Genomic DNA, 288,358 nt, shown 5'->3' with positions numbered 1-288,358 from the left:
GTTCTGAAAATATATTTTCCCACTTAGAGATATATTACTTTTCTTTTTGTTTTTTTTTAAGATTTTATCTATTTATTTGACAGAGAGAGATCACAAGTAGATGGAGAGGCAGGCAGAGAGAGAGAGAGAGAGAGAGAGAGAGAGAAGCAGGCTCCCTGCTGAGCAGAGAGCCCGATGCAGGACTCGATCCCAGGACCCTGAGATCATGACCTGAGCCGAAGGCAGCAGCTCAACCCACTGAGCCACCCAGGCGCCCCGAGATATATTACTTTTCTTTTGAGGAGATTTTGGATATTAATTTCTTGTTAAGGGCCCTGAAATTATACTTGGATACTTCCTGGAAGCAAGAGCAGAATGGCCAAAATGAAGAAAACAGACTGGTTTTCCTAAATTCCATCTTGAAATTTCCAGTAGGTGGACACAGCACAGTGACAACAATGTGAGGAAGAGATACTAGGAAATCAAGGCAGGGATATATGTTTCAAGAGTCTCTCCATAAATGGCATGAAGGAAAATGAAGGACTCAATATGTATTGAACACATACTGTGTACCAGGTGTTATGCCATGGTTCTTTAAAAATATAACAACGTGCAGTAGATGTTATTGTCAATTTTTAGATAAAGGAAGCAATCCCAGAAAGGGTGAGTAACTAACTCAACATCCCACCAGTGGTAAGTGGTAGATGAAATTTTTTAAGAAGTTGATGTGGCTTCAAAGCACTGGCCATTCCATCCCACCACACCACCTACATGCCCATTATGTTGGTGTTCAAGGATAGGCTTTCCATGTGATATGGGCAAGGGGCACAGAAGAGATTTGGTGACTAATGATGTTATTGGAGCTATAATTCTTTACTGAAATACAAGCCCAGAGAAATCCAATTAAATGAATTTTTGCCTGATTTTTCTTTTATTCATTTATGAACTTTTGTCTGTTTTGCCTAATAGCATATACTATATGTGTACCTGTTGATACATACATGCACATATATACACACATATGTATATATATTCCTGTTAATCTTGAAATATAGAGCAGTAGGAAATGTTTGCTGGGTTGATACAAATTTTCTTCTGGTTGCCTTAATGATCCCTACTTTAGCAACTCAGGAAGCATCTTGATATTAAACGAAAAACTGAACTAAGGGAGGCATTTAAAAATTTTAAGCAGAAATATGTGATTATATTACAGAAATACTAGTACTGTACTTAATTAAATGAGAAAACTCTGCATGTACCAAAAAATGTGAATAATTTATTTGAAAAATTTTAAATGAACAAATGTAATTGAGGCTCAAATGAAACACAAAGAACATAATCTCCTGCATTGTTTAAGTATTTCATCTTCATTATAGCTAGATTATCTATAAGGAAGGAACAACGGTTCATCTTAATTATAGGCTGACTATCTATAAGAAAGGAACAAATTTTACCTGATTAAAAAAGCCTAAAGAGACTCCAAGATATGTTTATGTTTTTAGGAGAATAAAAATCATGTAATGACTAACTAATTCCATGATTTTGTTCATTAGGCATATAGTGAGAGAACTTCCTAGGGCAGGGCTGAAATTTTGGGATATTCACTGCTCTTTTTCCTTTTAATAGAGAATCTGAAGTATAGGGATATGAGATATAAGAAAATGAATTAAAATAAACATTCTCTGTAATGAAAAAAGAACCTGAGGAAGAATAATAAATCTGGAGTTGCTCTGGGTTACAAGCTCACCCTTTGTCCACAACAATATGTTTTATATACCAAATCACAAATAACTCCCCTCCACAGATCAGTCTCTGAGATGGGAATAAACCAGCGAGAATTAAGGACTTTTCAGAAGCTATAGGGAGGACTGAGCAACATCTCTATGGCTTCAGAAATCACTGGGAAAGATATCAAGAGGACATGACTGCCAGGTGACACAGAGCTGAACTCGGGCAATCAGAGGCTCCTCACCCCTTTCCCTGTATTTGGAATGTGGGTTCCACTTCCTTTCCTACTCTCAGAAGCCGCCCAAAGACACAGCCTTGAGATAGCAATCATTTCATTGAGACCCATCTAGAAGGTGTATGTGATAAACACATATAAGGCCTCTATATAAACTTTTAAGATTTGGCAGGCACATGCAGAGATCTCCTCACCTTGTGGTCACCCACAACAAACCTTATAAGTAATTTCCCTTGCTTATTAAAATTGTTCACTAACATTCTGGAGTGGTTTTCCTCATTCTTTTGTCTCTCCTGACTTCCACATAGGGGAGAGAGTTTCAGATTATACCTGGGAAGCTCCCAAGGAGGTTGCAAACCAATGGAAATAAACAATTAATAGCAAAAAAAAAAAAAAAAGAGCCCATGATACCCCTTATCTACAATAAACAATCAGACAAAATTTTTGAGGAATAAAAACTATATTGACCATAGTTTCCCCCAAATAAAATAGATAGCACACTAGCTATCAGAGATCTAATATGCACAGGAAAATAAAAATTATTTAAGTAGTGTTTGTCTTATAATTTCTAAGGGTAATAAAAACAATGAAGATAGAGGGGAGGAGTCAAGATGGCGGAGAAGTAGCAGGCTGAGACTACTTCAGGTAGCAGGAGATCAGCTAGATAGCTTATCTAAAGATTGCAAACACCTACAAATCCAACGGGAGATGGAAGAGAAGAAGAACAGCAATTCTAGAAACAGAAAATCAACCACTTTCTGAAAGGTAGGACTGGCGGAGAAGTGAATCCAAAGTGACGGGAAGATAGACCGCGGGGGGAGGGGCCGGCTCCCGGCAAGCGGCGGAGCAACGGAGCACAAAATCAGGACTTTTGAAAGTCTGTTCCGCTGAGGGACATCGCTCCAGAGGCTTAACCGGGGTGAAGCCCACGCGGGGTCACAGAAGGATCGGGGATGTCTGAGTGTTGCAGAGCTTATAGGTATTAGAACGGGGAAGCCGGGGGCGCCTGGGTGGCTCAGTGGGTTAAACCGCTGCCTTCGGCTCGGGTCATGATCTCGGAGTCCTGGGATGGAGCCCCGCATCGGGCTCTCTGCTCTCTAGGGGAGCCTGCTTCCTCCTCTCTCTCTGCCTGCCTCTCTGCCTGCTTGTGATCTCTCTGTCAAATAAATAAATAAAATCTTTAAAAAAAAAAAAAAAAAAGAATGGGGAAGCCGGCTACAGAGACAGAGCTGAGGAGTGAGCTCACAGCTCGGGGTTACCTTGAACCGGTCGCAGGCTCAGTGAGCTCGGAGCATGGCCGGAGGCCAGGCAGACGGGAGTAATTGGGCGCTGTTCTCTGAGGGCGCACTGAGGAGTGGGGCCCCGGGCTCTCGGCTCCTCCGGGCCGGAGACCGGGAGGCCGCCATCTTCATTCCCGCCCTCTGGAACTCTACGGAAAGCGCTCAGGGAACAAAAGCTCTGGAAAGCAAACCCGATCTGATTACTCAGCCCGGCCCTAGGTAAGGGCGGTGCAACTCCGCCTGGGGCAAAGACACTTGAGAATCACTACAACAGGCCCCTCCCCCAGAAGATCAACAAGAAACCCAGCCAGGACCAAGTTCACCTACCAAGGAGTGCAGTTTCAATACCAAGGAGAGTGGCGGAATTCCAGAGGAGGAGAAAGCAAAGCACGGAACTCATGGCTTTCTCCCCATGATTCTTTAGCCTTGCAGTTAACTTAATTTTTTTTTCAATTTTTTTCTCTTCTTCTGCTAAATTTTTTTAACTTTTATCCTTTTCTTTTTTAACGCTTTTTAACTAGTTTGTCTAATATATATATATATATTTCCTTTTTATATTTTTCTTTATTGGTTTTCTTTTTTTAATTGTTTCTTTCTTTCTTTTTTTTTTTTTTTTTTCTTTCTGAACCTCTTTTTATACCCTTTCTCCCCCTTCACGATTTGGGATCTCTTCTGATTTGGCTAAAGCATATTTTCCTGGGGTTGTTGCCACACTTTTAGTATTTTACTTGCTCCTTCATATACTTTTATCTGGACAAAATGACAAGGCAGAAAAATTCACCACAAAAAAAAGAACAAGAGGCAGTACCAAAAGCGAGGGACCTAATCAATACAGACATTGGTAATATGTCAGATCTAGAGTTCAGAATGAAAATTCTCAATGTTCTAGCCGCGCTCGAAAAAGGCATGGAAGATATTAGAGAAACCCTCTCTGGAGAGATAAAAGCCCTTTCTGGAGAAATAAAAGACCTAAAATCTAACCAAGTTGAAATCAAAAAAGCTATTAATGAGGTGTAATCAAAAATGGAGGCTCTCACTGCTAGGATAAATGAGGCAGAAGAAAGAATTAGCGATATAGAAGACCAAATGACAGAGAATAAAGAAGCTGAGCAAAAGAGGGACAAACAGCTACTGGACCACGAGGGGAGAATTCGAGAGATAAGTGACACCATAAGACGAAACAACATTAGAATAATTGGGATTCCAGAAGAAGAGGAAAGAGAGAGGGGAGAAGAAGGTATATTGGAGAGAATTATTGGAGAGAATTTCCCCAATATGGCAAAGGGAACAAGCATTAAAATGCAGGAGGTTCAGAGAACCCGCCTCTAAATCAATAAGAACAGGCCCACACCCCGTCACCTAATAGTAAAATTTACAAGTCTTAGTGACAAAGAGAAGATCCTGAAAGCAGCCCGGGAAAAGAAGTCTGTAACATACAATGGTAAAAATATTAGATTGGCAGCAGACTTCTCCACAGAGACCTGGCAGGCCAGAAAGAGCTGGCATGATATATTCAGAGCACTAAATGAGAAAAACATGCAGCCAAGAATACTATATCCAGCTAGGCTATCATTGAAAATAGAAGGAAAGATTAAAAGCTTCCAGGACAAACAAAAACTAAAAGAATTTGCAAACACGAAACCAGCTCTACAGGAAATATTGAAAGGGGTCCTCTAAGCAAAGAGAGACCCTAAAAGTAGTAGATCAGAAAGGAACAGAAACAATATACAATAACAGTCACCTTACAGGCAATACAATGGCACTAAATTCATATCTCTCAATACTTACCCTGAATGGTAATGGGCTAAATGCCCCAATCAAAAGACACAGGGTATCAGAATGGATAAAAAAACAAAACCCATCTATATGTTGCCTACAAGAAACTCATTTTAAACCCGAAGACACCTCCAGATTTAAAGTGAGGGGGTGGAAAAGAATTTACCATGCTAATGGACATCAGAAGAAAGCAGGAGTGGCAATCCTTATATCAGATCAATTATATTTCAAGCCAAAGACTATCATAAGAGATGAGGAAGGACACTATATCATACTCAAAGGATCTGTCCAACAAGAAGATCTAACAATTTTAAATATCAATGCCCCTAACGTGGGAGCAGCCAACTATATAAACCAATTAATAACAAAATCAAAGAAACACATCAACAATAATACAATAATAGTAGGGGACTTTAACACTCCCCTCACTGAAATTGACAGATCAAGCAAAAGATCAACAAAGAAATCAAGGCCTTAAATGACACACTGGACCAGATGGACATCACAGATCTATTCGGAACATTTCATCCCAAAGCAACAGAATACACATTCTTCTCTAGTGCACATGGAACATTCTCCAGAATAGATCACATCCTCGGTCCTAAATCAGGTCTCAACCGGTATCAAAAGATTGGGATCATTCCCTGCATATTTTCAGACCACAATGCTCTGAAGCTAGAACTCAATCACAAGAGGAAATTTGGAAAGAACCCAAATACATGGAGACTAAACAGCATCCTTCTAAAGAATGAATGGGTCAACCAGGAAATTACAGAAGAATTGAAAAAATTCATGGAAACAAATGATAATGAAAACACAACAGTTCAAAATCTGTGGGACACAGCAAAGGCAGTCCTGAGAGGAAAATATATAGCAGTACAAGCCTTTCTCAAGAAACAAGAAAGGTCTCAGGTACACAACCTGACCCTACACCTAAAGGAGCTGGAGAAAGAACAAGAAAGAAACCCTAAACCCAGCAGGAGAAGAGAAATCATAAAGATCAGAGCAGAAATCAATGAAATAGAAACCAAAAAACAATAGAACAAATCAACGAAACTAGGAGCTGGTTCTTTGAAAGAATTAATAAGATTGATAAACCCCTGGCCAGACTTACCAAAAAGAAAAGAGAAAAGACCCAAATAAATAAAATCATGAATGAAAGAGGAGAGATCACAACTAACACCAAAGAAATACAATTATAAGAACATACTATGAGCAACTCTACGCCAACAAATTTGACAATCTGGAAGAAATGGATGCATTCCTAGAGACATATAAACTACCACAACTGAACAAGGAAGAAATAGAAAGCCTGAACGGACCCATAACCAGTGAGGAGATTGAAACAGTCATCAAAAATCTCCAAACAAACAAAAGCCCAGGGCCAGATGGCTTCCCGGGGGAATTCTACCAAACATTTAAAGAAGAACTAATTCCTATTCTCCTGAAACTGTTCCAAAAAAATAGAAATGGAAGGAAAACTTCCAAACTCATTTGATGAGGCCAGCATCACCTTGATCCCAAAACCAGACAAGGATCCCATCAAAAAAGAGAACTACAGACCAACATCCTTGATGAACACAGATGCAAAAATTCTGACCAAAATACTAGCCGATAGTATTCAACAGTACATTAAAAGGATTATTCACCATGACCAAGTGGGATTTATTCCAGGGCTGCAGGGTTGGTTCAACATCCGCAAATCAATCAATGTGATACAACACATTAATAAAAGAAAGAACAAGAACCATATGATACTCTCCATAGATGCTGAAAAAGCATTTGACAGAGTATAGCATCCCTTCCTAATCAAAACTCTTCAAAGTGTAGGGATAGAGGGCACATACCTCAATATTATCAAAGCCATCTATGAAAAACCCACAGCAAATATCATTCTCAATGGAGAAAAACTGAGAGCTTTTCCGCTAAGGTCAGGAACACGGCAGGGATGTCCGTTATCACCACTGCTATTCAACATAGTACTAGAAGTCCTAGCCTCAGCAATCAGACAACAAAAAGAAATTAAAGGCATCCAAATCGGCAAAGAAGAAGTCAAACTATCACTCTTCACAGATGATATGATACTATATGTGGAAAACCCAAAAGACTCCACTCCAAAACTGCTAGAACTTATACAAGAATTCAGTAAAGTGTCAGGATATAAAATCAATGCACAGAAATCAGTTGCATTTCTCTACACCAACAACAAGACAGAAGAAAGAGACATTAAGGAGTCAATCCCATTTACAATTGCACCCAAAACTACAAGATACCTAAGAATAAACCTAACTAAAGAGGCTAAGAATCTATACACAGAAAACTATAAAGTACTCATGAAAGAAATTGAGGAAGACACAAAGAAATGGAAAAATGTTCCATGCTCCTGGATTGGAAGAATAAATATTGTGAAAATGTCTATGCTACCTAAAGCAATCTACACATTTAATGCAATTCCTATCAAAGTACCATCCATTTTTTTCAAAGAAATGGAACAAATAATCCTAAAATTTATATGGAACCAGAAAAGACCTCAAATAGCCAAAGCAATATTGAAAAAGAAAGCCAAAGTTGGTGGTATCACAATTCCGGACTTCAAGCTCTATTACAAAGCTGTCATCATCAAGACAGCATGGGACTGGCACAAAAACAGACACATAGATCAATGGAACAGAATAGAGAGCCCAGAAATAGACCCTCAACTCTATGGTCAACTAATCTTCAACAAAGCAGGAAAGAATGTCCAATGGAAAAAAGACAGCCTCTCCAATAAATGGTGTTGGGAAAATTGGACAGCCACATGCAGAAAAATGAAATTGGATCATTTCCTTATACCACACATGAAAATAGACTCAAAATGGATGAAGGACCTCAATGTTAGAAAGGAATCCATCAAAATCCTTGAGGAGAACACAGGCAGCAACCTCTTCGACCTCAGCCGCAGCAACATCTTCCTAGGAACATTGCCAAAGGCAAGGAAAGCAAGGGCAAAAATGAAATATTGGGATTTTATCAAGATCAAAAGCTTTTGCACAGCAAAGGAAACAGTTAACAAAACCAAAAGAAAACTGACAGAATGGGAGAAGATATTTGCAAATGACATATCAGATAAAGGGCTAGTGTCCAAAATCTATAAAGAACTTAGCAAACTCAACACCCAAAGAACAAATAATCCAATCAAGAAATGGGCAGAAGACATGAACAGACATTTCTGCAAAGAAGACATCCAGATGGCCACCAGACACATGAAAAAGTGCTCCATATCACTCGGCATCAGGGAAATACAAATCAAAACCACAATGAGATATCACCTCACACCAGTCAGAATGGCTAAAATGACTTTAACAAGTCAGGAAATGACAGATGATGGCGAGGATGTGGAGAAAGGGGAACCCTCCTACACTGTTGGTGGGAATGCAAGCTGGTGCAACCACTCTGGAAAACGGCATGAAGGTTCCTCAAAATGTTGAAAATAGAACTACCCTATGACCCAGCAATTGCACTGCTGGGTATTTACCCTAAAGATACAAACGTAGCGATCCGAAGGGGCACGTGCACCCAAATGTTTATAGCAGCAATGTCTACAATAGCCAAACTATGGAAAGAACCTAGATGTCCATCAACAGACGAATGGATAAAGAAGATGTGGTATATATACACAATGGAATAATACTATGCAGCCATCAAAAGAAATGAAATCTTGCCATTTGCAACGATGTGGATGGAACTAGAGGGTATCATGCTTAGTGAAATAAGTCAATCGGAGAAAGACAACTATCATATGATCTCCCTGATATGAGGGAGAGGAGATGCAACATGGGGGGTTAAGGGGGTAGGAGAAGAGTAAATGAAACAAGATGGGATTGGGAGGGAGACAAACCATAAGTGACTCTTAATCTCACAAAACAAACTGAGGGTTGATGGGGGGAGGGGGGTTGGGGGGGTGGGGTTATGGACATTGGGGAGGGTATGTGTTATGGTGAGTGCTGTGAAGTGTGTAAAGCTGGTGATTCACAGACCTGTACCCCTGGGGATAAAAATATATTATATGTTTATAAAAAATAAAATATTGGGACGCCTGGGTGGCTCAGTTGGTTAAGCAGTTGCCTTCGGCTCAGGTCATGATCCCAGTGTCCTGGGATCGAGTCCCACATTGGGCTCCTTGCTCATCAGGGAGCCTGCTTCTCCCTCTGCCTCTGCCTGCCATTCTGTCTGCCTGTGCTTGCTCTCTCTCCCTCTCTCTCTCTCTGATATATAAATAAATAAAATCTTTAAAAAAATATTAAAAAAAACAATGAAGATAGTAGTTATAATTCATTATATGCCTATTATATGTTGGTAAATGTGAAATATTTTAAAAAAATATTTTCTTTAGCAAAGGTAAATATTTTATTACCATTTTAAAGATGAGGAAAATTGTGCTCAAAGAAATTGTGACTTGCTCAAAGTCACATGCCACATAAAAGACATAATCGGAACTATAATCCTGATCTCACTTCAAATATATGCTCAAAAAGCATTTTGTGGCAGTAGTCAATACAATTATGAGAAAATTTGAAGTTTTTTAACACCTCCAGTCTTTTCTATTTGTGTATATATTTTCCAAAGTAGTAACAGGAAACACATCTATTGTAGTTTTCAATTGCTGCTGTAATAAATTACTTCAAATTCCCATAAATTTATTATCTTCTAATTACATAGGTCAGAAATTTGACATAGGTTTCATTTGACATGGGTTTCACTGGGCTAAATAAAATCAAGGTGTCAGCCAGGCTCCACACACTGTTTCAAGCAGTTGGCATGAATCAGCTTATTTTGTCTATGCCATAAAAATAAGAGGTTAATATTTTCCCAATGCCTAGTTCAGAGAAAAGGAAATCAAAACAAAATGTATTTAAGTAACTTGTGTAAGGTCATCAGTATGTTAGAGCCAGGATAATAATAATTAGCAATAAAATATTTGAAAGGAGAACCACCTTCTCATCTAATTTCCTGGGATTAAAAAAAAAAAGTTACTAAGAGAACATATTTGACTTCATATTTGAGAAGAAAGAAACCCAGGAAGGAACAAAAATGAGTTTCTACTCTAGAAAAAAGAAAACAGTAAGCTGAATCTCTATGGCCAGTGCTACTTACATCGAAACTGTCCTAGGTGTAAGCAATTGATCCAGGAGATAAGATGTCACGATCCGCTGACAGATTTTTTGGATAAAGACTACCAGGCATCTTTATTTTCACTCTATCACTCACTCCAAATTTTCCACTATTGAAATGAGATTTCTACCTGGCTTTCAGAAAACTACCACTTTCGGTCTTTCGGACATGTCCCTTATATCTGGACTCTATTATCAGTGGTCACCTGATTCCCTAGATGATAAACTTTGTCTACCTACATTTCTTCACATTATATACAGCAGGTTCTCCCAACAGTATTGACCCTTAAGCAGGATTGTTCATTTCTCTACCCCAAACCACTGAGAACAGACATGCATCATGAATAGGGTTGAATTTGGACTCCTCTTCCCACCCCTTTTTTTTTTTTTCTTAAAATTATTTATTTGACAGAGACAGTGAGAGGGAACAGAAGCAGGGGCAGTGGGAGAAGCAGGCTTCCTGCTGAGCAGAGAGCCAGATGTGGGGCTCAAACCCAGACCCTGGGATCACGACCTGAGCCGAAGGCTGATGCTTAACGATTAAGCCACCCAGGTGCCCCGCCCAACCCCCTTCCCTACTTGATTTTTTTTTCAGGGCTAACTGCAAATTAAGCAAACATGGGAATCTTTTTCCTCAAAGATATATATAAAAATGTTGAAAATGAAAGCTCACCACAAACTTCCCTTATTCACCCATTATATATTTTGGTTATGTTTGAAAAAATGCAAACATATTGAATAATTTTCAAGTAAGTCATAAATATTTACCATGACCAGAAAAATAACAGTACCTTCTTCAGTTAAATAATTTATAAAATTCAACATATATAACTGATGTCCTGGCATGTCTCTCCAGTCCATCTTTCAATAGTATTAAGTGCAAAATAAATTAATTTTTTTCTTTGATGGGCATAATTTTTTCTTAGAATTTATAGTGATGCCTCATGTATGCAGTGTTCATTCCTATGCTGAATGTTTCTATAACAAGACTAGATTTTGATCAAATATTTATTCATGCTTTTAGTCTACAGATTTTGATTTTGCAGTTTCTTCTTTAAAAGACAAAGGACATTGACTTACTTCCATTTTCACAACAACTGTCTAATTTTTTATAGTTTCTCAAAGATAAACAATGGAAGTTCCATAATAGCAATGAAAAACTCCCAGTACTCAGGCATGTGATTCATCTGTATTTCAATGCATAAACAAATGATTAAAAAACTATATTGTCTCCTACATTTATCACTTAATTAAGCGTGTAGTACTCTATTTTTTCCATCCTGAAAATACTTTCTGTTGCTTAGAAATATAAAAGAAAAAAATATATAAAGAATCTTCCTACATTCTCTGAAAGAAGAAGGTGGACTCTGGACCAGACTTCCATGCTTCAAATTTTATTTCTGGCACCAACCAGCTGTAACTTTGGATTAGTTATTTAAATGTTCTATGCTTTTAGTACTTTTTTCCATAAAAATGAGAATAATAATATGACATATCTCAAAGGGTTGTTGAGAATTGAGGAATGTAACATAATGCTTCATATGAAAAGCAATTATATACTCTATCCCAAGCCATTTTTCTATTTCATTTTTATTCAAAGCACAGTTTTAAACCTCTTTTTACATACTTAGTATATCTATATAGTAAGCTTGTCTTTATGTTGTGTGTTGACTTCCCACACAAATAATAGATACAATTATAAAAGAGTTTAGAACAATTCTACACTATCAGATGTCTTTCTAATACTTTAAGGTGTATCTTTTGTTCTTAACATTAACTTGATTAGAGAGCTAACAAAAAATCCTTTTTATTTGTCATCAACATTAATTATAATTTTTATAATCAGAACTGCATCTTATAATATTGTTTCTCATGTTCGATGCAATAATTCTATTCAGAGCTCTTTGACTTCTCAGTAACAATCTAAACAAAATCTATGGTTTGGCATCAGTAAGCATATTTTTTCAGCCTAAGTGAATTCATCTATTTCTCCTATTTTGCCTTTGATTAGGATTAAAGCTTCAGATAAAATCTACCACTTAAAATAATTGGTTGTATAGATTTTTATAAGTCAAAATTTTCTAAAGATGATGCTTACTTTAAAAACTATTTTTAAAGGAAAATTTTGGTATTTTCACCTCTCTAGTCAAATTCCTCAAAATGTCAGAAAGTAGAGTATAAATAGAAATAAATTAGTAACAATACAAAAATCAAGAAAGGATGGCTTCATGAGTTCCATTTTAATAAGTTCCATAAATATAGAAAGCAGAATGGATGAAATTGATGGAGGAATAAATATACAGAAATGTAGAGCCTAAAATACACATAAAAGACAATTACTATAAAGGTAAGAGCACTTTCGGAAATAGTCCAAACTCAGGTTCATCCTAACGTAATGCCAAATATCTGCTGAGAGGAACATTTTTCCAAGTAAACAATGCCACAAATAATATCTTTAAAAAGTGAAAGATCCACTGAGAAGGAAACCACATAAAATGCTAGGGTTGGAGAGAACAGCAGAACATTTCTCATGAGAGTCCACAAAGTCATCTCTGAAGGAAAAATCCAAGGGGACCAACTGACTCTTTCCAGTCTAGCAGTAAGGTTGTTCTTTCTAGTTATGAAAGTTTCCCAGAGGCACTTTCCACTTTCAATCAAGACTTTATCTGTACCATTTTGCTGCATTCAATGTCACCTATAACCTTCTCATTATCAAATCTAATATTCAATTATTCATCTTCTCAGCATCATTTGAATAAATAAATCATAATAACTGCCTCCTGTTGGAAATATTTCCTTCACTTGACTTCCGAGATATTAAACTTTACTGCTTTTCTTACTTTCATAGTGCTCCTTTCTTGAACCTTTTCCTTTCTACAACTACTGTCATTTGCTAGGTAAGTTCATCTCACAGCTTTAAATACTAGCTAATGATAAGGATAATGAATTTCAGATCTCTATCTTCAAGAGGCCACTATTTTAAATTCCAGACTTACATACCTGACAGTCTATAGGACAACTCAACTGGGATGTCGAGTAGACATCACACTTGTGACATGCAAAAACAAAATATTGTCCCTCAGAAAGCTGTTCCTAATTGTGTGTTTCTAATTGTAGTAAATAATCCCAATTTGTACATTAATTACTGAAGCAGGCAACATGGAATCATCATTAACACTTTTTTCTCTTTCATACTCCCATCCAATCTATTACAGAGTCCTGTTATATCTACCCAAATTTGATTACTCAAAGTTGACAATTTCAAACAATTCTGCTACCACTATTTCACTTTATCAATAGATGCAAATAACTCACAAATATCAAAGTATGTTAAGAGGCAGATGACATTCAAAAATGTAAGATGAATACAACAAAGATTAGCACAATAAAAAAGAATATGAAAATCAGAAATGAGTATTCTTCAAGAGGATCATTAGAAAAAAATTGAAAAATAGTTTTTTTCATTACCAATATTTAACTCTGTGGTCAAAGTTTTGTTTGATCAATGCAATTTTTTGAACTTTAAAATAAATTTTACAGTAATATGTGCAAATGAATTTTGTTTAAATTCTGCATTCAGGTTTTTAATTATGCAATTGAATAACTAGTTAAATTGAATTATCAAATCGTGGGTAACTTATCTATTTTCCATGCAGGGACACATTTACTTGTCTCAATTTTTTCTACCCTGGGACAAAGACTATTAGAAGTTACCTGATTTTACTCATCATCTTGGCTATACGTGCAAGAATTTCTCTCCCATAAATAACCAGAATTTCTGTGTCATAGAGTAGAAAAGCTTCAATTTAACTAGATGTGATCCAATTAATTTCTAAACTTGTTGTGCCAGCTGATTCTTACTCTAGCACTGCTTTTGAGCTCCTGTTCCCACTTGTAAGCCAACATTAGATATTATCAGCCTCAAGAATTTCACCCAGATGCCTGGGTGGCTCAGTTGGTTAAGCCTCTGCTTTCAGCTCAGGTCATGATCTCGGGGTCCTGGGATCAAGCCCCACATCCGGCTCTCTGCTTGGCAGGGAGCCTACTTCCCCCTCTCTGCCTACTTGTGATCTCTCTTGCTCTGTCAAATAAATAAATAAAATCTTTGCAAAAGAAAAAAAAGAATTTCTGCAAATCTAATGACAGATAAGAAGTGTCTCACTACCTCGATATGTATCTCATTGTTTGTTAGGAAGATTGAATAGCTCATCAATTTTTGTTTTTCTTTCATTTCTCCTGTTGTGTATTTATATTTTTAAAGAAATTATTCTCTAACTCCAATATAATAAGCATATTTTCAAAAGATCATAAAGATATGTTCCTGTATTTTTGCTTGTGTTTTAATATTCCATCACTTTAAAACTGGCATGACCTTGGAAAAAATCACTTATTCTAAGCCTCAGTGGTCTCATCTGTAAAATGGGGATAATAAGTGTTGTTGTGAGGATTAGTGCACCTTGCCTTATTTAATTCCCTTGATGATTCTACAATTTACTCCTATCATTCATGTGGTCCTAGCATGCTAATTCTTAACTGCTGAAAAGCATTTCATTATAGAATGGTATTTTGGGGGCACCTGGGTGGCTCAGTGGGTTAAGCCTCTGCCTTTGGCTCAGGTCATGATCTCAGGGTTCTGGGATCGAGCCCCGCATTGGGCTCTTTGCTCCGCGGGGAGCCTGCTTTCCCTCCACCTCCCACCCCCGCACCCTCTGCCTGCCTCTCTGCCTACTTGTGATCTCTGTCTAATAAATAAATGAAATCTTTTAAAAATGGTATTTTTTATTGTTTTTATTTTTATTTATTTCCTTCTGCTCTTAAGGGGAAAAAAATAAGAGAACTCTTATAACTATAAGGTCAAAAAATAAATTTGACCTGAACTTGAAGAATAGATAGACTTTTGTCACAGAGACACTAGACAAAAAATAACTGCTCTTGAAAGGGGTTTTCTTGGGGTGCCTGGGTGGTTCAGTGGGTTAAGCCTCTGCCTTCAGCTCAGGTCATGATCTCAGGGTCCTGGGATGGAGTCCCCATTGGGCTCTCTGCTCAGCAGGGAGACTGCTTCCCCCTCTCTCTCTGCCCACCTGCCTGCCTATTTGTGATCTCTGTCTGTCAAATAAATACATAAAATCTTAAAAAAAAAGAAAGAAAGAAAGAAAAAGAAATGGGTTTTCTTTCATCTAGGGAACTTCGATTCAATAATTTTTACTCTTAACAAAAATAATTTATCTTTTAATCATTTTGACTAAAAACATTAAGGTTATTTTCAAAATCCTGGTCCATTCAATGTTAAAAACGGTTAGAACCATTATAGTGGCCATATTTCTTTCCAGATACACCCTTAATTGAACTCAAAAAATAAAGCCTCTGCATTTTAATCGCTTTGCTTTGTGGAAAATGAATTTTAATGAAACAGTCAAGTGAGGCTCCAGTAATTAAGACTTCTGTCAGTTTTAGTTTAGTTGAAAGCAGTTTTAGGTAGGTTGTTAAAGAACCTCCTCTTTGGAATAATAGAGCATTCTTTAAAAAAAAAAAAGTTTCTTTTTATAACCATTTGTAAAGTAACTAATTTCCAAGTATAATAAAATGTATTTCTAAAGTTCTTGCTATTAAATTATTAATGTGTATCATCTTCATTCTACAGACCGAAAAGATAATGAGGTTTAGCTCATGTTCAAATGCTTTACGTATAATGAATTACTTCCTTATATTGTTTTGAATTCTAATCCTTCTTTTCCTGAAGATACGTCCTTGTATAAACATACGAAGGCTTATTGAAAGAATTCTTAGAACATTAACAACTCTTTCATGGAAACCGATGAGAAATATAAAAAACCTATAGCATTTTTAGTTGAAAGCTCTTGAATTAAATGCTTAATTTTTTGTTTCTTTTCTTTTCTTTTTTTCCAAATGAGCCATATGAAATGAATCTGGGTTTGGAGGATGATGTTTCATGAGATTATACTGAATACATCAATATTCTTACTTAGGATATTCTCTATTTGATAAGAAAAATACATATACTTTCTGCTTTGCTCTTAGTCTCTTAGATTTAACTTCACTAATGAGGAAACCAAGAAGATGTTGTGATGGAGTCAAAGTATTAAAAAGGTAGAATATTCTCAGGCAATATACAAAGAAAATGTTAGGATAAGATCGCTGAGTTAAATACTTAAAACTGCTTAAAGCACAATAGGCCATAAATATTTGAAGTTATCTATGACACTGGGCAGAAATTATTTGCATCTCTACTGGACAAAAATCTACATGTTAACAAGTAACTCCACTACATATGGGATTTATGATCAATAATAAGGAAGAAATTAACTTAGTAATTTCTCCAGGCTATCCCTGTATAGCTTTTGCCCACATATGATATTAAAGGTAAGCTGCCCACCTTGTTGTGTCTTATTTCCAAATTGTGGATAATTTCTTTTTATACTCATAAGTCTTCTGGTACCTGAAACAGTTGCAAAACTTAGTTTTGTTGACAAATTGTTAGTGTTTTCATTCTATTTCTCTTCCATACTGTTACTATGACTCTCTCATTTCCTCAAAGAACAGGGATTGCTCCAAACAACGAACAAAGTACAACTGCCATTTTTTCTTTTATTTTTTCTGAATTTCAGAACTTTGAACATTTTTCTCTTAGGGAACTCCAATACTTTATTTTACTTTCTCAATCTAAAATTTTTCTGTGGTAAATTCATAGTAGCAAGAGTTGTCTTATGAATCACAAGTCATCAAGAGTTTTGTGTTTGTTTGTGTTGGTTTGCCTTACTTTTAATTTTTTTTTAAAGATTTTATTTATTTATTTGACAGACAGATCACAAGTAGGCAGAGAGGCAAGCAGAGAGGCAGGCAGAGAGAGAGGAGGGAACAGGCTCCCCACTGAGCAGAGAGCCCGATGCAGGGCTCGATCCCAGGACCCTGAGATCATGACCTGAGCTGAGGCAGAGGCTTAACCCACTGAGCCACCCAGGCACCCCTTGCTTTGCTTTTTAAACAGGGAGTAATAACATACCAACTAAAATTAGAAACTATATCTTATTCCTTTTCTCTGAAGTTGAACTTCCAACAGAATTCTTACAGAATATTTTACTTAGGTTGAGCCCAGCGAAATTACATTTGCAGTCATTAGTAAAGGACCATCAGGTGGAACCTCTAGACATCGGAGGCTGGGCTTCTAAAATAAGAAAATAGCCCATTCTTCCTTTCTAATTTTTTTGTTTCTGTTCTAAACTGATAGCAATTTCTGCATTATATCCTACCTAAATACATTCTCATGTCTGTCCATTTAGAAGATATTACAAAATTTTCTTCATTTCATAAAAAAGAGAGATTCATGGTAAGATGATTACTTAATTAAAAATAATTTAATGTGCTAGATTAACGGGGTGTTGAAAGGAGACTGGAGGAGTTACCTGGCAATTGATCAAAGTGCTTTATCTTTTAAGACAATACTCATATAAAAATATCTCATAAATCTGAAAGGCCAATTACTCTAGCAGTAGTGGGAACATTTTTACAAAAGAAAATTGAATTAATGAAAAAGAGATTTTTAATGATATGAAATGTGGTTTTCCTGAGCTTTTTCCTCTTAAGTATCATTATGTGGGTCATATGCGTATTTTGTTGAATGTATTTAAAGAGAGCAAGAGGAACTCTCCTCAGGTAGTCTCCATAGTATTTTAAAACTCAAGAACTTCAGTAGAGAGACAAGCAATAAATACCAGAATGGCTGTACACATTTTGTGATGACATGCCTTTAATATAAATAACACTGTTGTGTGTTGACTTTTATTTATCATATAAATATAAATTAAGTTTTTTATAGCCATTACAAATGATTTCACTCTAAGAATCTTTGTTAGTCTTTGGTGGACATATTTAATAATGAGAATCATGCTATTATCCTATAATAAATGAACTGGCCTAATCTAAAAGCATACATTCAATATTTATCCAAAATTTGACATATTGTAGTTTGACAGCATGATCATATAACTCTGGTATATACTGCACTCCTTGGGAGATAGAGATATACTTTTCCTTTAAACTAAAACTTACAAAATTTTATACAACAAGAAATATTTTGCATGGGGATAGATAAAACCATCCTGTGATATCAGGTGCTCAGAATCAACAACTTTAAAAGGATATTTTAAGGGCTTATCAGTGCTTTTGATCAATGCAATTAGGTTTTTTGTGACACTGGCTGATTAGTAAGAAATAAGAGTCATGTAATGATGTATATAAATACGTGTTCTCTGACAAATACAGTTAACAGAATTGATGCTATGAAATTATTTATAAATTTATGATATAGAAAGGAAAGGATAACATGGGTTTATAGATCAATCCCAAAATTCAATAACCCAGAAATATCTCTTTATTATGATGTAAGAAAGTGAGATTTAAGTCCTTTACCAATTGTGTTAGAAGAGAAACGTCATATGATTATATATTTTAATAAAATAACTTCCTAAAATATTTAATAAAATTAGTACTATGGATAGACTATTAATCTAAAACAAAATGTTTGTAAATACAAAACAAAGTCCTTCATTGAAGTTGAAAAAGTATGCTGGTGTAGAAATGTCTTTAAGACATTGTTTTCTGTTCCTATTTCCATCCTTAGAGTAGTTTGGCATTCAGGTATGAAGCTTGCCACAACAAAGATAAACCAATATCCACTCTAAAGGAAATATTCACAATAACCCAGAGTTCCTATAGCCATTGTACAATGAATTCTACAATTCTACAATATAGTCATCCTATAGCAATTCTACAAAAACTGGCTTAGGTTGCTCCTTAAAAACTTATTCTTCTTCAATCTCCTTCTATATAAAATGACTAAAATAGCTCCTCTTCATGTTGAAATGGTCCAAGGGCAAATCATTGAGAAAAATATATATTTATCGATATAACAAAAGGGTTAAGTGTATTTATCTTTTGGATTGCATAGTTTGCATTCTGTTGTGTCTCCTCTATACTATACTGATTTTCATTTTTACTCTTAATTTATTCTTCACAGCCAATCTATTTAATTACAGTCTGAAAGATGCTTCCTTTTAATGATTTTCTTTGCATATTTCACCTCTTTCAATTACAGTTACCTAAGGAATTATTCTGGAATGTAAGAGATTATAGCCCTAAGTTGAGATCATGTCTAATTTTAACAGTGGCAGAAATGTGAAGAGAGTTCTTTTCTTGTTTTTAAGCTGATAGTGTTTTGAGAGCAAAAGAAATATTAGCCAAGACAGGCAATGAAAATTTTATATGATTTAAAAGCACAACGCCTTCTCTACAGAATTACTATGGTTTGCAGCAAATTCCACATCAACTATGAAATATAAAAGTAGAGAGGTCTATTATTATTTACTGTTATACTCACATTGTTTTGAAATAGAATATATATTAATTCAGACATCTGACATTGCTTGACATCAACACAGCATGACCTAGCTTCTGAGTTCTCTGCCTTGATTTCTTTTAACCAAAACAGAAATGCATTTTAGAAATACAGAAGTGCATCTGTATTTCCTCAGATGTTAATAACAAGGAATTTGAGAGGAAAAGATGAAACCACTTTCAAGTAGTTAACTAGCTTATCCAAGAAATGAATGATGGACCAACATACTATTTTGTAACACTCTAGTCACAATGTTTATCATATAGTCAGTGTTGTTTCTATTTTTACCAGCAAGGTTTCTATATAATCAAGGAGTGTATTTTTAGATTTTAAACAATTTAACAAAATACACAAGAAGTTTGTGTTTGATATAAAGATCAGCATCTTTCAAAGTTGTTCTTTGATTTGTTTTATCCAGAAATTCACTCAATGCAGGTAAAAATATCTATTCATGCCTATGTAAATTTTAAGTGTCCCAAATTAATTGTTTGAATATGTCTTCCATAAATGTTTGAAAAAAATACACATATATATCTTATTGCATCTAGTAAGATGGGTGAGTTTTAATAAAACTGAGCCCAAAATCAATGTAAATATTGAAAAGAGTTGTCATTAATACACAAAACCTTACTTCTTGTCATAGTATCCTTCTGGGCAAAGCATAAACTAAGCTGAAAGTTACCTACTTCTATTTCCAAGGTCAGAGAACAAACCATATTTTAAAGGAAAGGAACCTTGGTACATAATTTCCATTTTTTTCCAAAAGATAATATGGCCACATGTGGCAACATTCAAAAGTAGCATGAGAACTGAAAAGCAAACTACAAGCACTGTTTTCATTAAAATGTGGATATGCAAATCATCATCCCAAATAGGTCATCTTATGCAATTTTTTTTTTTTTTTTTTTTTTTTTCAGAAACTTCATGTCACTTGGATTTTTAGCAGAAGTGACATGCTTTGCTCCAAGCTAACCATTCTTTGGACTGAGACAAGCAGATGCTCACTCTGATGGGCATTTGCAACTGTAATTTGTTTGAAGAAGGAACTGACATTTATTAGTGAAGTGGTGACAGGACAAAAATTGTTTTGTGCAGTATAGCTGTGCCATTTGGAATATGCTGAAATAAATCTGTGCCCAAGATTCATAATCATTGGAAAATATGTCTGTGAACTAGTTTTTAAATAGCCATCAGGGCACATTTCTGAAGTGCTCTACTGCAAAGCTTATTTCTGTTCACAAAATCTCTACAAATGCTGTCACATGATGTGCCAGCACAGACCTTTTTCATTGTTTTATAATTACTAAAATATTTTATGTTAAAATATTGTACTTCTGTTATGTAAATAAAGTACTGTGAAAGACAATAAATAAGCACATATTGAAATGATTAAAATACATTCTGTCTGTGTGATTTAGTAAGTTGCTTAACTTTAGAGAAAAATGTCAAAGTAACTTTATTATTCTGCCTGGAAGGTATTAGCATAAAGGATATTGAATAGAAACAGTCTAACCAATCACTCCTATTGTCCTACAGCTTAGTTGTGTTTTGAATGTGGGAAAGAAGGCAATAACCAAAATAAGAACCACAGTATCAATGGGTTCCATGGCAAGGAGAGAGGTTATCTGAATGTCAACAGATCAATAAAAGACCTCTTTGACCTAATTGACTATAATGTTTTAAATGACCATCCTGTTTAAAGATTTCATGACTGCTGAAAAGCTAATGTCATTTGTTCCATCTAGAAACAGTATGGCACAGGCAAAAGTCACTTGGTTAGTTAACAGGTCAAGAATCCTGTTTTTCAGGGTGGCTCAGTGGGTTAAGCCTCTGCCTTCAGCTCAGGTCATGATCTCAGGGTCCTGGGATCGAAGCCCACATCGGGCTCTCTGCTCAGTGGGGAGACTGCTTCCCCCTCTCTCTCTGCCTCTCTGCCTACCTGTGACCTCTCTCTCTCTCTCAAATAAATAAATAAAATCTTAAAAAATAAATTAAAAAAAAATAAAGGAATCCTGTTTTTCAGTATCACTCCAGCCACCCAATGAATGATCTTCCTTAAATTCTCAAACATTCAGTTCAATTGTATGATGTTTCCTCCAGCTAGAGGACATGTAACAGTCATTTCTCACTGACTGCAGATACAAGAACAGCTCTTCATTGTACCTTTGGGTTATCATAAATTTGGGCCAAATTTCTTTAATTAAATAGGGCCACCCTGGGACCTTGGGTAGCTCAGTTGGTTAAGACTCACCCTTTGGCTCAGGTCATAATCCAAGGGTCCTGGGATTCAGCCCTTGCTGGGCTCCTTGCTTCTCCCTCTGTCTGCCATGCCCCTTGCTTGTGCTCTCTCTCTTTCTGACAAATAAATAAAATCTTAAAAGAACAAAAAGGTTCACCTGTGTGTGTGTGTGTGTGTGTGTGCGTGTGTGTGTATCACATTTTTGTTCATTTATCGGCCAGCAAATATTGGGGCTTTTCTATAATTTGGTTATTGCTGATAATACAGCTGTAAACATCGGGGTGCATGTTTCCCTTCAAATCAGTATGTTCGAATCCTTTGGGTAAATACCTGGTAGTGCAATTGCTGGGCCATAGGGAAGTTCTATTTTTAACTTTTTGAGGAGCCTCCATACTATTTTCCAGAGTGACTGTAACAATTTGCATTCCTACCAACAGTGTAAGAGGATTCCCCTTTCTGTAATTTAAGAAATAAAAGAGAAGAACATAGGTGATGGAAAAAATCCTCCTGAAGTAGGAATATGAAAGGTAAAATTGTTATGTTTAAATAAGCTACATGACTTAAACAGATCATTCATACTTATAAGAAATCCTATAAAAACAAAAAGGGCTTTGATCATAGAAATGTTTAAGTTAAAGGTGGCCATGTGAGTTCTGCTCCTAGTATGGCTGATTAACTCCTAAAAAAACAACCATGAAACAAATAATAACTATAAAGTCTGGGAAGAATATTTAGAAATCAAAACAAAACAAATCACATGACAGCTACCTGAATGCACTAGAGGGTGAATAAACAAAAGCATACTGGAGAGAATTTGAGACTTGGATGAAGAGAACAGAGCTTGAGAACTTTTATTTTTATCACATTTGGCCAAATGGTAGGCTCTCCAGTCTACACCAGGTGAGTTAGCTAAAACTTTGATGGAAAACACAAGGTCATACTGGCTAGCAGAATTAGAGGACAGTGTTCAAAGCAACACAGCCACTAAAAAGTGAAGATGCAATTCTTGAAAAAAGGATGCCAGAAAACAGAAGCTCAAATTAGGCTAATAGCCAAATACCTGATTGACATTTGAACTGCACATGCACAGAGCAGACTCAAATCAGATGATTAAATCGGAGACTGTGGTTTGGTCCACCAGAGTTAAATGCTGCTTAGAAAATTACTCTTTGGCAGAACTTAACAATCGAAATTTTCTACAACATAGAATTTACAATGTCCAAGACAAAATCCAGAATTACATATCACAGAAACTGTAAGGTTTTACAGGCGAGGTAAACACAACACCAGGTGAGACAGGCGCAAGGCAAGATTTATTAAAGGCATTCTCCTGCGAAGTTTCGGGGCTCAGGATAAGGGGAACCAGGAAAGTGGCACCAGAAGGAGGTCGGCACTCTCAGGCAAGGTTCCGAGACTCGGGAAGGGGGAGCCGGGGAAGTTGGAGCTGGGAGGGAGTCAGCGGGGTCTTTTATCAGGCCAAAGCAGGGCATGGGTTCACATCCATATATGGTAAGGTATTTGGTGATCAGAGAGTTGGGGGAGTCCTTGAAGCTCCTGTTTTCTGCATAGGTATCGGGTTTCTTGTGGAGCCGTGATCTGGGCCGGCATCCTTATGGCGGGAGAGTTAAGGGTTAAAAAAAAAGAAAAGGGAGGGTGCTGGAAGATGGCGGCCAGGCAGTCATTTCTACTGTTCCTCCTGCATTCCCGGAGCCGGGGACCCAACAGAAACAAGAAATTATGACCCATTCTTTCTTTATTTATTTTTTAAGATTTTATTTATTTATTTGACAGAGAGAGCGAGAGCAGGAACACAAGCAGGGGGAGTGGGAGAGGGAGAAGCAGCCTTCCTGCCAAGAAGGAAGCCCGATGTAGGGCTCAATCCCAGGACCCTGGGATCATGACCTGAGTCAAAGGAAGACACGTAATGACTGAGCCACCTAGGCACCCCAATATACCCATTCTTAAGAGAAAAAAATAATAATGCAAAAGAGACCAATACCAGATGAAACAAATATTAGAATTACAGAGAAAAACTTTTAAGACACAATTATAACTGCTCGAGGAAGATGGAGTAATAGAAGAATGGAGAGAGGGATAGATATGCAATAAACAAGTGCGGTAAAATGTTAACTGTAGAACGAAGATTATGTTCACTTTAAATTCCTTTCAACTTTTATGTGCATTTGAATTTTTTTATAATAAAAATATGAGAAATAAATGCTTTTTTTTTTAAAGATTTTATTTATATACTTGACAGAGAGAGATCACAAGTAGACAGAGAGGCAGGCAGAGAGAGAGGGAAGCAGGCTCCCTGCTGAGCAGAGAGCCCGATGCGGGACTCGATCCCCGGACCCTGAGATCATGACCTGAGTCGAAGGCAGCTGCTTAACCCACTGAGCCACCCAGGCCCCCGAGAAATAAATGTTTTAAAGGAATGAAAATTACGATAACCCTGAAGAAAAGCATTTGTCTATGTTACTGAAATAAAGTTTAATTTGTTAAATTTTCCATATGCATATAAATGTCTCTGCTTAATTGGTCTAATCAATTCTATCTGCCAGATAATGTTGAGAAGGATATATAAAGATAACCAAATGTATATTTATATGTGAGCAACTGACTATTATCAGGAAAAAGAAGAGCTGGGTCATAGAGTGAATATGTTCAAGCTTTGAAAGTTAAAAATAAAATGTTTTACACAACTGTTATCCCCTTCCCAACTGACATTGTTCAAGTCAATTTTCCGTGAGTTTATATTTCTTAAATTTATAAAATATAGTTCATTTTATAGATCCTTTAGGACTACTGCAAAACCAAATGAGAGAATGTATTTTGAAAGCATTATGTCAACTTAGAAAACTGTTTGAAAAATGATCATGGTGTAAGAAGTAAAAACTGTCCATCTGGCCTATTATCAAGGGGTCTCTAAGTTAGTAATCTATTGGTATTGTGATGACAGTAAAGGGCAGGAAGCTAATAATTATATACAGAAAAGGACTGATATGAGATACTCTCAGAACACATGCAGAAATGATTCACAACACCCATAACTGGAGTAAGGAACAAATGAAGACAACCAAATATGAAGTTGTGCACAAGAGGTATCTGGTACAAATCACCCCTTGCACCATACTTTTCCACTTGTTCCTTACTTAAATCCAATCCAATACAGAGTTACTATCAAGAGGATGGTCCATTGAAATCTCTGCAAAGTACTGAGGAAGGAAGGTTATGAAAATGAGCCACAATGAACAATCTAGCCACTAATTCTTACATCGTATTTAATACTTATTAGATATATCTAATCCTTTTAGATTTTTCTTACCTCAGCCATCAGCTTGGCTACTCCAAGTTGTGAGACCCAAATTCCCAAAAGATATGAGCTCTTCATTGCTTTGCCCTTGTCAGCCTGTGGTTGCTGTAATGTATATATTCAAACCTATCACTAGTCTCAAAAGGCTCCAGAAACTTAAAAAGAATATTTTGCCTTTCTGCCTATTTCTCTTCCATTGTTTAACAGCAATCTTGGTTCTTTATTTTATTTATTTTTTAAAAGATTTTTATTTATTTATTTATTTGACAGACAGAGATCACAAGTAGGCAGAGAGGCAGGCAGAGAGAGAGATTGGAGGAAGCAGGCTCCCCACTAAGCAGAGAGCCCAATTCGGGGCTCGATCCCAGGACTCTGGGATCATGACCTAACCGAAGGCAGAGGCTTTAAACCACTGAGCCACCTAGGTGCCCCTTTATTTTATTTTTTAAGATTTTATTTATTTATTTGACAGACAGAAATCACAAGTAGGCAGAGAGGCAGGCAGAGAGGCGGGTGGCGGGGGAGGCAGGCTCCCTGCTGAGCAGAGAGCCTGATGCGGGGCTCAATCCCAGGACTCTGAGATCATGACCTGAGCCGAAGGCAGAGGCTTTAACCCACTGAGCCACTCAGGTGCCCCTTGGTTCCTCATTTTAATCGGAGTCAATTACTCCTGACAGTATAGTTATTCCTTCCATTGCTTGGTGTTCTGCTGGAATGAAAAGGCCAATATGAACAAGTAATATTATCAATGTTCTCTGGAACAAACAGTGTCCCCCTAGATACAAGCATCCTCTCCATCAAAAAGAATCAGGAGTTTGACTACTGGAACCTAAAGTGGTGGAGTATTTCCATCTTTTGGTTCTTTGACCCGCATATTCTAGCACTTGGAAATGGAATACCACATATCAGTGGTTGTTTCAGCATATATACCACATTCTGAGTATCATCCCTCAACTTCATAGGATTGAATCACTTTCAGTATTTAGCAGGATGTTCCATGTTATATTAAACCAGCTACTTGCAACTGATGAAATACCTGCTCACATCTGCAAATCCCATGGCTATAAATCTACTCTTAGACATCCTTTGCTGTAAAGTAGGGATCTTATTGCAAGGAAATGTTGTATGGGATACCTTAATAAGACTTTAGGCCTTCTATAAGCCCTCAGTTGGTCACAGTGGACGAGGCATTGTGGGTATACCTACTCCAAATATTTGTACTCAAATTGTGCTCAAAATTTATACTCATATTTGTAACTGTTGTTCCTCCTAGGGTAAATAAAAGGTATCTGATGCAACAAACTGCCATTGAATGGCAGGCTGGTCTTCTCGAAGACTGATGCCACAAGGGCTCAAAATTAACCTCTTAAAATCAAGCGTGGGCATTTATCATGACAGTTATTAGCTTAGCTTTGGAGAGAGGGTGGTATAGCCTTGTGAGTATGGCCCTTTATACCAACACTGTCTTAACTGAGGAGACAGGCTGAATGCCATCCTTAGGATAATTCTTCCTCTCCATCTGGTCATTAAGAGGCTTCACAGTAGTAGATGATTGTCATTTGTGGTCACTAACTTGAGACACAAAGATATGAGCATTTTGTGCCAAGCCCCAGAGGTCTGCCCATGTATTTCTTCCCAGAATTTTTCTCCCTGATCTTCTAATTCTTTCCAGACCTCTGACTAATCTGCTAAGCCAATTACTTCTGTCTAGAAGTCTGTGCATATCCATGTATAATTTAGAACATTTTTCCACCTAAAGCTCTACCCTCTAGGCCACCCAAGAGAGGGGCTGTGATGTAGCATCTATATATCATGCTTTCTCATCTAGAAACTAGACTGAGCTCTCCATCAGCTGGTTACAGAAAATACCTCATGAGGCTTTAAATATAATCTGGAAATGGTATTTGGCCAGGAATCTAGCCTACCTGCACCTCATATACTTGTTGTTTCTGGACCTTTTGGGACTCAATCTCAAATGCATCATTTCTATTGCAAAATGGATTATTGTTAAACTTGCCTGATCTTATGAAATAGTGGGCCTAAAAATATCAACTCTATTCAAACAGTGATTTTGCATCGTGTGGTTTGGTACTTAGTCTTCACAGTACCCAAAACATGACAGGAGATAGTTTTTCACATGATACTGGTACAGAAGTTAAAACTTTCCTATAGAATCAATCCACAAGATCTGTTGGTCTGTCCTATTTTTTATGCACTAAGAATTTTATTCACTAAGAATATTTCTAGCAATTCCAGATTACCTGCGACTACAATTCAGATCTCCTACAGTGCTCTCTATTTCTCTTGGCCCCACTTAAAACCGGGAGCCTTCAGAGTCACCAATAACAGGTTGAACAGTAATAATATATATTACCCCCCAAATCCCAAGAAACACACCAAGTACTATAACTTTTTTATAGGTGCCACAATTTTCAATTTACTCTACAGGAGATGTTCCATGTCATGGGATTTGAACAAATATAATGACCAAATATAATGAACAAGAGAGTCCATGCTCTTGTACACATGCCTTCCTAAGGTTTCTAGACTACGTGTCTTTTTTTTTTTTTTTAATAGGTCCAGTTAACATGATGTTGAACCAGCATTAAGATCTCTGAACTATCAGGGTGATCAAGGTCTCTATAGACACTATTGTGCAGAAACTCCTAGTCAAGAGAATGAATGGGCACTGCTATTCTTTTCCATGTAAATGCAAACAGTTTTAACTTCTCTTTCATAATAGATATTAGTAAAAATGCACTGATAAAATAATACCTGCAAAACAAGTGCCAGAAACTGTGTTAATCTAATATAGTATAAGTACTAATATGAACATAGGAGCTACGATCTAATTAAATTTCCAGTAGTTCAACACAATCCATCCATTTTTACAGGGACCAAACAAGTAGGAATGGAAATATGATGGCCACCTTCCACAATTACTTTAAGTCCCTAATAGTGTGAAGATGTAGTATGGCTTCTGATTTATAATCCTGGCTGACTGAAAAGCAATGACTTCCATGATCTTTCCTAGTTAGTTGCTCTTATTAGAGAAAGTCAAGACCTATGTGAGAATTCTGCCAACTGCTAAGTGTATTTATCCCAATCATATATTTGGAAACTGTGGAAGTCACCACACAGTTTTCCAGTTTCCTAGTATATGCTGTGAAATGGATTTAGGCCAGAAATACATGTATCACCTGCCTTCCATTAACCCCCCTCCTGCTAGAAGACCTTTATTACATCTTTGTGTTCCCTGGTATTGGGCTGAATTAAGATCCATACTCAACAGTTCTCATAAAGTTTCAGAATTTCCTTTTGCCCAGTGTGCAAGGTTAGGATTGAGGAAACGCTTACCACAAATGCTTACAATGTTATTATTGAGTCTTCCTTCTCTTTCAATCATTAAGTTCTAGGCTTTGAAATTAATCATGTCTCAAAAACAGGAAAACAACTTTGATTTCCCATTTCAATGGCAGATATCATACCTCTGCTAACCAGCTCTTAACATTTCTCGTAATATAAATTGAGCATATCCTATCTTGCCACTAAGAATACTATGATTTTTCCATCTCTTCAGATTTTTGTGGGACAAATTAGCCTGATTGTCAAATCTACATTGCTACTTATTACAGTAATCAGATCATGTTACCTCTGAAATTAAATGCTGCCATTTAGTCTCTGCTTTTCAAAAATTGCATCATTTGCATTTATATTAGAAAGCTCAGTAGCTTGGGGCGCCTGGGTGGCTCAGTCATTAAGCATCTGCCTTCGGCTCAGGTCATGACCCCAGGGTCCTCAAATTGAGGACCTCGCATCAGGCTCCCCACTCAGGAGGAAGGCTGCTTCTCCCACTCCCCTTGCTTGTGTTCCCTCTCTCACTCTGTCTCTCTCTCTCTGTCAAATAAATAAATAAAATCTTAAAAAAATAAAAGATACCTACATATTAAAAAAAAAAAAGAAAGAAAGAAAAGAAAGCTCAGTAGCTTGATAGCATCTCCCATAGTCAATCCCAGCTTACAGATGACAGCCACTACTGAGCTAAACATGTTATGATATTTCTCATCAATTCATTATATTCTGTCATAGAGATAGTGTTATCAGTGCCCTCCAAAAGAATATGGTCTGGTGATGGTTCTCTAGTCCTCTATAATTAATCTAATCTAAATGTTTGACTTTTTAAGTTTTCTACTCCTACTTAATGACACAAAATCCTAGCATCATTACTTTGTTGGCTCAAAGCCATACTCAAGCTTGAAAGAGACATCCTACTGCTGTGAAGACCTGGTCTAGATATCATCACCAGCTGAGACATGGGTGAGTGCCACCAGCTCAAAATTATCATGAAAAGAGGCTGATATTCTGCCCTACTTTGTTGGTCTAACTGCTTAAGAATCACTTCCATACATTTCACCCTCTCCTGCTGATACATAAATAGCCAAGTCCTATAATTCATTTGATGTGTAATCATTTTAATCCTGGAATAAAACTGCATTTCCCATCACTGTGCTAAAATATAATTTGGGTGACTGGCTTAGACCAATGAGGGATGGCAGGGGTGAAGGTTGAGAAGTTCGAGTACTTCCTTTGTAAGGCACAACTTCAGTTGAGGTACTTAAGAGGTGTCCAGAAAAGGGAATATTTCTCTCTTCTGTGAGGGAATGGGGGACTTTTTTCAACACATATAAAGTTGAGGAAAATTTAATGGTTTAAGTTTTATAGAATTATCCACCAAAATGTCCCCACCCTTGTTCTCAGAATCTTAGTCTTCCTATCAAGGTCTTTTTGTTTTTTTTTTAATTTTTTTTAAATTTTATTTTTTTTAAAGATTTTATTTATTTATTTAACAGAGAGAGAGAGAAAGAATGGGAGAGACAGGGAGAGAGGGAACACAAGCAGAGTGAGTGTGAGAGGGAGAAGCAAGCTTCTCGCTGATCAGGGAGCCTGAAGCAGGGCTGGATCCCAGGACCTGACCTGAGCCAAAGGCAGATGCTTAACCACTGAGCCACCCAGGCGCCCCCTATCAAGGTCTTAAACAAGAAGCAGCAGCAGGAGTAAAAAATAGACTTGTCTATGTCTTTTGCCCATTTTTTGACATGATTATCTGTTTTGTGTGTGTTGAGTTTGAGGCGTTCTTTATAGATCTTGGATTTCAGCCTTTTGTCTGTGGTGTCATTTGTGAATATCTTCTGCATTCAACGGACGAATGGATAAAGAAGATACGGTCCATATATACAGTGGAGTATTATGCCTCCATCAGAAAGGATGACTACTCAACTTTTGTATCAATATGGACAGGACTGGAGGAGATTATGCTGAATGAAATAAGTCAAGCAGAGAGAGTCGATTATCATATGGTTTCACTTACTTGTGGAGCATAAGGAATAACATGGAGGACATTGGGAGATGGAGAAGAGAAGTGAGTTGGGGGAAATCAGAGGGGGAGACAAACCATGAGAGACTGTGGATTCTGAGAAACAAACTGAGGGTTTTGGAGGGGAGGGGTTTGGGTGATTGGGTGAGCGTGGTGGTGGGTATTAAGGAGGGCACATAAACATGGAGCACTGGGTGTAGTGCATGCATAAACAATGAATTTTGGAACACACAAAAAATAATTAAATTAAACTTCTTTTAAAAAGTACACTTGTCGGGGCGCCTGGGTGGCTCAGTGGGTTAAGCCGCTGCCTTCGGCTCAGGTCATGATCTCGGAGTCCTGGGATCGAGCCCCGCATCGGGCTCTCTGCTCTCTCGGGGAGCCTGCTTCCTCCTCTCTCTCTGCCTGCCTCTCTGCCTGCTTGTGATCTCTCTGTCAAATAAATAAATAAAATCTTTAAAAAAAAAAAAAAAGTACACTTGTCAAGAATATGGATTCATCTTCTCTGCAATTCTGCTCCCTTTATACATAGATGCTGGCCTGATTTTCAGCACTGTCTTGAAAACTATAAGATAAAAAGCTCTCCTTAAACTGCCATAGAGACAGGCTAGTCTTCAGTTGGTGGTTACCTGAATCTATGATCTGTTTTTTAAAGATCCCAATGCCCCTCTCCATTATCTTTATAGAATTTATTGTCTCTATATTCCCAAATATCACAGTCAAAATGTAATATAATGACCTACGTTTTCTCTTTCCTTCATCTGAATCCATTAAAGTTAGGAGTTAAAAGAATTGTGAAGCTGGTGTGCATCCCAGGATTTTTCAGCACTCGCTTCACACCTGCAAGTTTCTTTCTGCCGTATGATAGATTAGTTAGTGATCAACCTCGAAAACTTCAGTTGTGGAGACAACTCTGGGTGTAACTGTTTTAGCCTGGGTTTCCCAACAAAACAAAACCTAAAATGGAAATTTACATATAAATAATTTAGTGGGAAGTATAATCTAAGCAGCTGAAGTGAGAAGCAGGAGGAAAAAAAAAACATTTGAGCAAATCGGAAGTGGTTCACAACAGTGACTGACACATGGCAAAAGACAACAATGAACAAAATAAAATGTACAGTTTCCTAGATTGTGATAAATGCTATGGAACAAAAAAATAAATAAATAAAGCAAGAAAAGGGGATAAATATATCAATGAAAGGGGACACATTATATCACTGAGTCAATTTTACATAGAATGATCAGGAAGGGTTAGAGAAGTAAAATGTGGCCAAATGTAGGCCTCCATGGGACATTTAAGGAATTCGGCTCTAAGTAATACAGGAAGCTTCAGGTGATTTTGAGAAGAGAAGTAACTTGTCCTGACTTAAGTTTTACAAAATAGCTTTGTCTGCGGTCTAGAGGTCAGACTACATGTGGGGAAAGAACTGAAGCAGGAAAATATATTGAGGCTATCACGGTAATCTAGTGAGATAAAGATAAAGTTTTGGACTGAGATGTTAGTGATGCAGATAGTAAGAATTTATCTAATAATGGATGTATTTGGAGGGCAGACGCATCCCAATTTGCTGACAGATTTTATGTGGGGTCTATGATTACAGAACTGAATATTTCAAAGAATTAAGATGAGAAAGAAAGTATTATATTTATTAATTTTTAATTTTCTCACACACAACATGGTGATATTACCACAATCTTCTTGATTAGAAAAGGACTGAAGAGAAGTTATATGGGATATTTAAGGTTAATTAATGAGGGGAAGAGCTGGCACTTGAAAAATACATCTACTTGTCTTCAAGTCAGATGGTTTTCCCCTTTAGATTTCCTTTAAAAAGATCATTTCTGGAAATAGGACAGAATGATTATTCTGAGTCTTATAGCATTGAATTAGAGCCCCTTACATCCATCTTGCTTAATCACAGAATTTGGGAAACTATGGTATTGCAAAATTAGGATTAAGTGACCTCAACTGTGGTGGGAGATAAGCGTCTTTACAATTATTTTAAAGTTTTAAAAATTGAGGGCACCTGAGTTGGCTCAGTCATTAAACGTCTGCCTTTGGCTCAGGTCATGATCTCAGGGTCATGGGATTGAATCCCTCATCAGGCTCCCGGCTCAGCGGGAAGCCTATTTATCCTTCTCCCACTCGCCCTGCTTACGTTCTCTCTCTCACTGTGTCTCTTTCTGTCAAATAAATAAATAAAATCTTTTTAAAAATAAATAAATAAATAAATAAAAGTAAAAAATTGAAGCATGAAATTCTAAGAATCGTGAATTAAATCACCAGCTTCACAATCCAAACTGTCCAAACCAATGAGCAACTCCATAGCTACTAGTGCTCTGGAGAAGCTCTGTAATTGTTAAGACCTTTAGGCTGGTAATCCTATTGATCCACCAACAGAAGAAGAGAATGTCTCGTGATTCATATTTTAACCTAAAGCATGATCCTTTAGTGAAGGATGATACCTTAATGAGCAATCATCTTGAAGGAAAAGAGAACTGCTCTGGGAGTACCAACACTTAACTTACTGGATTGGCAGGAAGGTAAGAAAAAAGCAGTCTTGCTGTCTGAAAAATAGATCTCTGAAGGTTGTACAGTCTGCCTTTTCACATGAAACTCATGTAGACCCAGTAGTGCCTCTACCTTCCAAAATAATTCTAACCTTAGATAGACATCCCCAAGGATGAAGAAGTACAGGAAAAACTGTAGCTACACAATACGGAGAATCTGTACAGATGAAAATGGTAAATGACTTTATTTGGGGTTTGTAATTCTTAGTTATCTTAAGAATCCACAGGTAGAATGGGTAGTAAGATAAGAGTGTAAATATGAAAATGAAATAATGATGGATATTAAATTTGGTGAAATAATCTCACCTTAAATTGAACTCTTTTGGGAGTTGAAAGGGTGCTTTGATTAGGGCATTTTAAATAGAAAATTTGTATCTCAGTCATTAGTGACTGATATGCAGATTTAATTCCACCGAGTCATTAAGACAAGAGAGAATGCCTTAGTCTATTAAAATAAAACCTATGGTGTTAGATATTAGTTAAGGTAAAAACTTAATCCTAATACATATTGAAAGTTACAAGCTTTGATAGAATTTTGAGTCCAAATATACAATATCACTTAGCATCATTTATACTTATAAAAAAGGAAATTATCAGTTATATTAAAATAGGACTAAATATAGACTATTGTGATTGGGTAGAATTTGAAAATTTTCAAGTCTGAATTTAACACACACTTGTTATAGATGCACATAAACATTTTTATAAGACTCAAAACAAAGCTATGAAATAATCTACAATAATAATTTAAGAGCTGTACAGTAAAAACTAACAGATTTTTTTCTTTAACATAATATACATAATATATTAACAAATATTATTTAAATATACATTTGAAAAATAAAAGGATCTTTTCCTTAAGTATCTGATAGTCTAAAATGAAGACATGTACAAAAATAATTAAAATTCTAGGATTAAGTTGACATGTGCCATTGAAGAGATGTACATAAAATGCTAAAGGTTTTCAGAGAAGATTCTACCTCCAGCTATAAAAAGGACAGGCACCAATCTAAAGTTAATGACTTGGTATCCGGTGACTAGAAGTGAATTAAGTAATTAAGTAAAATATAAAGTAAAATATTGGCAACGCAAAAACCTTCCTTAATGTCTCACTTGAGATGCTGAGGAGAAATCATGGTAAAATCCACTCTATATTTCCTTTCCTTCCTAAAAGGGATCCAAATAACATAATATAGCTTTTACTTCATGATTCAGTGTCTTCATTATAGTTGTTAGTTATTCTTGGGCACTCGAGTGGAACATACTATAATGGTTCAGCTAAAAATGGTATTGTACATTAGGTAAAAAGTACAGCAACTACAATGGAAACTAGAACTTGATTTCTTAAAAGCATATCAACCATTTTCTTAAATGGTGATTTTGGTCTTCAAAGTGTTGATGGAAGGATGTACAGTTAAAGAAATTTCTATGGTTTTTTTTGCATAGGTATGTGTGCAACTCTGTTTGTGTGTGTATGCAAGTATGTATTTATAGGTTTAAGTAAAGAATAAAAGGCCAAAGCTGTTATTTTCCAAATGGCTTTCTTCAGCATTCTTTAGATCTGAATTACCATTCAAAATAGCATCTAATTTACATACCACAAAAACAAGCTCCTCATTGAGAACCATGCTCCTTCATATGAATCTGCACCCATCATTCTAGGTCACTTAAAGTGCATCTGATCATGGGTTATAAGTAGTAATTAACCATCTCAAGAATCTGTGGTAAATTTTCTTTTTTTTAAGATTTATTTATTTATTTATTTATTTATTTAAGAGAGAGCTAGACAGACAAAGAGAGAACATGAGAAGTTGGGGAGGGACAAAGGGAGAGGGAGAGGCTGATTCCCTGCTGAGCAGGGAGCCTGCTGCAGGGCTTAATCCCAGGACCCTGGGATCATGACCTGAGCTGAAGGCAGTTGCTTAACCTATTGAGCCACCCAGGTGCCCTATGTGTTAAATTTTCTTAAAGAAAACATAATCCAATGTCTAAATATTTTTTATCATCATAGGAAGATATTTCTGTATACCTGATTCTAGGCAATATATATTCCTTAGCTTTATAGTATATATACTAGTACTACATAGTATATAATGTGTGTGTGTGTGTGTGTGTGTGTGTGTGTATAAAATATATAGTAGTATACAAGTTTATATTATATCCTACATCAGGGGCTCATGAGCTTTTCTTATAAATATTAAGTAATAAAAATTCTAGGCTTTGTGGGTCATATATGGCCTGTCTGAACTATTTATTTATTTATATGTTTTTTTCACTCATTTTTTTATTCATTCATTCAACAACCTTAAACCATTTTTAGGGCCCTATTAAAAAACAATCACAGGCTAGATTTGGTTTGTGGGCTGTAGTCTACAATCCTATGTTAGTTACTTCATTTTGCAAGATAGAAACTTAAAATTAAATGCACTGTCCTCAAATGATCACACATTTTCAATAAATAAATTTACTTCTCTTTATATGTCTTTCTGTCAGAAATACCTTTCCCAACTTTCTGTGCCTATAAAACTCCTACTCATCCTATATTAATCAGATAAAATGTCTTTACTCCTAGGAAAACTTTCCTAATTTTCCTAAGCAATGTTACTTTTGTTTTCCTCTCTAGTGCTTTGTACGTAACTCTCTGCTAATGCCTTATAATTATTAATTTCCCATTCCTAGCTTCTTAATTGAATCATGAATTCTGCAAAATCAGCAACATTTTTTGTTATCACATTTATATCTACCCTACCTCTTCCCACAAAAAATCCGAGATGGCTTATAGCAAAAGTATAAATAAGGTAATGAAAAAATAAAAATATAAAAACAAAACCATGGAAAAGGAGGCTATTGCATTACCAAACCAAACATCAACATAGTTGATCAGATGAGTTTCAAAACTGGACACTGGACCTATGATTTTTAAGGAAGCAATAAGAGAAACACAATTTCGTATATTGTTTTGCTTTTTATAAAACAGAATGAAGCAGCAGACCATTTGCTTGTGAGAAAGACTCAATTTCTCACTACAAAATTCTAAAGGAATCTTAAGAAGAGCTTTCCATAGGAGATTTTAGTTCAATGATATGACAGTGCCCTCCACATTTTTTTAGCAAATGCAACAATAAATTATACATAGCTATATTGGAAGTTTAAGGAGAATAATAACCTTCAGATGGAATCAGGTGCCTTGGATAATCTTCCTCTACTGTTTAGGAGTGATTCTCTTACCCAACACAGACCCTGCAAGGCCAAGACAACTGTAGACATTTCCTGCAAAAGCAGAGCTTGGCCCACTGAATTTGACAAGCTAAGGAAAGAAAACCTACAGGCTGCTTTGAAGAAGAAAAGAATGGAAGACTACACGAAAGGACTCGTCTCTTACACTACCCAAAAGAAAAATTTGTATCTAAAAATGGCAAAACTTCCTCAACTTATTAATCTGATAATCACTCCTATACAGAAGAGTGAGTAAGGAAGAAATGTAAAGAAAACGGACTAATATTATTACTTCAATACTGAGTGGTAGTGGAAGTTTTCTTGAAGAAATCATGACAGCCAGACAGTAGCAGCTTACCTAACAGGAAATAAGACCCCAAAACATAAAATTACAGTATAAGTTATAATGAAAGGAATCACACTGGGAGTCAAGTTAACATCATTGCCACATGTAGCCCCCTGGTAGTCCTAATGATGCAAGAATAATTCAGAATATTGAATTCCATGTGCCTAAAGGAATCTTGCCTAAATATGACCCTTCTCAGTGGAGTTTGGGTAGAAACAAGGGAAAGGACAATTTTCTAGCATTTTATGAGACCAAAAAAGCTGATATTCAATGGCACTTCTGTATTTCTGATTCAATAGTTCCACAAAGAATTAAAAAAAGTGGATGAAATGTAGGTCACTCCATATCTACCATGCCTCTTCTATCATCTGTCTCTTTGCAACATTTTCTCTGTTCTGCTGCCAGCACCACCCTTGTATGCAGCCTCCATCAGTTTTTAATGAATCCTGATGCTAATGCAGCTTCTACTGATGCCATGATGGTCCCACACCTCTTCAGCTCTTTAACTCTTCATGCTTGTCTCTTCTGCCAGTGACACTTTTCCCATTCTTTCCAGTTTATAGATTAAAAAAAAAAATTGGGTTCCTTTTATAGAATCATTAGAGCTATTAGATGTAAATAAAATCGTCCTGCCTAAGTTCAGTTACCTCTGGGTGTTCAGGGTGATTGTTGGGATAACTGCTAAGACTACAGGTTTTCCTGTGGCCTAACTCTCCTAGAAGATTTCAAACAGTTGAGATTTAAATGTCCCTGCCCCTATTTGAAATTTTGTGGCATTCAAAGTTTTCAGTAATTTGGATTCAAGCTATTTTTCTGGCTTTCTTCTAACATGTCCCATAAAATCTCTACATCCGCTAATGTTTATTATAGTTATGTCTTAAATGGATTTGAAAAGCATTCTTCCTGGTGCCTTTCCTTGAGTATTCTCTCTGCCTCTAGTGCCTTATAGACCCTCTTCTGCTGTGAAATTCTGATTGGTACTTTTAAACCTGGTCATTTTCTAACTTGATCTGTGAGGGTTTCCTGACTTTACGCAAAATTTCTTTTGTTCCTTTTTGACCTGCTCTAACAGTAGCAGGATTCACAGAAATGGAACAGCAAATAAGAAAGGGTTAGGAAATTTAATTTCTCTTTTTGGTTCTGCTAATTATGTTACCTTAAATAAAACACTTAACATCTTGCAGTTAATAATAATTACTCACTGAATGTCTAGTTCTACTGTGAGCTTCAAAGAAAATAAAAGCTTTGAAAAATTTTAAAGGCTTATACAAATAACAGGTTTTATTTTATAATTAAGCATTTGCTTGATGTCATTGTTTGCTGTGATTTTATACTTTTCTCACATAAAATTGGGACAAATGGGCAAATGCAGTACCCACCTCCTAGTGACAAATGAGATAATACATGTGCAGGATTTTGCACAGAATCTGGCATTTAGGAAGACCCCAAAACCTGTTGCAATGCATTTCTCTACTTTTGATTCACATTTTCACAATTCACTGATGTTCATTTTATCAATCTTTTTCATCACTACTTTTGATTTTCAATACTTTCTATTCCTATACCTTAAAATTTACTGATCTTTTTCTGCCATATCTAATCTGCTTTAATTTTATCTAGCAGTTTTTTACTTTATGCATTTTTAAATTCCAATATAATTAACATACCATGTTATATTAGTTTCAGGTATTCAGTATAGTGATTCTATATATTGCTCAGTGTTTATCTCGGTAAGTGTACTCTTCCACTCCTTCGCCTATGTCACCCATTCTCCCTCTCACCTCCCCTCTGGTTTCTTCTGTATAAGAGTCTGTTTATTTGTTCCTCTCTTTTATTTCTCTGTTCATTTATTTAGTTTCTTAAATTCCACATATGAGTGAGATCACAAGGTATTTGTCTTTCTCTGGATGACATACTTAGCATTATACCCTCTAGATTCCTCCATGTTGTTGCAAATGGCAAGATTTTCCTTCTTTTTCAGAACTGAGAAATATTACATTCAGGGTGTGTGCGTGCGTGTGTGTGTGTGTGTGTGTGTGTGACCTCTTCTTTACCAATTCACGTATCAGTGGACAGTTGGGTTGCTTCTGTTACTTGACTATTGTAACTGATGTTGCAATGAACAAAGGTGCATATATATCTTTTTGAACTGGTGGTGTTTTTGTATTCTTTGGGTAGATACCATTAGTAGAAATGATGCATCACATGGTGATTGTATTTTTAATTTTTTTGAGGAACCTCCATATTCTTTAGTGCAGTGGCTGCACCAGTTTGCATTCCCACCACTGTTGCATGAGGGATCCTTTTTCTTCACACCCTTGAAAATACTTGGGTTTCTTGTGTTTTGCTTTTAGCCATTCTGACAGGTGTGAGGTGATATTTCATTGTGGTATTGGTCTGCATTTCCCTAATGATGAGTGATGTTGAACATCTTTTCATATGTTTGTTGGTTATCGGTATGTCTTCTTTAGAGAAATGTTTGTTGTAGTCTCCTGCCAATTTTTAGAGACATTATTTATCCTACACAAAGAGAGAGTATGCCTGAGTTGGGGGGAGGGGTGGAAGGAGAGGGAGAAGCAGACTCTCCACTGAGCAGGGAGCTGGATGTGGGGTTCCATCCCAAGACCCTGGGATCATGACCTGAGCCGAAGGTAGACACCTCACCAACTGAGCCACCCAGGGACCTGCCCCTCTTTTGCCCATTTTTTAATTGGATTGTTTTTTGGGGTGTTGAATTATATAAATTCTTTATATATTTTGGATCCTAACACCTTACTGAATATGTCATTTGGAAATATCTTCTCCCATTGAGTAGGTTGTCTTCTTGTTTTAACGATTATTTCCTTTGCTGTGCAAAAGTTCCTTATTTTGATACTTCTGCTTTTATTTCCCTTCCTATAGGAGACATATCTAAAAAAATGTTGCTAAGGCTGACATAAGAGAAATTACTACCTATGCTCTCTTTTAGGATTCTAATGGTTTCAGGTCTCACATTTGTTTTGATTCCATTTGAGTTCATTTTTCTGAATGGTGAAAGAAAATTGGTCTAATTACATTCTTTTGAATGTAGCTGTCCAGTTCTCCCATCACCATTTGTTGAAAAGACTGCTTTTTCCCATTGCATATTCTTGCCTCCTTTGTCAAAGATGACTTGACTATATAGTCCGTTGGTTAACTTCTGGGCTTTCTATTCTGTTCTATTAATCTATGTGCATATTTTTGTGTCACTCTGATACTGTTTTGATTACTACACCTTTGTAGTGTACCTTCAAATCTGGGACTGTGATATGGTCAGTTTTGTTCTTCTTTCTCAAGATTCCTTTGGCTATTTAATGTCTTTTGCAGTTCCATAAAAATTTTAGGATTGTTTGTTCTTGTTTTGTGAAAAATGCTTTTGGTATTTTGAAAGGGATTACACTAATCTGCAGATTGACTTGGTAGTATGGACATTTTAACAATATTTCTTCTTCTAATCCATGAGCATTGACTATCTTTCCATTTGTTTGTGTCATCTCCAATTTCTTTCATTAATATTTTATATTTTCTGGAGTGCAAGGTTTTCACCTTTTTTCTTTTCCAAGTTTTTATTTAAATTCTAGTTATTTAATATATAAGGTAATAATATGCTCAGCTGTAGAATTTAGGGATTCATCACTTATATACAACACCCAGTGCTCATCACAAGTGTCTTCCTTAAAACCCATCACCCATTTAGCCAATTTCCTGCCTGCCTCCTTCCATCAACCCTCAGTTTGTTCTCTATAGTTAAGTCTCTTACGGTTTGCTCTCCTCTCTTTTTTCCCCCTTCTCCTATATTCATCTGTTTTGTTTCTTAAATTCCACATATGAGTGAAATCATATGATATTTGTCTTTCTCTGACTGACTTATTCTGCTTAGCATAATATATTCTAGCTCTATCCGGTCATTGCAAATGGCAAGATTTTATTCCTTTTTATGGCTGAGTAATATTCTGATATATATATATGAATATATATATATATGAAAGAAGATATATCAGAATATATCAGATATATCAGAATATATATATATATATATATATATATATATATATATATATATGAAAGAAGGGAAAAAAGAAAAGATCAAAAAGGAGAAGCTTGATCTACTGGAGGTAAGAAAGAATACTCAGACTGTTTCATTTCTCCACTGAGTGTCATAAGGAATTACAAGTTTGGATATATGGTTTTGAGGTTTTAAAATCCTATAGATACAACACTTATGAATCTGCCAAAATGAACAGTGAACAAAGCAAATCCAAAGAAGGTGCTGACCATGGTCTTTCTATTCTTGTTTATAATTTATGAGTATATTTCTTTCTGGTTAAAGCTCTAGATTACAGTCTTATAACCTGTCAGTTCTATTTCTCTCTCAAAACCTCAAACATCACAACACAGAAATAAAGCCCAGTGAATAAAGAACATTTTAGAAATGGCACCCTGATACCACAAACTGCTACACTGACTATACATGATGAGATATGTCACCATATTTAAACATGGTTCAATCTCAAACTAGATTAGAGCAATAAAGATGGATGACCACATGTTCATAGGGGTGGCTATAAAATAAAAAAAAAGATTTATGCCTAATAATTTTGATATAATATAAATACAAATATAATATTGCATACTATAAATATATATTTCAATGTGTGTATAATTTATAAATGTATAAAAACAGATACTAATGAAAAGTCAGTTTACAATTATTCTCCTAGGAATATTGAACTCATAAATTTCAAATAATTTCAAACAATTCTAAGCAGCCTGCATTTTTTTCTAGATATGACAGTGTACTGACTTGTACTGCTTATTCAAAATATCTCATTAATAAAAGGACCCTGCATGGGCAGATACAGAGTAAAATCAACAGCTGCACAAAGATTCAAGATCAGGACTTTTGCCAACAGCTCTATGTTCTGATGACCAGTTAAGTTAATCAGGCAGAAAATGGAATTCCAAAAGACTCTCCTTTACATGTTCCCATAGTACTTTTTACTTGATTTTCAGACAAATGTATAAACTAGCAGCTATTCCCTTAAACACACCCATGAGATACCCCTTTAAGTCAATGCAAGAAATGGAGAGTTACTAATGCTATTTTGCCTGATTACATTCATTTCATAAACTTCAGTTAAATATATACTAGTTCACTTAATGATATCACTCTAAACAAATGACATCTTTAAATACAATGACTCTATTTTAAAAAATAAGAATAAAAGACAACTCCAGGATAGGAAATTTCTGTATAGTTTATGACACTATGAATGTAATTAAACATACCTTTTAAATATATTACTTTCCAAGAAGAGAGAGGTAATTTTATTGAGTATTAACACAAATTAATATCTGTGACTGTTGGTATGTTACAAAAAATAATCACATTTGACATTTCTTGAATTATCTAGCTGGACTCAATAAATAGACCAATGTTCTATCCATTGTAGCTACTACTTACAACTAACCTATGTAGGGAATTAAAACCTTTATTTCTATCATTGTTTGGTGTATAGTCATAGTTATATTTAAATAAAATTTTAAATAATTTATATAAAAATATAAAAGGTGGATATTACCTGTTTGATCAAGTGAACACAAGGATGGCCTGACATACTACAAAAGGGACAACCAAGAAGATCAACAGAAAATTAAAAAATATACAGTATCCAACTTCATATTCTGCTATTTTCAGTAAAAAAATGGCAACTTCAGTAGCAGTCATTTTGAAGAACAATACTGAAATAAGTATTACTAAGTCTGTTGTCCTACGGCCCCCCTATGGCTCCCTGACTTCAAAGAAACTTACTCTGCTGGCTTCAGTTGTAAATAAACCACACAAAGATAAAGAAGAGATAAACAGAGAACAAGGTGCAGCTGAATCAGCCTGTAATACCCTGTCCAAACTAACCTTCAGTAAACTTTATTATACCCTAATTAACACACTAAATTCTCCACCCTGCCACGCGATGGGGCTTTGACCCACTTCTGACCCAGAACAAAAGGTGGAGCTCAGATTGTGAAAAGGAGCCTGACCCTTTCTGGGAAAGCTTATGCATAATCTTCCCCTATTATCCAGACAGCATAAAACTACCCCAGACACACCCAAATAAGAAGTTGATTCATGAACTTGGTTCTCGCTTCTCTATTCTTTGACCATTCAATAAAGCTTGCACTGTCAAACACTCAGTTTGGGTTTTGTTATTTGGCTTCGTGACACCAAAGGGAGAAAGGACTCTCAAAGAGAAACAAGGAATCTTTCCAGAGCTCCCAACCCCTTTTGTGAAAGGGCAAATAATCAGTAACAGAAGCATGCATAACCTTTGATTATTGATTTAGGGATATGTAAATAAACAAGACTGTTAGTACAACCACAAGGCTTCTATGCATAGCATGGATGTTGAGCAAAACAAGGTTTGCTTTGGTTTGAAAATTATTTTTTTAAAAACAATAAAAATGAAATCTGCTTGAAATCAGATGCTTAATCTGATTAAGTTAATAAAAATGTTCCTCATAAAGAGGACATATAAATTATTTAAACAAAGGAAAATATACTGAAAAAGATAATGGATTTTTCTTTTTCTTTAAAGTTTTGGGAATTTATCTATTGGAAATGTGTATCAGCTCATGGCATTATCCAAGCTCTTTCTCTCAAAACGTTTATATAACAAATACAATTATTCCATATCCAAGGCAGTTTCAAAATATTTGAGCTCTTAAGAATCCATTGTAGATTGTAATTTTATAAATGATACTTCTCTCATGAAAGTCTGAATGTCAAGATACTTGAAATTTTAAAAAATTTGGTTTGAATACCCACTTGCCACTGGGTACTCTCATATGACCTGACTGCCACTTGGTATCCATATGACTTGGTATCAGTCATGCACTATTCTGAATCTGTTTCTAGGTATGTAATATATGTAATTTCTTCCAGCTTCTTCCAGTGATTACATGAGATGAGATCCATAAGGCACTTGGTGTGGTGATTGGTACTAAGCAGTCCTCAATACAAAGTTTTTGCTGGTTACCACCTGTGGCAATCATTTCTCACAAATACTACTGCATGAGATATTTCATAATTTATTTACATTATCTTGTCCTCTTTTTTGATCTCTATGTTTAGTCCAACTTTACTTCAAAATAAATGCTAGTTGTAAGGGTTTTAAAATGAAAAGACTGTTCAAGAGAAAACAGCATAGCGATTTGTAACATTCTCAGAGATGTACTGAATCTTTATGAGTTCATAGCTACCAGTACAAGAGCAAGAGTCAGTAATTTCCAATCCATTCTCTAAAATTCCTGAGTAATCCTTTGTGGGGGTGGCAGAGGGATCAAAATCAATCCATTTTCTGAATTTAATAGTCTGAGAGCCACAGAAAAATCAAACCTGGCTTATTACAGACCAACAAATCTTAACCTCTGAAGAAACACAAAAGTTACACATTGTGATTGTCTTGTTAACATCTTTCTGTTACTACTTTCTGCATAATTCAGTCACCGTTTCCCCAGGGATGAGTTGTGTCACAAACACAGTCACTTTCATAAAGCAACATGTCTCTTCCTCACTAATTACTGATTTTCCTTGCTAGTTTCACACTATATATCAAAGTGTAATGAGTGTTATGGGATCATTTCCAATTAACATGAACCTCTATCCTCTGAAAATCAGAGTTTATTTTTTTTTATCTAGTTGGCATTCCCCTAAATAGAAAGTACTCTCAATTGAGTCCCTTACTCGTCTTTTCTTTTCAAAGTTTATCTGAGGCAATTGAAGATTTATGAAACAGCAAAGAAACCCATTCTTCTCACTGCAAAACAGAAAACAAAAAGGTCTCTAGCTTTCTTCAAATTGCACTGTGGTCCTGGTAAAATTGCTGAAATGGGCAATCACATACTTGGCTGCTGGGACCCTAAACATCTTTATACCATTTCACATGTTAAATCTACCTTTAATAATTTATTCTAAAATATAACATAAAATTCTAACAAAACTTTTGCCTAATATTTTCTGTTGAAATATATTTGTAACAATGACAAATTGAAAATGGCCTAAATACTCAATAATAAAATTATGGTTAAGTTACATTGTGTATACATGCAGTAATATATGATAATATACCAAATATTTAGAAATATATCTTTAAAAAAGTTATTTATGTGGAAGGTAATATAATGCAATTTAAATGTCAGCTCCACATTTAGGTTCTGGAGTGGGGTCTTGATCCCAGTTAACCACTGGTTAGCTCAGTGATGTTGGGTAGGTAGGTAGGTTACTTCTCTGTACCTCCTATTCTTTTTTTGTTAAATGAGGACAAAAATATGACCCACTTTTCCTGGTGTTGTGAGTAATGAATACAATATTGAATATAAAGTGATTACAGCATTCTTGACATAGATATCACTCAATAATATTAGCGGTTATTGCTATTTGCATAAAATTAAGATATCTAAACTTATATGTGAAACGAAAAATACTTTGAAACTGGACTTTTATGAATTGTACTAATATTTTAAAATTAGTAAGGTTTTTGTTCTGATTGAATATGACTTTTGCTAGATTTTCAGTGTTTTTCTAAATTCACTGTTTTTTTTAACTGAGAAAAATACATTAATTTTTAATTATCATTTAAGACTGAATAAAAAATAAATGTCTGAGAATTTTCTGTGGACAACATTTACTTTTAAATTAACAACTCTGTCTCATCAGGAAAATAATCAACTATATTGTACAGTCACAAACTAGAGCTATAGGTCATATCAATCATAATTTGTTAGATGCCAGAAAACTTCCAAGAGAAATGATAGAGCTGCAATTTAATATTCTCAGATCTTCTCTATTAATTCGATTGATCTCTCTCTCCTCTCTTTTGCTCTCTCGACTAAAAATGTATAATGTCTATATGCTAGTCATATAATATTCTACTTGCTATTATTCAGAGACTACATTTCAAAACTAATCAGCATAAATGGAAGAGGAATTCAAGTATAAAATGACTTGTTACATTGAATACATCTATATTATAACATGCCCTTTGCTGTTCCATTTTTCAGTGAATTTCTTCTTTCTTGGTCATTTTATGTCTATTTCTAGTGTCATTTTCAAGAGTCTTAATCTTAGCAGTATCTAGGGTTTCCAGCTTAATTGGACCACAGCAAGACTGTTCACTACAATTACCAGAGCCAATGTCAATAAGTAATCATTATAATTTCAGCATCAGTGGCAACTTTAATAGGCTTGAGCAAAAAAAGTTTATAATAGTACTTAATTTTAAGAATGCTGAGTTGTAAAAAAGTAGTTTCACAAAGAGAAACAATATTACGTTATATGTAGTAGGTTATTTTCTTTTTATTTTAATCCTTGCTCATTTTATGTGATATTAAGAGGGTTCAACTGATGTAATGATTTTTAATTGTACCCTGAAACACATACACACACATACCAAAGAATAATGCCACTAAGAATTCAAATTAGTGTTAAGTCCTAAAATCCTAGAAATGATACTGATGTTGGTAAAAAACTTGCCCAGTAATCATGAGACACATTCATTTTCATAGGCCTAACAGTCTCTTAAAGTAAATTATAACTCCTAATACACTAAATAGCATTCTACTCACCTGATAGAACATCTTTCAAGATTACAGATCATCTCCTTTGATAAATAAGAAAAAAGAGCTCACTCTTTTATATACCTATTTTCCAATGTGGACCTGTTTTGACATAAATTTAGTCAACTTGATTTCTATTTCAAAAGATTCTATTTTCTCTCTCTCTCTCTCTCTCTCGCTCTCTCCTCTCTTTCTCTTTTCAGAGGGGGGGGGGGCAGAGGGAAAGGAAGAGAGAATCTTAAGCTTGAGAGACTCAACCAAGGCACAACTCAATCTCATTACCTTAATCAAGATCATGACCTGAGCCGAAATCAAGAGTCGATGTTTAAGCAACTGAGCCACCTGGTGCCTCTATTTCTCTTTGCGTGTGATTTACCATCATTGTTGAAGTAAATTCTTGGCATACTCTGGGATAGAAAAGGGGAATAATTTCTAAGAAATCAATCATAGTGACATTGACAGAAGACAACTACAGAACAAAACCACGCAAAAAGTCAAGGCAGATCTGGGGTAATAGATTAGATTTTAGGGGGTATATGGAAGTCCAAGTCTACAGAGAGCATGGACCAAACCTCATGAATTCAAAAGAGGAGCACTGTGTATAGAAGTTGTACATTGTTAAAGCAGCTTCCCAGAAGTCAGGAGATGCCAGGCTGGGTGGCAAGCGGAATACAGTAGACTATGGGAACATTCAGAAAATAAAAATTTTCAAGTTTAAATACTAACAAAGTCAAAAAATAGTATTGGTACTCTACACAGCAGCAGGACTGAGAAGATAGGGTAATAATGTCGGAAACTAACACTGGAAATCTTATTACTCAGGAAAGTAATCCATAATGTGCACTAGCAGGCAAGAATAACTTGCTTCTTAGGAAACTTTTAACTTCACCAATGATTTTTTAAAATAATATCTTCTAAGGATTAATCCCTGTTTAGACAATTGAATAGTCTAAAAGAAAAAGTAAAAATTAAAACAAATAATACAAAAATAAAGATAAAAGTAAAGATTAAACACTAAATGTAATGCTAAAAAATGAAATGTTAAAAAAGAATTACACTAAGTCCAATGAGATTGTGGTCCACCTGTGTGTTATCAAAAAATATGATCTCCCCCAAGGCAAACATTCATGAAATTGAATCATTGTTAGACCACTGGCTATCAGGGTGACCATGGGAATATCATTTCACTGGAACTCAGTTTTCTGATCTCCAAATGAGGATAAGAGTTCTTACCTTAAAAACAAGATGGGATCAAGAGAGAGACAAACCATAAGAGACTCTTAGAATCTCACGAATTAAATTGACGGTTGCTGGGGGTTTGGGGGGATAGGGATAGGGTGGCTGGGTTATGGACATTGGGGAGGGTATGTGCTATGGTGAGTGCTGTAAATTGTGTAAGACTGACAATTCACAGGCCTGTACCCCTGGGGCAAATAATACATTATATGTTAGTAAAAAAAAAAAAAATTCTTACCTTATATATTTTTGGATGACTAGAGATAATAAGTACAGTACTTGGTACATGAAAGATGTTTCTTAAATGATACTTGTTTTATTAATATTAAAATCAAAATAAACCTAAATAAGTTATAACATATTTTCTAAAAATTATTAAACTTTGCTTTTTTTTTTAGCCTTCTTATGGTGATACATCATAGGAGTTTGATTCCTTTTTTGTTCTATATATGAATTACCAATTGTTTTTATATTTCTCAAAAAGCTAGGGATGCCTGGGTGATTCAGTTGCTTAAGCATTTGCCCTCAGCTCAGGTCATGATCCCAGGGTCCTGGGATTGAGGCCTGCATCGGGCTCCCTTCTCAACAGGGAGCCTGCTTTTCCCTCTGCCTGCTGCTCCCCCTACTTATGTTCTCTCTCTAACAAATAAATAAATAAAAAATCTGAAAAAAAAAAAAGGCTCATATTTCTCTACTGACCCTTAAATCCACTTCTGCCCAAATGAACTTTCTCTGTACAGGTTTGTTTCTTAGTAACACATTTTATTCCACTGATCAATTTGTTTAGTCTTGTGTTAATACAACAGTATCTTAATTTCTTCCACTTTAATAAATCTTAAAATATAACAGAAGAGGATGCCTGACTGGCTCAGTTGGTAGATCATGGGACTCTTGATCTTGGGGTTGTGAGTTTGAGCCCCATGCTGAATGTAGAGATCACTTAAAAATTAAAGAAAAAAAATGAAAAAACTGAATAATTCTTACCCTTGGTACTTTTATTTTTTTCTAAGATAAATTTGGCTATTTTGTTTTATTTTGTGCTCATCTTTTAATTAGTTTGTTTTGCATGTTTAATAAACCATGGTTTTCAACCAAGCATTATTTTATACTCCAAGGGGCATTTGGCAAAATCTGAAGCTATTCTTGGTTGATACTGGCACCTAGAGGGTAAAGTCCAGAGATGCTGTTAAACATCCTGCAAAGCGCTGGACAGCTCCAGATGACAAAGAGCTATCTGGCCTCAACATCAAACAGCGCTGAGTTTGAGAAACCCTGTATAATGGAATTGGTGACCCCTAGTTTGTGCTCACTTAGCACCTAGTATTTCTTTCTTTAAAAAAAAAAAAAAAATTAGGGACGCCTGGGTGGCTCAGTTGGTTGGACGACTGCCTTCGGCTCAGGTCCCCGGATCGAGTTCCGTATCGGGCTCCCAGCTCCATGAGGAGTCTGCTTCTCCCTCTAACCTTCTCCTCGCTCATGATCTCTCTCACTGTCTCTCTCTCAAATAAATAAATAAAATCTTTAAAAAAATTATTTATTTGAGGGAGAGAAAGAGAGAGAGAGTGCGAGCCTGCACAAGTAGAGAGGAGGGGCAGAGGAGGAGGGAGAAGCAGACTCCCCACTGAGCAGGAAGCCTGACTTGGGGAGCTAGATCCCAGGACTCTGAGATCATGGCCTAAACTGAAGGCAGATGCTTAACATACTGAGTCACCCAGGTGCCCCAGCCCCTAGTATTTCTGAATTATATTTACCGGACTTGTTTTTTTCTCTCATCAAGGGCTTAGAGAGAGAGCATGAGAGCAACAGAACAAGATGGAAGCCAGAATATTTTTGGGTCTCTAAAGTAACACCCCATCACTTATACCATTTTTTCTTTGTTACAATCAAGTTACTAGGCTCACGTCATACATTTGAAAAGGGGATTGCATAACCTGTGAATACCAGCAAGTTAAGCTCACTGGGAACAGTCTTCTCTCTATTCTTAAATGATTCAATCCCTCCATACAAAATATACTCATACAAAATATATTCACTCTCCTTAAATGCCCTAAACCTCATCCTATTACATATAGCATCAGCTGAAAGTCCAGAATCTCATCATCTAAATCATATTCAGGTGTAGATAAGGTTCCTTAGTTGGCATTCTTTAGCTCTCAGGTGTAACCAAGCATGTCCGTACCACACCACTGGGAGAAGACACATGGACATTTCTACATGGTTTCTCCTGGGTCCTGCCATTTCTTTGTTCCTATGCTTTTTCCGTGTGCTGATTTTCACCTGTCTCCTTTCACTGATATAAACTGTAACTATGTTTTCCTGAGTCCTGCGAATCCTTTTAGTAAATCATGAAACCTGAGGGTTAGTGTTCAGAACTCTCAACACACACCCTCAACCCTTTGCTTGCCAGCCTCCTTAGCTTATCACCCAATTTATTAGGCACATTCTACTTTCCATTTTTTTGAAGCAGATACTGTTGCTAAGCTTCTGCTACTCCATAAAAAGTATGTCCCTTCCTCCATTTTTAAATAAGATTTCCCTCATTTGAGTCCTCCCTGCAAAGTTTCTCAATGTCCAGATTTTTACTAAGAGTCTTTCAGTAAGACATTTTTTAAATTATATTCAGTTAGCCACCATTTAGTACATCATTAGTTTTTGATGTCATGTTCAATGATTCATTAGTTATGTATAACACCCAGTGCTCATCATCACTCCTGCCCTCCTTAATACCCATCACCCCATTATGTCATCCCCCCACCCCTCTCCCTTCTCTAACCCTGTTTGATTCCCAGAGTCCAGAGTCTCTCATGGTTTGTTTCTCTCTCTGATTTCCTCCCATGCAGTTTCCTCTCCCTTCACCTGTGATCCTACACACTATTCCTTATGTCCCACATCTGAGTGAAACCATATGATAATTGTCTTTTTTTGCTTGACTTATTTCACTTAGCATAATCCCCTCCAGTTCTAACCACATCGATGTAAATGGTAGGTATTCATTCTTTCTGATGGCTGAGTAATATTCCATTGTATATATGAACCACATTTTCTTTATCCATTCATCTGCTGAAGGACATCTTGGTTCCTTCCACAGTTTGGCTATTTCAGACATTGCTGCTATGAACATTGTGGTACATGCGTCCCTTCTTTTCACTATGTCTGTACCATAAGGGTAAATACCTAGTAGTGAAATTGCTGAATCATAGGTAAGACAATAGAGTATTTCTCTAACACTACCCTGAAACTCTTTCCAGCCTTTACTCACTACCACCTTCCTAAGTCACCCCACCTCTTTACATATAGAGTATCAGTGTACTCATAGTACCAGAAGACTATATTACTTATCTATGCAAATTTCTCCAAGACTTAATGGTTTAAAAAAACTTTTTTCTTTCTACATGACATAGTTTCTGTAGGTCAGAATCCAGGCATAGCTTAACAAAGGTATCTGGCTCAAGGTTACTTACGTTTATAATCTAGGTGTTGGCTGGAGGTTTAGGCTCGACTTGTGTGCAGAACGTGCACCTAAGGTCCCCTACATGGGTACTGGCAAGCTCCTCAGATCCTCACTGGCTATTGGCCGGAGACCTCAGTTCCTTGCTATGCAGGACTCCCCAGAAGACTGTTCAGATATGGTACCTGACATCTCCCAGAATGAAGCCTGATAGAACAAGGAAAAGGGAGAAAGGAAAAGGGAGAGAAGAAAGAGAGAGGAAGTGAGAGAAATGGGAAGATAAAAACTAGTGTCATTTTGTAACCTAATCTAGAAGTGACATCTCATCACATTTGGTGTATTTTGTTCATTAGAAAGAAGTCATTAGGCTCAACCCGCGCTCACTGAGTGCAATTATATGAAGGTGTGTATATCAGGAGGTGTAGATCAATTGGGCCATCTACCATGTCTAACTAGACCAGGAAAAATGAGAAGAGACATAATCATCAATACCAGGAATGAGAAACTACCACGTCTATAGATATAAAATATTAAGATAGTATTAAGAAAAAATATATGCCAATACATTTAACAACGAATTCCTTGAAAGACACAAACTACCAAAGTTCTCTGTACTGGCTTTCTATTATTGAATAACAAATTACCACAAATTTATTTACTTATCATTTATTAGTTCATAGTTCCGTAGGTCAGAAATCTAGGCAGGCTTAGCGAGGTTCTCACAAAGCCAAAATCAAGGTATTGACCTGGCTGAGCTCTTAAATGGAGATCTGGGGAAAGAATCTACTTTTTCTAGTTTGCTGTTGGCACAATAATAGTTTCTTATAGTTGTAAGACTGAGGCTACCATATTCTTTCTGGCTTTCAGCTGGGGACAGCTCTCAGCCTCTCTAGACTGCTGTCTGGTCCTTGTAGATGGTCCCCTGCATCTTTGACTAAGCAGTGACACTTTAAATACTATTCATGTTTTATTTAATCTCTCTGGTTGTTTTCCCTTCTACTGCCATATGGAGAAACTGTCTGCCTTTAAAGGGATTATGTGGTTAGTGTAGGTCTGCACCCTCTTTTAATTGACTCGAAGTCTTAAGTAACCTTAATTAAGTAACCTTAATTACATCTGCAAACTGTTTCGCCACATAACATAATCACAGGCATGATATCTCACCATATTCGTAGTCCCAGGTATTTGTACAGGATGGGGTGGGCATTTTAAAATTCTGTCTATCATACAAATTCAAGATGAAACCATTATCATGGATAATTCTGTATCTATTAAATAATTTGAACTTAGAGTCAAAAACGTTCCCACAAAGAAAACACAAGGCTCAGATGGTTCTACTGATGAATTCTGCCAAACTTTTAAGAAACTATCAAATCTAATTCAATAGGAAGGAATAGTTCCAATTTCATTCCTGGAGCCCATATATCAAAATCAAAGACATTAAAAGGAAAAATAGAGAAAAATATCTGTCATGGACACTAATGCAAAAAAACCTATAAATTTTAACATATGGAATCAAGCAATAAATAAAAAGGGATAATATATCTTGACTAAATAAGTTTTATCCTAGAAATATAGATTGATTTAACATTTGAAAATTAATCAATGTAATTCTATTTACTCCATTAACAAACTAAAAAAAAACTTATCATCATCTCAATAAATATAGAAAAAGTGTGCAACAAAATTCAAATCCATCCCTAACTTAAAATGAAAACAAACAAACAAACAAAAAAAACCAAAGTGGGGATAGAAGAAAACTTCCTCCATCTATAAAGGGCATGTAGGAAAATCCTAGTGCTGACATCATATTTGATGCTGAAAGACAGAATCCTGTCCTACTGAGATCAAGAATAAATCAGCAATGCCTATTCTCTTTCCTTCTATGCAACACTGAACTGAAGGTTGTAGCCAGTGCTAGTTCTTTACTGGTAAATAAATAAAATCTGGTTACAATTCAAACGTCCATCAAGTGAATGGGTAAACAAAGTATTATATCTATACAACAGAATACTATTCAGCAATAAAAGTAATGAACTATTGAAACATGCTACAGAATATAGAAATTTCAAAATAATTATTCCAAGTGGGAAAAAAAAAAACAGACAGAAAAGACTACAAATTCTATGATTCCATTTGTATAACTTTACCAGGATATTCATATGCATTGAAGCTTACCAACAGTTGCAAGTGAAATTATGGGAAATTCCTGGAGGGTCCACAAAGGCATATAATAAAAATAGGTGGAGTGATGGATATTCTTCTGGGGTGATGGTTTCATGGGTGTGTATTTATGTAAAAACTTACCAAATTGCACACTTTAAATATTTGCAGTTTTAATGCATGTTACTTATTTCTGAACAATGTTATTTTTAAAATTTTAAAACATACAACTTAATACTATTTTATACCAACCAGATTGGCAAAACATAAGACATAGACAATCCCATAATAACAGAAACTTTTTCTAAAAGAGTTTATTTACTTGAGAGTACATGCAAGAGAGTGTGAGTGGTGGGGGGCAGAGGGAGAGGGACAAGCAGATTCTCCACTGAGCATGGGGACTGACAGGGTACTGGATTCTCATGACCCTGAAATCATGACCTGAGCCAAAACCAAGAGCTGGACACGTAACTGACTGAGCCACCCAGGTGCCCCCACTACTAACAGAAAGTTTTATGTACGTCTGTTGGGCAATACAATACAAGCTCCAATGAGGCCACTGATTGTTTTGTTTGTTCTGTGCAGATTTTATTCATAGGTCCTAGAATAGTGGCTGACGCATAATTTATGCTTGGAAATATTAACACTTGAATACAAATGAATGAAGCATACATCAGTACATCTTGACATTATATAGCATGGTTGACAGTGCTCATTCCACATGAGCCAATAATTTCATGTATCTTGTACTTGTACAAATACACCAAGAGACACATATAAAACTATCCATTCGCAGTTTTGTAATAAGGAAGACTTCAAATTATACCAATGTCTATCATAGGTAAATGACAACTTGACAACATATTCCTGTGATGGAATATTATAACTCAAATGAAAGGAATTATTACAGAACCATGCAGCAGTATGGCTAAGTCTCAAAAATATACTATTGAAGAGTGAAGGAGGCAGTAACAATAGAATAAGTGCAGCCAGTTACATAAAATTAGGAAAAAATTCCTATATATGTTTGTTTTCCTATTAAAGTAGCAAAAATAATTGTGAACCTATGTAAAACCTCTGAACATGACAGACTCATTTTGATACTCACACTTCATCTTGTTTTTGAAACAGAAACTATACTGAACTACTGATCTGGGCAAAAACATGACTGAAAAAAGGACAGCTGCAACCACATTTTTTTTTCCTTTTCCAAAGATTTATTTATATATTTATTTTAGAGAGAGAGAGCAGGAGCCCAAGTGTGGGGAGGGGCAGAAGGAGAGAATCTTCATGCAGACTCCCCACTGAGTGCGGAGCTGTACCTTGGGAGCTTGATCCCAGGACCCTAAATCACGAGCTGAGCAGAAATCAAGAGTCAGATGCTTAACTGACAGAGCCACCCAGGGGCCCCTGCATCTACATTCTTAATAAAAACTGGACACTCTGTAAAAGAGGTTTTTTTTAGTAACTGACATAATGTACATAGAAAACAAATAGATGATGATGAAAATGTAATTACATCTTCTGATCATAACTTTTGGAAAACAAATTGTGTAACTTTCCTAATATTTCCACAATTTGCTAATAAAGACCTCCAAGCTATTACTCCTTGGTGGGACACAATTTGGGTTGCTCCCCAAATCTGTGCTCCCTGAGTTGAAATTGCAAAGACCTCAAATAAACAAATAAAGGTTTTGCTTTATTTCAGTTCTTCCTCTTTTCTTGGCCAACACAACTGTAAAAAACAGAAATATAATAGACCAAGATTTGAAATTGTGATTGCCCTCAGGGTAAAGGGGGTAGGAGGTCAGTGAGAAAAAGCACAGACCATGATATTCTATGTAACTATATATATTTACCTTCTGTTATTATGTGTTGTCCCTTATTTATCTGTATTGTATTTATTACTTTGTACATAGAAAATATCCCATTAAAATAAAATCATTTAAAAACATAATAAATAGGAAAACTGGGAGCTCCATGTGTGAGTGAGAATGTGAACAGCTGTATTCTGGGGTGTGGGGTAAGGTGTGGGAGTATGAAGGGCTAAACTGTGGAGGCTTTAATTGCTCTGCCAACACTCATGCTAACTTCCCTCCTACTCCCAAGATGCTTCTTGGATGTTTAAGAGAACAATCTTGTTTATTTTTGTCCTGAGGGTAATCTCTGGGCTCCTTTGCTCTGTGGGCCAGGGATATGTGAGAGGAGTAGAAAGCAGGCTATCCTCTACACAGATCGTTAATTAATTCCCTTGTATTAACCCACTACTGGAGTTCTAACAGGCAGAACTCCATCAGTCAAAATGAGAATCTCTCTGGTTTCCACTCTTGAAGTTGAAGGGTTTTTCCTCTTTTTGTTTTCTACCATTAATACTCATTTATCTTGCACATTTTTATTGAAACCTCATTTCCTTTGATGTATCTTCTCTTCTTACCTTATATAACATCTTTAAAAATTCACATCCTATATATTTAAGACAATCACTGGAGGGAGAAGCAATAAACACACATGTTCGGTTTGTCACCTTGAACCGGATGTCTATATTTATTTTCCAATGTAAACACATACAGAAGAAAAAATACCAAATCCAAAGAGACAAGAAGTTTGGAATAGATACTGTTTTGAATCATTTTATTTTTCTCTTTCAAAGAATAGTGGGAAATGGATCATTTATACAGCAGCCATGTTTTCATTATTGCTTTATGATATAGCTTAGCCTAAAATAAGAGAACTAAGAATGGTTTGTTCTAGTTTCTTAAATCAATGATTCAGATAATTTATTTTTTGCTTTTGCATGAAGAGTATCCAAGGACAGCATGTGATCTTTACCAACTGAGGGAGAATGAGGAAATAGGTAGACGAAGTTTACACAAAAACCTAGCAGCTTAAGATTTCCAAATGACCAGAACAATTCCCAGATGACAAAGATAGTATATTCTATAGTCATTTTCAGTGAAGTAGCTACATTTTGGCTAAGTTGCTTTGGATCTGAGCACTCACCAAATCTCACGACTACATAAGCTATACCAGAGGGAGATTGGGAGGGCACCATGCCCTAAGGAAAGTATAAACATGTTGTGGTGGGGTTGATGTTGAATTACAACTAATAAGGGGTTAATATCCAAACTAAATAAAGTATGTGTATAACTCAACACCTCACAAACAATCAAATTTAAAAATGGTCAGAGGACCTGAATAGACATTTTTCCAAAGACATACAGATGGCCAACAGACACAAAAAGATGCTCCACATCACTTGGCATCAGAGTAATACAAATCAACACCACAATGAGTTATCCCCTTACATCTGTCAGAATGACTAAAAATCAAAAAGACAAGAATATGGAGAAAAAGAGACTCTTGTGTACTATTGACAGGAATGTAAATTGGTACAGCTTATGGAAAACAGTGTAGAGGTTCCTCAAAAAATTAAAAATAAAAATACCATACGATCCAAAAATTCCACTACTGGAAGTTAACCCAAAGAATATGAAAATACTAATTGGAAAACATATACACCTCTATGTTTACTGCAACATTATTTGCAATAGCTAAGATATGGAAGCAACCCAAGTGTCCACTGACAGATGAATAGATAAGGAAAACACACACACATACACACACACAGGAAAGTTACACAGCCATAAAAAGGATGAGATCATGCTATTTGCAACAACGTGGAAGGATCTAAAAGGAATTATGTTAAGTTAAATAAAACCGAGAAAGAAAAATACCATATGGTTTATTCATATGTGGAATCCAAAAGCACAATAAACAAAGAAAAAGCAGAATTAGACTATAAATACAGAGAACAAACTGATGGTTGCCAGAGGAGGGGATGAACAAAATGAGTGAAGGGGAATGGGAGATACAGGCTACTCGCTAAGTCCAGGGAATAAAAGGCACAGCATAAAGAATGCAGTCAATGCTATTGTAATAGTGCTATATGGTAACAGATAGTAACTACACTTGGGAGCATAACATATCAGAGAGAAGGTGAACTACTATATTGTATACCTGAAACTAATGTAGCACTGTGTGTCAAATGTACTCAGATACAAAAACTTTAAAAATCAAAAAAAATCAAACTCTGTAGAGATCAGAAGCTAATAAAATTTTATTTAATCTCAGCTTCTAATTAATATTCATAAATCTACTGTTATATTTGGTTATAGAGTCTATTAAATTGTACTAATTGTAATAAAGTTTTATGATCAGTAACAATGACTGACTAAATATCAATTAGGGTTATTAAATAATACAAATTCTGAGAAAATTGACTGCATACCTATAGGACAAGTAATGAGGAACTAAAAGTAAAGTTTCCAAGTTAATTTTCTCAAACAAAATTGTCCACATTTTCCAAACACCATTTTTCTTTGATAGATTTGCTGCCCATGATGATAGAAGCTACATGCAAGAGACTAAAATAAAAACTTAAAACTGGAAAGTTAAAAATAAACATGTAATTCTCTCTATTTTCTAAATTAATTTTAAACATTTCATTAAGACACCTTCCTGCATGAAATTGAGACCTTTGATACCCAGGTTATTCATGTACAGGTCTAATCAAATGATTTATTTCCCTGGCAACTGCATGTCCAATAATAAAAGTATCTTCCTTTTTAATTTTTAATTTCAAATTAAAATAATAACCTTGAAGAAAATTCAAATTTAAGTTCTCAACTCGGGTTGAGTTACAGGTTTTTTTTTATAATTGTATCACAATGAGAAGTCATTTGTACTCTCTGTCTTAATTTCATCATCAATACAATAGGTCCATAAAGAGAATACCTACTTGGATTGTTTTGAGGACCCATATCATACATCATCTCTTTTCCACGCCTTTCCTAGTACACATACTTTATGATGTACTGCTTGATAAATGAACATTCTAATGAAAAACCTGGTAGTAGTAAGTAACCATAGTAAGATGGTTGCATAATTATACAGTATCTAATATAATTGTGATGTACTCTAGTATTTCTTGGGAATTCTCTAACACTTTAAAGTATACACAGCACTGCCACATTCATTTGATCTCCCTGTTTTTTTTTGCAATTTTTCTGCATCTACCAGTTGTCCTCAATATTTCTTCCTTTCTCTCATCACAACCAAATAACGACAACTATGTAAATTATCCCTAAAGCCTCTTTATACTCACTACAATCTCTACATCTTATAAAATAGTTTCAGAAAATGTAAGCTTATTTCCATCTAAACTCTCCTAGACACAACTTTAGAAGTCCAAAAAAAAAAAAAGATGCTTACAATGAAGTGGACAATTGCATTAATTTTCTATTGATTTAACAACTTACTACAAGTTTAATCATTATAAACAACATGAATTTATTATTGCATAGTTCTTTAGGCCAAAAAATTCAAAAGGAGCCCACTGGACTAAAATCAAAGTACAGACAGGGTTGCATTCCTTACTGAAAGCTCTGAGGGATAATTCACCTCTAAATTCATGAACGTTGACAAGAGAATTTAGTTCCATGGAACTATAGGACTGAGGTCCCTGTTTTGTTGTTGGCTGTGGACTAGGGTCATTCTCAGTTTCAAGAGACTGTCTTCATTTCTTTTATTTGCTAAAGATTTTATTTATTTATTTGACCCCCACACACACACAGAACACAAGCGGGGGGAGCAGTAGGCAGAGGGAGAGGGAGAGGGAGAAGCAGGCTCCCCATTGAGCAAGTCGCCCAATATGGGGCTCCATCTCATGACCGGAGCCAAAGCAGATCTTAACTGATTTTATTTCTTTATAAATACAATGCATAAAATTATAGGAAATTAACATCCAATTTCACAGGATGAGGTCTCAGATTAAATGGCTACTATATGTAGTAGCATATATTATATATATTCAAACTTAAATTTGAATTCAGGTTTTAGATGTCAAAGTTGAATTTGGAAATTTAATTTAGGTGTTATGTCTCAAAACATGCATTTTTAATAAATAGCATGCTATTATATTGTCACTACTCTTATGGAGTCTCTTGGGGTTGGGGTTGTCAGAAGGGACAATATACAAGATTATGATTTTATTTTCTTCAAGGTTATTATTTTAATTTGAAACTAAAAATTAAAAAGGAAGATAGATATATATATATATATATGTAAAGTATTTAGAAAAGAATTTGGTACATAGGAAGTATTAAAATATTAAAAAATTTATACTTTTAAAGTTTTAATTTTGTGACCAATAATGTACTGAATAACTGGAAAGTTGCTTTCAATTTGGATATTAAATGAAGTTAATCGTATAATTTAATAATCTGGTTTGTAGAAATATCTTAGATTTTCTAAGTGTCAAAGAATTAGAATGCTAATATAGGAAATAACCTCTACAACTATGTAAACATGGTTAATAAATTTCAGCTTATTTTTAAATAACAAGATAAAGGCTTTAGAAGTGGTCACTTCAAGCAGGTAATTTTTACAAATGTTACAAATATAAATGGTCTGCCATATTCAAGGAACTGCTAAAATTTTTAGTTATACATAACATAAATCCAAGTAATTATTTTAAAATATCAGGTAATATCATTGAACCCAAATTTGATAACTAAATAATGACAATCTAGAGTCTAGCATCTAAAACATATCAGACTCTCACTTCATCTGGATCTCTGATTCTATTTCAGCCTTCATTCTTCTCCCTTATGTGGTCCAGCTTTCGCCACAAAACAAGGAAATAAGGTCAATAAGAATATACAAAATTTAATTTCTTACTGCTGTATTCAACTGGACAGAGCACAACTAACTTCTGTAGGTTCTAAAACAAAAATATTAGAAAATTATTTGGAGTCTCAAAACTTGGGTCAGATGCTCAAACATGGGCCAGACAACTATGACAGGGGAACCAGACCTCAGAGTATATACTCATTGATCATCCAGAACCATGTGTGTGAGTGTCCCCGTATTTAGGGGTGGAATAGATTGCAGAGGAAAGGAGAATGAATAAATGAGTAGAGAGACATCCATATCTGTCCAATGCAATTTGAATATTTCTCCAAAATACTAGCAGGTACATTGTCACCCATTTCCACAGACAAACTATGATACTTGATTTTTTCACTTTATAAATTTTAAGAGTAGGCTTCCAGAGATGTGAAGCAAGTTAGGTGAATGTTCTTTGAAAGTGGTAAAGGGAGGAGAAGGAGAAGGAGCAGCATGATGTGGCAGAGAGAATCAAAGAGAATAATGAGAGAAAGAAAAAGTGTAAAGCAAAGGAAAGAAGGAAAAAGTCCAAAGTATAAAGGTAAAAAGTACAAAGAAGTAGAGAGGCCAGGAATTGTTCAATAAGACTTTAACTGTTTTAAGAAATTTATGACTTTGGCCTCAGTGTAACTAGGAGAGGGCACACACCCATGGTTATCATGATAGACATTTCCTGGACAGAAGAGTGATTTCTTTGGAGGCATATTTATAGTAACCCATACCCCTCTCTTTTACTTAACTACTAATAGGAATGTGATGATCCTATTTAATTGTGGAGGGGTAAATTTAAAAAAATATATATATTATCCTTTTTTTTCCTTGAGTGAAAAAAATGGCTAATTACAACTGATCATTTTCAGAGGTAACAAAGAAAAAGAAAAACTTACTATCTATCTATTAACTATCTATTTATCTATCTATCCATCTATAGTATTGCCAATGGTATTAGAGATAGAGATAATTTCTTTACAGAAGTTTTATGACTATATTTTGTACAGAGAGAACAATTATATTCACATGAGGCATTTGGGGCTTTGCATGATTTCAGGTACCTAGGACATGCACATATTTTTTTATAGTCTCTTCAATTTCCTAGTTACTTCCGAGAATATAGAAAGCCATTTCAGTGTCTCTTTTCCTCATTCATTCCTCCCCAAGTCCACCCCTCCCTATTCAACCACATGATTTCTTCTGCCTGTCTCTTCTGTTCATTTTTTGGTGTCTCTACCCTAGGTGAGAACTTCCATTTCATACCTCAACTATTTCTGCATTCACGCTTCCTCTCCAACTATTCCATTCTGTCAGATATAGCTTTTATACTATTCAAAAATGCTAAATGGCTTCCTATTACCTACAAAATGAGTTCCAAATCTCTTAGTGCACTACCATTCATGAGCTTCCATACTTTTATTGTATTCTGTTCTTCAGATCTAATATTCTTTTTGCATACTTTTCCCCTCACATCTCTCTCTCTCTCTCTCTCTGGGCATAACTGCTTGTGACAAACAAGTTTATCTTTCACCTCAAAACACCCTTAAAAATAACTGGTTTCTTTTTCCATTATCTACACTACCATCATAGATTGTCTTCCTCAATCTTCCTACCTACTCAGTCGTTCACAACATCAAGGTTTTATTCATATCAATAACATACATTGTATTATCTCTGTAGGACTAAAATACTTAGATCTATCATTCACATTACAAATGTATGTTGCATTATTAATCCTAGTATAGATGTTGTTTCTCGAAAACAATGTTTTCAGTTTCTGCATGTTTTACCACTATACCATTATTATAGTAAAATTGTGTATTTATTGAACAGACATTATAATTTATTTAAAATTTGAAATTAAAATACTTTTGAATTTGATCATATGCTACAGATTACATAAAATTATAATATAAATTGGTAGTTCTCTGTTGTTTCTTTGTAATTCTAGAACAAAAGCTCCAATTTTCAATATAATTATGGAAAAGACACTTCAGGGTAATGATAATACATCATTTGTTTACCTTGGGAAATAACATATAATGCATCATGGAATTTGTTAACATAACAAAAATATAAGGAAAAATTCAAAATAGTCTTCTAGGGAATAAAAGAGGTATTTTGTAACAGGTTTTTAGTTTATAACTCTACTAAATAGCTTAAGAATTAAAGAATTGCAATATCTTTCTCTTCTTTGTAGCAAAGCCTTTTAATATAACTACCAGGTTCCATACTAGCCATTTTTTCTGTGAGTTATTTCATAGTGTGAAAGATTAATTGAACAAATGAAAGAGTAAATCTATAATTTCCTTAAAGATTAGCAAGTATAACAAAATAAAAAATAAGAGGCGTGTGACTTTTTTATTGGTAGAGAACTTTGTTCACACATAGATATACCTGTTTTCCTTCAAGAATTTACTTCTTGAAATTAAACTTATACAGTCATTAAATAGTTCATTAATTTGGGAGTCCATCTTTAGAATTGGTAGCTACAAAGATGAGAAGGCAATCATAGTGTTTAACAGTGAAAATTAAATGAAACAACTGAATTTTTAAAAGATTTGTCTTTGATATTCATAATATCAGTTGAAAACTCCTATAAATATTGCTGGCCACTATGGATTGCCAGTTATAAAAAAACAAATGCCAATTTTAAAAGAAAAGCAAAAAATAAACGATCTATTGGATTAAAATTCTTTCTGAGGCAATATCAGCACACATTTACTACCACCTATCTCTGATAACCCTATTAAAATGTTCACATTTCAAACATCACAGTAAGTATTATAATGGTTTTATATACAGATTTATTATCTATTAGTAATAGGCTACATTCATAATTTGTCAGTAGATGCAAGTTTACCCCAATGAACTAATTGGCTAATTTTTTTAACTGTTAGTTTTTTGTTGTTGAAACATAAAAATTAATTAAAAGAAACTACAGATAGTGATTAAGAGTCTCACTTTAAGTCCCTAAAGATACTAGAAAAAAACTAATTCAAAAAGTATGCAATTTTGTTCAGCAAACAATAAGAACTTATTTACAAAATAAAAGCATCAGTAACATCTCAATTTCTTAGGATATTTTAATAGCTTCAACTGGTATTATATCTTATTTTGCTTTTTTTCTTTGCTTTTTCTGGCTTTTTCTTCTTTAAGAAGTCTTATGGACAAATTACTTTTTATTTATTCAACACATTTCATTCAGTTACAGTCATTATTATTTAAATTTCTCTGCTCTAAATTTGGCCAATGAGAGCCTATTTATATAGGCGTCTATGTTCTGTGACATGACTCTATCAGTTCCTATTAGTCATATACATCTATACTTTCACATGTATACTTATTTTTGATTTTCCAAATATTAATGTCATTTGGGAAAAAAAAAGGAGAATAGATTGTTTTTCTCATTGCTCTGCCTGGATTTCAGGAGGATAATGGGAAGATATACTTCTAATCACTCATTAGCTCCTGATAGAACCCTGAAATTTATAGTAAAAAGAGATGTCAGACCAGGAAACCATTAAGAAACAAAAAGCCTTGAATGTATAGGGACCATATAGGTCAAAATAATATAATATTTTGAAGTCTACTGAAAGCCTGAAGTACTCACCTATCAAAGAGAAAAGCAAGACAGATAGCTAAGGATAGTGTAGAGAGTAGTAAGAAGGAACTAGGGAGGACCCAAACAAATCAGATACGCAGCCGTGAGGCACCAGTACGAAGATCTGGAATCTGAAGTTACTGAATATAATTAATCTTGGTAAAAATTACACATGAACTTGAGAGTAATGTGGCTTTTGTCATTATTGGATTCAGTTTCTAAATATGTCAATTAGGTCAATTTATAAGTTGTGTTGTTTAGATTTTGCCATTTTGTTCTATTCCCTACTGATAAAGACATGAAATTCTCCCAGTCTGATGTTGGTTTTGTCTATTCCTGGTTTTAATTCTGTCCATTTTTGCTTTATATATCTAGAACTGTGTTACTAGGTAATATAGATTTAGAATCATTTTATCTACCTGATGGATTGACTGTTGAATAAAAAAAGAACTCCTTGAATTCATAGTGATGCATAATTCACTTTGTCTGTCTGACAGCAATATATCTACATGAGTCTACATGAGCCTTCCTGTGGTTAAGGTTTGAACAGCATTTATCCTTTTACTTTCAGCTTTTCTGAATCTTTTTTTCTGGGTATGGGTTTGGTCTGAATTATCTTTTAACATTTTACAAGTGTCCTTTCACTATCATATGGCTTCTACCTTTAGTGTTGAGAAATACTGTTGTTCCTTTGAAAGTAGTTTCCCCCTTTGGCTAATTTTAAAATTCTTTTCTTTGTCTTTAGTTTCCAGCAGGATTATTATGTTGTGCTTTAGCCTCACTGAGCTTCTGGAAACTGTTGGTTATCTTCCTTAAGTTTTATGTAAGTTATTGTTTTCTTTCCTACCCTCTGGGACTCCAGTAATATATACATTAGGGATTCCGAAACACATATAGTTGACTCTGACCCACATCTGTCTTATGATCTCTTTTCTTCCACTCCTTTTATTTTTGCATTTCTACACCAACCAAGTATATTTTCTATGGACTTCCCTTGAATTTGCTGATGTATTTTCTGCTGTTTCTAGGCTGCTGTTAATCCCATTTCATGAAATCATAATTTTAGACATTATAATTTTCAAGTTTAAGAATGTCTGTTTAGTTTTTTTACAGGTTCCATTTTATTGATGAAATTCTGTGATCTTTTAATTCATTTTGTCCACCTTCCCTTTTCTCTATTGTAACATAGTTGTAAAAAATATTTTAAAGTTCCTGTTCTTTCTACCATCTTAGTCATATGCATCTGTTTGTATTATCTATTTTTTTTTCTATTGGCATGCCTAGTAATTTTGATTGAACGCTAGGAACAGTAATACAAACATTAGTAATTCCATACGATGTTATCTTTGATCGGAATGGGTTCACATTTACTTCTACTTGGCAAATAAATGATGGGTTGTTTGCATTTTAATCTAGAAACAGTTGAGTTTAGGCTACGACTTTGCTAAAACTAGGAGTATTCCAAATTTCCCCTGATCTTAGATGATGTCCTTCATGCTTTCAACTAGTGTTTTCAATAGGTTTCTGGATCCTAGTACATCTTTGTCTCTTGAGCACCATTAGAGTGTAAGTAATGCCACTCTGCTTTTCAGAAGTCTTCAGTTTATCTGATTACCCTACCACCTTGCTGAGCTTCAGAATTAGGCAAATGTCTGCCAAGGGAAACCAGCTATTCATTGATTCTACTTAAAACTCCCTATTTTGTCACTCCAATTCCTTAGAAATGCCAAAAGCTCTGCTGGTTTCTCTGTTCCAGCAGCGTATCTGCCCAAGCCCCGATTCTAATTCTCAGAATTGGCAAATATCCCCAAGGAAAAAGAGTTGCAAGTTACAAACTAGTCTTTAAATACAACTCTCAGATATATTTAATCAGATGGGGTTTTTGTGTATTATTAAGCCTTAGTTTCCTCAGTGGAAACTACAAACAGCCTCAACCTACCCAAAAACTACTTATTGATATCAAAAAAGTCACTGAAACTTCACTTCAACAAACATTTTTCAATGGGATGAGATGTAAGGTGAAGTTGAGAGGTGTTGTTTTCATTATCATATGCCTACCAATTATCTCCCAAATTCCTACTGTCTTGGCTCAATTTGTATCTTCTGTTGTTTAGCTGTCGATGATCCTGCATGCTGTTTTCTCTGATTGACTTTTGCCCCAAAATATTAAGAAAATTACAAACACAAAAAATAATTTTTTACTACCAAATTTCACCAACAAATGCTATGTAGTGTAGCAGATAATTTACTGATGTTTGGGGTGTAACAAAGTGAAATTATAGCACTTAATTTCTTCCTCATATATATATATAATATATACATATAACATGAATATATAATCATTGTATTATATATATGTATATTTAATATTATATCCCATGCTTACTTCAGCTTATTCACCTTCTTTCCATATAATCCTCTTCTATGTTGTCTTTATGACATATTGCTAGGATACTGTTCACTCTCTAAAGAAAATCATTTTTTTTCTTTTTTATCTCTAAATTCATCTCTCTGATCCAATCCCCAAACCCAACTAATAAAATCCTTCTAAACCATTAGGAAAAAACAAGAATTCCTGTTACTTTTTTATTTAAAATAATACATCAGTATAATCTGGACCCTATCTTACTTAGTCAAAAAGCTCAACAATATCCTAAAGAAAAGAACAGGCTTTTCTTCTGTTGTTTACATTGAAAAACTGGTTCATTGGAAGCCAATATTTAAAATAGCATTTCTTGCAATCCATATATTAGTGCAGAGAGGAGTAATTAATATATAATTGTGAAGCCTCTGCCTGAGATATGGTCAATGTTTGGTGATATTTATAAGGCACAAATCTTTTTTTTTTTTTAAATAATAGTTTTTACTCACCAAATGCAAACAATGGTATTGCTTTCCTTTCAATAGTCAATGTTCTTTGCTTTTGTTTTGTTTTGTTTTTTGTTTTTTGGTTTTTTTTTTAGATTTTATTTATTTATTTGACAGACAGAGATCCCAGGTAGGCAGAGAGGCAGGCAGAGAGAGAGGAAGGGAAGCAGGGCTGGATCCCAGGACCCTGGGATCATGACCGGAGCTGAAGGCAGGGGCTTTAACCCACTGAGCCACCCAGGTGCCCCAATAGTCAATGTTCTTTGAATGGCAAAATCTGAGTAATGAGAAATTTATACATATCTATTTTTCTTGGATGCATGTTTGAAGGAATTATTTGGGTGGTAGCATTACATAGAATCAGAAAGTTTGTGTTGAATTCTGATTCTACCACTCATTGGCTATATCCCCTTAGGTAACAAAAAGAGAGTTTTCACTAGTGCTTTTTGAATCTGTTTCCTTAAATTTAAAATAAGAACGAAACTACCTACCCTACAGGGTTGTTATGGGGTAGAAATGCAAAACCATTAAATCATTAGTCTTTCATTATTGCCTACTGTGAGCACTATGTTAAATGTTGTGCAAAAAGATGTAAAAGATACATTTTCAAGTCGGAAAGTGTTCATTGTCTAGTAAAGAAAAGAGATGCAGACACATGATTATAATTCAATGTGATAAATGCCATGGCAGACTCAAGCTTAGCACATCAGAGAAATCTAGAAAAGGGCTAGATTCATTCTGAAGGAAATAGGAAAGAAGCAAGTTGAGATGTAAAACTAAAAACAAAAGTTGGGAAAAGATATTCAAGGCGGAGGGAGCTATCTGTGTAAGGGACCACTGTGAGGGAGTGTGTGGTATTCTGGAAGTTAGTAGCAAATCAATTAACTAGACTATTTGTACCTAACAACTAGGAAATTTGTTTCTGGAGAAGACGGTTGGGTCCAAACGCTAAAACTTTTGTCTGCCATGCTGAAGAATTTATACTTTTGTCATGGAGTTAATGGGGAGCCATTAAAGAATTTTCAGAAGGATCGGACTTACACTTTGGAAAGGCTGCATTCTTATCAAATGCTCAGTCATGATTATATAAATAATAGTCTCTTTGCTGAACCTGAATTCAAGGAGTTGCAGAAGATTAAGGCTAATCAGAGAATGGACCCATGGCAGAGCTGCATAAGCCTAAAAATTTACCACATTTCTGTCATGTCTGACTAACTAATAAGGGCCTGGATATTAAGGTCTATGAACCATAAGAAAAAAAATTAAAAATTTTTCATGCCATCCTTCTGGCAAGCTTCAGGATCTACACCAAATTTCAGCAAATTTTATCTTCTTTAAACACTTCCAAAATATCAAGCCGTGAGTTTCCCCACAAAAATCTTTATCAAGACACTACCATGGGTTGGAGAAAGACATAGATGTTGAATGGAACAAAGTGTAGAGATAAAAAGTAAGTCATGTGGTGAATCCACGAATTTATTTTTATGCAGTGAGCCTAAACTAGACTGTTTCTAAATTGATCATTTTGTCATCCAAGACCAAATCAAAATCTCTGCTAACTCAAAGTTTTGGTTTTTGTTTTTTAACTTCCTTTACCAGGTCCACTATCTTAAGATTTTATTAGTTTTATAAGGTTTGTGCTTCACACAATGATGTTGATTATTATTTAATAACTGGGATCATCAAGGTCTTATGGAAGTTGATTAATGGTCTGTTCAAGTATTCTTTCAGATGTCAAATTAAAAATGACAGTTCTGTAACTTCAAAAAATTTTTCAAAAAAGTTTTTAAAGTTTTTTTGGCAAAAAGAAAAAGAAAGTCATACATCACTGATTTCCTTGTTTGAGGGTGGGACTCTATTGTAGTAATATTCAACTAATACTCAAAGTTAATACCTACAGATTTTAAGGATCTTAAAATGCATGAAATTAAGGTTTCTATAAATGAGAAGATTCAAATTATGTTATTAGACAATTATTTTTCTGTGATTAGACACATCTAATCAAAGACTGGCTCAGACCTGGTTCTCTGATTTCAGCTGAACTTTATTTTCTAAAATTACCATTTGTATTAATAGCCCTAGTTTCTGAGTACCTTCTGACATCAACAACCACCGTCCCACACCTCAAATTATCTTATTCTTGACTTATTAAAGGACATATTTTTAAAATTTTCACAAAATTATTATTTGCTCTTCTTGTTTCTTTGTGCATTTTTTTCTGGTTAAAAATCTTGGTTGCAAAAAGTTCCTTATTTAAAAAAAAAACAAATGTCCAGGTATAATAAAATGATATAAGCCTTGGGTTATACTGTATAAAACCCAACATAGAAAATAATTTCAAACCAAATGTCAAGGTTATTAGAAAGTGCTTTAATAATGCTAGATAACGTTTTTTAAATGCATTTTACTACAAAGCAGAATTTGACTAAAGTACAAAAACTGCCTTTTTTTCCTTCCACTGTATTTATTTGTCGTGAAACTAATGCATTAAGTATTGTTCATAGTGACCAAACTTATATTCCCCTTTCCAAGCTCAAACTCATTTAAAAGATCATAAACGCTAAGCACTGAACACAATTTCCAAGTATCACCAAGGTGCCAAGTAGAGTCCATAAAAGGAAAAAGATTCTTTTAACTTCTCTACAGAAATATTTGTCTAACTATTAACAGAATGTATGTTTGCCTTTGTCTGGGGGCCCCAAATATAAATTTGCAGTACTGAATATGAAAGTCTGTTTAACTTAACTTCAAAAGCTGAGGGCAGCACTTTTTACAAAAAGTAATAAGTAGAAAAAACTACAAATAAAAACTGCAAAATTTCTATAACACTGTCTAACTAACTGATAGGGAAAGAAATGACCCTTTTTTTTTTTTTTTTGGTATGTTAGAATGGTCAATATACTCCCTTGAGAAAACATTTTTAGATGCTAGTATATACTGGTATATAAGTAAGCATGTACTAACTGATGAGCACTCTTTCATTTGAACATAGCAGTCCTGTATATTGACACACCATCATCTAGAAATATATACATACATACATATATATATATGTGTATATATATATATCTCCATATGCAACAAAAAGATGTACTATTTTATCCATTTTTTAAGTGTAAAATTCTGTGGCATTAGTACATTCACAATACTATTCAACCATCAGCTTGATCCTTTTCTAGAACTTTTTCATCATGCCAAGCACCAACTCTGTACCCATGACACAATCACCCCCACTCCTCTTTCCCCCAGCCTCAGTAACCTCTATTATTATTTCTGTCTCTTGCCTATCTTACGGACTTCATATATGATATTTGTCCTTTTGTGTCTGGCTTATTTCACTTTAGTATAATGTCTTCAAGTTTCATAGATGTTGTAGCATTTATTAAAATTTCCTTCTTTTTGGGGCGCCTGGGTGGCTCAGTGTGTTAAGCCTCTGCCTTCAGCTCAGGTCATGATCTCAGGGTCCTGGGATCCAGCCCCGCATCAGGCTCTCTGCTCAGCAAGGAGCCTGCTTCCTCTCTGCCTGCTGCTCTGCCTACTTGTGATCTCTGTCAAATAAATAAACAAAATCTTAAAAAAAAAAAATCCTTCTTTCTGAAGACTGAATAATATTTGATTATATGTATGTACCACATTAGATTTATCCATTCATCTGTTGATAGACTTTTGGGTTGTTTTCATCTTTTGACTATCATAAATAATGCTCCTATGAACATTTGTGGATAAGTGTCTGTTTAAGCCCTTGATTTCAATTCTTTGGGGTACATAGCTAGAAGTGGAATTGCTGGGTCACTATGGTAATTCTATGTTTAATTTTCTGAGGAACTGTCCTAGTGTTTTCCACCGTGGAAGCATCGTTTCATATTCCTGCCAGTAATGTACCGGGCTTCCAAATTCTCCACATCCTCACAACATTTGTAATGTTCTTTTTTTCCCCCTTTCTTTATAAGAGCCATCCTAATGTGTGGGAAGTGGTATTCCATACTGGTTGATTTTCATGTCCCTAGTGATTAGTGATGTTGAGCATCTTTTCATGTGTTTATTGACCATTTGGAACCAATCTTTTTAGAGAAACATCTAGATTTCAGGCAGTTTGCCCATTTTTAAATTGGGTTGGTTTTTGTTATTCTTGTTCTTAAGTTATAGAAGTTCTTTATATATTCTGGATATTAATCTCTTACCAGACATAGGATTTGCCAATATTTTCTCCCATTCTGTGGTTCGAATTTTCACTCTCTTGATTACTGTACTTTGAAGGAATTTTAAATCTTGATGAAGTCCAGTTTATCTATATTTTGATGTTGTTCCCTGTGCTTCTAGTGTCATTCCCTGAATAGTTTTCTTGAAGAAAAGCACATAGTAGCCTTGTAAAACCACATACTGTCAGAGGAACAGAGTAAGTTTAGCTTATTGGAATTCCTGTACACTTTAATAAGCCTCCTGAAGTTATTGATTGTTCAATCACTCCTGGGTCCTGGTGTCTTGAGATTCCATGTCCAGTTCATACAGTAAATAGCTAGAAGTACCCTCTAGGAGTTTTTAGGCCCTGCCTCTCACAGGGCATATCTGGGAGTATTTCAGGATCTAATTTTAAAAGTTTAAAAAGTCATTTGTAAATGACAAATTCATTAGTGTTTAGATTAAGCTTAATAAAGCTGAAAAGCAAATTTCCAATTATCTTGTAAAAGAATCATAGGAAAGATTTCTAGTCAACTTTCCAGGTTATCTTTGCTTTTCATTGTTTTGACTACACTACTGTACAACCCTGGAGAGATAGAAATTAATTTGTAGAAAAATTGATAGCTATGCAAATCATTTTTGTCTACAGAAATGCAAAAGTCTCTCTGGGGGGAAGTCCAATTGATTACCTTTCCCCACTATAGAAAAAGTCAGTTTGCACCTGTTAAGCAAATTCATGTCAGGATTTCTAATGGCCTGTACATTTGTTTTAATCTGTGGATTCTCCTTCAAACCATTTTTCTGGTGCCCTTATTAATTAATAAGTTAAATAAAATTTTTGACATATTTTTATTTTACATTTCTATGTAAATGAGGCATGAATTTTTGCACACTTACAAAAATATCATTTTATAGCCTGCACCCCACTAAAAGTTATTTTGTCATTTAGGATTGCACTTTGGAGGGCCACGATACATTTTAATATGTAATTTTTTTCTTGCTCCCAAAGCCAACTTTTACCTCTTTGGGACAGTATCACCTCCATTATGAATACACACTATATATGTTTTTCAGGGTTGCTGTAAGTTCCCATTTCAGAAAAAGGCTTTAACTTTTTTAAAAAGTGGGGTTATATGTGGACAATAAACCTTTATTATATGGTTTAATGACACATAATGTTAACAAAGCTCTTTCTTCTTTATCTTATCAAGATCCTCACTCTAACCTGAGTTGAAAGTGGTAGAGAAAAAGATAAAAAGGGAAAAACATGTTCTTTAACATTATTATTTTTATTTTCTCAGTATATGTTTTAAACATATATTTAAACATTTCTAAATTATTTATGACTTTTCATTATTAAGGAATATATACAGTCCAAACAAGCCCTGTCTTTGCATAGCTCTATGTGCACAGATTTCAATTACCACAGGTTCCTTAAATAACACCAGTCCAACAACATGGTTAAAATTTCATTTACCATGTTGTAATACCTCTAAGTAATTATATAAAATTGATTCGATCCTACTCTTTAGTCCACAAATCACCATGTTCATAGGAGATGAACATCATGATTAGTGATCAATCACATCCCTTTTTTCAAAGTCTATCAATGGCTGATCACCATTCATCTACAATTCCCTTCTCAGCAAAAAGTATAGTTGTGTTGCTTCCTTTTTTCCAAGTGATAAACTTATATTTTATAAAATGAATAATCAAAAAAGGGAATTGGCCAGGAAAGATGAAAGTACAGCAAATAAATGAAAAGTGGTGATGGTAGAAATAATATTCAAATCCCAAGTAAATGAAGGGACATATGAAACATCTGACTGTGGCAATGTTGACACCATCATGGCTCAAAAGCAACCAAGGGAATTAGTAAAAGCGAACCCAGGGACATTAAGGAAGAAAAGTATTCAGTGCCCTTTGGTGGCTCAGTGGTTAAATGACTAACACTTGATTTTGGCTCTGGTATTGATCTCAGGGTTGTGGGATCAAGCCCCGCGTTGGGCTTCATGCTGGGCACAGAGCCTCCTTAAGATTTTCTCTCCATCTCCCTCTTCCCCTCCCTCTCTCCCTCCTTCTCTGATTTTTTTTTTAAAGGAAGAAAGTGATTGTGATGAAGAGGGGGAGACTTTCAGATGAAGAGACAATATCAGAAAACTTCACATTAAAGCAACTCTGAGGGATATTTTAGGACATTGAATTTGCAAATAGCCACAGAAATTTTGGAAGCCTTTTCAAACTTAGAGTAAGACAATCCTCCAAAGTGTCAAAAGATCCCCACTCTGTACTGTGTTATACCAGGGGAAAAAGCAGTACTCTCAATAATATTTTTATACCACAAAACAAACTGAGGGGGGTGGGGGGGTAGGGGGGGAGGGAGAGGGTGGTGGGGTTATGGACATTGGGGAGGATAAGTGCTATGGTGAGTGCTGTGAAGTGTGTAAACCTAGCAATTCACAGACCTGCTGTACCCCTGGGGCTAATAATACATTATACATTTATAAAAAAATTTTAAAAGGAAAAAAATATTTTTATGGACACGAGACCCTTTAATTACCATTTGTTTTAAATTACAGTATACTAAGTATATATTAGTTTTACTATATTTTTATTTCCCTATACATTTACAGTCAATAGGAAGAAAGTTTTACTGTTTGGCAAAAAAAAAAAAAAACTTAGAAGCCACGGGAAATTAGTATATTTCCCCATTGATTATGGGGATTTTTTTTTTTTTTTGCACAGATCTAGTCTGTGTGTCATTTTTACTCTTATACACTACCCAGCAAAGAAAGAACTGCCTGTTCTCTAACTCTGCACCATTCATCCCTCAAGCTCCAATTTCTGGTCCCATATACTTATTTATAGGATTTAATTTAAATAAGTTCCATTGATTGAAAATGTTAGTGGACTCCAGATGTTCTTTAAACCGTGGGTTAGGTACCACTATGCTGATGCCTGAAAGACCTGGGGCAGTAACTAGAGGTGTTTCCTAAATTTTTGATCCCATTGCTTCCTTGTTTATGAGTGGACACTAAAATGCACACATAGCCACCTATCGCAGTGGAGAAATTTTTCTCCTTCGCTCGACTTTCTACTGATTGATGCTTGTTATGACTTCCCCTCTCAAGACATTTCAGTCCTCTTCTTGTACTAAGGCTAATCTGGGGGACAGAATTTTTGAAAAGAAAAAAATAGCTGCAAGAAAAAAGAGAGTCAAGTACTAGAAATATGTAACAAGAATTGAATTTCAAAGTATCTCCTCTTCCATTAGCTCTTTTCTAAGTAGAGCTTCCAAACTCTTCCTCTTCCCAGCACTTGTGATAAAATATTTGACATAATCTGTGATTTTGTTTCTAAAATATAAATGAAGGGGACTTTCATATAAGAACTGTAATATAAATGTAAAATGTAAAAAGACAACAGGTTAAAATGTATGTTTAATTTTTTCTTTCCCTGTAGGATCAAAGAGAAAAAAAATCTACTAGTAGGAGTAGGGTGTATTTTTACTCTCAGTCTATGTATCCCCATGGGTAATTTATAGTAATGTGATTTAAAAGATTTCAAAAGAACTCTATGTGTATGTACATGTACACATATGGTTGTAAAAACAAACTAGAATTGGAGCACCTGGGTGGTTCAGTCAGTTAAGCATCCAACTCTTGGTTTTACCTCAGGGTTGTGGGATCAAGCACTGTGCTGGGCTTCATGCTAGGCAGGAAGCTTGCTTAAGATTCTCTCTCTCCATCTCTCCTGCCCCCCCCCCAAAAAAAAAAAAAAAACCTAAAAAAAAAAAAAAAAATTTAAGATTACCTAAAATTGCCAGAACTCAATTTCATGATTGCACCACACTATTTGGTATACTTAATAATAATTATTTCCCCAGGGCACCCAGGGCGGCATAGTTGGTTAAGCGACAGCCTTCGGCTCAGGTCATGATCCTGGAGTCCCGGAATCAAGTCCTGTATAGGGCTCCCTACTCAGCAGGGAGTCTACTTCTCCCTCTGACCCTCCCCATTCTCATTCTCACTCTCTCTCAAATAAAAAAATAATAATAATTATCTCCCAAATATTAATAATGTGAATCTGAATTATAACAGGACCTTCATTAAATATATCAGAATCTTTAGTCAGAATTCACTTAAATGTTTCTCAGTTACTAGTATATACCTTCAACGTGTGGAAAGTTTGTTAAAAACTACAGATTCCAAGTTGGAAGGACTTGGGTGAAACTGGAAAACCTGTTCTTTTAAAAAATGTCTTAGATAATTGTGATGTTGATTCATTAAGGACTAAACTTTAAGGAATATTGAAAAAAGAGACGTGTCACGGTTCTAGTGCAATGTGAATAGTATAAGGCACTCTAATGAAGATAGAAACATAGTTTATGGAATTAGATTGCTTGACTTCAACATTGACTCCTTCGCTTACTAAATGTGTGATCATGGTTAAGGCAAAAATTTTCTCTGTGCCTCAGATCCCTCATATGTAAAATGGAAACTAAAACAGAGCCTCTTTCAATGCGTTTTATGAAGATGATGTAAAATAATCCTTGTAAAGGTTTAGCACAACGCCTGGCATGTAGGAAATGCTTAAAAGCCATTGATTCATAATGTTTCTTTTTTCTTTCTTTCTTTTCTCCACAGGTTCTACAGATCACTTTCATCGTGTTCTCTGAAGTTCTAATTGCATGTGAGAATGCATGTTAGATGTCCCTGTGTCATGATCATTGAGTTAATTTCAAATAATTTTTTATCTCTTCTATATTTATTCTCTTTGATATTTTAAGAGGCAGAGATCTTCAGTACTACTAACAACCCCTTCGAAATAGACATCCCTGGTTAACTATTCAACAGGAAAGTTGCCTTTATCTAATTGCCTATCTGTGCATCTCCCTATGGCTCTCACTGTTCCCTCTGTTCTGCCAAAGGTATGGCTTTGGGGTGGGAAGATTACCTTCTCAGTGGAGTCAGGGCTAAAAGTGTTTTCTTCATTAAGCTAAGTCACGTAACACTATTAAACTGTTTGGTTACTGCAAAACCCTATAATTCTATTGGCACACAGTATAGGTAAATGCACAGACTCTGTATTGCATCTCAGCTGATCTTTTTGGTGCATAAGTCTTTAAAGCCTCTGAATTTTTAACCAAATAAATAAATAAAAATACAATTTATAATGTGTATATATATAATGTGTATATATATGAGACATATGTATAATACAAATAATATATATATGATATATATCAGATATCAAAGACAGATATCAAAAACAAAAAGACAAAGACAGAAAAGGGTTTAAATAATTATGACCACTGGCATCTCCCAAATTCAGTTATCAGGTATTTCCTTCTTCCTTCCATAATGGTAAGTGAATAAGGGGAGGCAGAAAGGACAGAAATGTTTCTCTAGTAAAGTCTATCTTCATGGAAATGCAAGGAGATGGGAACGAGCAGGACTAATCAATATTCATCTAAGTAATGTGCCACAAGTACACTGGTAAGGTCCATCAGTTGTTGAAATATTGACATAAAATGCAAATGTGCATATAGTCAGACTGGCTCTTTGCACATGCTCCCTGCAGTAGGTTTCTATCTGCTATTTTCTAAACTCCAAAATGATGCAAACTTGCATCTTTGCAACTCAAATTTTAGAGTCCTGCTTGTTACAATGTGGCTGGGTTTTACTACACTTCCTTGCCAATTAATCAATAGCTGCCCCACTAGGAATATATAGTGTATAAAGACATTAATAATGGTGTATATAAAGCAATTCGTATTTAATCATATAAATATTACATACACAAAACCATAAGTAATAGCTCAACATTATGACAAAAATACCTGGATTTCCCTACAGGCCACTCCACAGATGTGTACTGTCACCTGGACCTCTGCCTTTCTGACCAATCCCTAGGATATCTGCAGACATCAGTAACTAAAGGTTCCACCGGTCTGCACTATACCTTTGCTACATATTTTGAATATTCCTTCTGGAAATCAGTTTTTTCCCCCTAATTAATGCCATTGAAAGGAAACACGTAACTAAGATGCAATAACACATTATAATGCCACATGCCAAATTCCAGAAGCTCAAAAAAAAAAAAAAAAGAAAGAAAGAAAGTAATGCTGAACAAAATAATTAATTAAAAATTCATATCAACAGAAGGTATTGCTGTCATACTTTCTGGCCCCTTGGCCTACTAGACCTTTTCCTCCTTCTTACCTTTCTAACTAGTTTTTTGCCTGAAGGAATTATTGGTCCTGGACAAAAAAGCCACTTCCTGATACTTAAAACTCAGGGCTGAGATGAAAAAAGAAAGCACCTTCCCTCACACAGCAGCCTGAAAATAGGTCTTTAGAGTACCAAAAAGAATTTAGAATGCACTTTCCCTAAGGTATTTATTTATTTGCATATGGTGGTTTATAATGTTATTAACATAGTACTGCCCTTCAGCAACCTTGGATGACCTGAGATTCTAACACATAAAAAATTAGTTCTAAATGGAAAAATGGTATGTGTGATGTTTGGAAATTCTAATTACCTGAAAGTTATATGATTGCTATATAGTCCTCCCAGTGGTACTTACAAGATTTCATAAGATTATTGTTTAAGAAGATCATACCCTACGGCTCTTGACACTCGCCCTTATTTAGTGCATGCAAATTTAATTCTGCTTTCTCCAAACATTTATTTTGAAAATGTTAAAAAATATACAGAGAAGTTCACACCCAATATTAATATGTTGATGGATTTTAGTTGTTTATGGTTTGTAAATACATGTAATATGCATAAAAGAAATCAAACATTACTAATCATGTTGAAACCATTATTTCCCTCTATTTCCAGGGGCCCCTGCAATCAAGACTACAGTTTGTTACTTTCCAAACCACCTTATTAAATCTTTCTTATTTATTAGTGTCTACAGATGATAGTAACATTTTTGCATGTTTGATTTATATAAATTGCATCATCTTGACATATATTTTCAACTTTATTTTTATTCTCTTATTATTTTGATGTATTTAAACCAAGTTAATTTGTTTTAGAAATGGATTTACAATATTTTATTTTTTCTTTTACTACTGAGAAATATTTAGGCAGTTTCTCTAATTTCCCTATTACTATCAATTATGCAAAAGGCATCTAAATGGTCCTTATGCCCATGTGTGATACATTCTCTAAAGTATATACAGAGTATTACAAGTGCTATTTCACAGGCTATGCACATTTTTAACTTTATATTACCTAATTATTTTCCCAATAATTCTCTAGATTGCATTCCACTAGCAGTATATGAGCACTACATTTTCCCCCCATCCCAGCTAACACTTAAAATTTTCAGATTATTACTTTTTTTCTAAATTTAGGAATGTGAAATTTTATCTCATTTTTTAATTTCATTTTGGTTACTAGTGAAGTTGAACTTCTTTTCATCTATTTTTATTTTTTAATTACAGAGTATATAATCAAATGAAATGTTTCTGCTGCTCTAGTTAATTTTTAAAAAGAATTCTAACCGGTATTAAGTACTGCAGGAAGAGATTTTATTTTAAATAATGTAAACAAAATTATAATAAGGTGAGATATTTTTGACTGTATAATTTGACTGTTATAAGTGATGGACTACAGAATTTCTCTCTACATATATGCAACCCATATGTTGTTTATTTCCCATACTGAAAGATTACATTTTGAATTAATTGTAATGTAGGTTTTTCTGATCCTATGTTCCTTCATTAACTCAAAGACAACCTGATTAACAAGCCAACAAATATTTTCCCCACTTTTCCCAAAATTAATATAACAGATATCCTTTATGATTTTTTAAAAATTACTGATAAATCACTTTATACACAACATTGAGATTTCAATTAACTTACAATTATCCACTTATCAATTAGGCACACAATTCTTTCAGATAATCCTTAAAGTAAGTATTGAAGAAATAGATACTTAAATTCAGAATGAGAACCAAAAAGACCTTTGTCAGGGTTCTATGGTTACTAGTAATCCCAAGCCATCTTAATACACTTGTTAGGGATGGAGATGATTAGAAGACTGTTCTATTTTTGGTTTCACCCTTGCTTGGCGGGGTGGGGGTGGTGTTGAGTACTTCAGTATCTCACTCAAGCTAAGGACAAAAGCTGGGATGGGGGTTTAGGAAGGCATTAGAGGGTACTACCTTAAAGGTAGAATCTGGAATTTCAATTTGTGTTCCCCTAGCCCTGTGAGGGTGGTCACCAGAGCTCTGCTAATTTTCTTAGTCTCAAGGCAGCCTCTTCTGAAGGTGGCAGGTGCTCTTAATGGAAAATTAGCCATAAATGCCAGGTTTGTTTTCTGTTTTTTACTCTCCCAGTTCTTGGTCTCATACTTCATGATTGCCATTTTAGTGTTTCAAGGCCCTCAAATTGTTGCATTAGTATTTTCCTGGCTCTTCTAGTCATTCTCAGTGGTGAGAGCTGGTCATAATTACCTAGACTCCCATCACTAGAAGTCGAAGTCCTTTGTAATACTGGTGTTTATTGATAAGTAGGAGGATCTTCCTTACTTTCTTATCTTCCTTACAAAATCCCTTACAGGATTTTTTTTCTTTATCCCTGTTAAATTGTATCAAAATCAAAATTCATCTTCAAAATCCTAGCTCAAACTTATTAGTGATTAACAAGGACACAATGGAGTTCGTTTTTTTTTTTTTTTTTAAAGATGTTATTTATTTATTTGACAGAGAGGGAGAGATGGCAAGTAGGCAGAGAGGCAGATGGGGGTGGGGGGTGGAGCAGGCTCTCTGCTGAGCAGAGAGCCCAACGTGGGGCTCGATCCCAGGACCCTGAGATCTGGGTCAAAGGCAGAGCCTCGATCCCAGGACCCACGACCTGGGCCAAAGGCAGAGGCCGAAGGAAGAGCCACCCAAGCGCCCCATGGACACAATGGAGATTTTAAATTAAGTGTATAGAATAATTCTTTTTGTTATATATTTTCAAATACGGATACCATCAACTTCTTCCCTCCCTGTTAGCACGTACTACGTCTTACACTGAGAGATGGGGCCTAATTATCTTCCCTTTAAATCTAGGCTGGCTTTAGTTACTTGCTCAAACAAACAAAAATGCAGCAAATATGACTCCTGGGACTTTTAAGTCTATGTCATAAGAATCCTTGAAGTTTCTGTCTAGGTCTTTTAAAATACTAGTTCTTGAAAAGGTCTTTATAATCAAGTGTTTAGAAAAACCTTGAGAAAGAGTACTCGGGGCCCAAGAAATAATTTCTAGATGAGATGACATTTAGAATGAAACTTAAAAGCAGCAAAAAAAATCATTCAAGGGAAAGAAAAGCTATTAATGGCAGAGGAGAACACTATTAAGGGAACTACAAGCATCACAATTTTACTGAATTCAAATTATTGGGAGACAATGGTTAGAATAGAGACTGAAGAGAAAAACAAATGGCCATATCATGCAGGGTCATGAATAAACCATTTTAAAGAGTCTGCACTTGGTCATGTAAAAGACAGAGAGACATTTAAGGCCCTTAATCTGAGAAGTAACTTGGCCAAATTAGTCTTTAAATCAACCATCTCAGGTCCTGTGTGGACAATAAATTGCAGGTTGAAATACTGGTGATAAGGCAGGGGAAAGAAACCATTGGAATAATTCACATGATAGAAAATGAGGTCCTGACCTAGGTATGCATGGAGAAGTGGGAAGGATGTAGAGATAATATGGAGAAAAAAAATGGAGAAAAAATTAACAGAATTTTGATGGATTGAATGCAAATGAGGGAGTAATCAAGTGTGATTTCCATGCTTATTGCTTTGCAATATAGAGAAAATTGTTTTACAAACTAATATGATTGAGGAAAAATATTGATTTGAAATATTGAGTTTGAGGTGCCTGCAAAAATTAAGTTAGTGACATTTAGCAAACCTTGAGTATATAAATATCATGCATGATGGAATTAGGGTCAGAAAATCACTCATTCATTCATTCATTAAATCATTATTGATTAAGTGACTACCAGGTGCCAAGCACTACTCTAGGTGATTGGATTGGAGCAGAATATCAAACAAAGACACTTTATTAAATATATCGTAATAAAAGAGACAGTAAATAATCTACCTAAAAACAAAAATAACATAAATAGAGAATGATTGTGGTGTTATTTTAGATTGGGTAGTTAGGGGAGGTAGGGGTTCTAGATGGAAATGGCTTGAAAGCAAGCAAGGTAGAAAAGTCACCTCAAGAGGGAATAGAAGAGAACAAGGCAAAAAATTGAAGTGTGGCATAGATGTACTTTCATAGACCAAGTATATTAGAAAGTGAATCAGAGATTATTTCATTTATCTAATAAAAGGTGAGAATTTTCTCAAGGGTTTATATAATCTGTTGGATAATTCTTTTTATTATTCTTTGATAACTAAGTCCATCAATGTTAAATGATAGGTGAAATTCAATATAGGTAAGAAAATTTTTTAACACAATGTAGCATCTCTGTAACGCTGAAGCAATATAACACATTCAGAAGTAATATATCTTACAAAAGAAGACTAATATAAAAAAAGTCATCTAATAATCTATTATATAACTAAGAATCTACTTTTGTAATATTGGGTATAGATATTTAAAAAGTTACACTTTTGGGGTGCCTGGGTGGCTCAGTTGATTAAGCCTGGGAATTCATGGTTTCAGGTCAGGACGTGATCTCAGGATCTTGAGATGGAGCCCTGCGTTAGGCTTCACACTCATCAGGAAGTCTGCTGGAGATTTTCTCCTTCTTCCTCCCCCTCCCCGTTTATTAACCCCCCAACTCTCTCTCTAAAATAAATGAATAAATAAATAAATTAATTAATTAAATAATTTTTTAAAAGTTACATTTTTGCCCTAGATATTACATATGCACACAATTTCATTTAAGCTTATTTTCATGCATGCCTCTGTAGATAGTATTGGTTAAAATGTGTGTAGTGGGGGCACCTGGGTGGCTCAGTGGGTTAAGCCTCTGCCTTCCGCTCAGGTCATGATCTCAGGGTCCTGGGATCGAGCCCCGCATCAGGCTCTCTGCTCAGCAGGGAGCCTGCTTCCTCCTCTCTCTCTCTCTCTCTCTCTCTGCCTGCCTCTCTGCCTACTTGTGATATCTCTCTGTCAAATAAATAAAATAAAAATCTTAAAAAAAACGTGTGTAGTGCTTTATAAATCTCAGAAAAATTTTATACCTATTATTGACACGAGGGCTAACTTTAATTAGATACATAAATATCAAATATTTTCTCATTCATGTATTGAAAATGTAAAATTTCTAAATCTATGCTATGCATCATATTATATCATTTTGTTCTAAATTTCAGTTACCAATTTAAGTTACAGTAAGCAATATGAAGTGATTATGAAGACAAAAGTAGATACACCATTTCCTTTCCATCACAGAACTCTTTTGGATAGCTAATGGAAGAGCTTCTTGGACTTTCTTGCAAGGAGAAATGATGTATAAATTGCTATGCACAGATAAGATACGATATGGCCTATAAGTCATCAAATTAAATTGATATTTTTCATAAAAATGATTTTATGAAAATGTACTATAAGGGAGCTTGATTATAAAACCAATGACTAAAAACATTATTCAGAATTCCTTTTAGAATAACTAATTTCAGTTTGTTCTGTTTTATTTTAAAGAGAGAGTGAAGTAGTAGGGTATTGGTACATTTTGCTGCTTAGATACAGCTTTCTTTTTCACTGGTATGTTTAATAAAGTTTTTGGTTACTAAACTTGGTTGTTCTCTACAAAAGACAAGCTTTTCTTATGGCAATGTGTTCAAAGTATACTAAGGTCATCTGTTTTCATTTGTAACATAATTACCATACAGTGCATTCTTTAAGTGTTACCATCTTCCATCACATATTTTCTCTCAAAGTGCCACAGATTTTGTATTCTTATTAACTCCTTGTTACAAATGATGATACAGTGCCACAAAATATAGGGAAATAGAGAATTTTTTCAAAAGATTTTATTTATTTATTAGAGAAAGAGTTGGGCACATGAGATAGAGAGACACAGAGAGAGAGAGAGAGAGAGGGCAGAAGCAGGGGAAGAGGGAGAAGCAGACTCTCCACTAAGAAGGGGGTCCAACTCCCAGGACCCTGGGATCATGGCCTGAGCCAAAGACAGACACTTAACTGACCCACTCAGGCAGCCCGGGAAATGGATATTTAAAGGGAAAAAAATGTGCCCATATAGGAGTTTTGGTCCAATAGTTATTAATATTGTGAACTATGTATGAGATCAGAATATTTTTTAATCCCTAGGAAAAAACAGTATCATTAAAAGAACAGCTATTGATCTTATATTTATGATGATTATGATCTCATATTACTTTCTTGTATGTCTGTTAAGCACAGTTCCTCATATTCAAATAAGCATGCTGCACTGTGTGATGAGAGGTGGAGGTGGAACAAGATGGTAGAAGATATTCTGAGAAGAGAAAAGAGCATGCATAAAAATAAACAATTATTTTATATTTAGTATAGATAATACAAATGCACTATTATAACCACCCAGCTACTGCACCTTGTAATTCATTTCCCAATTGTGCAATGATTTGAAATGTTTAGAAATTCCATTTAGAAATGAAATACAATTTTCAACAATTTTTATGTATGAATCATCAAAAAACATAATCTATGCTGATTTATCCTAGATGGATGGATAAAAATAGAGATTAGGTTAAGAAACAAATGTAAAAAGGGGGGGACACCCCATATATGCTCTAGAAAGCTATTCCAAAGGGTGTCAGACATAACTCTGTAATTTTATCCATTACCTCAAAAGAAAATTTCTCTTACCTCTTTCTGCATGGAAATAATGGGAATTTCCAACTGTTGTTATGATTGCTAGAGTTATCATTAAACTAACAGACTTCAGATAATTCTACTTTCTTTCTCTTATTCTTTAATCTCTTTTCTATGCATGATCTATTTATTTCTTCAAAAGGAATTTTCATATTTACTTTTCTCCTTGTTATTTATGTTTCATAAGGAAAAAAGAACTCAGGTAATGACATACACATGTATACATATTCATAATATCAGGATTAAAAATAGATGCAACATGATGCAAATCCTTGGGGATTATAACTTCTAAGACATTTGATTCCTAATTGAGATATATTGAAAAATATGAAGACTTTTCCATAAAAGATTGGTGAGATTTTGTACACGGTGTGTGTCTAATATCTCAAACAATTTATCTTCTCTTTTACAGTGGAAGCAATGGCCATATCATCAGTTCATACATTTTAATCCTTGGGAAATAACATTTCTAGAAACCTCAACAGAAGACATAACTCAAGGAGCATTAAAGGTATAATCATATGAGAAGGAGGTTTCAAGGTGGTTGCAAACTCCTCTCCGTGTTTTTATCTTATGGCAAACACTTACTTTTTCCCAGCTTCAAAGAAAAGAAGTCGCTTGAGTATAATTAAACAACGTAAGGTGTATGAGAGTGTTAGTTTTTTATTTACCCTTTCTTGCTCCTGTAAAGCAGCTGTTCTTCCTCTTCTCTTGAGTTTGGGAAAACAGAAATATTTGGAAGCTTAGAAATATTCATTTTTCCCATCCCACTTTCCATCCATCACTGAATTCTTCCTCAGGCATAAACATAAGTCAGATAGAAAAAGAAATTATATTTCTGGCTATGGCTGTGGCTGTGTGTGAGGAAGAAGGATTTCAGCTGCGTGTGGGGTGGGGGAGGTCACTAATAGAATATCCCATTTATGATAAAAAAGAAAGCTACTCATTTATTTATGCATAGTAAAGTCCTAGACAGAAAAATATACATTAATACATAACCAAACAAATTATTTCAATACTATTTATAAATGACAGTGCATATATGCATATATAATAGCTACAAATTGGGTGCCTTGAACGGAAAACTCATATTGATAGTCTGCACTGCAAACTTTGTTTAAAGCACTAAATACGATATCAAGTCCTCTGTCAATGACAGCAGAAGGTTCCAGGCACTATTTGTTTCATAATACTGGATAGAGCTGACTCTTTACTTCTCCTTTGCAGATCAAGTTGCCACCAAATGCTAAACTGGAGCGTGAGAGTCAATCCTTGTTTGGTTAACAAATTCCCAGCAACATATACCCCCAAGCCCCCAGGAGTTGTAGTGATGTCATATCCGTTGCCCAGGTCTCCACACCTCTCTCGGCAGTTACTCCCTGTATCTTTTGCTTGGGTCAAAACTTTTGAGGTGGGCTGGCTAGATAGCAGCGGGAGAGAGGGTAAACTAGGGCTCGGGTTGGAGGAGCTTCAGCACCTCGGTCAGCGCCCACTGCAGCCTAACCCACCCCCTTGAGCTCACGCGGACTCCCTGCTCTGAGTGAGAATGCCTGCGGAATGATCGCCCCCCAGGGCGGCTGCCGCTGCTGCCGCTACTGCTACCGCCGCTACTGCTCCCGCCGCTGCTGCTCTTGCTCCTGCTCCAGCCACCGCCTCTGTCTCTACTCTGTTCTGACTGGCAGGCAGAGAGTGCAACTGACGAGGGAAAGGTCTCTGCAGTGAGAGTGGAGTGGCTACAGAAAAGAGAGTAAAGAGAGGGCAAAAACCCAGATCAGAATGCAGGCGACGTCCAACCTACTCAATCTCCTGCTGCTGTCTTTGCTTGCTGGATTAGACCCTTCCAAGGTATGGGAAATATTTAACTCTTGTTTGAAATAAATGTGCAATATGTAACAAACCGACCAAAAATGCAAATAAATATGGGGGGGGGGAGGCACGAAAGACAGCTCTCCCAGCTATCTTGAGGTGCCTGGCTTATCCCTACTGCTAAGATAACAAGGTGAACTACCGAAGGAATAGCTCCTCAAGGTAGAGTCCAGGCGAGGAGGGGTTGGGGGAGGGACCAAGAGCGAATATAATGTGTATGGGCAGAGGACTATGCGGCTCTTGGGGGGAATTTAGCTTATTCCGTATCCAAGTGCTTAATGCTCTCTTTTGAAGTCGGACGGGTAATGCAAAGGAGTTAGCAGTTGAAACAATGCAGTTTGTAAACATGTATTAGGAGATGGTGCACTGTTTCTTTGTTGAAAGCAGAGAAGCGTTTTCCAGCTGCTCCTGGTCAATAATACTCCCATCGCAGACATGCTGCGGTTTGTGTCCAAAACATTTAGGATGCTGCTGGTAACACACACGGCCGAGCAGCAGAGCTATACTCTGCCATGGCTGAGAGGCGTTCGTGAAAGGAGCTTGTGTTTATTTGCTTCTTTCTTTTTAAGAAAATTAGGAAGCACTGGGGAAGTTCTGATTAACAGTGTTAAGAAACAGGAAGTGAGAACCCTGTCAAACTAGGGAGGGAAAGAGGAAGGATGAGTTGTCTCATAGCTGTTGAACTCCGAAAATTATCCAGTACTGGTAATTAAAGTGAACGCTAAGCTCTTTTGATAAAAAGGTAGAAAAATATGGAGAAATATTTTCAGTTGTGTGCGAGAAACGTCTTTACAATAAAGTGAGATAATATGAGAGCTTCAGCATTCTAAGAAAATCACAATGACCTGGAAAATAAGAGATAAAGGCATCTGGTAAAAAGAATAAGAGATACAATTTTTGAAATAATTTTACTTATTTAGCTTGTCAAGAGCACTTGGACAAAACAAAAAAAATGATACCATGTTACAAAACCATATAAAGCTGCATTTGAAAATATTGTAAAGTTATTTTTAAAGCTTAACATTATCTGTGTAGTGTAGAGAAATGAAGTTTCTTTTCCTAATTGTATAGAACTAATATGTAACCAAGAATAATCTAGTATTATGGTTGACTGAATATAGTATAGGCCGAATATAGTATACATTAAAAACTTAGAGTCATATCATATATATTTGTAGTTATTTCTTTGCAGTTTTCATATTTAGAGAGACCTGATGAGAATAATTTTATTTTAAAGGTACGGTTATGCTGATATTGTCACTGTGAAATCTCCACACAGTGTGTGAATTCCACCTTAATGATCTTAGTAGAGCATTTTATACACTAAGGGGTAGCTTTACATCCAGGTAAAAAGTGTTGACTTTGTTTTTATATTTTTAAATTTTTTTTCTTTTTGTCTCTGGATTTATAGTGACACATCCTACTGCCACTCTCATTATACTCTATTGGTTACCACTTTTGAACATATTCAATTATATATCTTTTTTGTGATATTCTTGATAAAATAGTTTTTTAAAGCAAAGCCAATTACTGAGTTACTGTAGGAAAAAAAATCACTTAAAGTGAGATTCATTCTTTAAAATGAATTCAGAAATGTAGAGCTTTACCAGGAACTGCATGTGTGATGTGATTTGTCTGGTATGTTTAGTGTCTGAACACTTTTTTGAATTCTTGAACCCCACTCCTTGCCAAATTAGATACATATAAACAAAAAAGAGCTATTAAATAAAAGAGCTGTTAAATTCTCCAATGACCCATTTTAGTTAATATGATCTTTTCTAGTATTAAGAAGTTTATGTCTGTGTATTCAACTATATATAACTTTTCTTTTGACGTAGTGGGGCTGTTTAGTACAAGTAAGCTGAGAAATCCAGGGAAGGAAAACACATACATGAACTTTTCAAATTGTCCTTTTCAGATTCTAGATACTGCAATACAGTGTGTAAACAAGAGATGATATTTTGTTCTACACCATATATGACATTATAGAAAATATCAAAAGGTTCAGAGCAAATGATTTTAATGTCTAAAAACTTTTGGGGCTAGTAGACAAAATATTGCTCTAAAAAAGTTAATAAAAGCTACTGTTTTAGCAAGCTGTTATTGATCACCAATCTATAAGTATCCCTCCTAACCAAATCATAAATGGTACCAATGAATTCTCAAAATAATTGTCAATTAGGTTATGAACTAGAAATTTTCACAAATTTTATTTGTTCTTGCTTGAACTACTTAAGGATTTAGGTAATAAAATTAGCATTCATAATGCAAATTATGTGTGATGAAATTGAAATAAAAATCCAATGATACAGAAATGTTTAAGACCACAGTTCTTGGACAATAAGTAATAATTAACTGATGACAGTTAAATATACAGAAATTCTAAACAGTTGATTTTTTTTTAATATACTAATATGCTAGAACTGATATATTTCATAATCACATGTTTAAATAAATGCATTCAAATATTCTTCTATATTGTTACACTTTCTTTATAATAAATATATGTATAATCACACATGGAGACCCACAAATTGGCAAAATAGGAGAGCTCTTAAGAATAGGTTTTCTTGGGGCACCTGGGTGGCTCAGTGGGTTAAAGCCTCTGCCTTCGGCTCAGGTCATGATCCCAGGGTCCTGGGATTGAGCCCCGCATCCGCATCCGGCTCTCTGCTCAGCGGGGAGCCTGCTTCCTCCTCTCTCTCTGCCTCTCTGCCTACTTGTGATCTCTGTCTGTCAAGTGGATGAATAAAATCTTTAAAAAAAAAAAAAAAAGAATAGGTTTTTTGTTTTTTTTTTTTCAGGTATAGGATTTGCCACATGGATCAAATATTGGAAATCTAAACCCTAGTGATCATTGCATATTAATTGATCTAAAAACATTAAGTGCCAATTCCATTTCATGAAAGACTAGATAATGTTTATGTTCATGATCATTTTTCCTAAGATTGAAACTTCCAGATCTTATAGGACAATTTATAAAGTACTTAAGTATCGCCATCTTATGGTAAGATAAGTTACTTGAAAGAGAATTTTATTTTTAAATTAAAAAAAAATCCCAAACTTTTATATTTATAGAATGGACTTACTTTCAGCATGTACTCACTTTCTTTTCTCTCATTTGATGTATCAGAAAATTGGCAAAATTAGTATTTTCTTTCAGCAAAGAAAGGCAATTCACCATTAATTAATTATTTGTAATTTTTTATAGACAGGTTATCAATTTTCCTCCCAGAAAATTATGAGAACTATGTTTTGTTAATTAAAATCTTATTAACAAGTTTCTAGTTTCATTTAGAAAAACTTATAGGTATATTACTTTACCTATTTTAAGAGAAATTAATTTTATTTGTAATGGAGTGCCTGAATTACAGGCAATGTGTCAAACCATCAATCATTTAATAAGTAAATTTTTAAAAACCTGAAAGCTTGTAGGAATTCAATTATTGCTTACTTTTATGGAGAAAGGAATATTCCAGTGCTAGAAATTCCTGAGAATGGCTGCTAGATGGCATCTCTGTGCTTTTAAACTAAACACACTGAGTTCAGTAATGACCTTGATATTAGGAGAGTGAACCTCTTTTTCTTTTACAAGAAGATTTTTAGCAGACCATTATTCGAACATTATAACAAAATAGTAATTCCTGTGAATCAGAACCATGAATTTCTTTGCTCTGCAGTGCTGAAACAGGAAGAAAGGAAGAAATAAATGCGGCTGTGCAGGTTTTAAACAGAACATTTATACCAGAGTCTGATACTTGGGGAATAGTTAAAAAGCGGTGACATAGGCATAGACACACATTGGGGTGACTGTTGAACTTTAAGGTAGTTGTACCTCTGGGATAAATAGATTGAAAAATGCCCTAGCACACTTAGATGAAGAAAACATTCACTATCTCCTTACCTAGAAATATATTAAAGAACTTATCACCATGCTACTTGCTCACACCACAAACATAATAAAACATAACAGTGATTCAGCAATTATGTCCAACACCAAACTGTTCTTTCTGTCCAAAACAGCCCAGCTAATTAGAATTCTTGCATTAAATAAGACAGTTGCTTTAAAGCCACATAAAGATGATGGAAAACAAGAGAATTTCAATCATTATATTTTTAATGCTTCATAATGTAATTCACCAGGTATACATGCCTTTGCATTTTGGTATTGCTAAAGAAAATTATCAAGGACCTAAATTGGCTATGGTGGCTTTTGTACATAAACCTGAAGTTCTTGTTCTTTCAACTTTTAAATGAAATTAATAAAAAGCAAAAGCAGCAAGGGAAAAAAGCTGAGATAAATTTGTTGTAAAATTCACTTTAAAAATCTATCTTCTCCTGTATCTCCTATATGCCAGACACACCGTCTATACAACAGGACCAACTCAAATTAGCACAGAAAATATGGATCGATGGCATTTGACAAAACCTGTAATCACATACCCATAAACCCTGATATGATAAAAAGTGAAAAGTTCAACCCAACCCATCCATGTTTTGAAGGAACAAATTACTTTCTTACTCTGATTTTATCCCATTCTCCTTAAACCAATTGAATTCTTATTTTAGAGAAAGTAAATATTCCTTCTCACTCTCTTGGCAATTTGAAAAGGTTAAGTTTGTACTATTTTCATTTATTTTTCTTTTAAAATTCTATCCCATGTAATTTTGCAATTACTCTCTTTAAAAATGACTATTGGGATGATTGATAGGTTCCCTGTTGGGACGGCAAGTGGCACAAAAGTGAGAAGCACAGTAGGATGCAGGGTCCTTTATTCTCCACCCCCTTTTGCCACTATACATATGTGTGTGTGTATGTGTGTATATATATATATGTATATGTATATATATATGTATATATGCATTGTGTATGTATGTATAGATGTATGTGTGTGTGTATGTATGTGTGTATGTGTGTATGAGGACGACACTGAGGAAGCTGTGATCTTACCTATAAAATATGAAGCCTACATGTTCTTAAAAGTTCTTTGTTAAACTCTAGGAGACCCCAAGCTATGCTTTGCATGTTTGTGGGTCCCCAGCCCTCCCAACCCCATTCATATATTGAAACCTAATGCCCAAAGTGAGGGTACTAAGCCCTGAGGCTTTGGGGAGGTAATTAGGTCCTGAAGATGGAGACTTCACAAATGAGATTTGTACCCTGATATGAGGCCACAGAGAAAAAAGCTCATTCTTTCCATCACGTGAGGATACAAACAGAAGTCTACAACCTGGAAGAGGATCCCTGCCTGAACATGCTGGCACCCAGAGCTTAAACTTCCAGCCTCCAGAATTGTGAGAAATAAATATCTGTTTATAAGCCACTCAGTGGAGAACTTCGTTACAGCAGCCCACAGACTATGATACTTTATTTAATCATATTTGATCATTCATGAAAAATTAGCAAATCGTTTTGTAGGGTATAGCTTCTAAGATCATGAGATCATGTGATCTAAGATCATGAGATCTAAGATCTAAGATCATGTGACATCAGGGGATCAGCCTACCTAGATAATATCATGAAGTCTTCCTCTTCTGTGTTTGGCATTCAATAAAGCCTTAGGTTTTCTACTTCCTCACGAACCATCCTCTCCTTCCCTCTTATCTCCCCATACATGATTCATGTACCCGGGTTTATTCATTTACCCATCAAACGTTACTCACCCAACAAAGTGTGGAGTGGATCTGAAAACCAACATGTTTCTTGCTTCATCTCTAAGTCTTTTATTAAATGAAAAATTCTCTAGTGAAAAGCAAGAACTTATTTCTCACATGAAGGGAATTGCTAGTGTGATGAGATGTCGGAGGTATTTGGGAGGGCTAATTATAAAAGGTCCTGCTTATCTTTGCTGACTCTTCCCAAGCAGGAACATCCTTAAGGATTTTGGACTTGCAATCATTACAAAACTTCAATTTTTGTACTAACAAAATATATAAAGAAAAAAATGAGACTGGATAAAGCTAAGACTTGGCGTTTGATTTACTGAAGTGTTAAGCAGTCACATTTTACTTTAAATAAATTGGCATCAGTGAAATTAATAGAGGAGATACAAAACCAGACAGCTGTCTTTGTAGGTTGGATGAGATGACCGTGGGTCTTTGGATCATCTGAGCATTTAGGTGAATATGTATATGTGTATGTATATGAACAGATGATTTCATAGTGGCATTAATATATTAAAGTAACATCAAAAATTATCTAAACATTTACTACCTAGATCCCAGGTTTAAATCTAAAAGATGATCTTGAAATTAGTCATCCATTTACTCAGTCTATGCCACCTACCAATTAAAAACCTTGAAGGAGATTTTCTATGAAACTAGTATTATCATGGTAATTCTCTGATATAATTTTCCAATTGTATACCAAATTAATTCAACATAAAAAGGCAAACTGGACATGAAATCATGGCTTTAAGGCCTAACATGATTTTAAGGCCTAACTGTGCAACATTTCCGTAAGACAGTTATCTCTCTAAAGCTCACTTTTCTTAGCTATGGACTAGATGGAATAGCAATAGTTCATACCATTATTAATTATATATATAATTGTATATATGTCACTTATACCTATAAATCATTTATATATAAATCCATAAGTTTTTATATAAATATTTCATAACATCAATCTATAACCAGATCTAAAGTCTGTTTTGTACCATATGCTAAGATCGTAGTAGAAAAGAGCCTTTCATTACCTTTTTTTTCTTTGCTATTCCTTCTTCTCAGCTTTCAGAAAAGTGAATGTCATATTTCTATGTGATCAGCAGAATTTCTCAGAACCAGCCCATAGTTTTGGTCAAAGCTCCAATTTCAAAATATCACCTTGAAAATTTACATCATACTTATAGCCCAAAAGGCCCCACTTACAAATTTGTTAGAAAAGAAAAATACAAGACATGCAGAGTGTTTCCATAATATCAAAGCCAAACTACAACCAGAAAAGAGCTTTTAAACTAATCATGGAGAGTGTATCACAGAGAGGATGGATATATTTAAACAAAGATCTATCAACAGATAAAATTGCTTTTTTGACCAGATGAAAAGTGTAGGCTTCTTGTGTCTTTGCAAAGTATACCAATGATAAAGCAGTTTATTTTTTCTTAAGATTTTATTTATTTATTTATTTATTTATTTATTGGACAGAAAGAGAAAGCACAAGCAGGCAGAGCCGCAGGCAGAGGGAGAGGGAGAAGCCGATTCCTTACTGAGTAAGGAGCCCAATGAGGGGCTCAATCCCAGGACCCTGGGATCATGACCTGAGCCAAAGGCAGATGCTTAACCACTTGAGCCACACAGTCACCCCTATTAAGTAGTTAAATCCTCTCTATGATTTTAAAATATTAAAGAAAGAAGATTTAGAAAGGGATTTTCTCAAGTTACTCCGTCTAAATATGTTCAGGGCAGAAGGTCATTGTCTTGGTCCATTCAGGCTGCAATAACAAAATACCACAGACTGGGTTAACAACAGAAATTTATTGCTCACAATTCTGAAGTTTGGGAAGTCCAGGATCAAGGCACCAGCATGATCAAGTTTTGGAAATGGTCCTTTTCCTGGTTCATAGCTGGTTCCCTCTCATTGTGCTCTCACATGTAATAGGGGCTACGGAGCTCTGAGGAGTCTTTCTAGAAGGGCACTAATCTCATTCAGTGAGGGCTCCCCTTGATGACCTAATCACTTCCCAAAGCCCCCACCTCCTAAAACCATCACATTGGGTATTGGGATATCAACAATTTAGGCAGGTAGGAAGGACATAAATGTCAAGAACATAGCAGTCATGAAGAACTGACAACTTTATGAACATAATTTCTCTGCTCTTATCTCCTGGATTGCTTTCCTAGTCCCTTTGTTAATACTGGGTTTCTTGCTCTTTTTAACAGAGACTTTTACAAAGTGCTTAAAAAGACCTAACCCTTAATTAGCCACTTAATAATACTTCTTCTAATGTTATTCATCCAAAAGCAAGTCCACCTGAGTAACTCATGAATTCATTCTTTCCTTTCTCAGTTCAACTGATGTAAATAATATAAAGGGTAAAAATAGATAACTATATAATTTTTAGGATAGACTCTAATCAAGAAAAATTAATATTTAAGAAATGTATTATTTCAGAAATATTTGCACACCATCATTTAGTGAGATTTAACTTATTTCTGTTACTTGCTATAAGAGGTGGCAAAGCCTTTTGGGAAGGGGGGTCCAAAAATATAGGAACAGTATAAGAACATCTCTATCAAGAGTGCCATTAATTTGAATGTTACTAATAAAAATATTCAAAAATATTCTTGGAATTAAAAAGTAGAGTTTTCTAAAAACATTTATTTTTTTATGTTTTAAAAAACAAGTGTTCTAAAGTATATATCATAAGGCTATACCTTCCGTCATTCTTATAACAAGCCTTCAGGAGAATAAAAATAAGTTCAGAAAGAGGATCACAGATGCTGTTGTGTTCCTCCTTTCGCCTCTCTTTGGAAAGCTCTTTCCCTCCTCTCCATATGTCAAAATTTTACCTATATTTTAAGATGCAACTCAAATGTCACTTCTTCCATACATCCTGCCCTAACACTCCTCATACCCCAGAAGAAGAGGTAATCCTGAAAAACTAAGAACTCCTAAAAGAAAAGAATCATGTTTTATTCATCTTTGCATTTATAGCCACTACACTGTCTCTGAAATAGAATAGGTGTGCAGTGAACATAGACTGAGTTGGATTTTTCCCCCCCAAATTTGCTTTCCTCTATTGCACTCTATTTCTAATCACTTTTAGTACACTTTCCACTTTTTTTTTCCCCCAGTTGGTTATTTATTGTATTATGTCTCCCTGAATAAATTGTAAGGTAACTGAGGTCAGACCCTGTCTTAGTCATTATCTTATCTTTTCCCATCTAGCGACTAGTATAGTATCTATTCAGGTAAAATACTTAACAAGTATTTGTTGAATGAACAAATATATAGACGAAGGAAAAAATAAGTCAAGGAACACTTAAAAAACTCAAAATCCTGGGTTAAATATAATATGTGTTTAGAGTCCACGCTCCCAATAGAAAAGATATTAGGGGCAGGAAAGTAAATTTTAAGAATCTTTTCAGGGGCTTAGACCACTTATATCTGGTTATTTATCTTAAAGGATGCAGCAAGATTATGTCTTTTTAAATTTTTGATTAATTTCCTGTCCTACCTTAGCATCTTTAGTGCTATTTTTGACTTTTCATAGCTCTCTGGGATACAACAACCTTAATACTCTTAAGAATTACCTACTGTGCTTCCTGATACTTGGTAGTAATGTTAGCACGTCCTCTTATTTCTTGGTGTGTGTATAAGCATCCATTTTATTTGCATAGGTTTATAAGTCTGAAGAGTTTATCAATGTGTACCCATGTCTTGACTACTTTATTTTATGTAGTGTCTTAGCCTTACGTGATAAATATTTCTCCATCTCTTTGTAGGGACTCCATTATTTTTTTAAGAATATAAAATATTCTCTTAAAATTATTCTCTTACTACACGTTCTTATAATAGTACCATATAAAGAAAAGTAATATTGCCTCTATATTTGTACTACTTATTAAATGAGCACAACGCCATGATACAGAACAATATTAAATGATTAGGAGCAAATATAGGTAGAGTGGAGTTAAAAAAATCATCTGAGGGGCGCCTGGGTGTCTTAGTTGTTAAGTGTCTGTCTTCAGCTCAGGTCATGGTCCCAGGGTCCTGGGATTGAGCCCCATGTTAGGCTCCCAGATCAGAGGGGAGCCTGCTTCTCCCCCTCCCCGCTGCTTGTATGCTCTCTCTCTTGCTATCTCTCTCTCTCTCAAGTAAATAAAATCTTTAAAAATAGAAAAAAAATCATCTGAATTTTAACTTCTAAATATCATCAGAAAATTCAATATTTTCATGATTAACTTCGTAGGCTCAAATGCTCTGGAAAGAAATGTCAGTAATAAATTGTCCTAACAGCACAAACAAACAGCTACCTAGATAACCCCAAAGGGAGTGCATAAATTGAATAGATGATCTTTTTTATTTTTCCAACTAAGTTGAAGGTGATTAAGAAGCATTATCCCATGACGATTTAAATAGCATTACTAGAGGGACCAATTCCAGATGGCAGGATTTCTTCAAATAGAGAATCAGTATTGGAAATGTTGATTCACTGCACCAAAATGTCATGGGTGAAATATTAACTTAAAAAAGACAATAACACTTCTGGGAATGATCTATGTCTATGGATGCTTAGGGAATTGTTTATCTGGAATTAGTACCAATGGTAAGTATTTTTACACCTACATACGTTTTGTGGCATGATAACTATATCTTAGTGCGTATCACTGTAGTACTAAATAAACAGAAATATTATCTGGCTCAAGACCCACTGAATACTTTTGATTATACTTACCATTTATTATTTATATTGTGCTACAGATATATTCTACTCTTTACAGAAAGCTGAATACTAGACAAAGTCAGAGAATAAAATAATTCTAGTTTGATTACATATACCTTAAAGCCCTCTAGGGATAAGCAGGAGGAAATGTATAGAGACTTATGAAGCTCATGCCAAAAAAGTAGCTATTGTAATATAACTCAAAACTGGGCATAAGATATGTGAGAGTAAGGAATCAAGTGGACGGGATCAATCAATAATTTACACATGGTGCCCTTATTTGTTCCAAAGCACCATGACTTTCCTGTCAGTTAAAGCAATTAAAAACTCCAACTCTAAATATTTGTAATGGAGTAAGACTGTAAGAAGTGATAAAATTATAAATGAGCTTATATGTGACAAAGAGGTGGATACACTCGTATAGCTGAAAGAAAAGAAGGGTTGAGGGGGGATGAGTATTTGTTTACACACTAGCATAGACTGAGGCTTTTACAGATGGTGTGTTCATCTGCCAACATGCATTCGAGTTATTTCAGGTGGTTTACTGCACCCCCGCACAGAATGATTGCATTCATTAATATGAGAACTGGTTACCATTTTCTTACTGTTGGCATTCACTTTTAGAACAAAGTCTCTAATTGAGTTCAATTTATCTTTAATATCTCTTAGTAAAAAAAAAAATGGGAGGAAAAGGCAATGAAAACATCCTTATTTCCTTTTTCTTTCTTGCAGCTTACCTTTGCAAAGAGAGAGGCAATAGAAAGGTGATCGTATTTTGTCCATTTGTAATCATTTCTTTTGGAAAAGATATCCCTCAAGGGACTCAACCTAATTAATATTAATTTAACATATAAAATGAAAATAAAGGAAGAGAAGAACCATACCAAATCAAAGCAAGTTACATAATAATTAGGAAATTGGAAATTTCACAGTGTTATAGACAGTGTACCAAATTAGGAATTTAAAAAGCTGGGGCCTAATACCAGTTTTGCAACTGTCTAGTTGTATAGCTTTGGACAACTCATTAAATTTTTTTGGTTTCCATTTCCTCATGTACAAAATGAAGATGCTGAGCAAAATGCTCTTTTTTTATGGGTGGGTCCTCCTAAAATGGGACACAGTCATATCTTATAAATGTAGCTCATCATTCTTTCATCCTTCCTTCTGCTCATAGACTCTCAAATTTTTAAAATTAAGGGTAAAACCTAGGTCTCTTTTACTTTACTTCTGAAAATCAAAGTTAATATCATCTGTCATCAAGAAAATCATGGTAAGGGACGCCTGGGTGGCTCAGTTGGTTAAGCAGCTGCCTTCGGCTCAGGTCATGATCCCAGCATCCTGGGATGGAGTCCCACATCGGGCTCCTTGCTCATCAGGGAGCCTGCTTCTCCCTCTGCCTCTGCCTGCCATTCTGTCTGCCTGTGCTTGCTCTCTCTCCCTCTCTCTCTCTCTGACAAATAAATAAATAAAATCTTTAAAAAAAAAAAAAAAGAAAATCATGGTAATTTAGTCATATACACAGTGACACCAAAATAAATGTAACATATATAAGCTCATTTCTCAAGCATTACAGAATATTTAATCTTTATTTTGTATCCTTCCTTGTTATTAGCTTTTGAAGATTCAGTGAAAAACAAATGAGTGAAGGACATTGTGTTTCTTTATCTGACAGTAGTTAAAAGAGACTCTAAGGGTTACAAGAAATAGAGAGACCACCTATTTTATTTTTGCATAAAGGAATAACCTCCATGACATAACTGAAGAATGGTTAGCAAGCTTCTATCCATATGTTTTTATTATTGGGGAGTGGGACAGTATTCAGGGACAATAGTCAAGGGACTGGATTATTTTTAATCAAAAAATAATTACAAAGTTTCTTTTTAAATTATGACTTCAGTGATATTTTCTGCTACTGAATTATGATTCATTATTTGGCTAAAAACAGTACAAAAAATGCATATGGACAGTGATAGACAGAATAATGTCCTCCCCAATGATGTTCACATCCAAATCCCCAGAAACTGTGAATATGTTTGTTACCTTACTCGGCCAAATGTGACTAAATTAAAAATTCTGAGATGGGAACATTGTCCTAGGTTTTCTGATGGACCCAATGTAATAAAAAGGACCTTATAAGAGGATGGCTGGATGCTTAGAATCAGAAAAAGGAGAGAAGATGACAGAACAGAGACTGGAGGGAATCACTTTAAAGATGGAAGAAGGGGCCAAAAGCCAAGGAATGTGGGCTGCCTCTAGAAGCTGGACAGCCAAGAAAATGGATGCCTCTCTACAGACTCCAGCAAGGAATACAGCCTTGTTAACACTTCAGTTTTAACCTCAGAGAACTTCATATCTCTGCCCTCTAGAACTGTAGGACACCAAATTTGTGTTGTTTTAAACCACTAAGTTTAGGGTAATGCCTTATAGCAGCGATAGGAAACTAATACATGATTCTAGATGACATTAATTACTATGTAAGCATGAAACGTAAGTCAGCCAAATAATGCTACAGTCTGTGCTTGTGAATATTAACATTAGAGAAACAATAGATGTAAAATTACAGGGAGTTCTAAAAAGTAAAGTTAGATAATATAGAAATGAAAAATTGTTTAAAAAGAAGACTAATTAGATTATACATAACCTTAATTTAATTACATGATAGATAACCATTTTCCCTAGCTTGACATTTATAAGATACAAGTGAGTCTTTCAGTTGTTGTTAGGTAAAATCTGCCTATAGAATCTCACTCTCAATCTAAGAATTAAGTGGTTGTCATTTCATTTCTTTGCCAACCCAGGACCTTAAAAGCATTTGATGCCACATTCTTTATACTGGATTTGTCATCTACAGTGAAAATGCAAATAAATTGTCTACAAATGATTTACTAAAATGATGAAGACAACTCCTTCTTTTCATCAGTCAAATTTGATCTAACAAAGGCACTTGTATGTCTTCAGATGAAAGCAATTTTGTTTAGAGAACCAATGCATGTTACACAATAAAGGCATGGTCAAACATGATGATTGTTTAATGATATTCCACAATGTATAAGCAAGTGTGCAGTTGAAGAAGAAAATTGTGTTGTTGAATTTGCTTATTTAATTTTAAATAATTGGGATTTGGGTTTAGCTTTAGGAAAATATACAAAGTGAAGAAAACAGTTAGTCCAGAAATTAATTACGCTCAATGATCTTAATTAATACATGTTATATTTATATTACATTCATATTAGGATAAATTTTTCAACAAATACTCATGCCTGGCAATATTGTAGGAATTGGAGATAAAATACTTTTTAAAAGGTATATAGTTACTACTCTCAAAAAGCCCTTAATGTTTTCTACCAGAGAACTCAATCAGATATATTAATAATTACAGTACTACCTATGTCCTATAACAGATACTTGCATCTGACACAAGTCAAGGATAGAGAATGAACATCTACAGCAGGCTAGGCATAAGAAAAAATTTCCTGGGGGGAGTGATGCTTAAAGGAAGATCAGCAAGACAATAAAGGAAGAAAGGGGCTTCCATTAAAAGGCAACTCATATGAAGTCACAGAGATATAAAAAAGCATGTGAAACACTTTAGAGCTTTCAACATGACTTGAGTTCTTTTACTACTAATTTTATGAGAAGTAGGTGAAGTTGATGAAAAAGAGAGCTATTGGTAGCATTAAAATGGTAGAAAAATGATTACCTAAAGTGTCCAAGATTTGACCTATACCAGATTTAAACATATTTCTAGCCTTTAATTACCTTAACCCAAAACAAAGAAATAAAACACAATGTATATGTATTATTGTAGTTAGAGTTATACAGAGAAACAAAATCAACAGGATGTGTAGGGGTGTGTGTATGTCTGTGTGTGCACTCATGTGTGTGTGTGTGTGTGTGTGTGTGTGTGTGTGTGTATATATACATATGAATATATATCATACATAATATATAAAAATATTGATGATGAAGAATTGGCTCATGCAATGGATATTTCCCCAGACCTGCAGTCAGCCAGCTGAAGGCCCAGAAAAGCCCATGGTGTCAATCCAATCCAAAAGCCTATAAGCTCAAGACCTAGAAAGAGCAAGTGTTTCCGTTGGAGTTCAAAGATAGGGGGAAAAAAATCAATGTCCCAACTCAAAGGCAGTTAGGCAGAAATTTTCTTTTACTAAGTCCTTTATTTCTATTCAGGATGCCAACTGTTTGGGTGAGGCCCACCTACATTAAGGAGAGGAATCTGCTTTACTTAGTATACCGATTTTCAACTGTCATCCAGAAACACTGTCACAGAGATATTCAAGGTAATGCTTGACCAAATATCTGGGCATACCATGGTTTAGTCAACTTGACACATAAAATTACCTAACATAATCACATTAAAAATGTATATATATATATATGGTTATATGTCTAGGTGTCTCTATTTTATCTCTTTCTATCCAATCTCATCTCTATCTACCTTTTTTAATTCTCAAAATGTTAAGTTACTGAGAAGAACCCCAACACATCTTACCCCAAGATCTCTATGACTTCATGGTGATTGTCTGTCCCTGCCTCATCCATATCATGCTGATTAAGCTCCCCTATGAACTGTGAATGGAGATTCCTTGCACATTGTGGACTACATCACCACCATCATACATGAAAATTATTATTACAAAATAATTAAAACTATTATAAATCTTCTTAGAACAAGTCTGTTGTCAAGATAGTTCCACACACAAATGATCTTCTACTATATTCTGATCTAGTTATAAGAGGATTCTGGCTTGGTCAAATTGGTTTGCAATTTGACATCGCCTAAAACTGTCAGGTTGCATACTGAATTCAAATTCTATTGACCAGGTTTTTTCACCATGCAAAGGTTTTTCATCTTGGAATTTCTTTTATCTTTATTTTTCATTTTCCTTCCTTCCTTCTTATTTTATTCCTTTCCTTTTTTTTTTTTTTTGTATTCATTCAAAAAACACAATAAAACCCCATCATAATGTTAAAAGTCGGAGAAGAAAAGTTCAAAAAATGTAAAACTGGTTGCCACGTTGCAACAAAATACCAAATGGCTAGGGTAAGCCTGCTCTTGAAGTTTGGAGCCAGACACCAATAACATGACATTTGCATCATGTTGGAGGCCACGATAAGGCTTGAAACGAAGACCAAACCAGGCCCTGACTTGTGTCTCCCTTTAAGTCCAAATGCCTTAATAAAGGGTTACGGACAGGAAAGGTTGAGTAGCACTGAGAAAGGGTCTGTGCTATGTGTTGTGCCTACGTGACTTCCCACATGTACTCCCTACAGAAGGGAACAATGTGGTCAGGGTCATAAATTCTTAGTTGGTCCTTGCTGTTCCTGTACTTCCCATAATCCATTCCCTGGTTGATTGTAACTTCTTGTATCAATAGTAGCTAATGGCATTAGCCGTGACTACCTGGCATCACGAGATTTGTTTGTAGTTAATGTAAAACTTGTTATAGGAACTTGTGGTTACTCCTTCTCTTGTGGTCTGCCTTATAAATGCTTGTAAGATGTGGAATAAAATCGGCACTGTTGGACGTCCTCCTCAGTGCTCCTCCTGCCCCCATCTCTTTGTCTCTTAATTTCTTTTGACCATCCTCTTACCCTCACATTCCTGGTCGATTTGTCACGCCGGCCGCGATAGCATCACCAGGGACTTATGGTGCAAGATTTTCAATGCATTTTTAGAATGTCTGCCACAAACCTAGCATTAATTGGAATCTAAGGATATAGGAGTGACCAATGAAATAAAAGTCTCTGCCCTCATAATGCTTAAAATCTAACTAAAATAACAAACAAATAAGCAAATTGTATGTCACGTGATAATACACTATGTGGAAGGAAAATAAAACAAAGAAGAGTAAGTAAGAGGCAGTGACATGTTGTAAGGTCCCACAATAGTGGGACAAAATAGGTCCCACAATAAACCTGATACTTGAGCTGAGACATGAAGGTGAAGGAGTAAGCCATGTAGATATCTGGCAGAAAAGAGTTCCAAGAACAAAAAAAATTAAGTACAAATTCAGAAAAGCAAAAGCACACAAGTGGCAGGTTTGAGAAAAGGCAAGGAGGCTAGTGAACAAGGGAAATGAACAAAAAGGAAACTAACAGGAAATGAGATCAGCAGTTTAGCAGGGAAAAGATCATGTGGATTCCTCTAAGTGGTTTGAAGGAGTCTGTGGGAAGGGAAGATACTTGTGTGTTTTGAGCACAGATGTGACATATTATTTTACTTCTGGTGATAAGGGAAGAAGAGAGACCAGGTGGTATAAAAAATTAAATTAGTGGTGGTAGCTAACAGAATTTATTCAATGAGTTGAAAATTGGCAATGGAAGTTTTTTGGCTTGAGCACTTGGAAAGAAATAAGTCTCTCAAGATAAAAAACCCACTGGGAGAAGAGATCAGAAGTTATATTTTAGAGTTGCTAAGTTTGAAATGCATATTAGATTCTCAGAGTCTATAAACTGAGGGCTTTGGAGGGGAGGGAGGTACGGGGTTGGGTAAGCCTGATGGTGGGTATTATGGAGGGCATGTATTGCATGGAGCACTGGGAGTGGTGCATAAACAATGAATTTGGAACACTGAAAAAAATAAAATAAAATGAAAAAAATGTCAATTAGACATCCAAGTGTTGTTTTTGAGTAGGCAGTTGGTGTTTAGAGCTCAGTGGAGAGGTCTGAACTACATATATCATTTTGAGAATCATTAATACATAGATAGTACTCAAGCCTGTAAAACTGGAGGGGATCGGTGAGAGAAGTGGCCTGAACACTAATGCCTCAAATATTGAAAGGCAAAAAGCTGAGGGAAAACTAATAATAGAGACTGAGAATTTATGAAACAGGAGGAAAAGTTGGAGAAGATACTGTCCTGAAAACAATGTGAATGAAATGTCTCAAGGAGAAAAAATGATTAAATTAAATTTTCATATGCTCCAACTGGACCAAGTAATATGAAATTCAAAAATGAATCGTCTTTAGAAATGGAATCACTGGTGAGATTGATAAATGGATTCAGTACACTGATGGTGACAAGTCCTCATCTTAATGGGTTCAATAAAGCATAAAGGAAGAATTATAGATAACAAACAGATATAATTCTGAGGAGTTCTGCCATGAAGAGAAGAGAAATGGGGTAAACCTAGAGGAGGATATGGTATCAGACATGCTTGGTTTTGTTGAGTCTAAAATGGAAGAAATAACACCACGTTGTAATGCTGATAATAATCACAAATAATCATGAATGGTTTTAAATAGGATCACAGAGAATTCTTCTATGGGAACAGGTGGGAAGACAAAGTATGTGTACTAATGCTCTTTGTGGTTTAGATAGGGGAGTGCAGACACATGGAAGCTCTCTTGTAATTGCTTTCATCTTCTCAGTGAAATAGAAAGCATGGTCATCAGCTGAAAGTGATGATGGGTTATTGGTAGAAAGAAGAAAAGAATAATGCCCTGAAAACTGCAATTAGGAGCAAAAAGGACAGCTTTTCCACTGTCAGGCTGTGATAGAGGAGTGTGGCAAAGGGCTTGGGAGTGCCTTAGAGGCAGCTGTCTACTCAGGGGAGAACGAGATTTCAATAAAAGTAAAAAGGTGAAGAAATTTTCAGAGAAGAGAGTAGACATGAGGGAATGTCACTAATGATTGATTGTGAGTTTCTCACATGTTGCTGTCTGCATTAAATCGATAATGAATCTTTCATGTACATTGAAAGACAAGTCTGAGTTTTCCCCAGGAACTAGTTATTTTTTCACTGAGTCTATGAAGAAGTTTAGCTAGCTCAGATCTCTCTTGATGTGGAAAACGTACAAAGCCATAAACTAGTTGAAGGGCATTCAACACAGAGTATTATAGAAAGTGAAAAGATGTATCACTTCTTTTCCCCACACTTTGGGCCAGATTTATCTTAGATGTCATAGCATACCCAAGGGAAGACTCAACCACTGAGTCTTCCAAGTTGATATGGTATAACCAGGAAAGACAGGCACAGCTGACAGCCAGGGGGATTGTATATTTTAACCCTATTGGGCCAAACCTCTGCCCTGAAAATTTCCTTGGAACATTTTTAAAGCAACACAAGAAAGTTGTGTTGCTGACTGATATGGAGGCTGTCATCCAATTAGCAATTTTCCCACATCCATGAGAACATATTGTAATAGTCCCACCAAACACATACAAGAAAACTGGGTTCACTTTTGTTTCTTCCACAAATCCTGAAACCAAAATAAAATCTTATTTCAATGTACTACATTAATGCAAAGAAATTTGTAGTTTGTTATATTTAGCAATTTATTTCTGCTCTACCATATGTCTAAAGGAGACATGGCTCACATATGTCTTTTAATCTATTTTACAATGTCTTTCTAATTATCCAACAAACATAACAGAAGAAAAATGTTAAGTTTAATTTTATGTGACTAAAGCAAGCAAAAGAAAAAAAAAGATCCATGTGACATTCTTCTCGTTTTCTTGCTATGAGGTAACATTGTAATAGAATAAAAGGAATTGTAAGGTAATATAATGATGTTGAAAAAAAAATCGGGAAATAGAAAAATTAAAACGTGCTGATGTATTTGTGCATATGTGTACTTGTGTGTAAAGAAGGGGAAGTTTCATCTGCCAACTACTAAAGTAGAACTTCAACCATCAGAACTTATTACATAAATTATATAAATCAACAGCATGAATTATAAAATATTTTTAAATGCAGCTTGATTATTTCCAATTCACATAATAATCTAAGTTAGTCCCACAAATTTTACTTGAACTGTTGCCTAATAGAAAGCTTTAGAACTCATTGAAAAAATAGATGAGATCACTTTCAAATTATCCTGTCAATTAAATGAGCATGGGTGATTTAAATTCCCCATCAAAATTCTGTTTATAATAAAAAAGCTTATTTCCTTCCTTCCTTGCTTTTCTGCCTTTTTTTTCTTTTATGCAAAGAAAACACTATTTTTAACCTCTATCATAGTTACTATATGATCCGAATGATGGGAAATTGCAGTAAATAACATTTCTTGATTGAAATTATAAGAAATTATGTGCCTTCCTTGAAGCATGTTACTTCTGTGTAAATCATGTATTTCTTGGTATTATAATGGGAAAATAATACCTCCCTCATGGGACTACATGAAGGTTAAATAGTATTTTGAAGCACCAAGTCCACTGCTTAGGATTTAGTAAGTGCTAAATGAATGGCAGCTTATTTTTTCAGTAATTAGTGTTCAAAAACATTGTTTGTGCTATATGTCCTACTTCTTAACTAATGTAATAATCTGTAACCTGACATTATTCATTCAGTTCACCTTATCCAATTTTACATGATTTCCAATATATCTTATGAAAAAATAAAAGATATCTATTCTTTTCAGAAACTCTACCTACTTCTGGCACCATTCTCATAAAGTTTTTTTTTTTTTGTTTGTTTGTTTTTTTAGATTATCTTTTGGAAGAGTGGTGTGAACATGTTAATATTTAGAACAAAAGAAAAAAAAAGAAAGTATTTTACAAAGACCCTTCACAATAGAAAAGGCTATGTCTGTGGGAATAAATCGACTGTAATTATTTTTTTAAAAAGGTAATAACCAATGATTTCCCATAGTATTAACAAACGAGGATTGGAAGGAGGCAATTTTATAGGTTCTACCCTTACTCGTTTACAGATCATCTCTCATCTCTTGAACAAAGCTTGTTGTATTGAAATGCTTTTGCAGAAAGTAAGACAGAATTGAACAAATGCCTCCTAAGGCCTCTTCCAGGGCTGGGATATATGGTGTCTCATTTCAACAAATCTTTGAGAAGCACATGTTCATTCAGGCCCCCCACATGCTGTAATTTTAGCTTGTTCCAATTTTCTATGCTCTTTTTTGTAAGCATGTCCATTTGGTGTTTGTCTAGAATCATAGTCCGTGTTCATGAAAAAGAGAAATACACACAGATCTAAATTTCAGTTAACCGTGGCCCAGCTCTTTAGCAAAATAAAATATCTCAACTCAGAGATTCATTGAAGATGTGAGAATAGAATAAAATCAGTCATTGGATCATCTGAGAACTTTTCCCAACTGTTAAAGTGAGAATGTTGAGAATGAGGAAAAGGTTGATTAAAACTCCCAAATGAATATTATTTAGTCACCAATCATTTTGGACTCTTCCATTTTAATAAAGGACGTTAATTCTACCACTAACACAGTTGTTAAAACATAGTTTGTATACCTACCATTGAAATTTTTAGAGAGTAAAATTTCTTGTTTACTATTACCCAAATTTTATTGAAAGCATTGTTAAGAGCAAATAATTCAGGGAAGGTTGTTTTAATATACCAATATGTAAGGCCAGACTGTCCATGAAATAGAGATATATACTGCAATAGCTCCCTCTTCTTCATTATATAGTTCTTATCAAAGTGTATTTTACATTAGGCAAAGTAGTATATTTATAAATGTATAAAAGATTTTAAGATCCTCAATAAATAGGGGAAGGATGGAAAAGTTATCCTTCTTGGAGTCCAACATATAATAAAACCTTCAATTTTTTTTTTTTTTTTTAGTTTAAGGAATATAGAATGGTAGCTAAAAATTCATGAGATAGAATTGAATTTGATCAAGAGTTTCTCCTTATTAGCTATGGAACCTTGAGAAATTAATCTCTACAAACTTCATTTTACTGATATATAAATCCAGGGTAAAGTGAAACATATCTCATAAGATTGTTGTGGGGGACGTACATGAGATATTTCCTGGAAGTATCTGAAACACAGTAAGATAAGGACAATAAAGATGTTATTACCAATTATAGCCTGATGGCTAATTATATTATTAATATTAGTACTTTTATGTGTGTAACTCATAAAATATAAAATACACACATATATGTGTAACCTCTTTTTAGGTTACCCATTATGTAAGCCCTCTCCATCTGAGCATTTCACAGAGTAGAAAAGGAGTGGGTGCAGCTAACAATCAGCAGTAGTCTGTCCACTCCTGGGCATCCATCCAATGACCAGATGGTCACTACAATCCACCTGGACACATTTAATTCTCCTGCACATAATACCAGGTCAGAGTTCCATAAGTGGGATTTAACCATAAAACAGAGTAATTGGAAATTACCTAATTACATATTAGGTAAATTTATTTTAAAAGACTCATGAAAAATCTAAACAAACACATATCACTAATTACAAATCACATTGTGTCCTAGTGTCTGGGGAAGTTCTATCTCTTAATCATATGTCCTTTCCTGTCTGTCTTATTACTTTTTCAAAGAGTTTAAAATGCCCCATTGAAATAATGTTCACTAAAGTGCAGTTATTCTTTTGTTAACTTATAGCAAATTCTTAAATCTTGCTCCTCATTCCTCCTGTACTTTCCTTCCTACATGGCTTTCTTTTATGCTCTTTCTGTCATTGTTATATATAGTGTTCCCCTCCTTTGACAACTCTCTGTATATGCATATTCCATTGTTTCTTATGTTCTCCTAAATATTTTTTTCCTTAAGAGTGTATCTTCTATGCAATGAGTCACAGTCTGCTGCCTTTCTCTTACTTTTATTATCTCTTTTTGATAATTTCCATTTGTCTGAAAACAGCAATCTATAATGAAATCATTGTGTTATTTGTGTTAGCAATCTATAATGAAATCATTATGTTATTTGTGTTATAAGCATTAATAATAAGTGGTTTCCATTTTTCTGTGACAATGGGACAATGGTCACTTACAGTTCCAAATGGCATTTTGTTGACTGAAATGGGGCTATTTTTATCCTCAAGAAACACTGATAGTTTTTTGGGGGGGGAAAAAAGATTGGCTATATATAAATCAGAAAGCCACCCCCTAAAAAATGGTTCTTTTAGGGGGCATCTGGGTGGCTCAGTGGGTTAAGCCTTGCCTTCGGCTCAGGTCATGATCTCAGGGTCCTGGGATCGAGCCCCGCATCAGGCTCTCTGCTCAGCTGGGAGCCTGCTTCCCCCTCTCTCTCTGCCTGCCTCTCTGCCTACTTGTGATCTGTCAAATAAATAAAATCTTTTTTTAAAAAGTTTCCTTTAGGAAACAAAGCAAATTATTTCAGTTATTTTGTGAACTTCTCTACCTATAGGAAAATGACATAATTCAAAAACAAAACAAAATAAAACTTTTAAAAAAGTGTTTCCTTTTAGACATTCTTTAATGTCCAAAGACTGTTTCTTATGGTTCCATACAGAAAAAAACCTCAGTGCACAAATAATAAGCTAAAATTCATTTTAAAAATTTAAAGCATACATGTGATTTAGCCTAACAACTACTTTCTGGCCATGGAACTATGTAACTACGTTGCAGTGCCAATTTAAATGTTAATCCAAATACTATGGGACAATATCTACATTTGCACCCATAATTGTCTCCAAATAGTAACTGCCTGGAAGAAACACGGATATGGAGTTAATTTAGATCACTGAAATAATCTGCTTCTGTGAAACAGGGAGAATCACATGCTTTTGTCTGTAAAGTACTTTAATCTGTAAAGTACATCCCGATGTGGAACATCTATTGATAACTTCATACTGGCTCCCCATTAGTTAGAGTCGATTCATAATCAACTCAGTAGACAAGTTCCACGGTAGTGGTGACAGAGCAAGAGCTTTTCTGACATCAACAGGGGTATCAGCCACATGAACAACAACAAAGACATGAAGTTCTTTTACTGAATTTCCTCTTCTTGAAAGGACAAATGAGGGACCATGTAGAAAAAATAGAGTTGTTTCTCATTTCTTATTCACCCTCCATCTTGTTTCAGAGAACATGCTTCAAGAGGATGTTAAGAGAGTCCCTGATTCATGGGGCTTACAGTCTAGTTGTGGAACAGACTGAATTAAGAATAGATAACTAAAGAGCAAAATGACATATATTTGCAAATTGTCCGTCAGAAGACTGAGTCAAAGTACAGGCATAAGGAAGCGTTAGAGTTATGTAGCATGAGTTGACCCTGTCAGGGTTAGCTTAAAGCAGGACCTCTGCATCAAAAAATGCACCAGAAGCACAATAATAAAGTCACAGGACATTATAGGTCCTTACCACGTGGGTAAGAGGAAGTTTATAACTTCTCCACAGTGGCATAAAGATAAAATTATGGAGGGAGCAACATTGATGCAATGTCCAAAACTAAAGAAAATAAGGGTACCACTGGGGCAACTGAGGTGTCAGAATCTTTAAGTCATTATCTCTATAACTCCAAAATCATGAGATCTGGGGGATGACACCAAAATATTTCCAGTATCATTACAGCTCCTAAAATTAGTTAACTATGAATAGACTGATTTTAAGCAGTATATTTCATACAGAAATACCCAAAACCCTAGAAGACATTAAATCATGCATTCGTGCACTAATTTATTTCACAACCATGAGTAAAATACTAGTCATTGACAAGGAAGCATAAAACCTAGACACAGCAAGTGAAAATATCTAAGCAATAATTGCTAATTTTGTCAAATAGTTTTTGAGCACCTGTCATGTTTCAGGCACTAAATCCTTTACTAGTGGTATAGAATCTGTGTGAGCTAACAGAAATGAAAAGCACTATCAGAGAGTCAAGAAAATACTGTATACTGTGACATGAACTGGGTCTTGAGGCTGAGCAGAAAGGAATTTGGCAAGTGAACAAAAAACCTTAGAATGAAGGGGCGCCTGGGTGGCTCAGTGGGTTAAAGCCTCTGCCTTCGGCTCAGGTCATGATCCCAGGGTTCTGGGATCGAGTCCTGCATTGGGCTTTCTGCTCAGCGGAGAGCCTGCTTCTCTCTCTCTCTCTCTCTCTCTCTCTCTCTCTCTCTGCCTGCTTGTGATCTCTGTCAAATAAATAAGTAAAATCTTTAAAAAAAAAAACAAAAAACAAACAAACAAACAAAAAACCTTAGAATGTAGTGATCTTTTGTAAGAGTAGAAAGTTTAGGCTGTGTGATTTCAAAAGCCTTGGGAAAACATAAAGTCAGAGCAAGTTTATTTTCCATCTGTTCCTCTTACCAAAACCTTCAAGAATCCTAAAGTTTCTTCAGAAAGAAATGTGGCATTCCACGTAAAATCCTCCACACTGTCCCCTCATCTCTCTTTCTAGTCCCTTGACACTTTCTGCCATAGCTCTACCAAAAATTGTACTATTCGAAACTATCTATGCTTTTAGAGTCTCCATTTCTTTGCTCTGTTTTATATATATATATATATATATATATATATATATATATATTTATCTTCAGAAAGAAATGTGGCATTTTTTTGCTTTGAAGATGAATTATTTCTACTCTTTAACTTTTAAAACCTATTGACCCTTCAGTTTCACTTTGCCTGGAAAGAATTTGCTTTTTCTTCCATGGAACCACAGAACTTAGTTTTTATTTTTGCTGTAACATTTAAAGGGCCTAATTTTTCAAGTCACTTGTGTATGTGTGAGATTCCCTCATGAACATCATGAGATGAAATCTGACCGTCTTAATTTTTGCAGTCACCCCAGAGGAGGAACAAAGTAGCTTCTCAGTAAGTGGTTGTTGCATGAACTAAGACTGATACATCTAGAAACTCACTTTTTGTGATACAAACAGTCCAAATTCAGAAAAGCAATGCTTGTTCTCTCCAAGTGAGAGGGATCTCAACTTTTCAGCATAGAGATGATTTTAGAAAATAATTAATCTTATAAAACAAAATGTAGATCTTCTGCTTTCTAAGAGTTGCAGATCCTTCATATCAAGGACCAACACAGCAAAAAGTACTGGACAGCAGCCGAGAGCACTGAAGTTCTAGTCCTGGGTCACCAGTGTTGACTCAACAATATACCCTCAATGAGCTCTCTGGAATTCAACGACTTCATAAGAAAGTAAAGAGGTTGGATTCAGTCATGTCTAAAATGTTCCCCAGAATAACATCCAGACCAACATCAGGCTTTAGTCTATCTCAAGAATTACCCAATGAAAGATAATAAACATTTCAACTGGATAAGATAATCCACTGGAAAAAATATTCATTAAATGGAAAAAGAAATACATTTTGTATATCAAGATCATTGCACTAGTTTTCTCTTTCTGCCACTGAAATGCATGAAGAATAGCGAACTTACAACATTATCATAAAGATGTCTGATATTTAAAAAGGCACAATTTCCAATATAAACAAAGGTTTTAAATATCCTCCTGGAAATATCACAGGATGGTCCTCTGTGGGACAGTTAACATCCAGCCTTCCCAAGGAACAATAGGTGTCATATCACCATTACTTTTTCAAAGGACTATGAAAGCAGTAAAATTAAATGTCAGGGACTTGAAACAAACTGAACAATAAACTTAAAAAATATCAGTTATGCCACATTGTTATAGATCTGCAGAGATAAAAATACAATTTAAAAAATATTTCCTGAGGGGTAACTTGGGTGACTGTCAGTTAAGCGACTGGCTCTTGGTTTTGGCTCAGATCATGATCTCAGGGTCGTGGGATCTAGTCCTGCATCAGGCTCTGTGCTCAACCTAATACGGAGTCTGCTTGGGGCGTTTTTCCCTCTTTCTCTCCACTCCTCTGCCCACCCCCTCACTTACATGCACCTGTGCATGAGTTTTCTCATGCTCTCTCTCAAATAAAATATTTTAATAATACTTACTGAACTATGAACTCAACAGTTGACTTTTTAAGATTTATCTTAAAGTCAAGTTTAGAAACACACACACATCCACAGTGTATGCACACAAAAACACACACCTAAAATACTTAAAGCAAAACTAAATTAGATTTCATCCTACTGGCATATAAATTACATAAAAGAAAGCTATTACTCTATTTCCATTTGGAATATTTCTCATTCTCCTAACAACTTACCTTAGAATAAATAAATAAAAAAAAATGATCTGACCAAATTAAGATGTTTCTGTTAGCTCTATTCTTTTTTTTTTTAAAGGAAACACAATGGCCTTTTTTTTTTTTTAATTTATTTATTTGAGAGACAGAGAGAGAGCATGAGAGGGGAGGTCAGAGGGAGAAGCAGACTCCCCATGGAGCTGGGAGCCCGATGTGGGACTCGATCCCAGGACTCCAGGATCATGACCTGAGCTGAAGGCAGTTGCTTAACCAACTGAGCCACCCAGGCGCCCCTGTTAGCTCTATTCTTGAACTATAGCATCATCCTGGACATCTCTTGCTCATGCTAAATAAAATGTTGAAAATAATACTGTATACTTCAATTAAATCATTTATTCAACAAACATCTAAAATGAATATAGAAGTTGTTTTGCTTTACTTCAAGTTTTCAGAACTTTGAAATTTTTTCTTTTTGTAAATTATTAAGAGTGCAGTCTGGAGGGGCACCTGGGTAGCTCAGTTAGTTAAGCAACTGCCTTCAGCTCAGGTCATGATACCCTGGTCCTGGGATTGAGCCCAGATCAGGCTTCCCGCTCAGTGGGAAGCCTACTTCTCCCTCTCCCTCTCCCCTTGTATTCTCTCTCTTGCTGTCTCTCTCTCTCTCTGTGTCAAGATTCAAATAAAATCTTAAAAAAAAAAAATGCAGTCTGGTCGTCAGAGGTGTGTCAATGAGTGGCTATTTTCTAATTAGTAACAAGGAAATGATTTTACCAAAACAGAGTGGGGGGGTGCTGACTTGAAAATGAGGTTCTGGCATTCTGAAGTCTTCACAACTATTTCAGGATAAATTGCCATTCCACATTTCACATTTGGCTGAATACAGTTGAAAAGAAAAGCCTAGGGCCCTCCTAAATCCTAATGCATGAATTATCTCAAATCCCCTTCTCCCTAATCTCACATTCAAGTGATCACCAATCCCTTTCATATCTGCACTATTAATCTGACTTAAATCTGCCCTTCCACTCCAATTCTTCTGTGGCTGCCCTAGCTCAGGACCTCATTTCCTCTCACCTGGACCAGAACAATTGATGCCTACTTGTCTCCAACACTATTTTCTCAGTACATCCTCAACACTGCTCTCAGCATAATCTTTCTGACAATGGCTGAAAATGTTAATTATTTCAGAATCTTAATCAAAAGCCTTGAAAACATTTTCATTATCTCAGAACAAAATCTAAACTCCTTCTCTTGCATGCAACTTTTATCATCTGGTTATACATTGTTCATCTCCCATCACTCAGCTACCCCACATATTATGCCTAACAGTAATGTACTTAAAAATTCAAAACAAGATTTTATGCAATGCCACCTTCTACTTAAACGCATAAGTAATTCCTTCTTATGGGAATATCCTCCTCCCCAAGTTATTCTACCTTGCAAATTCCTATCTGTGCTTCAATTTAAACTATTCCTCTGTGTGAATTACTCTAGCAGAAAATTTGGGGAATTCCTTTTCTTCCTTTGTATTTTGGAAAATCATTACAAAAGCTATTTTTATTATAATCTTCCTATGTTTGTGCTTGCTTCCCCATTACAAAGTAAGAATCTTAAAGATGTGAATCAGTGTCCTGTGCTCATTATTTACATCCCCAGAGCCTGGCAAAATGCCTGACAGGAAGCAGGTACACCAGTAAATGTTTGTTAAGAAAGGAAAGAAGAGAGAGAGGAGAGAGGAAAGCAGGAGCGACAGATGGAAGAGAGAAAGGAAAGAAGTAATTCTTTAGTAGGGAATAGTGTTTAGATAAAACATTATCTTCTCCCCCTTCTCCCCATCTCCTACCCCAAATATTTGGTATAGTAATACCATAAGAAAATAAATACCAAGAAAAATGTTAAAATGAAAGAAAATATGAAGAGTCTGTTGTGACAAAACAGCAACCTCTACCCTGAAAGGTACATGAGGGGACCCTGAGAGAACTCAGGTGTCCACGAAAACCCCAGACCTCCCTTGCTCATTTAGGAAGAGGGATAAGAAACTCCCATTTTTAAAAAGATTTATTTATTTAAGAGAGAGTATGTGTGTGGATGGAGGAGAGGGGAGAGGCAGAGGAAAGTATCCCAAGCAGACTTCCCAAGGAGTGCAGAGCCTGAGATGGGGCTCAATCTCAGGACCCTGAGATCATGACCTGAGCTAAAACCAAGACTCTGAAGTTTAATAGACTGAGCCACCCAGGCGTCCCAAGAAGCTCCCATTTTTATTTAATTCTCCATCTAGAAATACCACTTCCTTTATTCTACTCCCAGTATTTTTTCATGGCTCTGACTCACTTATTTTCACCATGATTCTGAAACTGACACCCTCCTCCCAGACTTTCATGCAGCATATTCTATGTAGAAGGGAAAAAAAAAAAAAAAACAGCCCAAAGGGGAATAAAATCAATAAGAAGGCAAATCCAAAAAAGATTTATGCTCATGGATGACATTACTGATTGCTGGACCTAGAAATAGAAAATCCCATCTAAGACGTTAGAATTGGCTGCGTATTATTGAAGTCTGAATAAGTCAGAAAGGAAATGGATCCTTTAAATGAAGAAAAAAATCTTAAGTACTTTGACTAAACTATTCCATAACCTTTAATTGGGTACCTCTTTGAATAGGTCAAGGTGCTTGGCCCTTTATGAGAATAATGAGAAATGTAAGACATGGCTTCTCTAGTTGACAAGACAGATAGATGAAAGAATAAAAATAGTCCTACCACAAGAAGGCTGCTCACTTTTGTTCACTAATGCCATTGCCAAAAGAGCAACTGAAAAACTCAGAGAACTGGTAAACCTTGAAGGAGAGACAGGAGAAGCAATAAAAATGCAGGGAAAGTCCCAGTGGAGCTGCCCCAGGCAGGAGTGTTGCCAGTTTAAATTTCTAGTATCTCTGCTTCCTGATTTCACTTGACTTCCATGTTATCCTTACTATAATCCTACTAATCAAGAAATTCATGATGAAGTCATCATCCTTTGAAAACTATAATTATCTCCAAGAATGCTACAAAGCTAGCTATTGCTTTCTGTTAACACATAAGTGGAGTTTATTCAATCATATAGCATTGTCCCTTTCAGACTGAAGTTATTCAGAGATTGGACCAATTTGAATAGGAGGAATGGCTAACGTGAAGGCAATGGGAGGACCCAGTAGCGCAGGAGGAATTAGTTTTATTTCTGTCTTTTCCAAAGAGTAGCCTTATGACAGCAGGGATACACATGCCAATGGGGAAGGAGTTCTAAAGCCATTTTCTTTCCTTAACAGTCAGAAAGAAAGTCTTCTTCCCTCTCATTAAGCTCTTTTTACTCAATGGCCCCCGACCCAGAACTGAAATTAGTGCTATATATTAGCTATGTTGTGGATTTAATAGGATACTGTGTGTTAATCAGAAAACCTAAGCTTCTTTCAGATTATCGTTTCTGTGAAAGCTATGTTCTCTGCATTCCAATTAAATGACTTGGAAATCTCTTGAAACATAATTATTTATGATGTGCTATTTTCCTATCTATGAGTAAGGTAACTGTGAATAAAAATCATAAGATCACTGAAGCTGGTGCCAAACATATTGTGTAGACAGAGAAGGTATAAACTCATAGAATTAAGACACTCTTAAAATATGAGGAATCACATAAAGTTATATGTCATCCTTTCTGGTGTGTAAGCTCGTAACACCTGGACAGGATGACAACCTCTGGTTTTGTTGCCTTTTCCCACCTTGTTTCAATCAGGGCATCATGAAACTACTATTAAATGAACAAAATAAACCAGCTGGCTAGCTGACTTCCTGAAACTTGAAACACACAAGTTAGGGGCCTCCAAACATGCTTCATCTAAGAGCAACAGGCAACTAACTTTAATGAAAAGGTGAAAAGAATAAAAGAAGATCCTGGGAGCTGAAGGAAGGGGACTGTGAACAATGACTGACACACGGCAACCACCCAAACACCTGTAAAGGAAAAAGAGTTAGGCTTACTTAGATCAGCACTATTATTCAGAAGTATTGGGATGGAAAAATATAGTCTAGCATGGGAATGGAATCTGAACTCCCATTAGTGTAACTTTTATAACAGGGTTCCCAAGGAACCTTCTTTTTCTGCTAATAAGTTATGTCACTCCCAGGCCATGTCCTTAAAATGGATGGTATGTACTTCTCTAGTCCTCTTGTCATTTTCCCTTTCCTACTGACTACAGTATAAATGATAAGGCAGGACCTTTAGCAACTACCTCGGATCCAAAGAGGAAAGCTGTGTGTAAGTGATTAGCAGAAACTTCTACCACTACAGCCCCGGACAACTAACATTTGACTGCTGCATAAGGGAGAAGTAAACTTCTACCTTGCTTAAGCTATTTCTTGTCTTTTTGATATACCAGCTTAACCTGCACTCTATCAAAGGAAAGTAGAAGGCAAACCAAATACAACCAGAGAGGTCATGGTATTTGGGTGTTAGTTAAAATTAAATGAGAAACTGTACAGACTTTAAAGAATAAGGAAGACATTAAAATAAAAAACAAAAACAAAAACGGGGCACCTGGATGGCTCAATTTGTTAAGTGTCTGTCTTCGGCTCAGGTCATGATCCCAGAGTCCTGGAATGAAGCCCTGCACCAGGCTCTTTGCTCAGTGGGGAGCCTACTTCTCCCTCTCCTTCTGCCCCTCCCCCACCACTCATGCTTTCTCTCTTGCTTGCTCTCACTCTTAAATAAATGAATAAATAAATAAATTACATATATATACATGGAAGACATTTATAAATAGGTATCAGTAGACAGTTGGATTAGAGCTCAGAGATATAAGCAAATGCAAATTAGTGAGTAGTCTGAATATAGGTAGTTACTGAAATCCTGAATGTGTATTAGATCCCAAAAGAATTAGTATAGCAGATAAAAAAGGGACAGGTCAATGTAAGCTAGAGGAACTCCAATATGAATAGAAACTGGTGGAAGTTAATTAACAAACAGGACAGAGAAGTAATAGCCAGAGAGGTAGAGAAATAAAACATTAATGAAATAACAGTATTTGCCTTAATCTCCACAGCAAACATTCAGAACATTTTTCTTTGGGAACTTATATTCATTTTTATATGTGAATTTCATCTAATTGCCATATATAAGAAACATATTCAACTAAAATGAGACTAACAATAAAAAAAAGGAACAGTAGGGACGCCTGGGTGGCTCAGTTGGTTAAGCAGCTGCCTTCGGCTCAGGTCATGATCCCAGCGTCCTGGGATCGAGTCCCACATCGGGCTCCTTGCTCGTCAGGGAGCCTGCTTCTCCCTCTGCCTCTGCCTGCCATTCTGTCTGCCTGTGCTCGCTCTCTCTCCCTCTCTCTCTCTGACAAATAAATAAATAAAAAAATCTTTAAAAAAAAAAAAAAAAAAGGAACAGTATTTGAAATATACATATATCCCTCAAATTTCAGAAGCTCATATATAATTAAGCCCTCATATGAGTATGTTAAAATGAGTGTATGAAAATAAGAAAATGCCAAGCCAAAATATCATTATTATTATTATTATTTTTTAAAGATTTTATTTATTTATTTGGCAGACAGAGATCACAAGTAGACAGAGAGGCAAACAAAGAGAGAGAGGAGGAAGCAGGCTCCCCACTGAGCAGAGAGAGCCTGATGTGGGGCTCGATCCCAGGACCCTGGGATCATGACCTGAGCCAAAGGCAGAGGCCTCAACCCACTGAGCCACCCAGGCGCCCCACCAAGCCAAAATATCCGTAAAGAACTCCAAACACTTTGTTAAGTATAAAACAGAGTGCCAAAACTTAACTCTCTGTTCTCTTGCTTGGACTAATTGGTCTCTCATCTTTTATGTTTTCCCCACACAGATCAGTGTACCACATGAAAATATTTCCACAGAAACTAAGCCTTTTATCTTTTAGTAAATGGAAACCTATCAATCAGAATCCTGGAAAGAAACAGGTGGCAGATTCAAATGAGGAAATTTAATTAAAGATTCATATACCAAAGGATTTGAAAGTTAAGGGAACCAACAAGAGATGGTTTAGTGCCTTGGGGCTAACAGCAAAAGTGAGCAAGGACTATTCCAAGCCTAAGAGGGACAGGGAATTAGCAGTTACCTTAACTGGAGAGAAACACACCCATGAGAAAGGTTCACCCAAAATAAACTAGGACTTAGGGAAAAGGCAGAAAGGAATGAATATATCAGCTTCACTTTCCTTCTGCCTTCTGATGTCCTACCAGTATCTCCCATTGGCCAAATCCATCCAGGAGTGAATTATCAGCAGCCTTGCTCCAAAACATGCTGCAGGAGAAGGTTAGAGAGTGGATCTGGAGGTGCAAATTGAAAATAGGTACCTCTCGGGCACCTGGGTGGCTCAGTTGGTTGAGCGACTGCCTTCGGCTCAGGTCATGATCCCGGACTTCTAGGATCGAGTCCCGCATCGGGCTCCCAGCTCCTTGGGGAGTCTGCTTCTCCCACTGCCCTTCTCCTCTCTCATGCTCTCTCTCACTCATTCTCTCTCAAATAAATAAATAAAATCTTTAAAAAAAAAATTCTTAAAGAAAATAGGTACCTCTCCAGTATATGAAGATTTTGGTTATAGTACAGTGGTTACTATAAATAAACATGCCATATTATTCGAACTAATGATAGAATAAATTGAAGCAGTGAAAAAAAAAAATCTTAGCTTTTCCCCAGAATGAGCTATCTGTGAGTTTTGGTATGATACCTAGTGACTCTAAACTCTGCATAAAGACTTAGGACATCTGGGCTTGTACGTGCCTGCCAGATGGTGTGGGATGCTCCAAGATCTGGGTAGCTAATTTTACACAATAACCGCTTTTAATAGGAATTTTATATTGAAACCTCTGACATGCTTTTACCAGCAATTGTACTGCCAAGTCTGGCTATAATAAACGTGCACGATTTAATAGCTAATTCCCCAGAAATATCACTTTTTTTTTGTTTTTTTGCCTTCCCTCAACATCTTTGCCCTGTTTAGCAGCTCACACTTTAATTCTATAACCTTCATCCTTCTTTTGATCCTTTTCTGTCCCAGAGTGGCAGTTCTTATTAGCCTGGGCATATACACACACTATAGTGCACTCACTCAGGAGATTTGGAGAACTTTTGCTACAAATAACAAAGTTCTGATTCCTGAGCACTAAGGAAATTCCAGTTACTACTTCTGTATTTTTTTAACAGCCTTTAATGGCCTTAAGTGTTGCTCTCCCCCTAAAAGAGTTGCTATCTGTGTAATTTTTTTGGCTTTTAAATGGCATCACAATTTAAACAAGTTTTGAATGATCTTTCTTTTTTGAGCCAGACACAGATTTGAGTTGCTTGTACTGTTTCATTTGCTGTTTCAGAAATGACCCTTTATACTTTACTATACTTATACTTTACAGGATACATCCCTCGTATACATGACAGAGGGATATGGATAAACACCAGTCTCCTTGTAGGCTTGCCTTTCATCTTATCTAGTTTTTATTTTCCTCCCTTGGCTTCTACCAACTTGTTTAAAATAAAGATGCATTTCTCCTGAATACTGGCATGTTGATTTCCCTGTATTGAATTTTATTTTCTTTTACTCAGAATTATATCAGTTCTTACAGAAATGATCAGCTTTCAAGGAATGAAGAGCAAAATCCCCAAAGTCCTTCCCTTCATGATTAAGGGGTGAAAATAGCCAATATATTTTTTTCTAAAACTGGAGGTCAAAAAGTTACAATAGCTTGATAATAGAGGAAGTCCATTCAAAGTTTTACATATTTTGCCAACAAAAACACAAGGCTTTAATGATGAATGTTTCAAGACATACTGTACTTTCAATTAATAAATTCTCTACATTGTCTTTCACTTCCAAATTGATGAAAACATATTCTACTCTTAATTAACATGTTTTCCACTTCCAATTCTTCAAAAGCTCCTCATTATCCTAAAGATAAAAATTCAAAGCTCAATGTCGCATAGAAAACCCCCATACTGTTGCCTGATCTCACCCCTTGCCTTTCTTATCCTGCCACCCACTCCATCAATATCCAAGGGTCCCAACATGCTCCTCCTCACACCTCCATGTTTTGGCACTTGCTGTTCGGTTGGCCTGAAATATACACCATGCTCCTCCCAAACCTGCTTTCACACATATTTACCACCACCGCCACCATCTACAATCTGCTACAAGACCAATTTAGGAATCCCTCCATGAATTAGCTCAATATAGCTAGCTCAATACTAGCTGAACTGAAGGAACAATCAATGATCAAGTTTATGTCATTGAAAGTGAAAGCCATGCAACATGGCCATTAATTTTGTTTTTACGATTGTTTTTGAGTATCTATCCATCGCAGGCACTGTACTAGTTCCTGGAAATAGAAACATGAGTAAGAAGAGCCCATAGTTACCCTTTGTGGAATAAGCTCACCTCTAAATCAATATTTATAACACATTTGATAACTGCTGTGGTGACAGTATAAAATGATACTAGGAAAAAAATCTCTTCTTTTCCACAGTGTCCACTGAGAAACCATTCAGATGAGTGATAGACCTCCAACCCCATATGAGGAATTTACAGAAGAAATTAATTAAAATCTCTTCCCATCTCTTAGACCCCTCCCTAAGCTCAAGGACATAGAGTTTCTGAGAGGGAAAATTAAAAAACAACAACAAAACTCCAAACTGGTGGAGAGATTTCTTCTGTGAGTGAAAATGGAATGTGCCTGCATTCCTAAACATTCCCACACACTGAGTGGCAATGGGGAGACATGCATTAGGAAGCTTTTGAATACTGGCCCAGAAGCCTGAGGAGATTTCAATATAAGGGGTCTGCAGTTACACTACTAGCTGTCTAGGACAGAGAAAAGAACTACACATGGTCTACACATGGCACATCTACTAATTTAGTTGAATTATGAGAACCCACCAAGTCACACAATGAGACAGTCAGCTTTCACCAACTGTATCCCCACACAGGGATTTCAAATTTAGCTGGCAGCCCAAGGAGCACCAAAACGCTAGCTAAGAAAGAATGGGTTTATCCCCTACTGCTGCTCCCTCTCTATGCACTACCCCCAAACTTCAATTTTGGCAGGGAATAAACTATCCCAGAAGGATGGAAACAAACAGGTTGAAAGGATGAAGAACTACTAACCATGCTATAGGCTTTCAGTTTAAAACTAGGTAAAGATGGGCAAGAGAACATTTAACACAGAGAAGCTTCCATTCTTCAGTCATTGCAGAGAACACGCTAATTTCTGAATTAGGACTGTTACTTGAAGTAATGTTAGAGTTCTCTGTTACTTTGTCAAAATGTAAAGACCCTGGAACCTGCTAGAACATATATTCTGGAACAGAGAAGTTCACCCCATTGAACAAAGTATTGAGGACCAGTTAAAATCAGAAAAAAGTTACATTTTGATCATAATTCACATATCCTTTACGTTCAGCAAACTAGTTACAGAACAAAGCAAAATTCATTCTACAAAAGTCATTATCAGGGATCAATTTTTTTTTTAATTTGGTGTTTCTATATTTGAAAAAAAGGGAAACAAACCCAACATAACTGACTTTACTAATCATGACTCACATTAACTAATCATTTGTCAAAGTCTCCATTAGAAGGAAGTGCTTTGCTAGGTAGTGCAGATCAAAAATAGAGGTGGGGGAGGGGAAGTTGTATATCTAGTCAAAATTCCATACGTTTTATGGGACTGAATTGTGAATCTCTACAAACATTGCATTTCCTGTATTTCTAACCACCACCCCTTCCTCTTCTAATACCAATTCTTAAAAAAAAAAAAAAAAGCATATGCTCATGACTAATAAGAAGTGACTGAAATAGTAAACTTTTCAACTTCGGAAAAACCTTCTACACCTATTACTTAGAAGGCAGAAATGGTGCTAAAAAATAAAAAAAAAAGGTGGGTAATTCGAGGATCTTAGAGAATAAATGAAAAAACCTGAGAGGAGTGTGAATAGATGAAATTGATGCTATTAGGAGTGTTAGAAAAGAAGCCAAGAAGATGTGAAAGGAAGCTAAATAGTTCAACCCTGAAGTCATCACAGAACTTCCACTCTTCTGAACATATACATTGTTATGTGGTTGCTTACTTTCTAGTTTGTTTTTTTAAAAATACTAGCTCTAAAGCTGAACTCTTCTGTGATGTTTCACGTACAGCTTCCTGGATCATTTTATAAATTATATCTTTCAGTCATGAAAATATATTGGTTATTGACCTTCTGTTACTGGTGGAAGAGTGCATTGTGGGAATGGAGGTCTGAGTTCTTGGATTCCCCACAAAAGATTTATGTGAGGATCTGTGCTAGAATAAAGACAGCCAGAAGGAAAGTAGCAAGCACAAAACAGTTTATTAAGGACAGTATACTCACAAGAAGGGAGAGTGGGAGGGCCCAGAGGTGCCAACTGCCCCAAGGGGTTATAAGGGTCTTTTCCTTTTATATGAGTGGTGTTCTGGGTCATGGACAATGTGGTCTCTAGTGCAGGCTGCTCCCAATCATTTGGGAAACTCCTCTCACAGGTTGGGAAGAGGAGGTTTTAACCCTAAAAGGTTTGTACCAGCACTGTCAATGCACCCTTCCCCAAAAAGCACAAGCTAAAACTGCAATACAAATTCATCATAATGAGTCTAAGTATTACCCTGAGTCAGAGGTGGGAAGGGAGAGCGTATGTTCTACACCATGGTCCATTAGCCCCGGCATCTTGGAAGCCACAAAGTCAGGATGTTGTGACCTCAGGCTTCTAATGTGTAACCTATTTCTAACTGTTCTTGCCTCCAGCTCCTGTCTAACTAACTGCTTACTCTATCACTTCCAGTCTATTATGGGAATTTGCTTTTTACTAATGCATGGTCTCCCCTTACTATCTGCAGTAAATCTTTATCTTCTATTTTGTGAAACACTGCAAGATTACAAATTATAACAGTATTAATGACTTCCTTTTATATAGTCCTTTAGTCTTTCAGTTACCAATGTCATTAGGGAAAGTATTTCTATACTTGTTTTCTTCTATCTCTAACTTCATTGTATTTACTACAATCAAATATTTTTAAAGGATTTCTTTTTCAGCAAAGACATCTAATGTTAAAAATGATTACTTACAGTTCTGTTCTTTTTGTCTAACTAGGCTTGACACACGGTATATAAGAGGTTTAAGAATCAAGTACTGAAGGCAAAATTTAATAGATTAGTGAATACAGTATCATCTTAAATATGTTATAGTAATTTACAAAAGACTTGGGTCATTTGGTTTAGCCAACTAAAATTTCTTCTATTTACAAATTAGATGTAAAACTACATCTAATAAAATTAGCTTCTCTTTTAGATTCTTCATTTTAAAATACCATTAACTGCTTGGGGATTTTACAAGTCATTAATCTTATAAAATACACTTCAGGGACATTTTCGTTATCCTCGTCATCCTCTTTTGCCAGTTCTCTAGATGAGCCTTCCTGTGACAAACTGTCATATCCAGAAAGATGTCTCCTGAAGTCCCTGAGCATTTTATATATATTACCTACATAAATCTCATCAGGGGATCTGAATTATTAGAATCAGATTTTCTTTCTATTCAATTTGTTCTTAAACCAAAGACCCCTTTGAAACATATTACGTCTTCTCCAAACACTCAAAAGTTTAAAAATATCATGAACATATGTGTTTTTTATGAGTAGATAAAAAACTAGAGCTCAGAGTTTGTGAACTCCCCATTTCTGTAAGAGTTCAAGCAAAGACTGGTTAACATGGGCTATGGAAGCTGTGATAGGATTTCCTCAGTTGAAATGGCAGAGGTCTATGGTTCTAGGTAACTCTAATCTTCTTTCATCTGTAGAGGGTGACAATGACATGCTCTGACAGAGCTTAAGAATGTGTCAATCAATATGGAGAACTGACCAATCATAAATATGAAAAAAGAATCACTGAGGCAATTTGACAATGCATCCCCCCACTCCGAGAACTATCAAGGGGGACGGGTTCAAACACAAGCAGACCATTCTGTTACAACACATTTTCTTTAAGACCAAGTAGCTTTTATATGACTGGCAAATATAGGAGTAATGTTAATATAACACAAAGCTGTTGCTTTATAAATGATTTTTTTTTTTCTAGGCATGTAGAACTGTAATCATGAGAGTGGAATGATAATAAGCCCCTGTATACAGGTCACCTTCCCAGTAAGGTGTACTCCCAGCCTTGTTCTGGGTCGTGGAAAGTTGCATTTACCACGATGCCCAGGTAAAAAGCAGCGACAATGACCCTGAGTTATGATTCCACATGCATTGCTCCAGGCTCACAAGTCAGCATTTACCCTGAGTGTCTTTGGGCATTTATAGTGTCATGGTACAAGTTCCAACTATTTTAAGCTCTTACCCCTAGTTATCCAAGCAAATTCTCAAGGTACCAATTATTATTTTTTGTTAGTATTCTGGATATACAGTTACACAGGTTTTGGGTGGTTTGTCCCAACTGCATTTTCTCCATAAGCCCTGTGATTTTTGGTACACAGTTTTACAGAATACGGAGTCTTTCAAGAATCCAAGTATCATATTACAACAGAAACACCTGTCAATGATACCATCTGCAGAGAAACTAAAGTTTATCAGACGTTGGTGTTATTTGGATTATATAACTAAGCCTTTTTACCTTGATTTCCTTCGCTTGAAACAACTTCTGATAATTACAGGTCAGTCCAATGCCTACATCCAATCCACCTGTCATATTTCTCATGGGAAATTACAAGTGTACATTTTTATCACATATGTCAATCTTTTGTGAATTTGGTTAACATATATCAACAAACAACAATTTAGTCAACTTTTACACACAAATGAGATTAAGGTTCTAAAGACTGGATTCTGAACTCAGAAAAACTAAAGAGAGATTAATACCATCCTGTTATATCTTGACCTAACACTCATCTATTCTCATTCAAGATTGATCCACCTTTCTAACTTGCTGTGCAACCTTTTTAAATGTCTAATTTCTGTACTGAAACACAAGAGAGACTAATCTTGATTCAAATTCCCAATTTGAGATAAATCACTTAACCTACCTAAGCCTAATATTCTGAATTAGATGATATTTACATACCCATTACATAGAGTTACTGTGAATGTTTCATAAGTCTAGCATGGTGCTTGGAATATAGAAGTGCTTGATAAAGTATATGCATTATTATTATAACTCATGGTAAGCAATACATCCCATTTGGGCCAGTCCTTTCCCATTATTATGCCTCTAAATTCAACTTCACTTTAAAAAATAAAGGGGAAAAGTGGGGGGAGAAGGAAGCAAGAATGCACTGGGATTCAGAAGTATATGGTGAGGTCTGGGACGTATTTAGTTCAGATTTATGTTTCCAATTCCTAGCATATTTAACACCAAAAAAAATTATTTCTATAGTATTGCTTAATAGGAAAGCAGTATACATGTCTACATATACAGTAGCTTCATACAGATGCAGTTCTTAGGGGTTCCAAATCACCTCTTGGGGCCATCCTTTTTGGTAGAAAGCTTTACAACTACCTCACCAAAAATTGCATTTTTCAAGTCAGTTAGAGGTCATACATGCTCTATTTTGGGGGGGGGGAATCCCTTTTCCTCAAGAATCTACTCTCATGCTCATACATTTTAGCTAGGAAATTCTTCCTATGTCTTCTCCATATCTAATCTTCATTGTCTACTCAAAGAGAACAAATATGACCACATTCTAAAATTATGATAAAAAGCTTACTCATGTTCTGAAGAAAACTTAAGATGCATCTTAAACTTTATGCTCTTCTGACCCACAAATCTACAATGTAGTATTTCAAAAGGACTCTGAATTAGTGGAATAATCTTGACTTTAATGCTAATAAAAAGTCTGAGTTGGAAAAACCATTAGACCTCTCTGAGCCTATTTTTTCTGAGTGAAATGGAACCAGTAATATCAGTCATGCCTACTACTTTATGGTGTAGAAAAGAATCACTAAGAATAATTTAATCAATTATGACAGGTTACATAAATGAAAGAGTGTATCACTTACGAAAATTGCAATGATTTTTAAATGTGAAATTCAATAAAAAATATTCCAAGCTGATAAAAACAGTAGATACAATTAACATGTAATTCAAATTGTCAGTATTAAATGAAGCATAAAGTCTGTTTTCCCATCATACTTCTAAAAGTTTCAATGTCTCGGGAAAATTGGGTTGTCTACTGTGGGCTCAAAATTAGAGGCAGAACAGGTCATCTAAACCATTTACTCACCAATGGCACTTCCTGAATGCAACTGCACCCCTAAAGTTCATTCATTTAGCCATATCAATCATTGCTTAATCCATAGTTGCTGTATCCCTTTTTGCTGTGCACTCATATTTTACTCTGGTTGTCAGCTAAATGCAAGCACTGTATTACCATCTTTCTCTCTACTGGGATATTTCCTCAGTTGAACACACTTAAGGAGTAAGTATTGTCTAAAATTTCTCTAATTTTCATTCTCACTTCCTTATTATTCCTGATACATGATGCTCGGAAGTGGTGATTTGTCAGTGTTAATACTTTGCGGCCTTTGAAGAACCTACAGCTTTAGGAATTACCCTTTCACTTCCTACTTTTTCAGTTTCTTCACAGAAAGGCTTCATTTCCATAACATCTACTCTTTATACATATTTTTTGAATCTTGAAAGAGGAAAGAGAAAGTAAATGCAAATTAAATACTATTATTTAATTTCTGTAGCTATTCTTTGGTGTACTAGCTAGTCATACATATTATTTCAGTCCTATTTGGTGACAAAATAGTAACAATTAGATTGTTAAACTATGCTTTAACAGAAAATTAGATTGGATTTTAAAATTTTTTATTTATTTTATTTTTTTAAAGACTTATTTATTTATTTGACAGACAGATCACAAGTAGGCAGAGGAGGCAGGCAGAGAGAGAGAGGAGGAAGCAGGCTCCCTGCTGAGCAGAGAGCCTGATGTGGGCTTGATCCCAGGACCCTGGGATCATATCCTGAGCCAAAGGCAGAGGCTTAACCCACTGAGCCACCCAGGTGCCCGGATTTTTAAATTTAGTCTATGAATTCCTCTATGTGGTTTAGTGTGAAGGTAAAGATAATTTTCATTTGTATTCAGAGTTTGCTGCTATGTAGCTTTCATACTGTCCCTTTGGTGCTTCCTAACCTATTTACCTTCTGATCTTCATTCTCTCTGGTACTGTGATGGAGTACATTATATGAGCATTCAGTCTAAGTGTTCTTCAAGCATCTTTCACTGCAGCAATCAAAACATCAACTGAAAGGCTTTACTTAACTACACTTGGAGTAGAAACTCCATCTGTAAAATTATCTTGTACTTATCAGACAGTAATTAGTTCTGGAATTGTCTTATGAATGCATACCTATATGTTTTATATTATCAGGCATACATGGATTCCCTACTGGAAATCATGCACTATGATAATAAGCCTTTCAAAGCACTACATGGGCATTTTGTACCAGACACAATCGGAATGCCTAAAACCACAGAATATTTACAAAGACATAAGTGCATGTACGAAAGGAGATAATTGAGTCCAGAAGTTTATCAACCTAATTTTGTTATGATAAGAAAATTGGTTGAATTGCAAAATGTAAGCTTATCGGAAAGAGAAAAATTGATGAGTGGTGCTTTCAAGGGTTCCTCTTCCCAGCAATTAGAGATGCAGGAAAAGCATCCCTCACCTGACTATATCCTTCCCAAAAGGAACATTTGCTGGTCCTCAAGTATATCATGAGTTTAATGCTTCTGAGAGTGTATTTAATCTGTTCACTCAGTTAAGAATGACAGTGCTCAGTATTCTATCAAGATCCAGTTAAATTTACCTAATTTCTGTTACATTTTCTCATCCTTATACCACAGACTCATCCACTTAACAGAATTATTTGCTTCCATAGGGCCTCATGACACTTGGTTTATTTTACACATGATATGGCCAAATAACTACTTATATATTTTGTATATATATGCCTGTCTTTCTGGATAGAGTATCAACCCTTAGAAAGATGAAATTAGGGATTCCTGGGTGGCTCAGTCGGTTAAGCAGCTGCCCTCGGTTATAGGTCATGATCCCAGCATTCTGGGATCGACTCCCATATGGGGCTCCTTTCTCAGCAGGGAGGTTGCTTCTCCCTCTGCCTCTGCCTGCCACTCTGCCTGCCTGTGCACTCTCTCTCTTTCTGATAAATAAATAAATAAAATCTTTAAAAAAAAAAAAGAAAGATAAAATTATTTCAACCATTATGGAATCCCCAATACTGGTAGGGTCTCATAAATTATCAGTTTCATCCATTTATCAATAAGTAACTTGTAAACTATCAGTAGTAACTAGTAAGCTAGTTAATTTAGTTAGCTAGCTAGCTAGCTAGCTAGTTAATTAGTTATGTTTACTGACCCTACTCTGAGGTCTAAGCCAACATTTACAACAGCTTCTTGGCATCTCCTTGCAGATGTCTCAGAAGTACCTCAAATTTAATATGTACAAAAACAAATTAATTGACTTCCAGAACCTAACATGGACTCATATTTTCTGCCCCAGTGAATGCTACCGTCCACCCACTTGTGCAAGCCAGAAACACAAAAGTCACCCCTGACACCTCCTCCTTTACTCTCTTTCTCCATTCCATTTTCATTCGTCTTGATTTTGCCTGCTACATCCGCTTTTTGCCATTTTAACCATTCCACTCTAACTCAAAACACCAGCACCAAAAGTGGGCTGAAGAGAGGCAAGCTAGCTAAAGGCAATAATTCAAAAGTAAAATATGACAAGGTTTGTAGGGTATGAGTTTGATGGTTTGATGAAAAACGTTAAAAATTAAAAAGATAAAATGTCAATCACAAGAGTCTCCGCCTATTAGAATTAATCTATAAAGATGAGAGACCTGCTTCCAAAAGTGTATCCCTTATGATAGCCCCTCCCAAAGAATGTCTTTAGAAGGACATCCGTGCAATTGAGTTTATTTGACCTATCAATGAATACTGAACACTAACCATGTACTAGACTGTTGTTTAGAGGGAAAGAGGGATTCTTCCAAGTATCATGACAAAAGAGATTTTGTGGAATCAAAAAAAAACAAAAAACAAAAAACAAAAAACTGAGCCCAGCGTTCCTGAGTTTTTCCTCTAAGTTTTCTTTGATATTATTAGGATGGGTAATCTCTGTCTTGTAGGAGCTCAGTATCCTATAGGGAAGAGAGAGATACAAAGCATTTGCTAAAACACAGTATGATAGTCTTATGTATGGACAATCGCCTAAAATAGATTAAAACAAAAAGATGAAAAAAAATCTTCCCTCTTTCCTCCATTTCCTATAAAGTATATGCAAAACAGACATTTGAAGAATTACAAAGGTCCATTCAAAATATCAGGGCTTTCCGTTGATATTAGCTAGGCTAGGTAAAATAAATAAGCTATCATCTGCACACTCAAAATTTCCAAAGCCAGATTTTTATTTAATATTGAATGTGTTCACTGGCCCAAAGAAGGTAGAGCTCTGGCAGGAGTTCCATGGAAAAAAAACAGAATGTTTGACTATTAGAAGGCAAACAGATAATTCCTAAGGAAAGAAGGCAAGGGTAGAGTATTAACAGCAAGAGAACAATATGGAAAAAGGAATGGGGTTTTAAAACAATTCATGTTTGAGGACCCAGTGGAAGGTGTGGTGTAGCTGGAGCTAAAAGCAAATGGTTTTATGGATTGAAGTGAGTGATGAGAGATGAGATTGGACTAGCTCAGTAGGCCGGGAACAGATTGTAAAGCTTTACACAGTGTATAAGAGAATCTTAATTTCATCTTGTAATCAAAGCACTAAAGGAAGACTTTAAGAAGATTTTGTTTTAGTAAGATTACCATGGTAGCACTGCAGAATTCAAACTGGAAGGAAAAGGACTAGTAACAGAAAATTCCAAGAAAATTCCTGAAAAGGTGTTTTATAAAACTGAATGCTGTTGGACTGGGTGATGGTAGATGTAAGAAAGAACTGTGAAGTGAAACTGACAGAAGTTGGTGACTAATATGAGAAATAGAAAACCTTAGTAACTCTGTGATTTGTAGCTTAATGGTGGATGGTGATGTCCTTAGCTGGGATAGAGAATACAAGAACAGGAAATGACTTCAGAGGTGGCGGTAATGGAAAATCATGATGCTTCAACTTGGTACCTGTAGTATTTGAAGAAACTGAAGTATATTCAAGAAGCAATTAGATGGAAAGCATATAAAGAGCTCAAGACTGAAAACACAAATTTGAGAGGCATCAACACATTGAAGGTAGTTGAAAGCACTCAATAAATGAGATGAACTTAACATATATTCATAGTCAGAAATGAAACATAAAAGATCAAAAGCTATAGCACTCCAACAGGTAAGGAGCAGGCTCCCCTGGGGGAACACAGCAAAAATGGTTAGAGGTCTAAGGACAAAGTTCTAAAGGAGAATTGTCTTAGAAACCAAGAGTGGAAAAAAAAAAATAGAGGATGGGCAAGTAAAAACTGTACATACAAGTCGAATAGTGCTGAAGTCAAGTTTTCCCAGTTGGTGATCATGAGTTTGTTAGAAACCTTAGTGTTTCCATAAAGCAGCAGAGGCAGGTTAAACAAAAAATGAACGTCAAGTTGGTTTGACAAAGAATGAGATATAGAGTGTCCTAACTTGAATAAGGAATATCCCAAGACAATAGTGTTTTAGATCAGAGAATTTTTTTAATAAACTGGGTTCATCTCTATTTCTCAATTCCAAAATAGCTGAAGTAGCATCATGATGATGTTCAACAAATCCAGAAATACGTGAATCCTGCCTTGATACAATCACTTATTTTTCCCTTTGAATCCCCAAAGGAGATTTAGGTACCACAGCAGCAAAACAACTTAACATTTTTCTTATAAGCTAAGATTTCAATCTTAAAATTTTAGAATTTTAGCATACCAAAGGAACCCTATAGTGAACTTACTCTGTATAATATCTGGTCTGCAGAAACAGCCTCATAATGAAGCAAGCCATATGGTCAGCTCAGTCTTCCATTCCTCTCCTCTACTTCCAGCATTCAAACTGAGATTGATACACTGAATAATCACACATCACCACAACACAGTGTATTCTGATTCAAAACATGATGGGAAAGAACAACATCCATTAAAGGAACAACCTAGAAATAGTCATACTTAGCTATAGAGATCATATGAAAATGTGACTTATTAGCAAAGTTATCCAATAAGGTAGTTTAAATTTCGACTGAACCAGATCACCACTCCTCTCCTTTAAGATGGAATTAAAAAAAAAAAAAAAAAAGTGGGCTTGCTCCCTGAGAAGGAGTCAATTATGACCTATTGACTAAACTTCAGAAACACTGTTTTTTACTTTTCACTTAGTTTATCTCCATGTTAGGTGATCACATCTAGTTTGAAATGTTTAGAATTGCTGCTTCAAAGCAAAAGTCATTACTGGCCCTGCAGAACTCAACTTAGGAAAGCTATAAAATTATTCAGGGATGTTTTAAACTTAAATTAAAACATTTTCTGGTACGTGTTCTTTACAAGCAAGAAAAAGTATTTCATGCCTCTAGAAATTGAATGAAATTCACTTTGATTTCACGATAGTAATATATACCCATCTATATTAATCAAATTTTGCACATTTACTCATGTTATCTCTAAAATAAAAATTATAAGTAGAAGTTACACATTCCTACATCTAAATTTGAAATAAACCTTTTTACAGTGAAAGTGGACAAGTTTATTTAATTTTGTAACAAGAGATAGAACAGTAATTTGCATTTGGCTACAACTCTATTCAAATGGGCAGGCACTTTGGTCAGTCCTTAATTATAAAAGAAATGGTGGTAGCATTAAAATAATTTTTAAATGTGTAATCTAGAGGTCATTTTAAATTTATGTTAGAATAAATATTTATACTCAAATATGAATGTATCTTAGGAATAAACCCCATTTTAAATATAATATTAACATTATAATTCATAAACATCAAAGTAGAAGCCAGAAAGCTGAACAATTTCCCCTACTTTCTTATTGTTCAACAATCCTTTTTCTCTTCTCAGAGCCTCCACTTAAAGACTCTCTCCAGGACTAGAATATGAGCTGGTTTTTTCCGACCATATGGATCTATATATGTCACTCTCTTACGTTTATGATCCACAAGTCAGTAGTTTGTCAGTTCCTGTTCTAGTGTACTGCTGTCCAGAACAAAGGTGATGTAAGCCACACATGCAATGTGACATTTTCTAATAGCCACATTAAAAAGTTAAAATGAAGAAGTGAAATTAGATTTATTAACCTATTTTGTTTAACTTAATATGTCCAAAATGCTAGCATCTCAATGTCATTACTAAAAAAATTTTGAAAAATTTTACATTCTTTTTCAATACTATATCTTAGAAACCCAGTATGCATATTACACTTAAAGGATCTCCCAGTTTAGACTTTTCAACTAGGATGAGAGAAACTTTCAATTTAGACTAGATAGGTTTCAAGGGCTTAAATAGCCACCACTGACTAGTGGCCATCACACTGAGCTATGTGGATCTAGACCATGAAAGAGATTGTGAGAATCTCCAGTCTCCTGTGATGCCCAGAGTCCTTATGATTTTCAATTGCAGCATTTTTCTAAGGACAGCCTGAGAATATCTTCTTATTGGCAACCTAAAGAGCCCAACCTAAAGTGTGAATAAATATATGAATGAATGAACAATGGAACAAACGCTAACTTGCTAAGTGCCTAAATCATCCCCTCCTATAAATTTTATTCACGTTGGTATTCTTATTACTAGATTGCAAATTTTTTGAAAAAGGGGATTTACCCTGAATATGTTTGTGATTCAGTAGCTCTCCTACATGCTTTTTCTTCTTTCATTCCACAGGTTATGTTTTATAACTTTTTTTGAGTAAACATTAAATGTGATTGTAATTATATTTAACATTTCCTCACAAAAATGTGTTGCTTTAATATAAATTATGGAGGCTTCTTAGTGGTTCAGTGGGTTAAGCATCTGCACTTGGCTCAGGTCATGATTCCAGGTCCTGGGCTGAACCATAAGGTAGGCTCCCTGCTCAACAGAGAGTCTATTTCTCCCTCTCACTCTGCCCTTCCCTTCTGCTCCTCCTCTCTCTCTCTCTTTCTCTCTTTCTCAATAAACAAAATCTTTAAAAATAAATTAAATTAAAAATAATTAATTAATTAATTAAAATTTTAAAAATAAATAAAATAAAATATCTAGCCCTAACACAGAACTGTATTAAGTACTAGTAACTAAACAATAGAGGTGAAGTAAATCAGGGATTCTGTAAATTAGCCAAAAAGTACTGATATGTAAAGAAGTTATTCCAGTAAAGGAGGATGGAAAGAATCAGAAAGACAGTTTTCTTGAGCTAAGTCCTGAAAGCTGGAGCATGTGATTCCTAAGCAGCTCAGCTGCAAATAGTATGGCCAACTTACTATTTAAACGATAATTTATATAGTCAAGATGACCAGTAAGAAAGTTGTTTTTGTTTTTTTTTTTTAAGATAGCTATATGTTGGTGCCTGGGTGGCTCAGTCAGTTAAGTGCCTGCCTTTGGCTGAGGTCAGGATCTGGAGTCCTAAGATCGTGTCCCCCGTTGGGCTCCCTGCTCAGCAGGGAACCTGCTTTTCCCTCTTCCACTCCCCCTGTCTATGCACTCTCTCTCACTCTCTCTCTCAAATAAATAAATAAAGTGTTTAAAAAAATTAAAACTAAAATTTAAAAAATAAAATACTTTAAAAAAAAAGATAGCCATATATTGAATATTTAAAATCTTTTTAGGTCATTTAAAGAAATTTAAGCATCTGTATATTTTAGTTTTATTTCAAAAAACAATTATCCCAATTAAAACCTTTCAATTTACAATATGACTTTACCATAGGGATAGAAAAATAGAAAATCATTGTCCCTATAAAACTTGGGAATCTATTGCAGCAAAGACAATCCTTTTACTACTAGACAAAGAAAGCTGAGTTTGAATGGTTTTGCTGACTCAAGCTCAAAACATGATCTAAGTTTAAAGATTGGAAGATCTTATAATTTATAATTCTGAATGAACCCTTTATAAATGCAGAATATTTCAATATCTATCAAGAACAGAGAATGTTTGTTAAAGAAATGGCACCTTTGAAGTCTTGAATCTGGCTGACCTTTCCTTCTTTTGGCTTGTTCAAGATAAATGGCTACAGAGAATGACTAGTGTTGGGGGAAAAAAGAAGCGAAGAACCTTCAGAATGCTGGAGCACTCACAATAGTAGATCATTTCCTTTCATTCCAAGAACCCCTGCCAACGTGTGATCATTCTGATGATTAGTTCAAACTAATCATGAATGATTCATTAACTCAGTCTCTAGTTTATTATAAGGTCTAAGCTGCATACACCTGGAATATTAATATAGGAAAGAAACCATTGTGCTTCATTTAAAATAATTATTTTGCCAAAAAAAGAAATGAATACCTCTGTCTTTGTGTATTCTTACCATATAAACTGGGTATTATGGAGGGCATGTATTGCATGGAGCACTAGGTGTGGTGCATAAACAATGAATTTTGGATCACTGAAAAAAATAAAATTAAATTAAAAAAATAAAAAAATAATAATTCAACAAGAAAAAAATGTTATAAATTCTCATAGAGCACTCACAATTACTAACTCAAAATTTATTTACTTATCTCATTTGATCTTCCGAAATATATGTTGTGGTGGTCGTTATGGATTTTTATCAGGTAAAACTGATAAAACTTAGAATAGGAATATTAAGGTGCTAAAAAGCTATGTTAATCCAAATAGTTGTTGGCCTATCCTGGACTATTAGAGTAATATAAGCCATGAATTAAGATTTACTATATGCTAAAGTATCTTCATAGCGTATACTGTCATTTAACCTAAAATAGAATTTACAAGTTAGATTGTCTATCCTCTTGTTGGGCAAATAAAGAAACTGGATTTTTTCCAGTCTCTCTGGAATTATTATCCTTTGTGGCCTGGTGTCCAATGTTGCTGAAAATCATTGCTGTACATATTTTATCAAATTTTAAAATTTATCAGAAGGGAGATTAAGTCTTTTCTGTGTGATTCCAATTTTATCAGAATCAGTAGTCCTATAGTACAATCAGAATTTCGTAATTGTATGTATTTGTGTCTTTTCATTATGAACAATGAATTCAGATAAATGTATAATAACAGGTAATAACAGGTAATCTATTTATGTAATCTTAGTCAAGTAACTTTACTTCTATGAATCACTACTTTATAATTATAAAATTAAGATAATCACATTTAGGATTATATATGGTATATAAAAATATTATGATGACAACAGTTTTATGGTCAGCTTTAAATTTAATAATACATATGTGTTTTGCATAGTGACTAGAACATAGTTAACAATCGTATCATGTAGTCTAGTGCACGATGATCAATAGCATCTGCCCCAGGTACTTATTGGAATGTCAGGGTGTGTCAGAATAAGGAATAGAGAAGATGGGCAAATGTACATATGGAATCAAAATAAGGAGAGTTATATTCATCTACCTCTAGATTAGAAACAGTTTTCTCAATGGACATCCTTCTTTAAGCAATGCTTGAGCAGGTACAAAGTTTGTCTCTGACTCTTTTCTTTATCTCTTCTGCCCACTTCCAGCACCTGCTCCTCCTAATTTCTGCATCTTTCTTTAAATCATTAATACAATAAAGTGATGGGCAATTCTTACAGAATTAAGAACCTTTATGTGTAAACTTCTATGCATATGTTTTGATCCATGATAAATTGATACACTGTTTCATTCTTAGAGCTTATTTTTCTACATATTGGCCATAATTAAATATCATTCATGTTATGGGACCCCTGTATGGCTCAGTCAGTAGAGCTCATGACTCTTACTCAGGGCTGTGAGTTCAAGCCCCACACTTGAACTGTAGAGATGTAGAGATTACTTAAAAATAAAATCTTAAAAGAAATAATTAATATACATATAATCTATGTTCAATAATGAAATATAAAATAGACATAAGGACAGATTGCTTTAAGACACTGACATATCAAAAATCTAGCCCCTGCTTTATTAATAAAATTAGTAGGGTCATAACTTTCAATGAAATATTGTGTCAGGATTACTTTACCATAAATTAATAGGCAACACTGCAAACAGCAAAACTTTTATCTTAAACAGAAGATTAGGGTAGTAATATGATACAAATAAATTTTACTTCTAGAGTTTTATGACTTTAACTAGAATAATGTCATTAAATATACCAGTATGCAATAGCAATGATTCTTCTTTGGCTATTCCTATGCAAATACATTTTGAGGGATATTAGATACATAGCAAGAGATATACAATAGATGAAATATAAATACCAACATAGATATGTACATCTATATTTTTTTGCTTAAGAAAATATGACAACTAAGACTGAAAATATATTTGCAAATTGAGAATAAGAGAAAGCAGTGTATCTACAATAGAAGCTTTCTGATACAAACCTGTTCAGTGCTTTGAAAACTACAAGGAAATCATTTTTCTCTATCTCAGGGTCATTCCTTATGCTGAGTTTATGTATTTCCTGAGGGCTAAGTAGATACCTGAAGTTATTGTTCTATCTCAGCTGGTATTTGTATATATGTTCCGGCGTCAATGTTTAACCAGAGAAGCAGAACCAATAGGAGGTATATAAGAGAATTATTACAAGTAATTCTCTTATACACAATCATTGCTGGATAGGCAAGTCCAAAATCTGTAGGACCGGTTTTCAGAAAGGGCAGGCTGAAACTCACAGGATGGACTGAAGCTGCTAATCACAGGTGGGATTTCTTCTCTAAGGGAAGCCTCGGCTCAATCAACTGATTGATTCAGGCCCACTAGATTATCTGGAATAGCATCTCTTTTTATTTATAGTCAATATTAAGAACTATAATCACCTCTACAAAGTATTTTAACAGAACACCTAGATTCATGTCTTATTGAAAACGGGACTACAAGGGTGTCTGGGTGGCTCAGTTGGTTGAGCGACTGCCTTCAGCTCAGGTCATGATCACGGAGTCCTGGGATCGAGTCCCACATCTGGCTCCCAGATCCATGGGGAGACTGCTTCTCCCTCTCACCTCCCTTGTCATGCTCTCTCACTCTGTCTGTCTCTCTCACTCTCAAATACATAAATAAAATCTTAAAAAAAAGAAAGAAAAAGAAAACGAGACTACAGCCTAGCTGAGTTGACCCGTGAAAAGATCATCATAATGGCCCAGTGTCCTGTTAAGGGACATGGGATGAGAAAGCTGAGGGTTTTGTCAGTCCTGTATGTTTCTGAGCTCAGACATCCATAGATTATTTCCATCTAAGATGGTCTACGATGTCTCTAAGGTGCTCCAAGAGCCAGAGTTGTAAATGGTTGCTTGCAGCAGTCACTGTTATTAGCAAAGGAAATTATGGTCTAATTGCTGAAAGACTAAAGGCCATTCTTAATTATTTTTCTTCTTTTTTCCAAGAACCAAGCGAGAGCGGAAGAGTACATTCTTTTAGTGCAAGGGTATTATCAAAGATCTCTCTCCAGGAATTTATTCATTGACTGTTGGAAGAAAATGATTTAACAGTTCTCATATTGTACCACATACATCAAAGACCGGTTTACCTATGGCTAGAAATTATGACAGGCAATTGTCTAGGACTAATTGGAAAAATCATAGCAGGTCCATAAAATAACAGACCAGCAAATGACTGCTCCATGTAGTGATCATGTCGATTACTGCACCGGGATCAGAGAAAGATGAAAGATGTGACATGAGGATACATAGAAGGGAAACAAGAACTACACAGGAAACTCGTTGCCCCAGTATCATTTAAATTCCAATAGGAGGAAACACTTAGTAAAATCGCCCTAGAACTCAAGATGTGAGGTGTCAATTGTAAAATTAAATCGTTTGACTTTCAGCAATTATGGGGTTAGGGGATGGAGGGAAGAGGCTTTATATCTTTTTGGTTTTTTTGCTTTGCTTTTTCACATCACCTTTCCACTTATTGAAACTAAGTGTTACAGCACTACAATAAACCACTGACTCAGCCTGGGTTTCTTATCCTGGGGTGTTTAGATCTGTAGGGTATTCGTAAATCCATTTCAGAATTGTTTCTGAAAGAATACTCCAATTTTGTATATGTGCATGCCTGTGTAATTTCCTGAGAAGAGGATTTATCGCTTTCTTCAGTTTCCCAAATATTCTATTACCCCAAAATGATTAAGACACACTCTGGGCATAAGCCCATACTCATAACTAGGCAGTTATAATCAGAATCCAAATACTTAAATTAAAAATTCTTGTGACCTTGGGTGATTTCACTTTTTCTTAACTTTGATTTCCTTATCTAGAAAATTGGGGTGAAAATATTTTCTTGAAAAGCCTACTGTGAATTATATATGAGATGATAAATATGAATGTGGAAAATATGAATGTGCTTTACATACATAAGTTATTTTTATTGGTATCTTTTTAAGGGTAAGAGAGTATTCTTCTGGTCTTCTACTCCGAGAGCTCTAACAGCTTGAAAATGTTACCCAGCTGCTTTGAAGAAGCAGCTTATATAAACGTCCTACTTTGAACCAAAGTTATACTTCAGTTTCAGCAAGTGCTAGTTATGTTCTAACATTGGTATTTCTTTATCACATCATAGATTATAACTTCTGAAATACCATACACTTCAAAGTTTTTTTAATGTCTATGGCAGGGGGCCCCTTGTTGGCTCAGTTTGTTAGGCATCTGCCTTTGACTCAGGTCATGATCCCAGGGTCCTAAGATCAAGCCCCACGTGGGGCTCCCCCTCTCCCTCTGCCCCTCGCCCCCCACCCCCACTTGTACTCTCACTCTCGTGCTCTCTCTCTCAAATAAATAAAATCTTTAGAAGTGGATGAATAAATAAATAAACAAATAAAAATAAATAAAATGTCTGTTGGATTTTAACTTTTTCATTGTTGCTGTTTTTTCCTTCTTTTTATAACCTTATAGAAGAGAAAAAAATATCCTTTACCTCTACTTTTCTAAGTTCTAGACCGGGACCCCTGTAACAAAGGACAGATTAACAAGAGAAAAGCCTACGCATTTATTTAATACATGCTTTATGTTACATGGAAAGGAAATGAAGAGATTGAAGACTTCAAGAAACAGTGAAACCTGAGTGTTTTTCTGGTAGTTTCAATGAATAGTACAGAACCGTGAAAAAAATGTGAGAGAACAAGAAGTATGAGCTAAGTGTAATAAATGGGGAGAAACTTAGCAAGGCCTGTCCCTCTACCTTCAGGGATAAGGATGTTCCTTTCTTCTGGGGATAGGGAGGGCACCTCTCAAATGAGGGTTTAACGACTTGCTTCAGGTGAAGGCCAGAAAGTCCTTCCTGCACTTGCCACGTCTCAAATTTCTTCAGCTGAAAAGATTCAATATCCCGAGATGCCATATTGTGGAGCAGCATGCTCTGAAGGCCATCAATGTCATCATTAGGTCATAGCATAAATAAGTGGGGTAGCAGAGGTAACTTAAGGTCACACTGGCCTCACCAGCTCCATTCGTGGACACTAATAAGGTCACATTCGTGAACTTGTTATTGCCAAACATTTAACTACAGTCTTTCAGCTCTACCTATAAAATTCTCTCCCCACTGGCATATTTCTGGGGGACTTGTTCAGGACTGATCAAGGAGGAGACTCAAGTGAGATTCTCAGTCTGTGATTCAGTCTGTGATTCCATCTGGATAACCATCTGCCCCATGACTCCCTGCTAAGCCACACAGCCACACCACCATTTGCTGCAACCGTGCTGCTGCTTTTCACTCTACTTACTATGACGCAATGGGTGGAGCTCTGCCTCAAACATCCTTAGTCACCATTCCGCCAAAACTCTGCCCTTGCTCTGGCTGATCTCCACTGCAAAGGCAGGCTCCTGTCAAACCCATGGGATCTGGGCTTCCGACCTGCTGGGGCTTTCATCTTGCCTTCACAGTTTTCTTTAACATGACATGGGAAAAGGCACACTTCCTTCTATTAAGAGGGTCTCACAGCAGGGCTCCTTGGGCCCCACAGTGTTGTAGGATTTAGCGAGTCAACTCTTTGCATTTGACCTACAGCCTATTGTTTTCCAGGGTACAAACGTGCCCATGACGTAGATTCAGAACAAACACCACACTGTATTATAACCATCATTTTTCTAAAGATTCATTTATTTATTTGGAATGGGGGAGGAGCAGAGGGAGAGGGAGAGAACCCCAAGCAGACTCCCTGGTGAGCACAGAGCCCCCGACATGGGGCTTGATCCCACAGCCCTGAGAGCATGATCTGAGCCTAAACCAAGAGTGGGACACTCAAACAACTGAGACACCCACATGCCCCTGTAACTTCCATTTTGATGGTCAGTTTCCAAAGCTTGGTTAGTCACATAGATGCATTTAGATAGATAAAAAGTAGATGAGATCTAGGTATGGATATGGTTATAGCTATACAGATACAGACATACATATACATAGCTAGTGTTTAGTGGTATTGGGGAATGTCAAGGGCTGTGTGCCACCAAAAAATCTGCATTTGCCTCCATCATTACTGAGACTCACTACTGAACAAAAGTAACACATATATGAGTGAAAAAAATTTTAAATCAAGACTCAGATTTTTTCAAAGCTCAAAAGAGGAAATGTGAAAGGGATCTTAACACAGAGCTAAAAAATAATGTTCTTTGAAAGACGTATCAACATGCTTTGGTTCCTGAGGTTAACACAGCTCTATCATAGTTCTGAAAAAATGAGTAAAGGCTAAGAACAAAAGTAAACCCCAAAGTCCCATGTTTTGTTGTTGGTCTTTTATTGGCCCAGGTCTTGCTATTTTATACTGTTGTTTGGAAATGTCTTTGTATATCTTGTTTCTGAACATTAGGGAAAAGACATGTACTCACCTATCACAAATACATTCAGAGCACTTCTATACTCCTTTCAACCCATAAAAACTTCCATACCCATGTGTATATGATTATGAGGTTTAAATCAAATTAAGATGAAAATAAAAAGCAGACTGTATACTTTTCATAGATTCAGTCACCTATTCTAATTTTATCATAATTTTTATAGATTAGGGATTAGCATTCTTTTTATGACTGATTTAAGGATTAGGTGAAAACTATATAACATAAAAGATAATCACCACAGGGATAGAGGCTGTGATAACAGCTGATTATTATAAAGTCCCAAATCACCCAAAATGTCCTAAAAGTAATTTAAGTGTAACCCCTCACCAATAACAAAACCAAACCAAACACAAAAGCAACAACAAAAGACTTCTATTACAACCTTGCCTGAAAACTTTCACCACAGAGAGTTTCTTCTACTATTTTGGGGTGGGGGGGAGCTTTCTTCTTAAGGAAGCCCATCTTTTCTTTTTTTCTTTTGCTAAAGACTTTTTTTTAAGATTTTATTTATTTACTTGAGAGAGAGAGACAGAGAGAATGACAGAGATAGCAAGAGTGTTCATGAATAGGGAGGAGAGGGAGAAGCAGGCTCTCTGCTGAGCAGGGAGCCTGATGTGGGGCTCTGTCCCAGGACCCTGGATCATGACCTGGGCCAAAACAGGAGTTGGACCCTTAACCAACGGAGTCACCCAGGTGCCCTGAAGACTTCATTTTTTAAGAAGAGCTTTAGGTTTACAGTAAAGTTGAAAGGAAAGTACAGAGATTTCTTATACTCCCCTGTTCCAAATACATGCATAGCCTCCTCCATTATCAAAATCACTTACTACAATGGTACACTTTCCACCAAGGATGACCCTACATTAACACATCATAATCATTCAAAATCCATAGTTTACCTTAGAGTTCACTCTTGGTGTTGTATATTCTGTGGGACTGAACAAATGTGCAAGGACGGAGATCCTCATCAGTTTAATACTACCAAGTATTTTCACTGCCTTAAAAAAGCCTCTATGTCCTGCCTGTTTATCTCTTTATCTCTCTCCCAGCCCAACACCTGACAACCACTGATTTTTTTTTTTTTTTAAAGATTTTATTTATTTATTTGACAGAGAGAGATCACAAGCAGGCAGAGAGGCAGGTAGAGAGAGAGGAGGAAGCAGGCTCCCTGCTGAGCACAGAGCCCAATGTGGGGCTCGATCCCAGGACCCTGAGATCATGACCTGAGCCGAAGGCAGCGGCTTAACCCACTGAGCCACCCAGGCGCCCCTCCACTGATTTTTTTTTTTTTTTTTTTTTTAAGACTCCATACTTTTCCCCTCTTTTCTTAATAGTCTAGTTAATGTAAATATCTTTGCAATGGTCCAGGTCTGTTTCTCTTTGTCTTCTGAAGCAACACACACAGAGTCCACTCGTTTATCATAACGGCCTTTCAAACACCTAAAGACAGATATCCTACACCTCATGAACTTTATTTTTTCCCTCAGCTGTTCCAAAGAGCCTTACCAGTATCATTGCCTTCATGAAGATACAGTCAAATTTGCAGATTAGATTCTTAAAGAGTGTGATTTAGATTTATATCTACAGCTATGAGTCCTGGAGGGCATGGGCTGTGTATGATCCTCTCTGCAGGTCCAAAATGTCTTACTACTAAGGAGCAATGAACATATTTGTTGGATGAACAAATGAATAAAAGAAGCTACTTTCAAAAAATGCTTCTAATAGAAATTACCTCTATTTACTTCCCTATATGATTTCTTCATCCAGTTTTAGCTTTTTGAAAAATGTCTGTAAACTAACAAACAAACCAGCAAGTGAGTTAGTTTCTTGGGAATAAAAATTCTAGGAGACTTAGTAGCTGACCTGCCATCTTTCTTTTTACCTGGCTATAATACCAGATGGTGTTTGTACCAGTTGTGCACTGGCTTATTTTTAAAGACAGTTTTGGGGTTTTGTTTTTATAAGCCACTGCAGAGAATTTACAAAATGAAGCCTACCTTGGCACTGTAATGTATAAAAAAATACTAAAATTAGGACTATATAACAAAACAAGGACAAAAAGAACCTGCTCTCTCTAGTATTAGTCTTTCCACAAAGACTCCAGGTGCGTAAGAAATTTACCCTAGATAGAGAGAGAAAAAGCATCTCGGATTTGTCCCGGCAAAGACACTGATTCTTAGAGTGGGAGGATGATTTGGATGAATACTTGACAGAGACACTCAGATTCTCTCCAGCCTCAGGGAAATGTGTTACAAATACCTTGAGAGACGCAGCTGTAAGGAACTGAGAGAGTGAGTCTAATTAGAGTTTCCTCTAATATGTTCTAGGGAGCAATATAAGAAACTGAGTGAATGGGAAAACTCAGCAGGGACCCCAATAACCTTTAACACAAGGGGGCCAAAGCCTCTCTTCCTCTTTAGCAAAAGCAGCATGTTCTGTGATGTGTATAACATTAAGGAATGTTTGTGCTGATGGTCTTGTTGGGACTAACAACAGCCAAGTTTCCACTCAGTGGCCAGGTAAAGGCTGAGCCTCAAAGCTGGCCATCAGGAAATAGAACAACGGTAACCAAAATGAAAAGAGGTATGTGAAAATGAGTATATGAAACTGAAGATATGAAGTCCAGAATCATGAAGGACTTACTAGCTGAGTAACAACTGGATAACATTTAACTTCTCTGCTCTTCACTTTCTTTAAGTGTAAATTGGGATAATAATAGCACCTATACTGTAGTTTTGTTACAAGTACCAAGTAAATTCATTTAAAGTATCCTGACTATAGTGAGAACTCAATAAATGTTACTTATTATTAATATTATTATCATAACGTAAAAACAACCCAAATCTTCTCTTAAAAGGGCAAGACTGAGTAAAAAATGGTAAAGCAATCCATTCTAAAATAAGCAGTCATTGTATTATACATATAATAGAAAATGAGGAAATGTCCATTTTTCTATCTGTGAACCCATGTTTTATATTGAATAGCTGATGACATAAATATTTAATGATATAAATCATCAAATAGTGCTTAAAAATTTCTGTCATAATGTTCCTTGAATTAAAGAAACTTGGATTTTTCATTCCAACTCACCCAACTTATTAGACCAGTATGGAATGAAAATAAAACAAAGAGGAAAACCAATTTTCTCTGTATAGAATGGTAGCATATATTTAAGAGCTGTCACCTGAACCCAAGTAGCATGAGAGACAGAGGTTTGAGAAACTATGAGAGGTGATGGTTCTAGAGAGCAAGGTCCAAGAAGATAATAGTAATCTGAAACCAAAGAGCATGTAAAACAAATTCTTTCAGCAGAGGACATGGTTAATGGGAGTTTAGATGGTAATAGCAAATTATTTAATATTCAGTTTTATTTTTGTTCTGTGTTCTGCAGAATGCACACTCCACAAACTTCATTCTTGCCTCTGATCAGCACAGCTTTGTGTTAGTGTTGTTTGGGGTAATTGAAGGAGATGGAACTCTGTTCCATGCCTGGACCAATATGGCACAGAAAGAAGAAAGCAATGATGGAGACAAAATATAAAGATATCCAGATCTGAGCATTAACAGAAAACTGTAATGAACATTACATGCTATATAATTTGCAGAACCTCTGAGAAGCCATTGGAATTTCTACTCTGAGTAATGCAGTCAAGCCATTTTTATTAGATAGGGTTTTCCCACACAGCTGGAAGAATAGAGAAAAAGGGCCACTTACAAGCCTCCACCAAAGTGAGATTGATGGACATTTTTGTAAGTTCTCATGTGAAGGTGAGGACACAGAGGAAATATTCTTAACTTTGGAGAAGGTAGGGTGAGTCTCGGGTAACATGTCCTAAGACACAAAGACATTTGAAATAATTTGGGAGATAGGTGGGAATTACTTTGGGGAAAAATAAGGTATTTATACCATGCAAATAACATGAACAAAGACTCAGAAGTATAAAGGACTGTGAAGGTTATGCTTCATATAAACAGCTTATCCTAACAAATGATTCTAATTTATTTTATAAGACAATTAGAATATAGGTTCACTGTTATTAGAAATTTATAAATATAGATTACATATAGAAAAATATTTAAAAAACAATGTGCCTGGGAGCATTTGATCGTGTTATTTCTAAATTATTCCCATGCCTATTAAAAGGAAGTTTCTGAGGTGCCTGGATGGCTCAGTCAGTTCAGCATCTGACTCATGGTTTGGGCTCAGTTATGATCTGAGTCATGGGATGGAGCCCCACACTGGGCTGCATGCTCAGCACAGAGCCTACTTGTCCCTCTCCCTCCCCTTCTGTTCCACGCTCCCTTGTTCTCCCCCTCCCGCCTTGTGCTCTCTCTCAAATAAATGAATAAATCTCAAAAAAAAAAAGAAAGTTTATCTTATACTATGAGTAAAAGAGCCCTCAGATGATACCATTCCAACTAGATCTTTGTGTCTTCTAGATGAGATCCCGAATATTATGAAACAAAAACAGTCCATTCTCCCAGTAACCTGTCTCAGTGCCTGACCTACAGCAACCATGAAAGATGTATGTGATTGTTGTAAGCCATTAATTTCTAGGGTAACTTGTTATGTAATCAGAGTAACCAGGACAATGTAATTAATTATTTACAATCAGAACTAATCAAGAAATCCAGATACATGTGATCACCAAATCTACAAGCTATCATATGATAATATTTATGTAGCACTTACCTAAGTCACATCTATTTTTTTTCATTTAAAGGAATATAATACAGTTCCTACAAGCTCCAAATCAGGATTCTGACTACCTAGGTTTAGAATCTTGCTTGCCATACGTCAGTTGTATGACTTTAGAAGAATTAATTAACCACTGTATGTTTATTTTTCATCCATATAATTGGGATTAAAAATATTGCCAACCTCAAAGGTTGGGATGAAAATAGGCACATGTAAAGCCCTTACAACTTGACTGGCATACAGTATGCACTTAACTCACTGAATGTTAGCTGCTCTTATTGTATTCTTTGATTTTCTCAACAATACTGTGAAATTAAGTGTGAATGTATTTTGAGTTTATAGGTAAGATATTGAAGCTCAAGAAAAATGAATGTTTTGTCCAGATATGTAGCTAAGAGGTAGCAGAGCTGGAAGTCAAATCTCAGTCTTGTGACTCCAGATCCTATTTTAAAACGTATACTCTTGGGCCCTACAATAGTCTTACTGAATCAGAATGCAGGAATGGTCCACTAATCTAATTTTTAAAAAATTTAAATTATTCTAGAATGTTCTTGAGCACTGGAAAGTCTGAACCACCCCCTCCCTGTATTTAGTCAATATAGAAAATGAAGATTTCCACAAAAAAAAATTAAAAAATCAATTTTTGTTTTTGAAAGCTTTACAGCAGGAAAAAAGTCACTTCCTGCACTTTTCATTAAGTAAAATAATCCATGCCATGAAGATTTTGCCATAAAAGCCCCCAAGAACTTTAATACAATCATACCCTGTAAAAAAAACAACAGTTCACTTACTTGACTATGTGAGAAAAAGATGATAGCTTATCCCCAAGTGATAGGTTGTCCTGTTGGTTTTTGGCAAGGATAAATTGTCATAAGTTTTTAAAATTTTTTTCGATGTGAGTATAGTTGACACCAATGTTACAATAGTTTCTCATGTACAACATAGTGACTCAACTTCTCTCTACTATGCTATGCTCACAAGTGCCGTAAGTATTCTGAATCTGTGTATCTAGCTGCGCAACAGAGCTGCAGAAATTTCTCCTGCCTACTTTCCTGAAACAGGCCAAACTCAGGTACCCTCAGTAGACTTACAGTTATTATTATGAGAGGATATTGATGAGCTCCCCACAATCTACACTAGGGGCACAAGTCAAGACACCTGTGGATTTTGGTGAGTGTGAGGAGCTTTCGATCTTTTTCCACTTCTTAAGAACTAGGCATCTGCTCAATATGGCTATGGGCACCTTGATCTCTTTTTCTCTGTGAACTCTAATGTGGACTCTATTGTGTATTCTATTTGTGATTGCTAGCACATTGCACTGACAATGGAAACAAGGGAAAGGATGCAAGGACAGAAGAACTCACCAAGGGATACTTTTCAAAACTGTGTGAGAGCAAAGGGAAAGGGCAGAGAGAGAGGAGGAGCAGGGGAGTAGATTTCTCCCCATTGGAAGGGTTGATTTCTACGAAGGTCATCTTAAACAATAAGGAGGAAAAGAAACCCTCTTTTTTGGCCTTATCCTTCTTTATTGGAGTCCAGTGCTTTAATGTCAGACAGAAATATGTATTGGGTGGAGGTCATGAAGAGCTTATTAAGGAAATACAGAAGACAGTTTATTTCATTTTTGCTGATCTAGTTAGTAGACAAAATTTCCTTGAAAGAAACCTAAAACAAGAAGATCCCTGAAATATTTCCATATATTACTTAAAAGCCTACTTTGCATGACAGTTATTTTAGTTGGTAAGACTTACCATTAATTATAGGAAGTTATTACAAAACAAATATCAATGTCTGAAATCCTCTGAGATACTGTAAACACACATTCCTATTGACAGAAATGATTCCTTTAGGTCCCATTGTTTTGGTAATCCCTTTCAAAGCTAACAAAGAATTGATTGCTTTGTGTAAGAATGCAGAAAACCTGGCTCCTGGCTCAGCCATTTACTAACTATACACTCCTGGGATAATTATTTAAATGTCCTAAGATTTCATTTTCTCATCTATAATGTAAGGATTTTAGTAACAGGCTCCTCTATGAGGAGATTCTGGATCTTACTTTTGTGGAATTGATCACACTTTTCTTTAAAGCCTTGCTGTAACCTAAATGTCCTTTTCATCTGTAGCACCTGTCATACTTTTTGCTTCTACCCACACTATACACTGTACAGCTGTGCAACCAGGCAAACAGTGGACACCCAGTAAATACTTGTGTGTAAATGAATGAATGAATGAATGAATGAATGGGGAACATCTTGTGCAAAACACTTACGAAGTATATTCCTATTACCACCATTTTACAGAAAATGAACCTAAAGCTCCAAATATTAAATCATCTGCCTAGAATCAGAACTAAAAGGGAGAAAAGCCAGGACTTGAAGCTCAATCTTAAATCTTCTCAGTCTACCTTGCAGAGTTCAGCATGATACAGTTTCCCCACAGGAAGTTCACAGACATTTTATGCTTTGCCTGTGGTCACTATCATTTTCTTCCTTGCCCTGTAACGTGACAGTACTTGCCTCATGAATTAACTAAATTCAAGATTCCTTCAGGATAAAACCACACATTACTGATCTTTGTGTTTGAATTCATAATGCCTAGTTTAACAAATATTTGTGAAATTGAGGAATTTAGCATTCAAAAGAAAGTCCAGCAATAATCTCCCTGGGTTGTTTCAACTGTGGCTCTATCTGTAGGAAACAAAACAAACAAACAAAAAATAATTAAATGATTTTCAGCAGTAAGATCATTATGCCTCTTTTATAGCAAACTCAAGGTCCCTTCAATTCTCTTAAATCCATCATAGAATTTTATGTGCTTTCTGCACAAATATGACTTTTTTCTCCTCCAAAGTCCATATATTCTATTTTGCAGAATTATTAGAAACTGTGAAATAATTTCTTATAAGTTTATCCTCCGCTGAAAGTCTTTTTTACATGTACCTTGTAATTTGTAAGCCATCTTGAAATAAGATCTTAGAACATTTAGAACAAACCAAGCAAGAAAGCGTTATTGGGATTATTTATTTTACATAAGACATGGGGAAAATCTATTCTCTCCAACTTTCTGATAATTTTTTGATATTTTAGATGAATTTCAAATAAACTTTATTTATTTTTGTATGGCTGAAAGTTCAAACTGTACTATTATGACCTCTGCATGTAGTATTTTAAATTTGATTTTATAGAGCCCTAAATGGTTTCCAAAGTTATTTTTAATTCATGTGAATTACCTAAATTGGAGGTCCATTAACTTTCATTAGGCGGTCTCAGGAGCTGAATGCTGGCAAGGTGCCGAGCTCCCAGAGCTTGAGGAATAGAGATAGATGAAGGACTGCCAGAGTGGAGAGACCAGACATAAAGGTAAACCTCCACTAAAAGCCCAGCCCACTTATTCATCTGCATTCCAATGAACAAGACTGCAACTCAACTAGTACTTATGGCATTAAATAATCAGGTCCAAGGAAACTTAGTGGAACACCAACAGTTGGGTTTCCCCAGATGCCTCTATGCTTGGGCTATACTTTTGGTAGGGTGTGGTATTCCTCCAATGCTTCCTGATTTTGTTCATCCAAATGTAGCAAAGAAACAAAAAGATGATTACACTGGGAGCACTTATGACATTTTACAATGCCAGGATGATGGAATATCTGCTTAGTTAAGAAGTTTTACCTGCTCAGCGCTGCCACCAGGAATCCATCACTAATGAGTTCAGGCCCATACATCATAGCTAGAAAGCATGCGACAGTTTGAGTACAATCCAAGTCCTGGCATTTCAGGATTGTATACTAGTTCCCATCAGAATTTCTCAGGATGTGCATGATCTTTATAGAGAAGGGGCAGCTGGCAAGTGAAGACATAAGAACAATGGATTGTAATTAAAATGCAAAACAAAACAACACCAAATGCACTCAAGCTTACATCCAGAGCTATTAGAATTTTAATCTCAGGTCAGTCATTTCCATGCAGGTATTGTGTGAGTAAATTCAATTCTCTAAGCCTCAATCTTACCATCTAAAAATGGATACAATAATACCCACCTTTAGGGGTTTTTTTTTCTTTTTTAGAAAAACTAAATTAGAAAATGACTATAGTGACAAGCATACAATAGGCCTTCAGAACATGGTATTTTGCTGCTGCCTCTGTAATTGCAGATATATCTAAACAAAAAGTTACTCTTTATTCTGCCCTTAGAATCCCTGCGCCGGAAGAAAACGTCAGGAATGATTACGAAAATCTCAAACTCAGTGGATTTTCTCCAGTTTTCTGTGTTAAACAGTGGAAAACTGCTTATTCTAGTCTAACAATGCAAATGTTTCATATGAGCTAAGAGTTTATGTGATCTCTAAAGACAGCCTCAAAATTAGTTGTGGCAGCTTCCTTTAATATTTTCATTCATCCAATCATCATTCATTCATTCCAAAATATTTACTAAATATTAAGTGCCTTCTGTGAGTCAGGGGCTGTGAAATACAAGAGTGAATAAGGCAGAAACAGTCTACATTTAAGCAGTTTATACTTTCTTACTCTCTTCTTATGTTGGCCTACTATTAATTTTTCAATGATATCTCTAATTACTGAAGATATTCTCATATAAAATTCACATAACATTCATAAAATTCATATATAAATTCATACATAAAATTAATTCATAAACATAAAATTCATATAACACTCATATAAAATTCAAAAGATATGGAAAATGAAAACTTTATCATCTCATTCTCTGCAAAACTGACACTGTCAACAGTGTGGCTTATATTTTTTCAATTTTTCTAATATCTCTATATATTTACGTACCACTACTTTTTCAAAAACCTCATTATATTATCAATCTTTAATATTTAGCACATATTTCTTTTATAGTATAAAAAGTATATTTCTTTTTAATAAAGTTTGCAGGCTCTGAATTAACTTGAATTTAAAACAAAGGGGGTTGGGAATAAATCTCTAGGTTTTTAAAACCTAAAAAACAAATAGTCCTTTTAGAATCATGAAAGGAAATTTTCCACAAAGCTGCCAGCTTTAACCTGATTATACTCTTACCAGATGGTCATTATTCCCCAAATCTTCAAAGATGGACTGAATTTATCAGACAGGGCTTCTTAAAGAAAATTTCTAGTGATGTGATAAATCTTCCTCGATTTTCCCAAGAAATGTTTGAATGGATTATTTTTCAAGAAAGGATTTTTTTTTAATGCATTCTTCCTTTCTGTTTCATTCAAAAAAATTTGAATAACAAGTCAAAATCATTTTAGGAAAAAAATGCCACTTTATATCAGACCATTTCAGGCAGTTTTTGCCTCTTTTCTCACAATTCCTCTCTACGCCTTTAAAGCATAGGGTTATAGAGGGCTGCCATTTTCAGTCCTTCTATCTAGTTTTTAAAAGGCAAAAGTGGTTATATGTAAAACAAAAAAAAAAAATGAAAGCCATCCTTCCTTTGAAATAAGCTAAATAATTTTTATAAGAATTCAAGCTAAGTGTGACTCTCAAAAGCTTTCAATTCCAGGGAATGCCCTGGCCTTCACTTATCAATAGGCAATGCTAGAATTAAAAGAATTTTTTTAAAAATGCAATAAAAACAGTAAATTTTTTAAATCCAAAATTGGAAAACTTCACTCGGTTCCTATTTTTTATGTTCTACCATTTTTAAGAGACAATTGTCTACCATAGGTGAAATGTAAATAGCTTTTGCCCATCTTTACAGATTTATAGGCTCATAAAGACACCAGAAATGGTTGCAACTAATCCTCCTATTTGAGTCAGTAAAGAACTCAGGGAAGTGACCAGAGGAAAAAACCAGTACCTCCAATGTGCCAGTTACTCTACTAAGTGCTTTATCTATTTCACCTCATTTAAATCTGATCACCAACTTGAAATGAGTCATTAGGCCCAATTCAAGCCATGATGACTTGTCCAAAGTCACAAGGTGATTTAAATGCAGAACTGAAAGTTTTCCTGAAGACCTCTATTTTTTTTTTTTTTTTAATTAGTGGGAAGGTGTGCCGAGGGAAAGGGAGAGAGAGAATCTCAAGCAGAGTCTCCACTGAGCAAGGAGCCAGACATGGGGCTTGATCTCACATCCCTGAGATTGTGATCTGAGCCAAAATCAAGAGTCCGATGTTTAACTGACTGAGCCACCCAGGTGCCCCATTGGAGACTTCTATCTTAGTACAGAGCTCTTCATGTTATACTAGGCTGCCTTGTACCATTGATTGATCGAGGCTGACATGAATATCGTGACAGAATGAACGAAAACAGTTTGGAGAACTGAACCATGCTATCAAAGATAAGAGATTTAAGACTAAATACTGTAGGGGGGCGTCTGGGTGGCTCAGTGGGTTAAGCCTCTGCCTTTGGCTCAGGTCATGATCTCAGGGTCCTGGGATCGAGCCCCGCATCGGGCTCTCTTCTCCGCAGGGAGCCTGCTTCCTCCTCTCTCTCTGCCTGCCTCTCTGCCTACTTGTGATCTCTCTCTCTCTCTCTCTCTCTGTCAAATAAATAAATAAATAAAATCTTAAAAAAAAAAGACTAAATGCTGCAAACATGATTTGGTCTGTGATATAGACTATCCTATTAGATAGAGATTAGATAACATCCCTATTTTAGTACCGTCTCTATTGCCAAAGAGAGGTTTATGACCAAATAGTTCAATGTGCTTGAGTATACAGCTTAATTGGCTTAAGCCTATAGCTAGAAATTTCTAATATTTGTATGATCTAGTTCAATTAAACTAACCTAAGGGTTTAAATATTGAGCTATTTATTAGGAGCAAGAGTACAGCATATTCACTGCTCTACACTTTAAAATAATGGCTCAGGTCCAGATCCAGACTTGGCCACTTCTTCGACTATCTTGCCTTACTTCTCTTCATCCTTGACACTTGGGTCAGAGTTATTCTCTTAAGAAATGTGATTAAATATATTCATCAAATAATTACTAAGAATCCACCCTGGGCTAAGCCAAGTGCTGGGTACTGGAGGTATAACAGGGACTAAGATTTGTCAGAGTGCTCTTGGAGCTTGCAGTTTAATACAGACGTATTCAAACAATTATAAATCTCTGTAAGAAGAGGAGGGAGAGAGAAACAGTTGGAGCACAGGGGATTGTGAAAACTGAAAATATTCTGTATAATACTGTAATAGTGGATGCATGTCATTACACACTTGTCCAAACCCATAAAATATACGCTAATGTAAACTATGGACTTTGGATGATAATGTCTCAATATAGGTTCATCAATTATAACAAACATACTGTACTGGTGGGGGATGTTGATAATGGGGGAGGCTGTCTATGTGTGCGGAGAGGGCTATATGGGAAGACCTTGTACCTTACTCTCAATTTTGCTGTGAATCTGAAACTGCTCTAAAATAATAAAGTCTTTAAAAAATAATAATAAACTAAAAGGCAAAAAAAAAAAACTCTTCTGTGATAGGTACTACTATGGTAGAACTAAGTACAACATACTATGGAATATGGAAAAACATGAGAAGTTAGCTAATATAGAGGTGGAGAGTATAGTAGGGCTTCTTACAGAAAGTGACATTTAGTTTTAAACACTCCTACTTAATATAGATTAACACCCACCTGTTTCCTACAAGGTAAATACAAATGTTTAAGAAAAAAAATAAAAACAAATATTCAGGCCCTTCACTACCTTCCATCCTTGTAACATTACCCGCCACCATTTCTTCTCCTGCATCCTTGCACCATATGCCACTATTCACTCTTCCTCCCAAGCAGACCATGTTCTTCAAAAACCCATAACCTGATCTTACTTCTTATTACCTCTTCCTTATTCAGCAGAAATGCCTCCATTCATCCACCAAAGCAAAAGCTGAATGTTTCACACTTTATTTCACATCTCTTCACTTCTTTCAGTCCTAAGATGTTTGTCCATTCTGCTGTGATCCCCCCATATGCTGTAGTCATCTATACTGCAGTGCATTGCACATGGCAGTACACAAATTCACTTCATGCTTCTTGAGTATCTTACACATCTATGAGTTATCAGCTCCTGAATGCATTACTTGACCTATACCAGGAACTAAATAAATACTCACTGAATTTGGAATAATTAATTCCAATTATTAAAGGGCATTGATCTGATCAGAGATATAACATTCACAGATATGTAGGGGTAGATTAAATAAATACAAGAGTTTTTAAAAACTTCCATAAAAATTAAATTTAATAGCCCAAGTAGTAGCCTTTTGAGTGTGACCTGGAGGGTACAAGTAGAACTACTTCACTTGGTTTACTGCAAATGACAGTGTTACACAGAATTGTCAATATGTCAAATAAGGGTTAACCAAAAAAAACAAATATACTTTGCAAAGATATACTGCACCATACAAATGGAATCTGATACAATGCAGTTCATTTTCCAGATCTCAAGCTGCAGTCGTGACGTAGTGAAAATGCCTAACACAGCTGAGATTCCTATTAAGCTCCATGTCACTGTTACTTCATTACTTTGTTACTACAAACTGGACATAGAAACCAAAGTAATATACACTTGATTTCTTATTTGTAGAAAGAGAATCTATTAGAGTTGTGAATTCCTCTTTGGTTTTGAGAGTAGGCGTTTGTTTGCTTCCCTTTGTGTCTACTGAAAAATCCAAGTTGATTTATAGTCACTACTGTGCAAAGACTTTACTATAAACATTTTGATAATCAATGCAAATTTGATTTATTCATGTCCTTTTCTATTTAACAAAGCTGGTTGACTTCCTAAGTTAAATATGTACAATAAAAACATTCTCATTAAAGGTTGTATTTTGCCTCTGGTTTTCTTTCTTAGGTAATGAAAATAATTTTCAGTTCCAAACACTAGCTTACTGCACTTGAGACCATGCTCAGACCTCACAGGTGGTGTAAACATTAAAGACATCAAGTGGAACATTTTGATTCCCAATATTAAACTCAACAATTATTTTTTTAAATTCCTATTATGACATTTTTATTTTTAAAGAAAAGTAAAATCAAACTAGTAGGTTTTTAAAATATGCACAAAAAATATCACAGAGTACAACCACCAGAAAACACATCCCCAGTATCACATTGAAGGAGAACCACTGTAATCATAGCTGATTAAGTGCTGTATTTATGTACATAAACTGAATTAGAAAATCTAATTCAGAAAACTGAATTAGAAAAAGAAATTATCAAGAGAATTATGAGTAGAGAAGATCCAAATAAGGAAAGAACTTTTAGAGTATAGGTCTTTCTGATTATTGACTCAATTTCTCTTTTTACTTTTGTGCATAACTAAAAATATATACATTTCATTTGTTAGACTTAAAGAGAACTTTTCCCCCAAGCTTTGCTAATTGCATAAACTTTAAACAGATTTTACCCATGCTTTAATTACTCCACTCTTAGATGAAGCTAAGAATATATTTCAGACATCCCTATTTCCAGGTTGTTCAGAATTCAGAATCTGAATTGTTTTGAAATTCCTCTATAGAATTTAATGCAAAAATAAAGTTAAAAATAAGTAATTTGATTGAGATTATATATACACAGATTTAAAAGGACACAGCCACATGAGAATTATAAAATATTTATAAATTCTGCCAAACTCCTTATGCTATATTCAGGAGCAAATATTGAAAAAGCAAAGGAAAAGTCACACAGGAAGGACCATATCCTTGTGTAAATTTTAAAATTAGCATTCACTGGGTCAATCAGGTTAAAGTTAGTGATTCTAGAGAAACATGCCTAAGAAATAAAGGGCATTGGAGGCCACACAAGACTACCTGACATCCAGAAAATATGTGGACAGATGCTTCTGAGTTTCATGGTTAAACCATGGGGCCCTGTAGGCAGACTGCCTGGATAATATTCGGGTTTTAGAACTTTACTAGTTTGGGCCAGTTACTTTTTACTTAATCATGTGTACATTGGGAGAAATGACAGCAAATAATCTGTAGGGTTTCCATGAGGACTAACTGAGTTATTGAATGCCAGTTGCTTGGAAAAGTAACTCTCAATTCATAAACTCTATATATGTTAGCTCTTTTTTTTTTATTTCATCTCACAAATTCCTCTTCACATTTTCGCAGGTCCTGATTCAAATGAACAGCTTACAAATCCATAGGCACATTTGCTGTCTCTGAGAGGAAAAATGTCCCAGGAAACAATCCAATTTTAGAGACAGGTGGGGCTTTCCCTGTAAGAATTTTTTAATACCTCTTACTCTACAGAAGACAAATACAAGAGATGCCTGACAGATATTCACAGGGAAAATTGGTTCTAAATGGCTCCAGGACTACCCATAGAAAGGATGAAGAAATGGGGAGATGAAGTCAAGCAGAAATATATCCTTATAAAAGAAAAGCCTAACTAGTCAGCTTGGACCTCAAACAGCCCTACTTAGCCAGAATCAGGGAGCTGCTGTTCTTGAAAGTCAACTCATGGGGTGCCTGGGTGGCTCAGTGGGTTAAGCCTCTGCCTTCGGCTCAGGTCATGATCTCAGGGTCCTGGGATCAAGCCCTGCATCAGGCTCTCTGCTCAGTGGGGAGTTTGCTTCCCCCTCACTCTCTGCCTGCCTCTCTGCCTACTTGTGATCTCTCTCTGTCAAATAAATAAATAAAATCTTTTAAAAAAGAAACAAGAAAGTCAACTCATCCCATTCCTCTTCAATCCTTAAAATAAGAAGGTAATCTTGCGGGACGCCCGGGTAGCTCAGTTGGTTAAGCAGCTGCCTTCGGCTCAGGTCATGATCCCAGCGTCCTGGGATCGAGTCCCACATTGGGCTCCTTGCTCGTCAGGGAACCTGCTTCTCCCTCTGCCTCTGCTTGCCATTCTGTCTGCCTGTGCTCGCTCTCTCCCTCTCTCTCTCTGACAAATAAATAAATAAAATCTTAAAAAAAAAAAAAAAAAAAAGAAGGTAATCTTGGAACCATACATGTGTTCTTCAAAGTATGGGTTAGACTACCTATTAAAACTGAAGCACTTTACATATATTAACTCATTTAATATTAATAAGAACTATGTAAGACAGATATAATTATTAGCATTAAAATAATGAAGCATGGAAGCAATAAGTAACTTTCCCCAGGAACAACCTGCTAGGAAGTAGAGCCTGAATTCACACCCACAGAGCTTGACTGTGTAGATCACACACACTTGCAGTATAAGTTCAGGCAAGTTATTTAAACTCTCAGAGTATCAGTTTCTTTCATCAGTTCATACACACTTGTTGCAAAGATAAAATTAGATAAAGTCTTCACTGCATTTGTCATGCTCAGCAAATTGTATTATTATTCCTTATGAAGGAGAACTCTAAGGCTTATGGAGTCATTGGTCCCAGATGGAAATGAGCCCAACTGCCCTGTGCTCCAAGATTCTCTGAGGTTCTAACATCTCTCTACCCCACAAAGGGCCAACTGTGATCCTCTTTGCAATGACATCAGTTGTAACCACACTTCCCTACTGTGGTTCCTCTCTCTCCCTCCCAGTGAAGCTCTACACTGGAAGGAGACAAAGACCCCTGCATTGCCTCTGTTCTTCCAAATGTTTCCTTTGCACCTGAGGTTTAGAGTCTGTATCTCAGAGTCAAGCATCTGATCCCTGTAGCCTCATTGTCCTATAGGAAAATTGCTCTAAAGGAGATCACCAGGCCCACCAGGCTTAACAGAAGCTTATTAGTTTCAAAAGCTTGTTTCAAGATTTTATCCTACTAAAAATATATTATCAATTACTTGATAGTTTAATTATCATATCTCCAATTTGAGTTTATCAAACATTTTATTATTATGCTTTATTACCAACATTTATCTTATATTTTTCACCCAACACTAAACATCTCCAAATGCTAAGTGTCATGTTGAGAACAAGAAAAGCCGTAAAGGCATTCCTATCTGGGCATGTGAAGAATTCTCAATGAGGGCAAAGGAAAGTGAATATCCTGAACAAATTGATTAATAGAATATTTTACAGATAATAAAAGTAGTGAAAACACAAAGAAGGAACAATTTTTTCAGAAAAACAAAGAAATTGTAATAGTTTGGGATGTTTAAATATACATATAAAACATACAGACAAAAATCAGAATCCACCTGGTGGCTGTCAGCAATGGCCAGATGACAGTGAGGAAGAAAGTGGCTATGGGTCTCTCTTACTTACATGACAGCACCACAGGCAACGCTAAGGTTGGCTGATTAAGGCGCCCTGATGGGAGCACACATGAACTTACCCCCATACCTACATCACCTGGCAAGTGGACCCTGACTGGAAAAATACAAGCAAACCCTAACAACTTCCCAACTCCCAGACTGTATATTCCTTTGGAATCAGATCCTACCTAACACAGCAGGGGAAAAAAAAAATCTGTGTGCTTGTTTTTATTAGATTTTCTAAGTGAGAGAGTAAGAAGTAAACATATTTTACTTCACATTAAGCTTTGGACTACATATATTAATTCACTTAACAAACATTCACTGAATGCCTTCACCGTGCCCATCTAGTCTTGATACTGGAAACATAAAACAGATAGGGGCACCTGGGGGGCTCAGTTGGCTGAGTCATAGGAGTTGAGCTCAAGGAGGTAAGAGAGTCAGAGCAATGCAGGGGCTTACAGGTCATTGTAATGACTTTGGCTTTTACTCAGAATGAGTTGGGAAAATTTTGTAAGGTTGTGTGCAGGTTAATTCTTTGACTTAAAATTTTAAAGGATTGCTCTGTTGGTTGAAAATATACTGTTGGGGGGCACTTGGGTGGCTCAGTGGGTTAAGCCTCTGCCTTCGGCTCAGGTCATGATCTCAGGGTCCTGGGATCGAGTCCGCATCAGACTCTCTGCTCAGCAGGGGGCCTACTTCCCCCTCTCTCTCTGCCTGCCACTCTGCCTACTTGTGATCTCTCTCTGTGTCAAGTAAAGAAATAAAATCTTTAAAAGAAAGAAAGAAAGAAAGAAAGAAAGGAAGAAAGAAAGAAAGAAAATATATTGTTGGGAAGTAAGTGTACAAACAGGGAGACCAGTTAGGAAACCATGGAAATAATCTCAAGTGAGATTAAAAAGCGGATGTAGTGAGTAGTGTTCATATTCTGGAGCCATGGTTAAGGTAGTCATCAGGACTGGTCAACCAGTTGCATGCAGGGTGTAACTCAAGGCTGACTGCAAGGCTTCTGGCTCAAGTATTTATAAGACTAGAGTTGCAAGGTCACCTGGCTGGCTTAGAAGCTAGAGCATGGGACTCTTGATCTCAGCGTTGTAAATTAGAGCCCCACGTTGGGTGTAGAGATTACTTAAAAATAAAATCTTAAAGAAAAGAAAAAAGAATAGAGCTGCCATTTACTGAGATGGGAAGGACTACTTGAGCAGTTTTGTTCTCTTTTTGTGAGAGGATAGGACAGAAATAAGAAATGCAATTTAGAATATATTGATTATATGATTGATGTCTGTGGAGAACCAATAGAATATATTAAATAGAGAGTTTAGGTTAATGAATTTGAAGCTCAGGAGAGAGATCCAGTCTGGAAGTAAGATTTTAAGGGCAGGATTCAGACAGTATTTAACAGTATCTGCCTACTAGATAACATCACTAACAAATGAGCGGACAAGCTACAAAGAGAGTAAAAATCCAAAGACTGATTTTTTGGAGAGTCGACCATCCAAGTTCAGGGGACTGAAGAGGAGAAACGAAGGAAGCTGAGAAGGACAGGATAGTGAGAGGACAGGAGAAGGAAGGAAGAATTCTAGTTGTCAAATGAAGAAACTATTTCAAGGAAAGAAGGATGAACATCTGTGTCAAATATCCCTGAGAGAGCAAAGAAAATGAGAACTGAGATGAACCCTGCCTTAGCAGCACAGTGCTCACTGGTACCAGACCTCGACAGTTTCCGTGGAGTCGAGGGGAGAGAACATGGCTGGAACAGGTTAAAAGTAGAATGGGAAGGAAGGAATAGAAATAGTTCAGAAAACTCTTTCCAGGCATTTTACCTCTAAAAGGAACAGAGAAACGATCTGGTAGGGTTATATGTGGAAATAAAGATATTTAAAGATTTATGGTTAGATAATTTCACATATTAAAATTTCTTTCAAATCTAGTATTTCATTGTTTTACAATACATCACAAGGAATCAAATAAAGACCAGATTAAGTTCCGTTATCTGGTTGTGTTTGTTTTCTGATAATAAGACTTTGTAAATAAAATAAAGGTCAGTTCAATAGCCAGCATGTGACAGTGAATTGAAAATACATATTTAAGTCCATTAACTAAATCTATACATTATCAATAAATTTCCTTACTCCCTTTGCCTATTTAATTGAATAAGTTAAACTATGGGTCTTCTAATCTTCTCTATTAATATTTAAATATTTTCTGTATGAATAGATTAAGACAACCTTAACACTGAATTTGTGTGTGTGTCCATGTCTACATCGAAATTTTAAGATATAGGTATTTTTTTTTTAAGATTTTATTTATTTATTTGACAGAGAGAGATCACAAGTAGACAGAGAAGCAGGCAGAGAGAGAGAGGGAAGCAGGCTCCCCGCTGAGCAGAGAGCCGGATGCGGGACTTGATCCCAGGACCCTGAGATCATGACCTGAGCCGAAGGCAGCGGCGTAACCCACTGAGCCACCCAGGCGCCCTAAGATATAGGTATTAATCTATTTAGCATATCACCATTTCTAGTAGGCAGATGTGATTAGATTCTAATCCCCAGAACCTGTGACTATGTTCCCTAACATAGAAAAAGGCTTTTGATGTGATTAAGTTAAAAATTTCGAGATGCAAAGATTATCCTGAATTATCCAGGTGGGCTGAAGTTTAGTCCAAAGGTCTCTATAAAGGAAAGGAACAAAGAAGAAGTCAGGAAACTCAAAGAAAATATAATGATGGGAGTAGAGACTGGAATCATGTGATCTGAAGATGAAAGGGAGCCACCATGAGTGTGGGAATGCCGGGAGACTTCAGAAGGTAGAAAAGGCAGGGAAGCAGTTTCTTTTCTGGAGCCTTGAGGAGGAACACAGCCCTGTTAACACCTTCATTTTACCTCTAGGAAATTCATCTCAGACCACTGACCTAGATAACTGTAGGATAATAAATTTTTGTTCTTGTAAGTCACTGAGTTTGTAGTAATTTATTATAGTAGCAACAGATAACTGAAGTACCATTAGGGATCTGTATTTGTCTATAGACCTTAGGAAACTGTGAACTCCTTGAAGACATGTTCTGGTCTCGATTATCTCTTTATTTCTTATAGATCTCCATAATACCTTGCCTATAGCAGGTGCTCAATAAATGCTGAATTTCCTTGGAAAATTAATATTTCAGTATTGTATCAAAACTAGATCAGTTATTATAAAAATGTCTGTGAAGAAGGAGTTCCCAAAGGAGAAAATAATAAAATGTGGTATTTATCTTTAATGTTCTTTCAAGAAAAAATGAATTTTTCAACATAAATAAAAGACACCTTGAATGAATATAAATTATGTGACCCTTTCCTACTCTGGAGGATACTACTGTGATTCCTAAACATTAGAAGAAATACACTATTTCATTTCCACAAATTTTTAGTATAATTGCCTACTAGGATTTGTATGTTTTTTGTATATTTTTAATCACAGAAGTAATAATTCAATGTTTCTTTAAAATGTCAGCAATATTATTGTGATGTGTAAACTATGTTGATTGCTTTTATTTTTATTTTTTGCATTGTGTCCAAAAAATACATGCAATAATAATTTATCTTTTTTAAAAGAAGTATTTTCTGAAAACTTTCCTATTATACAAAACAGTCTGTGACTATCTTTATAAGAAATTGCTGTATTCCATTTTAACCCTCCATTGCAATACTGTCACTACCACAGATGATACTGTGGTAATTTAGGATTAGTATAAAAATCACTGAGATCTTAACTTCTTTTTTTTTTTTTATTTTATTTATTTGTTTGACAGAGAGAGATTACAAGTAGGCAGAGAGGCAGGCAGAGAGAGAGGGGGAAGCAGGCTCCCCACTGAGCAGAGAGCCCGATGCAGGGCTTGATCCCAGGACCCTGAGATCATGACCTGAGCCAAAGGCAGAGGCTTTAACCCACTGAGCCACCAAGGCACCCCTGAGATCTTAACTTTTGATTTAACTCTGAAATATACTAACCTCTCAACACATATAACAGAATATTGTATTATCAAACCATACATAAATAAAATTGAAAATAAAATTAAAAAATAAAAATAAATTATCTGAAAATAAAATTGGACGATTATATTATATTTAACAAGTAATGTAAGTCTATTTAACTGCTTTCCTGCTCGTGATTCCTTTAGACATATTACTCAATATTATATTGTTCTAAGCTTAGTGGAGCATTTTCTTCATACTAAACTTAAAATGTATTAAAGATTGCATTTGATCGTTTTCAGAACTCAGTAATGTCCCTGGCACTGTAAAATCTAGTTTATGTGTTTAGTTTGTTCATGTGTCTCCTTTGTGACAGATGCAGTCAGTACACACTCAGTATACAGGTATACTTAGTACATGCTCAGTAAATAGGGATAGGTATACTCTATATATAGCTTAAAATCTGGCTCATAGTAGGTGAGCTAATAAACAAATTACCCAGATCTCTCAGTGATAAAAACCCCTCAACATTAATGATTTTTTTTTTAGATTTTATTTATTTATTTATTTGACAGACAGAGGTCACAAGTAGGCAGAGGCAGACAGAGAGAGAGAGGGGGAAGCAGGCTCTCCGCGGAGCAGAGAGCCCGATGTGGGGCTCAGTCCCGGGACCCTGGGATCATGACCTGAGCCGAAGGCAGAGGCTTTAACCCGCTGAGCCACCCAGGTGTCCCTAATGATTTATTTTTAAAAACATTCAGTCATATATATCAGTACAGATTAGAACCAACTTGTCACCTTCGATAACTATACAAACATAATGCAAAATATAAATAAAAATAATTGTCCATAGGAATTAAAAGGTAACCATCAGCAACAAAAACTTTAATTACTCTTACTATGTTTAGGAAGGCAGGGATTTTAACTATATATTTCAAAAATATTGTTAACAATCATGAAAACTGAAAATTCAGCCAGCCGGAATGTCAATTCCCTACACACACACACACACACACACATACACACACACAAATATATACATATGCATACACATATCCACATAATATTTATATACATACATATATATTTATATATACATTTCCTATATTAACTCTGTTGAACGTGCCTCCAGAATTATAAAAAGAGAGGACCACTATAACTTATCTCAGAAGGACAGAGTGAGAATTAAATGAAGTAATAGCTCAGGATGAAGAGCTTGAATTTGGAAGTTAAACAGACCTAAATTTAAAACCTAGTATGTCACCTTTCTCTGCATTCTTACATGGGAAAAGAGGATAGCAATATGTATCTTTAAAAGTTAGTTCTCACTCTTAAAGATAAGATCTATCAAAGTATTGGACACAAAGTAAACATATAATACACAGTAACTATTTTAGGAAGTCAGAGTGACTGCCCAGAATGAATGTTTAATAAATATTTCTACTACTTTTAAAATTAGAAATATTCTCTCTTTTTTTAAGATTTTATTTATGTATTTATTTATTTATTTGACAGACAGAGATCACAAGTAGGCAGAAAGGCAGGCAGAGGGGCGAGGGGGTAGCAGGCTCCCTGATGAGCAGAGAGCCTGATGTAAGCTGGATCCCAGGACCCTGAGATCATGACCTGAGCCGAAGGCAGAGGCTTAACCCACTGAGCCACCCAGGCCCCCGTAAAATGAGAAATATTCTTAATCAATGAATCACAGTTCTACTTGTGTGACTGCCTACGTCAATTCAATCTTTATGACTCAGTTTCCCACATATACAATGAGGATAATAATAACCAGTACTTTGTACCTCTCAGAGTTGTTAAAGAATCAAATGAGGCAATACAAATGAAAAGCTCTTTGAAAACCACAAAGTAGTGTTATTAATAGCTGTGCTAATACTCATAATAATTTTAATAGCACAGATAAATCTGGCATTAATTCACAACAATGGGTTGTCTTACTGAGAACATTACAATGATCTATTTTCAGGATAGAAAGTTCCCAATGAATTGGCAAGTGTATAGAATATACTTTTGAAAGGATGCCAAAGCTGGAATATCCTCAACTCTGTGCAGTCTCCAGCAAGAGGAAATGAAACCATTCTACCTTGCAAAGATGATTATTACTTTATTTTAACATTCATCAATTTTTCCATGTTTTGAATATTTGCCAACTTATTTTCTAGGAGGGGTTTGGAGCCATTTCTAAGGCAGGAGAGTTCTTACAGTTTTAACTCTATCCAATGATTATGATCATTATCTTTAAGTCCTTTAAGAGTAGAGAAATAAGCAGGAATTTTAAGATAAAGTGCTTCACTGTTTCAATGGCATACTTTCATCATTTACCCAAAATAACAGAACTCCCCTTATCAGTCCCTTTTACTTATTTTAAAGATGCTTTCGTGGTTTTTTTGTTTTGAACAGTTCAAATCCTAAAGAATCACAATATAAAATTCATTCAAAGCAAATTCTCAAAAAACTAAACTAGACATTATTTAAAAGATAATAATTCCAGCTGGTTAAATAAGGACACCAAATAAAGTTTTAAAGTATTTTCTGTACCTTGATAGTATATTGGCCCAACTATACATATAATATTGACATTCACTTATATTTCTTGCCACCTAAAAATCAAATTGATTTTCTTTCATGCAACTTTGTACTTGGTATTCTAATACATTCTATTAATTCATCAATAACATGTATCAAATACATAAAATGCACACAATATGGAGCTCTTAAAATTATTAATGTTTGCTGATTTTACTTGAAATATGTATATATACTTTAGTAGACCAAATGCATAATAAAACCATGACAGAAAACAAGTGTCCACATTGAGTACATAGTGATGAATAACGCAAACATTACTCAAACTGTCAAACATTTAAATTACTATTCCACAAGGAAATTTCCCAATCTCTTCTTTCTGTCAAATATGTTTTCACATCTGAATTCCATGAGTATATGTGTTTATAACTTCAGTGCTTCTGTTCATAGCATGTGGAAATGCTCTTTTATTGTTTTGACCACTACCGTATATTAAAACCTGGAAGGAGCCCCAGGCAGGCTTTCACTACTCCAGCTACATCTACACAGTGTTAAATCCTGTTGTTCGAGCCCTGCTTTAGCATATTCTCACCCCTGAGTGATTTCTGGCATCACAGCATTATTAAAAGGGATATCTGTGGTGGTACAGGTCACTGGAACTTTACTGCAAAATAATGAGATTACCCAATCCCATTGAAACAGTATTCTAAAAACTAGGATGTCAGGGATGAAGAATTGGATGGGAAGATCCCAAATTTGTGACCCAGTCCAGTTTAACAATTATTGTTGGATACCAGACATTGTCATCCACCAAGCAGTACTGAAGTAACAGTGTATTACCAAGTTTATGGTCACTAACCTCAATTACGCACCTAGCATACTGGAGGAGACTGACATTTAAATTCAAAAATAATGTGGTATACGCAGCATGCTATGAAAGAACAGATGCAAAACCCAATTCAGACAAAAGCATCAGGAATGGCTTCATGCTGATGCATTAGTGAGGCAGACTTGCAGGACAAGAAAGAGCTATTAGATGTCAATTCACCATAATGTTCAATAAGCAATTGATTTAATTATTTATGTATGTCTCAATTTTTTAATGAAAGGGAGAGGATATAGGTAATGTACAGCCTACTTGGAAAATACTGACTAAAAAGTTAACTGAAATTCTTTATAAGGGTCTCAGTGTACATATTTGGTTCTCTATATTTAATTTTCAGTTTTGTGCCTCAAATATACTGTTAATTAACTCAATATACAGGGAATATATTTGGAGTTTCACAATGAGACCTAGGAGCAATGTCCAAATTTCATAATGCTTTGATCTTTCCTAGTCCCTTTTATATTTATTCATTCAATTCATCTTTTTTCCTGAAGCATTTTAATCATTTTACTATGGTGCTAAATTTTCAGATCATCTCCACTCCTAATGGTGATGGAAGTTATTGCTTTCTATTGCTACTTCCTGGTCTTGGGTATCAGTATTTTTGGCTGGTGACTAGTGGGTATTGACTTTTTTTTTCCTGTAGGATTTTTAAGATTAAGCATTGAACCTGGGTGCCAATAGCTACTACATGATCGTTCCGACACCATCTTCTTCACCTGAGTGCACTAAACGTCAATGTCACTGAAACACAATGTCAGCTGTAAAGTGGCAGTAGGGTCTTTTGCGGTCCATATCACGATCAGTAAAAAGCCAAATAATGCCAGAATATTCCATTCGGAAGCTCAGATTACATAGAGTTCATGTCTTTTATTTCAGTCCAGGCTTTAAATCTCTTCCATTGATTGGTAATAGTAATACTCCTTTCCCAAGAAGTGAAATTGTTCTTATAAATTTCTTGGCCTCTGGTCTGTTAACGGAGTTTAAGTCCCAAATTATTTAATGCAGAATTAGTAACCTCAAACTTTGCTGATCCAGCTTCCTCTTAACCTTTCAATTAAAGTGTCTGATGTGGAAAATCAATAGCTGCAGTTACATAATCTGTAGCCTTTCATAAGAGGGAAGATGGTACAATTATAACTAAGCCAGATATATAATTATTTCTTTATATCCTAACTAAAGTTAGAAAGCTAAACTTGGAGCCCTGCTTTAGAAATTGCTTTGCTCCTTAAACACTTTCAGGACTGTTCGAATCAGAAGGCCTTCCTACTAATGAATCTTCAGGTTGGCATTATACTGTGTTAGGAGGGAGAAAGTAGTGCTTTTAAAGTAATCTCTGCTTTGAAATCTCATACTCCTTACAGTTACTTGTAGAACCAACCTTAAAGAAAATAAATGAAAGTGAAATCTTACCTTGTGGCTCCTTTACCTCTTTTAGTGTCAGTAACCTCCCTGTGTTTTTGGTATCCTGGTAATGGACTCCACTCCCTCAAAGCTATTACTCTAAGCTGACTGACAACTAGCCTCTCAGAGCTGGATTTATAACTTTCCAAAAAGCACTTGCATTTTAACAGATCTTGAAGATCTGAAAAATATTTAATGGAGAAAATCTGGATTGTCAAGGAAGGTAGCAGATGTAAAATGATGGGTAGAATCGAGCATGTAGGTTTTATTCAAATCATACCATATGGAAGATACAAGATTTGGGGAGCCTGGGAGGCTCAGTCAGTTAAGCATCCGGCCCTTGGTATCAGCTCATGTCATGACCTCGGGGTCATGAGATCAAGTCCCAGCTGGGGCTCTGAGCTCTGGGTGGAGTCTGCTGAAGATTCTCTCCCTCTCCCTCCCGCTCTGTCCTTCCCCTTTTACCTGCACTCTCTCCACTTCTCCATGCCCCCCAAATAAATAAATAAAATCTTAAAAAACAGATACAAGGTTTGATGTACCTTAATTGAATGTTTTTCTCTCACACACTGTAGGCATCCCAAGGCTTTCCCAACCTCTGCCCTAAGTCCCTATAGCCAACAGATGCAGCCTTAGTGCATTGCTTCAGTGAATGAGTGTAGTCTGTGAAATCACATAGATATAGGTTCAAAACCCCAGGACCTCCATTAAGAAACTCTGACTTTGAGCATTTTGGCTTACATCTCTAAACTTTGGTTTCCTCATTTTTAAAGTCAGGATAATACTAAAACTTCTTTCATAAGGTTGTTGTAAAAATTAAATGGATGGCAGCCAAGGCTCAAAACTTGCTGAAGACCCTCTGCGAAACCATGCTGAATGCACCTGAAACTGCTTACACAAAGGGCTGAGGAAAGAGTCTTTATCCTTTGGCTGACTGAGGTCTCCTATTGGTGAAGGTTTGCAGTGTTAAACTCAATGCACTTTCAAATTTGCAAATATATGAGTTCAAATGTCTGAGTAGGTTCCCACAGACATTCCAAAGAATAGCAGTAGAGAAGCTCCAAAGCAGAGAAATCTGGAAAAAGTCATTGATGTAGCCAAGAAGTAGATGCTTTCGGTTCACTGCCAGACCAAGAACTAGAATAAATGTGCGGATCAAGATGATGTCAGGCAGAACAAAGAGATGTTTGACAAACCCTCTTTCCCTCCTGGCTGAGCATGTGGCATGGCTCATCGCCCAGATTTCACTACTTGTGATGTTTTAATATTAATAATGTTTATACTCAATATGAAGTGAACCATATAACTTGAATTTTTAAATAAAATCTTTTGAAATTATCCAGTGAAGGTTAGATATTCACAATACAGGAGAGAGTTCAAAGAAGTCATTTGAAATCTTACAAGTTTGAGTGTAAGACTCAAATAAATCTTTCAACACAAGTTAAAATCCTCCCGCAGTAATTCACAGAGGGTGGTTTTGGGCTGGCTCTTTCATCTGACTTAGACAGGATTTCCTCTTCCCTAAGAATTGGGCAGTTACTTTTTTTTTTTTTTTTGCATTAATTCCATAAACCATTAAGTGTGTCTGTATAGCTCATTACTTTCTTTTTACAGTAAGTGCTCCATTAGTAATTTGGTGCCCACTTGACAACCTCGGAGGGCTGTTGTTAAGGTTCAAACTGGGCAACGAGCACAAAAATAAAAACGTATAACCTATCAATTTTGCTTCTTTTCCTTCCACTGTATTAGTTAAGTAGGTAGACATGTCATCAGAGATCTTAAAGAAAAACTTTTTTTTTTTTCTCTCTCTCTGCCCAGAGTAAGCAAGACATCCACACAATTCTAGACATTTATCTGTTTTATCCTAGAAGACTCTGAATTCACCATGAGGCCTCAACTCACAGTTCTGGACTTGAATGTTGGTCTTCTACCCTGTTTTCAATATTGATTTTCTTTGGTTAAATTAAAAAGTCCCATTCTAATGCACTACCATCCTTTCCCCCTTATCTTCTTTGCCACTCACCAAATATCACATGATTTAAGTTGCAGATTTTGCTTTTGCCCTTGGCAGATATTTGCTTCTATTTTGTTCAAAGGACACCCAGTGAGTCCCTAGTAAATCATTAACTGTGTTTATAATTCCTTTATTCACAGGACAGCTATGCATGAAATCATAACGAGATTCATAAAATATTACCATTAGGACTTGCTAGGCCATTGTGCTGTTTTCCTTTCAAGTATTTTGACATTACAATGCCAATAACTCTAGAGAGTGAACAACTTTTCTGGAATGTGACTGAAAAAAAACTGCTCTCTAGAACTCCAAGTTCCCCAAAGGCATCACTGAATCTTAGTTTTTTACTAATTACTCCATTTCAGAAGCTTTAAATATAGCAGTTATATAATTTGGAAATAGTGGTGATTTCTATCAGGGATTTAGGCATAATTTCATTCCTTCATCAAAAAGAATTTTAAAGTACTAATTCTGCATTGTGCTATTTTGGGGTTCCTACAAAGAGAATTATTTAAATATGGTCCAAACCCCCAGGACTTCACAATCTAAGAAAATACTGACACACACACACACACACACACACACCAAAAAATTAAAAGGACACACAAATAGTAACCAGAGAACAAAGCTAGGAAAATGACACAGTTAACCATGATTTTAAGTCTAGTTCATGTGTATATGTTTTTCAGTTCACGCTGTTGACAAATTTTTCAGGACAGAAGTCTGAATTTATACTTTTTATAGTCCATTCAGAATGTATTTTTACTTGGTAGGCACACTTGGTAAACATCTAGTGATGATGAAAAGGATTATTTAACTGTTGAGAGGAAGCTTCTTTAGAATAACAGATAAGGAAAAAAATCCTTAATGTTATACATGAAAATCACAAGACATGGTCTGCTCTTCCTCAAAAAGTATTATGTTCTATGTTGCGCAGAACATTACTGGATGACTCTATGTTTTACTTGGAATTAAATCTGCCTTTAAAGACATCTCTCTAGGGGTGCCTGTGTGGCTCAGCGGGTTGAAGCCTCTGCCTTCGGCTCAGGTCAGGATCTCAGGGTCCCAGGATTGAGCCCTGCATTAGGATCTCTGCTCAGCGGGGAGCCTGCTTCTCCTCTCTCTGCCTGCCTCTCTGCCTACTTGTGATCTCTGTCTGTCAAATAAATAAATAAAACCTTAAAAAAAATATTTAAAGACATCTATCTCGCTCAGGGGACATTAACATCTTTTCAACCAATATAAACACTTCAATCAGAAATATTTTTAATGCCCTGAAACAATTATTTGAAGAAAAAGAACCTACACAGAAGACAACATAAACTACTGGCTCTCAAATTTAAAAACTTAATATAATGACCTAATTACAATACAATGGAGATATATGGCAAGTAATAGTAATGGAACACTATGCCTTTGAGTGTTCAAAGACATAATTAGGTAAACAAATGCTTACACCTGTATGTATAGGAAGTGTGAGGGTCACAAATGAAGACTGATCAAATGTGTGGTATAGACAACTCACATACTGTTGCCAATGAAACACATCTATTAGTTAGCGGGAAATTTAAAAAGTGGTAAAATGGTCTTGGTAAAATTCTGGACTAAACAAAATACATTCTTCCTTCAATTTACATGGCAACTATATTCCTGGAAAACTCAGCTTATATTAAAAGCATGTCAAAATATTTTCCATTTATACAAAAAAAATTGTATTATCTCCAGGATCAAATAATTACAAACAGGATTTTTTGCCTATGTTAGTGTCTATTCAAATATTAAAATACCTTGAAGGGTCCAGGATTTTTTTTTTTTTAATTTGGGACTGTCTTTCAATCTGCAAGACATGTGGCCTATCTGCTGGTTAGCCACTTAAAGCTATCAGAGTTATGATGGGGTTTGCACAGATGTCCCACAAATGGCAGCAGAGAAGCCCAAGGACAAAGAGTTAGAGATAGATTGTGTGCTGAATGGAAGCAGCAAATCTACAGGAAGTGCTGAGAAAAGAAGGTACAGGCAAAGTGGAAATGGGACACAAAAAAATGTGTAACATACTTCTATATTAGTTTTCGGGGGATGCTGTGACAAATTACCATAAACTTTGCACCTTAAAATAACAGAAATGCATTCCCTAATAGTTCTGGAAGCCAACAGTCTGAAATCAAGGTATCAGTGGGGCCATAGGACCTTTCAAGCCTCTGGGGGAGACTCCATTCCTGGACTCTGCCAGCTTCTGGTACCATCGCTCCAGTTTCTGCTTCTGTGGTCACATTACCTCCTCCTCTTCTCTGTGTGTCTGTGTCCCTCTGTGTGTCTCTTATAAGGACACTTGTCATTGGACTTTGGGTTCACCTGGATAATCTGAGATGACCTCAACTAAGATCCTTACCTCAATTACACCTGCAAAGATCCTTTTTCAAATAAGGTAGCACTGACATATTCTAGGGTTTAGAGCATGGACACACCTTTCTGGGAGCCACCACTCAACTCACCAAAACCTCCTTCCATTCCAGGCTGCAGTTCTGTCATGCCTCAGTGTGTCAACCAAAACCGCCTCTAAAGATATCCAAAAGAGATTCATGTGAGCAGTACCACTTCCCTGAGAAACAGCTGGGCTAACTAGTTTATCTGTCTATATCTTCTTCTTCCAACAAAAGGTATAAAGCTATTCAAGAACTCTGAGCACATATCACTTACCCTCTCCCACTATTAGCTGTTTAGTCTGGACTGTTAATCACAATATCTCCCTTCACTGATTTAGTTCCAGATGTTTTTCCTGGTGCCAACAGATAGCACAGTCAAGAACAGCAATGTCACTGAGAAAAGCTTTAGTTCTGCCCAGTGAGGTGTTTTATCACTTTTCTTAATCAAATCACTTAAACTAAGACTCATTTTTTGCACCTATAATTTGAGGTTAAAATATTTTCCCTCAAAGGCATGTGTGATGATTAAATGAAGTTATACAGATAAATCAAATTTTAATATCTAGAAAACAAATGGAAAAATAAATGGTATTTGAGTGTTAAATTTTGAATATCTCCATATTTAATGAGGAAAATAAGTTCTAAGTAGATTAATTTTTCAAATAATAAATATCTCCATCTAACATATCTTCACAGTTAATATATTTGGGTGCTGCATATAGGTAATGTAACAATATGTGAGTGGAGGCTGATGGGCATGTAGAATATTTCATTTGACTTTTTTTTTTTCTAAATATAATAAAAACTTACCTGGCCTTAGAAAAACTCATTCGTTTTGAGTGACTTCACTTTTATTGTCAGTGACTTTTTTTTTCTAAATATAATAGAATATTTCATTTGACATTGATCAAAATTTAAGTAACTTAGTATTACTTTCAAGGGTCTCTCTGAAGAGAAATGAAACTTCCTAATGATCCCAACGACCAACTGCCTTTTGTAAAAAGAACCTTGTGAGCTTAAAATAGAGAACCAGAGATGTCCCAGATTGATGAGAGACTTTTGCCCCTCATCTTAGCCTTAGAGCAAAAAAAGCTTTGACATTGCATTAATGCCAATAACACAGGTTAAAAAAAAAAACCTGAAACAAACAAAAACTTTAAAATAAACATTTATAAATATGTTATTTGGAACCCAACTGGAGACCTCCCTTTGCTAGTCTTGCTGCTGGGTGGGCTGGCTCCCTTCTGCAATTCCGCTAATTAAAACCACAGAAACAAGTATCAAATGCAGGGTAACCTGGATTATTTTCCTTTATAGTCTGCACAGATAAGATCAAGTAAAGTCAAGCAGTCAGCAGGAGTAAGGCAAATTTTGAAACCAGCATTCCATTGACTGCATTTAATTCCACCTGGGCAGAGAATGGTATTTCACTATGATGATTCTGCTTTTAACATATATAGAAATAGTTCTAATAATTGAATCTAATAATTGACATGTGATGGTGTGTGTACATAGGCAGGTGTACTTTAACATATTCTTTGCAGAGACAAAAAACTTAAAATTCCATTGACATTTCCCCTTTTACCATGTTTAGGTGATTGTTTAAATATTTCAATCAGCTTATGATTTTATCTGGATCCCATGGCAAAATTTTTGAAAAGCACAAAAAACTCCAATTGCTATTATAGTGGGAACCTAGTTCAAGCTTACATGTCAAATCGTCATTTATCTTTTAGCTCAATTGCAATCTTTTTTTTTTTTTTTTTTTTCACAGAGGATGGTTGGAAAACTGAATGTCTTTATTTCCAAAATGAAGAGCTTAAAGCATGAAAAAAATTAAATGTGAATAAGAAAAATAATCAATGAGCACCCAAAAGACCTCTCTACTGGTTTACTTTAAAAACATACAGACATATATGTATGCATGTAAATTTGCATATGTGTGTGCATATTTGCATTCATACATATCATATTCTAAATGCATGCGTATATTTGGTCATATATATATATGTATATCATATACAAATCTGGTCACTGATAATAGTGAAGATGACTGAAAGTCAGGCGAGTGAATCTAGCGGTCAGATTTCCAAATGATTAAAGTCTATTTCCATTTCTTCTGTCAAAAGTTTAGCTTTCGCCAAGAACTCTGTATAATCTGCATCTACAAGCTGCCATTGCTAAGGATAAGAGATTCATTCTTGTCCTAGTTTTGTAGGACATGGAAAGTATGAGGTTTTTCCATGGTTTTATCATCTTGCTTTAAAATATGGCAGTCACATAATTATGGAAAGAGTAGGCCAGAATCCAAGGATCCTACATCTTGGACCCAGATTCCCACTTACTATCTCATTACAGAAAACTATTTAACTTCACTGGACCCCAGTTTTCTCACATGTATAATGAGAGCATTAAAATAAATTTTCTCTATGATGATCTCCCTGGTAATATAAAACACATGAGATTAAATATGAGAACATTTCTCGGCAACACACAGTTGGAAATACTGAAACCTATGACTTGTATTCAGATATTTAAGTTATTCCACTATTTCTAGGCATTGGATTAAACTTAGGCCCATGTCATTTATAAATATATGTATGTTTTAATTCAATAATTTAGCAATGGTATAAGAAATCAGGTGCATTTTATCAGTGTATTTAACACCAAATCATTAAGAGGAACTATTGCTATATATCATTACTCCAAGACAGTCTAGACCCTAGTTTCTATGGAATTGATTTACCAGTCAAAAAAACATCTCTAGTTTTACAGGGGAGAGAGGGAAGGGATAGCTATTCCCCCCCTTGGCTCCCTAAGGAGCAGGCATTCTGAATTTAGCTCTATTCCCACTCATTTTAGGAAATGGAAGAGATGTGGAGGGATGAGTTTTTCCCTGATCCTCACTGGTTACTACTGATTTAACCAGATAGGAAAGGGGGCGGGGGAAAGCCCTTATAAAGCTAATATGATGAAAACATCATTTCCTGGGTACCCTGCTGAGAACTGTGGTCCTCTGCACCACGTCAGAGGCAGATTATTTCTGGTTCTGAATTATTCATTAGACCTTAAAGGCAATTTTTAGTCAGTTGTTGAGTGTTCTCATAGATCTAGCTGCTGTTGGTAACTCTGTCTTAAAAATACTGACTGCAGCTGTGATTTTAGGCATTAAAGGCCAATCTCAATTCTGAAACCTGGTCATCACAATTTTTAGAGCCCCACCTCCTTGTGATGCTGTCAATCGTAAGATTCAGGGCCTTTATTTACTCCCTGGAAACCAATTGTTAGCTTGATGATCACACCCCACTGAGAAATTTACTTTACAACTTTCTTAAATCAGCAGGGGAACCCTTCCAGAGCAAACTGTAGGCTTCCCTCAAGAAGTAAACAGATCAAAAGTAAAATAACTCTTTTAGCCACCTAATACCTGTGTGAGCTAACAGTTTCCCATATCCAGCCTGGGTACTGAGTATTAAATTACAATTGGCCTGAGTCCATCAATTGAGTGTATCATAAGTGATATTCTTATTCAATGACTGGTTTTAATGAGATTTTGATGTTCCAGGAAGTTCAGTTGGAGTCCGTTGCAATCCAATGAATATTTGGTTGTCTTGAGATGACTTTCACTGTTTTAAAAACTGGGGGAGGCGTTTTCCTCTGTGGTTGCACTGAAATATTGCAATAAGGAAAGAGGAGGCAGGGAGAGTGGAAGAATGTATGCTAGGATTAAGAGTAGCTGATTGAAGGCTTATTAGTGAAAAATAAAAACCCTGAAATTTGCAAAATATTTGTGACACCTGCGCACCCATCAAAACCCTGTTGCCATAACATCCCTACCAAAACCTTGTCTCGGAAATTTTTGGAAAGGTTCCTTTTATCTAAACCATAATGAAAGAATCTTTAACCAATACTTCCTCAGGCCTCCTCATTTTTTTTTAAACATTCTTCTGTGTCCAAAGACCACAAGTTTTGTCTGTGTTCACCACATGCTGACAGTAAGCTATTTAAAATATTAACTGGGTGCTGGTGGTGGTTCTTATTGGGGAGTTTTGGGGAATAAAGGTAAATAGATGGGAAGAAAATTGATGTAGCAGTTTCATTTTTTCTGGGTGCTGATTTCCATAATCCTAAATTATTTTTAATGATAGAAAGTTATTTGCCTTGGTTTGTTTACTATCCATTTTCACCTTCCAAGAAGAAAATCTCTTTGGAAAAGAGTCATTTATCATTAGTGAATTGTATTGTTGGTCACCAGCTTTTGGCAGTTCTGTTCGTACACAGTTTTCATACATGTATCAGCCATTTATTGAAGGGTTAAAACAGATTTAGCTTTCATCCACATATTAAAGAATAAACAACATAACTCAAGTTACTTAAAAATTAGAAATTGACAAATTCATTCTCGTTCACTCTTTTTATAGAACTGGAGACCATGTTTCAGTCTAGGACTTGCAGCCAGCAGCTGCATCTTCAGAAATGAAGAATGGAACATCCCTTCCTTTCCCCATCCTGCTAAATGTTACAAATAAGTTCTGACTGGCTCCTAAAATAAAGTCAAGATTTTTTTTCCTCCTACTTGGCATGATTAGTTTTGAAGCTCTGTTCCAACTACCCTGACCATATCCTTTGCCATCTTCAATCACTCAAGAATATTACTTCTTAAACTTCTTCCATTTATTTTTTGATGATACTGAATAGTTTCTCCAAGGAAACTATGATGGTGGACCATATAATATAAAGAACTATAACCTGGCAAACTATAACAATAACTGAATCAACAGAAAAAATATTCCACAATTGTCCATATTATCTAGTAAATAATAGTTGCAATATAGTTGTTTTATATAACTATATATATATATGCATATATACACATATATAATATATAGTGATATAGTAATATATAGTTATAGTGAATAACAATAAGGTTCGCAAAAGCTTGGTTTTGTGGAAATTGAAAGGATACCTTATTTTTGTATACAAGGCTGTCTGAACAACAACATAGGACTTTAAATCCAGAGAAGGAGAATGGAGTGTAGATATTTCCAGCAGCATATTAATAAATAAAACACAACCATGTTACTTTGCTACAATCAGAGAATCATTTCAAAATAAACTAGAAATAATTTGTGATACTTAATGATTATTATGGTAAGAAAACTTTTTATCTTTTTAAAAATAAAAATACAAGAATTTGTTTTTAAAAGAACAAAATCAATTTGTTTCAAAGAGATTTTCATATTTCAAATTCCCTTAAGAAGGGCATATATCCAAATACATAAAACTGTTAAGTTCACTGTATCATTTCAAGAATTGTTTTTCTTCGATAGGAAATGAGAGAATGCATACATTTTAATAGTTCTTAAGCATCATTAATCATAAAGTATAAAATAACAAAATTTAGAAACTATATTGTGTCTAACTTATCTAAAGCCAGTATCACCAATCTCACCAACTCAGTAATTAACATCAGACCTTGACTACAATCTTTGCCTATCCTTGGTCTCACGTTCCTTAACTCCATAACTGTAACAACCCCAATTCCACCCTACTTCAGACACATTAAACCTTTTTCCTCTTGGAGAAAACTATGTCTAATTAACTTTCATATACACAGGGCTTATCACAATGGCAGTTATTTGGCATGAAATATTTTGAAAGAATGAAACTTCTCTCAATACACTTTTTCATTCTCTCTTACCTATTCATTCTATCCTTGTCCATCTTGTTGAAGCCCAGAACCCTGTTATTCCCAGTGCTTCCAACTACCTACTCTCTTTTGGCCTCTCTTCTTTTCCTCCTCAGATTGGATTCTAATGCCAATCATTTCAAGTAAGTGTCAACTCTCACGTCAGACTTTTCTTCTCCTTTGTCCTTTTGCAAAATTTATCCTGCAATTCCTGAAATTCTCTACTATCTTCTCTGTCCTAGGGCTGCCAGATTCTGCTGGAAGAAACCATAAAACCAGACTAAATACATTTCGAGCCATGCTGTCTGAGTTAAATCACCACAGCTTCTGAGAAATCCCTTGTATCCTCAAGTTCTCAATCTACCCACTGAGCATGACGATCAAGGGTAAAGGATTTGGAGCCAGAGAGTCTTCAGTTCAATACAGTCTGATCTCTCACTAGAGCTTAAAACAAATTACATTCACTCAAGACTCTGTTTCCTACATTTATTTTTTTTTAAGATTTTATTTATTTATTTGACAGAGGGAGATCAGAAGTAGTCAGAGAGGCAGGCAGAGAGAAAGGGGGAAGCAGGCTCCCCGCCGAGCAGAGAACCCAATGCAGGGCTTAATCCCAGGACCCTGAGATCATGACCTGAGCCGAAGGCAGAGGCTTAACCCACTGAGCCACCCAGGCGCCCCTCAGTTTCCTACATTTAAATGAGAGTATTTACAGCATATACTGCACAGAACCTTTAGAAATACCAAATGAGTTAGTGCATGTAAACTACCGAATAAACATACTGAGTATGGCTCCTGGCAAACAGTAACCCTTAAACAAATAGTAGATATTATTTTTTTACAGATTACTATAATTAGGACCAAACAACTGGCATTTCCTTAACATAAGTTATTTCTGGCATTTCCACTTCACTTTTTGTATAATCCGATGGCGGTGATTTTCCTTCTTGCACCAACTTCTCTTTTAATCTGGTCTCCTCAATTCCGTCTTTTCTAAACTTCCTAGTTCCTTTTAGTTGCACTTCCATCTTCAATCTTTTCCTCTTCATAGTTCTTTCCTCTTTGGGTGACAAACATGATCAATTTTTCCATTTCCTCTTTGTGATGCAACTATTTCAAGTTTCCACACCATCTGTCCCCTTATTTTGCTGCCAAAACTATGGAAAAAGAGCACATCTTGAAGCCTCCACTTACTCAAAATTCATTTACTCCTCTAATATATCCCTTGTAATCAGGATTTGATGTGAACCTGTTCTATTGAATGGGTATATTGACCATTATATTGAAATTATTCTCTCTAAACCACTACTGACCTTTTAATCACCAATCATGCCCTCCTTCTTAAAATCTCTCCTCATTTGTCTTCCAGGTTATGTAGTACCATCATCATTCACCTCTACTTTCCAAACATTCCTTGGTTGTCTCAGGTACTCTCTCTTATCAATAATCTCTCTTATCAAATATGTGTTCTGTTTTTAGCCCTTTCTGGTCTCTACCAATTGACTTCCTTCATTCTGAAGTTTTTTGACTCTTCTCTCTGTTGAGATAGTTCATGAATCTGAGACTCAATTCCCAGTTGTGCACTGTGCTTTCCCACTTTGATTTACCTGTAACATTTTAAATTAAATCAGGTAAAATCAAACTCATTCTATTACTTTTCTATTGGTTTTCCTATTTCTGTTAAAGTACCACCATTATCTCCATCCAAATCAAGGCATTATCTTTAATGTCCTACTCTCCAATTGCCCTCACAACTCAATATTTATCAGGTCTATAGATCACCAAATATTTCTCATTTATATACCTTCCTCCACTCATAATTCCATTATGCTAGTTCAGGATTTTATTTTTCCTTTGTGGTTACAATAATCCTTTTGTTGGTTTTCCTGCTTCTAATCTGCTTCCTTACCCATTTTACATTTTGCTGATCATACCACTAGCCATCTTGAAAATCTTCAGACACTCCATTAAGTCTAAATTCATTCCTGTAGCTTCAAAGCTCTATCTTACCTTTCCAGTTCTATGTCTCTATACTCCATATACAAAGGCATCGCATCACCATACAGACTACTCACTTTTTTCCACATGCCTGCCATACCTGATTATCTTCACTGCCTTCTCTCAGGTATGTGTCTCCTTCTGAAATTCTACTTCATCCTACATGATTGATGAAATTCTATGCAATCTTCAAATACTGCTCAAATATTATTTTCCTAAAGTCTTCCTTGATTCTCCCAAATGGTATGACACCTGTTTATTTTGCATGTCCAAAATAATGTAAACCTTTTACAATATTGTTTGCCTGTCTTAACTAGTATTACTCTTAACCAGTTTATTAAAAGTAGAGATATCATTGTACTTATCTTCGTATCTCTCATACCATATAAAAGGCTCTGAAGATGTGGTCCATATACACTATGAAGTATTATGCCTCTATCAGAAAGGATGAATACCCAACTTTTGTAGCAACATGGACAGGACTGGAAGAGATTATGCTGAGTGAAATAAGTCAAGCAGAGAGAGTCAATTATCATATGGTTTCACTTATTTGTGGAGCATAACAAATAGCATGGAAGACAAGGGGAGTTAGGGAGGAGAAGGGAGTTGAGGGAAATTGGAAGGAGAGGTGAACCATGAGTGACTATGGACTCTGAAAAACAACCTGAGGGTCTTGAAGGGGCGGGGGGTGGGAGGTTGGGGGAACAAGGTGGTGGGTATTAGGGAGGGCACGTATTGCATGGAGCACTGGGTGTGGTGCAAAAACAATGAATACTGTTAGGCTGAAAAGAAATTAAAAAAAAAAAAAGGCTCTGAAGAATAGTAATAAACTGACCTGTTGACAGGGACTTATGTATAGCAATATGGTTAAATATAAATAGAAGTAAAAGGACATAGAGAATCCAAAAGTGTCATGAATACCCATTGCATTTCACCTTATTTAGAAAATATATGTAGCACATCCACTTCTGAAAGAAACTTCTAAATTTTCATTAAATCTATAAAGTGAATATTTTAGAACAAACTCAAAATAGATCCCATTAACTTTTGAATCCAACCTACTGTAGCTACTCACATCCATGACCCATTCTGCCTTTTTCACCACAAATATGCTTCATGTTTCAACCAGAACCTCCAAAATGCAACTCTCTTAACTGTTTTTTGACCTCACTAAACTTCTCAATCCACTGACTCTACAATTTCCTTCTACATGATGAGCCCCTTCTTGGCTTTGCTGCCTTCACTAACTAGCTTTGACGGCATGATTTCCCCACTCCAAATACTTTCTTGCCTTAACAACCAATTTGCTTGCTTTCCCCTCTTGAATTCCCGCAGCAAAACTGCAACCCCTGGAATGCCTTCTTCATGTCACCCAGATCATGAACTTCTAGGCAAGTTCAAATGCATGTACCGACTGGCATGACTATGGGTTCAGGACCTTCCCTTCCTTTAACTCCAGTTTGTTTTAGCTCAGCTGTCATTTCCTATGGGAAAAGTTTCCTTTTCAAACATGACATGGACTTGCAAGCTGATGAAGTATTTTCTCTTATGTTCCAATCTGTGCATGCATTTCATTTGTTTCTTGAGTAAGTATTGAAGTCTATGTCCATGGACTTATCTAGATGTTTGGTACACGGGAATGAACAAAACAGGCAAACTTCCTGCCATCCTGAAATTACATTCTAGTAAGGGAAATATTAAACACAGAAGTAAGTTCATGGGTAATATAGTATCAGACTATGATAAGCAAAAGGAAAAAAATAAAGCATAGTAAGGTAATGTCCTATTTGAAATAAGGATTTTAAATTTCTTGTGACAATTCAACTTCTATGATCCAACCTAAGATACTAGGGCCCTAATATGTAGAGAAGTTCTTTCTCAGGAGCTAACATGAGAACAAAAACAGGAAGTTTAATAAATAAAACTGTACATATTAAATGTTAAATAAAACATATATAAATTTCTACATTTAAATTATTTATTTACATATTGAACACATACACATGTACTGTTTAATCCGTTTTGTATTTATTCAATCTATTTTTATTGAAAATTCCTTTTCTGCAATTAAAAATTATTCTTGGATGAGAATCATTTCCTTTGGGGGAGACTCCTATAGATTAAACTCAAGAGATGAAAGGTATGCTAATTTGTCAGACTCTTAATTCAATTGCCAAACATTAACCAGCCACTAACAAATATTGTTTGCTTTGGTAGGAAGTTTCTATATTTTCCCCAAAGATCCCTGTTTGTTATTCATGCCCTTATGTAACCCTATGGGCCCCATCTAGTGACTCCCTCCTAATGAACAGAATATGCAAAAGTGATAAAATTACAATTTCATTATGAGGTTACAAAGAGACTTTGCTTGCAGTCTTGCTGCCCAGCCTCTCGTTTCACCTGTTCTTGTTCGATCAGTTCGTGAGCTGCCATAAAGCTAGGTCTGCATAGCAAGGAACTAAGGGCAGCCTCAGGATAATCGCCATGAGGAAATGCACCATCTGTTCAACAACCTGTGAGACTGTCCTGCCAACAACAAGTGAACTCATAAGCAGATCTTCCCCCATTTGAACCTGCAGATATGATCACAACTCCAGCCTTAATTGGGGCCTTGGGAGAGACCTTGACACAGAGCATCCAGCTGAACTATACCCAGATTCCTGACATAGAGAAACTGTGAGATAATAAATGTTTGTTGTTCAAAGCAACTAGGTTTTGGGGTGCTTTGTTACACAGCAATAGATACCTAATATAACTGCCTTTTTCTTTTGTACACTCTAGGGTATCCATATGAATGTTTGTGGAATGAATTAAATAAATATTCAGGATTTTCTACTCTTACCATCCAATTCTGTTTTTTTTTTTAAATTAGAAATTCATACTTGCGGATATAAAATAATTTCCCAAATCACTCAGTATTAAATATAATCACTTAAACATCAAAAAGTCAGATCAAAACATCATCTAGAATTACATTTACTCTCCTACTACAATTTCAAAACTTCTCATCACTTCACAAGTAGAAGCGCTGTTATAGTACGTGTTTGAAATCAGCCAAAAACCAAGCCCTAGATCTGCTACCTACTAGTTATATGACCTATGGTAAGTAGTTTAAACTTATTTAGCTCTTTCAGTTTCCTAATCTGTCAAAAAAGATTATATTACCCACCTTAGAAAGTTTTTTATAAAGGCTAAATTCAGTAACATGTTTGACTGATACTAAGCAAAAATGTAGCTGTCATAATTAGGACCCAAGCAAAACATCCTGGAAAAAAAAATCCTTTTTGCAAAACTCTGAAACCTAGACTGAATGTTACAAGTGACGATACACTCTGAAGTGTATGTGAGCCAGGTCATATGAATCTGTTAATCCATTATATGACCCAAGAATCTCTAACTTAGGTTAGAATGTAGAGCTGGAATTATAATGAAATATTTTAAAATCATTTGTTTGTTTATGGTCTTTGAAGCTTTGCAAAATGGAAAAAAAAAAAAACAGATTTCTTTTTGTCTAGCATGCATAAATACCAAAAGACAGAGAATTGCCATTAATTTTCCCAACTGGAATTGTCCTTCCGTCAAGTTCCTTAAGTTCTTTCCTGAAAGATCATTTTGAAATTGTGATGCAATTTGAAAATACCAAGCAACTATACGTAACGTTTCTGTTCTTTTTCTCTATGCCCTGGCACCGTCGAAAAACATATTACATAGTTAAAAAATATTTTCCCCTTGGAATAGGGTTATTTATTTTGAAATGATAAACCTAAGGGGAAAATCCTACTTTTCCAAGTAAAGTCACATCAAGGAAGCAATGCAATGTGATTCAATATTAAAATCTCTGATGATAAGGAAATGAGATATTCTACCCAATCTTATCTCCTACATCATACTTGCTCAAAATATTAATATTTTAAAATCATCCTCTATAAAACAATAAATGGAATGACCTCTCTAAAATATTTTTTAGTAAGCTATGGATATTTCCAATATGGATAAACATTAGGGGAGGATGACTTGTTTCCTTCGAAAATCCCTTCTATCCCAAAACTAACAAATAAATAAGTGCCTATAAGGTGAGTGCTGTGAAGTGTGTAAGCCTAATGATTTGCAGACCTGTACCCTGGGGCTAACAATACATAATATGCTAATAAAAAATTTAAAAATTAAATAAAAAAATTAAAATTAAAAAAATAAGTAAGTGCCTAAAAGAGATATAAAAGAAAGCCTTATATAGATATAATATACATATTGCTTTCAAACACAGCTTTTCAAGCTGAGTAGATACTTAATAGAAATGTACTAACTGTTGATATTATTTATCTCAAAAGATATTTCAGAAAGTCACCTTAGAGAGTTTTTTTCCTTTTATCATCTTACAAACTATATTCCTAATTGTAATCTTAAAAGTTGTACTTACTTTAAAAATAATGATTTTCCTGTTTCTATCAGATAAATTACTTAGATTAGGCTAATCTATTGTTGGCTGTACTAATTACAGAACTGATTAATTACATATAGGTCAATTTTATGTTTACTGTAGAATAATTTACTTTCCTAAAGGTTGATAAATTTATAACTCCTTCTAATTTTATATTAAACTCTTAGTGCAGCATTTCCTAGTGTGTAATTCACTGCCCACAAAGATTCCTGCAAATACAAGTGGATTTTTTTAGAATACAAACTTTAGTTTCATACCTTTTCCACTGGTTTTCATTTTCATATTCACTTGAGTACTACTGTAGTTACTTGTTAAAAGAAAACAATTTAGGAATCACAAATTAAAACTGGGGACTTGACTTAGTATTGTAATTTAGTGTTCTGCCATATAACACTTAAACATTTTATAAAGTTTAACATGTACATATGCAAATGCAAATTATTGGAATTCTACTAAGTCATAGAACTTTTTCCTATCAAAAGGTCATAACTGCTATCTTGTGTTGGTCATGGTATCTGTTTTTTAAATATTTTGTAGTGAATAATGTATTTTTAGGATAACTGACAGTACCAGTTATGAACTTATAAATTCCTACATTGTTACCATTTTGATTTTTTCAATATTCTTGCTATCAGATTATTTTTCTATGGGTAATTGAGACACATCACTCACACACACACACACACACACACACACACACCCCTGCAATGAAGAAAGTTGGAGGAATTCTCTAGGACAAGTTTTCCGTATTGAGGTCTATGAACTTCTTGAGTCCATGAATATATTCTGAAAGATTCTAAAGACAGGTTTCAAATTTTGGGTTCTTTCTTTCAAATATAAGCTAAAAAGGAGCTAAATCCAATCATGTTCTGGATTATTTGTGGGCATCTTTTATCCTGGTTTTGCAGTAGGATTTTATTTTTTGCATTTACCTTTCTTTTTGCCTTTTACTGCATCTGCTCTTAGGGAGGGTCAAATGAGGTCAAGTAATGATATAAAACAAACATTTTTCAGTTCAAATAGAAAAAAGTGACCAGAAAATGGAGATACATATGTACAGAGGGGATAAGCGTGCAAAATGCAAAAAAAAAAAAAAAAAAAGAGAGACTTGGAGAACCCCAATTAGTACCATGTGCACATTGTGAGGGAACAAACTGCTTCCACTCTTTCTAGAACTTACCAACGTAATTATAGCAGTTTTTTTAGTAGTAAGAGTCCCAGTAAGTGGGCATGAGAACTATAATGACCAGGACACTGATTCCAGGATGACACAAAAGTCTTAAAATTAAAAGATAAAATTAATACCAAATGAAAATTTTTAAATGCTAATATATCTTTATATTATTAAACCCAGCCTGGTCATATTAAATTCAAGAAAGCAGTTGTGTATGCCACATTAATGTTATTAATTTAAACTTTATTATTGTAGTTTTAAAGTCTTACTTGCAATTGTTTTGCTTTTTAGTTATTTAAGAATAAAATGAATAATAAATTTATCCCTAATCTTTATACACACAGATTGCATATGTGCTTGTAAATACGTTATATTACAAAAGCCAATCTAAGCAAACAATGTTACCCACCATTTTACTATTATTATTATTATTACCATCATCATCATCATCATCATCTACCTTTTAGATGGATCCATTTGAAGATTCTAAACTGAGAAACCTTGTTCTGTGCTTCAAAGCTTCACAAACACAAAGCAGAATAAATAATATACATTTACCACAAACAAGCACACAACATACTGGAAATTTCTCAGTTTATACATCTATTCCACAAATGTAAAAATTATGAAATTAATCTGATATTCTTTTCCATTTCAATTTCAAAAGGTAATCATGGCCAAGTAAATTAATTTAATGATATAATAGTGAAACCACACAATTTGTAAAGCACCGTTCCTGGGACCATGCCAAACCATTCAACATCCTCTCAGGAGGTATCAGTGTGGACTGAAGGTCCAGAATTAGGCCCAAGAGGAGGGGACAGAGTTTTCAATGGAAGAAAAAAAAATCATTAAAAGTTCTCATTATTCTATAACATTAGTATAAGACTCCTGGAAAATGAATAAAGCATGGAATTTAGACCTACTTTAATTTAAGCACACACACACTTAAATTTCCTTGAGGCTTACCAAGACAGAATAACACATGAGTCTAAGGTCAAAATCATGACTTAATAAAAAGCAATTTGGTCAGCGTGTACTGATATGCATAATTTATCTCTAGCGACTGAACTGGAGGCTTAGGGTTGTGGGGAATCCACCGGAAACAAGACAACAGAATGCAAACGAATAAGCCAATAGAGGAATTTAGTCCGGGACCATGGTAAAATTGATGAAGAAGAAATCAATCCCATTAATTGAGGCTGGAAAAAAGTTTAGTAGCATGTACAAGGACATAAAGATTCCTACGAAAGGGTTCACAGAGAAACATGTTAAAACCCTGAATCCATTCATCTTACTTAGTCACTCCACCCCTAGCTGACCTGAAAGTAAGCAGAGTGTCTATTGGTATTTGTATTTATTCTTTTTGTGAAAGGTAAACAGCTCAATACTGGGGTCATGACTTCTATATCCTGAGAGTTCTGAATAAAATAAATCTCTCAGGTGCTTATCGTAAGTATATTTCCAGCTCCACTTGGTGAAAACATTTCCAAGTAGACTAATGGCAAGCTCAAAGAAGGTAACTAACTGTCCTTTTAATGCGTGTGATTTGTGTTAAAGATGCTTAAAGAACAAATAGTTTAAGTTGTTGAAATACAGTTACAATTTATATTATTGTTACAGTCACTGGGCTGAGAAACTTATTTAAAATGAATTGTAAAAGGAGAATTTAAATGTGACACAGAGGCAAATATTAAAATAGTCATTCTTATGCTATAAACTCTATTTCTTTTTTAAAATAGAAAATATTAAGTGACACATTCTGAGAAAGTGCAATTCTCTTCTGAGTTTACACAGCATAAAATGAATAGAAGTCAATCCACCTAAAAAAAATTATTCTAAGGGTTTAAATCATCTAGACCAAATCTCAACACTGATTTAATAAACCAAATAATTTATATACATTCCATTTTTTAAGTCTCAGTGTATATATATTGTTAATATCTCAAAAGAGATTGTTCTACAAAATATCATATTACAATAATCACATCCCTTCTGACATCTCACTAGTCTGCCGCTTAATTTATATTTCTGGGTCTCTGGAATATCTTCTATTAACTGACTCTGGAAACCAAATTTAAACCAATTGAGGCACAAGAGAAGTTAGCTTTGTTGACTGTGTTCACCCTTGTCAGTTTGACAGCTTTCTTACCCACCACAAATTGGCTCCTACAGATTTCTAAAGATCTTTTTACCTATAAGAGAGATCAAGCATTTAGGGATTAAGGCTCATTAGTAGAACGAATGAATGAAAGGATGAACAAATGAGCCTCCTCTTTCCTGGCTGGAACTATGGAGGGTGCAGAAGAGAAGAAAAAGAAGGTTCCTGCTATGCCAGAAACCCCTAAAAAGAAGCAAAGGAATTTCACAGAGTTAAAGGTCAAGCGTCTGAGGAAGGAGTTTGCTCAAAAGATGCTTCGAAAGGCAAGGAGGAAGCTTATGCATGAAAAAGCTAAGCGTTACCACAAGGAATATAGGCAGATGTACAGAACTAAGATTGAAATGGTGGAGATGGCAAGAAAAGCTGGCAACTTCTGTGTTCCTGCAGAACCCAAGTTGGCATTTGTCATCAGGATCAGAAGTATCAGTGGTGTGAGCCCAAAAGTTCGAATGGTTTTGCAGCTTCTTTACCTTCTCCAGATCCTCAATGGCACCTTTGTTAAGCTCAACAAGGCCTCAGTTAACTTGCTAAGGATTGTGCAACCATACATAGCATGGGGGTTCTGAAGCCAGTGAATGAACTGATCTACAAGAGTGGTTACGGCAAAATCAACAAGAAGCGAATTGCCCTGAGAGATAATGTATTGATTGCCTGATCTCTTGGTAAATATGGCATCATCTTCATGGAAGATCTGATTCATAAGATCTATACTGTTAGAAAACATTTCAGGGGCGCCTGGGTGGCTCAGTGGGTTAAGCCTCTGCCTTTGGCTCAGGTCATGATCTCAGGTCCTGAGATCGAGTCCTGCATTGGGCTCTCTGCTCAGCGGGGAGCCTACTTACCCCTCTCTCTCTGCCTGCCTCTCTGCCTACTTGTGAACTCTGTCTGTCAAATAAATAAATAAAATCTTAAAAAAAAAGAAAATGGTTTAAAAAAGCAAACAACTTTTTATGGCCCTTTAAGTTATCTTCCACACGAGAGGGAATGAAGAAAAAGACCACTCATTTTGTAGAAGGTGGAGATGCCAGCAACAGGGAAGACAAGATCAACAGGCTTATTAGAAGGATGAACTAAGGTATCTACCATGATTATTGTTGTAATCTGGCCAGTTAATAAATGACTACTCTCAAATGGGGGAAAAAAAAAAAAGAATGAAGGAATGAACAAGCTACCATACAATCTACTTGGAAATACTCAAATCCTGTTTCTCTATTATTTTTCATCAAATATATTAAGGATAAAAATAATAGCAAATTATGAATACAATTGCCTTTGTTAAGCAATTAGAAGGGGAATAAGAAGGGCAAATATTTGCTATAAACAGACTCTCTTCTGAAGGGTTCTACCAGACTCTGGTTTCTTTACTGAGGCCAGGATAATGAAGAGCAATGCATGGGTGTTAAGCAAGTAGGTTTGGACATCGTGGGGCGTCTGGGTGGCTCAGTGGGTTAAAGCCTTTGCCTTTGGCTCGGGTCACAATCCCAGGGTCCTGGGATTGAGCCCCACATCGGGCTCTCTGCTCCGCGGGGAGCCTGCTTCCTCCTCTTTCTCTGCCTGCCTCTCTGGACATCGATGAAACAGTTACTACAATTTGCATGTAATGTAAATTTCACCATTTCTTTTTTTTTAAGATTTTATTTATTTATTTGAAATAGAGAGACGGAGAGAGGGCATGAACAGGGGGACAGAAGGAAAGGGAGAAGCAGGCTCCCCCACTGAGAAGGGAGTCTGGCACGGGGCTCGATCCCACTACCCTGGGATCATGACCTGAGCTGAAGGCAGAAGTTTAACTGTCTGAGCCACCCAGGTGCTCCAATTTTTCATCATTTTAAAAACACAAGTAGGCAAGATTATTTGGTCCACTTCAATAGTCTTGGACATTAAAATGAAGAGATACAGAAAAAAAGGCACAGAAAGAGACAGAAGAGGGTAGAAAATAAGAAGGGAAGAGGAAAGATATGTGAACATACTGTAAACTCAGTATTTCCAAGTAAAACTATTCAATTTTCTAGATTAAAAAGTGGCCACTTTTTTTCTACAAATGTCATATTTTGAAAAAGAAAATTCTGGAAAGGGTAATTGTTAGATAACTATGCAACTTTTAATTTTATTATTCAATAAATTATTGAATCTATTACTCAATTGCTGCTATTCACAAGCTTCTGTGGATGAAATCTTTGAATAGAACCATAAATTTGACCAATTATCTGCTGCAGGTCTCTTATATTAACCAGCATGTTATTAGAAGAGTTGGGGAGTCAGGGAATATAAAAACTTTTATCATGTCCCCGGGCTTCTCCAGGCATTCTGGTACAGAACTGAGGCCAGACTTAATGTCTCTCTTGCTTTTGCACACCATTTTTAGGTGTAAATTGCAGAGTCACTTATTACCAAAATAGAGTTTCATTCAAGATAGACTCTTATTCTTATCCAGCAGCGACATAGAAAATATAAAGCTTGAGCTAATAAGGCCTGTGAGCTTTGTATATGATTAAATTAGTCACTTATTAGAAAAAATAAAAAGTGTTGTCCTAAAAGTGTACCTCATTTTACTATCCAGGGTGTATTAAAGGCAAATTTGAGAATTTGTGAGAAATAAAGATTATGTTAAACCATATAAAGTTGACTGTATTCAACATTTTTATCTTTAAAAGATGGCAATTTCATATGATTCTATTACATAGTGAAATATCACTACATCTCATGATTGTCACAGTAAATAATGTTCATGCCAAATACAAAATGTTAAATACTAGATATGAATATCAAGAGTAGATAGTTTCACATATACTCATCAGAAATTTTGCCACTATAACATCTATTTTCTTTAATAACTAAGGACCATACTTAGCTTTACAAAAATGAAACTGACTTTAATGTAGATGATCTAATGCATGTACGTACTGATCACTATTAATTTTATCACATCATGGAAGTATTAAAAGCACTTCTGAATGTAAAGTAAAAAAAGACAAATCCATTTAAAATGGGAATATTATGGGAGAAACTGATCCAAATATAAAAAATTGAGTAATGGCAGTCAGTGGATCATCAATATTTTTGTTCATTTCTTCTACAGCTTACATTTTATTTTCATTGCTTTTATTTTAATGCATTCATCTAGCAATAATTAGCATGTTATTTATACTGTGTCTATCTTCCTTGTACGGAATACTTGACAAAGTATGTTATTATTTCTTTCAGAATTAATGACCATTTTTAAGTTTCTTTTTTGAATCTCTGAAAAAGATTTAGATTGCCCTGCCTAACCCAAACAAGAAGGCACTACACATTTTACATACTAAGTTACTGATTCATGGGGTGGATTATGTGCAAATTTAAAATCTCTAGCTAAATCCTTCTTAACTCTAAGAGCTGGGTAGAAGTAATATGCAGTCCCATCAAAAACCTATCAGCAGGGTTCTGACATTAGTTCAACCAGAATCATTAGGAAGACAAATTTGCTTCACCATGGTGAAAACTGATGTTTTACTAATACTTATTGGATGAGAGGCTGTTTTATTAAATCAAATTCTCAGATTATCCAAATGTTTGGTTAGATTACAAATATGCCATATTAAATAAGGTCTGAAATATTCACACTATCAGGTATAAAGTGGAAATATTGGCTGCTTGGAGATTAATTTATTTCAATGGTGATAACCTATTCTGTTGTCTCAGATTTGCTGAGCCACGACCTCTTTTCTGAACTTCTATCTTTCCAAATTATTTCATGCATTATATTTTTATAATGATTTAAGCATGAATCAAGTGGTTCTTTCTTTAGAAAGAGTTTTAGAATTCAGGATTTTTCTCTATATTCAGCACACTGAAAACAAACCTTTTTGGGTTCTGTTTGTGTGTTTAATTTTGTTTTCTGCATAATGACCATAGAGCACAAACCTGTGAAATAATAACTCTTTTATACAGATATCAGAAACTTTACATTGATTGGAAGAATAATCAACTCCCACTTAAACAATTCACAAAATTCTGATCATTCTGGTGTTTTCATGTTGGCTATATTTTCTTTTGGAAATTAAAAAACCACTAGATGCTTTTACAAAAATTTTAGAAGCTATAGAAAAGTTTAAAAAGTGAAGTGAAAATAATATCACTCCAATTCCTAGCAAAATATTTCATCACAGTTGCTATGTCCAGATTGTCTTCTGTTGTTTGTATGCATATACAGATGCGACTATGTATGAGCGTGTGCATAGGATGTGTGTCTTAACCATTACAATGATTACCTGTGTGCAGGGGCTGTCCTTTTTTTTCTACTTAATATATTGTAACTGCAGCATGAAGTTATTCAGTTGAGCGTCTAACTCTTGGTTTTGGCCTCAGGTCATGACCTCAGGGTCCTGGGAGCCCAGCTTTGGGCTTCACACTCAGCCGGGAGTCTGCTTGAAGTTCTCTCCCTCCCTCTTCCTCTGCCCCTCCCCCTGCTCATGAGTACACACTCTCTTACTCTCTCTCTCTCAAACAAATAAATAAATCTTCAAAATATATCTATCATAACCATTTTCCAAGATCATTAAAAGCTTTTTTAAAGGCACAATTTTAATGCCCATGAATATCATAGTTAGGACTGCCATGTGATTTAATCAGTCCTCTTTGGATTTGGGGAATGTTCCTAATTTAATAGTTATTTGTAATATAGATGAAGATATTTACTCTGTATTTTTTCCCTAGATTTTCAATTATTTTTTTAGAATGACTTCTGAGAAGTGGAATTATTGGATCAAATAATATTAAAAGATATTTAAAGTCATGAAAATAATATATTTAAGTATTACAAATATACAGAGAAAAAAGTAAGCATCTTTCTATTCCCTCAAATGTTACCCTTAATCAATACTAACAATGTTATGTATATTTTTACATAAGTTTCCTGTGCTTGATCAGTATACCCAAGTATTTATACAAATTTATTACATATATATTTCCTCTTTATTTATTCTTTTAAAAAGAATGAACGATGCCATAATTACCCTTTATTTTTTAATTTCCCATTAAAAAATAAAACAGAAGAGTACTTCCAAGTCAATAACTGTATATAAAACACATTCATGTTACTAGCTACATACTACCATGCAACACAAATATATGATAATTTATGTAATTAACTACCTTATTAATTAGTATTCATATTTCTTGACAGTAGTAAGCATGGTACATACATACTTAAGTACTGATAATTTTTCCTCTGTAATAGTTTGAACTGTGAGATTAGCAGAATTTTAATAGACACTGCTGAATTTATAGGAGACTTTAGCAGTTTTATAGGCCTTCCTGTCTCTATTCTTGCAAACTAACCTGGGTAAGAGACAGTTAAACTAACTTAAGAGATGTTTTAATCTTATCATTTTAGTAAGGTTAGAAAGATTTTTTCAAATTTCCTTTTCCCTATTAGTGAAGTTAAACATATTATATACATTAAATGAATTAAATACACTGTCATATATTTGTTCCCTATTTTTATTTCTTATTCCATGAATTGCATTTCCATATCTGATCAGCACTGAGTAATATATGGAAATTATTGAATCATTATATTATACACCTGAAACTAATATAACCCTGTATGTTAACTGCACTGGTATTAAAATAAAATATATTTAAAAATACAATAGAAAGAGATAAGAATGGGGGTGTCGACTCTCCCACTGGCAGCTCCAAATTCAGATTCTGACAGATGAGGTCAATGGGACATGCAAAGGGAGATGCATGATAGTGATGGTGCAGTACATAGGAAGAAATTTCTTTGTGCTAGTCATTTTTCTGATCGCTTAACTTCTGACTTTGTCCTGAGAAGCTGTAATTTCCATGGCTGTACACAAAGACTCTTAGTCCCCATGAAATGCTTAGGTTTGGTATAATACAAGCTCTTGTCAAATTCACAGAGAAGGGGCACTTGGGTGGTTCAGTGAGTTAAGTAAGCCTCTGCCTTCAGCTCAGGTCATGATCTCACGGTCCTGGGATTGAGCCCCACATTGGGCTCTCTGCTCAGTGGGAAGCCTGCTTTCTCCTCTCTCTCTGCCTGCTTCTCTGCCTACTTATGATTTCTCTCTCTTTCAGATAAATAAATAAAATCTTAAAAAAAAATAATTCACAGACAACTAGAATACCAATGGGTATTCTACAACTCCAGGATATTTTCCACAAAGAGAAACTACAGATATTTGACAATTTCCTGAAGACTTTTGTCATAGTCTACAATTAGTACCAACTTCACCTTCTTGATTTGAAAACTATTTATTCATTCTAAAATGGTAATACCAGGCATTAGTATTATTTAGACTGTCACTGGAGGGTATCTGGTCTTCAGTATGATCTATACAGGAATCATTCTCACTGGTGTTGTTCTAGAGGGAGTGATTGGGCTCTACAGGATGGTGGACTTTATAAGATCTCCAGATATGTTCCTGAACTTTACCATCCCTGGCAACTATCCCTTCTTTGTTGAGACTGATTAGACCTTCATAAACTGCTCACTACTGGCAACTGTAATTGAGCAGTGACATTTAACCCTAAATAGAGGGTCTAGATTATTGGGGGTTTTTTGTACAAAGATGCAACAGATGTCAAACTCAGAGCCAGAATCTCATCCTTTACCTCTTCATGCCCTGCCAGGCTTCCATCAGCACTGTCCCTGCAGCTAAAGTAGTTCTCCAGGTTCCTAAAGCTCTGATGACACAAGATCAGTCCTATCTTGTAGGGAGCCACAACTGCAGGAATGGGAGGTTGCACTGACTAGGGATGGCACAAACATAAAAGGGGGTTTGGTTTAAAGCTTGCCTGAGTGGCACCTGGGTGGCTTGGTCATTAAGCATTTGCCTTCGGCTCAGGTCATGATCCCAAGGTCCTGGATTCTCCCTCTCCCACTCCCCCTGCTGTTTCCTCTCTCACTGTGTCTCTCTCTGTCAAGTAAATAAGTAAAATCTTAAAAATCAACCAATCAATCAATAAGTCACTCTTGATATTTTTTAGGATTACCCTAATCCAATATGTACATGGATACTGAGTATATGATAACATAACAATATCAGAACTAGCAGGAAATATGTATGTGCACTAATACTTAGTAGAAATAACACAACGTTATTTTTGTTGAGTCTATTTTTCTTGATATAACATTTCTGAAAATTGGATTATTTCACAATCAATATTTATTTAATACAGTTTTCTTCAAAAACACTATTAATCTTTATGTTGCATCTTACACTCAATGGTATCTTAAAATCAATTTATATATATATATATATATTTTTGTAGAACTTTCCATGGACTGTATGAAAGATAAAACTAATGAAACTATTAATAAGTGAAGAAATTGTTAATATCTCAACATGTTTTCCTAAGAAGGCTAAAGGCAATATTGAAATATTCAGGCAAGAGTAAAGAAAAACATGGGTTTCAGACAGAAAAGAACTGAATGTTTCTTATATCAGCTGCTCTTTTTATAATCCCAGATTTTAAGGGATGAAGGACATTCCCTAAATGGAGTTTTTTTTATCTACTACAAACAACTTTTCCTTACAATAAAAATGTAAGTTAGGGAAAACGTGGTACTGAAGTTTTAGCTCTTACAAACTCATCCTAGTGCTGACTCTCAATAGTTAAGAAATTCAACCCATAGTTAAATCTAGTCTTCAAGATTTAAGAAATTCAACCCATAGTTAAATCTAGTCTTCCATATAAATCCACTTTTGTTATGTGAATTAGTAACATCCCGGCCATGATAAAAGATAGGAGAAAAGGATTTTGGAGCCAGACCCAGTGTATTGCATCAAAAAGTAAAACAGCTCATTAAATCCAAGACAGACATTCAAAATTTCTAACAAGTACCAAACAAAATTTTTAGAAAAAGAAGATGAAGTGACATAGATCATAGCATCAAATACTTTAAGATGAAGCAAAATAGCTAAAATATTGAATGGGAAAAAGGTTATTACTTTAAGGAATAGTTTCTCATTTGTATAAGGTAGAGATGCCATCAAGAACAGGAAGAAATATGAGTAAAATCAGAAGGTTACCATTCAACTGTGCTGTAGATTCACCAGCACACATAAATAGTACCATGAAAAAACTGATATTGAAAGGAAAATATAATGATTAATAAACAAACCTTAAACCATGCTTTCTGTTTCAGACAAAAATGGATTCTCATTATTCTTTGACAAAAGAATGCTACCGCAGTCTACCAAGACCCATCAAATCCTCTGCATAAGTTTTACAGCTCTCCTTTTGCTTTGTTAGAACTTCATGGCTGAGGGGATAATTCAGCTAATTCCAAATTACCCCTTTACATTTCCCTTCCTTAACAATACTCCTCAGAACTTTCACAATTATTGCTGGTCACTATGCCAACAAATATGATTAAATTATATATATATTTGCAGTTGATATTATTTCTCTGAGGCAAAATGATTATTGGTTAAAAATCCATAATAAGGTCTATTTAAATGCTATTTGCATAACTGCTTTCTGCTAATTGAACTACACCTGATCCTGAAAGCACAAACAAATACGTAATGAAGCTAATTCAGAATCAGTTTTCAGGGATTCTGATTGCCTTTGTTTTGGGAAGTTCTGTGTAAGTTTTCTGCAACCATCATAAGCTTGTGTCCTAGAACTCAGCTGCCGTTGCTCAGAAGATCAATTGAGAAGACGTGTTACTACTGAGGACACTGGTAGCTCACAGGTAGTGGCTTCTGGCATAAGCCCTGTTTGATACTGAAATCTTGTCTCTATTATTTCCACCCCTGCTGTTACCAACAGTCACTAATCTCAAGCCAGACAAGGGCCTCAATACTGCAGACGGCACCATTATTCACCATTACAGATGATGCTGGATACAAATTTATCAACTTTTGGCAGTTTATTTCCCTCTGTTATGATAATTTAATGGGTTGACCAACATATATGAATGCCTATGTGAGTTGTGGGTTCTACATGGTAACTGTCTACCTGCTTCCTCTGGCAATGATGAGTTCCATAGCAGAGAACCATCTGGGCAGAGGTTGGCTCAGGAATGGTGCACTATCATTCCATACCAGCCTATAAGCTCAAGTGAAGCATTTAACACTGACCCAATGACTTGGAATTAACAATCCTCTATATCATCCCCTTAATTAAACACATTATGTAGGCGTCTCCTTTTAGATAATATTATATTATCTCTCTTTTAAAGCATAAAATCCAGCTTTGAGTCTCTCCAAAGTCTTGTCAAAAAAATTAGTCTTTAAACCTTGGTGTTCAGTTGTGGCTTCTCTGGGATATTGACTGAGAAAGGCATTTAAATTCCCATTGTGCTTCCTAGCATGCTTATGAGGTCTTCTCAATTCCTTAGTTTCATCTAAAGTGATGTCACCTGCCATACACATTGTACCCAGTTTCATAATTATCAAATAGAGAAAACTCCAAAGAAATCTGAACAACAGTCCTAAGACTTTGTAACAATATTAAAATCACAGCTAAGCTTTAATGAAAAATATGTCATATAAATAAAATATGAAAGAAATGTGTTTCATTAAAGTCTAAATATTTAAATACCATGTAACCAACTAATTTACCTTAAAATACTTACATTAAGATCATGTTTTAGTAAGATTGTTCCTATAACATTTTATCTTTGGCTTAATTTAAAAAAATAAACTGATATTGAAAGTAGTACTGAAAATTTCAAGTCTGGATTAGGTTTTACCTATTTGTCATCCTCTCCTTCTCATATCCCAAAATAATTATATAATACTTTCTCACAAACATTAAAATATAAAAAGATAACTTATGATGATTTTTAAATTTTATTTATTGATGTTATTTTAGAAATACAGCTCTTTGAAAAACTAGTTTTTAAGATATAATAATGGCATCAATAAAATATGAACATCTTTAACCAGAACAAAACACATGGTTCTACATCCTGATCTACTGCTCTCCAGCCTATAAAATAGAGGTCAAGGCACCATATTCAATGTCAGGAAGTCTGTCAGTACTGAGGAGGAAAGTGGGTGAAAACAGAGGGATCTAGTTTTTCCCTAAAGAGTTCTGATCATGCCATTCTTGTGGGTTTATCTTAAGTGAACAGAAGGGTTAATATTTTCAAGGTTTTGGCTTGACTGTAGACTGCTTTAAATTATCAATGAATTAAAAATAACCATGACTCATATAGTTGATAACTAAATATTGCAATTAGCTACATATATAATAATCTTTGCATACTACATTATTCTTCACAAAGAACTTTATCATGTAAAGTTCATTTGTTCTTTAAAATGGCTCAGTAATGGGATGCCTGGGTGGTTCAGTCAGTTGAGCATCTGCTTTTGGCTCAGGTCATGATCCCAGGCCACTGGGATTAAGTCCCACATCAGTCTCTTGCTCAGAGGGGGAGCCTGCTTCTTCCTCTGCCTGCTGTTCCCCCTGTATGTGCACACACACTCCCCCCTCCGATAAATGATAAAATCTTAAAAAATAAATAAAATAAAATAAAATAAAATGGCTCAATGAAGGATCTAACACCAACAAATATGTATCTGATATCCTGTAATTAGGTTTGTTAACAAACTGAAATTTTAACCCAAGTCACATACCTGAGAGACTGAAAGATCTAGTTAGATATGGGATGTTCATATGGTGATTCTATCCTGTGTCTGTCCCACTATACGATACTATGACCCACAAGACAATATAAAAACAATTATGTAATGCACTTATTTGTTACAGACTACACTGAACACGTAGACAAAACTGTTCAGTCTCCTAAAAGGTTTTGACAAATAGAATTAAGATAGAATTGTTATTATAAGAAAAAAAAAGAAGAAAATTGAAACATAAAAAGCTTAACAAACTAGATAAGTGACAATATTTGATTAGGAATTTTAACATTAAATTACTTGTTATCTTGGCCAGACTTAAACTCGCTTTTATCCTAAAACAAGTACAAACAAAACAACAGAGTTCAAGCTATGTGATTGACTGCCCTGTTCTGAAGGTCTCATTTATCTTTTAGCCACTCCTCATCCCAGAGGATATAGATTTGCTTTAGTAAACATAAGTTTGCAAAAGCATTTTGGAGGGTATCACATTATAGAGTGGCCCAGCAGCCACCATATCTTGTTCATTGCCCAGGTGCCTTGGGAGTTGCTATATGGAGGAAGGCGAAGCCATCCAACACTTGGCACCACTGCCTTCTGGCATCTGCCAATTCCCTCTATACACTTTGCACATGAAGGCTGCTCGGAGCAGGTGGTTTCCGCTGTAGGAAGAGGGTTGTGGAAAGATATTCATGAAATGAATATTTATGAACAATCCCAATCTTCATTTTAAGTATAAGGGAAAAATAAATTTTAAACAGGGAGAAGCTTAGGAATTGCTGATTTAAGGCATCATCCTTTAAATATTTACAACCTCCTTGTGTTACTTCTGAAATCCTTTAATCTGAAGTACAGTAAATAAATTAGGAGAGTAACATTGAATCCGCCTGAAGATTCTGATAGATTTTTTTTAGCATGAGCAAACCAGTCATTTACATAGTTTACTCATTTTTGTGCCAATTATTTTTCAAACAAAGTTAAATCATTTTGCTAGTCATCTAAAATCTAGTTTGTGACACTCACTTAAATGATGGTGTTAAAGTCTTTGCTCATAGTTATTTCAAAATGGCAAGGCCATTTTTGCTAGATTAATAGAAGTCACATAAAAGAATTGATGATATTTTTCCAACTTCCTTCCATGTGAACATTTTGAGGGCTCATCATTGCTTCAAAATGGGAACAAGTGCTCAAAGGATAGGAAAAAAAAGGCAGCATGTTTGAAATAATACTGTTTTATAAAATTTATTTACAGGGATTATAAACTGCTACATCTTATATGCATTTTACATTTCTTCCTTTAGTTCTTCTTGTGTCCTAGAATATGTATTTAAATTTTTTAATTAATAGATTTATTTTTTAGAGAAGTTTTAGGCTTGCAGAAAAATTGAGCAGATAATACAGAGAGATCCCATATACATCACATGCGCAGCTGCCCTTATTATTGACATCTTGCATTAATATATGCTACGGACTTAAGTGCATCCCCCTCAAATTTAATATGTTGAAGCCCCAACCCTCAATAGGATCATATTTGAAGATGGGACCTTTGGGAGATAATTAGGTTTAGAAAGATGAGATGGGGGGGATGGTGCCATAGTGATGAGATTAGCACCCTTATTAGAAAAGGAAGAGATACTAAAACTCTTTCTCTGTCAGAAAGGATACAGAGAGAAGGCAGCCATCTGCAAACTGGAGCAACGGCTCTCGTCAGAACCTGACTATGCTGGCACCCTGATTTCTGACTTTCAGTTTCTAGAACTGGGAAAAAATAAATTTTTGTTATTTAAGACACACAGTCTCTGGTACGTTGTTACAACAACCCAAATTAAGGAATATTAGGAATACAGCGTAGTATGTATCTTACAACTGATGAACCAATATTTATACATTATTATTAACAGTCAGTAATTTACAGTACACTTCACTATCTCTGTTGTACATTCTATGGGTTTTGACAAAAGTCTAAAAACATGTACCCACCATTAAGATGTTGTTCAGAACAATTTCACCTCCGTAATATTGTATGTTTTTAATTGCATTTTCAGGTTGCTCACCAACTTACATCCCAGTAATTTTCCTCCCTGTACGGAGGATTTTTTTTTTTAAGTAGGCTTCCCACTTAGAGTTCAACATGGGGCTTGAATTCATGGCCCTGAAATCAAGACCTGAAGTGAGATCAAGAGGTGGATGCTTAATCAACTGAGTCACCCAGGTGCCCACCCCCTAAGGAAGATTATTTTAAAACTCTGGTATAGGATGAGCACTGGGTGTTATACGCAACTAATGAATCATTGAGCACTGCAACAAAAATATGATGTACTATATGCTGGCTAACTGAACACAATAAAAAAAAGATTAAAAAAATTCTGGTATATACAGAATCCTTCCATTTTTCTTCATTAATACTGAATTTAATTACTTTGTTTCATAAACCAATTTCTTTAAATAGTTTTTACCCAGAACTATGAGTTCAGAAATTATTGTACTTAATGAAATTGTTAGTCATGAGGGGATTCACAGTCACTGTGACTCAGAAAGTCTAATCCACAAATAAGAAAAGTTGGGATTTAGACCTCTGCAATGACTTCAGTATAATGTCTATTACTTAAACCAGGCTGAAAACATTTACAGGCTGACCAGCCAATCAGAAAGTTGGGTACGTGAGACCAGATCCCTAGTAATACTTCTTAAAATGACACTTATGGAAAATCTGCCTTCTCCTTCCAATCTTATACAGTATCACAAGGCAGTTAAAACAGCAGTTCCAACACCGGATATGGAATAGTACCAGTTTTACAGTATGACTCTGGGTAAGGTACTTGGTACTGAAGAGCCTCAAATTTCTTATTTGTAAAAATAACATAATAACTCTGACTTCACTTAATTTCTATAACAATCAAATTACGTAGTATATTAAAATTCCTAATATAGTACCTGATATTTAGCTAACACACAATTAATATTTGTCACTGTTATCATCATTATGTTATTAGAATTTTTACTATACAGTGGAGATCCAAAGAAGAAAGTATAGCAATAGTTGCCTACAGCACTGGCAAAAATGATCAAAAGAAGTATTAGAACTTCCATCCCAGATATGAATAGTGTTAGCTGTACCATCAATATAGTAGAGAATATGAGTGGTAGGGATAGCATTAAATTCAAGAAATATTTATTAGAATTTCTTCTGGCTTTCTTCTGGGTTAATTAGACATGTGTCTATTTACTATCTAATAGTTATTCTACCACAATTAGTTACAATTAGTTTTTAAAAACCACATGGTAAACAGGCAGAAAAGAAGACATTTTCAAAAATAGGCATTGATAGTAGAACTATATTTTTGAAGTTCCAAGTCTTTAAGAATTAAAGAATTACAAAGGTATGGTGATTATCCATCCCTCTTTTTAGGACACCTATACATACTAATCAAGGTAGGTGAGAGGAAGAAATGAAAAACTAGAGTGGAGAAGACATATTACGTTTCAAAAGTCAGGATGTTTTCTTTTCCAGCTTATGAACTTGGAGACAACTTATTTTAATAATTAAAATTTAAATTACTTGGGAATAATAATAGTATTTAAGTTAATTTGTCTAGCCAAATTAAAATGCTAAATAAACAAGTGTTGCATCATTTAACCCAAACAGTAACTTTCTGAGTACCATTATTTTCTCCATTCTATTATCAGAGAAAAGAGAAAAAGATCTACTAATAACCTACTATGCCAGTTGAAGGTAAAACAGAATTTGAACCCAGGACATCTGGTTACAAAGATCATACACTCACTTATCCTTCATTCCAAGGTAGAAAAATACATTAGGAATCAGAAGAAATAAATGTAATATTAAGAGCTAGCATCTGTATCTTTGGGGTAAATACATAGTAGTGCAATTGCAGGGTCATAGGGAAGATATAGTGAAAAGAAGGGCCATCTGTACCCCAATGTTCATAGCAGCAATGGCCACGGTCGCCAAACTGTGGAAAGAATCAATATGCCCTTCAACGGACGAACGGATAAGGAAGATGTGGTCCATATACACTATGGAGTATTATGCCTCCATCAGAAACGATACCCAACTTTTATAGCAACATAGAGGGGCCTGGAAGAGATTATGCTGAGGGAAATAAGTCAAGCAGAGAGAGTCAAGTATCATATGGTTTCACTTATTTGTGGAGCATAACAAATAACATGGAGGACATGGGGAGATGGAGAGGAGAAGGGAGTTGAGGGAAATTGGAAGGGGAGATGAACCATGAGAGACTATGGACTCTGAAAAACAATCTGAGGGTTTTGAAGGGGCGGGGGGTGAAGAGGTTGGGGGAGCCAGGTGGTGGATATTACGGAGGGCACGTATTGCATGGAGCACTGGGTGTGGTGCATAAACAATGAATTCTGTTACACTGAAAAGAAATTAAAAAAAAAAAAAGCTAGCATACACTATTCATTACCATGGAAAAATGGCACCCCTCCTGAAACACTTTTTTTGTTTTTTAAGTGGGGTCCTATAGATCTCACAGAATTGTTCTGAGGATCAAATGAGAAGACTTTGAAAGCTGCAAGAGGAAATATAAATTATTAGCATTTTTTTAATATATACCAGGAACCACATGTGTTGTTGTAGAACTTTTCCTGTTTTCCTTCTAGGCTAGTCTGACATGTGTATAGAAAAAGCCACAAAAGTTTCTAACTTGACATTTATCATTAAAATAGCTTGCTGTGTAAAAACTTGCACAAATGAATTATATGATATTTATATTTTTATTTTATCTTTAATACAAAAGTTTGTGATTAGCCTATCATTATGCAAGCCTGAACTTGAAATATCAAAGACAATTTGCCCCATACAAAATAAATGTGATGTATAAAACAACAGGAACACAATGTTAAGTTACTTCGGAGATTTTCTTGAGGCTGATGTTTCCCCTTCACATTGCCTGAATGAATACAGGTTCTCAGAAGGAAAAGCATCTGGAGGTGAGCCCGCAGGAGATGTGAGGAGACACTGGACACTCTTCTCTTGCTAATACTTCTATTATCACACCTGTACTAGTTGGTCCTACTTCCAAGTTTACTCATACTGAAAGAAATCTTTTTTATAGAGATATTTTGACAGAGTTAATCTTATTTTAGTAATTCTCTTTCTGAAAAATCTAAAAAATTAACAGTATTCACTGAAGCATGACTTTTTAGCTGTCAGCTTTTAAGTGTCCTATGACCATGCAATCCATGTACTCATTCAGCTGTCAAACCTATGGCTCTGTGGTCATTAAAATTAGCTTTACTGGAAATTAAAAGATTCTGAGAATCACCAAGTTTTTCAAACTTTCTCTAATTTCTTTATTTCTCACAATGTACTCATTAGGATATAGAGTGAGACAATCTTCAACAGAATTGATACAAAAGCAAAAATGATAGAACAAGGCTTTTGAATTCTAAAAAGTAGCAAAGTGCTAACCTTAATTACTAAAATACAGTAATCAGATACAACAATTTTATTTACATCCTATGCTGCTTAACTTATTGAGGCTACCGTGATGTTTCATTAAGAATAATTATCATTCATCATCATTTAACTTGGAAGCTAACTTCTGAGGAAAATGAGAGTAAACTAAAACAAGTGAGATCTTTCCAGGGAAGAGAGATAAATAGCTTTTGTAGACGCTTACTATTTTTAAAAGGTGAAAACTAAGCTAAAATTTTCATTTTTAAAATCAAATCCTCTCTAAGAAAAAGTATAGCACTAACTTCTAACAGATAGATATTTATTACAGCTGAACGAACTGCAGGCAGGATAAGAAACTATTGAAAAACCTCAAATTTCAGAATCACTCAAAACTCTGTATATAGCAAAAAAAAAAAATTCCTACATATAATTTAACTTCATCTGACTTTCCCTTTGAGCCCCTTCATACTCAGACTTCTGCAAAAAAGACTTGATAGGGGCTCCTGGATTCAGTGAATTAAGTATGATCCTGAGGTCCTGGGATGGAGCCCTGAGCTGGGCTCTCTGCTCAGTGGGGAGTCTGTTTCTCCCTCTCCCTCTGTTCTTCCCTTTCCCTCCTCCCCCGCTCCCACTCTCTCTCTCAAATAAATAAATAAAATGTTTTGAAAAAATAAAAAATAAATAATTGTGTTAAATGATTTGATATTGTTGTTTACATCTAAGGCTCCCACCTGCTCCTCCATCTGCACCACTTAAAGGGCTGGCTCTTCTAATCTGCTGAAGGCTATCTATCTAATGAGTGGCTTCTGCACTCATGGAATAACCATTCCCTACACCATTTTTTTGCAACATGTAACACTTTCTACTTAGTGCACAGGATAAAACTCTCTCCTATTCCTCTTCCAACATTTTGCAACATTGCTTCTTTTGGCATTGGCTCACCCTATTTTCTCTGCTTATATCATCTTTTTTGTTTTCATTCTATATGTTCTTTCTCAATGGTACTCATCCGCTTCTGTGAAAGTGATGAAATCTGTATCTTCTGCTCCACCAAATTCACAGATCTCTAGCTCATATTTATATTTATGAAAGATTTTCACCGGGGTATCCCACTGGCATTTCATCCATGTTTAGCACTGTCAAAACCGCCAGTATTTCTCTCTGCCAAAACCTCATTTGGTATATCTCATCTGGATTTTCTTATCTCCATTAGGGGTCATCTTCAGTAGTTCCAACCAGCTCTTGGTTTTTCCCACTTCAATCAATCCTAAGTAATTTTTTAGTATAACAATTCTCTTTTAGGTCTTCTCAAGCCTTAAAAACATACTAAATAAACAACAACAACAACAACAAAACCAAAAAACTCTTCCTGAACTCTTACATGACCTCTTAGCCAGCCAGCCTGCCAAAGCCTGCCAAAGCCACTCTCCATTCATTCACTGGAGTTCCCTAAATAAAACAAACTGTCAAAATCCAGAAACTATCAAAAAGAAAACCAGAACAACAAAATCATAATTAGTAAGTGTTTACTGTTCATAGAATAAGAGTTCATGAATGGGAGTCTTCAAATGGTAGAATGAAGCTCCGCGTCATGTCATTATAGGAGAGATTATATAATGAAAATACAGAGCTATTTATTCGATTTCATAATGAATGGTTATAGCATTGGAGTTTCTACAAATGACGGGATTGGCTAAAATTGGTTATCTTACACTGTTTCTGGAAAACAATTTAGATTTTGTTTAAGATTATCAGAGTGTTTCTCAAGAAATGGCATTAAGTTTTGCTTGTGTTACAGGATAAGCTAAATTAGGTTTTGTTCATGTGGCTTAACTGGTTTTGTCTGTTCAGGAAATTTTCAAATCCGGTCTCCATTTTGTATTTAATTTTAACAAAACACAAAGAAATATATCTAATCACATCGTCACCTTGCTAAAAGGTGACCATTAGTGCTGATTCAGACCTTCTTAGAATGGTCTATGAGTCTTTCTATCTCTTTTCAACTTCTCCCAGCTCATCTCTAATACTTATCTAAGATTCAATACACTGAACTTCCCCATATACTCTAGGCTCTCCTTTTGAGCTTCTGATGTTACTCCAATGAAATACCATCCAGAAAGCCACTCATTCTTTTTTTTTTACTTTTTATGTAAATTCTAATTAGTTAACACATAGTGTAACATTGGTTTCAAGAGTACACTTTGGTGATTTATCACTTACATATAACACCCAGTGCTTATCACAAGTGTCCTCCTTGATACCCATAATCCATTTAGTCCATCCTCCAACCACCTCCCCTCCATCAACCCTTAATTTGTTCTATATAGTTAAGAGTCTCTTCAAACCATAAGATTCTTAATCTCACAAAACAAATTGAGGGTTGCTGGGGGAGGGGGATAGAGAGGGTGGTTGTATTATGGACTTTGGGGAAGGTATGTGCTATGGTGAATGATGTGAAGGGTGTAAACCTGGCGAATCACAGACCTGTACCCCAGGGGCTAATAATATATTACAAAAAAAATAAAAATTTAATTAAAAAAAAAGAGTCTCTTACAGTTTCCTTCCCTCTCTATTTTTTCCCTTCCCCTATTGTCTTCTGTTTTGTTTCTTAAATCCCACGTATGAGTGAAATCATACATTTGTCTTTCTCTGACTTATTTTGCTTAGCATAATACACTCTATTCCATCCATGTTGTTGAAAATGGCAAGGTTTCATTGTTTTGATGGCTGAGTAATATTACTTCTTTATCCATTCATTAGTTGATGGATATGAGTTCGTCCCATTATTTGACTAATATTGATAATGCTGTTATAAACATCAGGGTTCATGTGTCCCTTCAAATCAGTATTTTTGCATCCTTTGGATAAATTACCCAGTAGTAAATTGCTGGGTCCTAGAGTAGTTCTATTTTTACCTTTTGAGAAGCTTCCATACTGCTTTCCACAGCTGCTGCATGACTCTGCATTCCCACCAACAGTCTAAGAGGGTTCCCTTTCCCCACATCCTTGTGACCTCTGTTCCTTCCTGTGTTAGCCATTCTGACAGGTGGGAGGTGATGTCTCATTATAGTTTTGATTTATATTTCCCTGATGATGCGTGATGTTGAGTATTTTTTCATGTGTCTGTTAGCCATTTGGATGTCTTCTTTGGAAAAACATCTATTCATCTCTTCTGCCTATTTCATAACTGGATTATTTGCTTTTTGTGTGTTGAGTTTGATAAGTTCTCTACAGATTTTGGAAACTAACCCTTTATCAGATATGTCATTTACAAATATCTTCTCCCATTCCAAAACTTATCTTTTAGTTTTCTTTATTATTTCCTTCACTGTACAGAAGCTTTATATCTTGATCAAGTTCCCATAGTACATTTTTGCTTTTGTTTCCCTTGCCTCTGGAGATGTGTTTAGTAAGAAATTGCTATAGCTGTTGTCAAAGAGGTTGCTGCCTGTGTTCCCCTCTAGGATTTTGATGGTTTCATGTCTTATATTTAGGTCTTTCATCCATTTTGAAGTTACTTTTGTATAGGATGTAAGAAAGTGGTCCAGTTTCATTCTTCTGCATGTGGCTGTCCAACTTTCCAAACACCATTTGAAGAGACGGTCCTTTTCCCGTTGGATATTCTTTCCTGCTTTGTGGAAGATTACTTGACCATATACTTGTATTCTGTATATTCTCTATTCTGTACCAAGATCTGTGTGTCTGTTTTTGTGCCAGTATCATACTGTCTGCATGACTACAGCTTTGTGATATAGCTTGAAGTCTGGAATTATGATTCTTCAGCTTTGCTTTTCTTTTTCAATGTTACTTTGGTTATTCAGGATCTTTTGTGGTTCCATACAAATTTTAGGATTGTTTGTTCTAGCTCTGTGAAAAATGCTGGTGGTATTTTAATAGGGACTGCTTTAAATGGGTAAATTGCTTTGAGTAATATAGACATTTTAACAATATTTGCTCTTCCAATCCATGAGCATGGACTGTTTTCCATTTCTTTGTATCATCTTCATTTTCTTTCATCAGTGTTCTATAGTTTTCATACTACAGATCTTTCACTTCTTTGGTTAGGTTGATTCCTAGGTATAATATGGTTTTTAGTATAATTGTAAATGGGACTGATTCCTTGATTTCTTTTTTGGCCACTTCATTATTGGTGTATAGAAATGTAATAGATTTCTAAACATTGATCCTGTGACTTTACTAAATTTTTGTATCAGTTCTAGCAATTTTTAGGTGGAGTTGTTCAGGTTTTCTACATGGAGCATCACGTCATCTGCAGATAGTGAATGTTTGACTTCTTCCCTGCTGATCTGGGTGCCTTTCTTTTTTTTTTTTTTTTTTGGTTATCTGATTCCTGAGGCTCTGACTTCTAGTACCATGTTAAATAATAATGAAAACCACCTATTCTTAAAGATGCAGTTTAATTATCGTCTTTCCAATGCATCTGGTAACTCTTCAACTCAAAGTGAGCAGCTCTTCTTGTGATCCCACGGGAACAGATCATTCTTCCATGGCAACATTCATTACATTATGTGATGCATACATATCTACCTCACTTCTCTGTGTGCTACTCAGGTTCTAAGCCAGAGAGCTAAGATATGTACTTTTTTGTCATTTAATGTAAATTCTATTTTCAGTGTATTATATGTATATTCAATGTATATCAATGAATATCCATGTCTGTTTTATTTTCAATGGATTATAAACTATTTCACATTTTAATACAACTGAGAGCCATTATATATAGGCATTTGCTTTATTTTTGCTATTCCTGAAGGACATATCTATAGAGATACTTGTTGTTTAAATAGAACACAATTGGGGCGCCTGGGTGGCTCAGTGGGTTAAAGCCTCTGCCTTCGGCTCAGGTCATGATCCCAGGGTCCTGGGATCGAGCCCCACATCCGGCTCTCTGCTCAGCAGGGAGTCTGCTTCCTCCTCTCTCTGACTGCCTCTCTGCCTACTTGTAATCTCTCTCTGTCAAATAAATAAATAAAATCTTTAAAAAATAAATAAATAAATAAATAAATAGAACACAATTTTCAGCCATCTCAATGGGTCAATGTAGGTTCTCTTTTTTTTTTTTTAATTTTATTAACATATAATGTATTATTTGTCCCAGGGGTACAGGTCTGTGAATTATCAGGCTTACACATTTCACAGCACTCACTATAGCACATACCCTCCCCAATGTCCATAACCCAGCCACCCTATCCCAACACCCAGCAACCCTCAGTTTGTCTCGTAAGATTAAGTATCTCTTATGGTTTGTCTTCTGAAAGCCTATTACACTATCATTTCTTGCTTTAATTTAATTATGTACTATATGGTGGCTAACTGAACATAATTTTTAAAAATGCTATTTTATATCTAATCAATTCACTTAAAAATTTATTTTACTTAAAACTAAAGTCGGAACACATCTACATTTGTTAAGATTGTCATAATACAAAAAAATAATAAAAACTGTTAGTTCTTATTTAATCTTAAAAAAATAGTGCATCTTTCTGCAAAAAAATTCCAACCAAATCCATTCAAAAAATTTTTACTCAATTTACTGTGAGCTAGAACACTAGCAAACTAAACTTATTATAATTCTGTATATAATAAAAGTCGATGATGGCATGGGGCTTTTTATGAAACAAAATGTTTGCCCTTTAATGCTTAGATTGTTTTTTCCTGATTGGATTTAAAAAATATATAAGAATTTCTTTATTGTTTTTGAGATACTGACTTAAGTGACAATGAAACATGTAATACGGTCCTAAAATATATTCATTCATATATCAGGAAAAAAATCTACTGATTAATTTCCATCAAGTGCATAGTACTATACTTTCTTGGAATAAAAAAGGTGGGGTGCCTGGGTGGTTCAGTGGGTTAAGCCTCTGCCTTCAGCTCAGGTCATGATCTCAGGGTCCTTGAATCGAGTCCCGCATCGGGCTCTCTGCTCAGTAGGGAGCCTGCTCCTTCTCTCTCTTGCCTGCCTTTCTGCCTACTTGTGATCTCCCTCCCTCTCTCTGTCAAATAAATAAGTAAAATATTAAAAAAAAAAAAAAAAAAGGTGAAAAGCCTTCAAAAAGTTTGGTGAGGTGACAAATAACATGACTACACCCTAGCCAGGTATATAAGAGGTATAAACTCAAAATCAGTGTTTCTCTATGGGGCAACAAAATGAAATAGTGGATGCTTTATTAGAAGTACCTGGGGAAATTTTTATATTATACATTCTTGTATTCATAATTGTGGCATTCAGGGGAAGAGAAACCCCAGTCTATAATACAAACAAACAAAACAAAACCTCGCTAGTCCCTTGGTAATTCTGACTTTTTCTCCACTGGGAACCACTGTGAGAAAGAAAAGATTTTTTAAGTGCAAGATGTCCACTAATAACTTTATCAAAAACTGGAAATCCCACACTGGTAAATGTCAAGGCAACTCAAACTGTTTGTAGCTAATTCAAGCATAGATAATTTCTATTTCCTTATTCTCGGTGATATCAATGGGGTAAAACAAATGAGGTCATTGTTGTGCACTGTAACTGAAACCAGGTGTCACTGAAGGCTGGGAAAGGCAAAGGTGGGCACAATGTTCTTGATAAATTATGGAAGATTTCTAAGGCCATGAGCAACATCCCTGGAGCAACTGACATGTCAGAGATTATTTAAATGTCCAGGTCCAAAAATATAGTATCTACAGTATGTGGGAAAGATGAAGCAATTGTTTTGTAACTGACCAAGTAAATTTTCACAAGTATTCACTGACCAGATGCTATTTATTGAAACTATTTGTCCAAAAATTGTAACAGGAATATTAATATTAGTAACAACTAATATTTTAATTTTCATTTTAATTCCAGTCAGTTAATATACAGTGTTATATTAGATTCATGTGTAAAATAGAGTGATTCAGCATTTCCATACATCACCCTGGGCTCATCAGGAGAAGTGTACTATTAACCTCCAACACCTTTTTACCTCATCCCTCCACAATCCTCCCCTCTGGTAACTATTAGTTTGTTCTCTATAATTAAGAGTCTATTTCTTGATTTGTATCTCTTTCTCTTGTTTTTTTCTCTTTGTTTGTTTTGTTTCTTAAATTACACATATAAGTGAAATCATATGGTATCTGTCTTTCCCTGATTGACTTATTTTGCTTAGCATAATACTCTCTAGTGCCATCCACGTTGTTAAAATGGCAAGAGTTTATTCTTTTTCATGGCTGAGTGGTATCCCATTGTGCATATACCTATATATGCATGTATATGGATGGATGGATGTCTATATACCTGAGTGTGTGTGTGTGTATAATTTCTTATCTGTTCATCCATCAATAGACACTTGGGCTGCTTCCAGATTTTGGTTATTGTAAATAATGTTGCTATAAACATTGGGATTTATCCCTTTGAATTTGCATTCTTGTATTCTCTGGGTAAATACCCAGTAGCACAATTGCCAGATTATAAGATAGTTCTATTTTTAACTTTTTGAGGAACCTCCATACTGCTTTCCAGAGTGGCTACACCAGTTTGCATTCCCACCAACAGTGCACAAGTGTTCCCACATCCTCACCGATACCTGTTATTGATTGTAACCACTCTGACAGGTGTTAAGGTCATACCTTATTGTGGTTTTGATTTCCATTTCCCTGATGGTAAGTGATATTGAGCAATTTTCATGTGTCTCTTGGACATCTTCATGTGGTCTTTGGAGAAATATCTATTCATGTCTTCTGCCCGTTGTTAAATTGCATTATTTGTTTTTTGAGTACTGAGTTTTATAAATTCTTTACATATTTCTGATACCAACACTTTATCAGATATGTCATTTGCAAATATCTTCTCCCATTTCAAAGGCTGCTTTTTACTTGTGTTAATTGTTTCCTTCCCTGTGCAAAAGCTTTTTATTTTTATGTTGTCTCAATAGTTTATTCTTGCTTTTGTTTCCCTTGCCTCAGGAGACATATCAAGAAAAATGTTACAGTTGATGTCAAAGAGGTTACTGCTCTGTTTTCTCCAAGGATTTTTATGTGGTTTCAGGTCTCACATTTAGGTCTTTAATCCATTTTGATTTTATTTTATGCATAGTATATAAGACAGTGGTCCCGTTTTCCAAACACCTTTTGTTGAAGAGACTGTCCTCTTCCCATTGGATATTCTTTCCTGCTTTGCCAAAGATTAATTGGCCATATACTTATGGGTTCATTTCTGGGTTTTCGATTCTGTTCCATTGATCTATGTGTCTATTTTTTGTGCTGTTTACATGCAGTTCACAGCTTTGTAACATAACTTGAGATCTGGAATTGTGATGCCTCTAGCTTTACCTTTTTTTTTTTTTTTTAATTTCTTTGGCTATTTGGGGTCTTTTGTAGCTCCATACAAATTTTAGGATTGTTTGTTCTAATTCTGTGTCAAACACTGGTGGTATCTTAATAAGGACTGAATTAAATGTGCAGATTTCTTTGGGTAGTATAGACATTTTAACATCATTTATTCTTTCAATCCATGGAATATTTTTCCATTTCTTTGCATCATCTTCAATTTCTGTAATCAGTGTTTTATAGTTTTCAGAATACAGGTCTTTCACCTCTTTGGTTAGATTTATTCTTAGGTATCTTACTGTTTGTGGTACAATTATAAATGCAATTTTTACCCTAATTTCTCTTTCTTTGCTTCATTATTGATGCATAAAAATACAACAGATTTCTGTACATTGATTTTGTATCCTGTGACTTCACTGAATTCCTGTATCAGTTCTAACAGTTTTCTGGTGAAGTCTTTGGGTGTTCTATAGAGAGTATTACATCATCTGCAAAGAGTGAAAGCTTTACCTCTTCTTTGCTGATTTGGATGCCTTTTATTTCTTTTTGTTTTCTGATTACTATGGCTAGGACTTCCAGAATGATGTTAATTAGAAGTGGTGAGAGTGGACATCTGTGTTTTGTTCCTGACTTTAGGGGAAAAGTTCTCAAGGATTTTTCCCATTGGGGATGATGTTAGCTATGGGTTTTTCATATATGGCCTTTATTATATTGAAGAATATTCCCTCTATCCCTACCTTGTAGAGGATTTTTATCATAAATGGATGTTGTACTTTGTCAAATGCTTTTTCTGTGTCTATTGAAATGACCAGATGGTTCTTATCCTTTCTCTTATTGATGTGATGTATCACCTTGATTGATTTGCAAATATTGAACTATCCTTGGAACCCAGGAATAAATTCCACTTGATCATAGTGAATTTTTTTTAATGTACTGTTGGATTCTGTTTGGTAGTATTTTATTGAGAATTTTTTGCACCTATGTTCATCAGGAATATTGGCCTGTAGTTCTTTTTTTCAGTGGAATCTTTATCTGGTTTTGGATAATGGCCTGATAGAATGAATTTGGAAGTATTCCTTCCTCTTCTTTATTTTGGAATAGTTTGAGAAGAATAGATACTTAAATACCTCTTCTTTAAATGTTTGGTAGAATTTGCCTGTGAAGCCATCTGGTTCTAGACTCTTGTTTCTTGGGAGTTTTTTGAGTATTGATTTAATTTCTTTGCTGGTTATTGATCTGTTCCAATTTTCTATTTCTTCCTGTTTCAGTTTTGAACGTTTGTATGTTTCTAGGAATTTATTCATTTGTTCTAGGTTGTGCATTTACTGGCTTATATTTTCCAGTATTCTCTTACAGTTATTTATATTTCTATGGTGTTAAATATTATTTCTCCCCTCTCATTTGTGATTTTTTTCATTTGAATCCTTTCTCTATTTTTCTTGATAAGTCTGTCTAAAGGTTTATCAATTTTTTAAAAAAGATTTTGTTTATTTATTTGACAAAGAGAGAGAGCATGAGCAGGGATGGGGGGAGAGGGAGAAGCAGGCTCTCCACTGAGCAGGGAGCTCAATGCAGGGCTTGATTCCAGGAGCCTGGGATCACGACCTGAGCCAAAGGCATAGGTGAAACCAACTAAGCCACCTAGAGGTTTATCAATTTTATTGATTTTTTTTTCAAAGAACCAGCTCCTGGTTTCAATGATCTGTTCTTGTTTTGTTTTGTTTTTAATTTTGTTTCTATATCATTTATTTCTGTTCTAATCTTTATTATTTCCTTCATATTGCTGGTTTGAAGTTTTGTTTGTTGTTCTTTATCTAGCTCATGTAGGTATAAGACTAGGTTGTTTGAGATTGTTCTTGCTTCTTGAGATAGGCCTATATTGCTATAAATTTCCCTCTTAAAGTATCTTTTGCTACATCCCAAAGGTTTTAGACCAGTGTGTTTACACTTTCATTTGTTTCCATGTACTTTTTAAATTTCTTCTTTACGTTCCTGGTTGACCCATTCATTGTTTATTAACATGTTACTTAGCCTCCATATATTACTGGTCTTTCTAGATTTTTTCATGTGGTTGACTTCTAGTTTCATAGTGTTGTGGTCAGAAAAGTTGCATGGTATGACTTTGATCTTCTTCAGTTTGTTGAGGCTGGTTTTGTCAGCTAATATGTGATCTATTCTGGAGAATGTTCCATGAATGCTTCAAAAGAATGTGCAACCTGTTTTAGGATGGAATATTCTGAATAAATCTGTTAAATCCATATGTTCCAGTGTGTTATTCAAAGCCACTGTTTCCTTATTGACTTTCAGCTTAGGTGAATTTTCCATTGATGTAAATGGGGTATTAATGCTCCTTACTATTATTGTATTATTATTGATTAGTTCCTTTATGTTTGTTATTAACTGCTTTTTGTATTTGGGTGTTAGGCTGGGTGTATAAATATTTACAATTATTGAATCTTCTTGTTGAATTGTCCCCTTTATTATTATATAGTATCCTTCCTTGTCCTTTGTTACAGTCTTAAAATCTATTTTGTCCAACATGAGTATATCTACTCCAGCTTTCTTTTGACATCCATTTGCATAATAGATGTTTCTCTATCTTGTCATTTTCAATCTGCAGGTGTGTTTAGCTTTAAAATGAGTCTTGTAGGCAGCATATCAATGGGTCTGGTTTTTCTGTCCATTGTGTCACCCTATGTCTTTGGATATAGTACATTGTACAACTGACATTGTACATTGACATAGTACAATGTACAAAAGTACATTTAGTCCATTTACATTCAAATTAACTATTGATAGCTTTGTATTTATTTCCATTTTATCACTTGTTTTGTGTTTGTTTCTGAAGATTTCTCTGATCCCTTCTTGTCTTTCTCTCTTCCATTTTGGTAACAGCTAATATTTTTAATAGTAATATATTTCAGACTCTACAGTAAGCATTTTAGCTGGTCATTATTCTACAGTAATTCTCACAGTAACTTTATCAGCTAAGCACCAGTATTTATTTCCATTATAAAGGTAAGGCAACTGAGGTACTTGTAAGTACACAGTTGTTGGGGCGCCTGGGTAGCTCAGTGGGTTAAAGCTTCTGCCCTCGGCTCAGGTCATGATCTCAGGGTCCTGGGATCAAGCTCTCTGCTCAGCGGTGAGCCTACTTCCTCCTCTCTCCCTTTCTGCCTGCCTCTCTGCCTACTTGTGATCTCTGTCTGTCAAATAAATAAATAAATAAATAAATCTTTAAAAAATAAATAAATAACACAGTTGCTAGGTAACAGAGCCAGAATTCACACCCCAGGTCTGGCTGACACTAGACAACAAAGCTCTTTATCATTGAGTTATACTGACATGATAGGATAAATCATTATGAACATCACTCTTCTTCAAAGAACAGAATACTGCCTAACATGAAAACAAATGGTTCCAGAACAATATTTTAGTGTAGATTCCCTTTATAAGGACTCTGTGGCTGCCAGAGTACCACAATCCTTCAGTGGCACTCTCCATGGAAATTAAGAGCACACCACCATCTTGGTAAGATTGAAATGGCAGTCTGTCATTTTTTAGGTTTGTGATGATGCTCTGATAGCCAAAACAGAAACAACAGCAAAAACAAACAAAAGAAAAAACCCACCACTTTAGTCATAGAAGATCACAAAGAATAAAATTACCAATACCTATAATCTCCAAATTAAAGAATCAAAGGCTTGATTTTTCTTTCTGCTACTTAGTTCTGTGACAGTTTTTTTTTGTAACTTCAATGGGCCTCCAACTGTTCATTATTAAATTGGGTTTAACAACACAAATCTACCACAGAAGGGTGTTGTAATGGATGAGCAATGCAAATGCTAGTAGGGTGCTTGAAAATGGAAGTGCTACTTTCAATGTGTTGTCATAATGTTGTCCCCATGACCACAGGAAAGGCAGACCTGTCACTACTGTCCATGTCAGCAAAGAATTAAGTGCTTCAAGTTAAAAGAATGGTTTCAACCTCTTCCAGCATTACCAAAATGTAATGTTCTTGCTTGTTTTCTCTCTGACACAAGACACAGTAAAGCCAAATAAATATTTTAAATCACACACGAACACAAAACTTAAAATTAGTGAAGCTGTATTCCAGTACTGAGCCATGCTTACTATTTATAAAAAGAAAAAACACACACGTCAAATATTTGAATAAATGATAAGTGATCATTACATGTTGCATTTCAATGATTACCTAACTTGCAAAATTTTTATGCAGAATGCATATATAAAAACATTAATATGAAGAGATGAATGTTTATTTGCATAATTTACTGAATTTACATTAAGTACTACTAAACGTTCTTTAATTCTCCTCGTTTTTTTAGCTATTTTTTAAATTAACATTAACCTGATTTCAAAGTGCAGACTGCATTCCTAATACACTATGACATTTAACTACTAATGATTTTATGAAGCCAAGCATTTAAATTAATGTACTAATCACTATAAGCTAAAAAGATATGGCAATATATGTTTTAAAATTTTATTATCTATTGATTCAACAAGCAAATTACAGTATTTGAACAATGATACTACAAGTATTTAATTTTGATAAAATATAAATGGAATAGATATAGTTACAGTTTTATTCAATTTGACACCAGCACAAAAATTTTTAATCCAAATGGATGATTCTGTTGACTACAACAAAAAAGTACTGAGCTTCTACTTCCAAAAGAGCAATTATGTTTTCAAAGTAGAGATAATTGTATCATATTCATTTATATTTACCAAACATAAATAATGTTTCCTTAAATACATTTGGCTGATGAAACAATTTTCTGGGAATCAGAGACATTTTATTTCATCTGGCTATATTTTAAATACACAAATGAATGGTCATTAATGTTCTACATATTGATACATTCCTTCAGCTGATGGAATATGATTGCTATTTTCTCTTTTGTGAGCATTTGGAAATGCAAACAGCTTTGTTACATATAATGGCACGTCACTGGACTTTCTCTTTGACAAAGATTCTGACCAAACAAATGAACATTCAAGCAGCTAGAAATGTTGGTGTGAATTCTTTAAGACTTTAATAAAAACTCTTTATTTGCTTTTTAAGAGTAAATCTAGTAGAGATAAATGTTTCAGAGTTTCATGTTTTCACCTAGTGGTTGGTCCTTGAACTTGCCAACTCCAGAGTTAATGTGAACCTTACCAGCCCTGGACTGATGGCACCACAGTCAGTGTCTCCCAGGATCTGTCTAGGCTGTGACTTTATAGAGCTGTTAGATATGCTAGGTTAAATACTAACGATTTTAGATTAAGAAGTTGTTATATGGCCACAAAATCCTCTTGAATGACCTGCCACTGATATAAAGGAATTAATGATTCTTCTATTCAAATCTCCTCCCATATGTAGAATAATATGACATACCCAGGTCTACCAGAATATAAAATACCTTTAAAAAAACATTTTTAAAGAAAAAACAAAGGCCGAGGGGCCTGCAGTGTAGACTGAATTCTACTTTGGGTTTGCACTAATAAATAGATTACTTTTGCAGATACAAAGAGTGAAAAGACTATAGCCTTGCTGGAAACTAACAGTGACTGTGAAAGTAAGCTTGCAGGATCAAAAATGTCATTATGTGCTCCTGAGGCAGAATCTTTCTAAATCAACTTCATCTTAAGGCTTGGTCAGGTCTGTTCCAAGCAGAAACACTGCTGAAAACTCAGCCCAGTTGAGCAGGGTCCAAAGGGCTTAGAACTGGAGCAAGGAAGATAAAATAAACAAGAAACCATACAGAAAGTCCATGGTGTAAACACCTGAAGAGAGGCAAAGTGAATCCACATATGGAGGGGACAGAGATACTGATGAACTAAGGTGGTCTGAGACAAGAGACTGTAGCCAAGCAGTAAAGATAAAGCACAGTCATACGGGGTAAGACTGAGCAGAATGAGCTAGAGTTCCTTGAGATGGAAGAGAAATGTGGAAATCCTAAGAAACTGTTTTCATGAGCCAGCCTCTGTGTATAATGGTATCAGGTGGCTTACAATTCCTGAAAGAGAGAAAAGTGCCATCTTTTTTTTTTTTTAAAGATTTTACTTATTTATTTGACAGACAGAGATCACAAGTAGGCAGAGAGGCAGGCAGAGAGAGAGAGGAGGAACCAGGCCCCCTGCTGAGCAGAGAGCCCGATGTAGGGCTCGATCCCAGGACCCTGGGACCATGACCTGAGCCGAAGGCAGAGGCTTTAACCCACTGAGCCATACAGGTGCCCCGAAAAGTGTCATCTTTTGAGCCATTAATTTTTCACATTTAGTAATGCATATGTATTAGCACTGATATTGAGGGTGATCCCAAAAGTTTGAGTTAGAGGAAGGACAGGCATTAAGCTATGTAAAGTTCCAAGGATCCCTGCCCCATAAAACCCTTCAAACCCCAGTTTCAACCAGTTCTTGTTGGGAGACTCCTGATCAATCTGCAATTAAAATGCAAAATATACATTCCTGAAGAAAACATCATGTTTTCTGAAGTCACGCATCAAAAACAAAAAGAGTTATGGGGTTATGGGATCATAGGTTATATCAGACCTGTCAAACCTCACTTGTTTTACTATACTTTGTTTCTGTTATTTCTGGTGTAAAATCTTAACGAGTTGGAAAAAAAATGTGTATGAACAAATGTAAATGCACATTATATTGACATCATTCCTGAATTAACCAATCAGGTATCAGCTAATCCAATATGCTGAGTTTGTTAGGAAAGTTAGGTAATGGGGGGGCAGAGAGGGGATTGTTGCATTTGGAATCTAAAGTTCAAAGGCATGTAGAAGAGAAGAAGCCCTGGTGGACTTTGAGCTGGTGGGAGCCTCAGTCCAATTCTAAAACCACAAGATGCCTGGAGATCCAAAATCTAAGACTCTGAACTTCTCTCTAAGTATAAACAGCTACTTTGGAAACCCTAACCTACTGACTCCTTACTAGGATTTAAAAATACAATGTATCTTAAATCATCCTGTGAACTGGTGAGAAAATTTTAACTTGATTTGTCAGTAAGATATATATTAGCACAAGTGCAAAATTACCACGCTCTCGGAAACAGACAGCAGTCATTGCATTAGAGTGAAAAATGTTTTCTTTATAATTCTTAGAATCATAATCACAATTCTTTAAAGAAAGGATAATATACTTTAATTGTGAATCCTACAAAGGAAAAATATATCATCATTTCTGCGAATAAGCCTTTTTACTTTTTTTGAATCTAGGTTGAGCTGACCAACCTAGAGTATTTCAAAGAATTTTATTCTGTTCTTAGCCTAGCAATATTGACCAGCAAGAGTGTGTCCAGATGAGAACAGCCGGGAACGTAGAAGCCCTTAAAGTATGCCATAAGAGGAATAGTCGAAAAGGTGGAGTATATTCTTCTTGAAAAAAGACAAGTTTAGAAATCTTGATATTTTAGAGGGCCATTCTGTAACAGTGCGAAGACTTTCCAGTTGGTACTGAGAAGGCAGAACTAAGACAGTGAATGAAATGAGTGATAACAATGACTTATTACTCTTGATTAGAAACATCTGATACCAAAGCATCCAGTAGTACAAAATTGATTTTACCACGCTGAAGCTATCCAAATTGAAAAATCAATGTATCAGGGATGCTACAAAATGTATTTCAAGATTGAGTGAAATCTGGACTAGATAATCTTTATTTTTTTTAAGATTTTATTTATTTATTTGACAGACAGAGATCACAAGCAGGCAGAGAGGCAGGCAGAGGGGGGTGGGGAAGCAGTCTCCTGGCTGAGCAGAGAGCCCAACACGGGGATCAATCCCAGAACCCTGGGATCATGACCTGAGCCAAAGTCAGAAGTTTAACCCACTGAGCCACCCAGGCGTTCCTGGACTAGATGATCTTTAAACCACACTCTTTGATGTTCTAAACTTTTTCTACTAACCAATGGGGAGTGACATATATACTGTGATGATCCTTTCCCCCGGCTCTTTCGGTTATATGAATATTTCTGAAATTTGGCTGTACATCAAAATCAAAAGCTTTTGAAAAGTGCAAATACATGTTCCATTTCAAGCCCTTTGAATAGCATCTCTGGTGAACCAGGGCCAGAAATCTGTATTTTCAAAAGCAACAGGCAATTGTGCTGCATCCCGATTGCTGTTCAAAGCCCAGGGCTCCTCTGGGCTAGACAATGGAATCCATCCTTTAATTTGCTGGGTAGCTTTTCAAAATTGTGCTTTTTAGTGACTAACGTGCCACTTTAACTCAACAGCCAATTCTCTTATGGAGAGGTATATTTGTGAAAGGACAGCCAAACAGTAGTACTACTACTGCTAATAATAGTAATAATTGCTTGTAGAACAGGCACTGTGCTCAGCACTTCATATGCCTGGTCTAATTTTATTAGTATGAGCCTATAAGGTCAACTTCTAAATACTGTTTTTGTTACTTTGCTGAGAGATGTAGTGCTGAGACACTTTGTTCCCTAAAATCACAGGCTCAGAAACTTAGCTATTTGAAATCAGATCAGTTAAAATGGGACAGTCCACTCTTGCCTGGAGGATTCAAGTCACATTGACACTGAGAAGCAGCCTCAATTTTCAACCCAGGTGCAAAACTTCAGATAAGGGTTTTTCGGACATAATGTTCAGCATTTATCTTAACTTTGTAGTTTCCAAGGAAACAGAATCCAGAGTCCCCTTCTCAATGCAAGTCTGATATTAACTCTTTTATATTACAGCCTTGCTCTTTTTTGGCATTATCAAAATTCTGCTCTATATAAATAGTGTCTAAACTCTAGTCTCTCAGACTTATTTTTAACCCTGTATTTTCCCCTGCTTGGTGAGATGTCCCTTGTCTCCTCTGATGTACAATCTTTATTGTTGCAACAGGTTGATAAGCCTAACTTTATTGGTGTGTAGGTATATCCTTAGGATCCTTTATGTGATGGGCTTTATCAGTAGCTATAATAATCTTTAATTTAAAGATGAGTAGAATAATGTTCAGAAAAGAACTTACACAGCATCACATAGTAAGTGACACAACTAGAATTCCAACCCAGGTCTATCTAGTTTCAAACTCTTCATGCTCTTTCGCAATGCACATAAAATCAGAGAATGTTGAACTGAAGGAAACTAAGGCATGCCATCCTGCTAACTTTAAACAAAGAATTAGGACTGGAATCCAGGTATCTTGACCTTCCAACCCTCATCACATGGGTAGTTTTGTTTTTATTTATGTCAACTGGGAATTTTTCAGGCTTTCCTGTTTGTTTGCACCTTGTGTGGACCCAGTATTTTCGTGGGGCTTTTGGGACACTTTGAACCTTCACTAAGACTCTAACACTTGTAACTTCAGGCAATACCCAGAACTCCAGATATTTCCTCTTTATGACAGATGAGAGTTTAACCAAAGCAAAATAATGCTTTTCAAGTTCCCATAGGTGCTAAAATGCAATGCATCAACCTCCTAGATACCTCTAATATACTAATTTCCTACCATAAGTGAATTATGTGAAATTGTCATCCGTTTCTTCCTTTTCCACCCTAGCCCAAAATCAGAGTACAAGGCTGACTGCCTACCCTGCTTAAATCTCGAATCAACCTTGAGTCACAGTTATCTAAGGATAATTACCCAAATCTTGGCATTTTGAAGTTGTGTAAGGCACAATATTCGTAGTCACGGGGGCATCTGGGTGGGTCAGTCGGTTAAGCACCTGACTTTGACCTGAGTCAAACCCTGATCTCAGGGTTCTGGGGTCAAGCCCTGTGTCAGGCACTATGCTTAGCAGAGAGTCTACTTCCCCCTCTCCTTCTGCACACACACTCTCTCTCTCTCATTAAAAAAGCAGAACCTCAGGCCTAGCTCCCCAATTCTGAAGCAAAATCCCCATTTCCACAAGACCCCCAAGTGATTCATATGCACCTCAATGTTTAAGTACCACTGTCTTAGAAGATTCCCAAGCACAATTAATGCAATTTTGTGAAATCTAGATGTCAGTCTTGTCTCTGCATCTAATAATTCACAAAGTTCTATATCAAAGGTCCCCATTCTCTTTCTCCTAATTCTTACCAGGGCACCAATATTCTGCTTTCCCAGCTGTCATTTTCCCTCTCACCCTTCTTCCCAATATTTACTGTATCTTCTCTGAGTGATCTTCCTCTATCAAAGGAGTCTGGTATCATTCCCTTTCTGCAATTCTTGAAAAAGTAGTAAATAATGAGATCTAATCTTCTAGGAGAACCACAAACATCTGCTGGTTCCTGCTCTAAAAGTTTATCTCCACCCTCCTCTACCCCATCACTCACTCTACACTGCCCTCACTCCAAGCTATTCAGAGTTCCCTAAATAATATTTGACCTTGGTGGTACATTTTCACATTTTCTCTTCCAGGCCAGGATGGTCTTTCCTTCCTGATCTACTTAAGAAATTCTACTGAATCCACCTAAACCCACATTCCCCTGAAGCCTGTTCTATCCCACCCAAGCAGAATTAATTTCTAACCGGTGTAAGTTCCATTGCATTTTGTACATACTACATATCAAATCATATTGAAATAACTTTTATAGATGTATTTCTTCTTTGTTCTTATTAGAACCCAACCAGAACAGGTGATCTTGAATGACAGTGAATTTTATATATTCTTGGTCTCCAGCATTCAGTGTCTACCATATAGAGGATGATCAATGAATGCCTATTGAATGCATAAATGATTCACAATGAAATAAACCTTGTTCCTCAAATAATTTTAAATGTAATTTTGTAGAAAAATATTGAGTAACTTATGTGTATTTTGATAGATATTAAAAATATATCACTAAAAGCAAAAATACATGAGAAGAAATTTATTTTTTATTACTGACAAATTTAGTAATTACTCTTGGAAGAAAAAGTTATTAATGAGGTTCATGTGAATGATGTACCACCATTACTGGGCAGTAGTTCTAGTTATGAGCTGTCTCCCAAATTCGATGACGTCTTGAAAACCTTATGAACTGCAGTAAGAGGTAGATTACAGCCTAAGCACGCACACTTGAATGTTAAGAGAACTTTTATTTTTGTTTGTTTGTTTCAAATACTGTTGAAGGAGCAGAGAGGGAAAACATAAAACTTTCAATCCGAAGTACAAAATATTAGAATTATCCAAGCTTAAATGGAAGACATACAACCTAGGCAAACCTTCAAAAATAAGGAACACATCAACATCACCAGGGGAGCCCTTGCAAACCAAACTCAGTCCTCCTTAAGTGTAGGACACCCAAAATCTCAATCAAGTTCACTGAAAGTGACAGAGAAAAATAGCAAAAAGAAAGAGAGAAAGGGAAAGGGGATGAGAATGAAGAAAGGAAGATGAAAGTCCCATGAAAATACTGGGTCCACACAAGGTGCAAGAAAAGAAGAAGGAGTGAGAAAGAAAGAGAGAGGGAGAATGCAACACAAGAACAGTCCTCTTCCAATAATGGCCACTATCTCAACACTCGCCATGTGGATCACATGCCCGCATATCTTTCTGCGGAGACCTGACAAGAAGCCTCTTTGCTAGAATTAAATTTGGGGCTGTGTACTTTACCACTCAGATTACATGTAAATATGAGAATTCAAACTACTCCTCGCTGACATGTGCATAAAATTTTGAAAACCATTTTCTTAATAATGCAAGGTCCTTCAGGAGCTCCAGTATTTCTATGTGTCTCCCTTCTCAAGAAAAAATGCTGTTTTCATAAAAATGTCCATTTTCATTTCATAGTCCCTTTACACTCAGTAGTCCGATATTATAATGTGGGTAAACACCATGATTTTATTTTATTAATCAAAAGAATGGTCAAGATGTAAAATACCATGACAAAAGATGCATACTGACAACGGAAGGGTTGAAGTACAAATATCTCTAAGATTTGAAGCCCAGAACCGAATTTCTTATGTCTTAAATTTTATCTTGTTAAAGGACCCATAAAAAAATGACAGTCCATTTCCCTGAGGGCATTAAAAATTAAGAAATTAAGAAATGTTTTAAAACAAGCTCAAGCACTATTTTTTTTTAATTTTTATTTATTTATTTATTTGGCAGAGAGAGAGAGAGAGAGATCACAAGTAGGCAGAGAGGCAGGCAGAGAGAGGAGGAAGCAGGCTCACTGCTGAGCAGAGAGCCCGATGCGGGGCTCGATCCCAGGACCCTGAGATCATGACCTGAGCCAAAGGCAGAGGCTTAACCCACTGAGCCACCCAGGTGCCCCTCAAGCACTATTTTTTACCAGTGGAGGTTTTCCTGACCATTTCATCACGTGGTACTGACCCTCCCTTCCCTTTTACTCCACTGTATTTCTACTTACAAGATTACTATTCAACTCAAATGTGCAGATTGATAAATTACTCCAAAGATGAGGTTATATCATACTAATCTTGCATTTGTCAGTTTCGTCCAGTTCTTGGCCCAAAGAATGCACTTAATAAATGTCTCATACATCAGTGCCTTTAAAAGCCAATGAGAGTAATAACATACTTCTCCTTATGTTTTTCTAACGGCAGAAAATAATATATAATTAAGCTAGAAAATGTGTAGAGAAGAACATTACAAAGCAGAAAAATAGCATCTTTTTAATTTCAGTAACAAGAGACAACCTTTGTCAACACTATTTTCCTTTACTTACCTATTGTCAAGTTCCTACCTTATGTATGTCAATTAGCCCCTTTTAGATGAGTATTCACAAAGGGAGCTGTTTCGAATTTATTACTTACATCCTACTGTTTTTAAGGTTAATAGTTCTTAATTGTATTGAGACAAAAAAGGAAAAGGAATGAGGTAATGAGTTTGTACAGCTTCATCTATGTGGTGGTTGTTTTAATGACCTTCCCTTCTCTGTTTTTCGGACCCCCTTGTCTAAAACCGCAAAACTCACAACACTTTCAGTGACAAAGCGTGCCTGACTTGTTTCAAGTCCAGATCTTTAGACATTTATATTTATGTTTGTCTGCCCAGAGCTTTCAAATCAGAAAACAACCTTGCCTACACATACTGATGAGGGGGCAATGCTGACAAATAATTTAGCTAATGCTGTTACCTAAGAATAGCTCTGCAGAACTCCTGTTCTCACGTGAATTTGTTAGAGAGCAGGCGACAAACTCAATCTTCTTTCATACTCTGATGTTTGGGGTTATTGACTACCACCCAATTTTTGATTCCTGCTAAACATACACTTCAAATTTCATGACAGATATAAGCTCTATGAGACAACTTATAACAACTTTTCAGAAAATTGCACATTTGAGGATCCAATTTCATTCTTTCGTGCTACCACTGAAATCAGCCTTCTTTCTGATCACCAGGCAATTTTTCAAACTCTTTGAGATTTCTCTTCCTAAACAATTTCTTCCAGAAAAGCTTTTGGCAATAATTTAATGCTTTAGTCAGCCCTGATGATTTAGGTGAGTTTTAAAAATCTGCAAATAGATCCCAGTGAAAAGCAGCAGGGGCTGAATTTACCTGAGAGTCAGTGTCTCCCTGATGAGAGCCTTGTTCTATCACACTTAAATGGAAACTCAGTAAGTAAAGACATGTTATTTTCCTTTTTTGTGCTTAGCTATAAGAATTCATTTACCAAGGACATGCCAGTGACAAAACTTCACTGCTTTCCCTAAGTAGTATCAATTAGTTTTTTAAAAGACAAAATTTGACATCAGCATTTGCTATAATATTGTGTGTGTGTGCGCACGCGTGTGTGTGTGTGCGCATGTGTGTGTGTGCATGTGTGAGCGCATAATAGTTAAGAACAGACTTAGTATGTGACCGTTGGGGTTCAAATGTTGGCCTTGCCATTTATTAGCTGTGTGACCTCAGCTAGCTTATTTAACATCTTGGTGTCTCAGTTCCTCATCTATAAACTAGTCTTAGTAACAACACCAACCTCATAAGATTTTTGTGAGAATTAAACACGTTTGTACAAGTGAAGTTCTTAGAACATTGCCAGGCAGGCAGACTTCCACAGACATCGCCTCAAGGCTGCCTGTAGGATGGGCATGTTGTAGAATATTTCTAGAATACTGTTAGCAGTGAGTCCCTATAAACCAACCATATTATAATCAAAAACTATTTTGCCTTTTTAAAACTCTTCAAGCCTCTATATTGGTAATTCACAAAGTTTGATGATCTTTACTACTTATCACTAATAATTTTTGTATCTATTTGTTTCTTCCAACAAAGATGGAGAAAAGATACATAAATATCTTTTGCACTAGAATAAAGCTCCTTGTTTACCAGGTCCTATAGTAAGTGCTTCATATGTAGAATTTTATTTTATTCTCACAAATTCCTAAGGAGTCAGATTCTCTTATTACCACCAATTTACACACAGGGAAATCAAGGCTCTGGGAGACCACAGAGATCACTAGAAGTGTCAGAGCAGAGAATGAGGAGATGTCTGTGTGACTACAGGGATAGTCTCTGAGTTCTTAAGAATGGCACTTAGTTACGGAAGGGGCTACATAGGAAATTCATTTTAATATCCTCATTTCCCAGTTGAAGAACCTAGAGCAAGACAGTGACTAAGCTCATGTAAAATCTAGGTCTCTTGCTTTAGTCTGAGGGTCTCTCTGTCACACCACACTGCATTCTCCTTTCCTTTAGTCTAATCCTGGATTTATATTTTCCTACTTACTCAGTGTTGAGCAGAAAGTCAGGGGAAAAAACATGTTTGCCCTGAATGTATTCCTCCCCCACACATCCATTTTTTCCCCTTTGAAGTAGCAACAAGAGCTGCCAACCAAGGATCCCCCGGGCTTAGAGAGCATCAGTCAGCTTCACAGATGAAGGCAAAGATGAAAAGACGGAAATCCCTCTTTTAAAGAACTTTGCTAATGTTTTTCACTCTAAATTCACTCTTTCATTAGTGAACACTTTTAAGACAACCCTGAAAGCTCAAGGCAAGAGTAGCAAAGCACTGAATTCTGGGAGCTGCAAGTGGTCCCTAACTGATTGCCAAGAGCCAAATGAAGGGGAGTTGAGTGAATGGACACTCAGGTCCCCAGCTTCTCTAAATCATTTTGTTTACACTCATCCTTTCCATGGCCTACAGTCTCTTCCACCTTCCCTACATTATTAGAGACAAACTTCATTAACCAAAGGCAATATTTATTTAGTGTTCCAGTGGTTTGAGCCCTTTATCAAGAGAAGACATCACAAGAGTTAGAAACAATATTTCCCAGCTTAGACCAAAAGTATTTGCATTCTAAATCTGAAATCTGGACAGAAAAAGCCTTCTTACACACATAAAAAGCCTTCTTATATACATAAAAAGACACGTGCAAAATGCTATATATTATACTGATTCATTTTACAAAAAGTAAGCTCTATTGTAATTCCACACTGAAAATCATCTCCTTTTAAAACAAAGGGCAGGGCGCCTGGGTGGCTCAGTGGGTTAAGCCGCTGCCTTCGGCTCAGGTCATGATCTCGGAGTCCTGGGATCGAGTCCCGCATCATCGGGCTCTCTGCTCAGCAGGGAGCCTGCTTCCTCCTGTCTCTCTGCCTGCCTCTCTGCCTGCTTGTGACCTCTCTCTGTCAAATAAATAAATAAAATCTTTAAAAAAAATAAATAAAAATAAAAAAATAAAACAAAGGGCAAGTCATGAAGAAAACAGTAACATATTCATTTAGTCATCTGTTTAATAAACATTTATTGAGAATTTACTATATTCTAGTTCTTACTATATTCTATATTTAGGCACTCACCTAAACATTGACCTCCACGAACAAAACGGGCAACAATCCTGCCTTTGTGAAGCTTCATTTCTAGTGGGAAAAAATAATAATAATAAACAGGATGAATAAATAAAATATATTGGGATGCTAACTTGTGATAAATTCTAAGGGGAAAAAAAGTATCAAAAGACATTAGAAGTAAGCAGTCGAAAGGAGAAGAAATCTGAGATGGTATGGTCAGCAAAGACCTGATGAGAAGGTAATTTTTGAAATAAAACAAAAAGGATTTGAGAGATTAAAATTCCACCAGAGAAGAACAAGTCCAAAGTTCCTGAGTTGGAAGATTATCTTGTATCTCTGAGAAAAATATCCAGGAGAGTATAGTAGCTCCAGTGCAGTGAAAAAAAGGGAAGAGTTCTAAGAAATGAGATCAGAAGAATAAAAGGAAATGAGATTATGGAGAACCTTACAGCTCATACTAAACATTTTGACTTTTACCATGAGCAAGATAGGAATCTATCCAAGAGTTTTAAGCACAGAGATAACATCTGACATAGTTTACTAGAATCTGGTTCGGGGAGTTAAAAATGGACTGAAGTAGTACAGAGTCAACAACTGGTGGGTTTTAGAATAAACTAAATGAGAGATGATGGTGACTTGGAGCAGCATGGTAGCAGTGTGGTATGGGTAAAATGCTGGATACATTTTTCAAAGTAGAGACTAGAAGACATGTTCATGGAATTGAAAAGGGATGTAGAAAAAAAAAATGTTAAGTTTGAAACCTAACTTTCTGACCTGTCCAACTAAATCATGGATTGGAAATGGGAAGACTAGAGCAATGTTTGCATATATGTTTGTTTTTTTCTTTTCTTCCTTTCTTTTCTTTTCCTTTTTTTTTTTTTTAAGTTTTGTTTTGTCTGCTAGAGATGGGAAAGGAGCTCATTTTTTAACATGTTTAATTTAAGATTTCTATTAAACATCCCAGTGGAGATGTCACGTAGATAATTGGATATACAGGTCTGAACTGATAGGAGAGGTCTGCTAGGAAGAAATGAATTTGGGAGTCATTAGCATATAGATGAGGAAGATTCAACAAAGAGACTTAGACAGAGAGGTCAGAAAGTAAAAGGAAAACTAGGTGAATGAGTGTGATATCCTTGAAGCCAAGCAGAAGAAATTACTCCAAGGAGGAGAAAGTAAAAGTCTAATGAATGCTGCTCGTAGGTCAAGAAAGTTGAGGTCTGAGACTTGACTGCAAGATGTGGGATCATTTAGCAATGTGGGATCATTGGTAGCTTTGCTAAAAGTAGTACCAGCGGAGTAGAGAAGTGTGGACAAAAACCTGATTAGAAAGAAATAAACTAAAGATGATGAGTATAGACAACTCTTTCAAGAAAGTATGCTCTAAAGACATGAGAAATAGGGGAATAAATGGGTAGAAAGCAGGATCAAGAAAACACTGTTTGTATGTAAAATAAGAGATAAAAGGGAGTGATCCATTAAAGAGGGATTTCTTGATGTCAGAAAGAATTAAGACAGTGATCTTTGAGTGGGTCAGATGAATGTGATCTAGGGCAGGCTACTCAAAGGGTGGTCCAAAAATAGCTGGGAGACTGCCAGAAGTGCAAATTATTTGCCCTTATGCTAGAGCCAATAAATAAGACTCTTAAGGGTGGGACCTAAAGATCTGGGTCTTAACAAGCTTTTTAGGTAATTCCTAAGCATAATAGTGTGAAAGGTATTACCTAGTACACAGGGGAGGGATCCACCTTACCTAGGAACACAGACAATTCATCTATAACAACAGGAGAAAAGGTGGTATATGTGGGCTTAGGTGAGGTAACTAGATAGGGTAGTGACCTAACAGAAATTTTCTAGTTATTACTTTGACTTCTCAATGAAGGAGGAAGCAAGAATACTAGTCTCTTCTTCTGCTTTGAGTTGGACTATTAATTCTAGAGACCCAGAGTGCCATTGTGTTGCATAGCAAAGTTGTATTAATGTCCTTGTACACTCCAAGCCCAACTCCGTCACCCTTTGCAAAGACAAACTTCCCACCTTTTCAGTGCCTAATGTTCCTTAAACTGATCTACACTTTCTGACCCTGCCTCAATCATGCCAAAAACAAGGTTACCACTTATGGAGCATCTGCCATGCTACAGGCACTTCTAAATATATTCTCTCATTCAGTCCTTTCAAATTGATTCATGTATCCATTATTTTACAGATGGGAAAACGGGGGACTTATAAGTGGAACTGTTTATTTACCTAATCATTCACATGCCACACTCTCCAGGGAATAGAGCATCACCAAAGTGATTTCAACACAAGCACTCTCTTTTCCTCAATTTTATGCCACTCCTCCCTCTTTTCTTACTTAAGGGGCTAAAAGGAGTCCACTCTGTTTTTTCCAGAGGTTACTTTGGTTTAACTGTTCTTTTAGCCAATCAGTACCAGTCATATTTCAGTATTCTACCCAATTACTACTCTCTCCTCCTCCCCGGTTCTCCTCTCCCTCTCTTATACCCCCTCCCTCTTTCTCCCTCCCCCTTCTTCCTCCCCCTTCTTCATCAATAATTACTTTATTCCCTACAGCTGTATCCTTACAATCACATTTAATATGCTACTTTCCTCTATTTCCTAAACCATCCACAAAGTTTAAATTTTTTCAACTATAAAAATAAAGTATGAGTAGCCTATTCCTTCTTAAATTTTCTATTATTGAGCAAGTAATATCAGTCTCTTTCTCATTTTGCCTAAAGTTAAACTTTTTGGTTTTCTATCATATTATATGTGGCCATCAGTTCTTTTCACACATTTACTTTTCATGTATTTCCTTACCGCCAAAGCTGGGTTCCCCAAACCCCCACATATACCTACCACACAAATAGCCCCAAACTAGGAAGTGTTTTGAGCATTAAAGCACTGTTAAATGTTTGTGCTCCAAATCAAGGGGAAAAAATTCAATGACAGAATATGCTGGTATTACATAAGATCATCTGTAAGTCTTTCTTGGTCAATATTTGCTTATTAATTATTTATCATATAGGTTTACCATGAAATATTTTCTAGGTAATAAAAAATAGGCTACCATAAAAAAATCTAATGAATATATACATTAATCAATATCTTTCGGCAGGTCATAAGCAATAATGCACTGTTACTGGTTCTACAGTTATTGACCTCCATTAAGATTCTAAATAAATAAATAAATAAGTGTGTAGTCAGGTCACGTTTCTGTTAGATTACTAACAGAAATCTGTTAGATATAGTAATATTTTCACTATTTACTAGCGATGGAACTTTTAAAATTATTTTTCAAGAAAAGTGTATAGGTAATCATGTAGAGGTAATTAAATCTAGATATTATCTTAAAGTCTAAATAAAATCATTGGTAGTTTAAGACACTGTGTGCCTAAATTAACCATTTTTGTCTTCTATGCAGGACATATTTTTACTAGGCCCTTGTGGTCTAGTGAAATTAACTCTTTTCTGAACTCTGTATGTTTGGTACATTACTATTCAGGGATTTTCTCTACCATAGAAGACTCGTATGTGACATCTGGTATGTGACAACGAACTTTATCTTCTTCCTACATCATACTTCCACTTGTATTTCTCATCCTGATGAATATTCACCACCCAAACCCCAAATCTGAAATTCCCCTGAGTAACTTCCTCTCCCTCACTTCTTACATGTATTCAATCAATGAGTGCTATCAATTCTACCTCAAATCTTCATGGAATCCATCCTTTTGAAGTTCATGAAGTTTCTTATTTCTGGACCTCATCCACTCTTGCCTGAACTAGGAGACCATGCCCTTAAGTGATCTGCCTGTCTTGGATTTGCTTTGCTGTTCCTGCAATACCCATCTGTCTACCTTGTATCATAAAAATGCCAAATTAATAATAATTTGAGATGTAAATCTCAATAACTAATGACTTCACTGCTTTGCTCTAAATTCTTGAATTACAGACAAGGTAATTTCCAGACATCTTTGGGTGATCCTGAAGTTCTGGGAACTGGTCACTGCTAGCATTTTCAACTTCATCTCCTGCTACTTACTCCATCACCACCATTCACACTATTCTTCTGGAACTTCTGTAACCATGGGGTTTCTTGTCCTGAAAACAGGTTGTTACTTCTACATAAAATAATCACCTCCCTCATCTGCAAACTAGAACTCAACTTCTAAAATGGAAATTATAATGATAATCACTTCACTAGATTAGGAGAGCATAGCAAATTATTTAGCTCTTTACAAATAGTAGCTGTTTTTATTTCCCACAGCTAATAATCATTATAATTTAAGCTTTTTTATCTCAATGTGTGCCATTTAAACCTATTCTAAAAACAACACATTATAGATTTGATGTTGTTGATAAACTCCACTGAATTATACACTTTGACTACTGTTCTCTTTCCATTCTTTAGTTATTTGCATCTCTAGAATCACTAGAATTATTTCTAGAGTTACTAGAAGCATTACATTTGTGTTGTTTTTCTTCTTATTTTTAAGTATGCATTTTTCTTTTTTCTTAAGATTTATTTCTTTATTCTTTTGAGAGAGAGAGAGAGAGAGAGGAGAAGAAGAAGAAGGAGGATAGGGAGAGGGACAAGCAGACTCTGTGCCCAATGAAGGGCTCGATTCCACAACTCTGAGATCATGACCTGAGCCAAAATCAAGAGTCAGACACTTAACCAACTAAGCCACCCAGGAGCTCCTCCTTTTTTTTATTTTTTTAATTTTTAAATAAGAGCATTGGCTCCCCTGACATTCAATCCTATATTCTTCTAAAGATGCTATTATTTTGTTGACTGATAGTTCATTAGTAACTATAATTACCATATCCATGTTGCATCTTAAATAATCTAGCCATTGCATGTATATTAGTTTCCAATCTGGAAATTACGCTCTTGAAAAGATACTTCCCCTCCTAAATCAGTAAAATTCCAGGTATAGTTTTCAAATATTTAGATTTATAAATCCACTTTGCTTTTTGTTACTGCCACATTGTAATACTGTGTAAAACTGCACAGTCCTTTCTCTGAATACTCTTATGCAAGGCTAACTTTAATATATGAACTATTGTGTTTTTATCCTTATCGATTTCTCATATTATATAATAATATACATATAATATATAATAACCACAGGCTTTCTAGGCCTGTGGTTAAAAAAAAAAAATGAATCAACTAAAATCATTTGGATGTATTTTGAAGGGGAAAATAAAAAGCCTAAATTCTTAGGTAATAGAAGGAAGATTTAAGGAGTCTTTCAGTATTCAACTTAAAACTCTTTTTGAGAATAAAGGGCATATACACCTCTATAAATATGTATCTCTTTCATTTTATTAAAGTCATTTCCTTTATTTCTGCTGCCAAACTGTTTATGAAAAATATGTATCTTTGGCTGAGAATTCGAGCTACAAACAATTCCAGAATTCTCCTAAGGAATCAAAATAGTATGTTTCCTTCTTATAACAGGTTCCTTTTCATTTAATTTTCATTCAGCCATATTTCCCTTCATGTCTTCTCTCTACATTTTTTTTTTAATTTTAGAACACATATATTGTACAAGACAACCACCTCGGATTTATTCCATTCAGGACCTGAGATTTGGATATGAGCAATTCATAGTATTTGTAAAAAGAATATAATAATTCTATCCATAAGCCCCAAATTCAAAATACACATTTGCCAATCCAACTCTAATAAACAGATCATTGAGTCTTAAAGCTGAAAGGGGCCTTGGAGAGCGTGGAATCCAAACCTGAAAAAAATGAAAGCCAAAAAATGTTAAGTCACTGGCCAGTCACTCAACTAACCAGAGGAGAATAGGACTGGACCCTCAGACTCCCTAAATCCAAGTTCTGGGCTCTCTTTTAATAAGTCACATGTTCCCTTGTGACTCCTGGTTATCAGCCTGTCATTCTGCACAAGGTGAAAATACAGTTAACAGAGTTTGTCTTTTGTCTGAGCAACTTAGGAAGCCCTCATTCTTAAAAGTAAAATTGGAAACATGAAATTTCCATAACAGAAGCTTTCCTCTAAGGCTGCCTTTTCTGTCAGCTCACAAGTAAGTTGCCTAAGGTAATGTTTTCCACAGGCAGTAGCTATTCATCTTTGACTTTTTTTTTGTTTTGTTTTTAGAGGCAACAATGCTAATTTTAGGTTACTGTTTAAAAAAATAAAATAAAAATCTCTTACTCTCAATATCTGATCATCTAGGAAATTCTTTGCAGACTTGTTTTCATGCTCTGCCTGAAATTACTCAGTCTACGCCTGGCAAAATGTGTAGATATTAAATTTGATGTTTGGAAATGTGCACTTTGGCAGACCTCCATCTAAAGGTGTATTTTTTATGAAGGATAAAGAGCAGCTGATTAGACTCACAAAAACCCCAGAGGAAATAGACTCTGTTGATGGTAACTCACAACAGTGGAGCAGAAAGAGCTCAAGTTTCCCTCTCCCTCCAACCTATGCTCTCTGAATTACCAACCAAGCCCTATCAAGAATATTTCCTTTGATGAGGCAGCAAAGTGTCTGGAAGGGAGGGAAAAGGAAGAGCAAGGCACTTCCCACGAGGGTGGGGTAAAGAGGTTCTGTGAGCTTTCCCCAGCGATTAGAGCTGGAAAAGTTGATTTCTTTTCATGCTGTAAATGTGGCGAGCTGCAGTCACGCCTCCCGCTGCCAGCCAAGCTCCAGGATCTTAATCAGTCACTATGAAAACTCATTAGCTTCACGGCAATGAGTCCTCCACTGCTGAAGCTTGGCGCTGTGCTTAGTACCATGGCAATGATCTCAAACTGGATGTCCCAAACTCTCCCATCCTTGGTAGGACTGAACACCACGAGGCTATCGACGCCAGATACCTTAGTAAGTCACTCTGGTGGGTTTGGCCATCTTGGGAAGTAAGTGCTTTAAACCAGTGGGCTTGATTGTCTAAACTGCGAAGGCTGAGATTTTGCTTCTGTATTTACAGGGCTGCTTCACGGATTCGATATTTATGTGCTAACTTTAGTCATGGGTATTTCTTTGTGAACACTTTAAAGCTACACCAAAAAACTAAGTGGACGGTCTGAGAAATTAGCTGTGAAAGGAAATACTTGACTCCTTCAATTCTTAAGACTGATAAATTCTAACTTAACTATATTAACCTGAGGTTTGGAAGGATTCTTTAGGAAATGTGTTTTGTTGTTTGTTTGTTTGTTTGTTTGTTTATCATTTTGCTTCTTCTTTTATGTCTGTAAAATTCCCATAATTTTACCTGCAGAGTATGCTATAGAGATATTCCATCTAATCTAGTTTTCCTATAGCAGGCTCTTCCCTGGAATTCAATTCTTAGGACTGTTTGCAATGCCTTCAGTCTGAGAAACCAACCTCTTTTAACATAAATTAAAAAAAAAACCTCAGCAACTTAAAGCCTGCCAAAAAGACTTTAAGAGAGCTAAGAGACACAAGCAATATAAAACTTACTTGATGATTTATCTCTCTTTGTTTAATTTTTTTTAAATTTATTTATTTGACAGACAGAGATCACAAGAAGGCAGAGAGGCAGGCAGAGAAAGAGGGGGAAGCAGGCTCCCCGCTGAGCAGAGAGCCTGATGCGGGGCTCAATCCCAGGTCCCTGGGATCAGGACCTGAGCCGAAGGTGGAGGCTTTAACCCACTGAGCCATCCAGGTGCCCCTGTAAAATTTTTTATAAAGACTCGCCTATCACAAGCCTAGCTCCTGTAGTCTTCATTCACCTAAAATTAATGTCTTTTTAACCCTTCCCACATTATAAAAAAGTCTTTTCTGGTAGTTTGAACCACAGTTTAGTTCCCAATACTCTAAAACCTTTCAAATAAAAATGAAAACTGCTGGTTTTTCAGACAGAAGTTACAAATTCAAACAGAAGGAATATCCTCAAAAAATCATTTCCCTGCTGTCAAATAAAGGATACAGAAACAATTAGCATTTGGAGCTCTTTACCTTCTTATCTTTATCTATTTTTACCACTGGATTACTCCAGTGGATCAAAAAGTCTGATACTAAAAGAAAAGTAACCTTCCATTTTCAAGACTTATTTGCAGGTACTACAAATAATTAATTAATCTATCGATGTGTAACTGAGTAGAGCCAAATCAAATCGATTATATAATTTGCTAGATTGAGCTGGTTCTTAGGGCATGGACAGAGCACATGTGAGGCATACTTTGACCCACTTTTATGTTTACCTCCCTTAGGTCATTTAAGTCACCTCACTGCCTCTACTGTTGAAATTCCCCTCCCTACCTGCATGATGTATGTATGGCAGAAGGGATATAAAAAAGATTTCTAGTTATAAAGAAAACATGATATGTCATCAACAAACAATTATAAAATCAATTTACATTAGCTACTATGCACTGACCAAATTTTCTCAATGTTCAAAGAACCTGATAGTTCTTGACAATTTAGTTGTTGAATTAACTCTTTCAGCAAATAAACCTAAACTAAGATAGTCATGAATGATTTATAACACAAACTTCGTACCTTGGTTCTGATATGTCTATTTTTTGTGTATGTAGACATTGGTTTTCTTATTTCCTATTGTTGTTGATGGAGAAGAATCAAATTTCCAAAATTATGCATGATTCTTTTAGGACTTCTAGTTATCTTGTAAGGTTAAAGTAAATTCATTTTCTTTACTTCTTGATTAGTAATCTGTTGGCTGAAAAACATAAAGCATTGCCATGGTCTCTGAAGGTTCTGATATGGCCAAATCCACCTTTGGGTGACCAAAAAAAAAAAAATAGGGACATTTACACTATGTTATTCTTCACTAGAAAGGAGAAACCAGCTTGCAAAAGCTAATTTTTTTTATGTTTTACAGAAGCGGCATACTTTACAGGAGATCGATGGCTATGGCACTTCCCTACCTTAGTTATTTAAGATGATTGCTTATACCTTATGATTCCCATGGTGAAAAATGAATGAATCTGTATTTCCTAGATTAAGATCATAAAATGTTAATGCTGGAAAGGATTTCTGAAACCATCCAGGCCAGTTATCTTCACACTATTTTGGCAGTGGTACCTTGCCCCCATCCCCCAAACTAAATTTTATGTAATACACGCTTTGTTGAGTGAAACTTGAAGTGGAAATCCAGTTTGTAAAACAGGTCATGGATGGAATAATAAATTAAGGGGGGGGCATTTATTGGCCCCGCCACCATCTGCTCCCTCCCCACACAATCAACCCTTTGTCCTAGACAAGATTCCTCCAGAGAAAACTTACAGCCTCAAAGGCTCAGTTGGAAATATGAATGATCTAATCCAACCTCCTCATGCCGCAACTGGGAGGAATGACCCAAAATATATAAGTGACTAAACATATTCCCCCTAGCTAGTGAATGAGAGAGCCACAGGTAGAAGAAAGTCCCCTGACTGCAGTCCTGATCAGAGGAGTGGTCTCATCCTTTACTAGTCCTTACCCCTCCTGGCCCTGGCACCACAGTAGGTTCGTTCTGCCCTAATCAGATGGTTTCCCATAACCCTGAACTCTACTTCCCTTCTATGAAAGGGTTAACATTGCCCTTCCTAGTAGATTCAGCTAGGATATCCTGCCCTTTTTAACTTTCTTGCTGAATGTCCTCACTTTAGACAGTATGAATGGGATGGGCCTGCATTTCGTAAACATCAAAACAAAACCAAAGAAAAAGAGAGTAGGTCTTAAAATTTGTTTTGTGATTGTTTATGGGCTGTGCAGATGGCAAAAACTGCAGATTTACACAAATATGAAGTCTTTCTTTAGAAGGGTAGTTTCAAGTGACCTGAAAAAAAAATAAAAATAAGGAAAAAAAAAAAAGGATTTCAGTGATTAAATGCAATTAAATCTGTTTATAGCGTCTCTGAAATAGGCAGTGTACATTTGATTGTCTCAAAAGCTGAAAGAGGTTTTTATATCTCCAAGATATTTTTGTTAAATACAGCTCCTTAATAGGGGAATATACTCCCTCTTGTTTTTGTTAGAATCTTGAAACATTTCTTTATTGTCCTCTTTGGCCCTGTTTTTCTCTCTTTTTCCTTCTAATTTATCACTGGGCCCACCAGCCTCTGGAGAGGCTAGCGTCTGCAGAGGTGAAGCCTTGGCTCTAAGAAAGCTCGGGCCCCCTCTGGCACTTCTCTCTGATGCAGAGTAACTGCCTCTTGAGGCTGAGCTTCTGAAAAATGCCCCACGCTGTGGCCTCCACACCAGGAAGAACCTGGAAAAGAGCAATTAAATAAGCAGAGGACATTCAGCAGCCACCAGCTGTTCCCAGGCAGCCCGACTGCTGGGGTAGGAAAAGGCCTCAAAGGGAACCCATGGGCCTAAGTGATTTGTTTTGCTACAATTTCAAACATCTAGTTGACTTCTCCTCATAAATAACTACTTCACTGAGTTAGTCTGTTTTAAGTCCTGTGAAATGAGAATACCCTGACACAAAGTCTCCACACTTTGTACATTTCTTTTTCTCAACTCACCGACTTTTTTCAGTCTGCATGAAGACACCAAAGTTCTGTTTCAAGGTTTTTCTTCCTCAGATCCTTAAGCAGTATCCCTCTTGTGAAAGGGCAGCTAAGCAAATTAAGGAGTGGGAGATGGATGAGAAAACAGAACTGCAAATCTTGAGAGCCACAGAGAAAGAATAATTGCCTTTTTAGAGAAGAAAAGTGACATGGATACAAGAGTAGATGTATTCCTGTGTGAGTACTTAAAGCAGAAGTAGGGCCAAAAGGGGAAAATTACAAAGACAGAAGTTCAGATGGAGCCCCTCAGCTTGCCGCCAGTGGAAGGGCTGCCTATGAAGCAGCAAAATTCTTATCGTGCAGAGTTCGAGTGGAAGCACAAGAAAAGACAGAAGCGTGACTGAGTGGAGAGACACAGGGCTAGATATGACCTCTAACTGAGTCTTTCCCAACTCGAAGTCTTTGTGATTTCCAGAATATGAACAGAGGTGTTCAACCGACCTAAATTTTATATCTTTAGGTTTTTTGTTTGTCATTTGTTTTTGTTGTTGTTGTTTTAATAGTTGTTTTTCTTGGAGCCTTGAGGCTTTCTTGAGTGAAAATATACATTTCTTATTTCAGTTCCAACTAGTCTCATAAGAAATAAGAAGAAAACTGCTATGCAGTGACATCTTTATTAACACATCCTCTAGAACACAGCTTCATTCAGTGTGGTCTGTCAACATCTCTCCCATTCCTTTCCTCACACTTCTCCTCTCTTCACAACTAAAGTCATTAGCATGCTAAACCATATTTCACTCTCTGAGATCAAACATATCCTCAGACGAAAAAATCTGTAAGGGGTTTCATCATCACTTCAGTATCCCCACTCTAAATCAAATAGGATCTAACAAATGAATTTTTCCCTGCTTTATTTTCCCCTACCTTGTACACCACTTCTAATAGATTCCTTATTCTTTTTTTTTTTTTTTTTTCCTCAGTCTGTACTTTTATGAAATGCCTAGAAACTCAAGATAAAACATAAGACCTAGAAATGTTCAACTAGCTGATTCGGTTCCCTTGAAAGGATCAAAATTCTGTCTTTTGTCTGCCTCTTCACCTGGGTCCTGATAAATGATTGCAGAGCCCACCACAGGGAAATCCAGTTGTCTTGCTGAGCCTTTACTGCTAACAGCTTCTCTGGGGTGCCAACTGCTACTTATTTCCATACTTTTTAGATGATGCCCTCCATCCACTGCATGCCTCTCCTCCACAGCAAATTTTTTGACTTTTGGTAAATGGACATAGAATATCTGTACACATTTATCTGCAGAGGATGGGAGAAAAGACCGTGCTGACAGTTGAAGAAAACTGGGTCTAAAGTCCTGTACGCGATATTGACTAAATGGATGACTTGAAAAAAAAAATTGCTTATGTTGAGTTTCAATTTCCTCACAAGTAAAATAATGTCAATGTCTAAGGAAGGGTCATTCTTTCAAAGAAAGGTAAGATTAAATCAAAAGGTGGGATTTTATAAACAGAAAAACAAATGGAAATGCATGATATTTTTCTTTATTTTTACTTTTACCTCAGTCTTCAGGATCTCTCTTTTCTGGTACAAAGCCCTTGGAGTTTTAGGAGAACTCTCACAGTAGCTTTGTATTTATAAAGCATAGCTTGGTAATTAAATTATAAGGAAAGAATCCAGACTTGAAATCTAATTGTTAAAATTATCATTTTAAGTCTCTTATTTAGAGCATTCTTAAATATTTCATGAGTTCTGCAATATTAAAAACTGCTAGATAGTTCATTTAGTTCTTCTAATTAACACAAAGGGTTCAAAGAGGACTGCATCAGTAACCACTATGATTAGAGATGCTTTGGATAGTAATAAATGACATCCACCCTCCAGGTCCAAGTACTGGCCTTCACAGCAGTTCCGGAAATGCTTTCAGGGTTATCTTCAGCGTTTATAGAAGGAATTTTCAGATAACTGGTGACGCAGTGTGGTGGCTAAACTTTCAGACCGGACAACAAACTGACATCAGACTACAAATCCCAGCTCTGCTGATTACCCCCTGCATGACCTTGAGCAAGTTCCTGACGGTCTTTAAGTCTCAGTTCCCTCATGTATAAAATGGGGGGAATAACATAACCTCGTCCATATGGTTAGTGTGATATTCAAAGACAGCGGTACGTGTGAACTGCCAAGTAATGGCTAGAGCTCCATAAATGGTTGCTATTACTATGAGTTTTACAGATACCTGAATAGTTGTTCTTGTGAGTTAAAATGGCAAGTCTTTTTTCATTGGTATCAAAAATTTTCTAAATATTTCCTTCCCCCCCTGAGGTCTAACTGGTTTTATCTTGATCCTCTTTTCAATGACAGTTGTAGATACCCTAAAAGAGAGCACCAGAGATGCGCATAAAGCTTTCTTTATTTATCACCGACCCCGACAAAGAGGCCTCTATCAAAACCCAGGGGACTGTCAGGCACTCATCTTTTACATTAGCTCTTTTCTCTTTTGAGTTACCTTTTTCTTGCCAAAGAGGTAACTTGTTATAGTTGAGATCATTCAGACTAACTCTACAGTAGATAAGGTCATGGCTCTTTTCAGTGATTCTTACAAGAAGACAATGGGAAGTACAAACAAGGCTGGAGTCTGCTTTTATTAAGCTGACACTTGAGGGAGAATGCTAAATGAACATCAAACCCTATTCACCTTTCCTGTTTCCCTCATTCCAGAGAGCGACTGACACCTTGCCCTGTCATGATAAGCTCCTCACTAGTTAGCCAAACACTTGGCAAGTGAACACCAATATGAATGCTGCTAGGTTTAATAATCAGTGTTTGCACTGCTGTTAAAGACATTTTAATATTATAATTGGGTGACCCATGCTCCTTTATCCAAAAGCTAAATTTATCCTAGTGACAAGACTTAATTTTCTGACATACCTGAAATTTGTGTCCAATGCGAGGTGAATTCTAACGGAAATGATAGGACCTATGTCTAGATATTTAAACCCCACACTGTTACTTAGTTTAAACCTCTAATGGTACCACTGAAATTACTCCGGTAAACCATTCCTAACTCCATTCTATAATCTCTGAATTTTTTCTTCTTTAATAAAAAAAGTGTAACACACTAATCTTTAAGAAGTTATCTGATTCTAATAGTAGACAATTTTAAGTACATCCTTGTATCCTAACTTGATATTCAAGCATAAATGCTAGAAGGGATAAGAGAATGAAAAAGAAAGGAATAATAATGAATCCAGTGCTTCAGAAATAAAAGGCCGCATAGGAAGCTTCCATGAATTATCTGAAAAGGGAGATTAAAAGGAGCACCGGCACCAGCTGCTTCTCATTATAGATGAACTACAAGGACTATGACACTTTCCAGAGTTTCCTGAGTTTACAACTTACAGCTTCTCTGATATTTGTTCTTGATTGTTGTTGGAATGCCCATCAGCACCCTCTAGTGATTATTGCTGAAGCCCTTGAAAGGAAAAGTGAGATTGATACAAAGGGTGGGATCTTATAAACAGAAAAACAAACTGCCATGCAAGATACTTTGAAAAGAAAAAGAACTGTGTGTTGGTTGATGGTATGCAATGATCTGGGACCTGGGAGAGGATAAGTAGGAAACAGTATCTGTTCTGCTATGAATTCTAGAGACAAACGATCTCACAGAGGATAGCAGATCTGTAAAGAGGGAAGTCAGCCTGCATTAGTTCTTTAAAGAGTCTGCTTTCAATCTGGCAAAACACTCCAGGTCTATAGGCAAACAGCGGAGTCCAGGAACACTGAGCATTGTGCAAGACAGTCCTCTGCTGGCCTCCCTTCACCTCCTGGTTCCTAATCGCATCTCAGTTCCCAACCCCTAGCCCTTCTCTCCCTCTTCTTCAGCCTTGGTCCTCCAATTTGATTCATTAAATACCTTATTTTCTAAATTAAATTCATTTCCCTCTTCTCCTGATCATACAAGAAATACCTATCTGCTGAATCCCTGAAACCCCAAAATGACAGATAGAGAAAGGCTGATAAATTTCAGATCCTAGCTGTACAAGTAAGCCAGAGCTTACTTATGCAGGAAATTTATTACTTATTACTGATTTATCTGATATTTCCACAGGAAAAACAAATTCAGATCAAATTAGATGGTTTGTCTGTGTAACATCTGTTAGGTGGTTTTTCAATATCCGTGATTGACCTTTAAAAACAATTATCTGGCTGTTCAACATCATACTGATAGGACATTGTAATTAAAAGCAGGATCTAGACCTGCACTTTCCAGCAAGGGGCCACATGTAGCTACTGAGCATTTGAGATGTGGCTAATCCAAATTGAGCTAAGTCATAAGCACAAAATGCACAGTTTCAAAGACAGTACCAAAAAAAGGAGAAAAAATAACGTGAAGTATCTCACGAATAATTTTTGTACTGATCACATGTTGAAATATTTTAGATATATGGATTAAATAAAATATATTAAGGTTAGGGGCGCCTGGGTGACTCAGTGGGTTAAAGCCCCTGCCTTCGGCTCAGGTCATGGTCCCAGGGTCCTGGGATCGAGCCCCGCATCGGGCTCTCTGCTCCGCGGGGAGCCTGCTTTCTCCTCTCTCTCTCTGTCTGCCTCTCTGCCTACTTGTGATCTCTGCCTGTCAGATAAATAAATAAAATCTTTAAAAAAAAAAAATATATATATATATATATATATATATATTAAGGTTAATATTATTTCTTCTTCCTTTTTCAAGCCTGTTAGAAAAGCTAAAATTATTACATTTCCAGTTGACAGTACTGCCCCGGAGCATACTGCCTGGTTTCACAGAAGCTCTACTACATCCAAGCTGAGTGTCCCCAAGTAATTTCCTCTTCTGTGAAATGGAAATAATAATTCCTGCTTCTCAGGGTGCTTCTTTGTACTGCTGTATCATCAAAGTCAATGCATGTGAGCTGTCCTTTGGAACAGGACCTAACCTTGAACAGGCTGCACTCTTCAGTCCAGGCAATCCCCAAAGAGAAACTCAACTGAGAGTCAAGCTACCGATAATCTCAGCGGCTGGGAGAATGAGTGCCTCTTTGGGCATCCACAACGACTTCTGCTTGTATAACGGAGAGCATATGTTTAAGCACAGTTCTTTCTGAAAAATAACTTGATGAAAAATGGGGATACTTACCTTTGTATCTGATAGAATGTACTCGCTATGACAGGAAATATCTAGTAGCTGGATATAAACTAAGTGTGGAAATAAGACAGATGAAAGGCAACTAGCAATACTAGACAATATGCATTAAATGCCTAATGAATGATACAGACAATCTTTCGGAATAGGTAAAAAACCATAAGGGCTTAGTAAACCAAAGGTTTATAAAACAGGTATTCCAAGCAGGAGAAACAAAATGAGTGACATACAAAAATATGAATCAAGGTGGCATACTTTCAGGACACAAATAGACCAACTTGGTTGGAAAGAAGTTTCTTATAGGAAGATACAGGAGGAAAAACTAGAAACATAAATAAGAGGCTGACTTTAAGCTGCCTCCTTTACTGATAGGAAAGCCACTTTAGACCAGGGTTCTAGAGAGGTAGGGTGATAAGTGCGCAGAAGTAATTTAAGAGGATGAACTTGGCAGACTATGTCAAAATACTCTCTTGAACTTCTCTGGGACTCTGCTTCCTTTGCAAAACCATGCTGATCTAATTCTTTTTACCGTAAATTCTCATATGCTACTTTTCTAGCTTTACTCATTGGCCCTTCAATACACAGGAAGGTCCTTAAGATAGGGCTTGCTTCAGAATATCACATATGAATAATAATCAGAAAATATATATATATACTACGAACTACCATTCACTGTTGAGAAAGACAAAGTAACAGATGTTATATAGAAAGACTGGTGATACATGATTCAGTGGTTATCAGATGCTTCTAAAGTTGCACTAAAATGTCCAAATACAACAAAAAAACATGAGGGAGGGCTGTCGGGTCAATAAGTAGTTAATAATATGAGCATATAGGGGCGCATGGGTGGCTCAGTGGGTTAAAGCCTCTGCCTTCGGCTCAGATCATGATCTCAGGGTTCTGGGATCGAGCCCCGCATCATCGGGCTCTCTGCTCAGCAGGGAGCCTGCTTCCCCTTCTCTCTCTGCCTGCCTCTCTGCCTACTTGTGATCTCTCTCTCTGTCAAATAAATAAATAAAATCTTTAAAAAAAATAATAGGAGCGTATAAAAAGAAAAATTCTCCTTCTGGGGCACTGATAAAGAAGGTGTAAATGAGTGAAGCTATGCTGCCTATCGAAGTTGTTTATCTCTTTCTAACATGAAAGAATAAAAAACAGAAATTTGAATTATCAAAAAAGATGCTTTGCTTAAAATGCTGCAAACCCGCATTCTCTTTATTCTGTAACGGAAGTCTGTGTTGTGTGTTTGCCATTGGTTTCCTCAGACTCAGATTAGTCCCAAAGAAGGGTGGCAAGTGTACAGCTCAGCCCAGGATCCTGATGGACGGTGCATATGCACAGTGGTTGCTCCAGAACAAAACTTGTGTTCCCGGGATGCCAAAAACAGGCAGCTCCGCCAGCTTCTGGAAAAGGTAGGTATCCCGTCCTCCATGCACTTTTTTTTTTTTTTAAACTAACATTCCTTTGAAAGGAAATGTGGGGAAGCAGGTACTGATGAAGAATGTCCTCCCAATTTTTGTCTCCCTTCTCAAACTTTTTATTCCTCTTCCTTAAAAAGAGTACCTCAAGCTTCCTGCTCTGTTCTATTTATATTACTTTCTATTTTTCTCAATCATACCTTCTTAAGACTGACTATCATATGTTTTAATATCCAGTTGGTCTCTCCTTAAGGAAAAAAAAACAAAAAAGATAAGCGGTCTTATTCCCATGCCAGAAATTTATCCTCAACTCCCAGGATCACACTAGGCTCTTTGAACTCATGCATTTGAATCCCATTAACAACCTTGCAAGGAAGTTAAAATAATGGAATGCAATATGCAAGCTATCTGAACAGATAATGAATAATTTCAAGTATTTATCATCATTCTCTAAGCCATTCCTTTGAACATTAAGCTCTTCAATTTCATTCAATAGCATTTTCTCCATATAATTTACTTAAGCCAGATCCATAGCAATCAAATGCAGAATGCCCTTGATTTATTCTTTTTTACAGATAACAGTCAACTCATGAAGGGTTATTTATGTTTAGTTTGAGGAGGAAGAAAAAAAACAAAACAATGAATGGTTCTTTCAATTATTCTCATTCAGAATTTCACTGTGTTGGGCTCTGAATATAGTAGGACAGCTGGGTAGCCAGACTGATGGAAAGATGGCAATACGTTGGAATTTTAAATACCTTCAGGGATAACAGGATAAATTAGGTAGTATGTGCTTTCAAGGACACGGTACTCAACGATTCACTCTGTGCAATATCATTCTCATGATCATTCACACAATGATGGCAGTGAGTAGGAACTTTTTATGGAAAGTTAAAAGAAGCTAGAAAAATGAAAGCATCAAATCTGTTAATACAGACATGACGTCTTTATGCAATTCCAAGCCTAGGAACAATAACCTTCTTCTACTGCCATATAATGAAAATAAATTTGCTCCGTGTACATTACTTGGGAGTCTATTGATGCGCTAAGATTTTAAGAAAGTTTTTTTTCTTGTTTTTATACAATGATTAGTCCTGTTTTTCCTCCCCTTCTCCTCAGAGATATCATCAATCTATTGGCTCTCTCTTCTTAAGTCTCTTTTTATAAGATCCCATCTTCCCTTGCTCTTTCAATATCTGTCTCCCAGACAAGAGCAAATGTCATTTTCATTCAAGTTAACGACCCTGGCTAATGTGCTTCTCAGCTATTAGAAATCATGACATATGAACTATGATTTGTCTTGGGCATTGCTTACCAATCCTGATTTTCTTTATTTCTCTGAAAAAAATCCGAATACATAGTTTCATATTTTTTGGTTACTAGGGAAATTAATTACATTGGTAAAAAGATTTAATTTTTTAAATCCAATTTTCTCTTTTTTATTAAACTATATTTCTTTTCAAATTACAGACTTTCTGCTTCTATATTCTTTTCTGTGCAAAAGCACCTTTTCTCTATACCAACTACATTGGTGTAAGAAACACATTCTTAAACACTGTAACCTTATTTCTATCATTGTTTTTCAGTAAAGCATTACATAATACATATCCCTATACAGATTTAGACATTTCTTCAAAAGTCAGTCAAAAAAATTCAAATAAAGTGTCAGGAAGTGGATAATACCCTCTACAGCTCCAAAGTGAAGTGTATTCCAGAAATATGATAAAATCAGGAGTGTAGGATGAATAAGGCAATATTGGATTATATATATGTGTATGTGTGTGTGTTTATACACACACACATACACACACATATATATATAATATCCACGAGGTTGGCTGAAAGCAATCACTGAAATGAACATGACCACTCCATATAATATGCACATGTTTAATGTTTTAAAAGAAATTCTAGAAAATCACACCTTTAAAAAATCATCGTATTTAAGTGACCCAAAAATCCACAAAATTTATTTTAAAATGTAGCTTTCTACAAGTTACGTTTATTAAATTCCTCACTGGAGAGTATCATAGGTCAAGAGAAACAGTCATGTGTACATAGAGTGGCTTGAAGGAAGGAAGTAGCCCTGGTTTGCTGCACTGACCCAAAGAAAAGCCACATGAAACAAGCACTCCTTACTCAGACTGAGCAAGTTCCTTCCTGACTTCTCTATAGTTTCCCGTCTATCTAAGGTGCCAGATGTAAAAACAGGAGCATGAGTTTAAGCAGCCCACTCGCTATTATTTAAAGAATTGATTTAGTCATATAATAAGGAAATATTTTTTTTAAAGATTTTATTTATTTATTGGACAGACAGAGATCACAAGTAGGCAGAGAGCAGGCAGAGAGAGGAGGAAGCAGGCTCCCTGCTGAGCAGAGAGCCCGATGTGGGACTCGATCCCAGGACCCTGGGATCATGACCTGAGCCGAAGGCAGAGGCTTTAACCCACTGAGCCACCCAGGCGCCCCATAAGGAAATATTTTTAAGAAGAATAATGCTACTAACAGAATGTCCCATATATCATATCTGTATCCAGTCCATTCAATCCTCACAGCCGAGGTCCCTGCCCTTCTAAGTGTACATAAAGGAAACTGCTCTTTGAGGTTAAAGAACATACCAAAGTCACTTAACCAGTAGGCTGTGGGGCTTTAGCAGATGAGTTTGGCATTTTCTCACCATCATGCTAGTGTCAACTAGGATGTCACTGGTGGTACCCACACTTAAATGATGTTATGTCAAACATTTTTAATCAGTATCTACATTACTTAATAGTTTAAGAATTACAATTGCTTTCACAATATTTCCGGTCTTGGTATGCCCAAACTAAAACTGTTCACTTAAAAAATGTGTGTTAGCTATGAGGCTTCTCTGTACAGTTGAAGATGTTCTGCATTGTCTAGGATAATATTTCCTAAAGTGTGATTTCTGGAAGAGGGTGCCAGTGGCATCCTCCCAATAAAATGATTTTAAGAAACACTGTACATGATACTTCACTCTTGATTTCCACCACACCGTTTAATGCTAAAGGTTCTGGGAAGACCTACAGCAAAGAATCTGTTTAGTTTTGTTAATGCCAGGGCTAACCAAACATACTGAACTGTAGGGCTGCGTTTTTTTCCAAGATAGTTTCCATAGTAATTATGAAAGAGTGAAAATCTAAGTTAATTTGTGTTTAAGGTCAGAAGTGCCTCAGATATTTCATTTATGCAAAGAACCAAGAGAAATAGTTTAAAAAATTATCAATGAAGTGGACAGTGAGCTTGCCAGATGATGGAGAGAGCATCTAAACACAGGGACACCCATGAAAATTAAACTGTAGAATATGAGAGATGAATAGACTAGAAGAGGAACCACAAGTCTCCTTCCTACAAGCATAACCATGGGAATCCAGTCTCAGGTACAATCAGAAAACATGCTCAGGGGCTCTCTGTAAACAGTAGGAAACTAACATTCCTGGGGATATCCAGCAGGAAAAACAAAAAAGAGCCCAGAGCCATATCCCTTCTAACTAGACAGCTGTACCTCTATCCATTACCCCAAAGGTAGCTCTTATGATTATGCGTATTTCTACAATATAGATGGTCACAATCAAGTCTCAGCAAAAACTCTCAGCGCGATTTTTCAAAACACAAATAAAGTTGAAAATTAACTCCATAGGGTTAGTCAGAGGCAAAAAAAAAAAAAAAAAAAGAGAGAGAGAGAGAGAGAGAGGCTATTTTAACTGTATCCAGAATACCTTATTTGCCTATCATTTTCTAACTGTACAGACTCTGACTACATACATGGAATTCCTAGGAAAATAATGGTCAGGCCAATGATGTTATCTTCGGAGACAAATGCTGTATTCAAATGTGTAGATAGTTTCTTTAATACCAGTGGTTTCTCTTTATTCATGCTTAACCATAACAGAGCTGAAAATTATTTTGAGAGCATTAAATTTATTCAAGTTGCAGTCACCATCTCCATCTTTCAGTGTTGTCTGGGTAATTTTGTGCTTCACTAGAGATTAAAAAAAAAAAATGTAGCTGCCTAAGTAGGAATGATAGTAAATTAAGAAATATTTGGGAATGATGTAATGCTATAGTGTAACAGTGACAGAAAAAGGGAACTTTCCTTAAAATATTAAAATACTAATTACCTATTACTACAATTGGAAGTCTAAGATAATTTTACCTAATAGATATTTATTGAGCAATTACTCTGTGCCTGGTTCTGTGTAAGGTCTTGGAAATAAAAGATTTGAATAAGATGCAGCTTTGAACATCATGGAGTTCACGCAAAGGCAGTCGCTTCTGTTCTCCTACCCAACACACAAAATACACAATTAGTTTTAATATAAGCTAGACTATAACATATCCCGAAAAGATAGCATTCATAAAAGGCAGGACTGTGGATGAAACAGCAGGAAAAAAAAGCAGGAAAATATAATCTTCTTTAATAAGCAGAAAGAATAGGCAAGCCAAGGCAGCAAAATTCACTGTCTTTTTAGAATGTTCCAGTTCTGAGGAATATACCAACAATAGGCTCTTTATAGCTAGCTGGTCCACTGAGCTTTGTAACATACAGGATGACAAAAATTGAATAAATTACTCTTTCCTCATTTGTAACTCACAATTGTTGCAATGAAAATAACTTTTTACTGAAACATAAATAATACATGTTTATTTGAAAATAAAAAGAATAATGCATAAAAATGTATGAAACAAATTAAAATTCACCTGAAATTCCACCACAATGTTTTTTTGGTGCTTTCACATATTCATTTCATGCAAATAAAACATGTAATTCTATGCAGATTTACATATATTCTATTTAGCAGGGACTCCTTTCTATAATATCCGTTACTTCTCTTCTCACCCACGTCTCACTTCCTACCAAAAAACTAACAACCCAATATGTATTCTTCTAATCCTTACATACCTCTCTCCACCAGGATTTGGCCATATGTCCCATATGCACCATATGCCCCATTTTCTTTTATGTGTTTATGTGTGAGACACACACACAAAGAATTTGATTTAGAATAAAAGATCAAATTATATAAAGGCTGTTACATTTGCTCTTCTTACTTGCTTTTTTCATGGAAATTCCTCCATGTTGAGTAAAATTTAATAAACACAGGGATCACTCAGGGATTCTGATAAAATGCAGATTCTGACTCAATAGTTCTGGGCTAGGCCCCAGAAGTCTGCAGTTCTAACAGGCTCCTAAGTGATGTCAAACTTGTTGCTCTGTAGACAATACTTTGAGTACCAAAGTACAGAAACTTAGTTTACCCTTTAAAACAGTATATTTGTACTCCATTCTCCAATTCACTTAGTAGTTCACCAACTATTAGACATTTTCACTTTCTTCTTTTTTTTAGATTTTTGGTACCACAAAAATTAGAGCAGCCTTTCTTTCCTTGTTTCTAGAAGTTTTATAAGTCACCCATTTCCTACCTCTACATAGCCTGAGGCCCAACGAACCGAAGTAGGTACCAGCAGCTTAATCGGTGTACTATCTACCTACCACTTAATACAGCTGCCATTTTCCAGTTCTCTTAAACACTACGCTCTCCAAGTCTGCGGGTGTGCCAGCATTGCCACCATGCATCTTGGTCAATTCAATCTCACCCCTGGAAGAACTCAAGATGTTAAAGTGATTGTACTGGAATGAATGCATTCTAACTCTATTGGACATGTCACTACTATCCACAATTGCTAAACATCCCGATCTTAAAGAAATCAGAGTTAGCACTGACAGAAACAACTCATTTTAACATTTAACAGCTTGGGGCATCATGAGCTTACAAAGCCCTGGAATGAAATTTCTGTTTTTAAAATTTACTTTTCTGATTTATTAAATTCAATTTATTTATCTCTAATGGTAAATGTCAGTTTTCTTATTTCCCGCCTAGGTTTAATTTTCCCTTGCTGAATTTTTTGAATGTTTATCATTGTTCTTCTGAAAACATATTGTGTGGGCGTGCAAATCAGGATTTGGCCTTTGGCAGTTCTTTATGTTAATGTCATTTTTGCTAGTTCAGTAGTGATCACGTATTTCTGTACACAGACAATAATGTATAGCCAATGTTCTTTTTTAACAGGTTCAGAACATGTCCCAGTCTATTGAAGTCTTAAACTTGCGAACTCAGAGAGATTTCCAATATGTTCTAAAAATGGAAACCCAAATGAAAGGGCTGAAGGCCAAGTTTCGGCAGATTGAAGATGATCGGAAGACATTAATGACCAAGCATTTTCAAGTAGGTTTGACTTCGGCAATCTCGTCAATCCAAATCAGACACTGAGTGTGATGGACAGTCGGAATGGCAATCAGCTAGAAATAACTATGCATTGGCCCATACGAGCAAGGTTAAAGTCTCTCTGGGGACATCAATCATCTCTCCAACGAAACTGACCGTTAGCTGGTAGGAATGCATAGCAGACTTGCTATAAAAAGAGCCTAATCCTCCTAGAGCTTGGTGGAGTTTCTAGATGTATTTGCAGGCAATTCAATATCCAAGACAAGGGGAAAATCAAGGAAAATTAATAAGTAAATTTATCAAAGCTTCTTCTGATGACTTTATGCCCTACTAATATGAGAAGACATATAGAGAATATTTGTTATTAAAAGAGGCAATAATACCATTAATCATAGCATACAAAAATAAAAAGAAGGATGTTTCATAATTTGATACAAAGTCTTTTCTTAGACTTCAGGTTGTTTTTGACAATTATCCAAAAACACTGAAAATGTAGAAATAGTGCTTTTAAGCATGCTGTGTGGACGTTTAGTACCTACGTATGACAGTGCCATATTTTTAAAAATCTGACTATGATAACACCATTTGAGCCTCTATTAAAAAGAAATCATCTGTCTCCAAAGGGATAGCATGTAGTTTATAAAACATACTGTGGTTTAATAAGCATAATAGTTTCTTTTTTCCTTCCCTTCTTTAGTGAAATTCACTGCTGACAGTAAGAGAAAGGGCCTGAATTTAAGCATCAGAAGTGCTTTTCACACTTAATGGTGATGGGCACAGAGCCGGTCAGGGACATGTGACAGGATCTCCACATAGCACATTTTGATCTGGCAAAAATTTTCATGGTTTTGTCATTTTCTTCAGTGGTGCTCAGGTGTCTGAGTAGGTTGGTATAGAAAACAGTTTTTGCACTGAACCAGTTTTTTTTTTAACCAGAAAAGTATAGCAGAAGGAAGACAGGGTGAGAAAGTTGAGGGTATTGATAGGAGATGAGGCTGAAGGGATGAATCACGAAGTTTGAGTTGAAGAGAAAATTAAACAAAGCCAGGAAGTTAAGAAATCAGAACAAATTAAAGCAAGGCTTAGAAGATACAATAAATGTAAATATTACAGGAAATGAGAGAATGAGTGAACTGGATGAATAGAGAATTTATAGGGGAATGTTAACCTACAAAAAATATAAGGCTGAGGAGGAAATGAGTTAATGTTAACCAACATTTATCGAGCATGTACTGTGTGCAAGCTGGGCCCACTGCTGGATATGTAATGACCTCTCTTCTATGAAAGACGACTAAAATAGGCAGGTAAAATTGATGGTAAATAGAAGCACAAACATTACTGAACAGCACAAAGGGAAGAGTAAGGTTGTTTAATTTTATTCAGAGAAGATCAGGGAAAGAGTTACAAGATTTGGCAATTTTTAGGAAAGCAGATTTGGACTAGTCCCCGCAACACACACACACACACACACACACACACACAACCAAAATCCCAGAGGACTTCGAGAAGACGAGAACATTTGCAAGGTTCAGGGTTAGGGTGCAGGCCATAGAGGAGTAACATAAGCCATATGCTGAGGTTATCAACAAGGTAGGAGATGGAAGCTGGCACCGACAGCACAGGGGGAGCATTCCCAGAAAGGAAGGAGGACAGAAGGAGAGGTGCTCATGGTGTCTGGTGCACAGTGAAAATTATTCAAGCTCAGGTGGGCAGTCCAGTCCAGAACTCTGTGATGCCAACGGATAGTTAGAGGGTGCCAGGCCTGGCAGGGCTGGGGACACGAGGAAGCATGTCCATCTGTGGGAACTCTTGGGAGATGATCAGAAACAGAGATCCAATGCTGAGAGAAACACAAAGAAATAATTTTCCTTTTCTAGAAGTTTGCCTAGCAGCGGCCAGGCTACCAATAAGAAGAGTTAATTTTCAGGCAGCACCATAGGGCGTCATGATTTTGATTGATTACTAGTTCACGTAATCCAAGTGGATACTTCAGTTGTATGTAAAAATCCAAACAGCAATGATAATTTTCTGAGGAATTATACATACTCAGCACATAGTTCTGACAACTTTAAATATATATTAGCTAATTTAATCCTCTCAACAATACTATAAAGTAAGCACCATATTTATTTCTGTCATTGAGATGAAGAAACTGATACAATTTGTTCAGTATGAAATATCTAATATGCCTCAGAACAGCAACATCCAGCTGTAGAGGTCAGCCAGCTAATACCAGTTCTACACTGCCTCTCCCAAGTAGATAATAGCTTTCTGAAACTTAAGAATAATAATTACATGCTAAATATGTTTGTTGAATTTATGTATTCACTGAGTCTGAGCATGAGTCAGATGGTGACTCAGCACCTAGGGGCTGAGGTGCTATATTTAAGACAAAGAACTGGAACATTCTAAAAGTAAGTTTACATCAGAGAATACTTTTAAATTGGAAGAAAATCCAACTAAGATGAAAATCTTATTCTAGTTAACATACTTGAGACTATCATTCTTATAGGAAAGATCATAGTTGGGCAAGGTAGTCTAGCTACAACCTTGGCTGTAAGAGTGACATAGTAGACAGTGAAATTCTAGAAGAAATTAGTAAGTACAGATCTGTGCTATTCTACTTTAACCTTTTAAGTATTTCATATGTATATTGGCTGAAATTTCCATTGCTCTCTGACTAGTGTTACGAGTTTCAAAAGTGATTACCAATAATCAAATTATGAATTTTTGAAAATATCCTACAATACAATTAGCTTTTTTTTTTTTTTTTGTTTAGGGGGAAAAAAGTCCCCAAAATTGTGACACCGAATTGCTCTCTTTTCAGTATTCCCATAATGTAACATAAAACTCTTCATTGTAACAGTATAATATGCAGCAAATGCTACCAACAGAACTCTTCTTATTAAAATCATAATGAAGCAATTGCGTCTTCCTTTCGGGATGCCATAAGATGCTCAAACTAATAAGTTTATTTCCAAATGAGCCACCAAAATGAGTAAAGTTATGCAATTCTACCTTTTCATGGTGATACTTATGAATCTTTCTCATTATGAAGACAGTCCCCTCCCACTCAACATGGACATACAGACTAAATCGAAAAATTCTGAGCTTACAGAGCAAGTGAAAATTTCCCCACAAGAAACATAAGCCCATAAATCAGGGCAGCAATGGGAGCTCCTGCTATTTTAATGCATTTATAGTAATAACATCTTCCAAATGTAATTTTAAAATGCAATTTTCAGCTCCTTAAATTAGTTAGTGTACAGCATTGTTTCTGACAGTACCTATGGATTATTCTCAAATGATCATAACAGTGACAGCTCTTTCCACAAATGAGATCATTTGTTAAAAAAACCTCACAACTGACTCATACCCTTGAAATTTCCACTGACCACTACCACCAAATTAAAGGAAAAGAAGACAGATGACACACCTAGAAATTGAAAGTGAAACTGCAGGTGAGGCTCAGTCCCAAGATGCTAGAAATCAGAGACACTGGGTTGGCAAAATACGGTTCTTGTTCTCCAGATGAAAATCAGCTTTAAGTTTCAAATGACCTGGGGTGCCTGGGTGGCTCAGTGGGTTAAGCCTCTGCTTAGGCAGAGGTCATGATCCCAGGGTTCCAGGATCGAGCCCCACATCAGGCTCTCTGCTCCGCAGGGAGCCTGCTTCCTCCTCTCTCTCTGCCTGCCTCTCTGCCTACTTGTGAGCTCTGTCTGTCAAATAAATAAATAAAATCTTTAAAAATAAATAAATAAAAATTTTAAAAAATTTAAAAAAAATTTTCAAATGACCCTGTACAGCTAGTTCCTTTGATATGTGAACTGTGAGCACCTTGGTCCTTGAAAGAGTTGAAAGAGTTAATTCACTACATGGGTGAGCAATTCTGCCTCACTTAAAGAGCTCTGGATTATCTATGCTAAGGCAAATGAAGTCAGAGTGTGGGTAATAATTCAAAATGGTAAACAGCAACATGCATTTCTTCAAGCTTTGAGGAGCTTTGCATGATTTATGATGCTTGCTGAACTTACCTTCCTAATGACATTATGCTAAGATGGATGTTAAAAAGAATGAAGGAATATCTGAGTGCAGTGGAACAGGGACAGAGTGGTAGAAAGCCATACTTGTAACAATTCGGAGTGTTACAGAAAGGCTGTTCCAGGATCCAAAATTTTTCTGGTAAGTAGTCCCATAACATAGATAATTAGTAAATAACCAGAGTTCACAGATAGAGGATATTTGACCTATTTCTAGTAATTCATAGTTAGAAGATAGACCCTGATTATATTTCTTAAAAAATGTATTATTCACTTTATAAAATGCTACCAGAAGGTAAAATAATACATTAACCATTAATTGCTATCATAAGAAGTTTTTATAATGATGATAAGGATCAATTTGTTTTACAGAAAAAGCACAGGGGTACCTGGGTGGCTCAGTCAGTGAAGTGACTGCCTTCTGCTCAGGTCTTGATCCCAGGATTCTGGGATCGAGCCCCACATTGGGCTCCCTGTAGAGCAGGGAGCCTGTTTCTCCCTCTGTCTCTGCCTCCATGAATAAATAAGTAAAATTTTAAAGGAAAAAAAAAGCACATAACCATTTAAAGAGAGGTTCTTGTATTGCAATAAATGGATTTACTACTAATGATCACATAGCCATTTACATTCTCACAAAGCACCTAATTTCAACCAAAAATCAATAAGAATTTTGATATACAAATGTTAAATCAATAAGCTGTAAACCTTAAACTAATATAATGTTATACCCTGATTATACATTAATAAAATTTTTCTTTCAATTTAAAAAAAAAGGAATTTTGAATCTGTTTTAATAATCTGCTTTAAGTATCATATTGATACTGCTTGATCTATTTAAATGACTCTCCGGAACAACTGGCTGCTTTTTCGCAGGAGTTGAAAGAGAAGATGGATGAACTCCTGCCCTTGATCCCGGTGCTGGAACAGTACAAAACAGATGCCAAGCTAATCACCCAGTTCAAAGAGGAGATCCGGAATCTGTCTGCCGTCCTCACTGGGATTCAGGAGGAAATCGGTGCCTATGACTATGAGGAACTGCATCAAAGGGTTCTCAGCCTGGAAACCAGGCTTCGTGACTGCATGAAAAAGCTGAGTAAGTAGAACAATTTCATTTATTTAAGTTGTGTTTCTAGCGGTTTCAGTGAAAACTGCATTCTTACATTTTGCAGGCAGTCATGAATATCTAGTTATAGAGAAACCAATGTCTGCTTTCTCAGTGTAAGTATTCCTTAACGCCTTAAGCACGCCTGTGTAATCAGTGCTATTTGATTAACGACTGCCTAATTTTCACAGCACCCTGTTACCATTTGGTGGCTTGAAATAATATGGACAATTCTATTGGCTACAATAATGGCAATACGTTACTACAGACAGATAATATGTGATGGTCAATCATTACTTGGCTAAAAGGGAGACGAGTCATTTTTATTAGTGGAGAAAAAGTTAGAGGCTGGGGAAAATGTAGTTACCTTGGGACCAAATATGAAATAGCAGTAATTAAATCAGACAAAAACAATTCCTCTACTATAGAGAATTACCATCAGCTAGCACTTCTGATCCACACAAGAAATTAAAAGGAGGCACCTATTCAAATATAGATTCGCTACTCTTCAAGGGGTCAAGCGTATGATATGGGATACGGACTCCAGTTCCTGAGTCCCAAAATGTGTGGTTCAACCTGGTCTAAGTTTCCAAACTCCTTCACTTCATCCATGAGTTAATTACTCAACTGAAATCATCATGGCACTAGGCTGTAATTTAATGCAAAGTAAATACATGGTCACAGATTGAATGAGGAGGCATTGTTAGATCATTTAGGAACAGTATTTTAGTTGTTGACATGAAGGGACATGTCAGGGAGGTCAGGGAAATACTATAGTAAAGTGTTCCCTTAATGGAAAGAAATACTTATCTGGAATAGAAAATAAACTAAAAAGAGAGATAAAGAAGTTGGAAAAGATAATTTCTAGTAAAGACAACTTCAGGGAATAGATATAAACACTTGAAATTTAGATGGCTGATGCGTACTTTAAGGATTATTCTACAAATGCAATCCAAATGAAAAAGAGTGAATATACAAAATATTATATTTAGTACCATTCAAAATAATTTGGGGAATCACCAGATCAGAGACTCCACTGAGGTCAATCCAGGATTTCCTAGAGATTCTGACATAATTACTCAGAAGGCAATTAACATAAACCCTAAAGCCAAATGCTCATACAGGCATCCCCAGTTCCTTTTTCCTCATCAGTCAAGGCCCACAGTTTTTCACCTATAACTCTTCTTCTAACAATCATGACACCAGTAGATTCCACGACTCCTATTCTTGCACTTTTCACCCATTGCGCACATTATGGCCAAAGGCATTTATCTGAAGCATAAATCTGAAGTTAATCTGCGCTGCTGAAAATCCTAGCATATAGCCCACAACTTATGAGGCCCTCCATATGCGGCCCTACTTCTCCCCTCAGGTCCTGCCACTCCTCCCCTCACATGCTACACCCCAGTCATGTGTGTTCTACACTTTCTCATCACAGGGCAGTGTTGAGATGCATGTCCCTTCTCCAGAAATGCTCTTTCCCATCTATCCTTTCTGTGTCAACACATGTTCACTGGTCTCATGAGACAAATTCCCATTTATCCTTCAGTTCTCAGTTTAAATATCATGTCTTGGCCAGAATCCTTCATTAAGCTCCCTATGTATACTATGTATCCCAGCTGGCTGCTCCCGAACCCTGATATTTCACCAATGACGGGACTTTTCTTTTTTTCCTTTTTTTTTTTTTTTTAAGATTTTATTTATTTATTTGACAGAGAGAGATCACAAGAAGTAGGCAGAGAGGCAGGCAGAGAGAGAGGAGGAAGCAGGCTCCCTGCTGAGCAGAGAGCCCAATGCAGGACTTGATCCCAGGACCCTGAGATCATGACCTGAGCCCGAAGGCAGAGACTTAACCCACTGGACAAAAGTCCAGTCCCATGACTGGACTTTTCATGCTTCATTACCACTACATGTGTAACTGGATAGCTGCCTTCTAGATTTTTTTCCATCAGAACAAGAACAATATCTGTGACACTCCCTTTAAACCTTGTATTCCCTCAATGCCTGGAAAACTGCCTGACAAAGAAAAGTTAATAAATATTTGCCAAATAAATTAATTCTATAAGGAGCCATATGGTAACAACTTCTAACTTTCAACAAAGTAAACAATAGCTATTTCAAGTCTTATTTGGAAAAAACAAAAAAAGCTCTCTTAGCCACATATTTGAGTCAGATGGTACGGGATTGACTAAGCAAAGGAGGAATTATTTATCTGATATAACACTTAAATACCTCCTTATATGCTATTCTTTTATAATTAATGTTATGAAGTTTATTGCTAATATCCAATAGGTAAAATATTACTGACATAAGTGAATTCTGTTATATTTTATTTTTAAATCAAAAAATGTCTTTAGTGTAATGTACATACTAATTACATAGCTTGCCAGATGATGTCTCCACCAAACCAGATAAGAAAATCTCAGTCCAAGAATTGAGTGCCTTCACTATCTGAATTATTTTGGGGGTTACAAAAAAAAAATCCAGATGCATTTTTAGTAGCTCATAAAATATTTGATTACAGATTTTCTGTAAATGACCGTGCATAGGATTGGTCTGTGTAGGACTCTGACTTACTTTAGAAGAGGTCTGTTTGTTACAGATGAATCACTCCAGATTCTGAGAATCAATATATTCAGTCATTCCTAGCAACTCATAATAAACGCAAGCCTAAACTTTGTACACTGAGACCAGATAAATTTGCTAAGTACACCTACACTCTACAAAAGGATGGACAGGCAAAAGAGTAGTTCTAGCTAGTAAATACCTTGAAACTTAAAGTGTGCCAGTCAGGTTTTTGAGGGACTAGCATGGAAAAGTCTTGGAATTTGCTTAACTTTAGAAATGAATTTCACTTCTAACACATATTATCTCTGAGTTGACTCAGCTAGAAATAATGTTGCAGTTTGGAAATGAAATCTACACTCCTTTCAGCTCTTTCACAATCCCTTTTGGTTTTTTGTTCAGTCGGCATATAACTCTCCCATACACAGCCTCCTTCAGTATTGAAAATGATATCTAGGACAAAGGGGATTAATTTAAGTGGACACAAATTCATCCTATTCCTTCTTACTGAACCATGGATAATGTTTCCATGATGCCCTGAGGCCTTAGGACAGTGATCCACATTATATATATTTTTCAACATCAAAGCCTCTTTTTACTAATTTGCCCTCAGGAACAACAAAGTTTGAAAGAATATAACTTTCAAATTAACTACATTAACTAGTTAATATTTAATTTTATCTTAACTAATCAAAAACAAAACCTTGCCACTAATGCAAAAATCTAACAGCAATAAAATAGTATTCAACTTTCTTATTTAATGAGATGGTTGCTATTTGAGTTAATTGATATGACCTTACAAGAGATTAGAAATAACTCAGACATGTTCTAAACTCTTTCCTAGATTATTAGTAGCTCTGAGGTCTCTACTTACGTAGTAGAGAGGCTAGTGCCACAATGACTATAACTCATTTATGCTGTTTGTCCCAAGAACCGGGTACTTTTCTCTATCACAACAGATCTACAGAACAATCAGAACGACTTACTGAGAAAGCAGAGAAAGTATTTATCAGCAGGATCACAACCATTAATTACAATGTAAAGCACATGTCCAGGTAGAGACAGACAGCCCTAATACCATGAAGTATGAAGTTCCATGGTCCCTGAAAAAAAATAAATAAAGGAATCTTCATATCGTCCTTTTTAAAAAATTACTCCAGCTTGAAAGGAAGTATCTGAAACATGTATTTGCAGAAGAAAACACAAACACATGATTGGGAGCTGTGCCTTAAGTTAATAGTCTAATACTACTTTGTACTTATATTTCCTGGGACTTCAAATAAAGATTGGATGACATTATCTCTGAGAACCTTTAAACTCCATGCTTCCTATTAACTGCCCAGTTATCAAAATATCAGAACACATGGACTCAGAAAACAAATGTTAATCAACATCAGGACCATTAATAGGAGATAGATAGAAAAAAAAAAAAAAAAATGAGGGGCTCAATGTTCCAAAGCATCTAAAATCCAGCTGTTCTGCTCTTTGGATCTATACCAGGACATTGGATAATCATGGTATCCTTAATATAGTAGCAGGAGCAGGAAGGCTCATCCATCAGTGGCATCTTCAATCTTCACAAAAGCCTCTCAACACACACAACCAATTAGCAGAGGGGAGAAATGGATTGGGGCAAGAGAATCAAATTGCAACAATGATGAAAGCATTTCTGCTCACCTTTTCAGTGAATTTGCTTTTAGGGAAAATGCATATCATATAAATTTTAAGAGACTAAAAAACAAACTAGCCTCATTGCCTGCAAGGTCTAAGTTACTCCCAAAAAGTAAGTAAGGCATTAAAGGAATCACAAGTCACTGAGAGCACTAGGGCACCATTCAACGTATTTCTACCAGAGAATTATGGTTTCGGAGAAAACAGAAATTAGGGAAAGAAAAAAAGGTTTTATCAAGGATGCACCCTAGTGGGCCTGAATGAGGTACAGTAATGCTCTTTCCTAACTGCTTAATTTTCTCCTGTGAGAGACAGGATAAAGTCCCATGTTTCATTAAATATCCCATTCCTAGACATGCGAAGTATAATTAAATGCATGTGAGAATTTGCTGAAAGCAGCACAGTTAAAGCTCTCACGCACACCCAGAGAGCATCAACAGATGTTTAATGTAGATTATAACCACTTTCCAGTCGCCTTCCCTCCACTCCCTCAAGTTAGTTCTATTTTAGGACAATTGTATGGTGCCATCTAGTGAAGCTCAGGATCTGTCTTTCTATTAACAGTTTTGAGGCTTCATGTTCAACGGAATGGCCGTAGCACTCGTAGCACTCAAATCTAAAATCTAAAATCTGCATGATTTTAAAATCTAAAATCTAAATCTTAAATTTAGATTTTAAAATCTAAAATCTAAAATCTAAATATGCGCCTGCATGGCTCAGTCAGTTAAGCGCCTGCCTTTGACTCCAGTGGTAATCCCGGGGTCCCAGGGTGGAATGAGCCCTGTATATATCTATATATAGTACATCGGGCTCCCTGCTCAGCCGGGAGCCTGCTTCTCCCTCTCCCTCTGCTAGCCCCCCTGCTTGTGCTCTCGCGTGCTCTCTCTCTCTCTCTCTCTCTGTCAAATATACAAATAAAATCTTAAAAAAATTTTTTTTTTTTAATTTTTGAAGGTCACAACTTTTGGTCACAAGTACGAAATTTGGATTACCAGCATGTTTATGCCAAATGAGATTTTAAAAGGGAAACCCAACTGTCTATGTGTAATAGTCTTATTTGCTCATTCAACAAATACTAATTGACTCTGCAGTATGTGCCGACACTCTGGTGGGTATTGGATGATACAAAGATGAATAGCACACTGTCTCCCTCTACTGTTAAGAAGTTTGCATTTTAGTAGCAAAAATGAGCACAAAAGTAGATCATTAGAGCAATACGGATGGCCTACTGTTTGACAAGCAGTATGCCAGCTGTTTTACATGTATCTCTTCTAATCACTGGAAGAAGTCTGGATTGGGCACGATTATGGGCAATCTCTGCTCAGAGAGTTTAATTTACCAAAGGTACACGTTGGAGGCAGCATCTGTAAACCCAAGTTCCTTCTGAATTCAAAGGCAGATTTCATCCCCAGATTTCCTTCTTTTTTGCTATAGAAAGAAAGGAGCTAGAGAGTCTTTTTTATCCTTCCCTAAACCCCAACTTCCATAAACCCCACGTGCACTAACATCATTTCTCTCTCCAACCAATCTCTTAAAACCACCTCTTTCCTGCTCCCTCACTTCCACCACCCTAACCCAGATCATCATTTATCATCTCTCATTTGGGTGACTGCAGTGGGCCTCTTACCCACTGCCCTTTACCTGAAGTCATTCCCTCGCCACTACATGAGGTGTTTAAAATATAGTCTTTTCCAAATGCAAATCGAATCATATTACACCTATGTTTAAATGATTTTCTTTTAAAATTAAATCCAAATAGCTTTTCGTGGTCTGTCTTGATGACATGGAATCTGCCTAATTCTCCAGCCCTTTTCTCACAAGTTCTCATCATGTACTCACCATAAGCTTTAGCCATTCTAATCTTTCAGATCCTTGGTCATGCATGCTTTCTCGGCTGGACACTGGCCTTCTACCCCATAATGGAACATTCTTCCGCCTTACCTATCCAAATTCTAATGATTTTGCATTTTACACACCAGACATCAACTTTCCTATAGAGGCTTCTCTGATTGCTCCTGTGTGTGGTTGGCTACCCCGATACTGTCTCCCAGAGTCACCCACCCCACTCTCCATGAAACTTGGCACACTTTTCAGGAAATTCCCATTTGCTTCTTTTAAATTTTTTAAATCTTCACCCCCTTAAAGATAAGAATTCCCTTCTCTGAGAGGTCAGGGACCATCTATGTCTTATTCCATTTGAATTCTTGAAGACTATCATAAAACACCGAAACGTAGTAGGTAAAACTTAGTGTCAAATAGTGAGAGCAAATATTTTTTTTTAATTTTATTTATTTGACAGAGAGAGATCACAAGTAGGCGAGAGGCAGGCAGAGAAAGAGGGGGAAGCAGGCTCCCTGCTGAGCAAAGATTCCAATGCAGGGCTTGATCCCAGGACCCTGAGATCATGACCTGAGCTGAAGGCAGAGGCTTAACCCACTGAGCCACCCAGGCACCCAGGGAGAGAGAGTCTTAAGCAAACTCTGCACTGAGCACAGAGACTGACATAGGGCACTATCTCATGACCCTGAGATCATGACGGTCAAATATGGAATGTCTTATCTTTTATGAAGTCGAAACTCATTGGAGAAAAAAAAAGACAATAAAAGCACAGCCTTCCTTAACCTTTGTTATTGTTGCTATCTGTCCTCTCTTCAATGGCAATGCAACATTTCATTACAAAACACATGATATTTGGTTCTACCTAGCACTTGAAACAAGAGACACTGAAAATCTCAGTGAAAGCAGAAATTAATAGAAAAATCAAACTGTGTGCCCGCAGTGGAGTGGAGTGAAATTTAAATTGGAAATTTAATAGGGGAAATTTACAAGAATAACCCCACGAATTAAATTGAGAAGAACCTCAGATGAGTTATTTAGCAAAGACAGTCCTACTTTCCCTAAAATTCTAGACTGTAATACAGAATGCAATTGCTCCAGTATCCAAGTACTTGGTGATGATTCATTCTTCCAGAATCCTCAAACCCTCATTACTTTAGCACATTTTTAGGTAATTGGTATATTTTACCATAAATTGATTTATTATTTATCTTTCTTTTTATGTCCTACATTTTCCTAGATTACAATTAAATGTTAAGACTTTTAAGAATAGGGGTGCCGGGGTGCCTGGGTGGCTCAGTGGGCTAAAGCCTCTGCCTTCGGCTCAGGTCATGATCCCAGAGTTCTGGGATCGAGTCCCACATTGGGCTCTCTGCTCAGTAGGGAGCCTGCTTCCTCCTCTCTCTGCCTCTCTGCCTACTTGTGATCTCTGTCAAATAAATAAAATCTTTAAAAAAAAAAAAAAGAAGAGGGGTGCCTGGGTGGCTCAGTAGGTTGAAGCCTCTGCCTTTGGCCCAGGTCATGATCCCAGGGTCCTGGAATCGAGCCCTGCATCGGGCTCTCTGCTCACCAGGGAGCTGCTTCTTCTTCCTACTTGTGATCTCTATCAAATAAATAAATAAAATATTTTAAAAAATACATACATATATATATACATATATATATATATATATAAATTGTGCTTTCAAAGATAACCATGAATTGCCAAAATATTTGAGATTTCATAATACGATTCTGCTCCATTCAATTTGGATGTTAAATAGGCTTCTCCTTAAACATATACTCATAATATAAGCTCTATCCCAAAAAAGTTAAGATAATTTTAAAATTTTCAAATCAAGAGAAATAAAAAGGTCACTTTTCTCAACTACCTAATCATTGTATTTTTGAATATACAGAACTATACACATGCCATATATCATAAAATGCTAATTATAACAAATTAATAAATTTAAAACTTAATTTTGGAAAAACACAGGTATTTAGAAACATATCATTCTTGGCCTTATTTATGAGACACCCAGCAAAAACCCAATCTAGTGCCCTATCCAATAATCAATTGTATCCACCATTACCATCACCTTTCTCTTGGTAATGTAAATGTCAAGACTAAAGATACAAATAAAATTTTAAGTAATATACATAGATTTTACTATACTTTACTAGAATTCACTATGTATGGTAAAGACTAACTTATTTTCAGTAGTTTTAATAGACTTTAAAGATCAAATCGTATCTACTTCTTGCTACATGAGTTCTCCAATGGCCTTAAGTAAAAAGAAATAACATTCTGTCATAAAGATAGTCACTATTCCATTTAATTTACTTATATGGGCATGGCCTTAGGATTTAAATCCAGAAGCTGTTAGTCCAGGATATTACAAGATACAATTATATATTGAAGAAATAAACAAAAGACAGATGGTTTTTATACTTCACTGATCCAAACAACAAATCTGCTGAATCCCAAATGATATATTTTCCTGAGCTACTGATTGATAAATATGAATTGTAACTGATTGTAAAAAAAAGTTTATTGTCTAAAAGTCATCAGGAAATAAAACAGTCACTTTCTTAAACTATCCATTCAGTGTATTTTCTGAATATACACAATCAATGTATTATAAAATACTAATATTCTCCTGTGCCTCACTGTAGACAGAGGCGCATAGCAGGAGAAAATCAATGAAGCAAGTATCTTAACTTCCTTCTTTGCCATCCACTTTTGCAAGAACATTTGTCTTCCAGGCATTTGGGGAAATTATCCTTTCTGTCTGCCTTTGTCCTCACAAAAAGTGAGAGTGAAGTAAGAAAGATAATGATTTATTTGAACAAAAACTAGTTTTCAGGAGCCAAGCAATAGAAATGACTTCTATTGTTTATTTTACTTTATTTTTATGACTTTTGTATTCCATCAGAATCTGAAAATATCTGTGGTTCACTTAACACTAATATCTGTAAAATTATAATTTAAAAAGCAACCAGTTGCTTACAAATTCTTGCACCTTTAATTTTACCAATTTCACTTATCAAGATGCATTTTAGCTTGGAATCAAATAAATACTTAGCAGATAAATTTCAGATGGGAAGAATGCAACATGGACAGCCCTGCTTTTGGCTTCCCAAGAATAAGAGCAGATGATGATGATGACCGTGACCACCCCATGTTTTACCACGACCACAAATACCACTTTCCTCCCAGCAACACATGAAAGTTTGTGCGTGCCCTATCCACTCAGTGTCGCCTTAATTAGACTAAGAAAATGACAAGCTTCAGAACTTCCATCTTTGAGATGAGAAAATTCCATCCCAGAGAGTAAGTGCATTATCCAATTTTACATGATGATTTAATGCTGTAGCTTAGATTAGGAACTAGATCTCCTAACACCCACCTCAGCATTCTAACCTGGATGGAATATACCACAGAAACATTTCCTAGGAAAGCACCTGAGAATTTGTGGGAATAAAAACAAAGACACCTCTCCACCCCCACAAAAAAATGTATAAAAAGATAGAGGCATGGTTACTCGGTTCCTAAATAGATTACCATCTACTCATGGGGTTCATTTATTTAATTATTCTCTTTACCATCTCCCCTCTCTACTAGATTATTCCCAAAGGCAAACAAGCTTTTCTTAATGACATCCGCACAATAGTAGAAATTTCCCATGACCCTTTATTTCTCTACCCTCATCTCCTTGCTTTTTCTCCTTTGAAAGAATCTCCTATAGCTGCTGCTTTAATTTACAGTCTTCAAAACCAACGGTGATCCAGCTTCCGTTCCTAACACTGTCTTAATTTGATTCTGTGATCACCAGGGACTTCTTGCTGCTAACTTCCATGATCATTTCTGTGAGCTTATTAGAGATCTCAGTGGCATTCCTCACAATTCAGTACTTCATCCTCTTAAAAGGCTGTGTGTGTGTGCGTGTGTGTGTGTGTGTGTGTGTGTGTGTGTGTGTTTCCTTAACACTACACTATTTTTAGGTGCTTTCTGTCGCTTCTTTTGAGCTCTTCTGCTGGGTCGCCATGCCCCACAGTTCTGTTCTAAATGCTTTTCTCTTTTCTCTATATGTCCTCCCTCTAAGGCAATTTTAGCCTCTGGCTTTCCCTAGACTGTTAAAACTCATCTCAAAAGGGTGTCTATGCTCCCTAGATTTTTATACTATCTTCTTTACACCTCCACTGGCATGCAAACCAGTCATGAACAACTTAAAATAATCTGTACTGAATTCTTGATCTTTTCTCCCAAATCCATTCCTTCCTCAGTCACTTCCTGTGAGTAAATGGCAATACAATCTTCTTAGCTGAACAAGCCAAAATTTGGATATTATCTTTGGCTATTTTTTTTAACTTACGGTTTTCTTTAATTCCTCTTTTTACTTTCCATTCTTTTTACTTTCCTATTTTTACTTTCCATTCTAACATCTATTCTGAAGCCAGTTCTATGAACTTTATCCCAAAAAATATAACCCAAACCATCTACTATTTTCCATCCCCATCACCACTTCCATCATCCCTCACCTGGCTCAATGTGATAATCTCTTAACTGGTCTTTCTGCCTTTACTGTATTCCCTCTAATTAATTCCCATATGCTACCTCGAGTGATCTTTTAAAAATGTATCGCTCACATTCTGTCACTCCCCTGTCTTCTTAAAATTCTCGGATAGCTTTCTATCATACCTAGAATGAAATCCAAATACTCTGACTTTACATAGCTTCATCTTTTGGACCACCTCTCTAACCTCATCTACTTTTCCAAGTGTGCTCTAGACACACTGGCTTTTTTTTTTTTTTTTAATGTGTGTGTTAACTCACCAAGCATATCCAGATATAGGACCTTGCAAGAACAGTGATAACAGCTAACATTTATTAAGTTATATGTATTTCTTAATTTTCCCAATAACCCTGTGAAATAGGTATTATTACTGTTGTTACCCATGAGACACTGGGAGGTTTAAAAACTGTTCAAGATCCCCAGAGAGTAAGTGATAGAATTAGGATCCATATCCAGAGAGTCAGGAATGACCACCCTGCCCCCACCACCAACCCACCCCCCACCCCCACCACCTCCCTGCTCCCCCCACCCCCTCCCCCCACTCCAGATCTAAGACGCTGCCATCTAACTGATCCACTGCCTGAATGTCCTTCCCTTCAACTTAGATTCCATGGTCGACTTCTTGGCAATTAGCTCTCAGATTAAATATTACCCTTTCTGAGAGGTCCTCCCTACTCACCCAATCTAAAGCAGTGCCTCCCCCCAGGTCACTATCAAATTATTCTACTTAAATAATCTGCATTAAAATTTTTCCTACCTGATATATTGCCTTGTTTGCTTATTTCTTTCTTTTATCCCCTTTCTTCAAAATGGAAGCTTCACCAGAAAAAAAGGTATCATGTTTTGCTTACCATAGTAATTCTAGTACATAGAACAATACTTGATGCTCATTAAATCTTAGCTTGATGAATTAATGAATAATGAAATGAATAAATGAGTCAATGAATAAATGATTCATTTAAGATGTTATTATTTAAAATTGTTGATACTTTGAGCCATTATAATTTTTTCACTTCAAGTTATTAATGCTATAAATTTTGGTTTACTCAAAGAATTTCACTGCGGGGTAGAAAGTTATGGGGTCAAGGTCAAATCCAGGGTGGTGCCAGGAAGACAAAGGCTGGCATTGCACATTGTGAGTCACTGGGCAGATGGGAGATAGCTAATGAGTGACAGACAGGGAAGAAAATGATAGCGGAATCACATAGAAGAATCAAAGAATGCAAAACACAAAGTTCATAAATATTCACAGGAATCTCTCTGGTCAGAGACTACATATAAAATATTTTTATTTGGAACCAGAACCAGAGCTCACACAGTTTCACATGCAACATTTTAAAATATTTTTAGAGAGTGAGATTGAGTGAGTATGAGCCATTGGGGGGAGGGGCAGGGGGTGAGAAAGAATCTCAAGCAGGCTCCATGTCCAGTGCAAAACCTGATGCAGGGCTCCATCTGACAACCCTGAGATCATGACCTGAGCTTAAATCAAGAGTTGGACGCTCAACTAATTGAGCCACCCAGGTGCCCCACATGCATATTTTTAAAATGGTTTACATTTAATGGGTTACATTAAAAATTCATTCACAGAAAAAAACAAAAACAAAAACATTCACTGAAATCTCAGAGTTAAAGTTTGCAAAATTATATTGATTTACCAGATTATAGAGATAAGTTTCCTTCACACACTCAGGACAACTACCAACAAGACACATATACAAGACCAAATCAGTGAGAGCTAATAAGAAATACATTTGCTAAATATGTCCTTCCTCGACACTCACGTTCATTTTCTCTTTTAATATTTTATTTATTTATTTCAGAGAGCAGGAGCAGGGGAGAGGGGAGGCAAAGGCAGAGGGAGAAGGAGAAGCAGACTCCCTGTGGAGAAGGGAGCCTAAAGCAGAGCTTTATACCAGGACCCCAGGGATATGACCTGAGCTGAAGGCAGATGTTTAACTGACTGAGCCACCTTGGTGCCTCCTCACATTCATTTTTTATAGAAAATTAAACATGAGAAATGAGTTGAATTTGCTTGTTTCTTTCTAGGTTTGACAATTTAAGCATGTTTTGCAGAATAAATGCAAATGTGGTTTAAAATGAGATTAAATTTCAGGTTAGCTAAGTAGGCTGTTTTAATGGGAGAGGTGCTTATATATTTTAGTACTCAGGGCTGAATTTCTATAATTTTTATTTAATATTAAGAGATAGTCTGTGCACTCAATGCTCCATCCTTCTTCTCCCAATATAGTTTTAGTCTGAAATCACTGCTTCACTTAACTTTCTTTGTCAGTTGATTCAAAAATAAAAAAGAAGAAAAAAAGAAGAAATGGAAAGGATAAGCAATAGTACTTTGAGAAGGTACAACACATGGGCCTATTTTATCTCCCTGTTCCCCTTGTATTCCCAGCACCTAGCACAATATTGGTACATACGTACTCAGTAAATGGTTGTTAAGTGAATAAATGAATTATTTTACATTTAAATATTAAGAATTGGTTTTACAAAAAAAAGGCAGGGGGCGCGCCTGGGTGGCTCAGTGGGTTAAGCCTCTGCCTTCAGCTCAGGTCATGATCTCAGGGTCCTGGGATCGAGCCCGTCATTAGGCTCTCTGCTTAGCAGGGAGCCTCTTTCCCCCTCCCTCTCTGCCTGCCTCTCTGCCTACTTGTGATCTTTCTCTGTCAAAAAAAAAAAAAAAAAAAAAAAAAAGAATTGGTTTTACCCTCTAGTGTATTTCAGAGAAAATGTCCATTGCTACAAGGAGAAAACAAAGTCATTTTTAGTTTAGATGTCACAAGCTTTTAAGTCCTGTTGTAAATTCTGTCTTAATTCCTGGTCTAAGTGATCTAGGCTCAGCAGTATCCCTCTGCCATATGGATACAATGTTGGGTTATATCCAAACACCACAGAAGCCAAGACACCTCAAGCGACTGATGTGCTGTCAGTTTTTGGAAATGTTGATTATATGAGATTCATGGCACAATTCCTAGTCCCAAATATAGTTCTTGTACAGGTTTTAACCAATCCATCCAACTCAATTCATATTAACGTTATGTTACATAAACTGAGTCCAGACACTCACTCATACCCATAAAATGAATCAACACTTGAAATATGCACTTATTGGAGGCAAATATGGGCTTTGCGTGTTCTTGCTGTGTCCAAACTGTGCTTCGGCCTTGGGGCAATGGAAACTATCTATATTAGAGGAGCTGGCTTGGCTCATAAAGAAGGTTAAAAATCTCATTTTGAGTTTGAATTGTAGAGTCTGGCCATCGAAAGCATTAAAGCCCAACTCCATGACTACAAAATCTCCATTCACTTTCAGTACCAGTAAACAACCTGAGGTCACTATAATTTCTTCCTTTGTTTCCATTTGGTCATTTCCTCTGGATATAAAGTGTTATGGAAATGAACATTCCATTATGTTTATGTTTCATATTGAGACCTTATATTGATCTAAATCCAGATTTAGTTTTAACTGACTTCTGAGATGCTAGGTGTCTTTTTTTCAAAATTTCATTCATCGTTAAAAGATATGTTCACTCTTTCCTTTTGTGGTCATTGCTGAAATTGGCCAATGGCCAAAATGAAATTCAGTCCCTCTGTGACTTCTGACTCGAGCAAGAACTGTAAAAGGCACTTTCATGCACCTTCTCAAATCTATAGGAAGAGTATGTCTTACTTTCTTTCCAAAATCTCAGACAGAAGTACAACGTTCAGTGTATGCCCATACGAAAAGATGATAAAGTGCAGGTTGGGTGAGGACACTACAAAAGTCAGCAAATTTGCAAAGTAGACCAGGTTTACAGGACAAAAGATGTCAACATCAACACTCAATGAGTACAGTGGGAGAAGGCAAATGGCCCAGCTCCCCGTGTGGACATCTACCCTAGCAAAATGGTTATCACCAAATTAAAATTGGATAAAAACCACAAAAAATCCTTGAATAAAAAGCCAAATTGCACCAAGTAAAAAAGGGCAAATATAAGGAAGAAACAATTGAGAAGATGCAAGAATAATGTTATATACAATTTTTAATAAAACTGTTAAAAAATAAAGATAAGGTATTTTTCAAGAAATTTTAGGCTAATTTTTCTTCCTATGCAAAGTGAGGCATATTTTTTTAGGTCATAGTCACAATTTTGAAAATTTTAAAATGTACAGCATTTCTACTTGAATCATATGCATAATATCTCTTAGTATTGCTCCTACACGTGTACCAACAAATGTAATCACGTATTAGCTTTTCTTAACATCTCTATGAAATAACTGGTAAACGTAATTCATAGTAAGGATTCTAATTTTTTTAAGGTTGAAACAATTAAAAGGAAAGAGATTGTCATGACAACTGTAAGACAGAGGTGGAAGTTTAAAGAAGATAATTTCAATCTAGTCCTTACAGGACTGAAGCCAAATTAAAATTCAGAATACTCACAGCTTTCATTTCTGGAGACTATTTCAATCTTTAATTTCCACCTACTTCCTAGACCTGCAAGGAAGCATGGCATTTAAAAACCTTTCCATAAGCAATACACAAATGCAATTTTTGCTTTTTTAATTAAGTTTTTCTAACTATTTTGGCTTTTAAAATAATAATTTAGGGACACCTGGGTGGTTCAGTGGGTTAAGCATCCGCCTTTGGCTTGGGTCATGATCCCAGGGTCCTGGGACTAAGTCCCGCATCAGGCTCCTTGCTCAGTTGGGAGCCTGCTTCTCCCTCAGGCTCCTTGCTCAGTTGGGAGCCTGCTTCTCCCTCTGCCTGCACTCCCCCTGCTCGTACACTCTCTTGTTCTCTCACTCTCTCTCTCAGACAAATAAATAATATTTAAAAAAATAAAATTATAATTTAAATATTATGTGCACAAAACTAGAAAATTATATACTTGGAATAAAAAGGACTTAGAATAAAAAGGAAGTCTCCTTTCCTGAGGCAACCACATTTAAGTTTAATTTTAGGGCTTCAGATGGTTAATTCTGTATCTCTAATAATATACTTATTTTTCTACTTTTTTAAGGGGGGTAATCAGTTTTGGACATTGTTTATTGACTTTCTGCTAAAACAAAATGCAGACCTAAGTCACTTAGCCAAAGGCACTTCTTTGTCTCCTCATAATACAGTTTTATGACTATTCACAGTTCAACCTGTACCAATGTTGTAACTTTACACCTCAGATTTAAGTCTTTATTATTTTTTCATCAGCTATAGGAAAGCTCTCTTCACACCCTATTTTTAAGTATGATGTCAGTTACACCTCCATCTTTCTTTCATCTCCTCTCTTAATTTTTAATTCTTTCATAGTGTGGACTTTACCTAGTCTTCCATGTTATCATGGTTTAAAACATTTTGTTCTTTCTGTAATCACAGAGTAGGTGAAATATCTGTCAAATATTCTACAACTAGTTTATGGGCTGATTCTATAAGTCAAACATGACGGTTTTCATGTGAGGAGCTAAGCGGGGACTCTGCTGTATTCCTTTCCTCTGAGTCCAACTTCCTATCATCTGTGTCATTCAAAAGGCAAAATTTCTAGAATTAAGTTCAAATGAATTTTCCTTTAATGCTTGTACTTCAATAATTGACTTCACCATATCCAGTGTTTCTTAGAGGATCTCATACAGTATTTCCATAGATCAATTCCTCTTATTCCTGAGACCTCCCTCTGGCCCATGTCTATCCATTCTGGACTAACTGCTCTCAAGGTCTATAGCACAGCTGTCATTCTGGGACAAGAAGTTACTGTTTTCCTGATTTCATGTCTTCTCCTGTCTTGGTTTACTGTTTATTTTGCTCAACATATGCTCAGGTAACTTCTTAAGAAAAAGTAAATTGTAGGTAAACTTTGGAAAGTTTGCATGAGAGACAATATCCCTAGTACAGCTTCCTCTGATTTTTCTCCCTAAATATGAAATCACTGATTATTGTCTTCCAGAATCCAGTATTGATAAGCCAATGCCAGTCTAATTCTTACCTGTTTGCATGTGACCATCTCACATTCTTTCTCTGAAAAGTTCCGTTTTCTTTATTAGTCATCTTCTAAAACTTCATCGTAATTTTCTAAGACTAAATCTTTTTTCATTCATTATGTCATGCCCTTTTAGTCTGAACACAGTTTTCCCTCATGATAAGATAGTAGAGCATTCTTTTTTTTTTTTTAAGATTTTATTTATTTATTTGACAGACAGAGATCACAAGTAGGCAGAGAGGCAGGCAGAGAGAGAGGGTGAAGCAGGCTCCCCACTGAGCAGAGAGCCCAATGCGTGGCTCGATCCCAGGACCCTGAGATCATGACCTAAGCTGAAGGCAGAGGCCTAACCCACTGAGCCACCCAGGCGCCCCAATAGTAGAACATTCTTAATGAAAACTTTCAGAAGCTGAAACGGCGCAAATTAAAGCAGAAGCATTACTTTGTATGGAAAATTTCTTCAGCATTTCCAGACCCAGAAGATAACCTCTTTCAGGCATTCCTGATACCTTAGGACACATCTTGAAGACAGATGCACAAAATAACTCCACATAGGGGCGCCTGGGTGGCTCAGTGGGTTAAAGCCTCTGCCTTCGGCTCAGGTCATGGTCCCAGGGTCCTGGGATCAAGCCCCGCATCGGGCTCTCTGCTCAGCGGGGAGCCTGCTTCCTCCTCTCTCTCTGCCTGCCTCTCTGCCTACTTGTGATCTCTGTCTGTCAAATAAATAAATAAAAATCTAAAAAATAATAATAATAATAACTCCACATAAAGCACCAGTACTCATAGTCACAGTTCAAAGCTACGGCAGCTCAGTGCTGAGATTCTGAGTATGGTTTCCAGGAAAGGAGGTTGGTGGGGCAACTCTCACCGCTCAGAGTAACACAGACTTTTGAAGGGCACACAATACCTGTATTTAGGTTTTGTAACTGGGAAATACCCTATAGAATTTCTTTGTAACTGGGAAATACCTTATAGAATTTCTTTGAAAATTTACTCTTTTCCCCTCCTTTCATCGTAGAAACTCACTCTTCAGATGAAAGAGCTTCTAAGTTGATCCTACATGCATCTATATTTTCCCTATATTTATGTCTTTTTGTTTTAGTTTTTGGGATAGCTCCTATTTTTTAAAATGTAATCATATTTTTAACTTCTTGTAGCTCTTTTGTGTTTTCCTTTTACAGTGAATGGTCTATAATATACAAAACTCTCTACAGATCTTAGTATCTTCATTTCTCTCCTGCTCTGTATTCTCTCTCTTCTTATGGGATTTGTTTTCTCTGCATTTTTACTTTAGTCATTCTCATTGTAAGCTTTTTGAAAGCACATGCTAATCCTTGGCTACTCCTTCACTCTTAAAGATCTGAACAATGTATCTGCTTGGAAACTGTGTATTTAGGTAGGGTTTGCTGCTTTATTCCATAGTGAGAAAGACAGGAGACCACCAATGTAATGCTGGAGCCTTTGTTCTTGGGCTCTGATGCCTACATTAATTGCCCTAATCCTTTTCAAGTATTTAACACAGATTTGTAGATTTTTTTTTTTTAAAGTTGCCTCCTGGGGTCCTGGATCTAGAGATGAAGACAGGATTGACTGCTTTTCAGGCATGCTTTCAATGCCCTATATCTCACCCAATACCCTTACAGTAACTATGTTTCTGAGTCCCTTCTCTTCTTCAAAGTAGGGCAGCTTCCTCCTCAGCAACTGCCTTTCCTGCTTAGACACACTGATGCATCTTATCTTATCCTACATCTTTAATTACCACTCTACCACCTTCTGCCTTCTAGAAATTATTTAAACTTTCTTCTCTACTAAAGATTCTCATACCATTCTCTTTGCTTTAGGCTTTTCCACCCATGTTTTACTCCTTTACTATCATTTTAATTAGATCTTAGGAAAAAAGAAGATAAACACATGTTATTAGTCCATCATATTAAGCCAGAGTTATATTTCATATTTTACCTCATTTTGTTATTTGTATTTTAACAAAAGAATTTATTATTCATGCCTAAGGGGGAAAAACATGTTCTGTGGTATTTTTCAGGGGATGAGATATCTTCCTATTTATTTTAATTTTCTGGAAATTTTCTTGCACTTATCATCTATGAACTTAGAAATATTTATGTAGGACATCATTAAGGATCATATTACTTTCACTTATTGCAAAGAATATACTCAATGAGATTCATTCAGAATGTATTTGCTTTTGCCTAGTTCAAACTGATACTACTTACCCACGTATTGTTCATATGTTTATACCAAGTTGAGTTGATATATTCTAAACAGGTTTAGGCCAATGTTTTGCTATTCAATACAGATAATGCCATAAAGTCTCTTTAATTACTTGCTTAGTTTATTAGGTATGAGGAACTTATAAAGTAATTCATTTATATAACGTATATAAAAAAGCCATCTTATCCAATTTCTTTCACAAAAGGAGAAAAAAATGTATTCCATTCAGGTTTCATGAAGTGCTAGAGATTACTAAATTTGTAATCACAGAAATAACAGTAGAAAATATAACATTATCATCCATCATCTTCCTAAATGAACAGCTTAGTATTTTACAAGTTACAAATTATTCTTATGAGAAACTCACAAAGAAAAAGGAGTCAAAAAAAGCTTTAAACTACAGTTAGTAATGTCCTTGATCTGCTTTGGGGATCTGTTCTTTATCTTCCAAATACATGGGAATAGGAACTAATTGGAAAATTATAAGTTCTAAGGATAGGCAGAAAATGGAAGAAACGTTGAACAAACAGAACCAAAAAAATATTAAGCAAAAAAGAAAAGCAAGGGAGAAAATGGGGCATAAATGGATGAAGAAGGTATTCCTTTTTATAGACTAAAGGTCAACATTTATAGGCACTCATATTGCCTTTCACAGAGTGTATAAGTCACTTTTAATTTTTGCTGTTGAAAATCTTAGAAAATGACTGAGTTTCTGTTTGGTTTAGGTTTGGGCATTTATAAAGTCTGAGGTTTTCCTAAGATTCTACAGCTATGGTGATAAGAATATTACAATTTTTCAAGAAAGTCATGAATTTTTCGACAGGTACTGCATTGACTGATATTCTACATCTTTCGTTACATGTGTCTACAAGGTCTTGAGGGCTTACATTTTTTGGAATTTTTTTGTTTGCACCTTCAAGGCTGCTGTACCGGGCCCTGCTACCTGCACAAGGCTTTTGCCCTTCAAAATTCTACCTCTTTCAGGTAGATCATGGTTGAATTTTTATATATATATAAAGATATCTTTCTAGAAAGGTTATCTTTCACAGGAGCTGCTCATTCACCAATACTTAAAATCAGCTTATAGAGTTCTTTCTGGCTTGTATACGTTGTCCAAAGTCTCAAGCCATAAGGGAGAGGGAAAGGTAGGAGAGCTGGTGATCAGGTATACAGGTCCGTGGTCAATTTGTGTAATTTTTCTGACCTCTTTCCTTAAATGAAGCAGCTGCTAACTCGGTATAATGATAATGACTTCCCTCACTATTTCTTTCCAGACTGTACAAACCATTTCCCATTTCAGAACTCCTCTACTCTTTGGATTTACAGCATTGAAAAAGCAGCTACTCATGGTTCAAGTTACAGTTAAAGGCACAGCACCCAGTATGAATGGTCATTCATTCAGAATATGTGATAATAATCTCACGGATTTGCTTTATTTCAGAATCCCTTTCTTTGCTCTTGAGTATGGTAGGAGTTTGACTTTGGTATAAATATGTGTGTTGCAATCATTGGTCATGTTCACCCAACATGTTTATGTTTCTTTGATTCCAGCATGTGGCAAATTGATGAAAATCACAGGCCCAATTACAGTCAAGACATCTGGAACCCGATTTGGCGCTTGGATGACAGACCCTTTAGCATCTGAAAAAAATAATAGAGTATGTTGCTTCCACAAACACCTTTGCTTAGAATCATACTTTATTTGCACTTTATGTCTATCGAATGATTTATTTTCTTTAGGAATATTAGTTTCAACTTGAAAAGTGTTAACGTTGTTTGCCAAGTATTCTTTGTTTGATAATATGAACATATCTACAGCAACCTTATTTTAGTAAAATATTCCATCTTCTAATTCAACAGTAAAGCTAGTTCAGTTTTTATTTGTTTTAGTCTTGTTTTATGCTAATAAAGAGCTAATTACAAGTACAAAAAAGTCTCTACACACTCGTTCTAAAACCTGCTCCTTAGTGTGAGGAAAAAAAAAAAAATAACACTAAGTAAGTGAAAAACTCAAGAGCAACCGATTCACTAACAAGCTGAAATATCCCTGGAATCTAGAGGTAATTTTAAAGTAAATAGTACTGAAACTTTTGGAGTATATTTTCCTAAGTTGGCAATGTCTGCATTATGTAAATCAATATACTGGAAACTTACCATAGCGCTATTTATGGTCTATCACAAAATTCAGTTCACATTAAGATTCTCAAGGGTTACATGCAAATGAGATTAGTAGCTAAATTAATAAAATGGTTACACTAAAAAACAGCTGTACCTATAAGGTGATCCAATTAACAAGCGTTACTGTAAGTTTCTATGGTATCCATAAAGGAGAAATAAATGAGTAAAATTAGACCATATATTTTTCAGAGCAAAAGAATATAGTTGCTAAAGGTAGTATTTTTTTGCTGTTATCACTGATTTCACTGATCCTTCAAATGAACAAAGTAACGTGAATTGCATTGATACACGTTTCGTTCACTTGATGATATGCACTGAATGGTCAGAGAAACAAATAAATAATAAAAAGAACAGAAAGCAAATCAACTTTAAGGCAGCAAATTCAGTTGTTTGCTTTCCATGTAGACAATGCCACAATTTTCTCCTGCAGTGCTATCACATTGCAGGAGGTCAGCAGTAAAATAATAAGTGGTTTCCAGATCCTGAGAATGGAGGTATTAAAATGTGCTGACTCTCACTGTCTTTATTTTGGAAATCTCAGACAAGTACAGAATTTAGTCACTCCTCTATTTTTTTTTTTCCCTTTTCCTCAGGTCTGGTACATGGACAGTTATACCAACAATAAAATTGTTCGTGAGTACAAATCAATGGCAGACTTCGTCAGTGGGGCTGAATCACGGACATACAACCTCCCTTTCAAATGGGCAGGAACCAACCATGTTGTCTACAATGGCTCACTCTATTTTAACAAGTATCAGAGTAACATCATCATCAAATACAGCTTTGATATGGGGCGAGTGCTTGCCCAACGAAGCCTTGAGTATGCTGGATTTCACAATGTTTACCCCTACACATGGGGTGGCTTCTCGGACATCGACCTAATGGCTGATGAAATCGGGCTGTGGGCTGTGTATGCAACGAACCAAAATGCTGGCAATATAGTCATCAGCCAACTTAACCAAGACACCTTGGAGGTGATGAAGAGCTGGAGCACTGGCTACCCCAAGAGAAGTGCAGGGGAATCTTTCATGATTTGTGGGACACTGTATGTCACCAATTCCCACTTAACAGGAGCCAAGGTGTATTACTCATATTCCACCAAAACCTCCACATATGAGTACACGGACATTCCCTTTCATAACCAATACTTTCACATATCCATGCTTGACTACAACGCAAGAGATAGAGCTCTTTATGCCTGGAACAATGGTCACCAGGTCCTATTCAATGTCACCCTTTTCCACATCATTAAGACTGAGGATGACACATAAGCAAATGTAATTTGTTTTCATTGATTGAAACCGTGTCATTTGTGATAAACTCTATAGAACCCCCTTCTCTTTTCCCTTTATTGTAACTTCTCATCATTTCTCCAAAGCATTTTTTTTTTTATTATAAAGTTGGTTTGTCAAAAATCAGCCGAGCCTGTCTAAACTGACCTGTTGGAAACACATCTTAACTCCTAAATTTACAGGGCCTATCATGTCCTTGTCGTGAAAAGCACTAAAAAGAGCTTAAGCATCTAAAGTTACAGTTTTGCAAAAGGTTAATGATCTGCCTTATATTAGAGTCAGAGACTAATGATGGCTTAAATGCATGAATGTCTTTTTTTTTAATTCTGTCATTTTTTACTGTCTTTTGCTCTACATCAGGAAATATTTTGGTAGGAATTAGGGGAAAAAAAAGCACTTTCCTCCCATTTATTTCTAAAAAAGATTTAAGGATTTTATTTATAGGGAAAATATATTACTCATTTTGCTGTTATAGAATTCTCTGATGCGGTGCTGTACAGTCATTTTTAAATCTCTTGCTAACATTTTATTGGCAATATGTATTTCTACCATTGTAACCACCATTGTGCAATTGTATCTCTTCACTTCTGTGAAAGTAAGTAATATTTTTTATAAAATACACTGAAGTTTAATCTCAGTAATTATTATGGGCCAATTTTCAAGTGTGGTCAGGAGAAAATATCTTCTTGGCTTACCCCTTTATTTAAATTTATAATCAGGAAGAAAAATCGAACTAAATCCCTTACATAGAATATTTCTTTTACTCCAAATTTATTGGATCACTAACACTGAATGCTAAAACTAACTACAGATGAGTTACTGCATTCACTTCACTGAAAGCAACCCACATTGTTGCTTGCAAAGATGCAACTGAGTCAGAAAATTTTGGATTTGAGTTGACTTTACTCATTTATTATACAACCAACCAAATTTTGTTCTTCAAAAATAAGTCTATTAGAGTTTTAACTTAAATTTTAAAAAAACACAACTTGCAATAATGTAATTACTTGTTTCAGGACTCTGAAAGTACATGAAGCACATATAGAAACTCTTAAAAAGAAAATTTCTGTGAGGTCATCTAGATTTACATTATGAGCCCTGGAGAGTTACTGGCAATGTGAGTGCAAAAGAAAATGATGGGTAGACTTGGGAGCTGTCTGTGCGGTTTAAATGTGCAAAAAACCAATTCAGAAAACAAGATGGGAGGGCAACCCCTTGTTACCCTGATTCATAATGTGTGCAGAAATAATGTAACCAAAAAAGAAAGTTTTAATAATATTTTATGTTAATAACCTCAAAAACATATAATCGATATTTATCAAACATGTCATTGAGTTTGGATGTCCTTTCCATATGTTAAAAATACTTACCTAAGACAGTTTTACAGAAACTAGAGTGTGGGTTGGTTTTACAATTTAAAAAGTATATTCTATAACAAATAATGTATAACTTAAATTGTCGTAAATGTTTAGTTTCACACATACATTATAATAATTTCCTTTGTAAAGTAAGGATATAGTAATTCAGATAGAGCATTGTGTAAAGAAATGCTAACACTTAAGTAATTCATTTCAAATGTCACAAGTAAAACATAATTCTCAAGTATCTCACTGTCAAAGTCATAGAATTAAATAACTCAATCTTGAGATTGTTCAAGCTTAACAACGGTTTCTTTACTTTTTGCCTACAAAAAGTTAGCATGACTTAGTGACCACTCTGGGTCCTTTTGCAATGTTGTCTTCTCTTTTAAAATGTTTATATAAGTTCTCCTCTGCTTTTGAGAGTTAGAAAATTTAGGGGATTCACTTGTCGTTGTACACACACCACAAAAATAATCAGCCAATACTTTGTATATCAAGAGTTTGTATGAAGAAAGAAAGTCAATTTAAAAAATGAATGAATTTTTAAGTAGATGGCCTCTGATGGATATCTGGGTCTTCATTACTTGTTTTTTAAAAAAATGATGTAATATAGTATCACATACATTCAAAACCTGGATGATCACAGCTTTTTTGTGAGATGTGCAGCTTGTAAAGCACTTCATTGTTTTCTATGTAAGGTATCATCACCACATCCAATTTCTAGTGTATGTGCTGCTAGGGCACGCACAGATTTTATTATTGTCATAGAAGTGGGGGTAACATGAATTTAAAAATGTGATTTGCATTAAACATTTACAGTTTAAAAGCATTCTTCTTAATAAATTATTATCAGTTTTGTGCCTGAAATAAGAATTTACTCTAATCACTGTTTTTTTTTTAACTCTCAAACAAATTTTATGAGGGAAATAACTTACTACTTTAAAATCATTTACATAATCCTATCAGTAAAGAAATCCAAGCTTAATCCTAAATGAACTGTGCAACTGGTATTTTCCGAATTAACCAGATCGTTAACAAACTTCTATGTCATTCAAATAATAACATGATCATGGTCTGATTGTGTTTGTGTGACCTTTTTATTTGTGGCCCTTGAATCACAATACTTACTATCTACACATATATCTATTAGTTCATAAAATTATAGTGTTTCAGTGCATTACCAGTATGTAGGATAAAAGAGAAAATAATGATATGCCTAAATATAACATTACAAGTAATTAGATAAAATTTACCATAAATTCAGAATCTCTGGTTTTTATCACTGTACTCAGAGTCATCTCATCTTTATAATCCATATTACTCCTTCTAATGAAATCTTTTCTTCAGAAACAATTTAATAAGAAAATGGTCTTTCAAATCACTACCAAACTTACAAGTATAAATTTTTCACCCAGAAGAATTATTTTTTAAATATAACTATACAAAACTGTTCTTCTGTTCTCCTAAAAGTCAAAGTTATTTTCCTACTAAGGTAAGTTTTACATATAATAGTCCTTTAGCTTTATTCTCCTTAAAGAGTATATTTCCAAAAAGAAAAAAGAAAAAAAGAAAACCCTACTGGTCTCCTTAGCACTCAAGATTACCAAATCATTTCTCCAAATGCTAAGTTTGAATGCAACTGATAGCAAAATTAAAACTATTCCTTCGAGTTAGAGCGAATATGAAAAAATAGATAGTGAAGAGTTTCTAAAAGCTAAGCCTTCTAGAAATATATCAGACACTTTTGAAAAAAGAATTGAAAAATGGCAACTTGCTGGTTTGACCAGGAAGGTACAATTATATCCTTTATGAACACCTTGAGTTCCCATGACATTATAAAAGAAAGGGCATTTACAGACAAATTTTACTTCGCCTTCTCTACCACCACATGATAAATGGACCACAAGAACTACTATAAAGTGGTCTACCTTGCACTATAAGCAGGGAGAATTAAATTAAAATTAGCTGTTATAGGATGACACAAAGCCTTAATCTCTGACTGCTTATAGGTAGAGACACTGATTTCTAGAGAGTCCCAGAGGAACTAAATATCACTCAGTTCAGTAGACTATATCCATACTGAAATCAAGATCATGGAATGGTTTCTGGTTCTAAAATTAACTAAGCTTATCATAAATAAATCTCTTAGGTAATAATTTTTCATAATCAGTGACTCCTCAGAGAAGGTCTGGGGCTTTGTAAAATACATTGTTTTGAATTTAACTTATATTAGAAAAAAATACAATGAAAACATTAGTTGATGGAAGGAACACCAACTTCAAAATCTTCTAGCTATTTTTCTATGAAATAATGAATCCAACTGATGACAATCTCTTTAATAGAAAACTGTTCTACTCTTTTAACCAATCCAAATGAAAACCTCCCAACTGACTTTACCAAGCTGATTTATCAGATTCACATCTTAAAATTATTTTATATAGCTTTTGCCTTTTGGTTGAACTATTCCATTAGACTTAGAATAATTTTAATCCTATTTGGATTCTGCTTTGATTCCAAAATGTCAAACTGGTTACCCTTTAAAGCTCATTTCATGGTTGCCAAGTAAGTTTTACAAGCATAATTATCCCTAAACATGTCCTGAAAATGATATAAGGACCTAACACTGTACCTTGCCAAGAATATTTAGTACCTTTCATAACTATAACCATCTTAAAACATTATTCCTAATTAGAGATGTGAAGCAATGTGGTAAATAAGGAGAAGTTCTCAGGAATACCTTAGTGCTACAAGACATTTGCTGATACCATACACACAAATACGGTTGTTTTTGGGTTGCATCCCTACCAATGGTATAGTCTGTCTAGAAGAGCTCACACCCATATTCTAAAAAATTAAATAAATAAATAACCAAAATTTTGCCATAATATATCATTCCCTACTACAATCAGACCTGGAAATACCATATTTTCAGCAGACATTTCCAGAAGATAAATATTATATGACAAAGGTCTTGAAAAGACCTCAAAAAATGAGCTGACTAAAAGAAGCATTAGCCATTTCAAATTTAAGCATGTTATAGAATTATCATATTGAACTTGGTAATACATATCCAGCTAAGCTTTTTGTCTATGTCACTCTTAACTTCATGAACTCATATATGTTACCAATACGTAGTTTATGGGCTTTCCAACTAGGTAATATTGCATTATTTATTCATTTATTTGAAAAATAAGCCCTGAGCAAAACTATGTATCTAGACAATTTCTAGATGATAAGGATAGAACTGTCAACAGATAAGGTCTTCTTCATGTGCTTACATTTTAGTAAGAACAGGCTGCAAAAAAAAAAAAAAAAAAATATATATATATATATATATATATATAAAGGAAAAAAAGTTATGATTGTACTAATTGTTGTGAAGGAAATAAATACTTTAAGTCATTAAAAGTGAGTGAATGTTTGTTAGGGGCAGGGTTGGGGTAGGAAGTAATGTATAAGAGGGAACAGTAAAGAGTGATTTCTCTTAGAAGCAGCCTGCCATGGCAAATTCAGTCAAAGAATGGAATGTCACAAATCTAATCCACGTACAAAATTTAACATCTTCCTTTATGTTCCTAGAAATCCATGGACCAAGCATTTCTTAATATGTCTCTATTACAGAAGTTATTTTTTTAACTTGGAGTTTAAGGATATACGTCTGGGCATGGCTGAACCCTGAAAATATGTGCTAAATTTAGTGTATATATGTGGTTGTACATTCTTTCATGTAGAGACTTCAGAGCTTTCATCACATTCCCAAAGAACCATGACCCAAAAGATCACCACCATGTCAACGCAACCTAATTTAATCACAAATTTACTAAACGTCTTTATGATAAGCACTGAATGTCTGTCCTCTGTCTTGCAATCCAAAAATTTCAGCTTGCTTCAGAAAGGAAAAAAATCGACACCCTAATATTATGGGTAATTTTTTTTTCCTCAGAAGAACTCAAGATTAAGTCGTTCTCTATAAAACATTTAAAGGGACTTAATACTTTGTTCAAATCTAATTATTTTTCTGTGATCCAGTCTGTAGGGCATCTTCTTACCAGATTCAGTGACCCAGACTCTATTTTAAGACTCTTTTAACTACCTGAAACTGGAGAACATTTTTTATAATTCTAGCACAACCTTTTGGCAGCCCCATTAGAATCTGACTGATACTGAGCAGACCCGTGTGCTTCCTCAAATTGAACAGCAAACTCCTCTTCTGAAATTAGCAACAGTGGCAACACAGAAACAGCGAAAACGAAAGGTTATACCACTTGTCTTGCTTGAGAAGTTATTGTAATTGATATGTATGCAATCTACAGCTACAGAAAATAAAAAGATGTTTATTAAAAAAAAAATCCTCCAGTCAAGTTTATAAAGTAATGCTGAGTAAAGCATTGAAGCAGCTTCTGTCAGTGATGTTTTCTTCCCCCCTCCCAACCAAAGACCTTGAGAAGACATTCATTAGCTTCTACTTTAATGTGAACCAAAAGGAATAAAAAGAAGTATTTTTATTCTCTCTCCTCCAGTGTCTTTATTAAACTCCATTAGAAACTACTCTTGGAATATGCAGTATGCATTGAAAAAGAAACGGAATATGTCTTTATATGAGTAATGAGTTTCTATATAAATGATATTCTTGCCCTTCAGGTAAAGCTTGGCCCAGCAAAGTGGCTAAAATGCATAATTAATTTGTGATTAGCTTTTCTTGCCATTCTTCCTTAGAATATGTGCACTGAACATAACCAAAAGAACTCTTTCCATTGTACATTGCTCTCTATTTTTCAAGGCTGTGTCATTTCTATTCTTCCATGTATGGCTTTACAACAGTTCTGTGGAATAAGGAGGGCAAACATTTTTATCCTTAATAAGAAAACATAACATTTATGTTTCAATGTTTATATTTCTCCATAGATATTCCATAGCATTTAATATGTTCCAGACCAAAGTACATCTCTTTCCCTCACCTGCCCCCCAACCCCCACTGCTTTTCCTTCTCACCTCAGTTAACAGAAACATCATCCCATCCTCAGCCTTCCTTCCCACCACATCTTTAGCTCTTTAAATGCACCTTCCCTTACATTATGAAATTCTCATGACAAATAAAATATGACAAAATTTAAACATATCTAAAATCTGAATTAGTGCCTATTTCAGATGTTTGTTCTCAACTATTACCTCCAGTTTGTTCGGTTCACTCAGTGTTTTCTAGCTCTCTTCAATCAACTCTCTCATCTCCATTTCTATACTCAGAATTGGGTGGCCTGTTTGGAAAAGCTTCTTTTGAATACTGACCTCTGATTTCTCCTATGTAATCAGTTTTACCTTTTGCTTTGGCCAAGGGACACTTCCACCAACCATGGCTTTATGAAATGCTCCCTGACCCAAGCAATCCCTCATTTTGCAAGTCAGACTAAAGGGTAAATTTTATACCTTCCTTCATAATCCACATTCAAGTCTGACATCTTACTCTCTTTCATTAAATTCCTATGCATCATTCAGAATTCACTTAAAACATCTTATTTCAGAAGTCTATAAAAAAGTCATTCTTTTGTGTTCTTAAAGTATTAATCTTGTATTACTGAAATTATTACCTCACATTATTTGTTTCCTCCAAGTTAGTATGGACTTCCCCAGAGTAGGAGCAATTAATTATTTTCCTTATTTATCCTGGCAGTTTCTAACACAGAATAATCCCACAGTAAATGGTATTAACCAAAGAAGTATAAGATGGAGTATCTTCTCATATCTAAAAATACGAAAAACTTTGTTCCATTCTTAGAACATCATAAGAAATTAACTTTTCCAAATTTATTTTATTGGAAATAAATTCCTATCTCTTACTAAAGTAAGATTTTAAATACAGGAAGTGTCAAGAAGATAAAAACGGCTTAACTTGCTCTCAGGTGACTTTTCTCTCCATGATACAGAATTCTATTATAGAACAAAATACCTTAAAAGGGTCACCATAGTTATTTACCTTATTTCTCCTCTTCACACTAATTTCTAAAAAGGAAAAAACATTTTAATTTTCACCCACTCAGTTTCTTCTTTTTTTTTTTTTTTAAGATTTTATTTATTTATTTGACAGAGGGAGAAAGAGCACAAGTAGGCAATGGGAGGAGGAGAAGCAGGCTCCCCATTGAGCAGGAAGCCTGATGCGGGACTCGATCCCAGGACCCTGGGATCATGACCTGAGCTGAAGGCAGTCGCTTAACTAACTGAGCCACCCAGGCACCCCTCTCCTGTAAGTAAAGACTTCTCTTAGGAATATACTTCATCTTTGGCACAACAGGGTTTTCTCAAAATGGCATGTGCTACCAGGCCAGGAGAAAGTCAAGGAGCCATTCCTCCCCTCTTCACCTGTTACCCTCTCCTTCCTTATCCTGTGTTTTCAAAGGACACACCAACAAGAAATCTGATGGTCATTCATTTGCCCGTGAGTCTAAGTAAATGCAACTTGTAATGCCTTCTAAGTAGCAAGAGTGAAGATGGGTTATTCATCTACTGCAAGCAAGTCTTGCAAAGGCAGAATATTAGTTCTGAAGTTACGTTTAACTATATGTCTTGGTTTCTATAAACGAAAGCAGGAGGCTCTATCAGCAGTTTTCAAAAGCTGCCCTTTAGTGCTTGAGGTTTCCATAGGGATCCTTTTGAGTCTGCCATGAAAAAACAGACACGCTTAATTGAGGTGGGAAAATGAGCCACAACCTTCACTTGCTACTTCCAATAAAAGCAACTTCACTTTTATCTACCTTTTAAAATGTTCCTGTGTTGGGACGCCTGGGTGGCTCAGTTGGTTGGACGACTGCCTTCGGCTCAGGTCATGATCCTGGGAGTCCTGGGATCGAGTCCCGCATCGGGCTCCCAGCTCCATGGGGAGTCTGCTTCTCTCTCTGACCTTCTCCTCGCTCATGCTCTCTCTCACTGTCTCTCTCTCAAATAAATAAATAAAATCTTTAAAAAAAATAAATAAAATAAAATAAAATAAAATGTTCCTGTGTTTAGGTTTTATTGTCAGGAAACATTTTTTGTGTTGCAAAAAAGAAGTTGAAAACCACTTAACTCGATGGTCCCCAAGGTTTCTTTCAGCTCTTTCTCCTATCTGTTATTCTAAATGATCAATAAAGGCTATGCATGAACTGGGACTCAGATCCTTGTATAGCTCAGATTGAAAGGTAAAATACAAGAAAGAAAGGAGAGACAAAAATGAAAGTTTAATTCAGTTTCCAAAAGTTTTCAAGTAGTTTCTAGAGAATTACCTATATTATATAAAAGCTAAGACAAACATTTCATACTGCTCATTTAGCCAATTAAGACTAAAACCTGCTACCTATCTCAGGCTATTCCCCCACTTACACAACTCAGTTTGAAATCTATGGTTCTTTCCTCTTCACACTTCTTTAAAGAACTAACCCTCTCACATGGTTTCAGCTTTACTGAATGAATTCTAAATCCATTTTATATCTCCAAGTTGAGAATTTCTTGCTATCTAAGTGATACCTATACAAAAATGTCCCCTTAATTTAAAGATAGCATAATGATCAGTGAGCAAATCTTCCCTCCACCCATTTCCCTAGACAATAAAGTCTACTCTCCTTAACACAATACAACCATCCATCATTTAGCTCAACAAATAAACACTGAGGTTTTACTCCTCAACATTCCTTTCCTGCGATTCCTTCTACCCATAGCACTATATGCAGTGTCTTTCTTATGTGATTAATTCCTACCTGTGTTTCAAAGATGAGCTTAACAATTTGCTTCTTCTAGAAAGTTTTTCTAATTGCTCCTCAGCTATGCTCCCTGATCTCTTTTTATGCTGTCATATTACCTTATACTTGCCTCAATTATAGTACTTTTCCTATAATTGAGTGTTTATTCCCTTGTCTGCCTTCCACCCTGGACTATGAGCTTTTGAGGTCATAAATGGCATCCAGATTAGCATAGTATTCCCTGATAAACTGTAGGTTCTCTACAGTTGCTGTAGAGAACTGTTGCTGGCTTGACCAGTCAAACCATTACATTTCACCAATATCACTGTTTTAGACATCATTAATTCTTCCATTACCTTTATTTCCTATATTCAAACTCTTACTAAAATACAAATATCTGTTGTTTATTCTTTCAAACGATTTTTTTCCTCCATCTTCCTGACTCACACCAGAGCAACAAGTGATACAAGATCTCACCATCTTCTACCTACAAAGGGTACTACAAAAGTCTGCTGTCAGATATCTCTGTCTCTAACCTGTCCTCACAAAAATCTAATCTGCATTCTTCTGTCAGGGTCACCTTGATAAAGCATTACAACACTCCTTGTTCTTTAGCAAACCATAGTTTTCTTCTTCCCATTACATCAATTTCAGGCTGTTCTGACTGACTGCACCTGACGTTTATAAATTTATTTTCTATTAATACCCAACATACTTCCTCTAATCCAGTCATAAAGCCCTCCTCCTTATCCACGTACTTAATATTACTTTTCTTTCCTCTAAGTTTACATCCACATTTTGAATGTCCTCTTTCCTGTCTTACCTTCAGAATCTTTGCTTGCATATCTAGGCCCAATGAAAAGCCCACTCAGTCCAAATAATTCCATAAGGAGAATCATCAATATTAAGAAAGAAGGGAGAACACAGATTTCAAGCTATACTAAAAAACCATAGTAATCACAACAATATGGCAATAGATAAAAAACAGACACATGGATGAGCGGAACAGGACAGAGAGGCCAGAAATAAATGTACACTTATATGATCAATTAATCTACAACAAAGGAGGCAAGAATACACAATGAAAAAAGTCTCTTCAATAAATGGTGCTGAGAAAACTATACAGCCACATGCAGTAGAATGAAACTGGACCACTTCTATATACCATATTCAAAAATAAACTCAAGGGGCACCTGGGTAGCTCAGTCAGTTAAGCATCTAACTCTTAATTTTGGCTCAGGATATGATCTCAGGATCATGAGACTGGGCCCCGTGTACGGCTCCACACTCAGTGCAGAGTCTGCTTGAGACTCTCCCCTACTCCCTCTCCCTTTGCCCCTCTGGATGCACTAGCTCTCTCTAAAAAATAAATGAATAAATCTTTTTTTTTAAATATTTTATTTACTTATTTGACAGAGAGAGAGATCAGAAGTAGGCAGAGAGGCAGGCAGAGAGAGAGGGGGAAGCAGGCTCCCCATTGAGCAGAGAGCCCGACTTGGGGCTCAATCTCAGGACCCTGAGATCATGACCCGAGCTGAAGGCACAGGCTTAACCCACTGAGCCAACCAGGTGCCCCTAAATGAATAAATCTTAAAAAAATTAATTCTAAATAGGTTAAAGACCTGAATGTGAGACATGAAACCATAAAACTCCCAGAAGAAAACAAAGGCAATAATTTCCTTGAAATAGGCCATAGAAATGTTTTACTTGATATGTCTCTTGCAGCAAGGGAAACAAAAGCAAAAATAAAATATTGGAACTACAGTAAAATTAAAAGCTTCTGCACAGCAAAATGAATAGGCAACAAAATGAAAAAGTAACCTACTGACTGAGAGAATATATTTGCCAATGATATATCCCATAAGGGGCTAATAGCGAAAATATATAAAAAAAACTTAATACAACTCAACACCAAAAATAAAAAAGAAAAGAAAAGAAAATCCAAATAATATGATGAATAAAGGGGTAAAGGACCTGAAAAGGCCTTTCACCAAAGAAGACATACAGATGGCCAAAAGACAGGAGAAAAACTGCTCAACATCACTAATCATCAGCAAAAGGCAAATCAAAACCATGATGAGATATCATCTTACACCTGTCATAATGGCAAGAATCAAAAAGATAAGAAATAATAAGTGTTCCAGTGTTGATGAGGATGTGGAGAAAAAGGAACCCTCATGCACTGTTGGTAGAATATTAGTTATTGCAACCACTATAAAAAACCAGTATAGAGGTTCCTCAAACATTAAAAACATGAATACCATATGACCCAGTAATTCCACTACTGGGATATAACCAAAGAAAATGAAAACACTGGGGCACCTGGGTGGCTCAGTCAGTTAAGCGTCTGCCTTTGGCTTGGGTCATGATCCCAGCGTCCTGGCATTGAGCCCCGCATCAGGTTCCTTGCTCAGTGGGAAGCATTTCTCCCTCTCCCTCTGCCTGCTGTTCCCCTCTGCCTCTGCTCTCTCTCTCTCTGTCAAATAAATAAATAAAATCTTAAAAAAAAAAAAAAAAGAAAATGAAAACACTGATTCAAAAAGATATATGCACCCCTATATATATGGCATTATTTACAATAGCCAATATGTAACAATATATGCACCCCTGTATATATTGGAAGCAATCCAACTGTCCA

At 35.8% G+C, this 288,358-nt stretch overlaps 1 protein-coding gene and 2 pseudogenes across 3 annotated transcripts; all 3 read left to right on the top strand.

Moving 5' to 3' along the window:
* The first annotated feature begins 84,568 nt into the window (after positions 1-84,568).
* Positions 84,569-279,449, top strand: LOC111143166 (olfactomedin 3). Of its 3 annotated transcripts, none has more exons than XM_022496678.1 (6): positions 84,569-85,153; positions 242,818-242,964; positions 249,060-249,215; positions 254,129-254,348; positions 274,735-274,841; positions 275,955-279,449. In XM_022496678.1, exons 1-6 carry the CDS (start codon positions 85,085-85,087, stop codon positions 276,630-276,632), a joined length of 1,377 nt encoding a protein of 458 aa, XP_022352386.1. In that variant the 5' UTR covers positions 84,569-85,084; the 3' UTR covers positions 276,633-279,449. The 3 variants fall into 3 exon arrangements, with proteins under 3 accessions (XP_022352386.1, XP_022352385.1, XP_022352387.1); XM_022496677.1 differs by lacking the exon at positions 84,569-85,153 and adding an exon at positions 232,660-232,788 and having other exon boundaries at positions 275,955-276,632; XM_022496679.1 differs by lacking the exon at positions 84,569-85,153 and adding an exon at positions 238,099-238,140 and having other exon boundaries at positions 275,955-276,632.
* LOC111143168 lies at positions 185,998-186,943 on the top strand (annotated as a pseudogene).
* Positions 268,578-269,010, top strand: LOC111143167 (annotated as a pseudogene).
* Positions 279,450-288,358: the final 8,909 nt, after the last annotated feature.

This window comes from Enhydra lutris, unplaced genomic scaffold (assembly GCF_002288905.1).
Source record: "Enhydra lutris kenyoni isolate GAN:26980312 unplaced genomic scaffold, ASM228890v2 scaffoldscaffold9, whole genome shotgun sequence".
Classification (NCBI taxonomy): domain Eukaryota; kingdom Metazoa; phylum Chordata; class Mammalia; order Carnivora; family Mustelidae; genus Enhydra; species Enhydra lutris.
This window is presented reverse-complemented; position numbering and strand designations above follow the sequence as displayed.

Coding starts and splice junctions, on each gene's coding strand:
- LOC111143166 (XM_022496677.1), top strand. CDS start 232,660: ATGAGTCCTCCACTGCTGAAGCTTGGCGCTGTGCTTAGTACCATGGCA. Junction 242,965..249,059: donor TCCGCCAGCTTCTGGAAAAG/GTAGGTATCCCG, acceptor CTTTTTTAACAG/GTTCAGAACATGTCCCAGTC. Junction 254,349..274,734: donor TGACTGCATGAAAAAGCTGA/GTAAGTAGAACA, acceptor CTTTGATTCCAG/CATGTGGCAAATTGATGAAA.